Source organism: Pseudorca crassidens, chromosome 9 (genome assembly GCF_039906515.1).
Source record: "Pseudorca crassidens isolate mPseCra1 chromosome 9, mPseCra1.hap1, whole genome shotgun sequence".
Taxonomy (NCBI): domain Eukaryota; kingdom Metazoa; phylum Chordata; class Mammalia; order Artiodactyla; family Delphinidae; genus Pseudorca; species Pseudorca crassidens.
This window is the reverse complement of record NC_090304.1, coordinates 92,020,351-92,308,708: the sequence shown is the minus strand read 5'-3', so window position 1 is coordinate 92,308,708 and position 288,358 is coordinate 92,020,351. Positions and strand designations below refer to the sequence as shown.

The 288,358-nt window shown below is 39.9% G+C and overlaps 2 protein-coding genes, 1 long non-coding RNA gene, 1 other non-coding gene and 3 pseudogenes across 8 annotated transcripts; 4 read left to right on the top strand and 3 right to left on the bottom strand.

The window, feature by feature from the left end:
* Positions 1–131,539: 131,539 nt before the first annotated feature.
* On the bottom strand, positions 131,540–131,669 carry LOC137231349 (small nucleolar RNA SNORA3/SNORA45 family). The gene has a single exon (XR_010946473.1). It is a non-coding gene; the product is annotated as a small nucleolar RNA SNORA3/SNORA45 family (small nucleolar RNA).
* A 3,720-nt stretch (positions 131,670–135,389) lies between these two features.
* LOC137229726 (NXPE family member 2-like) lies at positions 135,390–167,326 on the bottom strand (the record flags this gene model as incomplete). The annotated part of the gene is given in 5 exon segments (XM_067747673.1): positions 135,390–137,764; positions 138,143–138,350; positions 140,023–140,092; positions 145,415–146,148; positions 167,201–167,326. Coding segments are annotated over 5 exon segments (1,674 nt in total), but the record flags the coding sequence as incomplete, so codon positions are not given.
* A 3,498-nt stretch (positions 167,327–170,824) lies between these two features.
* Positions 170,825–245,725, top strand: LOC137230882 (NXPE family member 4-like). Of its 3 annotated transcripts, none has more exons than XM_067751089.1 (6): positions 229,648–231,025; positions 231,859–231,964; positions 238,871–239,601; positions 240,104–240,165; positions 242,456–242,662; positions 245,078–245,725. In XM_067751089.1, exons 2-6 carry the CDS (start codon positions 231,869–231,871, stop codon positions 245,611–245,613), a joined length of 1,632 nt encoding a protein of 543 aa, XP_067607190.1. In that variant the 5' UTR covers positions 229,648–231,025; positions 231,859–231,868; the 3' UTR covers positions 245,614–245,725. The 3 variants fall into 3 exon arrangements, with proteins under 3 accessions (XP_067607192.1, XP_067607190.1, XP_067607189.1); XM_067751088.1 differs by having other exon boundaries at positions 242,453–242,662; XM_067751091.1 differs by lacking the exons at positions 229,648–231,025; positions 231,859–231,964 and adding an exon at positions 170,825–170,981 and having other exon boundaries at positions 242,453–242,662.
* Positions 198,225–245,086, bottom strand: LOC137230884 (uncharacterized). 3 transcript variants are annotated; one of them, XR_010946285.1, is made up of 3 exons: positions 243,643–245,086; positions 239,261–239,343; positions 198,225–202,565 (listed from the first exon to the last, which is right to left on the bottom strand). It is a non-coding gene; the product is annotated as an uncharacterized lncRNA (long non-coding RNA). The 3 variants fall into 3 exon arrangements; XR_010946283.1 differs by lacking the exon at positions 198,225–202,565 and adding an exon at positions 219,988–223,751; XR_010946284.1 differs by lacking the exon at positions 198,225–202,565 and adding an exon at positions 234,836–238,978.
* LOC137230883 (large ribosomal subunit protein P1 pseudogene) lies at positions 241,623–242,051 on the top strand (annotated as a pseudogene).
* A 29,070-nt stretch (positions 245,726–274,795) lies between the features above and the next one.
* LOC137231180 (NXPE family member 1-like) lies at positions 274,796–275,985 on the top strand (annotated as a pseudogene).
* A 6,966-nt stretch (positions 275,986–282,951) lies between these two features.
* LOC137231179 (NXPE family member 1-like) lies at positions 282,952–283,469 on the top strand (annotated as a pseudogene).
* The last annotated feature ends 4,889 nt before the right edge of the window (positions 283,470–288,358 follow it).

Below are 288,358 nucleotides of genomic sequence, written 5' to 3'. Positions count from 1 at the left end.
CACTATTTGAGACAATAAAACAAGTGGAAACCAACCCCTATTCTCTTGTAGCATTCACTGAGTGTAATGTCGTCATTACACAGTCTGCTCTGGTGGGAGAGAAGGGAAGCTCATTACGGTGGAAGGCAGGCCCATGGCATTTTGGGGGGTCCTTAGCAATGGGCGGTTTCTCACACCATCTGTGTTGTCACAAATCCTGTAGGCTGGTGAATGAATTAAGTTCGGTGCCTGGGCCATTAGGTGTTTTCTCAGTGCTCAGCTTGCTGCTACCTTTGGTGGAAGGGAGCCCATCTAGGGCTCAAATGGAAGGGATGGAAGTGAGTCTCAGAGGTCCAGCATCCACTTAGTCTTCTGTGAGTTAACACGAAGAAGGTATCTGATACAGGTGGTCTGAATGGAAAAAACATGATGGTTTGTGATTGCAACAGACTTACAGACAGTCTATTCAAAGATTCAATGAAAAAATAATTATTGAGTGTCTTCAAAGAGTAAATGTTTTCATTTACTCAGCACTTAGTAAGCATCTACTATGTCCACAGCAATATGAGAGGGAGAGGTGATGAGAAATAAATAAGAAGCTTCTGACACTAAAATATTTACAATTCAGTGGACATATATACACACAACATAGAGAAGTAAAAACAGAGAGGGATACTAATTAATATGGAGGTAACCAGTTTCAAGGTTTCAAAAGGAATTATAGTTTTTGTGGTATACAGGGACTGCTTTTATTGTAAAATAGCATTTTCCTTAAAAACAAATACAATACTTGTTTAATAGTGAAAATGTGGGAAAAAAGAAAAATTCCTCCCAATTCCACCACCCAGAAATAATCGTTATTAATGATGATACTTGGATGTCTCATATAAATCTCAAACATTACAAGCTTATAACTGAACTCATAATTACACACACACACACACACACACACACACACACACACACAAACATGACCCCTGGACCAAACTTGCACTGCTCTTCTGTCATAGCACCCACCTCTTCAATTCTCCCACCATCCACATGGTTGTTTAAGGCAGAAACTGGGAGTCATGTTGGATGATTCCTTCTCCTCCTCCCCCAATAACTAATTATCCCCAAGTCCTTTCTGTTCTAACCTACAAAATATACTTCAACCTCTCTATTTCTCTCCCTCTTTACTGCCACAATTTATCCCAAAACACATTCTTGTGTAGATTACTCAATAATCTTTTATCAACTCTTCCTGTCTCTTCTACTCCATATTGTACCGTTATTTTTTTAAGTGTAAATTGGATCAAGTTATTCTTATGCACAATAGCTTCAGTGGTTTCCAAATGCACTTAGAATAGACTTCTGTTTCTGAGAATAAGGAGGCTAGGTTGTTTGGACAACTCTAATATTAAAAACAACTAAAAATGATGAATAATTTTTTTTCAAGATTCTTAAAAGCATCAAAAGACTGACCCTATGGTAAGAAATTACTACATTAAAATCAGCGTGAAATTAGGAACCCAGAGAGTCAAGTAGGACATTTTTGCCCTGATACCATTTTCTGAACTGGATAAACTGATTACAGCCTCGTGGGTCAATGGAGAAAATAGTCAAATTCCCGAGCCCTCGTAAAGTGGGCATGTAATAGGATACCTTCCACCATAAAGCTGGGACACCAAAGATTTTCTTAGCCTTGAGCATACTGGAGAGGAAATAACCTATCCTCTAGAAGTCTCAAGCACAAAATGGTCTTCTAGTAAATGTGTGAACTAAGTTCACATGAACCAAAAGGCACATACACAGCTGTGAATTTCATTTGCTGTGGTCAAGCTCTAGGAATAGGCATAGGCAAAACCAAGATAAAACAGAACAAAAATATGAATTGTCTTTGTAGAAAATTATCCTAGGCTTAAAAAAAGTCCCAGAGGGCTTCCCTGGTGGTGCAGTGGTTGAGAGTCCGCCTGCCAATGCAGGGCACACGGTTTTGTGCCCCAGTCCGGGAAGATCCCACATGCCGTGGAGCGGCTGGGCCCGTGAGCCATGGCCGATGAGCCTGCGTGTCCAGAGCCTGTGCTCCGCAATGGGAGAGGCCACAACAGTGAGAGGCCCGCGTACTACAAAAAAAAAAAAAAAAAAGTCCCAGAAATAATTTTCCAAAGGCAATGAATAACACACAATAGAAAATACCAAGACAGACTGAAAAAAGCATCATGTAGGAGAATCAGCATAAAAAACAGTGAGCAAAAACAGACCCATGAAAAATTTAGACTGAATTAAGAGAAATATCTTATAATTTACTATGTTCATTTATTCAGGAAAAGGGATAAACTTTAAAATATCCTCACTGAACAAAAAACTATAAACAAGTAGAACTTCTAGAAATGAAAAGTACAATAATAGAGACTCAATTGGTTTAACGGCAGATGTGCTAATAAAAAAGAATTTGTGAGCTAGAAGATAACTCAGACAGATATTACCAAGAGAGAAGCACCCAGAGAACAAGAAATGAAAATATAAAAGAGATTAAGAGGTTGAATGAGATCTGAGATTTTTTTAATTCAAGTTCTAGATGGAGAGGAGGGACAAAATTAGGCAAAAATAATGTTTGAAGAGATAATGGCTGAGAACTTTCCAGAACTGTTTAGAGACAGGTTCAAGAGTTCCTATGAATCCAAACAATGTAAACAAAGAGAAATCTACTCTTAGATACATCATACTGAATTTTAGAACACCAAAGGTGGTGAGAAGATCTTAAAAGCAGTCAGAGGAAAATTAACTTCAAAAGGAGGCTATAATGACAACTGAAGTCTCAGAAACATTGCATTTATAATAAAGTTTTAATCCTTTAATATAGCTGGAAGACTCCATGTGATCTGTGGCACCCTCCTTTCCTATCTCCTCTTGTGCTGTTCTCTCCCTCTCTCCCTTGCTCTGATTCACTGGTCTTCTCTCATTTCCACAGACACATCATAGTTTTTCCTCATCTTTGCACATTCTGCACCATCTGCCTGGAATGTTTACCCATCTCTTTCCACCTGATTGGATCCTTATCATCATTCAGATCTCAGACTGTCACTTCCTCAATGAAGCTTTCCCTGAACACCCAATCTAGAGTAATTCTTATTACTAGAATAATTCTTATTACTCTTTCTCATATAAATGTACTTTTTTCTTCACTTTGCATGTCCCCCACTAGACTATGCTCCATGCACGCCAGAAAAACTACAATTTTTGTTCATCCCTCTATACCTAACGTCCTGAAGAATTTCTCATTTTCAGTAAGAATTCAGTAAATAATTGTGAAAAGAATATTATTAATATTATTATTATATTATATATTATATATATATTAATATTATTAATATTAATTCTTCTGATATTTTCCTTCCTAAGTACCTTTGCTTGTAGGTTATATATCATGTTTGCTTTTTAATTTTTACAAATATGGCAAGATTCTATTTTCTAGTCTACTTTAAAAATGTATCAGTGTAACATTACCATTTTCCATGCTGATAAACATTCTTCTATAGCTTGATTTCTGATGGTTGCATAATAATCCATCATAGAGTTATCATCATTTACTTAACTAATAACTATTGTTGGGTGTTTACATTGTTCATCTAAATCATGATGAGAATAAATTATCTTTTAATATTTATGCGGCAATGGCACTTGGGTTAAAATGTAAAGGAGGCAAAAAAAAAGTATGTGCTGAAAAGTATCTCCCATACCTCTGTATCCCAGTCACCCAATTCCCTACCCAGAGATAATCACTGTTACCTATAAAAATGGCAATTTTTTCAAATTTTCCTTTCCCTTCCCCAAAATTGTACCTTAATAAGCCCAATTTACTGCATCTTGGGCTTTTTTACTTAACAGTGTACATAGGGTATTGTTTTATATCAGTACATAAAGATTTATCATATTCTTCTTAACTATTGTATAATATTCTACTGTATGTTATATATATATTATATCATAATGCATTTAATCAGTGTCCTATTATTTGCACTAGAATAAATTCCAAGATGGGGAATTGCATATTTAAGTTAATTTTTATTGATCTTGTTAAATAGCTCTCTTTAGAAATTATTCTAATACGTGTGCCTACTAGAAACATATAAGAGAATATGTTTCCTTATACTCTCAACATCAATGTCTTATCAAACTTTCATATGTTGACATAGGTTACACGAAAAATTGTATCTTATTTATTTTGCATTTCTCTTATTAAGAATGAGGTTGATAACCTTTTCATTCATCTAAGATACATTTGTATTTCCTTTCCTATAAACTTTTTGTTTACTTCTAATGGGTTGTTGTTTTTTCTTTATTGATTTGTAGACACTCTTTATATACTGGCCCTCAATGTCTTATCCACAACACTCTGAAAATAGGAAGAGTTTTTTATAAATTCAATGCAAAAGTTTATTTGGTGGTAAAACTTGACCTGGACTAATGTGAGGTTTTATCTATCTCACTTAGTATGAATAGTCATCTGTTTGCTGCAGAAATAATAATGTATTCGATTCTAGAATGCTGACGCATACTCTACTGGTGGTGTTTAATAGTATTCAATATATTCACAGTATTAGCCTTCCAAAAAAATGTAAAATCCAATGGTTTCAGATAAGAAGCTGTGGAAAATATTGAGAAAACAAAAATTTTAATGCTTCCCTTTCCCCAAAATATTCAGAGCCAGAAAATCTAGGAAAGGGGCAAAGTAAAAGCTTTTTTGCATTTAGTGTCTCATCCAGATTTTGTACCACTAGATCATAATCTGCCCATGTTATGGCCAGGCTTCTATGTAGGCAGCATTTCAAAACACACCATGGATTCCAAGTAGCTCACTGAAACTTCTTTATTTGCAAATCAAAGTTAGCATATGAATCTGCTTACAGAAATATTAGTCACAGTTGTCACAAATGTGGGTTGTATTTCAGAATATTTTTCTTATCTTCTAGGATGTAATAAATCCTATATTTATGGAAACAAATTTTGAGACAACTTAGTAGAAAGGCATTAGTCACTCTGAGGTTATAAATGATTGCTCTCATGTTTTCTCACAGTACTTTTATGGATTCCTTTTTTGTATTTTGTCTTTGATCCACCTGGAATTTATTTTGGCATAAGAGGTGAGGTAGGATTCTACCTTAATATTTTATCAGATGGCTACCCAGTTGTCCCAACCAAACTCATTTATAATCCATCTTTACTCCATTAACTTGAAATGTCATCTTCATAATACACTAAATTCTTATGTGCATTTGAGTCTATTTCTGGGTTTTTCTGTCTGCTCCTTTAATAAGTCTATTCAATACAAAGGGTGGACTATTGCTTTATATTGTTACGTTGCTCTCAGAAAGGTTCTATTGTTTTATTCTCCCATCCACAGCATATGAGTGTCTTGCCCCTCCACATCCTTGAAAACACTCATGTCATCATATTTTAAATCCTTTTCATTTTGGAAGATAAAGAGTATAATTTAATTGTTTTTATTTGTATTTTTATTACTCTCAAGGCTGAAGTGGATTTTCTTTTTTATTTATTGAACACATGTTTTTTCTTTCGTAAATTAGCTGTTTGTGACTTTTGCCCACATTTCTAAGGGGATGTCTAACTTTTTCTTGATGCTAAAGGCATCTTTTAAAAATATTTGTGAGAGGTGCAGCTGATATCAAGAACTGAGGTAAGAAGAGCAGTCTGGATAGAGGAGATCATTCTAAAGTATATTTTCAACAGTATGTCTAAAGGCAGAGGGTTTTCACTGGGGAGGGAGAGGAGATAGATAATAACAGTACCTGCTATAGGCTGAATGTCTGTGTCTCCCTAAAATCCTTATGTTGAAACCTAACCTCAATATGATCCTATTTGGAGTAGGGCCTTTGGGAGTAAATTAAGTCATGAATGTGGGACCCTCATGAATGAAATTAGTGCCCTTAAAAGAAGACACACGAGAGAGCTTGCTTCCTCCCTCTCTGGTCCTTTGCTGTGATGACACAGCAAGAAGACAGCCATCTGCAAACCAGGAAGAGGGTCCTCACCAGAACCTCACCATGCTGGCACCCTGATTTCGAACTTACTGGCCTCCAGAATTGTAAGAATTAAATTATTATTATTTAATTATTGTAAGAAATAAATTATTGTTTTAAGCCACCTAGTCTATGGTATTCCATTATAATAGCCTGAAATGACTAAGAGGGTACCAAACATTTGCTAACCAATGTACCAGTACTTTTCAGGTTTCTCTTCATTGTATCATCAGAATAATCATACCAGGTAGGTATTATCATTACCTCCATTTCTCAGATTAAGTAACTATGGCTTGGTGATTGAATGATAAACTCAAAGTCACTTAAGCTAGAACATTACAGAATCACAACTAAAATCCAGCTCTCTGACACCGAAGTGGATTCTGTTAATGTCTGTCTATACTGAATTCCAACAGCTCCAGGCTAGTAGAAAAGTCAGATCTACTTAAACATAAGTAGACAACATTGACCTTCACCTGACTGCTTTCTGTGTCTCTCACAAGATGGACAGGTGTCTTAGGCACTGGGCCTTCCTGTCCCATCTGTACCCTCTGTCCTGCTGCTCCAGGTAATCAGAGCTCTTGACCACAGCACACATGGGGACTGAGCCCCACATGTCCCTGAACCCATTTTTGTCTTATCAAAATGTCCCTGGCCTCTGAACTAAAAGCCATAGTTTCTGCTAATTTATTCGACTAAATTGGGCAGAGTTTTAATGAATGCTAATGAATTAATATATTATTCACAGAGAAGGTAGGAAGGGGAGAGATAAAGAGAAAAGGAGAAGAAGAAACTGAGCAAAGTGTACCAAATGAGAAATGTGAACTTGGCTTACTACATAGTTTGGGGTCTCTTTCCCTGGGAATTCTTCTGAGGAGAAAGGAAGCACTGACCAAGGAGGAAGACCATGGAAGGACCAGGTGGGCCTCAGCTGCTGGGCACACTGTGTGTCCCTAGCCTGGCTCCCTGGCAGGCCTTGGTCTCCAAGGCTTGTGGCCCATCTCGTCACGGCAGCTCTTACACTGCAACAGTCCAGCTGCTGGTAGAGTGCGGGCTGAAGGCAGTGTGAGGGAGGCTGGCCTGGAGAGCTGGGGACAATGCTCCCATAGGTGTATCAGAGACCATTCAGTTCAGACCTAGGAAAGATTTCTCCAGCCCCTCAAACTTTCCCCTAATTGATCCAGAGGGTAAGAAAAGATATGGATAACCGTGCATTCATATCCAACTCCCCAAATCTTTTAAACTTGAAAGCAAGTCCCATTTGCAAAAGATCTACCTTATTTGCCTCCCTGAGGACTGTCGCTGCAGCTTTGACATGAAAGATGGAGGCAAGGAGGCCAGACACAGGATGTGAAAGCACCTTTGTATTTCCCACCTCGGATGATACAAAGACCTCTGCTTTTGGAGGAGGACAAGGGGTGGGCAAGTTGGAGGCAATCTATATAATCTGCAATTAAAAAGGATCATGAAATATTTTCAGAATTATTTGCTTGAGGCTCCAGGTTTTCTCTCTAGACATTTTTCCTTTGGTGATGAGAGATGCTTGCATGGGATACATGAGCTGGAGACCCGAATCCATCACGGTGTTCCCCAGTCTGGGAGTGAGCAGCTGAATGAGATGAACGCTCAGGTGCTCTCCAGCCAGATGCTGCTGTGATTGTGTCTGGCTTTACCTGAAGTGATGAACTGCTTTCAGAATAGGGAATGAGAAAGTATTAATTATACTTGATTGAATAAAAACATTATTAAGAATAACCCCTCACATTTTTCTTATTACTGTGCTTTTTTACTCTCTTGAGGCACTGTGATATTTCAAGGCTATCATGAGTTTAAAATAACCTCACCGTTAGCCCTCTGAAATCGATAAGATGTGCATTACCCTTCCCTTTTCATGGAAGAGGAAACTGAGGCCTGGGGAGGTCCAGGGTCTACCCAGCATCCCGATGGGACCCCAGGTTCCTCTCTGCCAGCTGGAGCTGTTTCCACTGGATGTGCTGCCTCCCCCTGCAAAATGTGCTCTGCTGATTAGAGTGGTTTCTTTCTCCCAAGCCCCATTGCATTGGACAGAGGCATTAAAAGCCTCCCGGGTAGAGAAATCCTGGGGCCCACAGATAGCTTTCCATTAATAAAGCAAAAATACAAATCAAGCAGTCCTCTTGGTGATGCTAGAACAGGACTGGCCCCCTCCTCCCCCATCCCCCAGGAATTCACAAACACATTTTTGAATAACAAAAGAAAATTGAGTACCTGATGCAGTTAGCAGTGGCCCAGTGGGGGCTGGGGAGACCAGAAAAGAATCTATTATTTTGCACCTGTCCTGCCCAATAGCTCGTTGTGCAGCAATATTTACTTAAAAAGCGGAGGAGGAAATCATTATTTGTTCTTAGTCCTGCGATTCCCATGACTACACTCTTTGGAGGAAGTGCTTTATTTTATTTCTTTTTCTCCCCTTCTCCCATGCCTGAGATGCAAGAGGTAAAAGTGACAGTGCCTGGCGCATACGATATGGAGAATCGACACAGAGGCCAGGACGGGAGCTTAGCGTTTGCCTGCCCTGCTTCCTTTCATGTCTGGACAGCAATGAAGAGGAATGAGCTCAAAGGGAGGTCTCTCTCTTCCTCTCTCTCTCCTATTCTTTCATTCTGTCTCCCCATTTACAAAAGCTTCACATACATTATAAATGCATCCTATACATGTATGCATATATTAAGTACATATATACTTTGTGTAGTACACATATTATATACACGTGTGCCTTATACATATATTATCTAAACATTTTAAATATATTTACCTAAATATTTATAATACATTATATATATGCGTGTATTAAATACACACACACACTCACATATAAACACATTGCACATCCCTCCTCCTCAACAGAAATGCTAGCAGAACTCTGAAAAAATTAAAAAAATATACCACCTGGAGCAGAAAAAAAAGGAAAAGCAAAGCCCCCGTTTTAAATGTTCTAAGTATTTTCTAGTTACTAATGACTCCCCCTCTTAATGGCTGTGTTTCTCCAGCTGGAAATTGGCAGCAATCAACTTTACAAGTGTTGGGGAAAGAAGTACTTGGGCAGGTGAAAGAAAATGGTTTCCTCCTAAATGCCGGCACCCACCACAGACCATGTGGCACTCCCCTGCTTGTCAGAGAGCAGCACATTTTGAAGGAGCTTGTTTTCTTGGAAAATATAGTCATTGGGCCGGGAAGATGAAAATATGACTGGGCTGGTAAAAATGCTATTGTTAGAGTAATAAAGTGTTAAGGGCAGTGCTTTACAAGTGGCAAGCATTTTCCAAAGCTTTGAGAGCAGAGTGGGCAGAGGGATAAATGGCACCAGGGAGAGAGCGAGGCCCAGCAGGACTGGCTGACCTGTCTTGAGCAGTTTCTATGTCCTCTGCATTCCCGGGCAATATTAATGCAGAAAGGGGCTGGGGCCATTACCTTGTCCCACCCCCCGACCTCTTCCGCCCAGAAAGGAGAGAAAGCAGCTTGTCCACGTCACCAAGTAGACTGAGGTGGAGCTGGACCTGGCAATCCCAAGACTTCCAAATGCATATGCAGTTAGTGTTCCAGGAACTGCATGAAGTCCAATGTTTTCACACCACACAAGCAGTTTTCCATCTTTCCGTGTTCTGGGGGCATTCAGATGAGGGGAGGAAAACCAGGAGCCAGCTCTTTGGTTCCAGCCCAAAACAACTTCCATCAGAGCAGCCCTACCTGTATCTGTTTTCACGATTAGTCTTCCATGAGATGAAATTGTAAGAAGGGGTTCCATGACTGAAGAGTATGAACATCAATGTTTCTTATGGCTCCGCCCCTGGGCTGTTCTCTTAGGCCACCGTATCCTTTCTAGGGCTTCACCCTATATGCTGCTCTTGGTCCTAAACTTGAACCCTCTCATTGACTCAGTTTTTGCACCAGATTGCTAACTTATTTGGATTTGGACCTTTCTGCTAGTTTTTTTTTTCCTGACGTAAGCCTCCATCTTTCTTTTTCCCTTTGGGCATCACATTCAACACTGTTCCCCCAAGGTGATGTCAATCCCTCTAAACGATTATTCCAATCTCTTCCCCACTCACCATGTAAGTCATAGGATGCCTTGTGTGACTATCTCCGCACCTGACTCACATAGGCACCTCTATAATCTTTCTGCTACTGAATCCCAAATCTATTTCTGTAGACAAGATTGCCAGTGTTCCAACTATATATGTTCCAACACGTCCTGGATGTCTTCACGTGACTATTCCACGTCATAACCTTTCTGCACAAACCCATTCCAACATCTGTGTTTATAATCTCACTCAGCAGGACCAGTACATAAACCAGCATCTAAACCAGAAGGGAGGGTCAGAGAGGCAAACTTCTCCCAAGCAAGTCAACTGCTGAATCTTGCCAATATTACTTTTATCTCCTCCCCAACTGCACCACACCCACCCTGTTGTGGGCCCTAGTCATCTCACGGCTGACCCACCATAGCAACCTCCTTAACTACTGTTCTTGGCTCTCCTCTGTTTCCCCACATTTGTTCTCTGCACAATCACAAGAATGACCTACTGGGAAAGCAGATTGGGACCAAGCCAAGCCCCTTACCTGGACTGCTGGGCGAAAGCTATCTGTGATCTCTCCCCTGCCTACCTCTCCAGCCTCATCTCTCATCATCCAGCCTCGCACCTTTCACACCAGCAAACCTAACCGCGTGCAGTTTCATGCATCTTGGGTTTTTTTTTCCTAAAAGTCTTTGCATTCACTGCTCACTCTGCTTGTCTTGCCCTCCCTCCCACCTGCTCTTCTCCTAGCCAATCTGAACTATTCTTTTAAGTCTCATTTGGGTGTCTCCTCTGCTCATGAGCCCTTCCCTATGTCCCCTACCCCCACCCAGCATGGTCAGGTCACCGAAGATGGGTGCACATCCCTCCTCCCCAACAGAAATGCTCTCTGTACATGCCCTGCTTAACCAGTGCCTGCTTCACCTACACCTACTCACACGACTGACCTCCCTACATACTTGCCCCGGTCCCAGCTAGTGACTGTTCTAATCTTTAGATCGGGACCTCTCCACCGTCATAGCTCATCAAACGGGCAGTGAGGGGCGTGCCCCTCTGCTAGTTTCCCTGGTAACCAATGATACATCCTGATATCAATTCCCGCTATAACTGACAAACATCCCCCTCCCCCAGGAGCGAATACTGCCTTCACATCCTACCTGCCGCCAGCCACACACGGTGGGTTGTCCATCCAGGACTTTGATTCAGACACATAAGATCTCCCATCCACTAAACCACTGATGTCCCTGTTGCTGACTCCCGGCTCTTTCTTTGTTATCAAGGATAAGCAAGTACAGGGCTTGCGGGCCTGCAGAATGCAGCCCAACACCCTCTCACCACCACCGTGCACAAGTCGGTGCCCTTCCTTGTGGCTCTCTTGGTACCTTGTGCTTGCCTGTCTCCATCTGTTCATTCCACCAATATTTATTGATTGCCTGCTTTGTACCAGACATAGCGCTGGGAACATAGTAGTGATGACAACAAAGAAAAACTATGTCTCTTGGATATTAAATTCTACTAGATGAGAAAGAACGAAACAAGGTGCATTAAGCAACATGTTTAATATGTTAGAGAGTGGTGAGTACAAGTACGAAGAAAAATAAGAGAGAGATGGGGAAAAGAGTGCAGTGAGTGGAGTTGCAATTTAGATAATGTGACCGAGGAAAGCCTTATGAAGGAGGTGACTTTTGAGAAAGATCTGAGGCCTGTGGGGGAGAAGCCATGCAGATATTTGAACTAAGAGCATCTTAGGCAGCGGCAATAGCCAAGTGCTAAGGCCCTGAGGTAGGAGTGTGCCTGGCATATTTAAAAAATGCCAGTCTGATCAGGGAGAATAAACAAGTGGGAGATGACATCAGAGAGGTAATGGGAGAGGGAGGGCAGGTCAAGCCCGGTTCTGTGGGCCATTGTGGGTTATTATGAAAACAATGGCTTTTACTTTCAGGAAGATAGGAGCCATTGAGAATTTAAGCAGAGTAACATCTGCTTTACCTTTTAGCCAGTCCTCTCTGGCTGTTGTGTTGAAAATAGACCACAGGGAAGCAAGCGCAGAGAAGGGAGACAAATCAGGAGGCTATAGCAATAATCTAGGCAAGAGGTAACATTGGCTTGGCTCAGGGATTTGGCAGGGAAAGTGGTGAAAGTGGTCACAAAGGTATATTTTGATCTAGACATGAGAGAATTTATTGAGTTCCTAAAGTAATTGATTACTGAATTAATCATCAATTATCTAAAAGGTAAAGCATTGTGCCTGGGGAGGGGAGAGACAGAAGGCTAAGCCCAACACAGTCCATAGGTCCTTGTCTTCTAAAACGCCACAGTTTAAGTGAGGAGATATGGCAAGTGCACGTAAATGTCAAATAACCATAAACAAATAGTAGGGTAAGATTGGAGCAATAGCCTCCTCTCAATCAGGACTGACTAGCTACTGTAACAACTAACTCCCATCTCTCAAGGTTCACTTACTCAGGTGTATTTCTCCCTCATGTCACTGTCGGTGTGGGTGGGCAGGTGATGGGAAGGTTTGGGTTCTCTTCATCACGGTCCATCAGCATCCTGACATCAAGTGGACCTACCATCTTCAAATGTCCCTGCATCCTTTTCTGCATCCTCATCTTAATTTACCACTGATTTTAAAAGTTTAAAAATCCTTATTTATTTTTCTCCAGTTCCTTAACTACTCATCAATTCCAGTGGAATATGAGTGGATGAGAGTCCATGAGGTCTGGACCAAAGCTGTTAAGAATGCTTATGACTTTCCCTAATTCTCTTTCCTCACCTCCTGACCGGAAGCCTAAAATGCAAAGGAGGCTGAGAAATGTAGCCGATCAGTGCCAGTTCATAGTGTTGGTAAGCACCCACAGTTTCTATCACAGCCTCCCAACGGGCCCCTGGAGTTCTCCTTACATTACACCTAGCCCATTCTTCATCCAGTAGCCAAGGTCATCTTCCTAAATCACAGTGTGGATTCCCTGGATAAACATATCCTCTGCTCCTTTTTTCTTTCGTGTTTCATGGGAGGATACGTGAAGCCTCCTTTCCAAGCTCACTTTTAATATTCCTTATCATGCCCTCTACTCTATACCATCTTATGCTTCTATGGACACACCATACTCTTTCTCCTCTACGCTTTTCTGGAGGTTTTTCCTATTGTCTGAAAGCACTTCTTCCTTCCTCCACCAGATGAGCCCCATTTATTCATCAAGGCCCCGTGAAGATTTCATGACCCCTTAGGCCAACTGGTTTACTTCCTTCCCTGTGGTCTCTTCATAGTTATATATGCTTTGCCTACCTCTGTGCCATCTAATACAGTAGCCACTGGCCACACATGGCTCTTATGTACTAGACATGTATCTAGTGCCACAAGTTGAAATGATATTTTAGATTTATTGAGGTAAATAAAATTTGTTATTAAAATTAATTTTACCAGCTTCTTTTTACCTTTTAAAAATGTGGCTACTAGAAAATTTTAAATTACCTTTGTAGCTCACGGTATATTTCCAGACAGCACTGGCTTTAGCATTTTTCATACTGTAATGTCACTATTTGAATGCATGTCTGTCCCCAGCACTAAAATATGTGCTCCTCCACTGTGGGGAAAATTCTCACTCATCTTTGTGTCCTGAGGCCCTTGAATGAAACCTTGTCCATAATAGAATCTGCCCCTGCCCCACAAATTGTGCTGAATAAATGAGTGAGCTCTATAAGAAATACACAAATAGGGCAGTAGATAGGGAAGATTTTGACTGATGGAAAAGAGGAAGGTAAAAGGAAATAGTTTCCCAGGAAAAGCCAGTGTGAATAATGCAGAGATTTCTGAAGGCATGGGAAGGAGGTAGAGAATGTGAAGGAAATGATTTGTCTAGAATGTAGGGCCGTGGAAAATAAGGATGCAGAGATCTGTGATGGGCACATTGAGAAGGGCCTTCCCATGCCAGAATGAAGGGTCTGGACTTCCTTCTAAAAGCCACGGGAGTCACTGAGGATTTGTGAACAGGGGGTAGCTGCCATCATCATATATGATACAATGGTCACAAGTAGCTATAGCTTGGAGTGTCACACGTTGTCATGCTATTGGTCGGTATGAATTGTTTGCATTTATGCACTTGGTTTATTTTTTTCATCTGACTGCTTAGGGCTTAAAGCCCCAATTTCAGAATCCCCAGGGCAGACCTCTGCTTGAATTTCCATTCTCCATCTCAAATCCTCTAGACCCAAACATTTATCAGGGAAGGGAGAAAACCCAGTTCCCATGAGGATCTTCCCAGAAGTTTACTTTGTGTTCCCTGAGAGGTGACCGGGGGAGCCCTAGGGAATCAGGCTGGAGGATTCCAGAGTGTTTTCAGGCTGTGGACTCAGAGCTTTTGTTGTTTTGAACACAAATGCTTGGGAACAAGTGAGGGGGTGGCCACAGCGCCCAGCTCCAGGCTTTGATCTAGGGTTGCTGGGCCCTTTGATGAGTGTGTACTAGAGTCAGCCTTGGGGATAATTAAGGCTTTTTTTTTCCCATAATGAGGACCAATTGGCTCCTTAATTATGTCTTTCCCCATCTTATATTTAAAAAAATAAAAAGTGAACCACCTAGCTTCGTTGATCAAAACTTGTATAATATGTGGTGAGAATAAGGAAAGGACCAGATATAAATCTGAGGCCTCAATCTTTATTAGCAGATGAAAGCAGAAGCCTGGGTAGGGAGACTGAATCCAGAGATAGGGTCAGAACAGCAGCTTGACAGCAGACTGCGACAGCTAATAAGCAAGTCTCCTTGGGGACACATGAAGCCTTGGATCAGAACATCAAATCCCAAGACGTAAGCATAGGAAGAGATTGGAGATATTTTGGTCCCCAGCTGTCATTCTGGAGATGGGAAGTCTCAGGTCCAGAGAGAAACAGTGACTTGTCTAGGATCACACTTTCCATTGTACCAAGCAATGAGCTTCCTGAATCTAGCCAACATTGTGATGTAATATGATTCTTTTTTGCACATTTATTTATGCTTTATAACAGCTCTTTTCTAGCCATTCTCTCGCTTGATCTCTCATGACAATCTTGTGAGCTAAGTCAAGCAATATTAAGTGTTGCCTTTTTTCAAGAATCTGAATTTCAGGGTGGCTCAGCGTTTGCTTTAAGCCACACAGTAAATGCTGGATCTGAGCAACTAAACAAGTCCATGTTCTTTCCATTTTTCTGTGCAGCCCTTCTGTACTCTCATCACTGATTTATTCATTCATCAAACACTCGTTGAGAGCCCAGAGCCAGGCCCTGTGCTAGGCAAGGGTTTTTATTGGCATCTCCCAGCCTCTTTCTTCCAAGTCCTATCTGCCTTTGTGGAGTAATTTGGTTTTCAGCTATAGGAAGAACTCGATCTGGTTTGAGTTGTAGGAAAATCTGTTCCATAAAGTGTGTAAGATGGCTTTGTGAAGATAGAGTTGGGAGGCAGAGAGACTAGAAACTAGCAGACCAGCAGATGGGTGAGGAAGTCTGGAACACAGCAGGGTGATGAGAATCCACCATGGAAGGGTGGCTCTGAGAGAGATTTCAAAGTAGAATGTAGAAACTGAGGAAAACAGAGCAATGAAAAGTCTGAGATGGTATTGTTTTGTTACTTGGTGGGTCCAAATATCATTCACCAGGTCTGGGCAGTAAAATAAGAACCCTGGTGTCTGAAGGTCATTTGGATAGAAATGTCGTGAAATTAATTACAGTCACCTATGAGTCTGGAATTATGAGAGAAGGGAGGCCTGGAGTCCCAAGTGTTGTTGAAAGTGGCCCACAGCAGTGGGTGTGACCATTGCAGGAAAGTGTGAAAAACAAGAAGAGGGCTTGGGACGGGTTCTGATCTGCGTTCTGCTTCCAATGGATTCATCTGGGCTGAGTCATTAACCTTAGTTCTCATCTGGAAAAGCTGGAGCGGATAACCCACTCGTTGCTTCCAACGTGAACAGCCATTATGGCTGTGATGGGCTTTACACAAGGATGCAACAATATTGCAGGAATGCAGAGTCTGGCCCTGCCTCTTAGCCAGCTGGACCTCCTGGCCCTGCTTGTCCCATAAAGCCACAAGGCCAAGTGCCTCCCCAGCCTCTACTTCTCTGCTTCGTTCTGTCCTACGCCTCGGGTTTTATTACTCAGTAACTGACGTTTGCCTGGAAACACTTTCTTTATGACATTAATAAAAAACGAGAAGGGAGGAGAGGAAGAAACACAGGTTAAGAGTGCAGGATCATATCTAGTAAAACACTTTTCAAAGTGCCAAAAGGTCTTTGGGGAAATAGGAAAAATAAATGAGGCAAAGTGTGAAGTGAGTGAGAGGCAGAAGACTTCGGCTGCAGGAAGTAAGTCCTCAACTGCAGCAATGTGAACGAAAAACAAAAAACAAAATAAAACCCAAAGAAATAGAAGCTAATAATAATCTTTGCCATATTCCTCATCATGGTCGCCCTCACCACAAATGCCCGTGTTGACATATTATTTTGAGACTGGATTGATCTGAAAAAGGACCAAGTCATTAGAGAATAAAATATAAAGTTGAGTGTGGTGGCAGATGGATACAGGAAGATCAGACCGATGGCGCTGATCCTACCCCTCCCTGAGACCCAGCACACGGTGGCCCTGAGTCCCACGGGGTGGGGCAATACCTTGGATCAGGCTTTGTTTCAGAACCCAGGGTCTCCAGGGTTTCCAAACTTCCCTTAGAAGTATCTGCTCATTGAAAAGGAGGAGGTAGCCACCAAGACTGCAAATCTGTGACTTGCAGGTGAAATGGGGGAAGATGGGGTGAAGGAGGCTGCACACTTTGTAAATCTTTGAGAGGTAAGGTACAGCCTGCCAGAGGCCTTCCAAAATTCATCTCATTTCGGTGGTGGCTCCTAGGCTGAACCTTCAGAAAAAGCTTTCATAAGAAGAAAACAAGGCTGCTCACTTATTCTTTACTGCCCCATTTCTGAAAGTTCCCAATTTCAGGAGGTTTTCCAGTGTTTCCAACTGCTCTGCTGCCTTAGTGTCCAGGACACTGGCCAACCTAAAGTGTATTTCTTCCAGTTACTTTGCTTTGCCAACGCCCACTTCCATGGTTTTGTCCGTGTTGATTCTTCTACCTAGTGCCCCTCCCCACTTTCCATCCTAATTCCTCCTCTTGAAATCCTACCCATCTCCACAAACCACAACTTGATGCCTCCAAACGGAAGTGATTTCTCTTCCTTTGCTCTACTTTTTGGGTGCATATCACATTTGTGCCTATTTTATGAAGATCTATACACATCCAGTACTTATCTTTCCGACTAGACTACAAACTCCCTCAGAGATGGGACCTTGTGTTATCTATCTGAATAATGTTTAGGATAGAGAGCCTAGGAAATTTTCCAGCTGCAGGGGCAGAGACTGAAAATGAAGGAAGTTAGATGCTCTCTCAACATGTAGTATCAAAGCCCAGCAAACTGAACCGAGTGGCCTAAACAAAATCATCCTTCAAGGCCCAAGTCAAATGCCACCTTGTCCTTAAACTCTTACTAGATATTTCCATTTGGAAGTGGACTTTCTCTTCTTGGATTTCCTATAAAGGTCATTAAGGCTGTTCACCAAATATTTCTAGTTCCCCTCCTGGAAATATGGTAAGACTGTATTTCCCTGGCCCCTTTGAAGTTCAGTATGGTTGTTGTGACTTGCTTTGGCCACCAAATAAGGGCAGAAATTATTTGTGTCAATTCTTTTCTTTTTTGGTAACCATAAATTTGTTTTCTATGTCTGCAAGTCAATTTCTGTTTTGTAAATAAGTTCATTTGTATCATTATTTTAGATTCCGCATATAAGTGATATCATATGATATGTGTCTTTCTCTGTCTGACTTACTTCACTTAATATGATAATCTCTAGGCCCATCCATGTTGCTGCAATGGCATTCTTTTTTATGGCTGAGTAATATTCCACTGTGTGTATGTATGTGTGTGTGTTTATATATATATATATATATATATATATATATATATATATATATATATATATATATACACACACACACCGAATCTTCTTTATTCACTACTCTGTCGATAGACATTTAGGTTGCTTCCATGTCTTGGCTATTGTAATATTTGTGTCACTTCAGAGTGGAAACTTTCAGAGCCAGTGAAAGGTTTATTATGTCCTCTTTCTCGTGTCAGCTATGGTAGAGGCACAGAGATGGGGCTTCCCTTTGGCTGGAGTTCTTAAGTGAGGACATCACAGAGCAGAATATCTCTGCTGACCCATGATAGAAATATAGTGGGAGCAAAAATAATCCTTTCATTTTTATAAACTACTGAGAGTTGAGGGTGCTTATTATTGCAGCATGACATAACCTATCTTGTCTGATACACACCGTAATCCTCTCCAATAGCACATTATTTGTGGAAATGTCATCTCCTTAGTAAGTTGAGCATTGATTTATCTGTTGATGCATTTACTCATTTTTCGACTCAACCCACACTTACTTATAGAGCGCCCCATGTGTTAGGCACTGGGCTAGTTGCCTGAGATAGTACAATAAGCAAAGCATGGTATCTGCCCTCAACAGGATTTTGGTCTAGGCAGGCGGGTAGAAAAGGAATCAGACAGTGTCAGGGAAGTCTGATGCATATCATGGGGGAAATTCAAAATGCCATGAGAGCACAGAGGTAGAGCACCTAAACTCTTAGAAGTTTGGGAGGTTCAGGAAAGGATTGCTGGAGAAATTACAGTGTAGGCTGGGACCTGAGAAACAAGTAGGAGTTATTCAGGTGAAGGGGTGAAGGGAAGAGGAAAGAAGAGTAATCCAGGCAAAGGGGACGACACGTGTGAGGCAAGATGGAAAGGAAGGAACAGAGGAGGTTCAGAGAACTGGAGTGTGGAGTCTTCAGTGGATGGGATGGAGGCTGAGAGATGAGGCCAGCCAGGTAAGCTGGGGACAGATCTAGAAGAGCCCTGGACACCAAGTTAATGATTTGAATTTGGACTTTACCATAAAGGCAATAGGGAGACTTTGAAGGGGTTAAAAGTAAGTAAATGACACAAATGAACTTATTTACAAAACAGAAGTAGAGTCACAGCCGTAGAAAGCAAACTTATGGTTACCAGGGAATGGAGGGGGCGGATAAATTGGAAGATTGAGACTGACATATACACACTACTGTATACAAAATAGATAACTAATAAGGACCTACTGTATAGCACAGGGAACTCTACTCAATACTCTGTAATAGCCTATATGGGAAAAGAATCTTAAAAAAAAAAGAGTGGATAGATGTATAGGTATAACTGATTCACTTTGCTGAAACACCTGATTCACACCTGAAACTAACACAACAATGTAAATCAACTATACTCCAATGAAAAATTTAAAAATATATTTATTATGAGAAGAGAAAAATAACCACTGAAAAAGAAAAAAGTAGGTGAGTGACATCATCATTCTGTGTTTTAGATTTTAAGGTCATCACGGTTACTGCAAGGAGAAGGGACTGGAGTGGGACAGCACCTTGAGGCCCCTGAGAGCAGAGTCTGCCTGATTCAACTTTGGGGGCCCCTCCTCTCACACCAAGCCCCCAGTACTGCATACACACTCCAGAAATGCTAATTGGAGGAAGAGCTGACCAGAGGACCCATGTCCTCAGCCCTGCTGAGTCTCTGTCACTCCCAGGCTCTGAGAGATCGGTCACTCTCCAATGGCAGCCACTTGGAGTCTGGAGGGTTTTTGATGCCAGGCTTCTCTCCTGTGCAAACCCTAGCAAGTTCCCACCTCTCAGTACCAGCAAGTCTGTGCTGGGCAGTGTGGGCCTGCCTCCCTCCCTGGGAGACAGAAGCATCTGGGCACTTCCAGAGGGAAACCAGCCAAGTCACTGATGATTGCAGAGGGTGGGGCGTTCCAAGTGCCCCACGCGGGACTTGGCCTCATCACACCCCAAACTGGCTGCAGGCTCTGCAGGGTCTGTGCTCCTCTCGGACCTCCCAACCTTGGAGGCAGGAGGGCCACATGAGAAGAAGGTGCTGTAACCCTTTGTAAGCCGGGGGTTGGGCGGGGAGGTGCCACAGCCCCGCTATTTCAGGCAGGAGAGCTGCGCTTTTCCCTGGGAGCCGGGCAGTGGGCCCAGCCAGGTGCTGCCGAGCAGACGGGCTGCTCACCCTCCAAGAGCCAGGCCGGCAATTCCAGAAGGCACAACTTCAGTGTATTCCAATTTTCCAAAATAGAAAGAATAAAACAAATCAGAGCAGATGTTCCAACATGTAATTATCAACTGATCAGTTTGGACTTTTTTTAAAAAAGGGAAATTTCAAAATAGCTCCCAGATTTCATCAACTGCAGCCCTGGTGGAGGGCTGGCTGGGTTGGAAAGGAGTTACTGCGGAAGGGCTGCAGGTGCCCAGGTTGGGGAGGGGAGGGGGAGAGCGACACGGGGGCAGGTGCTGCTGCCGTGTTGCTTCTGACGCTGAGACTGCCACTGCTTCTGGGCGCAGTCAGGGGGGAGCAGCGCCAGGCTGCAGGTGCCAGGTTGCGGCAGCTGGGCCTCAAGACAAGCACTTTCCCTCAAAAGAACATCGCAAGCTGGGATGAGTCAGCTCCTTGCCTCATCTTGCCCTAGATCTCTCTCGTCTCGGGCAGACTCATGAAATGGCTGGCCTGGGAGAACATAAGTTGACCACTTTACCCTCCAGCTTAAGGCCTTGGCCACCCCCTAATACCCAGTCTTCCCTTTTAAGCCAATAAGATGCAGGAAAGAAACAGGACATGTTCTTGAACGATCAGCGATCCTTAAGCTGTGGGAGCCCTGGGCCCCTGTGTTGGAGTTTGGGTCTGAAATCTGCAAAGCTGAAGTTTCCCTTTAAATGCTGTCGGGACCTTTGAGTGATTTCCCCAGCAGCAGAGGAAAGGAAGGAAGGGAGAAAGGGGAAGGAAGAAAAGATTGTAGAGAGGGGAGGGAGGACAGCGGGAGAGAAGGACTGGGACCCCATGGTGGAATCTATAATTTATTAGATATTTACAAGAGAGTCTAAGATGTTGTTAGACATTGTTTAGAAATGGACATAGTCTTTTTGCTGATCAATGCATATATACGTGTAACTAGAGCTCTACAGATTATCTGCACCTTAAGCGTGTTTGGTTTGCTGGATTGAGCACTCTGCCTCTCTAGAAACCTTTAGGAACAAAGTGCTATTAACACACAAACACACTTCACAGCTTCCTGCAGTAGGTGCTGAATCCCAGGTTTCCTAACCCAGTGGGCAGCCCACAGCCCTCCCCCCCTCCATTGCTATAATTTACCTTCAACCTGGTTCCCAGGTGGCAACTGGGCTGAGTCTCCCTCCTGAGTGTCTGCTCTCTGGAAACCAGTTTCCAAAGACCACACAGGTGGCACGATGGCACAGCAGTCTCTAGAGCGGCCCGTCCGGCTGGCTACAGGGGCGAGTTCCAGCCTCACCCCTCCCTCGCTAGCTGTGTCTCGTTGCTAAGCTACTTAACCCTCCTGGCTTCCATCCCCTCACCTATAAAGTGAAGATAATGATAGTACCTATTGCACAGGGTGGCTGTGAAGTTTACAGGAGGGAAGGCATGTGAAGCGTTGGCACACGCTCTGTTAAATGCTGGCCCCTCTGAGCAGGATGCCTCCCGTCTGCCTGTTCGCACAGGGCCTGGACCTGAAAAGGTCATCTGACTGCGAAGAAATGGAAAGTGTTCTGTGGGGCTGGCTACTCCCTTCCAGGGGAAGTTCCCCACCCCTGCAATTTCCTTGAGATTCTACTTCTTTGGATTCTGAACCTTTGCACGAGCATTCCTTCTACTGGGAATGCCATTTGATCTCCTTTCCATCCTCGCATAGTCAAATGGAGTTGACCCCGTGAGGCCCAGCTCAATGCTTACCTCCTCCAGGAAGACTTCCCAGGTGCTGCATCCCGAAGCCATCTCTTGTTCCCCTAAATTTTCTTAGCCCTATGTCAGTGTATCTCGTGGTATTACGTATGGCTCTCTAGCTTGTGGTGCAGTTATTTGCGTACACGTTTTAGCTCTCCTAAGAGACTAGGAGATCCTGGAGGAAAGAGTCTCGGCTGGGTCCATCTTGATGAGGACCCAGTGCCCCGTGAAGACCACAGTGCCTGCCACAGGGTGTGTTGTGCTCAAGCCAAGCTTTTCAGTGTGTTCATAAAGAAAACTCATACTCTTCACACAGGCTGAGTTGTCCACAGTGCCAGTGGAGAAAGCATCCAGGGAGCAGCCTTCTAGCTGAACACCAGTGAGGACCTACCCTCTAGGGAGAGGCAGATGAGCAAGGAGGTGGCGGGGGAGCCATGAGATGTCCCCTCTGCTGTCATACTCCCGGGGCTTTAACGTGCTGGAAAGAGAATGATCTATCCTTGGCCTTTTGTTGAGAAGAATTGCATGGACTTTGTTTACCTCCCTTTTACTTCGAGTGGTGGCTTAGCAGAGTGGTTAAAAATAAGCCCTTGAATCAGATTGCAGGGGTTTGTATTCCAGCTCCACCACTTACCTGCTGTGCAACCTTGTACAATTTACTTGACTCCCTGGGCTTGTCCTCAACTCCACAATGTGGATAATAATGGTACCTGCCTTTTCTGGCTGTTGTCAAGATGAAAAGAGATACCATATGTAAAGTACTTAGGCAGTACTTGGTGCATGGTAAACACCGAGTGATAGTTATTACAGACCCACCAATCAAACCACAGAAACTGTCGGGCTAGGCTCTGAGGACACAGATAAGACAGTCAAGAGATCTAAGTTCAAATCCTAACCAGCCTACGAATAAGTTCTAGAGGTGCTTTCCTTCCTTGAGCATTGGTGACTCAGTTTCATCTGTCAAATGAGAGTCGAATTTGTTCATTTCTAAAAGCTTCTTTGAAACTATTTGAATGTGTGTGTGAACATTTAGGAAGAGACAAGGCACAGGAAACAAAGGTTATATATACTCAAGCGCTAATCTTTTCTCGCGCTCTTTGTCTTATTTGTTATCATCTCCTTTTTCCTTGCTCTTTTCCACCATTCTTTACATAACCTCTAATCTGTAATAGCTCTGCCTCTGTCCCTGTCTGTGTCTCTGTCTCTCTCATGCACCTACACACACTCATGCATGTTGCTACCTTTTCTTATTACCACACTTAATCTTGTTCCGTTTGGAGCAGGGTTAAAGGGCCTGGGCAGGGTAGAGGCAGGTGGGTCTGGGCCCTCTGCTACATGGGTTCCTTTCAAGCTGAGGAGCCTGCAGGGGGATTAGTCTTTATTAGACATCAATGCCCTGGCTTTCCATGGACTGAGCGTTCCATGGTGCGTCAAGAACTGTGGGCTTGACAAGTAGTCAGGGTACTTGAGAAAAATGAAAAAGGATTTTTTTAAACTTTTAAATAAATGTTAAAGAAGGAAGAGAGATGAGTAAACTCCAGGCTCCTCCCCTGGCTCTTGTCTTGTCCTGGTGCGGAGGTGGGGTGGGTGTGCACCCACGCAAAGGGGCTGCCCCATCCTGAGTAGTGGTCTCTGGGCCCCTCACCCAGCCGGCAGCCTGCCCTGGTCACAGATGCTTGGGGGCACTGATTGGGCCTGCCTGTGGGGTTTTCCTTCTGCAGAAGGTTTCTTCCTGTCTCTTTCCCTCCCTCGGCTGTGTCTCTCTCCATCTCTTTCTCAGTTGCTGACTCTTTTCTCTCTCCTCTCCCTCTCTCCACCGCCCCCCTCTCCCGTCCCTCCCAAACCTTCACGGAGAGGCTCCAATTAAAGCAGAAATGGCAGTTTGGCTCCTGAGCTGACATCCTCGTTGCCGCAGAAGCTCTCACAATTGACAGAAATCCTTGGCTTCCTTACCTCCTTATGTGCTACGTGAAAAAGAACAAAAATTATGCAGCCCCACCAAACCCATCCTGTCCTCCTGCCGCCCTCCCTCCCTCTCCTCCCCAGCCTAGGCGCTCCCCCCATCCCTTCCCCTCCAAGCTCTTCCCCAAACCCAAGCAGAATGGTTCGGACAGGAGGGCATTCATCAGCTGTTCTGAACTCTGCGCTCAGCAGTCGCCTCATCCCGGCTCCTCCACGGGGTGGAAGTGCCTTCCATGTTGCATTTCAGCTAGGGTTTGAAGGAAGCGACAGAGGCGCCCAGTCTGATCTTGAGAACCCCCTCGCCTGTCTGCCTGCTGCTCAGAAATGTCAGGTTTTGTAGTTCGGTGTCTCCCAACACTGTTCACTAACGATTCTATTTGGTGAACATCACCCTGAAAGGCTAGGCTGAGAGCCTTCGGTGTGTAGAGCCCTGCATCCCCTTCTAGTCCAGCATCCTCCACTGCATCCCTTGCCAGGGATGCAAGCACCAGGCTCGGGGGGCCATACTTCACTGCTCTCTGCAGCTTCACCAACCCCTTACCTCCCTCCCTCCCGAGCCTGGTTTCCGGCTGCCTGTCGCATGGTATCCCCAAAGCTGCTCATCCTCCTACAATGCGGCCCAGGGTGAGCTCATAACCTGCTCCCCAACAGCACATCAAAACTCCCTCCACCACCTCCTCTTTCTCCTGATAAGTGACAATCTCACCATGCTCTCAATCCCCAAGCCATCTTCACACTTGCCATCCTTACTTGCCTCCCGAGCCTAGCAGTCCTACAGCCCTGAGGCTACAGTCTCTGGAGCACCTTCAAGTTCATTGGTCCCCACCCCTGCTTTCACGTTGTCTGTCTGTTACTGCTGTCACGGCCTCTGCCAGTCCGCCTGCCCCAAATCCTATGCCACTTCAAGCCACTCTTCTCTCTGCTTCTAGGGTTTCTATTCCTAAACCCAGGCTGTTTCTTATCTAGCCCATGCTCAAGAACTTGCAGTGGCTCCCTATTGCTTATGGATTGGAGTCCAAATCCCTTTTCAATCTCCCATTTCATTCCATCCACCCTAACTACCTTCCCACCATCCCCCGAGCTCTTCATGCTCTTGTCTAGCTCCCCATCTGTCTCCAGGCTGTTTTCTCAGCCTGAAATTTCCTTCCCCCTCCCCGGCCTGTCATTGTGTCTTGTCTGGCAATTCATGTTAATAGGATATCTTGCCTGGAAAAGGCACATCATAAATATCTGTAGATTGATAAATTCAAATTTTAAAATCGGAAAGTCATTTATTTATTTAATAAATACTCCTTGAGTGCCTACTGTGGGTCTGGCTGGGCTAGGCGCTGGGGGTACGAAAGTAAGGAAGAAATAGCCCTGGTTCCTACCTTTGATGTGCTCACAGAGGAAGGGCAGAAATGGAAATGAAGGAATTACAGTGCAACATTAATTTGATAAATACATCATCATTTACTAAATGTCTGTTCTGTCAGGAACTGCGATAGGTACTGAAAATAGGCAAATGAACAAGGCACAAACTTTACTGTTGAGGAGTATTAATTCTAGTCGAAGAGATTGACAAGGAAGAGGGGAAATGGGGATAAGTGGCGGTTTATCCGTACCTGCTCCGGAATGTGTAGCGGGAAGCTTGACGCTGCCTTGGGCATTCAGGAGGTGATGTCTCAGCTCAGGTACAGAGATGAGCAGGGATGGCCAGATGCAGGAACAGGGGAGGGATGAGGGAGCGGGGAGGTGGAGCCATACGTGAGGGAAGACCCAAGAGGAAGAAAGCAGTTCTGAGAAGAATGACCGAAGAAAGCAGTTCTGAGAAGAATGACCAGAGGAGGCAAGGCCGGAGGTGGGGAGCTGGGGCGCGAGGACAGAGAGATTAGTGGTGAGAGGAGAAGCTTAAGACCTGAGCAGAGGATCAAGAAGGCCTCCGTTAAGGAGTGTGGGTTTTATCCAAGCATCGAGGGGCTTTAGTAGCACAGATAGCACCGAGTGAGGTCGTCCGATTTGCGCTTTAGAACCATCACTCTACTGCGCTCCTTCATTCATCATTCATTCAGTCACTGCCTCGTTCAACACGTATGGAGCACCTATTGCATGCCCAGAGGGATGATGGGCCTTGCGGGGAGGATAAGATTAGAGCCTGGGATTCAGTTCAGAAGCTGCAGCAGAAGTCAGGAGAGAGGAGACAGTGGCCTGAAATAAAATGATGGGAGCAGGCATGGAGCAGTTTCAGAGGTAGGAACTTTGGAGCTTGATGATAGTTTTTTGGGGTTTTTTTTAACATCTTTATTGAGGTATAATTGCTTTACAATGGTGTGTTAGTTTCTGCTTTATAACAAAGTGAATCAGTTATACATATACATATGTTCCCATATCTCTTCCCTCTTGCATCTCCCTCCCTCCCACCCTCCCTATCCCACCTCTCCAGGCGGTCACAAAGCACAGAGCTGATTTCCCTGTGCTATGCGGCTGCTTCCCACTAGCTATCTACCTTACGTTTGGTAGTGTATATATGTCCATGCCTCTCTCTCGCTTTGTCATAGCTCACCCTTCCCCCTCCCCATATCCTCAAGTCCGTTCTCCAGTAGGTCTGTGTCTTTATTCCTGTCTTACCCCTAGGTTCTTCATAACAGTTTTTTTTTCTTAAATTCCATATATATGTGTTAGCATATGGTATTTGTCTTTCTCTTTCTGACTTACTTCACTCTGTATGACAGACTCTAGGTCTATCCACCTCATTACAAATAGCTCAATTTCGTTTCTTTTTATGGCTGAGTAATATTCCATTGTATATATGTGCCACATCTTCTTTATCCATTCATCCGATGATGGGCACTTAGGTTGTTTCCATCTCCCGGCTATTGTAAATAGAGCTGCAATGAATATTTTGGTACATGACTCTTTTTGAATTATGGTTTTCTCAGGATATATGCTCAGTAGTGGGATTGCTGGGTCGTATGGTAGTTCTATTTGCAGTTTTTTAAGAAACCTCCATACTGCTCTCCATAGTGGCTGTACCAATTCACATTCCCACCAGCAGTGCAGGAGTGTTCCCTTTTCTCCACACCCTCTCCAGTATTTATTGTTTCTAAATTTTTTGATGATGGCCATTCTGACTGGTGTGAGATGATATCTCATTGTAGTTTTGATTTGCATTTCTTTAATGATTAATGATGTTGAGCATTCTTTCATGGGTTTGTTGGCAGTCTGTATATCTTCTTTGGAGAAATGTCTATTTAGGTCTTCTGCGCAGTTTTGGATTGGGTTGTTTGTTTTTTTGTTATTGAGCTGCATGAGCTGCTTGTAAATTTTGGAAATTAATCCTCTGTCAGTTGCTTCATTAGCAAATATTTTCTCCCATTCTGAGGGCTGTCTTTTGGTCTTGTTTATGGTTTCCTTTGCTGTGCAAAAGCTTTGAAGTTTCATTAGGTCCCAGTTGTTTATTTTTGTTTTTATTTCCATTTCTCTAGGAGGTGGGTCAAAAAGGATCTTGCTGTGATTTATGTCATAGAGTGTCCTGCCTATGTTTTCCTCTAAGAGTTTGATAGTTTCTGGCCTTACATTTAGGTCTTTAATCCATTTTGAGCTTATTTTTGTGTATGGTGTTAGGGAGTGATCTAATCTCATACTTTTACATGTACCTGTCCAGTTTTCCCAGCACCACTTATTGAAGAGGCTGGCCTTTCTCCACTCTACATTCCTGCCTCCTTTATCAAAGATAAGGTGACCATATGTGCGTGGGTTTATCTCTGGGCTTTCTATCCCGTTCCATTGATCTATCTTTCTGTTTTTGTGCCAATACCATACTGTCTTGATTACTGTAGCTTTGTAGTAGAGTCTGAAGTCAGGGAGCCTGATTCCTCCAGCTCCATTTATCCTTCTCAAGATTGCTTTGGCTATTTGGGGTCTTTTGTGTTTCCATACAAATTGTGAAATTTTTTGTTCTACGATGATAGTTTAAATGGACTATGTGGGGTGAGAGTTCGTAACAAGAATTACAAACATTTATTGAGTTTTTCCTATGTGATAGGCACGATTCTAAGTACTTTATGTGAATTAATTTCTTTGCTTCTCAAAAACCATATGAGGTAGGTTCTATTATTATCCTCATTTTCTGAATTAGGGAACTGTGGCACAGAGAGGTTGAGTGACCTTCCCAAAGTCAAACAGCTAGTAAACTGCAGCGGTAGGACTTAAATATGGATGGAAGAAAAAAAGAGGCACATTCTTAAGATAGAAACAGCCTGAGTAGCAGGGCAGGTGTAGAGGTGGACATGTCAGGTGGAAGAGAGCAGAAGCATGCATGTATTTCATCAATCTTGACAACTTGAGAGAAATTAAATGCAAAGTGAGGTATTGAAGAACCTTTGAGATTTGTAATGAAGCCATGGAGGCTACTTCCCCAAGGCAAGATTTCCAACAGTTTCGGGAGGGTAAACTTGACCTGTGAAAATAGAGAGGCCCAGCCTGCTCAGAGGGCCCAATATTACCCTTGATCCAGGACCACCTAAAGCAGAAAGGCCCTTTTCTTTGTTAGGTTGGAATAGTCATCAGTCATCAGAAATGTTGTTCTGGATAATCTTTTTTTTTTTTTTTCTGGATTGATTATTTTTGAAATCTTTCATTCCTTACCTCCTGTTCTACTCAACAACTCTGGGAAAACTCTTTAAGCATTGTATTCCATTGCATTTCAGTGTGTCCCTGGGTCATGCTGACAAGGCAACTGCATGTATGTTCTTGAAGTGTGTTTGTTATGTATCTATATATCCAGGACAAGCCACATAAGTTGTGGGTCTCAGTCAAGATTAAAATGAAGGGCCCCTTGCTCAGAAGTTATTAAGAATTTCAAGACAGCAACAGCAGAGCCTTAAACCACACATGGGGCCCTTCTGAACACAAGGCCCTGTGCGACTACCCAAGCTGCTAAACCATGAAGCTGGCCCTGCATGTATCACTCACCAAATTGCATTATAATTTTTTTTCAGGAAAGGACTATGATTTCTCTCCAAGAAACACTTTGGAGTGCAAAAAAGATTCATCCAATGTAGGGAAAACAGAATAGGAGAAGGAATCCTCATGTTACTATGCCCTGTAGTGGGTGTGTTTTATAGGTGAGTAAACAAAGGTTCAGTGATTTGCCTAAGGTTAACTGCTGTTGATGGTGGACAATGTCTAGATGAGTGTGCACATATTTCTGTTCCAAAGCCCATACATTTCACAGTATACCCCCCAGGAGAGGAATGATTCATATGAAGGGGATTGAAGCCAGATCCTTTGAAACTTGTCTCCCTCATCAAACCATTAAGACCATTGAAATGCTCAGTAGGAGAGGAAGCTTGAGACAAGATTCGATTCTTGCTGAAGCCCCACTTGGATCTTACCTGGGTGACTTTCAGTGTTTACCGGAATCAGAAAAACTCAAGTTAGAGATGTGGCCCGGGGACCTGAGAGGGACTGAGTTAGCAAGCATTGACTGGATACCTACTATGTGCCCGGTCCTGAGTTGTGGGGTAGGAACAGAGAACACATACAGGATAGAACAAGATGCAGGAACGAGGTAAGGATCTCTCTGCACATTTTGCTAGTTAATTTTGCAAGCTGCAAGTTTCATTTTTCAATTAAGTTTCTAAAAGGTTCACAGCATAAAAATAGCCCCAATTATAAGGGCTTTGTGTGGACTTCTGTTTAGTAAAGCAGTGGTTCCTAGTGGTTCCTTTGAAATCTCATTGAAGCAGTTTCTCTTTGAGTTATCTGCTCATCAAGAAACTGTGTGATGACAAAAAGCCATTCTTGAAAATGCATTTTATTCGTCAAAACGTTGATAACATTTGACAAATAACTGCACATCTTGTATGTGGGAGCTACATTGTGAGTGGAGCCCAGTAACTGAGCTAGGTGCACGTAAGGATCCACTCACCCAAACATACCCTGACCCACACACGTGCAGGTGCCTACACGCACATGTACAGGAGCGAAACCCATGGTGCCAATGCAAAGAGGTCCAGAGCTTGCAGCCTTGGCTTGAGCTGCAGCTCGCAGATGTCACCAGATGATGAGTCTGTTCCAAGGGGTGTGTGTTTGGCAATTCTTGAGTGTCTGTTTGCAAACCCAGTCTGGCCTGGTCCCTCCTCAGGCCTCCTGGGGGGATGGCAGAGAGGTGAGCTGAGTTGCTGGGAGGAAGCTGGCAACAACTACCTGGAGAGCGACCCAGGCAAACAGCTGGAGCAGGAGGAGATGCCAGAGGGCAGGTGTCCCGGCAGGTCCTGGGCGGAACCTGTGATTACACCTTTTTGATTCTAACCACTGGGTAGATACTGCAGCTTTGTCTAGTGTGGTTTTTCTTCCTGCAGCAGGCTTTCCTGTGATGTGTGCAGCAATTAGAGTTGGGGGAGGATGGGTATAAATAGCTATCCAGATGCTCTGTAGCCCCGAGAGCTGGCATTAATAGGATGAGTAGAGGGAGGGTGGCCCCAGCCTCCAGGCCCCCAGCAGGAGACCTCCCTGCTGGCCCCTCTCCCCAGGGTGCAGCCATAAGGCCAGGAGCTTGGCTATTTATAGTCAGACTCTGGTATCTCAGATGATTACCTTTCAGATCTCAAGTGTGAGTTCTACTTTATGGAAATAGCATGGTACAAACTAATTGCGGGTTTCATGGTGCATCGATTTTTTCCCTTTTTTCCCTTCTCTTGCCACCTCTCCCCTTCCCCCAATTCCCAGCACCACCACTACCCCATTTTTTTGCAAAGGTCAGAAGCAGCTTAGTGTTGTTGGGAAGACAACAGCCCTGCAGAAGTGCCACCGTTTCCATGAACCCCTGGAAAGGGCGATACTCTCAAGTGTGCCAAAACCTACCAGCCTAGATTTAATTCCTGAAACTTTTCTGACAATTTCTTAGCTTCTTGTTCAAAAGCCAGCATAGGGCTTCCCTGGTGGCGCAGTGGTTGAAAGACTGCCTGCCAGTGCAGCGGACGTGGGTTTGGGCCCTGGTCCAGGAGGATCCCACGTGCTGTGGAGTGGCTGGGCCCGTGCACCACAACTACTGAGCCCGCATGCCACAACTACTGAAGCCCATACGCCTAGATCCCGTGCTCAGCAACAGGAGAAGCCACTGCAGTGAGAAGCCTGTGCACCGCGGCAAGGAGTAGCCCCCACTTGCCACGACTAGAGAAAAGCCCATGCGCAGCAACGAAGACCCAAAGCAGCCAAAAAAAAAAAAATTCCAGCATAATTCCAACAGAGCATGGTTCCTTAGCAACTCCACCTTTGACAACACCTTGGAGGTCAGCTAATTCAATCTTCTAACCTGGGTTTCTCCTGTTAGAACATCTCTCTGTCCATCTTTTGTGTGATGAAAAGATGAGCTCATGCCTTTCCAGTGCCACCTCCCCATATTTAAAATAATTCTAATTGCTAGAAAGTTCTTATTTTGAACTATAGTTTGTCTCTTTAGATATGCTCTTGGAGAAAAAGTGAGAATAAATTTTCTCCTTTTTGCACATGATATCCTGTTACCTACTCAAAGACAGCTAAGCTACCATCAGATTTGGCCTGGTTCCCAGCCTCTGCCATCCTCCTTCATCCCCAGCTGGGGCCACTTGATCCTCACCTGTGGATTCAGTTCTACCCTGGGGTGTTAGGACTAATCTTGGCCTTGGACAAGAGGGATTTAAAGGGCTCAAACCAAACAGTGTGGGATTAAAAATCAATTTTCTTTCAATTTTAGTCTGGATAATGTGGTCCTTGTATTGTGTTCTTTCTCCAATTAAACTGGCTTCTACTTATTTTTGTGATAATAATGGCTATCATTTTTTGAGCATTTCCTATGTGCCCAGTACTGTGCTAAGTGCGCTATACTTTATTTAATACTGCCATCAATTCTCTATGGTTGTTACTGTTACCAAACTCAGGTTTGGCTGCTTGCCACTCGAAAGCCAATACATGAGAAGCAAGTGCTTCTTTCCGTAGGAATGGAAAGCTTGCTTTATTCAGAAGGCCAGCAACCTGGGGAGAAGGTGGACTCATGTCCAAAAACCAACTCTGAAGATTCTGCTCAACCATAAAAGTTTTTTGTTTTTTTTAAATATCTTTATTGGAGTATAATTGTTTTACAATAGTGTGTTAGTTTCTGCTTTATAACAAAGTGAATCAGTTATACATATACATTTATCCCCATATCTCCTCCCTCTTGCATCTCCCTCCCACCCTCCCTATCCCACCCCTCTAGGTGGTCACAAAGCACTGAGCTGATCTCCTTGTGCTATGCGGCTGCTTCCCAGTAGCTATTTATTTTACATTTGGTAGTATATATAAGTCCATGCCACTCTTTCACTTCGTCCCAGCTTACCCTTCCCCCTCACCGTGTCCTCAAGTCCATTCTCTACATCTGTGTCTTTATTTCTGTGCTGCCCCTAGGTTCTTCAGAACCGTTATCTTTTTCAGATTCCATATATATATGTTAGCATATGGTATTTATTTTTCTCTTTCTGACTTACTTCACTCTCTATGACAGTCTCTAGGTCTGTCCACCTCACAACAAATAACTCAATTTTGTTTCATTTTATAGCTGAGTAATATTCAATTGTATATATGTGCCACACCTTCTTTATCCATTCATCTGTTGATGGACACTTAGGTTGCTTCCATGTCCTGGTTATTGTAAATAGAACTGCAATGAACATTGTGGTACATGACTCTTTTTGACTTATGGTTTTCTCAGGGTATATGCCCAGTAGTGGGATTGCTAGGTCATATAGGAGCTCTATTTTTAGTCTTTTAAGGAGCCTCCATACTGTTCCCCATAGTGGCTGTATCAATTTACATTCCCACCAACAGTGCAAGATGGTTCTCTTTTCTCCATACCCTCTCCAGCATTTATTGTTTGTAGATATTTTGATGATGGCCATTCTGACTGGTGTGAGGTGATACCTCATTGTAGTTTTGATTTGCATTTCTCTAATAATTAGTGATGTTGAGCATCCTTAACCATGAAAGTTTTTAAAGGGAGAATCATTTGGAGGGGGTCAGAGTCTTCCACTTTGTCCAGACTTTCTTCTGATTGGTTGGTGGTGAGGTAATGGGGCAGTGTTCCAGGATCTTGTGCTCAGTCTGAAGTTACCATCCTCTACCTGGGTGGGGGCCTTAGTTCCTATGGAACAACTCAAAGAAATTGTTATGTATGTTCCTTGAGGAGGAACCAGGACCCTGTCCCGCAGCTGCACTATAGTTTCTTGACTGCTCCTCCTTTGTTTCTGCATCTTCTCCTTTCCCTGAGAAGCACTTGTTTGAAGCTGCCTTGTGGAACTCAGGGAACGTCAAGAAGGCTGAATGAAGCCTATTTCCTACAGACAAGAAATGGGGGACGTGGAAAGAATTTGTACCTAAGAGGCCTCCACAGGGTCTCAATTCCATTTCAATCTTATTACCCTCAGTGTACAGATGAGGAATCTGAAGACTAGGGAAATATAGTGGTATTCCCAAGGTCACAGAGGTGATGAGTGAAAGAGCTAAGGATACAACCCAGGCAGGCTTCACTCTGCAGCCTTGTGGTTAAGCCACTCTAATGAAATGCCTTCTAGCCTGGCCTTTCATGGTGCCTGTTGATGGCCTGTGTCCCTCTTTGCACCTCTAGGCAGAGGGCATATGATTCTGAGTCTCCAATGCCCAGACTGAAGTTCTATCCGAATCCCGGCCGGGGTAGGACCCAACTATTTGCTGGAATCTTCCCTGCCACTGCCTGTTTGCTCCCTTAATCCCATCCACCTTGCATGCATGGAACGTTTCTCACCATTCTCTCTCCCCATCCTTGTTGTGCTATTTGGTGTCTACATATTTTCTCCTCTTCATGACCACGATAGTAAGGCTTTTGGAGAACAGGTCTCTCCTCCTCTTTTTTTAAACTTCTGGTGGTCCCAAAAAGTGACCCAAGGATTCTTATTTGGCCCATGGGAGAGACCCCTGGGGATCACATTGAGAGAGTCTCATCTCATCTCATACCTAAGGAGAGGGCTCTGATTATACCTAATCCCACTACTTCTTCAGTAGCCAGGAGAGACACGTGTTACTTGGCCTCTCATTCCAAAGGGGAAGGAGGTAGAGATTTATTCTAGAGAGAAAACACCCCTTGAGAGTTTCTTAAGAGAAGTCATATTTTCAAATTCCTTTGGCATCCATGGTTCTAATCCATCAGGTCTGGAGACTGTGCTCTAAAGGATGAGGCATTGCCAAGGTCTGTGCTTCTCTCCAGGTGAAGTCTTTGTTCCGGAAGCCACGTCCCAGGGTCCAGAGCATTGTCTTACAAGGACACAACAATAACAAGCTCTTCGTTACGGAAGGAGGAAGAACCACATAGGAACGCACTCAGTAATTGCCTTGCTGACCCCAATCTGAGCTGGTTCCTATTCTTCATCTTGATTTTACAGTGTAGACAAAAATGAAGACTTCTTTCCAAGAGCACATGTTTTAAGAGATAAATTGAAAGTGACAACCTAAATATTCTAACTAAAAACAAAAGAAAAGAAAGAACACCAAAAACCAAAACAAACAATAAAACTAAAAAATGGCCTCCAGGCTCATCCTAAACATGATTATGTTATGATGAACAGCCAGTCACAGGGAATGGCAAGTTAATTGTCCCTATTATTGTTGTTCTTTTCAGCCTCTTATGATGGAAATGCTTTGTCTTGTGTTAAGACAAGGCTCCGAACCCTAGTATCTTGCTGGAGCTGATAACATGGCTGAATGAAGGTTATAAAGGGTCAAAACCACAGACCTTGGCAAAGCCCAGAGCAAATCTCTTAACCTTGAACCCAGACTCTCCAGACCAGATCATGTGGTGATGACATATAGGAAATGAGAGTGGTAAGAAATATTCCCTGAAACTTAATGTTTCCTTTGGTTAGATACAAGAGGTCACTTAGGAGGTCCCTCTTAACAAGTTGACTGAGGACTCTTAGAGGTCGGAGACTGTAATCAGTTGCATTTCATGGATAAACTTTTGGATGTCCCTGAAATTGCCCTCTCTTATAGTTGCTATAAAGAGGGACTGAAATGTGCATCTTAAATAAGCCAATGAAGTGACGGTTAAGGGATGTGCTATTCACATCATCATTATTTGGTTAGCAAATTTGGGTTGTCACTTTTTCTTTGTCCCCTGAAGTGTGTGGGCTTAGAAATAAATTCTTCTGCTTTTTTCATGCACAGTGACTCAAAACAAAATTGGGAACAGGCCCAGACTAGAGTTAGAAAAATAATTACTGAGTATGTTGCAAGGTAGCCAATCCAGAATAACTGGCGTGGGCCAGCTGGCCCTTGCCTCTGGCTACAGCTCAGCCTATTACAGGAGGGAAAACCCTGAATAGGCAGGGTGGTATAGAAGTGGTCATCTGGTCTACCATGTGAGATGCCCCTTCTGGACCAGAAGGCTCAGCTTCACCAGGACCTCTCTGTGAATACACCATACTTTGAATCAGACAGTTCAGTGTCTGGGGAAGTTTCCTGATCCTCTGGTTTTCTTTCCCTTTCTTTTTTTTCCATGACCCACTTTACTTTCCAGTACAGATCTTGAGTACATCAATCTCAACTTTAGATAAGAGCAAATTTATTTATTTAAACTTGATTAGAGATATCAAACAAGAAGAAGAATTAAAACCCAGGCCATCATGTCATACTATATTTGGAGATATAGACAGACGCATCAAGTTTATAATTAGGAAACAGATCCAAATTGAAAAGTCTGCCTAGCTCAGTGATTTCATTAGTAACCACAACTGTGCTACTCTTTTCTAAGAAAAAAGTCATTACTTTTTTTTGAGGACTCCCGGAAGCACAGAACCAGGCTGAACCTGGTTGAGTTGAGTTACCCTGCTCTCCTGGCCTGGGATTGGTGCAACAGGTGGGCTTGTGACCCATGCCAGGCCAATCAGTGACCTTCCTTAGGATATTTTAAATGAGGTTGGGAGGAAGATTTCTCTTTTTCTCTTGCATTGTGAAGATGGAATTCAGATCTGTCTGTGGCTAGGTTTCCTTCATATAGAAAAAGTCTGTAATGAGGATTAGAGATGGAGTTGAAAGATTGAGGGAGGGAGCAAGAGAGGGAGAGAGAACCCAGAGTGGTGAAGACAGACAGAATGGCATTAGGCCAGTCCCATTCTTTGCAAACTGGCTTGATTATCAAGCTAATAAATTCCTGGATCTTCCTCTTCTAATTGACTTGTAAATCTTGGCATCCCCAAGATTCAGACTTAAACCATCTTCTCATCTTCAACTACATTCACTCCCTTGGTGATCTCATCTGGCTCCACCGCTTTGAGTACCATTTTTGCTGACATTGTCATTTGTAACTCTAGCCCTGATCTCTACATTCATAGATAAGCTGCCTATTCAACGATGCCTATCGGATTTCTGGTAGTCCTTTTGATCAGACACATCCAAAACAACACTCACCCCCTCCTCCACCCATCCCATTAACAGCACCACCAATTGCATTTTTCAATCGTTCAAATCAGAAACCTCAGCATCACCCTTGACTCCTCCCTATCTTGCACTTCCAACATCAAACCCATCACCAAATCCTGCTGGGTTTACATCTAAAATAAAATTTCCATCTGTCTACTTCTTTCTATCTCCTTTTACACAGCTTGATCCACCACAAAAACCTCCTAAGTGGTTTCCTTGCTTTTACTCTTGACCACCTATAATATATTATCCATCTCTACACAGCACACTGAGTACTCTTTTTAGAATTTGAATGATAAATCACTCCTGTGCTTAATTTCCTTGAGTTACTTCCACAATAACTAATAAAACCCAAACTTTTTATCATGATCCACAAAACTCTATGATCTGGCCCCTTTCCATCTCTCCAACTCATCTTCTTAATTAAGTCTTCTTTCCTTGAAACTGTCAAATTTGTTCTCTGCCTCAGGGTCCTTGCATTTGCTCCTCTCTACGGAGAATGTCTGCATGACTGGTTTCTTTCCATTATTTGAATCCTCAGAGAAGGCTTCTCTGTCCCCCAGATCTAAGTTATCTCTCCTCAGTAACACTTCATATGCTGTTATTTAAGTATTTTATCACAATCTGGTATTCATTCTTTCTATTTTCTCTCTCTCTACTAGAATGTAAGCATCATAAAACCTGGGACTTTGCCTTTTCACTACTACAACCTGAGTATCTAAAACAATTCCTGGCAAAGAGAAGTGCTCAATAAGTGTCTGTTGAATATATGAATAAAGGCTATTTAGCTGGGTTTCTCTCAATTGCAAGTAAAGGAGATTTCGAAAGATACAAAGGATTTCCCCATAATTCCTTCCAAAATTCAATGATAATAAGTTTGATAGTTATGGAACTTGATATGTTATAAAGCTCTATTGAACATGATAACCACAACTGCAGCAATAATGACACTTACTATTTATTGAGCATTTACTATATCCCAGACATAGAATTTTACATTAGTCTAAATCAATCCTTGCAGAAACCCTGTAAGATAGGTATCTTGATCCTCTTTTCACAGTGTTAGAACTGAGACCCAGAGAGATTATATGACTTGTTCAAGATTACATAGGAAGTAAAATTTGTGGGTCTTGAAACTGAACTTGGAATTTCTGATTCCAAAGTCAGTATTTACCCATGACATCACATTGACTCTCTAAAGCAAATATAATAAAAGAGTACAAAAGACAAATATTTAACAAAGTCAACTCCTCACTTCTTACTAGGTATGAGCTTTTTAGATACCTTGCTAAATTTCACTGCTGAAAATGATAGAATAAAATATGAGACCAAAGCACTTCATGGGGGAACCTAAGAAAATTAGTTTAACAAACATGTTAAACAATCAAAGAATGTCAAAAATCTAAAGTTCATTATCTGTCTCCCATCTTAACATAGTGTAGCTTTAGAATAGATAAAATAATATCTACATAAGCATCTCAGAGTGATGTTGAGATAGTGTGAAAGTTATTGTGAAAGTATTTTGAGTGAGAATTGTGACAAGCACATGTGAAGTTTCACTACTTTTTTTTTTTTAACATCTTTATTGGGGTATAATTACTTTACAATGGTGTGTTAGTTTCTGCTTTATAACAAAGTGAATCAGTTATACATATACATATGTTCCCATATCTCTTCCCTCTTGCGTCTCCCTCCCTCCCACCCTCCCTATCCCACCCCTCCAGGCTGTCACAAAGCACCGAGCCAATATCCCTGTGCCATGCGGCTGCTTCCCACTAGCTATCTACCTTACTACGTTTGTTAGTGTGTATATGTCCATGACTCTCTCTCGCCCCGTCACAGCTCATATACAATGGAATATTACTCAGCCATAAAAAGAAACGAAATTGAGCTATTTGTAATGAGGTGGATAGACCTAGAGTCTGTCATACACAGTGAAGTAAGTCAGAAAGAAAAAGACAAATACAGTATGCTAACACATATATATGGAATTTAAGAAAAAAAAATGTCATGAAGAACCTAGGGGTAAGGCAGGAATAAAGACGCAGACCTCCTAGAGAAGTTTCACTACTTTTAAGCTGACTAACATTTTAATCCCAGGGACAAATGTCTGCCCATCCGAGAAGCTTGTGGTTTAGGGGGTAAAGATGCTATTTACTGAGGGAATCTGTCCTTTTTCTTTAGAAACACTATTGACAGAGATGGAGATACAGAGAGAGAGGGAGACAGATAGGCAGCTAGAAGAAAAGTGAAGGAAATAAAGAAAAAGAAGGAAGGAAGGAACAGGGAGGACAAGAAAGAGAGAAAGAAAAAAGGAAGGATGGAAGAATGGAATGGAGGGAGGGAGAGAGGGAGGAAGAAGGAAAGAAAGGGAGGGAGGGAGGGAGGGAGGAGGGAGAAAGGAGGGAAAAAAAGAGCTATTGACCTTGTCTACTATGAGATAAACTTTCTGGGTTTATCACTGCAGATCCCTCTGTCCTCTCAGTGTTTATAGATGCTCCCTCTGGTTGCTGATGCCTTTGCTCCAGCTCTGGGACTCACAGGCTTGCCTCACATCATCTTGTTGCTGTTCATTTGGGTGCAGCCTCTCTGATCCCTCTTCTGCCTCAGAGGTCTGGGAGAATGATTGTAAACAGTGTACAGAATACGCTGGCTAATTTCCTTCCCACCCAGGGAGAGCCATCATTGGACTGCTGTTCCGTCCTGATTTGGAATCTCACCGTTTTCTCCTTGGCTCTCTCTCCCCTCAAGGTGTCCATTAGTTTATAATGGTCACACTTCATCACCGTCTCATTTATTCATGGCCTGCCTCCTCAGGACCACTCTGTCCTCTGATATATTTGATGCAACTCTTATTTTCCTTAACTCTTCTCCAAACTATTAACTCAGCCAGGATTTTTGCCAACCTTATCTTCTCCCAGCAGTCTTAACTGATGCAGCCAATTTTTTGCCCCTTTCCCTCTCATCTTCTCCATTTCTAGGACAGATGTTTCCTTCTCTTCTTATTAATTATCACAAATTCCCAAATAAAACCTAAATATAAACTAACTTATTTTCTCTTCTCTATCAAGAGGAATTAGTGTACTGCTATCCATTTCTTCCTGTTACTAAGAAAATCCCTGGGTAGAAAAATAAAAATAAAAACACTGAAATTACCCATTTATTTAATTACAAGGCACTTGCTTTCACAAGCCACATTTTCACTGCTGAGAAGATTCTGATTTGGCAACAAAAGGCCAAAGCTATTTCTAGTGAGAGCGGCAAGGAGTCGGCGTTAGCGATGCGACAGTATGAAGCAAGCATGGGGAGCTGCTTTAATGGCTTTCTACCTTTGAGGGAGGGGCAGCCAGGATGTGAGGGACAGGCATGGGAAGGCACAGACATGGAGAGGCGGATAAAGTAATGGCAGAAGATCAAGGGACGGAGCAAAGTGTCAGAAAGGGATAGAGCAACACAAAGAAACTTAGAGGCAAAATGGAGAGGCAAAGAAGAGATGTAGGAAGTAAACAATGCAAAGTAGTAAAGTGCAGAAAAGGTAAGAGACCTAGAAAGAGAAAGAGATGAAGGTTCCAAGGCAAGTTCATTAAAAATTGGTCACATTTAACAAGGACCTACTGTATAGCACAAGGAACTCTGTTCAATATTATGTGACAACCTAAATAGGAAAAGAATTTGAAAAAGAATAGATACACGTATATGTATAACTGAATCACTTTGCTGTACATCTGAAACTAACACATTGTTCATCACCTATACTCCAATATAAAATAAAAAGTTTTTAAAAATTGGTGACATTTTCCTGAGGACAGTGGATGCAATCCAGGTCACTGTTACCTGATGGTAAAGGCAATTTTAGGGTTTATCTGTTGCCATCTATCATTAAGAATCTCAGAGATCAGTACACAAAATTCAAGTACTTGCTTGATATTTTTCTAATGCGATAGCTTTTTGTCAAAATAGGAATGTGTATGAGACCAGTATTCACTTTTAGAGGTAAATGAATAAGAATAATATAAACAGAAGCAAGACTTAAAGAAATTGAATAACCTAGGCACAATTGAGAGGTTATAGCCAATTTAACTTTAGATTTGATTCGTTTTACTATGGTTTCTGAATAGATAGTTAGACTCCAAACTGACTTTTTCAGACAGCAAAGAGCAGATTTAGAACTTAGCCTGGAAGCAGTTACTTACTTACTTAATTAATTTATTTATTTTACCTTGACATATAATCTCTTTTTTAAATTAATTTTTATTGGAGTATAGTTGCTTTACAATGTTGTGTTATTTTCTGCTGTATAACAAAGTGAATAAACCACATGTATACATATATCCCCTTTTTTTTGGATTTCCTTCCCATTTAGGTCACCACAGAGCATTGAGTAGAGTTCCCTGTGCTATACAGTAGGTTCTTATTAGTTATCTATTTTATACATAGTAGTGTATATATGTCAATCCCAATCTTCCAATTCATCCCAACCCCCCCATCCCCCCGGCATCCATATGTCTGTTCTCTATGTCTGTGTCTCTATTTCTGCTTTGCAAATATAAGTTCATCTGCATCATTATTCTAGATTCCACATATAAGCGATATTATAGGATATTTAAACAGTTACTTTAAATGAACTGTCTACTTCTGAGGGCCTAAGAACTTCACATTAAACTTGATTATTTTAGTATTAAAATCTTTCATCACAGTGCTATAATATGAACATTATCTATACCAAAAGTTCATGGATGTTATCTAATAAAGTGGCTGGAATAAATATCTTCTCTGTCTATGGCTCACTTGAAAGGTTCATAGAATTCATTTATCTCTGGAATGGTAAATAGATTTCATCTCAAGAGTAAACTCTGATGAAGGTGCCAAGGAAGCTTTGCTGAGAAGGGATGTGTTGTGAATGCATGTGTGCTCGGATGGAAATGGTGCTGAGTCTGACTAGCTGTGTGTGCCATCCACATGGGAGGGGGTGATGGTGAGATGCTTGCTGTGAACTAACTGAGGGCCTTGTGGCTTGACAGGAGCTTCCTTACTAACCCTTGTTTAAGTATCAACTTGAGAGGTCTGAGGCTGTACTCACCCTCTGTAAGCCTAGGAGGAGAGAAAATAGAAGAATGTGTCGAACTAGCCAGAAGTAACAGTGTAAGCCACCTCCTCGTTTCCACTGCCCTCTTATTTCATCTTTCTAATTTCATACCAGTTTATTTCTAGTAGCAGTTACAGAAGGAAAAGAGGAAGGAACAATAAGTTTCATTAATTTCTATTATCATTAATGTAGTGACTACTGTATGCCAAGCACTTGGGATACAGTGATCAGTATGACATTATCCAATTCCCACAGAGCTCACAGCTTAGCTGCGGGGGGCAGGGAGATCAGTCAAATTAAGAATTATTTTAAGACACTATGAGTCACGCAATAGTGAATGCGAGTCTCCTACAGAAAACCTTTCTGTGACCTCTTTCTTCCTGCCTAAAGGGGAAATTTCTTACTCTGGCACACAGATCCCTGTTCACACGGATTCCATTGACCTCTCCACCTTTCTCTCCCCGAACTCTGTGCTTCATCTGCACTGAACTACTTTCAATTTCTCAAACAAATCATATTTCAATCACCTCCAGACTCTTGCCACACCATCCACTCCATCTTGAAAACTCTTATCTGCTTTCCTAGCCCATGCTCTGCCTGCTCTGTCCACAAACTCTTAGGCAGCCTTCCTCCAGCAAATCTTCTTAGACTTCACTTTTCTGAGTGATGCCCTCTGTTATACGTCCGCATATCACAGTCAGCGCTTAACCACACTGTAACGTAATTGGCTTGTTACCTGTCTGTTTCCGCCTACTGGACTGTTTGCTCTGTGAGGAAAAGGACCAGGAATATTTGTCCATCTTTGCCTTCCCAGCAAGTAGCACAAATCCTGGCATAAATTAGGTTCTTAGGGGATATTTGTTAGATAAATAAATAGACAGGAATTTTATACAAGTCAGTGGATCACTATGTCTTCAGGTTACTAGTGTTGGATATTGGACACAGAAAAGGGACACAGAGATTTATTTGAATCTCAGAGGAAAGGGTCGACCACTTCTTCATTCCACTAGCTTCTAAATTTTTCTAAGAATTTCCCTCTAAGTCATTCCCTGATACTTATTTTCAGTTTCTAAGCTGTAAGGTAATAACTAATATACATAAAATGTTACCCCTCCCTTGGATATTTGAAATTAAAATGTGGTTCTGAAAGGTAAAAAGTCTTCCAAGGCTGAATTAATGAAGAACAATAATAATTAATATGTGCACAGAGCTTTAGGATTTTCAAAAAGAGTCCAACTTATTTTTATTTGCTTCCTACAAGAAAATGAGGCCCAGAAAGCTTAATGAGCTCTCCGAGGTCACAAAGACAGAAAGAACAGAGCCAGGGATCAAAGATGGGTGGATCTTTCCAATCTAAATGCTACACCCTTTCTTCCACAATCACAACTTCCTCTAGACACTGAACAGAAGTGTGAGAGAGCTATTTGGAGATAGGGTAGGTCTGCATGGTACCATCCAAATCACACCATGTAAGTTACTTCCTCCTCTGCCTACTGTGAAACTGTCCCTGGGGAGAAGATACGGCAATGACCCCTCTTTCTTGAAAATTCGCTAGTGAATTCCAACCTAGGGTCAATGCTAAGCTGGTTGAGTGGGTGCAGGACACTACACTGAAGGTTTATGCCCTAAAAATGAGTACAAGACAAGCACAGGTACATGGTTGCCAGAGATAGAACAGTTTACATGCCAGGGCATCAACCTAACTAGAAAAGAGTGGTCTCACTCAAGGGCTGTCTTGGATGCCAATTGATGGCAGATGTGAACTCATGTCCTGGCAGGATGAGGTCCCTTCAGGATATTTATGCTGCCGGGGGAGTGCCAAAGCTAAGTTGGGCATTGGGGCCTGAAGAGATGGGGAGAGATGGATCAAGAGTTAATCCAAAGTTGGAAACCAGGTATTATTTAAATGTAAGAGACATACTATATCTAAGAGACTGGGACCAGTGAATGAAGGGGAATTACGAAGTAGGCAGGCAAGGGCCAAATGAAGGGGTATAGGCAGGATTCTGTTGTGCTGGGATTCTTTGGGAAAGTTTAAACCTTATAAACCTGAAAGGCATCTGTTCTGATCAGAGCCTCAGACAGCTGACTGGGCTGTCTGAGAATGAGAAGGTAGCCTTCTCCATTACTAATGACTCCAAACTCTAAAAAAATTCCTGGAGTCTTTTCCTGGGCCCCCTGCACAGACTAGACCCAGCCTTCCTCCGCTTCCCATTTCATACATTTGCAACCTGGAAGGCTCTCTCCTCCTTCCTTCAGCTCCTGGGATTGGCAACACACGAGAACTTGCTCTTCTGTCTGTCACTTACCCTTCCCCTACCTCGGGGAGAAAACTGCCATTGATTACAACCTTCCAAATTAAAGCTTCAGGAGACTTAAGTGAGCAATTATTATCAGCTACAAAATGCTGGGAATTTGTTATTAGGCAGCATCTCGTTGTTTACTCTGACGGCTTCTCAGCTACTCTGTGAAAGAGGAGGATGATGCCAAACCAGTCTGATGGGTTTCCTGAATTTGCAGAGTTCACAGCTGAGATGGAGTTACCCCTTAGAATTCAGGAGAGTCAATTCTTTCATCCTCCTGTCTCAAAGCAGGCTCTGAATTAAGAAAGTAGGAGTCTGGAAAATAAAAGAATATAGGAATCCCCTAATTTAAAGTTGCCTATGCGGAATAGAAAGGCAGACGTAGAGAATGGACGTGTGGACACAGCGGGGTAAGGGGAGGGTGGGATGAATTGGGAGATTAGGTTTGACATAAGTACACTACCATTTGTAAAACAGATGGCTAGTGGGAACGTGCTGTATAGCATAGGGAGCTATGCTATGTTCTGTGATGACTTAGATGGGTGGGATGGAGGGAGGAGAGAGGGGGTCCAAGAGGGAGGGGATATATGTATACATATAGCTGCTTCACTTCACTGTACAGCAGAAATTAACACAGCATTGTAAAGCAATTTTACTCCAATAAAAAAATAAAATAAAAGAGAAATCATAAGAAAAATAAATAAAGTTGCCCATGAATGGGAATTCCTAAATATCTTTGTGTCATGGTGTGAACACTTGGAGGTCAAGTCCATCCCTGTGGCTGCACACATGACAGATTGTGTCTAGAGCATGACCTTTCCTATGGTCCTGCAGTCAAACTCCTGAGTTTCACTGGATTCCTGCTTATTTTTCCAGCCTTGTTCCCCAGGTTGATGCAATGAGTCTCTGTCAGCTTTTCAATAAAGATGAGACAACCTAACTGGCTTCCGTCGCCTCTTGCCCAGTGTGGTCAGGGCACATTCATGCCCAGTGTCCTGAGTGCTCATGAAATGCCCAAGATGCTCATTCAGCTCGAGTGGGCCAATGAGGTGTCTTCCGAGGTCACACAAAGCTGGATCTTGAAGGATATTATTGCAAGGAGAATAAGGGGGGAAGGGTGTCCTGTGGAGAATGAGCAACGAGTGCAAAGCCAGGAAAATGAGAGAGAATTCGGTATGATGAAGCAATTAAAATGTTTGAGGCACTCCTGAGCATAGGGTTAATAGGTGGAGTAGCTGGAAATGAGACTGGAAAAGTGGTCAGGAGGCGTGAATCCATTGAGAGCCAATAGGAGGGACTAAGCAGGAAGTGCTACGTTAGGTGCTCAGAAGTAGAGGCAGGAGGCGGGCAGGTATCTCAGAGCAGTCATCCTGGCAGGAGGACAGGAGGAGTCTGACTGCAGGCAGACAGCACTTTTCAGGTGAACTGGCAAAGGTAAAGAAAAAGGAACAGGCTCTAACTGAAATCGACAGGGACAGAGAAGCCAGCCGGGGGTAGATTGGAATGGTGATAGAAATTAGAATAGGTGCCCTGCAGAGAAATCCTGAGGCTGCAGAAGTGAGATATATGAAAGACTGGACTGAATGAAATGCCCTTACAATAACCTCCTTCTCTTGCCCTGATTCCACATTCACATACTTATAAATCCTGGAGCTTAATAGTCAAGATTTCTCCATCTTTATCCTCATTTCCATCTAAACTTTCAATCTTCCCTATCCTCATTTCCCAGATTCTCTCTGCAGAGCCATTCTTCCTCTTTCCTCCAACACACAACCTGCAGTTTTTCCATGCCATTTACCACCTGGAATCCCCTCTGTTCTGCTGCTCATTTAGCTCCCACTGACACCCAGGTGAAGCCACAAATATTCCAGAAAGACTCCCCCGATGGCTCCTGCCTTCTCCTGTCCCTCTTACTGGATGTTTCATCTGTCTATAGTCAGATGCACACAATAAACAGTTTACTAAATATACTTCCTTATTATTTCTCATCCAAGAAAACAATAACATTTTAGCTTGAGGGCAAGGACTTTGTCTTCTATATGTTTTGCTGAGCCTGTAAATTTAGCACAGGAGAGAAAAAAATAGTGGTAACCCAGAAAATACAATAGAATCTATCATTAGTATCTACAATACAATTATTAGGGCCCTATCTTGGGTACCACAGCTGAAGGCAAATTGGAGCAAATGGACAGCATCAAAAAGTCATACGAGAAAAAGTTGAAGAGAAACGTGCGGGATGTGGTGTTTGGAGAGCTGTCATATGGTGGAGGCATTTAGACTTGTTCTGTCTTACTAAGGTGTAAAACTAGGGCATGGTTGAAAATGATAGGAAGAAGGTTTTTAGGTCAACATAAGGGGGTACTTTCTCAAGGTCAGAGCTGTCAAAGAGAGAGCTAGATGCCCCAAGAAGTTGTGAGTTCCTCTCTACTGGAGGCATCTAAGCAGAATCTTCAGGACCAATAGGAAGGGGTGTCAATATGGGATACTGGTTCAGAGCATGGGCTTTGTTTCCTGAACTATACAATGAGGATGACAGTGTTTTTCCTCAGAGAATTGATGTCAGGACTAAGTGAGATAATATATATAATGTGTTTAGCAGAGTCCATTAATGGTAGCTCTTATTATTTTGAAACAATTAATATAATAAGGAAATTTGCACAACTAATAGGGAGACATCAGATTAGATACCCTTGGAGTATCTCCCAAACCTAAATGTCTATGACTGTAACATAAGGAGTACTTACTGGTGAATTTGGATTCACAGAGATGATACATCTTCAGTGCGGGCTGGTATCACACAGCTTCCACTTCCCCAGTGACTTACAATGATCATTTTAGGCCCCAAGTACTAGCAAGGCAAGAATTACCAGAAATACACTGGATCTAGAAGAGCTGATCTGTAGCTTGGAGCAGGGTTATTATAATATACATACAGGTAAGAAACCAGAAATCAAAGTTACCAAGTCAAAAGCCTAATGTCAGGAATAGATTTGGGGTCAGAATCCAGACTGGTAAGACACAGATTTAAGAGCATCCAGAAATAAGAGTTTCTAGGAGACCAAATGTAAAAACCAGGCAGATAGGGCTGGTGGAGTCAGTAATGATCATTATGATAAAAATAGAAACTTCATTATGAGCAAGAGTTGCTCTACCCAGGACCCAGTGACATATTTCCGGATAGAACAGGGTTCTGGGTACCCCAGTTTAATTTGCTGATGTGCTTACTCTCCCTAGTCTGACCTTGACTCAGCCCCTGATTTTTGTTTCTCCACTCCAGTAGAAGCACTGACATCTTGAAAGGGCATGACATCTGCCACTCTGCCTGAGTTACACCTACCAATCCGGGGGCACAGAAAGCTCTTCCGACAGTAGTGCTTGGGTGGCCCAGTCACCCAAGGCAGCTCCCCAGAGTGGTCTCATTTCAGCCAGAAGAGTGGCTTGGATACATGTACATCCTGGACCTTTCTATCCCACAGCTGCAAACAGCAGAGGATTTGGAAGAGTTCATGAGAAGACATGGGAACCTGTATCAGCTCAGTGAAATGGGAACCCTGTTAATAGCCCAAGGTTTCTTCCCACCTTCTCTCACTTATTTTTTTTTTTTGAAGTGAAATCACCCTGTTATCAACGTTGGTGAGGGTTAGCCTGTTTGACTGAAGTGGTAACTTGACAAGACATGTCTTCACTGTCATTCAAATTGTGGAATAGAGCTCTTAGCATATGCTGGGTTCATTCTCTCTGCCACCTCCATCTCCTCTTTGTGAAACTTTGCCTACCCCTTGGATATACGCCTCCTTAAAGATTAAGAAGAAGATGGGGCTTCCCTGGTGGCGCAGTGGTTGAGAGTCCGCCTGCTGATGCAGGGGACACGGGTTCGTGCCCCGGTCCGGGAAGATCCCACATGCCACGGAGCAGCTGGGCCTGTGAGCCATGGCCGCTGAGCCTGCGCGTCCGGCGCCTGTGCTCCGCAACTGGAGAGGCCACAACAGTGAGAGGCCCATGTACCGCAAAAAAAAAAAAAAAAAGATTAAGAAGAAGAAGAAAAAAACCATAATCCTGAAAGTCAAGAGGGCACGTACTTAAATCTACAATGAGTTGGTGAGTTCCTAGGAGTCAAGACAATCTTCAGTGTCAGCAGGAGCTCTCTGGGGACAGGAAGGGGCAAGAAATCAAGACAGAGTAGCACACATTCTGCTGGCAGAGGCCCCTGCCTATTTCTATAAATCAATTCCAAAGAGTTAATTCCTCATTGAGAAAGATTACTGAAAGGCTCATAGACCTGGCACGACACTGGCTGGTGAGGGACCAAGTCTGCTAAAATGTTTATATGATTTGTCCCAAAGGTTGAAAGCAGGGGATCAAAAACAGGGAAGACTCCTTTGTGCACTTCTGGCCGTGGGTGCTGCCCTGGCCACCCCAAACCCCAGACAAACATGCTGAACTCCAGACATTCTGGGAAACTGGGGCCAGCCAAAATCTGGATTTTGTACCAATAAAACTTAGTGATAAAGAGTATGAATTTTAAGATGATGTGGTGTGTGTGTTTGTGTGTGTGTATATATATACACACACACACACACACAAACACACACACACACAATAGAATATTACTCAGCCATTAAAAAGAATGAAATAATGCCATTTGCAACAACATGGAAGGACCTGGAATTTATCATACAAAGTAAAGTAAGCCAGACAAAGACAAATATCATATGATATGACTTATATGTGGAACCTAAAAAAATGATACAAATGAACTTATTTGCAAAACAGATATAGACTCACAGACATAAAAAACAAACTAATGGAGCATGAGAGGTGGAGCCCTGGGTGCTCAAGGATCGTGATGAGTTGTGGCAGTGATAGGGGAGGATGGGGGTGTCAGCTGCTTCTTCTAGATGCTAGGGAATGCAGCTGGACCTGGATCCAAAGCTTTCTCTCCATATCAACAAGGCCCAGAGGACAACACCTGGCTGGAGGACCAAACAGAGTGCAGAAGGCCAGCCACCCTGTGCCTTTGGATTGGGGAATTTAACACATTTACATGTAAGCCGTGTGGCTGACGGGGTCTTGGTACTCCTGTCAGGTGTCAGATCTAAGCCTCTGAGGTGGGAGAGCTGAGTTCAGGATATGGGACCACCAGAGAACTCTGGACCCCAAGTAATATCAATCAGTGAGGGCTCTCCCAGAGATCTCTGTCTCAGTGCTAAGACGCAGCTCCACCCAATGGCCAGCAAGCTCCAGTGCTGGACACCCCATGCCAAACAAATAGCAAGACAGGAACACAAACCCACCCATTAGCAGAGAGTCTGCCTAAAATCATAATAAGTTCACAGACACCCCAAAACACACCACCGGACATGGTCCTGCCCACTAGAAAGACAGGATCCAGCCTCATCCACCAGAACTCAGGCACTAGTCCCCTCCACCAGGAAGCCTACACAACCCACTTAATAAACCTTACCCATTGGGGGCAGACACCAAAAACAATGGGAACTACAAACTGCAGCCTGTGAAAAGAGACCCCAAACACAGTAAGTTAAGCAAAATGAGAAGACAGAGATATACATAGCAGATTAAGGAGCAAGGTAAAAATCCACCAGACCAAACAAAGGATGAAGAAATAGGCAGTCTACCTGAAAAAGAATTCAGAGTAATGAGAGCAAAGATGATCTAAAATCTTGGAAAATTTTCTCCAAAATACAAGAAATGTTTAACAAGGACCTAGAAGAACTAAAGATGAAACAAACAATGATGAACAACACAATAAATGAAATTTAAAATTATCTGGAAGGAATCAATAGCAGAATAAATGAGGCAGAAGAATGGATAAGTGACCTGGAAGACAAAATAGTGGAAATAACTACTGCAGAGCAGAATAAAGAAAAAAGAATGAAAAGAATTGAGGACAATCTCAGAGAACTCTGGGACAACATTAAATGCATCAATATTTGAATTATAGGGGTCCCAGAAGAAGAAGAGAAAAAGAAAGGAATGGAGAAAACATTTGAAGAGATTTTAGTTGAAAACTTCCCTAATATGGGAAAGGAAATAGTTAATCAAGTCCAGAAAGCACAGAGATACCCATACAGAGTAAATCCAAGGAGAAACACACCAAGACAAATACTAATCAAACTATAAAAAATTAAATACAAAGAAAAAATATTGAAAGCAGCAAGGGAAAAGCAACAAACAACATACAAGGGAATCCCCATAAAGTTATCAGCTGATCTTTCAGCAGAACCTCCGCAAGCCAGAAGAGAGTGGCAGGACATATTTAAAGTGATGAAAGGGAAAACCTATGACCGAGATTACTCTACCCAGCAAGGACTTCATTCAGATTCAATGGAGAAATTAAAACCTTTATAGACAAGCAAAAGCTAAGAGAATTCAGCACCACCAAACCAGCTTTACAACAAATGTTAAAGGAAATTCTCTAGGAACAGACCTACAATAACAAACCTAAAACAGTTAAGAAAATGGTAATAGGAACATACATATCAATAATTACCTTAAATGCAAATGGATTAAATGCTCCAACCAAAACACATAGACTGGCTGAATGGATACAAAAACAAGACCCGTAAATATGCTGTATACAAGAGACCAACTTCAGACCTAGTGACACACACAGACTGAAAGTGAGGGGATGGAAAAGGATATTCCATGCAAAGGGAAATCAAAAGAAAGCTGGCATAGCAATATTCATATCAGATAAAATAGACTTTAAAATAAAGACTATTACGAGACAAAAAAGGACACTACGTAATGATCAAGGGATCTATCCAATAAGAAGATATAACAATTGTAAATATTTATGCATCCAACATGGAGCACCTCAGTACATAAGGCAAATGCTGACAACCATAAAAGGGGAAATCGACAATAACACAATAATAGTAGGCGACTTAGCACCCCACTTTCACCAATGAGCAGATCATGCAAAGTGAAATAAACAAGGAAACACAAGCTTTACATAACACATTAAACAAGATGGACTTAATTGATATTTATAGGACATTCCATCCAAAAACAACAGAATACACTTTCTTCTCAAGCGCTTATGGAACATTCTCCAGGATAGATCATATCTCAGGTCACAAATCAAGCCTTGGTAAATTTAAGAAAATTGAAATCATTCAAGTATCTTTCCCAACCACAACGCTATGAGACTAGATGTCCATTACAGGAAAAAAACTGTAAAAAATACAAACACATGGAGGCTAAACAATGTACTACTAAATAATCAAGAGATCAGTGTAGAAATCAATGAGGAAATAAAAAAATACATAGAAACAAATGACAATGAAAACACGACAACCCAAAACCTATGGACTGCAGCAAAAGCAGTTCGAAGAAGGAAGTTTATAGCATTACAATCCTACCTCAGAAAACAAGAAAAATCTCAAATAAACAACCTAACCTTACACCTAAAACAATTAGAGAAAGAAGAAGAAAAATACCCCTCAAAGATAGCATAAGGAAAAAAACATAAAAATCAGATCAGAAATAAATGAAAAAGAAATGAAGGAAACAATAACAAAGATCAATAAAACTATAAGCTGGTTCTGTGAGAAAATTAAAAAAATTGATAAACCATTATCCAGACTCATCAAAAAAAAAAAGGGAGAAGACTCAAAGCAACAGAATTAGGAATGAAAAAGGAGAAGTAATAACTGACACTGTAGAAATACAAAGGATCATGAGAGATTACTACAAGCAACTATTTGCCAATAAAATGGACACCCTGGAAGAAATAGACACATTCGTAGAAAAGCACAACCTTCCGAGACTGAAACAGGAAGAAATAGAAAATACAAACAGACCAATCACAAGCACTGAAATTGAGACTGTGATTAAAAATTTTCCAACAAACAAAAGCTCAGGACCAGATGGCTTCACAGGCGAATTCTATCAAACATTTAGAGAAGAGCTAACACCTATCCTTCTCAAACTTTTCCAAAATATAACAGAGGAAGGAACACTCACAATCTCATTCTACGAGGCCACCATCACCCTGATACCAAAACCAGACAAAGATGTCACAGAAAAAGAAAACTACAGGCCAATATGACTGATGAACATAGATGCAAAAATCCTCAACAAAATACTAGCAAACAGAATCCAACAGCACAATAAAAGGATTATAGACGATGATCAAATGGGGTTTATCATAGAAATGAAAGGATTCTTCAATATAAGCAAATCAATCAATGTGATACACCATATTAACAAACTGAAGGATAAAAACCATATGATCATCTCAATAGATGCAGAAAAAGCTTTCGACAATATTCAACACACATTTATGAAAAAACCCCACCAGAATGTCGGCATAGTGGGAACTTACCTCAACATAATAAAGGCTGTATATGACAAACCCACAGCCAGCATCATCCTCAGTGGTGAAAAACTGAAACCATTTCCTCTAAGATCGGGAACAAGACAAGGTTGTCCACTCTCACCACTGTTATTCAACATAGTTTTGGAAGTTTTAGCCATAGCAATGAGAGAAGAAATAAAAGGAATCCAAATCAGAAAAGAAGAAGTAAAACTGTCACTGTTTACATATGACATGATACTATACATAGAGAAACCTAAAGATGCTACAGAAAACTAATAGAGCTAATCAATGAATTTGGTAAAGTAGCAGGATATAAAATTAATGCACAGAAAGCTCTTGTATTCCTGTACACTAATGATGAAAAATCTGAAAGAGAAATTAAGGAAACACTCCCGTTTACCATTGCAACATATAGAATAAAAAAATACCTAGGAATAAACCTACCTAAGGAGGTAAAAGACCTGTACTCAGAAAAACATAAGACACTGATGAAAGAAATTAAAGATGATGCAAACAGATGGAGTGATATACCATGTTCTTGGATTAGAAGAATCAACATTGTGCAAATGACTCTACTACCCAAAGAAATCTACAGATTCAATGCAATCCCTATCAAACTACCAATGGCATTTTTCAAAGAACTAGAACAAAAAAGATTCAGTTTATATGGAAACCCAAAAGACCCCGAATAGCCAAAGAAATCTTGAGAAAGAAAAACGGAGCTGGAGGAATCAGGTGTCCCTGACTTCAGACTATACTACAAAACTGCAGTAATAAAGACAGTATGGTACTGGCACAAAAACAGAAATATAGATCAATGGAAAACAATAGAAAGCTCAGAGGTAAACCCACATACATATGATCACATTATCTTTGATAAAGAAGGACAGAATATACAATGGAGAAAAGACAGCCCCTTCAATAAGTGGTGCTGGGAAAACTGGAATGAAATTAGAACACTCCCTAACAGCATACACAAAAATAAACTCAAAATGGATTAAAGACTGAAATGTAAAGCCAGACACTATAAAACTGTTAGAGAAAAACACAGGCACAACACTCTATGACATAAATCACAGCAAGATCCTTTTTGACCCACCTCCTAGAGGAATGGGAATAAAAACAGAAGTGAACAAATGGGACCTAATGAAACTTAAAAGCTTTTGCACAGGGCTTTCCTGGTGGCTCAGTGGTTGAGAGCCCGCCTGCCGATGCAGGGGACACAGGTTCGTACCCCAGTCCCGGAAGATCCCACATGCCACGGACTGGCTGGGCCCGTGAGCCATGGCCACTGAGCCTGTGCGTCCGGAGCCTGTGTTCCCCAACGGGAGAGGCCACAACAGTGAGAAGCTCGCGTACCGCAAAAAAAAAAAAAAAAAAAAAAAAAAAAAAAGCTTTTGCACAGCAAAGGAAACTATAAACAAGATGAAAAGTCAACCCTCAGAATGGGAGAAAATATTTGCAAATGAAGCAACTGATGAAGGATTAATCTCCAAAATACACAAGCAGCTCATGCAGCTCAATATCAAAGAAACAAACAACCCAATCCAAAAATGGGCAGAAAACCTAAATAGACATTTCTCCAAAGAAGATATGCAGATTGCCAACAAACACATGAAAGGATGCTCAACATCACTAATCATTAGAGAAATGCAAGTCAAAACTACAATGAGGTATCACCTCACACCGGTAAGAATAGCCGTCATCAAAAATTTATGAACAATAATGCTGGAGAGGATGTGGAGAAAAGGGAACCCTCTTGCACTGTTGGTGGGAATGTAAATTGATACAGTCACTATGGAGAACAGTATGGAGGTTCCTTAAAAAACTAAAAATAGAACTACCATACGACTCAGCAATCCCACTACTGAGCATATACCCTGAGAAAACCATAATTCAAAAAGAGTCATGTACCACAATGTTCATTGCAACACTATTTACAATAACCAGGACATGGAAGCAACCTAACTGTCCATCAACAGATGAATGGATAAAGAAGATGTGGCACATATATACAATGGAGTATTACTCAGCCATATAAAGAAATGAAATTGAGTTATTTGTAGTGAGGTAGATGGACCTAGAGTCTGTCATACAGAGTGAAGTAAGTCAGAAAGTGAAAAACAAATACTGTACGCTAACACATATATATGGAATCAAAAGAAAACCCAAAAAGGTTCTGAAGAACGAAGGAGAAGGACAGGAATAAAGATGCAGACGTAGAGAATGGACTTGAGGAATGGGGAGAGGAAAGGGTAAGCTGGGACGAAGTGAGAGAGTGGCATGGACATATATACACTACCATATGTAAAATAGATAGCTATTGGGAAGCAGCTGCATAGCACAGGGAGATCAACTCCGTGTTTTGTGACCACCTAGAGGGGTGGGATAGGGAGGGCATGTGGGAGTCACAAGAGGGAGGAGATATGGGGATATATGTATACGTATAGCTGATTCACTTTGTTATACAGCAGCAACTAACGTAACAATATAAAGCAATTATACTCCAATAAAGATGTTAAAAAAAAACACAACTTATGGTTACTAAAGGGGAATAGGGGAGGGATAAATTAGGAGTTTGGGATTAACATATACACATTAGTATATATAAAATAGATAACCAACAAGGTCCTACTGTATAGCCCTTGGAACTATACTCAATATCTTGTAATAACCTATAAGTGAAAAGAATCTGAAAAAGAATATATATATATATACACACATATATATATAAAACTGAAATACTTTGCTGTACACCTGAAACTAATACAACATTGTAAATCAACTCTACTTCATAAAAAAAAAAAAAAAAGTATGGGTTTTAAAACCAGAACCACCAGGATTTTTAGCTTGTAACCTTGGGCAAGGTATATGTCTTCTCCATCTGTAAAATGGGGATGATAATACCTATCTTGGAGTGCTCAGTGAATGGTAGCTGTTATTAATGAGCATATCAGGCATCTTCCCGGTCCCTATGGGAGACAACTGTATGAACTGGAATTGAGGGTTTATGTAAGAATCGTGTTGACCAGCCAGGGAAACAGGAAACGAAAAAAAGGATTCGACTATTAATGCTTATTTGAAATTGTGATCCTCTCCTGGGACTCGTCCTCCTTAATGCTTGGCTCAGCCCTGTTGGACCCTATTCTCTAGAGCCCTTGTAAGCACACAGGTCCCTTGGTGGGGAGGCTGGAGAGCAGGTGCATATCTGCCTCTGAGAAATCTTTGAATTTGTTGTTGGAATTCACTGCATGGTCTTCTCTGTATACATTCCCAACAAACATTTGAGTAAACAGTGTGTCAGGCATCACTCTGCACAGAAGGATACAAAGATGAAGGTGAGGTGACCCCTGTCCTGAGGACCTGCCCAGGGTGTAGGATGGATACAGACAGGGAAATGAATAGCAGGGAAGCCAGGTGAGGAGTGCTGTGATGGAGGTAAGCAGAGTGTGTACTCCATGGGACAAAGGAGGGTGTACCTCATGTGACGTAGGCTGACTCCAGAAGCCTGCCCTTCAGGGCTGGCTGAAGCTCACCTTCATTATGAAGCCTTTACCAGCCAAATAAGACTTTTTTCCCATCCCACTGTCCCCACAGTACCACCCACCTTAGCATTTAAATATTTTGTTTCTTTTATGTTTATTTTTTTCTTCTGAACCAGAATCAAATGAGGAGTAAACTAAATGAGATGATATTCATAAAGTACATGACACCTAGCTGATGTGCAACAAAAGCTAGTTTCCTTTTATTCCTTCCCTCCTTGAGGGCGGTGTCTATGTCATAGATTTGGTTGAACCATATGAAATTACCATTTTTGTAGGTCTAAGGTAGTTGAATGTTGGTAGTTTCATATGGTTCAAGTTCATATTTTATTCATTGACCCAAAGCTGCTTGATGGATTAATGGATTTAGCTTAGAAGAAAAAGTTTCTTCCTGGTAATGACTGAGGGAAGATGAGCGGCCTTGTTCTATATATCCAGCATGATATGAACATCAAATACATGTGAGGTATACTCCAATAAAGATGTTTAAAATACAAAACAAAACAAAACAAAAAAACCCCCCAACTACTTACATAACTTACATAAAAAAAAAAAAAATACATGTGAGGCACCATACAAGGACCTGGGGGTGTAGAGACAGAAGGTCCCTGCTCTGCAGAAGCTGACCATCCAAAGAAGAGATAGGCAAGGAAGGTTGCAGTTCAACATGGTGACTAATGTAACAAAACTCCAAATAATGTGCTATGGAAATGCAAGAAGGGGAGCTTGACCTTGGGAAAATCTTACAGAAGGGCAGGCAGGGGGGTGTGGGAACTGAGCCTAAGAGCTGCAGAGGCACCCTTCTTAGCAAAGCTGGGCATCCGGGCACAGGGAGTAACAGAGATGGGAGAGCCACAGACAGGAGTGTTAAGGAACAAGTGGACAAATGTCTCCAAAAAAATATGAAATCACAAATCCAAGTATGCTCTTATAGATCTTTAAAAAGAAACCAGGGCTTCTAACTAGAGAAACTCAGGGTCCGGCTTGCTAGGAAGATGAAGATCCCTCTCCCACTTGCAAAGGAGTTGATGTGCCCTCCCCCCAGGCAGAGAGTCTTCGAGGAGCTCCAGGCTGTCAGTGGCTGGAATTTCCACAGGGCCACCCTTTCCCTCCACCCTCCCATTAACTGCAAGCAATGAGCTCTGCTCCTACAGGAAAGAGGTAGTTTCTTTGTTCTCCTTCTCATGGCCACACTGCAAGTCCAGGCTCGGGATAGCAACTCTATGTCTTATTGATGTTTCCCTGGGTGGGCGAGGCAGGGGACTGGTGGCGTTCTGTCGGACACAGACTGGATAAACCATAAATTGCTCTGGGTCATTTGTACTGGCTTCTGCCCTCCCTGCATCTCACCTCCCATCTCCAAGGGCTTCGTTAATGCAGGCAGGCTATCCCTCATCCTGACTGTCCTGGGGCCGGGCTGCATTCCTCCAACCAGGCTGAGGTTGCAGAACCTCCAAGGCGGTGACTGGAAAGGCACAGTTATGGGGAGAAATGTAGAAACTGGGAGAGTCAAGTCCCAGGGAAGAGGGGTCCCAGGCAACCCCTGGAGCATATGCATTTCCTGAGTGTGGGACAGAGTTGGGGAAGAGGCCTGAGAAAGGAGGCAGGTCTCTTTATAAGTTCCTCCTGTGTGGCTGACTCTTGGAATTTTTGTATAGAATAACTACATATATACAAAATAGCATCTGTATTTTCCTAATGAAACATTTTGTCAAAGGACTTTTAGCCCGAGCTGAACAGTCCGTTGCTTCTCAGCCCCTCCTCTTCCCCACCACCCTCATCCCAGATGAATATTTCAGCAGGGTGCCCGTGCTCTCAGTAAATATACCGGGATCAATTGTTTGCTATAGCCCCTGCTCAAATCCACCTTACATGGTAATATTTTAAAGTTGATTGGATCTTAAAATTGTAAGAGGTCCCTGGTGTCATGACTTTGCTGGCATTATCAGCTCAGCCATTGTCTTACCAAGCAATCTCTTACTGAAGCACAGGGCTCCCAGACCCCACCCCAAGCAAAGACTGCCCAGAGGGAGCTGCACCAGGCACCCACTGGGCAAGGCTCACTTAAGAATCAAGAAATGGTAAAGAATGAGGCTGCCTCTCATAGCCCACACGCATGACCTTGGGAGTGCAGAACTCTCCTTGCAACATCAAGGGATGCTCCAGGCATCTTTCCTCCTCTCCCTTCTTTTTCCTTTCTTTTTCTTTTTTTTTTTTTTTTTTGGATATGCCCATTGACAGTGTCATCCCTCAACTTGATAAACTTGTCAGAAGAGGAGCTCTGGGAAAGTGTGACACGGAGGTTGGAGTGATTGCAGAGTATGCAGGGAGAAGGGGCTGGGGAGATGTGGGAGGCGCCGGGACATTAGCCCGGGGACAGGCAGCTGTTCCGGGGTGTTCCTGGGCTGGAGGGCAATGCACTTCACCCCCATGGTGCACTCTTAGCAGGCCAGGACGAGGGAAAGAGAGCTTCAGGGACCAAAATGTGATGGGAATGAAGGGAGGTGTGGGTGGACAGTGCCCGCCAAAAAGCATGTGAGCCTGCATGTGCAGGCTCCGGTGTTGTGACACTGTGTGTTGCGTGTGGGAGGCATGCAGAAGACAGGCCATGTGAGGCTGTGGGGAGGTAGCTGGGCCTAAAGGCAGGATGGAAGGTGAAAGGCAAAGGGCAGTAGAACTCTCTTGATAAAGCAAACTGGAAACTATGACTTGGGTGTCTTTTTGGAACCCTTCTACTAATTTCTCCCTGAAAGATCTTTTCAGATACCCACCTGGAATCCATAATCTTCCATAATCATGGAAGTTTACACTAAAAATTCTCCTTTGAGTATAGAGTGTAAGGAAGCTAGTGATCGCTGGACTTCTGAGCCTTACACGTTGTTTTATGTCATGGCATTTTGTTGATATTAATCGAAGAACAAAGGTTGATTCAATGAATGAAACTAACAACCTCACTTTTGCCTGACCTAATGTGCCAGGACGTGGGAAAAATCCACACTAAATGAGTAATATGGGGGAGGGGGTAGAAAGATCTGAATTTGAATACCAGCTTTGTCCAAATTACCTCTCCTCTTCAGTCCTCAGTTTTCTCATCTGTACAATGGGAGATCTGAAAATTCATCACAGAGGACATTATCCAATATTCTAACTAGTAGATAAAAATCCCAAATGCTGTCCTGGGGATCAGTGCAACAATGGAAATGAAAGACACTTGTAAATTGCAAGCACCGTACAAATTCAGGAAGACGGTCCGATCTCCTCCACTGGGATGGATTCCCCTTATTATGGGCTCTTACAGCACCCTGTACTAACCCCCTCATTGCACTGACAACCCACCCCACCTTCACTTTTTTCTCTCTGGAGGGAAGGACCTGGAGATCTGTCAAAAGAACAGGTGCCCTCTTTTTTCCTGTACACTTCAGTAGTATTAAACTTCTGCCCCAGTGCCTCCAAGTGATTAGAACACATCTCAGAGGCTGCCTTGAAGAGTCGAGGTCAAGTAATTCACCTCACCTGGGAAGTGCAATAATTGCCCTATGGTGCTCTGCCTAGAGTGTGATATTTATATTATAAGATAGGATTTAGGTCTAAAAATAAGGGAAGTTGTCAGAGTTCAGGATTATTGATACAAGTGTGAGTGACAACACTGACAGCTAATGTGAAGAGCTTTAGTTGTGTCCAGGTTTCTAAATTGGGAGGGAGGTAAAATTAATAAATTAGGTCACTGACAAAACCCCGGGATGGAAGGAATCCTCATCCCAGCTCACTGACTCACCTTTTTGGCCTTCACATAAAGAGAACTGCATTTTGGAAGCACCATGGAACTAAGTACATACACCTAACACCCAGGGATAAAGTGGCTACTGTCATTAATATATTAAAAGTCATTGATGAGTTCTACTTAATCTATACGGTTCAATCAATAATATGGTTTAAGAAAAGTGACCCCATTGTTCTCTGGAGATAACCCATGTGCAAATTATTGTAACACCACGGAGTCTGGGTTGTCAGTGTGCTGTAACAGGAAACAGCAGTCAGAAGGTGGAGATTTGGGACCGTGTTCCCACTTTTGATCAACCAGTCTCGTGACCTCTGTGCCTCAGTTTCCTCAACCGCAAAATGAGGAGGTTGGACCAGAGGACCTCTAAGGTCCCATTCAGTTTTGAGATTCTGAGGTTCAATTTTGAGTATGATTTCATTGGCCTTTTTGATGCAGACGGCATTTCAGGATCCTGCGGTGCATGTGGTCGCCATTTTGAACATCAGTGGCCTTTGTCTGGGAGACTGTCAGCTGATGGAGAGGACTGATTAATAGGACGAGAGATCACAGGGCTGACTGTTGTCACTTTCTTCTTTTCTGCAGCACTTCTCTCCTTGGGGAGCTAAATAAGACTGGTCAGTTTGGCTTTCTTTTTCTTTTTTTTTTTTCTTATTTTCTAGTTTTTATCGACACCTCCAGCAGAGATTTTGGTTTTTCATTTCCTTTCACTGCAGGTTTCAATCTTCCCCACTCCCAAAACAGTATTTCCTATCCTATTGCATTTAAAAAAAAGAAAAAGAAAAAGCTTCAAATTGGCTCTGCCTCCTTAAGCTTTTGGAAACTTTTACTGTGCATGTCTACAAAACCTAAATTTGGAGACTGCACTATTTGGTGGTATCTCTTTGCCTCAGAGAAATCTTCTAGCTTTTTTCCATTTCAAAGCCCTTGGGTCCATACAAATTCTCTTGGAGAGAGAGTTTTTTCCCCCCTTAGCAAAAATTCAGGTTTGTCACCAGGAGAGAAGAGGGTTTTCTGTGGAAAATCTTCCTCATGCTGGTTATAAAGTCACTCACATCTCAGTGTGAACTCTGCTAACTTGCCCCCGTTGTCTTTGTGAGTGAGAAGTGAAATCCACACAAAGGTATAAAGAGCTGATCCATATAAAGATTGTTCTCTGGATTTCCATTGGGCAGCAGCTTTCTGATGACTGCATCTTTGCTGCAGACAGCTGTGTAATTTAGACAACAGCAGGGCTCCAGATGTGCTGGGACTTGCTAGGCAACAGACTTAGAAGTTTGGCCAAATCAGCCCCAGATCATCACCAGAGAAGGGGAAAATAATGCGGGGCTGGTTCAGAGTTTTTGTGGCATTCAGGGGCTGGAGGATTAACCCAGTGGACAGAAAGGCAACGAATTGGGATAGAAAGTCTATTTCTCATCCAATGTGTGAAGTATCTTCTTTGCCTGTAAGAAACTCTCATTGGAGGATAGAGCTGAAAGGGCCCACCTAGAGAGGTAGAATAGCACAATGGTTATAAATCTGGGCTCATGAGTCCAGCAGACCTCAGTTTGAATCTTGGCCCTGCCTCTGACTAGTTGTGTGACCTTGGGCTACTTTATAGAGTTGATGCTTACAAGGCAATTAGATCATGCTTAACACATTTAATCATAGTAGCCCCTTCTTTTACAAGGAGGAATTTAACAAGCAGCAAGACATTGTGTCTAGATGAAGATGAGCTAGTAGGAAGTAAAGATTGGTGTAAAATCCAGTTCTCCTAACTCCCCATTCAGTGTTCTTCCACTATACCAGTCTCCAAAATGGTTGAGTAACTCTCCTGAGGCGTCTGGAATTGGTCCCAAGTGAGTCTTAAGATGGAAAAGACAAATTCAAGGAAGACCCTCACTGCACGACAGTACCCAAGATGGAATTTCTCTGAGTAAGGCTCTTGTTCCTTCTGTATCTCTTCTATCCATACAGAGGATGGGAATAAAGGAACCACTAATCTTGAGAGGTAACAAGGATCCCAGAAAGAGTCATCTAAACAGTTCTCGGTGGTGTTTTTGCATAAACAAAGTAACTATTCACAGAAGTTCAGGAGAGAAAATCTGTGTGTCCTTCTTACATGAGATCTCTAACAGGGATGGTTGAGAAGATGTGTAATGGTTCTCTCTTGGGCATATTTTAGTGAGATCAGTCTGCTTCAGGGTGACCTGGCTTTTCCTTGGACTTTGCTAGAAATCAGGGAGCTATTTGGGGCTTGTACAATTCCGGCATTCAAAGGGGAACACAGGAAAAGAGCCCCTCAGGTGGGAACAGTAGAAGAGCAGATGGTAAAAAGTGTTCTTGGTGTCTCTTGAACATTAACGCCCTGGAAACTTTGTTTTAACTTGGGTTTTTATGGTTACTTTGGGCAACCACAAAGGATAACAGAACGGTGGCAGCAGCAATGCTCGGAGAGAAGAAGCACGTGTCCTAAAGTACTTTAGGTACAAAGGCAGGTGGCTTCAGGTCGACTGCAGGTTACGAAATGGAAAAACCCATTGTCGTTTTGGACTTTGCGGGGAGCCAGGAGTAAATAATACTTCTCATATAGCTTTAGCCCCATGCTATCTTAATTGCAATCTCTGGTGAGATTTGGAGTTATGCGTTTTTAACAAGCAAACCATAAAATAAGGTTTAATCTCCCCAGAGCCCTGGAGTTAATTTATCTGCCCAGAGGCCAAGATCTTTTTAAAGGTTAAGAATGCTTGGATTTTCTTTCTAGGTCTCTGGGTTGGCTGGAACGCCTGCAGCTTTCTCCTACGGCTGGCAGCTGGAATCTGGCTTTCATCAGCGCTGAAGACCCAGCCCTTAGGAAGCCCTGCAATAAGAATCAGGTGTTGGATCCTAGTATCCACAAACTGGCCTGCCTCCGGATGCGGAGGAGTTGGTATTCATCAGAAATATGTCTGTAGCAGAAAATACATTTGATTTAGCCTCAGAAGGCCAGGGATTATCTTTGCTCTGCAATTAGGAGCTGTGGGATGTAGGGGAAATTATTTAACCTCTCTGAGCTTTAGTTTCCTCATCTGTAAAATGGGTATAATCACATCTACCCTAAAATCTTCACGGAATTCTGTGAACGTTAAATGGAATGTGAGTGGCTTTTTTCTTTAATAGTAAAGCACAAAATAGTTGTTAAGCTAACTTTCCTATGTAGCAATTCAAGCAAGTGGAATTTGCTGCTTCCATCAAAGGAAGTATTTTCCATGGAGCCATGCTGCAGAAAGAAGTTCCAGAGTATTCAGAGGACGTCTAAAACACAATCCTGGCTCCCAGCTGGCCAGCATAAGTTCACTGTCAAAATATAAAGAGCACAGGTTATCACACAGCTCTAGGGTCTAACTGCAGAATTAGTACACATATATCATCTCCATCACTCAGCTCGACAGGGCCACCTTCCCTGGTCAGAACACCTTTCCTGCCCTTGCCAACCTCAGAGGGATGCAATGACTAGTCCGAGAGACTAGAGGGATGGGGGTGTACTCTCATCCCTCTGCAAGGCTGTGTCTCAAGGGAACAAAATCAAGGGAGGCTGCCTGCACTCTGGGCGGAGGCAGAAGTGGAGGAGCTCTGGAGAATGGGTTGATGTGGCCCATTATTGACAAACCACTCTGGGGTACCCCATCACCCAGAATTCATACCCCGTGGCATATGGCATCTCCACCTTCAAGTCATGTTACAAACTACCCACCTCTCCTTCCTCTCAACACATCCAATTCTCCCCCCCCCCAGAAACACCTGCTGTCCTCAGCTCTGATGAGTCTTCTTTCTGGACTGCCTCTCTCTTTTGTTTCCTGCCAAATCATTCACTTATGATATCTCGATCACAAGGCCACAGTTTCGGGAAGCCTTCCCAATTAACCACATCCCTCTATCGTCCTCATCACCCTTTACGTGCAGGCTCCCCTGGCATCTGTATCTTGAGTTGGGTTGTCATGATACCCATGTACTGAAAGTCAGCATGGCCGGGGATGGGAATGGGATGGTGCTTGATCAAGGGTCCTCAGGAAAAGCCCTTCTGTAGTCCACGCCATGCTCGTTGGAGCTTTGCTGAAATTGTCCACAGGGCCAGGTGCAGGAGGTAAAGAAGTTCACGCCATGGTTCTGGATTTCTCCTAAGTCACACACTGTAGTTTGTTGAAGTGTTCCTAGCTTTTTTGATGGCAAGCCGTGTGGTGAGGATAAAGGATTAGGGAGCATGTGCCAAAAGGGAGCAGAGCTGTTCCTCTAAAATATCTGTCTAATCCCATCACTCCACATCTCGTAAGTCTTCCATGATGCCCTGTGACACAAAAAAGAAAGGCCGGCTCTTCAGCCTGGTAGACCAGGTCTTGCTCTGCTGCGACGGCCTCTCTGCAGGGCCTCTCCGTCCCTCCCCTCAGCTCCTCTTGGAGCTTCAGGGTTAAAGTACCCCAGACTTGCTGCTACACGAGGCATAGCCCCCATCAGCAACTTCCGCCTGTTGCCTCTCTGTCTGGAACATTCCTCTTGCCATCTTTCCAGCCTCCCAAATGTCATGCAGAAATGGCACATCCCCGAGGCTTTTATCAGGCCTCCCCAAGCTGGAATCAGATCTGCCTTCCTGATGCTCCCGGAGCGTGTGGTTTTTTTCTCGTACATTTGGGCACCACCACCAGCGAGGCTGGGAACCTCTGGCATTCAGGGACTCCTTCCCACCTCCCAGCCTGATGCCCGGCACCCAGGAGTCGTCATCACATCCCATGTATGGAGTTGAGTTGCAGTTGCTGATTTAAGCTGCAGGACCTCAGGATAAACCCCGCTACCTGCCCAGCTCTGCTATGCCACCCTGCCCTTCCCATCCCTGTTTCAGCACCTATTTCTTCAGGGATTTGCAGGCCAGGTGGGAAGCTAAGGCCTCCTGTTGGAGATCTGCTCCTGCCTCCTTGGCCTGAGACAGGAGGGGGCAGCTGCTGAAGGAGGGACCAGGAGAAGGGAACCTGCATCCTTCTCTACCTCCTTCTATGCCTCTTCCATTTGCCTTTGTCTGTGGCTTCGGAGCTATTTGAGAGACACCTTGAGACAGTTGGAGAAACAGCAATAATCCAATTAGAGCGTCTGACACTCTGGGCTGGTGGCAGTTTGGTGGGGAGGAGGTGGACATACCAGGGCTGTTTCTGGTTTGGTCTGTGATATGTTTTCCTGGCTGTCGATACCTACAGGGAAAACACCAGCAGTCAGATTCGCAGATAAAAACCAGTGGCCTCTGCTTCCTCCCTGGGGTGTTCTCATGAGAAATTGGTTTCTGGGCAAGGAGGGGACAAGATGCCTTCCTTTTCTTTCCCCACCTCCATGGCATTCAGAGGGGCTTGAAAGAGAAACTCTTGGAGGGAGGGAAAGAGTAAATCAGAGGAACCAGCAGGTTTGAAAGTCAAAACTGTCTCCCCGGCTGAGGGAGTTTTTTCAGGGTGAGGAACTGATTCCTCCCTCCTTTCCTGATCATCTCTCTCCACTGCTGCTACCCGTGCTGCACTTTCCCACTTTCTTCTCTTCCTTTCTCCTTACATCTTTGGTCACTGTTCCCTCTCTGAGAATTTCAGGGGGTCCTCTGGGCCCAAATGAAGCACAGGAACTGTCCCCTGGAAATTAGAACAGAAGAACCCACGATCCAACCGCTACACTTTTCATTAAGGATATCAAAGCTCATGGCGAAAAGTCGTTGATGGATTTGTTATCTCCCGGGAGCAGTGTGCTGCCACTCCCCCAATCATCCCTGGCTCCCAGCACCCCTCCCATTCCAACTTATGTCCCCCTCACCCAGCTGTCAGCCCTGTCACCCCATCAACCCCTTCCCAGATGCACCTGAGCTGTCGCCTCCAGCCCCCCAACCTGCCTGCGGCCACGGCTCCCCCACATCCCACGCCAGGCGGGCTTGACTGTGTGGTAGCTGGGAAAAGGGAAATGCTCTTCCCTTCATTATCAGAAAGAGTTTTATTCTGACTGAAGTGAACAATATGAAGAGACACTACAGAGCCCTGGCGGAGGATGAAAAGTTTCTTATATCCACAGAGCCGCACTTCAAAGTGTCTTGTGAGAAGGTTCCACTTTAATTAGGGGGAGGAAATTGCCATGTAACTTAATTAATATCAAAAACTTTTTTTTACTTAAATACAAGAAAAAGAGATGGCTCCATAGAGAGGGAGAAAGGAGCTGACAACACATCTGGACATGCCTGTGCATGGACAGCATGACAATAAACTTTGTTTTCAATGACTCCACATACATTTTAGGTTGATTAAGAACTTGAAAACCACAGTGGGTTCTTTGTGGAATGGAGGTTTTCATTTTCTATGCCAGGGCTGGCCTTTGTACAAAATAAAGTGAAGACCTGAGATAGTTATCTGGACATCTCAGAAGAGAAACACAGAGATCCTGTTTTATTTCAATGATTTAAGAAGTCCTTGGAGAGAGTGGTTTGGAGAGCTGCATCATCTGGCTCCTTCATGCCCTCCCAGGAGTCTTTTATGGGCACTGCCCCTCCTGCAGGGCTCTGCAGCCCTGTCATCACATCACACCTTCCTTCCTCCCAACCCTTCTGGGAAGACTTCTGGGCATTTGCCTGGTTTTTCCTCTCTTTCCACAATCAACCCATTATATCCATTCAGGCTCCTAATTATCTCTCAAATCTGTCCTCTTTGCTGTTGCCATCATAGGCAGGGCCACCTCCTATCTCTCCCAAAGGATCTCCAAGTAGGCTCCTAGCTGGTCTTTCTGTTTTCCCTCTTGTCCTCTGGAGTCTATTCTCTACCCAGCAGCCAGAGTGATCTTTTATAAGACAAAGTCATGCCATTCCTCTGCTCAAATCATTTCAAAGGCTTCCCATCACTCTTAAGATTCCTTAACAAGGACCACAAGGCATCATATGGTTTGGCTTCTGCCTAAGCCCTTCACCCTTGTTTTCACCGTAGCAGGAGTCTTAGTGTCTTGGTCACAGTGTTCCTTCTGTTTGGAATATTCTCCACACCTCCTCCACCCACTGGACCTTGGCCTAACTTCTTCTATACATCTTTTGAGTCACAACTTAAGTATCATTTACTCTGGGAGGAATTCGAGACACTCACCCCCCCCAACACACACACACACACACACACACACACACACACACACACACACACACACACCAAAGTGAAATCCCCATGTGGCAATGCTCACGTGGGCTACTACATTTCTTCTTAACACACATTGGAACTGTAATCAACTAATTGTTTGCACCAACAGGGTTTGATATTTATCTTTTGCCCTGGACTGTAAGCCAGGGAGAAACAGAGATAAAGTCTATCTTGTCACACGTGTTTGGTGAGCTGCCTGCACATCATCATAGCAGACACTGATCTAATCTCTCTCAGGGCATTTCAATCTCATAACAAAATGATAAAGTATGTAATTCTGCTAAACCCATTTTACAGAAGTAGAATATTAAGCACAGAGGTTAGATGTTAGCCAAAGTCACACATGGTAGCAGATGGTGGGTAGTCTGGCTCCTGCTTTTTTTTTTTTTTTTTTTTTTTTTTGCGGTACATGGGCCTCTCACTGTTGTGGCCTCTCCCGTTGCTGAGCACAGGCTCCAGAAGTGCAGGCTCAGCGGCCATGGCTCACGGGCCCAGCCGCTCCGCAGCATGTGGGATCCTCCCGGACCGGGGCACGAACCCGAGTACCCTGCATCGGCAGGCGGACTCTCAACCACCACATCACCAGAGAAGCCCTGCGTCCTGCTTTTTATCACTGGGGTATGCTCACATGGAGGAGAATATTCATTTGTGGAAAGCAAGGAAGGAGGGAGGGAGGGAGGGTGTTAGAGGGGGAGGGTAGAAGTAAGGAAGGAATAACTGGCCTAGCAATAGTTGCAGAAGTAACCAGTGGTACCAGGCATAATCCTATGGACCCAGTCCTCAACTCATGGAGGTACCCATTCCTACTTAGCACAATATGTCTTTAACATTCCCAGGAAAGATCCCAGCCTCATGAGTTTTCCTAGATACACCTTTTTATAGAATGAGCATAATCTGAGGATATCTTGAGAAAGTTAAGAAGATTTTTCTCAGCAATTTTTCTCTCCCCATTCTTTGCCTTCATCCCAACTTCTAGCCCACAAATTTCCTCCAACATGAGGAGAGGCAATAAATTTATACAGTTGGACCAACAGTTTCCAAACTGTGCACCAAGGTGTCCTGGGTCACACAGTGAACAGTGAACTCACACAGGATGTCTTAATTTTTGGAGGGTAACACAGAGATACTCAGCACCTGCCAGATGCTGAGCAAATTGCTAATGCAAGGAAGTTTATAGTTTTGGCATTAGATCTCACAATTTCTTTTCAATTGGGTCATATCTTTAGGAGGGCAGGTTTTCTGTGGTTGTTGTGATAAAAAGCAAGTATTGCACAAAAATCAATGTAAAACAACAAGTAAAGGCAGCAGTGTCCAAGGTTCAAAAAGTTGTGGAGTTCTCAACAAGTACACACATCCCATTAGTAAATAATTATAATTATTTAAGAACAAAATAACCAACAAACAAAAGTCCAGGACCAGATGGCTTCACAGGTGAATTCTATCAAACATTTAGAGAAGAGCTAATACCCATCCTTCTCAAATTCTTCCAAAAAATTGCAGAGGAAGGAACACTCCCAAACTCATTCTATGGGGCCACCATCACCCTGATACAAAAATCAGACAGGGCTTCCCTGGTGGCACAGTTGTTGAGAGTCCGCCAGCCGATGCAGGGGACACGGGTTCGTGCCCTGGTCTGGGAAGATCCCGCATGCCGCGGAGCGGCTGGGCCCGTGAGCCATGGCCGCTGAGCCTGTGCGTCCGGAGCCTGTGCTCCGCAACAGGAGAGGCCACAGCAGTGAGAGGCCCACGTACTGCAAAAAAAAAAAAAAAAAAAATCAGACAAAGATACTACAAAAAGAAAATTACAGACCAATATCACTGATGAATATAGATGCAAAAATCCTTAACAAAATACTAGCAAACAGAATCCAATAAAACATTAAAAGGATCATACACCATGATCAAGTGGGATTATCCCAGGGATGCAAGCATTCTTCAATAAATGCAAATCAATCAGTGTGATACACCGTATTAATAAATTGAAGGATAAAAACCATATGATCATCTCAATAGATGCAGAAAAAGCTCTTGACAAAATTCAACACCCATTTATGACAAAAACTCTCCAGGAACTAGGTATAGAGGGAAACTACCTCAGCATAATAAAGGCCATATATGACAAAACCACAGCCAACATCATTCTCAATGGTGAAAAACTGAAAGCATTTCCTCTAAGATCAGGAACAAGAAAAGGATGTCCACACTTTCCACTATTATTCAACATAGTTTTGGAAGTCCCGGCCATGGCAATCAGAGAAGAAAAAGAAATAAAAGGAATCCAAATTGGAAAAGAAGAAGTAAAACTGTTACAGTTTGCAGATGACATGATACTAACAAAAGATCAGAAAGAAATATTAAGGAAATAATCTCATTCATCATTGCAACAAAAAGAATAAAACACCTAGGACTAAACCTACCTAAGGAGGTAAAAGACCTGTACTCAGAAAACTATAAGACACTGATGAAAGAAATCAAAGATGACACAAACAGATGGAGAGATATACCATGTTCTTGGATTAGAAGAATCAACATTGTGAAAATGACTATACTACCCAAAGCAATCTACAGGCTCAATGCAATCCCTATGAAATTACCAATGGCATATTTTACAGAACTAGAACAAAAAATCTTAAAATTTGTATGGAGACATGAAAGACCCTGAATAGCCAAAGCAGTCTTGAGGGAATAAAAAATGCAGCTGAAGGAATCAGACTCCCTGACTTCAGACTATGCTACAAAGCTACAGTAATCAAAACAGTATGGTACTGGCACAAAAACAGAAATATAGATCAATGGAACAGGATAGAAAGCCCAGAGATAAACCCATGCACATATGGTCACCTTATTTTTGATAAAGAAGGCAAGAATATACAGTGGAGAAAAGACAGCCTCTTCCATAAATGGTGCTGGGAAAACTGGACAGCTACATGTAAAAGAATGAATTTAGAACACTCCCTAACACCATACACAAAAATAAACTCAAAATGGATTAAAGACTGAAATGTAAGGCCAGACACTATAAAACTCTTAGAGGAAAACATAGGCAGAACACTCTATGACATAAATCACAGCAAGATCCTCTTGATCCACTTCCCAGAGAAATGGAAATAAAAACAAAAATAAACAAATGGGACCTAATGAAACTTAAAATCTTTTGCACAGCAAAGGAAACCATAAACAAGACCAAAAGACAACCCTCAGGGGCTTCCCTGGTGGTGCAGTGGTTGAGTCCACCTGTTGATGCAGGGGACATGGGTTTGTGCCCCGGTCCGGGAAGATCCCACATGCTGTGGAGCCGTTGGGCCTGTGAGCCATGGCCGCTGAGCCTGTGCATCTGGAGCCTGTGCTCCGCAATGGGAGAGGCCACAACAGTGAGAGGCCCACATACAGCAAATAAAAACAAAAAACAACAAAAAAAACAAACTAAAAATTGAATTACCATATGACCCAGTAATCCCACTACTGGGCATATACCCAGAGAAAACCATAATTCAAAAAGACACATGCACCCCAGTATTCATTGCAGCACTATTTACAATAGCCAGATCATGGAAGCAACCTAAATGCCCATCGACAGATAAATGGATAAAGAAGTTGTGGTACATATATACAACTACAATTACTCAACTATAAAAAGGAACGATTGGGGTCTTTTGGAGAGATGTGGATGGACCTAGAGACTGTCATACAGAGTGAAGTAAGTAAGAAAGAGAAAAAAATGTATCGTATATTAAAGCATATATGTAGAATCTAGAAAAATGGTACAGATGAACAGGGTTACAAGGCAGAAATAGAGACACAGAAGTACAGAACAAAGGTATGGACCCCAATGGGGGAAAGTGGGGTAGGGGGGATGAATTGTGAGATTGGGATTAACATATATACACTAATATGCATAAAATAGATAACTAATAAGAACCTGCTGTAGGGGAGACCTTCAATATGGTGGAGGAGTAAGACACGTAGATCACCTTCCTCCCTACAAATACATCAAAACTACATCTACATGTGGAACAACTCCTACAGAACACCTACTGAACACTGTCAGAAGAACTCAGACTTCCCAAAAGGCAAGAAACTCCCCTGTACCTGGGTAGGGCAAAAGAAAAAATAAAAAACGGAGACAAAGGAATAAGGACAGGACTTGCACCAGTGGGAGGGAGCTGTGAAGGAGGAAAGGTTTCCACACACTAGGAAGCCACTTCGCAGGCAGAGACTGCGGGTGGTGGAGGGGGGAAGCTTCAGAGCCACAGAAGAGAGCACAGCAACAGGGGTGTGGAGGGCAAAGCAGAGAGATTCACGCACAGAGGATCAGTGCCAACCAACACTCACCAGCCTGAGAGGCTTGTCTGCTCATCCGCTGGGGCGGGTGGGGGCTTGGAGCGGAGGCTTGGGCTTCGGAGGTCAGAACCCAGGAAGAGGACTGTGGTTGGCTGTGTGAACACAGCATGAAGGGGGCTACTGCGCCACAGCTAGCCGGGAGGGAGTCCAGGAAAGTCTGGACCTGCCTAAGAGGCAAGAGACCATTGTTTCAGGGTGCAGGAGGAGAGGAGATTCAGAGCACTGCCTAAATGAGCTCCAGAGATGGGTGCGAACTGCGGCAATCAGTGCGAACACCAGAAATGGGCATGAGATTCTAAGGCTGCTGCTGCAGCCACCAAAAAGCTGTGTGACTTGTGCAAGCACAGGTCACTATCCACATCTCCCCTCCTGGGAGCCTGTGTAGCCCGCCACTGCCAGGGTCCCACGATCCAGGGAAAACTTCCCCAGGGGAACACATGGTGCGCCTCAGGCTAGTGCAAAGTCACGTCAGCCTCTGCCGCTGCAGGCTCACCCAGCATCCATACTCCTCCCCCACCACCCCCCACCTGAGGGAGCCAGAGCCCCCTAATCAGCTGCTCCTTTAACTCCATCCTGTCCGAGCAAATAACAGATGCCCTCAGGGGACCTACACGCAGAGGCAGGTCCAAATCCAAAGCTGAACCCCAGGAGCTGAGCGAACAAAGAAGAGAAAGGGAAATTTTTCCCAGCAACCTCAGGAGCAGCGGATTAAATCTCCACAATCAACTTGATGTATGCTACATCTGTGGAATACCTGAAAAGACAATGAATCAACCCAAAATTGAGATGGTGGACTTGGGGAGCAACGATATATATATATTTTTTCCTTCTTCTCTTTTTGCAAGTGTGTATGTGTATGCTTCTTTGTGTGATTTTGTCTGTATAGCTTTGCTTTCACCATTTGTCTTAGGGTTCTGTCTGTCTTTTTTTCTTTTTTTTTTTTTAGTATAGCTTTTAGCACTTGTTATCATTGGTGGATTTGTTTTATGCTTTGGTTGCTCTCTTCTTTCTTTTTTTCCTTTTTTTATTGCTTTTTAATTTTTAATAATTATTTTTATTTTAATAACTTTATTTTATTTTTTCTTTCTTTCTTTCTTTTTTTCCCACTTTTCTTCTGAGACGTGTGGCTGACAGGATATTGGTGTTCTGGCTGGGTGTCAGGCCTGTGTCTCTGAGGTGGGAGAGCCAAATTCAGGACATTGGTAGACCAGAGACCTCCTGGTTCCACATGATATCAAATGGCAAAAGCTCTCCCAGAGATCTCCATCTCAACGATAAGACCCAGCTCCACTCAATGACCAGCAAGTTACAGTGCTGGACACCCTATGCCAAACAACTAGCAAGACAGGAACACAACCCCACCCATAAGCAGAGAGACTGCCTAATATCATGATAATTTGTGTTTGGGGTCACAGACACCCCAAAATACATCTTTGGACGTGGTCCTGCCCACTAGAAAGACAAGATCCAGCCTCATCCACCAGAACACAGGCACTAGTCTCCTCCACCAGGAATCCTACAAAACCCACTAAACCAACCTTAGCCACTGGGGGCAGACACCAAAAACAACAGGAACTATGAGCATACAGCCTGTGAGAAAGAGATCCCAAATGCAGTAACTTAAGCAAAATGAGAAGACAGACAAACAAACAGCAGATGAAGGAGCAAGGTAAAAACCCACCACACCAAACAAATGAAGAGGAAATAGCAGTCTACCTGAAAAAGAATTCAGAGTAATGATAGTAAAGATGATCCAAAATCTTGGAACTAGAATGGAGAAAATATAAGAAACGTTTAACAAGAACCTAGAAGAAGAGCAAACAAACAGTGATGAACAACCCAATAAATGAAATTAAAAATTCTCTAGAAGGAATCAATAGCAGAATAACTGAGGCAGAAGAATGGATAAGGGACCTGGAAGATAAAATAGTGGAAATAACTACCACAGAGCAGAATAAAGATAAAAGAATGAAAAGAATTGAGAACAGTCTCAGAGACCTCTGGAACCACATTAAAAGCACCAACATTGGAATTGTAGGGGTCCCAGAAGAGGAAGCAAAAAAGAAAGAGACTGAGAAAATATTTGAAGAGATTATAGTTGGAAACTTCCCTATATAGGAAAGGAAATAGTTAATCAAATCCAGGAAACACAGAGAGTCCCATACAGGATAAATCCAAGGAGAAACACTCCAAGACACATATTAATCAAACTATCAAAAATTAAATACAAAGAAAAATTAAAATCAGCAAGGAAAAAGCAGCAAGTAACATAAAAGGGATTCCCCATAAGGTTATCAGCTGATTGTTCAGCAGAAACTCTGCAAGCCAGAAGAGAGTGGCAGAACATATTTAAAATGATGAAAGGTAAAAACCTACAACTGAGATTACTCTACCTAGCAAGGATCTCATTCAGATTTGAGGGAGAAATTAAAACCTTGCAGACAAGCAAAAGCTAAGAGAATTCAACACCACAAAACCAGCTTTACAACAAACGCTAAAGGAACTTCTCTAGGCAGGAAACACAAGAGAAGGAAAAGACCTACAATAACAAACCCAAAATAATTAAGAAAATGGTAATAGGAACATGCATATCGATAACTACCTTAAATGTAAACGGATTAGGGGCTTCCCTGGTGGGGCAGTGGTTGAGAGTCCGCCTGCTGATGCAGGGGACACGGGTTCGTGCCCCGGTCCAGGAAGATCCCATGTGCGGTGGAGCGGCTGGGCCCATGAGCCATGGCCACTGAGCCTGTGTGTCTGGAGCCTATGTTCTGCAATGGGAGAGACAACAACAGTGAGAGGCCTGCATACCACACACACACACACACACACACACACACCACACACACACACACACACACACACAAAATATATATATATATATATATATATATATATATATATATATATGGATTCAATGTTCCAACCAAAAGAAATAGATTGGCTGAATGGATAACAAAAACAAGACCCATATATATGCTGTCCACAGGAGACCCACTTCAGACCTAGGGACACATACAGACTGAAAGTGAGGGGATCAAAAAAAATATTCCATGCAAATGGAAATCAAAAGAATGCTGGAGTAGCAATTCTCATATCAGAAAAAATAGACTTTAAAATAAAGACTATTACAAGAGACAAAGAAGGGCACTATAATGATCAAGGGATCAATCCAAGAAGATATAACAATTGTAAATATTTATGCACCTGACATAGGAGCACCTTAATACATAAGGCAAATGCTAACAGCCATAAAAGGGGAAGTTGACAGTAACACAACCATAGTAGCGGAGTTTAATATCACACTTTCAACAATGGACAGATCATCCAAAATGAAAATAAATAAGGAACACAAGCTTTAAATGATACATTAAACAAAATGGGCTTAATTGATATTTATGGGACATTCCATCCAAAAACAACAGAATACACTTTATTCTCAAGTGCTTATGGAACATTCTCCAGGATAGATCATATCTTGGGTGACAAATCAAGCCTTGGTGAATTTAAGAAAATTGAAATCGTATCAAGTGTCTTTTCTGACCACAACGTTATGAGACTAGATATCAATTACAGGAAAGAGTCTGTAAAAAATACAAACACATGAAGGCTAAATACACTACTTAATAACCAAGAGATCACTGAAGAAATCAAAGAAGAAATCAAAGAAAAAACCTAGAAAAAAATGACAATGAAAACACGATGACCCAAAACCTATGGGATACAGCAAAAGCAGTTCGAAGAAGGAAGTTTATAGCAGTATAATCCTACCTCAGGAAACAAGAAACATCTCAAATAAACAACCTAACCTCACACATAAAATCAGAGAAAGAAGAACAAAAAAACACAAAGTTAGCAGAAGAAAAGAAATCATAAAGATCAGATCAGAAATAAATGAAAAAGAAATGAGGGGAAACAAGAGCAAAGAAAAATAAAACTAAAAGCTGATTTTTAAGAAGATAAACAAAATTGATAAACCATTAACCAGACTCACCAAGAAAAAAAAGGGAGAAGACTCAAATCAACAGAATTAGAAATGAAGACATAGAAGTAAAAACTGACACTGCAGAAATACAAAGAATCATGAGAGATTACTACAAGCAATTATATGCCAATAAAATGGACACCCTGGAAGAAATGGACAAGTTCTTAGGAAAACAAAACCTTCCAAGACTGAACCAGGAAGATACAGAAAATATAAACAGACCAATCACAAGCACTGAAATTGAGACTGTGATTAAAAATCTTCCAACATGGGCTTCGCTGGTGGCGCAGTGGTTGAGAGTCCACCTGCGGATGTAGGGGACACGGGTTTGTGTCCCGGTCCAGGAGGATCCCGCATGCCGTGGAGTGGCTGGGCCCGTGAGCCCTGGATGCTGGGTCTGTGCGTCTGGAGCCTGTGCTCTGCAACGGGAGAGGCCACAACAGTGAGAGGCAGGTGTACCGCAAAAAAAAAAAAAAAGAAGAAAATCTTCCAATAAAAAAAAGCCCAGGACCAGATGGCTTCACAGACGAATTCCATCAAACATTTAGAGAAGAGCTATCACCTATCCTTCTCAAAGTCCTGCAAAATATAGCAGAGGAAGGAACTCTCCCAAAATCATTCTATGAAGCCACCATCACCCTGATACCAAAAACAGAAAAAGATGTCACAAACAAAGAAAACTACAGGCCAATATCACTGATCAACATAGATGCAAAAATCCTACTAGCGAACAGAATCCAACAGCACAATGAAAGGATCATAGACCATGATCAAGTGGGAATGCAAGGATTCTTGTGCACCTGACATAGGAGCACCTTAATCCATAAGGGAAATGCTAACAACCATAAAAGGGGAAATTGACAGTAACACAACCATAGTAGGGGAGTTTAATACCACACTTTCACCAATGGACAGATCATCCAAAATGAAAATAAATAAGGAACACAAGCTTTAAATGAAGGAATGCAAGGATTCTTCCATATACGCAAATCAATCAATGTGATACACCATATTGAAGGTTAAAACTGAAGGATAAAAACCATATGATCATCTCAATAGATGCAAAAAAGCTTTCAAACAAAACTCAACACTGATATATCATAAAAACCCTCCAGAAAGTAGGCATACAGGGAACTTACATCAACATAACAAAGGCCATATAAGACAAGCCCACAGCCAACATCATTCTCAATGGTGAAAACTGAAACCATTTCCACTAAGATCCAGAACAAGATAAGGTTGCCCACTCTCTACACTATTATTCAAAATAGTTTTGGAATTGTTAACCACAGCAATCAGAGAAGAAAAAGAAAGAAAAAGTCCAAATTGGAAAAGAAGAAGCGAAACTGTCACTGTTTGCAGATGACATGATACTATACATAGAGAATCCTAAAGATGCTACCAGAAAACTACTAGAGCTAATCAGTGAACTTGGTAAAGTAGCAGGATACAAAATTAATGCACAGAAATCCCTTGCATTCCTATACACTAATGATGAAAAAATCTGAAAGAGAAATTAAGGAAACACTCCCATTTACCATTGAAACAAAAAGAATAATATACCTAGGAATAAACCTACCTAAGGAGACAAAAGACCCATATGCAGAAAACTATAAGACACTGATGAAAGAAATTAAAGATGATACAAACAGATAGAGAGTTATACCATGTTCTTGGATTGGAAGAATCAACATTGTGAAAATGACTATACTACCCAAAGCAATCTACAGGTTCAATGCAATCCCTATCAAACTACCAATGGCATTTTTCACAGAACTAGGACAAAAAATTTCACAATTTGTATGGAAACACAAAAGAGCCCGAATAGCCAAAGCAATCTTGAGAAAGAAAAATGGAGCTGGAGGAATCAGGTTCCCTGACTTCAGACTATACTACAAAGCTACAGTAGTAAAGACAGTATGGTACTGGCACAAAAACAGAAATATAGATCAATGGAACAGGATAGAAAGCCCAGAGATAAACCCATGCACATATGGTCACCTTATCTTTGATAAAGAAGGCAAGAATATACAGTGGAGAAAAGAAAGCCTCTTCAATAAATGGTGCTGGGAAAACTGGACAGTTACATGTAAAAGAATGAAATTAGAGCACTTCCTAACACCATACACAAAAATAAACTCAAAATGGATTAAAGACTGAAATGTAAGGCCAGACACTATAAAACTCTTAGAGAAAAACACAGGCAGAACACTCTATGACATAAATCACAGCAAGATCCTTTTTGACCCACTTCCCAGAGAAATGGAAATAAAAACAAAAATAAACAAATGGGACCTAATGAAACTTAAAAGCTTTCACACAGCAAAGGAAACCATAAACAAGATGAAAAGGCGACCCTCAGAATGGGAGAAAATATTTGCAAATGAAGCAACTGAAAAAGGATTAATCTCCAAATTTTCAAGCAGCTCATGCAGCTCAATATCAAAAAAACAAAAAACTCAAACCAAAAATGGACAGAAGACCTAAACAGACTTTCTCCAACGAAGATATACAGATTGCCGACAAACATATGAAAGAATGCTCAACATCACTAATCATTAGAGAAATGCAAATCAAAAGCACAATAAGGTTTTACCTCACACAAGTCAGAATGGCCATCATCAAAAATCTACAAACAATAAAGCTGGAGATGGTGTGGAGTAAAGGGAACCCTCTTGCACTGTTGGTGGGAATGTAAATTGATACAGCCACTATGGAGAACAGTATGAAGGTTTCTTAAAAAGCTAAAAATAGAACTACCATACGACCTAGCAATCCCACTACTGGGCATATACCCTGAGAATACCATAATTCAAAAAGAGTCATGTACCACAATGTTCATTGCAGCTCTATTTACAGTAGCAAGGACATGGAAGCAACCTAAGTGTCCATCGACAGATGAATGGATAAAGAAGATGTGGCATATATATGCAATGGAATATAACTTAGCCATCAAAAGAAAAGAAATTGAGTTATTTGTAGTGAGGTGGATTTACTTAGAGTCTGTCATACAGAGTGAAGTAAGTCAGAAAGAGAAAAACAAATACAATATGCTAACACATATATATGGAATCTAAAAAAAACAAAAAAAAAAACAAAAAAAGGTCATGAAGAACCTAGGGGCAGGATGGGAATAAAGAAGCAGACCTAGTAGAGAATGGACTTGAGGACACAGGGAGGGGGAAGGATAAGCTGGGACAAAGTGAGAGAGTGGTATGTACATATATACACTACCAAATGTAAAACCGATAGCCAATGGGAAGCAGCCGCATAGCACAGGAAGATCAGCTCAGTGCTTTGTGACCACCTAGAGGGGTGAGATGGGAAGGGTGGGAGGGAGGGAGACCCAAGAGGGAAGAGATATGGGGATATATGTATATGTATAGCTGATTCACTTTGTTATAAATCGGAAACTAACACACCATTGTAAAGCAATTGTACTCCAATAAAGATGTTAAAAATCAATCAATCAATCGATCAATCAATCTAAGGACATGAATTTGAAAAGAAAAAACAAAGACCAACAACAAACTTGCTGTATAAAAAATAAAATAAAATTCTCAAAATTTTTTCAAAAAAACAAAAAGAACAAAATAAAAATGTTTTTCCCTTTCTTTTGTATTTTTTCAAATTGTTATTACGTTCTTAGGACATTAATACTTATTACGTTGTTTGACCCTAGCTACTTACAAATGGAACTGTTAGTTCTTTTGGCCTCCAGGTACCATAAAAACTAGTGAGACCAAAGATGCTGTGAACCAAGAAAGGATTGTGATCTATGCGGTAGAGGGTCCAAGGAATTGGTGTTGAGACTGACATACTAATATGGCAGAGGGGGAAAAGACCACTCCCCTTACATAGGACCACCTGGAAGAGGACACAATTGTCCTCGAGGGTGACGTCATCTTGACAGATTACAGTACTTTACAGTGAGTTAAGGGGGAAGGGAAGAAGCAGGCCTACTGGGGGCCTCGCCCACCTGCTCTGTGCATCAAGCTCCTTTCTGGACATGTGCACACCCATCTGCAGGCAGACCCCACAGCCACCCAGCTCGAGGCTTGAAGGACTGTTTTGTAATTGACACTATCTCCAGTGCCCTCGGGGAGCATTGCCTCGAGCCAGAGGTCTCTCCACAACAGCAAAGAAAAGCCTCTTAACCTCCTGCGCTTCACGCAAGGCCGTCTGTTATCGGTTCCGATGTGAGGTCGGCCACCTCCCACTCCAGAGTGCTCATTGGAAACAGGCTTAGCAGGTGGACAAAACCGACAAGATGACAAGCGCTGGTAAACTGCAGCACGCAGGTTGTCGTAACACATGCTTAGGACCTTCCTTCTCCTGGGTTCCCCGAGCCGCTAGCGTGGCCGCCAGAGGAGCAACCTTGCACCTCCCCATTCCAGAAGCTGCTGTGCGGTCCCCGGTGCTCTGAGGCCTCGGCCAGAATGGAGACAAGGACTGGCGAGTACTTCCGGGTCCTCCAAGGCTCTCTCCTAGTGGGGCTTCTCCTTCAAAGCCTGGGTCCTCCCAGATAGGGAGACAAAGACCCACAAGAGGGAAAGCTTTGGGTTGATTTCAGATGCGTATCCACTCAGGCATTCCCACGTGCCAGGCACTATTCACCTTTCTCAGCACCTCTTCCCCAGGAGCTCAGTGACGCCCTACCCCAGATGCTTGGTTTAAAGCAGCTGTAGTCTCTCAGTTGTTTCTCATGGTGCCCTGCACACCTGAAAGGTAATAAATGGAGAGAAGTGAGTGGTCGGATCCCGTGGAGGTGTCCGCTTAGCCTCCTATAACAGCTTTCTCCCTTCTCCAGTCCAGGAGGGCTTAGAATGAGCTGTTCAGATCCTCATTCTCTCTTCCCCCACCTTGAAGGACCTGGGTCAAGCAGAGGGAGGCAAACCCAGGCCAGGCTCTCACCCTGCACTGCCCCAAAGCCGAAAGTCTGGTTCTGTTTCCTGCCTGGGAGGCACAGACCTAGAGGGAAGTGGAGAGGAAGGGCGAGACAGACGGGGCAACAGCTGTCAGTGCCCCAGAGGCCTGCATTCAGGAGACCCATAGTTCGGCATCTCACCAGAGTGGACCTACTACCGGGAGAATCTACCTCATTTCATCAGAGCCAGAGATGTCTGTCTCCAGCTGCCATATCGTCATCCTCCCAGCTGTAGGACTTACTATAATTTCATACAGTTCTGTAGACAGATATTGAAAAGGCATCTGGAAAAATTGATAGCATATCAAGGCAAAGATTTCATAAAAGTCATTTTTTAAATATCCAGCCATAGGTACCAGCATGCAGTCCTCGCAGACACATGTTCAAGGTCCCCAAAGGCCTTTTTCCTGATCTCAGAGCGCCCCCTTTGGAAATGAGGCTCCTACTACAACCGGCCTGGCAACCTTCTCTGCACAAGTTTGAGCTTGGGGAAGGCAAGGAGAAAGGCCAGGGAGCGGGCAGGAAGAAGGGGGGTAGGGGCAGAGGGAAAGGGACCTGACCTCTAGGGGGCCCCGCGGGTACACGTTCTGCTGTGCTGAGAACACTCAACATACGTAGTCTCATTAAAAGCTCACACACAAAATAAGCCCCTAGTCCCAGTTTAGTAATGAAGGCTAAGGGGCACAGGAGAATCCAAAGGACACAGGAAGAGGGGCTGTCAGGGCCAACGGTCCTGGGAAAACCAAATCCATGCTCTTTGGTTCAGGAGAACTGTGACTAGCTCTATTCTCATCTCCACAAATACTTTTCAAATTCTCCGCTAAAATCACCATGAAAAGAAACAACTGCGTTCAAGGGACTAACACAAGAAGTTTCAGAGGGCTTTGGCTGGAGGTGGAGAGTGCACTTGAAGTAAAAATAGTCAAGGCCAGGTTTCACAAGTGTCCCCTCTCCCCTGTAGTTTCATCTTGTTTTGCTTCCTCCTGGTCTCAGTGATCGAGAACAGGTGGCAGCCGCTGGGGCATGAAAAGAGCCCCGGACTTGGTATCAGAAACCTGCACTGGCGCATCGGGCTTGGCCTCAGCAGGGTTTGGTTAGTAAGGAGAGAAACCGCTAGGCTTCAGGTTTGGATGGGCAGCCAGGAGGCAGTTTCAAGGACTGTAGAGCAGTATCTGGTAATCACACAAAGAGCAACAGGGAGCTAGTCAAAAGTGCAGGGAGAAATCCAGGATTCCAGGGTAAGAGGTCAAGTCAGGGGGTGACCAACATTGGAGCTAGAAACAGGAGAAGAGAAAAAAGGGCAGCTCTCCAGAAGGGAGTCCTTTGTTGAGTCAAGGGCAAAGGGGGAACTCTTATCTGGAAACATCTTAAAGATACATTCCTTTGAGTGGGTCTGGGGATGCAGAGAGCCAGAGGAAGATCTGTGAGTGCTCAGGATGCAGTGGGGTACACAGGGTGTGAGCTTGACCTTGAACCCAAAACTCTCTTTTGGAGTCTCTTTTGAAGGAGTCTGGGATGAGAACAGAGGAAGTTGTGCACTAAGGTATCTCTTTGGCAGAAATGTGTTTCCCCGTGGACCTGTGCTTGAGTGGAAGCCCAGCTCCCCTATATTTTCATGGCAGAGAGTGAATCTCAGGGTTAGTGAGCCTGAGATCACTTTATTCATTCCTCTGCCTCCATGCCCCACTGCCTTCCAATCCTTTCAACCACACCAAAGTCAATTCTACTTTGAATACGAGAGAGGGCTCGAAAGAGATGTATGTCCTCCCCAAATAGCACTCTGAAAAGTCAGGAGAAGAAGGAGAGGAGCCCGCTCTGGCTCAGTAATGCCGTGGTGAAGGGAGACAGAAGATTACACTGGTCTACAAGGGGTGAAACCCCTCAACCTCTGCTCTTCAAAGTGCTGAACCCCTGTTTCTGTCTGATGACTATCTTAATGAGCAAACATGTCAGTGGGGTTGGGCAGAGAAGGCAGGTCTGTTTTATAGGGGCAAAGAGTTGGGATACTTTTTCAGAAGGACCTTGTTGGGGAGTCAGACGTGATAGGAATCAGTGGCCTTCCCTCCCACCCCTGCTTAAACCCGTGAGTTGACATGATCTCTTCTGATAGAATACTGTACCAAATAATAAAGCTAAGGTCACCATTGGAGCCCTATGTGTGCAACTTAACCCTTCACAGAAGAAAACACTATTCTGAAGCCCTGGACGTTCAGCACCTTGCTTGTCAAATGTGAGACAATGTTCAATACGCTGTCTATCATGCAACGTCTTCTAAAATAAGCCCCACGTTCTTTCAGAATTTAGAACCAGGACATTTTTTTTTATGCCCTAAGAATAGGGGATAGTGGGGAAGTGCACTTCCCTGTTTTAAATGATGAGAGCTATGGTAATTTGCCATGTTTCCTTTTTTGCCTTAGCTACCAGGAAGTTCCAATTAGATTTTCTGTTAATTGCAATAATATGCAATTAATCCTTTGGATTAATATGTTTGATAATGCCCTTCTTCAATCTTGGTTTCCCTCTTTGATTTCTATTATTGTAGGTGTCCTTTGTGCAAGCTGTTCAAACCATCTTTGGAAAGAGGTAGATATTTCTATAAAGGACAACAGACTCCTTAATGCATGTTCATGGTCACAGCTGGGTAAGCCATGCAAAGAGTACATTTTTTTGGCAGGAACCCACATTATATCAACACCATCTTCAGAGATAAAGGACAGCATTCTGTGTTCCTTCCCTGCCTCTTCCCCTGCCACCACCCTCACAAGGACAAAGTGTCGAGGGAATTCTTTAATCTCTTCTCTTTTAATTGGTGAGAGAAAGTAGTGCCACTCATCAGTGCTCTAAGTTGGAGGGATTTAATTAGATCTAATGACCAGATAAGTGGAGAATTCTCAGTAAGGATCTTTGGGGACTGAATGGTATGAAGAGGATTATGTTGTTATATTTCCCTGTACTTGTTGCCATGGCTGAGGCCACAGTGGAAAGAGAAGCAGGGCACTAACAAGCGTCAGATGTGGAGGCTGTTGGTGGGGAAGAAGGTCATCTTTGCGCCATGGTGGAGAAGGCACTCAGAGCAAAGTGTAAGGTGGGAGTGAGCCCTCAAGAGGATGAAATATTTGATTATACTGCCTGAGTCATTCTCACTTTCAGGTGATCTTGCCTTCTATTTGGTCTGTTTCCCGGACTTTCTATCTCCCTGTGACCCTGGCATCTTTCTCATCCTTGAGAAGAGCCACCACTTGGCCCAAGAATGGGTGGAAGTGTTCCCTTGTCAGACTTGCCATGAGCTGCTGCTAAAGCGACCTGTCCCCTTTTGACAAGTCGTCTTTATCTAGTCTGAACAAGATCATTTTGAATATCCGTGTGCTGTCACTTAGGGCCTGGAGTGTCAGATTTCTCTCCCCTCCAAGACCATCTGTCACAGTGAGTGGGGTATTCTAGTCCCAAGAGCCCCGCGGGAAAGTTCTGGGGGCTGAAGGGAAACGTGGGGGAGAAAGGGATTGAAGTCAGTCTGCAAATACTCCAGGTCTGACTCATTCTCAAATGGGGGGATGGGGATGAATTCTTCCCTAGAGAAAGGTCAGTTGAAGCCATGAGGCTTGAGAGGAGGAGAAAGAACTTTCATTGAGTTTTCACCGTAAGTTTAGCATTTGGTCAGAAACTCACACCTGTAATATCATTTCATTCTTATAATATCAGAGCCTGGTGCCTAATATGTCTTTAATAAGCATAAGTAAAGTGGATGAATAATTGAATTATCCTGAGAGGTATCACTGTCCTTATCAAGTAGAAGAGAAAACCAAGGTTTAGGAAAAAATGAACAATTTGCTGAAGTTTACTCACCAGTGGAGCTAGGATTTGAACCTAGGTCTTTCTTTCTGATGCCAAAGATCACTCTCTTTCCAGTTCAATATGAGTGCAAGACATTGGCCACAGCCCTCTCTGGGCCCTCTCCAGGCCCTCTTCAAACCAGAGCCCATTCAAACGAGGTTTGTGTGTGGTGACCTCAGTTTGCTCACCGATAAAATGGACTGGCTAGGGCAGTGCTTTTTGATGAAGGAAATGGCCACCATTTTTCTTCTTCTCAGAGATACAGTAAAACTGAGATAATTTGTGTGGAGGCCACCTTTCCTCTAAATCCAAACCCCCATGCTTGGTGATAAACAGCATTAATGTGATAACTCTATGTATATGGCTCTCTGTGCCAGGAGATGGATTTGCATATGTGCTAAATATCTTTCACCAGTACCTAAAAGTGATGCTTTATATCAATGTCTCTGGACACCTGGTAGCAGCAGCTCATGTCATTAAGGAAACAAAACAGACACACACACACACACACACACACACACACACACACACACACAAAGCAAGCACTCTGGGAACACAGTAATGATAGGAGATAGATGGGGAGGACTCTGGCAGGAAGGTCCCACTTACAAATATAAATGGCAAATAACCTCTTGTTCCAACTCTCTGTAAGGTTCTTAGAGATGCTGAAAAGGACCTGTCAGGGTTATCTTATCCCTTTACTTCTCAGAATTATTCAAATGGAAGTAGAGTTTAGGGCCAAATTATTTGAATTGGCTACATCCTCTGGTTTCATTTGGCCAAGGAAAGACCTCTGTGGTTTTGAAGCTGAAAAATTCCAGTTGGTGAGCCCTATGTTATAGCCTAGGGGGTTCCTGAAATACACTGATCACTCTTCCCCAGAATAATTGTTAACTTTCATGAAGCAAGTTATTATGTTCCAGGACTTATACCGAGGGCTTCAAATAAATGATCCCACTGACTTCTCACACCAACTCTATGAATTTTATCATGCCCATTTTACAGATGAGGATATTGAAACTTAAGAGATTAACAACTTGTCCACAGATGCTCAACTAGCTAGTAATCAACAGAAGAAAGGTGTGAACCCAAGACTGTCTGAGTCTTAAATACGTAAGACCACAGACTTCAGTGAGTTTTATGTTTTTGAGGATACTGGTCTGCTGGGATAAAGGGGATAGGTAAGGAGATTTAAGAGAAAGAAATTTCACAAATTTTTTTACAGTCATGTACAATGTACCACGGAGAGTACACAGTCATGTGACATCTTGGACTAAGTTCTCTAAAAAGCAGACAGAAACAGAACAAGCCACAATTCTCTTTTGTTCATGCATTCATTCATTTATGCCTTAATTCAGACACTGAAACAACATGTCCTGTGCTATTCACTGGAAATAAGAAATTAAATAACACCTGGTCTCTACAGTCAGGAAGCTCACAGTCTAATCTGGGGAGACCAATTTGTAAATTAATGATGACACTGCCATTACATGCTTTGGTGGATGGAAACTATGCAAGCCCAGAGGAGGGACATCCAGACTAGAAAGAAATTAAAGTGATGGAAGGAGTAAAAGCCTTTGAATTTAAGGGAAAAAAACTGGATTTGAGTTCTGTTAGTGTGATTCTGAGCCAGTTCAAACTCTTTTTTTTTTTTGCTGGATTACAAAAATACCAGTCTAATGATATTACCAATCATAAAAGAGCTAGGTAGAGGATACAATGAGTTAATGTAAATGAAAGCACTATTATTCATCACCATAATCACAAAGATAGAAAATATGGGAAAGGTAAGTATGAAAAGGCATAAAAACAATGTAAATGTTTCTGTAATACAGGATTAAGTAGCAGTATAATAAAACAGGTGTGGATTCTCCAAGGAAATGAGAAATCCCTGGAACTTTGAAATCACCAGCCACCTTTTCAGGGGCCAGAGTTGTCCATTTGGGATTGAGGAGAAAAAGTATTTTCAGAAATTGGCAGGTGTAAGTCTCCCTAGAGTAGGAGGATGAAAAACCATAATTATATCTCAGAGAAATCAATCAATCAAATCCTAAGTATCTACTGACCACAGCCATGTGCCCAACACTGTGGTGATTTCTGTGTAGAATTTCAAAGAGCTAGTGAGTTAGTTGGAAGGAGAAGAATAACAAATATTAAATAATTAACTATTATACCAAATTGCAACTAACTCTGGTCACTGTGGGAGGAGGAAAAATCTAGTGTAAACTCAAGCAGTGAGAGATGCTTTCATGGAAGAGAAGAGAACTAAATTACATATTAAAGAAAAGCTAGGGACTTCCCTAGTGGTGCAGTGGTTAAGAATCTGCCTGCCAATGCAAGGACATGGGTTCTATCGCTGGTCCGGGAAGATCCCACATGCCGTGGAGCAATTAAGCCCATGCGCTACAACTACTGAGCCTGTGCTCTAGAGTCCACGAGCCACAACTACTGAGCCCATATGCCACAAGTACTGAAGCCCGCACGCCTAGAGCCAGTGCTCCGCAACAAAGGAAGCCACTGCAATGAGAAGCCTGTGTACCACAACGAAGAGTAGCCCCTGCTCTCCACAACTAGAGAAAGCCTGCCCACAGCAATGAAGACCCAATGCAGCCAAAAATAAATAAATTTATTTTTAAAAAAGAAAAGCTAAGATTTGGAAAAGCAGACAGGAAAGTAAAAGAGGATGAGGAAAAGAATGAAGGGGAAAGAAGGAAGGGGGAGAGGGTAGAAAAAATGGAGAGAAATCATGAAAAGTAGAAACAAAGGGAAGAGAGGAGTGAAGAGAGGGAAAAACTCAAATAGAAGATTTAGAGCATTTGCAGGAGAGGCTGGAATGGATCTGGAAGGACTTGGCTACAAGATTATTGAAGCAGAGTCAGTGACAGCAGAATAGGTTGGATGAAACCAAATTATATTCTGAGCTGAGGCATCTGGATTTGATGCTTCTTGCCAGTTCGTACCAGGGATTGTCGTGATAGAAGAAGTTTTACTTGGTAACAGAATGAGAGGTAGCTTGAGGGTAAGCAAGAACAAGAAGTAGAAAGCCCGAATCACAGACTCAGTGATCCCTGCTCCATTAATGAGGGTGCATCTGCAAGAACAAAGAGGAAAGGGTGGATCTGAGGGAAAATGATAGGGCTGGGAGTATTAGAAATAAAAATGAGAAATGGAGAAGAAGAAAAAGTCAAAGAATCCTGCCAACAGTCTACGAGGCTGGGAAACCAGAAGAAAAATGGTACTTCTTGGGGGGAAAATTAAGCCTTTGGAAATAAGAAATGTGGTGACTTTAAGTTAGAATGTGTCAGTCTGAGGTGATGGGAAAGTCACTCCAATGGAAAAAATCCTATCATATAAGCAGTTGGGATAATGAGATTGAAATGGTAGTGGTGAGATCAGGGCTGGACATGTACACAAGAGAGATGTACTGAAGGTGATAGTCAACAAGCTCTTGGAGAAAGGGGTTAGAGGGACAAAGGAGAAGGGCTAAAACGGTCCCCAGAGAATCCTCATGTTTAGGAAGACACGATAAAAAGGAAACATTAGAGAAGACAGATAAGGAGCAATTCCAGAGGATGAGAGCAGAACCTCCAAAATCTGATATACAAAGATCAAAGTAGAGGAGAATATTACAAATGAGAGAATTGTCCATAGTGCCACACAGCAGAGATCAAGAATGATGGAGCAGAGCGTTAAAATGCTATTTGTTCTGCACGAAGGCATTTCAGTCTAATTTGAGAGCAAACACCATCTTGTATGAAAACCAAGATTAGGATGTCAGGAAGTGACAACACCTGAAAAGAACAAAAGCTTGAAAAGTTTACCAGGAAAAAGGAAGAGGGGAAATTAGAAGGTATGGTAGGATCAAACACCGGACTTTCTGAGATATGGAGACTATAGCACATGGAGAGAAAGAGACTGAAGCTGTCGGAGATGGAGGAACCAGCGAGATCTCATGGAAGCAAAATTCCACAGGAGACATGGGTCCAGAGTTCACAGGAAGCAGTTATCTTTAAATAAGAGGAAAGAAGCCTTTTCCTTTGAGGATAAAGGGGAAAAGTCCACTTCAGAAACAGAACTTTTATATTGTGAGAATGAGTACATGAGATGTTCCCAAAGATGGCTTTAATCTCCCACTGATCTGAAATGACCATGTAGCACAAGTGAGGAGGAAAGCTTTGATGGGTTAAGTTACCGAGATCTTCAGATTGTTATTGCAGCATAACCCAGCCCATCCTGGCTGAATACAAGGAGAAAGTTGCCTCCTGAGAATAGAACAGCAGGAGTAATTGGGGTTTTAAGGGGGAAAAGGGTATGAAATTACAACAGCAGTAGTATCCAAGTGATTCCAAAAGATTCTTTTTCCCAACATGTGTTTCCAAAATTTCAAACCTATAGAAAGTTAGGAAACTGGTATAATGACCACCCATAGACCCTTCACCCAGATTCACCAACTGCTAACGTTTTGCCACATTTTCTTTCTCTCTCTGTGTACAATGTATGTAGACACACACACACACACACACACACACACACACACACCTTTTTTCCCTTTCTTTCCTTCCTTTTTCTTTTTTTCTTTAAAAAGAACATTTGAAAGTAAGTAGCAGACATCACACCAGTTCACTCTGAGTATTTCAGCACATGTTTTTCAAGAATAAGGATGTTCTTCTATAGAACTACCATACTATTACTATACCAAGAAAATTTAATATTAATACAATAATTTTATCTAGTATACATCCATATTCAAACTTTCCAACTGTTCTTAAATTTACTTTATAGCTGTCCCCCCACTCCCCAAAGAGACCTGGCCACCCCATTCTTTATGCCACCTTGTTCCCAGAGCAGACATTTTTCCACTGCGAAACTTTCATCAACTTCTTTGTTTTACACGTCAGTCTTTACCTACAAGATCTTACGTATAATACCTTGAAGGCAAAGGCCTTGCCTTCTGTGTTACCAGTCCTTATGAGCCCATTAAGGATCACACATTATATTTGGGACATATATATGTATCCAAAAGCAGTAAGGTTGCCTAGGCAGAATTTGGATAGTCTGACCCTTTAATGAGCCAGATTTGCCCTTTGGGGAAATAGGAGCTATAGTGTGTACAGAGATCTGCTTGGTTGGAGAACACAGGCCTTTGCCTGAAGTTATCTGTAAATGTATCGTTGTAGTGGTGGTAGTGATGAGAAGATGATGATAAGGAAGAAAGTGAAGATGAACGGGGCATAGCATCAAAGGAAAATGATAATTTTTAGATATTAAAGGACCAAAAAAGAAAAAAATTAGAAATATGATTTGGCAATATAAAAATTAATATTAATTAGACTCTTCATATGCTACCAAAAATGTTTAATTACCATGCATTAAATAAGAAATCATTAAATGTATGTGAAATTAATTTGTTCTAAGTTCTCTCCACATATATGCTCAATTTGCAAGTAGCAACACCTCCCAACTTTAATTAGAGTTGACATTGGTGATGGAATATTTATTTATGGACCAGATGCCATTAAAGAAGAATGAGCTATGGGCTTCCCTGGTGGCGCAGTGGTTGAGAGTCCTCCTGCTGATTCAGTGGACGCGGGTTCGTGCCCCGGTCCGGGATGATCCCACACGCCGCGGAGCGGCTGGGCCCGTAAGCCATGGCCGCTGAGCCTGCGCGTCCGGAGCCTGTGCTCCGCAAAGAATGGGCTATGTTCACTGTAGGGAATGCTAAGGGGGATTTAAGATATAAGAGATTGAGAAACCTAGAATCTCAGAGCTAGTGTGACCTTTGTGGTTATTTCTTTCAATAGATCCCTTTATATCACAGGGATCTGTAATGGCTATAATACAAGGCTATGTGGTACTCTCAGTATTTCAAGAAGACTAACAGAAATGCTACATATACTCATGATAAGGGTGCACAGTCTAGATAAAATATCAGCGTTTTTTTTATTTTTTTGTTTTATCTTTGCCTGGAATTAGATTAGCTCTTTACAGTAACATCAGTGATCTTCCGCTTACCAAATGTCCAATAGCAGTTAAATATGTCTTTGATGGATAAAAAAGATGGATAACAAATAAACTTTTCTTTAATCAAAGAGTTTATTTTGGTAGAAGAGATTTTTTGAAACAAGGGAAAAGGGCAGAGTGCTGAGGGAACTCATAGTATAAGTCCTCAGAGTGAAAAGATAGAAAACCCCTCTTCTTGTTCCCAAACCCTCATTTTATAAGATGACGAGATTGCCCAAGTGACATACATAAGTTCATGCAGTTATTTACCAGAAGCAATTAATAGCAATCCTTCCAGCATATCAAAGGTTAGTTGAGGAATAAATTTAGTGAGCTAAGATGGGATGTCCCTGGTGACAGAAAGTCTCGAGCAGGGAAGCCAGACAGGAAATCTTTGCTTACAAACCAAGCAGGGTGACCGTGTCCTGATTTCAAGCAGCAGATGGATTGTAGCGTTTATGTAGGTGGTACGATCAGTAGGTCTCAGTGACTGAGCAGCTCTTGGCTTGGGGACTTGAGAATGGTGGGGAAGAAAGGAAGCATCAAAAATGACGTTCAGATTCTAAACGGCAGCTTTTGTGGAAGTAGCACGAGAGGAGAAATAGAATTGAAGACAAATATTAGAAAATTACCTAAGAAGGCCTAGGAAGGCTGAGATTCTAAGATTCACTTCTGGTCCTAAAGGATTCTTGGGTCTTTCTGAAACCAGGGACAGGAAGATTAAGAAGCCTAATATACAGTTCTGGGCAGTTAGAGGCCTCTGCTCAAGGTAGACGCCAGGGGTCAGTGCAACCCCAGATTCTTTATAAGGAGACATTAGTCCCTTTCCTTGAGTGTCTGTTCATTACCAAGAGAATTTAAGAGAACACCAAAACGCAAATTCGTTTATGATAACAGCATTTACAAGCAGTTGTAATTATAGTGTATAGAAAACAATTATTCCCTCCTAAAATTGCTCTTTTAATTTTCTCTTATTTTTCCCATAGCGAATGTTAAATAAGCCTCATTGTCTCACATAATGCCTTGCATAGGCGCACTGAGGCTCCTAAACATTAGATTAGGAAACACACACCATACTCATGCCCACATTACACAGACTGGCTCTGGGACAGCATGATAGGTGCCCCTGATGGAACCCCCAACCCAGCCCCATCCCGGGCACAGCTCCCAGAGATGCATAACTTAAGTGGAACCCCCAACCCAGCCCCATCCTGGGCACAGCTCCCAGAGATGCATAACTTAAGCCCTGCCCAGCCACGTGGAGAACAACACTCCTCTCCCAAAATCTACCTCAAGAGCCACCTCTGCTATGAAACCTTTCCTTCCCGACCCCGCAAAGATACCTGGCCACCCCATTCTTTATGCCGCCTTGTTCCCAGAGCAGACATTTTTCCACGGCAAAACTTTCATCAACTTCTTTGTTTACACGTCAGTCTTTACCTACAAGATCTTACGTATAACACCTTGAAAGCAAAGGCCTTACCTTCTGTGTTACCAGTCCCCAGTGCCTGGCACCCAAAAAAGCTTAATAAATCAGTTTGGGGTTAATAAATGAATGATTAATTCTGAAGAGGCCTGGATAGTGTATATGGAGAGACAAGGAAGAAGGCAAGGATATAGCACCAATGAAGACCTTTGGTGCAAAGGAAAAATCACGAGGTTCCTGGCTTGGTCTGAGGTCCTTCTCGAGACGTAATAGACACGATGCACGAGACTGCATCGTGAGGTGCTCTGGATGTCAGGCAGAGAAATTTAAACTTGATGAGACAAACGATAGAAGATCATGGTGGATTTGGGTTCTGGTAATTGTGAAAAATAGCTGACTTTTGATTTCTCTCTCAGGCCATAGCTGACACAATACTCTCCTAACTCATCCAGTTTTGGCCACAAAACTGGATGCTCTCCCAAAATGTCGGCTTGCAAATAGCTCAGTTTCCATATTTCCAATCTCTGCCGAGGAAAGTGGGAGAAACAACGGAAGTCAGGAGCTGAGTGTACCTGCTTCCTGAGGACTTCAGGGACAATCTGTTGCTTTTGCAGAAATGCATCCCATTTCAAAATGAGAGATCTTGATGGAGATGCAGAGAAACAGTGCACAACAGGACCTCTAATTCTACCTTTCAAGAGAATAGGTGTCCAGAGGAGATGGGCAGGGATGAGAAACAAAACAAGTCTTCACAATCACGAGCAATGACATTTAATAAAGTGATTAGTCAGTGACATTAAGTAAGTTCTCAGGTCATGTTGGAGTGATTAATGTGGGTGGATGGAGGCCAGGATCTGTTAGGGGAGGGATGTGGAGGGCTGTTCTTTTGAATAAAAAGGGTATGTTGGGGGAGGTCTTGAAATTTCAGGGAAGTGTTATTAATTGGTTGTCCTTGGCCTTAAGATGGTCTTGACTATTAAATAGCTCTCTCTTTTCACAGTGAGAGGGAGGAGTTCCAGGTGAGGGACAGAAGGAAAGTGCTGGCACCAAGAGTCCTTTGCTGGAATCAGATACTTTGTGGTTTGCAGACACTTTGGACTCTTCTCTATCCACTGACGTTTCCTTGTCTTGGCTCAAATGCTAAAGGAGCTTCTTCTGTATTGCTTTTCCCTTATTCTCCCTTTTGCTACCAGTGGATGGACAGTCCTGAGAATCACTGTAGCTTCATATTTGAGTGCCTATCTATAACTCCCCTGCTGTTGAGAATGGAGAAAAGAGGTCCAAGTTTTCATTCTCCATCTGGTTTAGGAGCTCCATGAAAAAATCAAGGGAGATAAAGGAAGATGGGTAGAAGTTTTGTTAAGCAAAGCCTCCAGTACCTTGTTGAAAGCAGTGACCCTTAGAAAAGTGCTTATGTCTACAGACTTTCAGTATTAATGGGAAACCAATGATTCCCAGGATTTGGGATTTCATGAACCAGTGAAAGTTTCTGGATTTCATGAGTCAATAAAATTTTTTTAAAAAAGGAATGTCAATTCTTTATATCACCAAATAAAGCAATAACAAATAAATTACCATTCACCACTAACAAAATTACATAAGATATAAAAGGTAGGAAAAACATAAAATGATTAAAGGAAATTAAATATAATACAATTTGCTTTATGAAAAACTTACTCTTTATGTTAATTTTTCTCATTTTATAGCTTACTTTTTAAAATTTATTTTTTATTGAAGTATAGTTGAATTACAACGTTGTGTTAGTTACTGCTGTACAACAAAGTGACTCAGTTATACACATATATACATTCTTTCTCATATTCTTTTCCATTATGGTTTATCACAGGATATTGAATATAGTTCCCTGTGCTATACAGTAGGACCTTGTTGTTTATCCATTCTATATATACCAGTTTTCATTTGCCAATCCCAAATTCCCAATCCAACCTGCTCCTACCCTCTTCCCCCTTGGCAACCACCAGTCTGTTCTCTATGTCCCTGATTCTGTTTCTGGTTCATAGATAGGTTCATTTGTGTCATATTTTAGATTCCACATATAGGTGATATCATATGCTATTTGTATTTCTGACTTACTTCACTTAGTATGATAATTTCTAGTTGCATCCATGTTACTGCAAATTTCATTCTTTTTATGGCTGAGTAGTATTCCATTGTGTATATGTACCACAGCTTCTTTATTCATTCATCTGTCAATGAATATTTGGGTTGTTTCCATGTTTTGGCTATTATAAATAGTGCTGTTATGAACGTAGGGGTGCATGTATCTTTTTGAATTATAGTTTTGTCTGGTTATGCCCAGGAGTGGGATTGATGAATCATATGGTAGTTCTATTTTTAGTTGTAGCTTACTTTTTGACCAACAAAATACTCATCCACATAACTGGGAGAAGGCTTAGCATAAACACAAGGTCTGACACACCAGCAGAAGCTGACTTGTTATGCAGACAGCAATAGCTGACACTCCACGAGCACTCACTAAGTGTTGGTAAAATGGAAGTAGTAAAACTTACAATGATTTACTTTATATGGATTTTTACATGTATTAATTCATTTCATCTTCACAACACCCCTAGAAGTGACTACTATTATTACCCTTAGTTTACAGAGAAGAAACTGACAAATAGATGCATTAAATAACTTGCCCAAGTCTTACAACAGGGCCTGGTAGAGCCAGAATTCAAACACAGGCCATCTGGAGGAGGTATAGAGGAGGCATAGAGCACCGCTGTGGGTTACCTGACTGAAGCGGAAACAACCTGCATGGGAAGAGCCAACTAATCAGTGTGAATTCTAGATTGGAATTAGAAAGAGAAGTGTGTGTGTGTGTGTGTGTGTGTGTGTGTGTACAGGAGATAGGATGTGGACCTGTGTACATGCCCTTCTTCCGGTGATTAAAAGACATCTTCATAGCCATGTAAATGTTATCATCTCATTTGATTCTTCAAAAACCCTTGTGAGTATGAGAGACTATATTTTATGACATCCATTTTAAGATGGGGAAATCTGTAGGAAAATCAGATATTATTATTAATAACTATAATAGCTAATATTTACTATCACTGTCACATGCATCAACATTAGCCCTGACAATAACCTAAGTAGTTTCATAAGATTATTACACAGATTAGTGCTGCTTTATTATTTAACAGATGAGTGCTGTTTTACAGATCGAACTGGGACTCAGACGGGTAAAGTGAGGTGCCCAAGATCACAGAGTTAGTGAATGGTGCTAGGATTCCAATCAGAGATGGATATGAATTCCTTGGGGCCTGGATCTTCTGGGGTTTTCTGGAAGAAAAAGAATACATAATTTAAAAGACAAAATTAGGTGTCAAAGTAAAGACTTATTTGGAACAAGAAAGGAAATCATAACAAATTTGCACATCTTTAAAAGCTGATACATACCAAACATCATAAAATCCAGAAAAACTAACTGATTTTTATTAATTAACTCCCTGACACATCTCTATCTCCTCCCTCATTTTTTTTTTGGTTATCCAGTCTTTGGTTTTGTGGTTTTGCTTTGTGTGTGCGTGTGTGTGTGTGTTTAATTATACCAGAGAGACTTTTTTTCTTAAGCTTTTTTATGATGTGGACAATTTTTAAAGTCTTTATTGAATTTGTTACAATATTGCTTCTGTTTTATGTTTTGGGTTTTTTTGGCCATGAGGCATGTGGGATCTTAGCTCCCCTACCAGGGATCAAACCCACACCCCCTGCGCTGGAAGGCGAAGTCTTAACCACTGGACTGCCAGGGAAGTTCCCAGAGAGACTTTATTCAATGAAGAGCAACATATATATGGATTTGTAACAGGAATTTGATCTTACACATTTGTGGAAGCTGACTAAGCATTTTGTAAGGTTCATTCTTCACATCTCGGGCTGGAGATTATAGGCCACTGGGGAGACACTTGGGAAGGGACAATGGATGTAAAGAGGGAGATCCAGGACGAATTGGGGCCAACATAAGGAGTTGAAAACTCATGAGATGGACAGAAAATCATGTTTGTTCTTGTCGCCTCTGACATAGTGGTATGGATATCTGGCAGACCTGAGGTCTTTCATCTTGGAGTTTATCATGCATACGTGCCCCTGGTTGTTGTAGAAGCTCGCAGCATGTCCAGGGCACGGTGGAGTCATTGCAGTCCACCTGCTGCATTAATGCCAAGTTGACTCAGCAGATCACCAACAGCATGCTGCTGCTTCACTTCCACCTTCTAAATCTTCCACAAGAATCTCCCTGTGGCCCATCACAATCACAAATATGTAAGAGTGAATATTCTGGGGAATGTATTTCAGCCTATTCAAGCTGACACACAACAAAGAAGTGTCATGTTTTCTGCTGATGTTGGTTAGCTGTTTGATAAATGGCAAATGTGTCTAGTTGGTTGATAGTGTTAAGTACTTTATATCAACACTAATTATCTGTCTACATACGATGTCAATTTTTGAGAGAGTGGTGTTGAGTTCTCTAACTATATTTGTATTTTTTTCCTACTTCCCCTTCTCTGTACATTTCAAAATATTTCCAATAAAGATATAAAATAGTGACCTCACTTATATGTGGAGTCTAAACAGCAAAACAAACAAAACAGAACAGAAACAGACTTATAGATGCAGAGAGAAAACTGATGGCTGCCAGAGGGGAGGAGAGCGGGGGATTCAGTGAAATAGACGAAGGGGATCAAGAGATACAAATTTCCAGTTATAAAATAAATAAGTCACAGGGATGTAATACATACTGTAAGGAATAGAGTCAATTATACTGTAATTATACTGTAATAATTTTGTATGGTGATAGACAGTTACTGGACTCGTGGTGATACTTCTGTAATGTATTTGATTGTTGGATCACTATGTTGTACACCTGAAACTAACTTAATATTGTACATTAATTATATTTCAATAAAAAATATATTTGTATATACATATATATATATATATATATATAGCCACTTAATGTCTGTTGTTTTAGTGGTTATTTACTCTTTGATTGCCTCTTCACATAAAATCTGAGTGGAAAGAGCCCTTAGTCTTAACTGATTGCAGTTTTATTTTTATATATATATATATATATATATATATATAAAATAACTAAATATATATTTATAAAATATAAGTTTTTATATTTTATATGTTTTGTATATATTTATCTCTATATAAATACATATATAATATATACAGATTTTTCTTTTACTAAAATATATAGCCATGTGACTGTATTGGTAGGGCTTCTCCCAGGGCCTTGGAAGGAACCCATGCAAATGAAGGATCCTGGCTTACACTTTCTCCTGATTCTAGTCCAGGTTTGTCTCCAAAGCCCAACCTCTTGACCACTCTACTGCCTCTTCAGTGAGAGAGTCAGGACCAGAATTCTGGTATGACACAAATACACCTGCTCTCTGCTCTGTTTAAAGAATAACTGTGTACCCCAGACTTCCCCTGTGACCCAGCTAATGCATCAGCATATCTGAGTAAGTTCACTCATACTTGTCCAAGAACACGCCCTGCTTATTGCTCAAGAAAAATGTGAACCTTCAACCAAACCTCTCAATCTCATGTTAAAGGAGAAGCAGATGAATATTTGAAAGAAAGCTGAGATTGTGATTCCTGCTTTAAGTAGGAAGTTGGACCAGATAATCCCATATTGCCTTCCAACAGAGTAACTCCACTTTCCTCTACCTTCCCCAGCAGCAAGAATTCTGCCTGAGTGGAATTTGTCCATCTAATTTTCATTCACCTGTGAATTCTGCACACATTAGGTTCATTCAACAAGCATCTATTATATACTTGATACAATAGTGAAATAGACAAGTACGGTTGATGGTAAACTCAAGTGTCTTCTTATACTTTACCACTGGGTTAGAATGTAGAGACAGAGCCCCATGGGTATAAGCTGTTGGTTAAAGATTCTACAGGACTGCTTCCATCAGAGCTGGTGTTAAAGACAGAACATAATAACGATAACAGCAATAGTATCTTTCTTGAGCAGTAGCCATATACCTTGTTCTCTGTCAAGCACATTGCACAATGTAACTCATCAAATCTCCTCAGTAACCCTAGATGTAGGTACTTAACCACTATGCAATCATGGAAGCAATGCCCTTCTAAGCAAATGGCAATAATATTCTTGGATCAGTGAAATTCACCTAGGAAATGGGAAAGGTTAATGGATGGAGATGAACCAAAAGTGTCTGCGAACAATTCCAACACCAACCCAGAATCTGCTCACAAATATTTCCATTCCTCCAGAGGCTTTATCCTCTCCACCCTGTAGCAGGGAGGGGGAGAAGCCTTTTTAATAATCAATGTCATTTAATGCCAAGGACAATCAAACAAAACTTCCCATGAAATTTTTACCACGGTTGCTTGCAATTTTTAGTCAAGAAAAACATCCCTCTATTCCTTCCCCAATGAAGCCTGGTCTCCATCCACGCACATTAATCACTTCAAAATGTCCTGAGAACTTATTTAATGTCAATGCTTAATCACTTTATTAAATGCCACTGCTCCTGAGTGTGAATATTTGTTTTTGTGTTATCTCTGACATCTTCCATAGAGCCCTAATCTAAGAACCCCAAGCCTTTTCCAAAATAACATGAGTTTCCCACTGTGCACCCCATTTGTCACTTTTTGCTGTCAAGACCAAATACTGCAATCTGAGGTACATTAGAAAAACAGCTTTTTCTGACATATCTCCCATTTGGTCTTATTGTCTGAAATCTATCATAGAAAATTCTTGCTACAGATTAAGCACAGCCCTTTCCAAATCCCTCCCTTATAGGGGTAACAATATTTTTTTTTCATTTTTAATTAGTATTCTTTGATCTGAGGAGAGAAATTCCCATTTTTAACTAGTGTTCTCTGGTCTGAGAAGAAAAAGGGTCATGAAAGTTCTGGAAACTTCAGGAATGAGTGGTTACAGAGGGAAAAAGAGTGAAAAACAGAGAAAAAACTTCTGTCACCAATAGAAATGTTGCCAAAATAGAGCTTTCGCTCCATTGACTAAAACCAAAATGTTGTCCTATGATTGGCATAAGACACGTCCTGCCCACCCTCAGGAGGAAGGTAGAAATGTGGAAAGACAGCGGGTTACACAGTTGGTACAGGAAGGATCTGCTCTGGAGGGGGAGGATGGTTTCACCATAGTCGATATATATATATATTTTCAGAGTCGATATTATCTTGGAGCGAAAAAGGAAACTACACTCTACTAAGTGTTTCCTATATGTTGTGAAGACAAACTCTCTGGAACAAATATTTTTGTTCCAGGGATGAAACATTGGTTCCCATGTGCAGGCCAATGCCAAGTGATTGGTAATGGCTTGTTGCAGAACTGTGTTGAGAAGGATTCTGAGACCTCATCAAGCAGAGCTGGAAAAAGCTGTGATGCATTAACAAGGTCTATTGTGGAGAGAAAAAAGAATGTCATGACTTCCAAGTACCTGCTAACCCTGTATTGACATACCAGTTAAACCCCATGCTGCTTTGAGGAGAAGAGAAACGCAAGTAGTAGACCATCACCAAGGCCTCACCTTATAGTTCATTCAATGCTTAAATCTCCTTCCTGACGGAAACTGGAAACTGGTATTGTTGGTTGCATATATTTAAAAAGGATCTTAGAAATCCTCTGTATTTCACTCCTCACTTTATGAATAAGGAAACTAAAAGTAGGAGAAGTGGTTTGCTTATTATATCTTTAGGTTCCAGGGTTTTTTTAATGTACCTTTCTGCAAGTAGGGTCATTTCACTGTATAAAATAAAACTGATTTCTGAGAGGGTCACTACAAAATAAAGATTTCAGAATGTTAAGTTTTTCTGTTGACATCCATTATAGCAATACATACGGCTTTCTTGATGGAGAAAAATTATTGGCTGTTGAGAGAATTATACTTATTGTTAAGGATTTAGAAATATGGGAAGAAATCACATTTTAGAAACTCAAAACTAAGTATGAGACTCATAATGAAGCAGAAATCTTTTACTACAGAACGTAAACAAGGACTTGTTTTAATGCTAAGAACTTTACTTTTTTTTCCTCATTCGGTACACAACCCTAATAAAGCATTATGATTTCATCCCCATTTAACAGGGAACATGCTGCACAGAGCTAGTCAGTACAGGGCTGAGACTTATATGCAGGCTTGTCTTATTCAATGGTTTGGGCTCTTAACTCCTCTGTTATTGCCTCCTTCTGTGACCTTTGGAAAAGAAGCAGCATCTCATCCTCTATGGAATAATAAAGAGAATTCACAAGTATTACAGAGTCTGAGAAATCCACTTACTGGGCCCAGGGAAAAAAGGAACCATCGACTGGAGAGCACGGAGGAAACACTAAATGGTGGATGTGAGAAGTCAAGAGGGGGCTGGCTGTCTCTGGTGCAGACGAATCCACGATGTGATGGACAATAAACAGAATTTATCACTCTTTCATCCCCAACCACTTTAACTCATTCCTGGAAGGATGGAGGTGTGGGACATGGGGAAATACTCTAAAGAAAGGATGTCTTATCATAAAACTATAAAACTTGGGGGTTCAGGTAGGTAGTATTTTTCATTTCAACTAAGATTGAGATTTGAGGAAAGAAATTAGTTCAACAAACAGCCAAGTAGTTTAATTTCTTTCTAGAACTAGATGATAGAGGAGAGATAGATAGATACAGACAGACAGACAGACATAATACATAGAGAGAGATGTAAGGAAGGTAGCTGTCTGCAAAACTAGTATTATGGGATGACATTTGGTTTTGGCTTTCTAGGTTGTGGTTTAAGATACTGAAATGTTGGTCTCTTGGCAGAGAAAAGAGCACACATCCAGTATATGCAGGCTACCTAGGTGCTTATTGATTTATCAAGCAGACTTTACACTAAAAATAGAGGCAGAGAAAGAAAAATTCCCAGATATGAATCAGGGCAGCATCTATAACAAGAGAAGAAAAAATAATAGTGAGAGGGATGCCTGGTACTTCATAATGGAAATAATGGGAAGAAAAGCTGAGCATAATACTGAAAAAAAATATGTGTAGCCTTAGTACATCACACACACAGCTCCTGGGTAATAAACAAAGACAGACATCATCTCTCTGCAAAAGCTTTCTCATCAACAGCAAACATATTATTAATTCTCCTACTTTAAGAAAACCTTCCTTTGATCCCCTCATCCCCAACCCCATTTCTCTACTCCTCTTTATAGCAAAATCCCTTGAAAGAGTCACCAATTTTCCTTGCATTTTCCTCTGTACCTACTCAGTCAAACTCATACCCTTATTGGCTCACCAAAACATCAATGACGTCCACGTTATAAAATCTAAGTCAGTTTTCAGCTTACTTGAACTAAGAGCAGAGCAAATATCCAACCATATGCATAGCTATAGCCATTCTAGTTGTTAAAATACTAAACTATTCCCACACCATTGATAAATAGCCACATCTGAGCTCTCTGAGTGCTCCTGCCAACCATTGCTACTCCCTGGAACCCATTCATTACCTTCTCAAAATCCAGAAATTAAAGACTTCATCCTAGGCACTGGAGGTGGCTCTAGGTTCCTGCTCCAGCACTAAGGCCAGATTCTTTTCTCATTGATCGATAGTGTAAGTGCCACTTATATTCCCCAAGGGTCCTGACTCCCTGGCATTGCCATCCTTCCAACCCCAAGCAGAGTAGACCATGCCCTGCTCACACTGTGCACAGGCCTGAGGATCTCTGAGTGATAATGTTTGGGAGGCTCCTGGAATGCCAGCCCACCCACCATGGCTCCTGTGAGCCAACCTTAGATTCCGGCTCTAGTTGGCCCAGAGATTTATAGGAAGTGTTCCTGGTGGCACTGGTATTCACGTAAGAAAATGCCTAAAGCTCCATCTGGCCCCCAAAGCTCTGGCCTAGTGCTGCTGGTTCTTACCCTGTTGTCACTTTCACATGGCTACTAGGACTGTAGCCTCCATGGGACTTTGCCTCAGAAAGGATCTGGAATGCAAACTATTATATACAGGATGGAGAAACAAGGTCCTACAGTATGGCACAGGGAACTATATTCAAAATCCTGTGACAAACCGTAATGGAAAATATGAAAAAGAATATATATATGTATGGGCTTCCCTGGTGGCGCAGTGGTTGAGAGTACGTCTGCCGATGCAGGGGACATGGATTCGTGCCCCGGTCCAGGAAGATCCCACATGCTGTGGAGCAGCTGGGCCCGTGAGCCATGGCCGCTGAGCCTGCACGTCCGGAGCTTGTGCTCCGCAACGGGGGAGGCCACAACAGTGAGAGGTCCGCGTACCGCAAAAAAAAAAAAAAAAAAAAAAGCATATTTTTTCTCTTCTATGAAATCTTTCTTTCATTTAAATTTTTTTCTATTATATAGGTAGAACATGTTTCAGCCTCTGCACTGGCTCCTTCCTCTTCACATAAAACATAGGCTCTCCGGGGCTTCCCTGGTGGTGCAGTGGTTGAGAGTACGTCTGCCGATGCAGGGGACATGGATTCGTGCCCCGGTCCAGGAAGATCCCACATGCTGCGGAGCGGCTGGGCCCGTGAGCCATGGCCGCTGAGCCTGCACGTCCGGAGCCTGTTCTCCGCAATAGGAGAGGCCACAACAGTGAGAGGCCAGCGTACCACAAAAAAAAAAAGAAAAGAAAATATATATGTATAACTGAAAAAAAAATAATAAAACTGAAACTCTTTTAAAAAAAGAAAGAAAGGATCTGGGAGATGCTGGGAGAACAGGTAAGCAGGAAGGAATGGATGGGACACTTGGGGACAGTTTGAGGTCTAGGATATCCAGAGTATAGATCACTGTTGAATTTCACCTCCATCTAATTGGATCAGCTCATTAAAATCCATCAAACACTCACCCATCACAAGAATTAGCAGCAATAATTTTATTAATAAAAATGAAAGCAATCACTTACAATATTTGCTTTGTCTGGTAAATATCAACTCATTTAGGTACTTAATGCTCATTATCATCTCCAGTTTTACAGATAAGATAACTGAGACACAGAGAGGTTATTTAAAACTTAAATGGCAGAACTAAGATTCAAACTTAGTCTGGCACATAGCCAGTGCTCTTAACTGCTGTAGTGCTTTGCCTCTTGTTTGGCCGGAAGGATTGCGTTCCACCCAATTAAATGTGACATTCCAAAATGCTTTTCTTGATTTAGTTGATAATATAGATTTTTAATACACAAAATCTCAGTAATATAAGGACTAAAACATTTAGGAGGGTAGAACATTTTTAATATAATTGCATTTCAATAGAAGCTGAGAGGATTCGGCATCATAATCTATATTATCGGCGTTAATTTGACACTCTAAGTCACCAATGACTATTAATTTAGCAGGGAAGTTTTTGTGTGTTGGATTTAATCTCTTTTATTACAGCATAGCTCACAGACAAGGGCATCATTTAGCTAATGACAACCTCTTCAAATGAAAGATCACAGCAACAATTTCTAAACATTAACAAATGATTTGGAATTTATTGTAATGATTTGATGAACAATTTACACCATGACTATTGAACGTGATGGAATTATAATATATTTAGCTTAGCTTTTTTAAGGATAAAGGGGGTTTTCTTTTTGGTTGTTATATATGCACTTTTACATTAATTTATTTTACCCAGGTGATCACCTCACCTTCCACATCTCCAAACCTTAGACGGCACTTGCATTCCTTGAGTCCTGCCCCCTTCAAAGTCAGCCATGTAGCATCTTCATATCTCCCTTCCTCTGACTTCTGCTTCCACTGTCATTGTCTTTTCTGACTCTGACCCTCCTAGCACCCTCATATAAGGACCCTTGTCACTTGATCCAACCAACTTAATCCAGGATAATCTTTCCTTTTCATGATCCTTAATCACCTCTGCAAAGTCTCTTTTGCTATAAAAGGTAACATGTTCACAGGTTCTGGGAATGAAATCATGGACATCTTTGGGTGCCATTATTCAGCCAACTATAGTGACTTTCTTAGTAGACCTTCTCCAACTGAAATATTCAAGCTTACAGATCTCATTCTCCCACCAGAAAGCCCTAGCCTCCTTTTCTGCTTAATGTTTCTCCACAGCATTTATCACCACCTGACACATTGTATATTTAAAATTTGTCTGTCTAGAATAAGGGTAAGTGGGTTTGTCTCTTCTGTTCACTGCTATATGACCAGTGCCTAGAAGAGTACCTAGAAAATAATAGGAACTCAATAAATATCTGCTGAATGAGTGTGAAGGACACTTCATAAATAATAACCATGTTGGAATGAGACACAACTGAAATCTGCTAGTGAAATGTACATGCAGAAGATACTAGTGTTTGCCAATATCTAGTTCTGCCCCTGTTGGCATATGAAGGGCCACTTTCAGCTTCTTCATGGTTGATTGGGACCCTATGACTAATTCTGGCTATTGAAATGTGGCCATAAGTGATGTATGTCATATCTGGTGTGAGGTGATGGAAAGTCCATGCACTCTTCACCATTCCCTATTACCCTGTTGAGGCAACTAGGGAGCTAGTTGTTTCAGATGGTGTAGATACAGATGGCAGAACATCTGACAAACTGGGTTTCTGAGTGGCTATGCCAAACAGAGCCTTCCCTTTATCCCCACCAACCAGAACAGGACATATGATGTGATCAAGAAATCAACTTTTGTTGTATTAAGACACTGAAACTTTGGATTGTTTGTTATCATAACATAACCTCACCCATTCCTATTAATGCAGAATTTCCTGCCAGAAATTGGGTGCCTTTGTAAAAAAAATAATAATAATAACTCAAAATATTTGGCGGCACACGTTTCACAGTTAGATGGTCATTGGCAAGGACACTGATAACAGAGGCTAGAAAGGCTGTAAACCATGTTTTATAGTGACCAAATATTTCGTAGAACTCTCATTCATGTAACTTGAGAAATAGATCGTGATTTGAGTGAACCTACAGCTCTAGGGGGAAATACGTTAGAATGTTTGTTTAGTGATATTTGTCATGTTTGGCTAGGTATTATAATAAAGACATAAGCCCAGGAGAAAATTGCTTAATTTGAAAGCACAAATGAAAGGAAATTGAGAGATTTAGGAATTGGGGCTTTGCAAGGTCAAAAAAACCCAACTGCTTCTAGGTTCTAAATAGTAAAATATAAGAGTCAGAAAGCAATTTTAAGGAAGATGATAAAATCTGTCAACAGATTATATTACCTAAGGGCAAGGATCAGATTACAGATATATTGCTCAGTAAATCTTTTTCAGCTTTATAAAATTACTCATGTCAAATATTAAGGGTAAAACTTGCCCCCAGAAGTGGAATAGAGAAAGAGCGCTTTGGGAAGGAAAATGCAAAGAAACATACCAGATATGAGAAATTTGTCCCAAAAGGAACAATGGGATCTTTCTCTTCTCTTTCCTTTCCTTCTTGAAGAATTTGGCCCTAAAGCCAAATTGGGCAAAGACAGGTGGACCATCCATAGCTGGTGCGGGGTGGGGGCAGCCACAGTGGCCCAGAGGAGGGTACTGGAGTCTGAGCTGAATAAGGAGGGCATCTGCATAGGACAGCTGCCCAGGTTTGAGCCTGACTGTGGTGAGGAGGTTGTCCACCTGGAGGAGGGAGTGTTGGCGTCAGAGCCTCAGAATGGTGAGGAGGGTGTCCCTGTGGAGGGAAGTGTCCTGGCAAGTGGCGTCAGAGCCTGAGGAGGCTGAAGAGTCTTGCTGGAGGAGTGGGCTGGCGTGGGGTATCAGAGGACATCCCTGTGGGAAGCACACACTAGCAAAGAGAGTCAGAGACCCATGGGAACCGAGGTGACAATTTGTGGTGATGGGGGAGGGGGAGTTGGCACATCAGACACAAGATGGCAAACCCTGAGTTGGGTGCAGAAGACCCCATGTGGAGGATGGCTTGTCATGGGCTTTTGGAGCCCAGAGTGAAAAGGACATTCCAAGTATGGGAGTTAGAGACCGAGCAGGGTTAAGAAGGGGTCTTTGTGGAGTGGCAGCCTAGCATGGGTATCAGCTCTTGAGTTGGCTGAGGGTGGCATCCACACGAGAAGGGCAGATCGAGTCAGGCTGTCAGAGCCTAAGTGCAGTGAGGAGGGCATTTGTGCAGGGAAGGGGCAGTAGAAATGGATGATTACCAAGGGATTGATGAAATAAGGATAATGGGAGATGGGTTTCTCATTGTCAGAGAAGGGCACTTTAAATATGAAAAGGGAGAAAATTAGAATCAGCCCTGTGATACATCATATGAGCTTGTGGAGATTTTATATATATGTTATATGTAATATTAAATAGATGATAGATAGTTGATAGATTGATAGAGAGATAGAAGTAAATGTGTATGTTTATGTGTGTGTGTGTGTGTGTGTGTGTGTGTGTATACATACATACACTGATTCCCTAACTCTATCCTCTGAGAGAGTTTAGGAAGAGTGACACTGCAATGAACATACCAGTGCCTAGATCATGGTTTCTATATACTCATTCTCTACCAAAAGGAACCAGGGCTCCTTGGAGAAACATCTGATTCCAGAGCTGGGGCAAGAAAAGTATAAAATGAGCTTGGGTACCTTCTTGTCCTAGAAAACAAGGAGTAGCTCAAAGAATGATAAAGACATGTCAAAAGAACACAGATGCCTGCTTGAAGGGACACTTGCTGATCAAATCTAGGACAATTTAATTATCAAAATAATAATGATGGTAATGGATTATAATTCATTAAATAAAATGGAAAACATATGTATTCTAAATACAAATTAATAAATGAATCAACTGAAAGTTTGATGACAAATGGGGTATACACATAGTTCCAAAGTACCTTCCCACAATAGTTATTAGTTACAAATGGAAAAAGAATAACTTTACAGTGGAGAAGCATGGTAGACATCAACTCATTCAAGTGATCAAAGTGAAAAAATCAAACTGTCACCCAATGGCACAAACACAGCATCATCTCTGTGATATTCTTGACAAAACGTACAACTTGAATCTGATAATGGGGAAACATGAAACAAATGCAAATCAGGGGACACAGAACAAAGTAATCGGTCTATAATCTTCCAAAGTGTCAATGTAATGAAAATGAAGGGAAGACTGAGGAGCTGGGCCACAGTGAGGGACACTAAGAAGATACAAGAATGAAAAACAACTCATGATTCTGAACTGAATTCTTTTGCTATAAAGGACATTTTTGAAATATCAGACAAAATGTGAATGTGTCTGAGGTTTCTTTTTTTTTTTTTAATTGGAGTATAGTCGCTTTACAATGTGTTCATTTCTGTTGTATAACAAAGTGAATCAGCTATATGTAAACATATATCCCCTCCCTCTTGTAGTAACATATCAATGTTGACTTCCTGATTTTGATGATTATATTTTGGTTACGTAGGAGAACATCCTTGTTAGTAGGAAATGCACACACAAGGGGACGAGGAGGCATCAGATCAGCAACTTGCTGTCAAATGGCTCAGAGAAAAGAAAGTTCTTTGTGCCATATTTGCAGCTTTTCTATGTGCTTGAGATTGTTTTAAAATAAAATAATAATAAGCAAAAAAAGAATTGTGAATATGGGTGTGGTTTCTGGCACATGAAGATGACTGGAATCAAATGGTAAGAAGCTCTATACGTTTTTGAAAGATTGTGAGAAATTGTTTGCTCCTGACCTTTTCTAGCCAGAACATGGGCTGTGAAATCTGCATAGCCCTCATAGAGCACCTATTTCCCAAAGTCATCATCGGCTGTGGCTGAAGAAGAAAACAGTAAAAGGAAAATCTCCCAAAGACTGGGGCCAAAAAAAACAAAGGACTAGGAAGCTTCCAAGGTAGAAGACCCTCACAACGCCTGCCAGTGAGACTGAAGAATTCCCGTAGACCGGGGATTTCTTCCCCTTCCTGGATTTTGGGTCCATGGCAGACAGATAACTTGCCTTTCTCATTCATTATTTCCAGATAAAGAGGAGCCAGGCCTGGATCTGAAGTAGAGGCTATGATCCTTCCTGAAGAGGCCCTGGGCTTTGAGCTCAAAACCATAACTGGCTAACATTTCAGGTTGTCTCCCTTGGGAAGGGTTGTTAGAGAAGAGTGAACTGAATATTTGGTGACTAGAAGAGAGACAGTGGTAGCCATTATTCGTATCCACCAAAATCTGACATTCCTCCCCTTCTGTGTGTACAAAACATTGCAATTATTAGCCCATGTGACTTGTGACTATTTCAGGCCAACGAAAGGTGAGCAGAAATAACACATACCACTTCTATACAGATGCAGTGAAGGGTCCAGATGCTTTGCCCCCATCTCTCTTTCCCTGCTGTGGTGATTGAAGAAGGCATGTGCTCAGATGCTGCAGCTACAAGATGACAGATTCTCTACCAGCCTGAATCTGGGCATCACCGTGGAGTCAGACACCTAATGGAACCTAGAAATAAAGGAGGCAAGTAGGGAAAGTAAAAGACTTTTGTGAGGGATTAAACCACTAAGTTTAGAGGTTGTTCATTACTATAGTGTAATCTAGCCTACATAGATACTTCATTCCTAGAAAGAACCTGTGTAGAGGGAAGGGAAAAGACATGAGCATCACTTTGAAGATAAAAGGGGTCAGAATGATATCTTTGTGGAATACGACTATGAATCAACTAAAGAGATAGGGAATCTGGATTTTCTGATGGACATAACAATGCTAACATAGGAACAAGACATAAGAATTTGCTATCTTTAGACATAGGGTGATAAAAGAGGAAAATGCACTCTTTTGATTCCTGGCCCTTTAAATGCTTGGATTCTTGGCACCTGAAGTGGATCTCCTACTACTTCTTGGTCTTAGGATTTCTGTCCTCTCACCCATCTCCGGTCTTGGTAACAATCCTCAAATGGTTTATATCTCTGGATTTAGCATACTGAATTTCTTACAATACTTAACCCCTACTAGGAGGTTTGCTTTTTGTTTTGTTTTGTTTTGTTTTTAGTTTATTTGATATTCTTGACAAAAAATCCTAGCTCAGTTAACAGAAATAAAGATACTATAATAATATCCATCATCATAACTAATTACCCCACATAGTAGGAATACTCACTTAATGAGGGTCAGCACCCCACTGCTAAGGGTACAACATGGTTGCCAAAATTATACAAGATCGTTTGTAGTAGAAGTTCACCAAATACAGATTTTAGCCAAATGCCCAAAGGTCAAGTGTGAAAACCACTATTCAGCTAAAGCCAAGCCAAATAGACATTATAGAAGGCAGTTGTGGGATGTAAAATATATTACTTTATGTGTACACAAAATTTATATTTATACAAAATCTATTATATTTTTATAATATAGAAAAAATATTATTATTGCAATTTTATCACTAAACTTAGAAGTGAAATTTGACATTTTAAGCTTATCGTGTGACCACAGGAGCAGTATTTGCTTAGCGTGGTCAGCTCCTATATAGCACATTTGTGAGATAAAGTAACTCATTAAAATTGGTAAAATAGGGCTTCCCTGGTAGGGCAGTGGTTGAGAATCTGCCTGCCGATGCAGGGGACACGGGTTCATGCCCCGGTCTGGGAAGGTCCCACATGCCGCGGAGCGGCTGGGCCCGTGAGCCATGGCCACTGAGCCTGCGCATCCGGAGCCTGTGCTCCGCAACGGGAGAGGCCACAACAGTGAGAGGCCTGCGTACCGCAAAAAAAAAAAAAAAAAAAAAAGGTAAAAGAACAAGAAATTGAGAGGCACCTAATTTTTCCCTAGTGTTTCCTTCTTGTATTCTACTCTATTATTCTTTATTATAACTAGTTTTTCTATGTGATTTTGGAGTTTTCTCTTCTCATGAAATTTGAAGGTCACAAAGTTGACATTCGTACTTCATTCTCACAAGACATAAAGAATTCCCAAAAGAAACTTTCCTTGAGAGAATCATGGCCTAAATGGAATTACAAAACTAAGATTTAAATATGGTTCTTAAAGCCTATTTTAATATCTAGTCATGTTATAAATATTAGAACTATGGCATAATCATATTTTTATTATTCTGCTTTGTATAATTTAAATTCTTATAAGTAGTTATTTGCTGACCAATGATAACTTCCTGAAGTTACCCAGCTTCCCTTAATTTTTGTATTAACTACTAACTTATATCCTTATATTTAAATATTCTTAATTATTTTTGTACAAAAAGTGAAGAACCTTCATAATTGTTCCATTTTATAATTGCAATAATAAATATGCCTTCATAACTTTAATAGGCTAAGAATGTTCGTATATAAAATACACAGAGATTTTCATTCTACGTAACATCTAGAATGCTCACTTACATTTAAAGGTATCAGTGAAAAATCTGAATAACATGTCATGTTCGTATTACTCACATTGCTAAACCATTTAGACATAATAGTAAACCACAGGACGAAGCTGTTATTGATCATGGACAAGTTAAAGGTGGCAAAAGTTACGTTTAAACATATATCTAGTCTACTGTAACATACAAAGGCTAAGACTAATGATGAAGCCAAGGCTGAATACCAGTTTTTTTGGCCAGATTCCTAGGGTAAAGTCAAACTTTGGTGTATATCTAGTGTGTACAAATGATACTTTGAAGACAAAGTCTCTATCTAGAATTTACAGGAAAGTGAATGCCAAAGACCACATTCACACCAGGCACAATTTAATAGGGGAAGCACTCCTGCTCTCTCAGCAAATCAGCTCATGTACAAAGGGCTCCAGGAGCAGCTAAGAAAGCAAAATCCACAGAAACAAAGAAAGGATGGAGAAACACACTCTTTCCTAGCTTTGGTAAAGAAAAATATTTACACTAACTAAATAGAAAGCATATCTAAAATGCCCAGCCAAAAAGAAAAATAAAAAGGAATAGGAACATTGTAAAGCAATTATACTCCAATAAAGATGTTTAAAAAAAAAAAAGGAAATAGATGATGAGGCAAAGGTCTGGACTATCTTTCCACCTCTGCTATGTATTGACTGTTCCACTTCAGCCCACCTAATCCACCTGAGCCTGAGTTTCCCATCTAGAAATTGTAGGTAACAGTATCTACATTACCAAATTGGTAAAGGTATTAGAAAGATGAAAGTCTTGTCAATTCTAAATTTCTGCATAAAATAAATGGATTTTAGACATCCAAGTAAGCTCCTCACTAAAAACTCTTATTCTCTTCCGCTTACTCCCTCACCTTTCCAGTTTGATTGATACTATTTCAATCATGCTTATATGTTACACTATAAAAACAATATTAGAAAATATGACCATAATTCCCATTTTACAGATAAGGAAACTGAGGCACAGAGCTAAGATTACATAGCTAGGAAGCATCATAACACATAATTTACTGACAAGATCAAATTTTCTTTAGTAATAAAAATAGTATACAAGAAGTTACTCTCTATTTTTCCCATCTCCAACCTACAGTGATATAAGGCAGCAGCCTGGTCAGTTGTGTCTGCCCTGCAGAATCAAACTTTCCCATGATCTTACTTGAGGGGCACTGAGAAGTGGAAAGCCAATTTTTGCTGCATAAGCCATGCCCTCCAGTCCAACTTATATCAGTAAAAGAGCCAATCTTTGATCTCCATCTTTCTGACTATTTTATTCCTCTCGGTTTAGAATTCAAGAGGGAAGCATAGGGGAGCAAATTATTAGAGGCCCTCAAAACCTAGACTTGTGTCCAGGATTCACTGCTCAACAGATGTGTGTGATCATGAGTTAGTGATTTAATCCATCCACAGCTCTGTTTCTTCATCCATAAAATGGAGAAAATAAGAGAAACTACTTCAAGGATTGTTTGGCAGAATGACAAGGTATAAGCCAAAAAAAGGGTTTAGCTGAGTGCCTGGCACATTTTAAGCACTCAAGAAATGTTACTATTATATTTATAATTTAATATTTTAATTCATTTCATACTTTATTATTATAATTTTTATCTTTGCTGCAGAAACGTGTTGCTCTGTTTCTTTTTTAAAAACATTCTTCCAGCATTGATATCAGCTAACGCCCCAAACCCACCTGCGCGCAATCCATGTGGAAAGGAATTTGAAGCATTAGCTGATATTGGTGAAGATGGGTTTGAGCATTAACTGATGTTGGTGGAGATGGGATTGGGATATTACTGATATCAACAGAGATGAGTTTGGGGCCTTGGCCGATATCAGTGCTGACAGAACTGGTTTAAAAGGAAAACACAGCACTAAAATTCTGGGGCAAAGATCGAAATCAGACTATTGTCAGAACACAGAAAATAAGAGAAATCCAATTGTGTAAAGGAAGAAACAAGTTTTACCATGTGTATGTCTGTTCTAGGAGGGAGTGCAGGAGTCAGGGAAATCAATACCTTGCAAATTGCTAGCACTCAGAGGTTGGCAGTTTATCACTTCCAGAGAGAGAAGGGAAGAAGTAGGTTTTAGAAGCATGCTTTCCAGGAACACCACAAACAGACACAGATGGTGACCACATACGACCACTTAGATAAAGCTCAAATTCAGAGACAGATATATGTAACAAAGGCCTGTAGGACAGTGTGCCATGGTTACTTTCCTGTTGCAGGTGATCACTCCAGATACCTCTTGCAAGTTTAAGCTGGAGTTTCTGCTTGATATCAGAGGAAAGTAACTGAAATATAAATGGCAACAATGATGATGATTATGACTGACAGTACCACCTAATGTTTATTGATTCCTGTGTGCCACGCTAAGCAATGTGCATTCATTATCTCATTTCATCTTCACAACAATCCTACGAGATGGAAATAATTTTAACTCCTCCATTTTTCTAAGGAGGAAACTGTGGTCACAGAAATTAAGTGGGTTTGCCTACATTCACAAAGCTAGAAACTCATAGATTTGGACTACAAACGTGGCTTATCAGTGAGGAAGAAAAATTCTCACATAAGATATAAGAAATCCTTTTGTAAAAATACAGTGATAGAAGGAAACAACTCATAAGAAGTGGATTTGGAAAGATCCCAAACAGCAGAGGTAAAAAAAGAGAAATCTTTATATTCTTATAAATATAGAGTTGAGGCTCTTTTGTAGAAGATTATTCTGAATATGCTAAAAAAAAGAAAAACTATACTATGCTTTTAGAAATGCCAAGAAAAGAAAAAACTTCCCAAACACCACAGGAGGATGAGACATGCAAAACTCCCTGCTACACTTCAGAGAAGCGACCATTGAATCACACAGGGACATGTGCTTATTTTTCCCAGAGCGTGTATCCAAGAGAAGCTGAAGAGTCTTAGCAACCCTATGAGGGTACAAGTAACATATTCGAAAGATGATGTAATTGTGAAATGAAGCAAATGGAAGATCATGCTAACTTTCATTACTTCCTACTGAGAGCCATAACTTTAAAGATGGGCAGTGTATAGGAAAGTGAATTATTAGCCACACACCTGGCATTGGCCAAAGTCTTGGTCTCCTGAACCATGACCAATGCCAGTACAATGAACATTTTGAAAGGGATTAAAAAGAAAACTAAACAAATATATAAAGCCCTGTGCTCGTACACTGTGGAGGAAACAAGATGAATTAGCTTTGCCCTAAAAGTTGCTCATTACACAAGTAAGCAGTATTTGGAAGACATATCTGTAGATACATAGGGGAGTTTTAATGTTATAATAAGAATTTACTATGTCAAATTTGTATCAGATTAAAAGATCTATGGTTTTTTAAAAAAATACAAATGGGTTTTTAAAAAAAATACAAATGATCAAAATTGATCAAGATAAGAATTATTATAGGTAGTCAAAACTCTGCCACTAATTCAGGTTCAGGGGGTTTCTTTAAGATACATTCTATCAAGACTTAAAATAACAAATAATTCTGGTGCTACTTAAACTATTCCAGAGCATAGTAAAAGATAAAAAATTGGAGAATGGATTGACCACAAACTCCCGTCTCCACTTCCTGACCTAAATCCTTAAAAATGGCATAAAAGATATTGTTTAAAGGAATAAGTTCATAAACACACTATAAAACAAAAATGTATACCAGTGATCATGAGGAAGCCATGAAAACTAGAATATACACATGGGGTTGGATCAACAGAAGAAATCATTGTCCAAAACATATAAGAAGACTCTTAGGAAAGGTGGCAATGACTTTGGAAGTATCAATACTTCAAGTTGAAGGTGTAGACACGGGGGTCAGGGAGGATCCCTGGCGAAACACCTAGGTGATTAAAGAAATATATTTTGAATGTCCAGATGAGTTGACACCATAGGACAATGACATCCCATGTCCATTTATACCAAGGAACAGCCAACAAAACATTAGCCTCTGGGTTAAAACTATGAATATGGGTACCTGGGCAAGAGAGGAAGGACAACATATTAGGCTACTTGCAGCACCCAGGAAGAAGCAGGAAACCCATGTTCCCCAAATAAATATTTTTACCTCCTTGAAATATAGCCTACTGTTTCAGTACCACAATCGCTTAAGGCAGCATTGTTCACCCCCAAAATTAGCATCCACTGAAATTAGAATAGGGAAACTCTCATACAAGATGAGTATACAGCAAGAAGCACCTAACATTCTGGAAATTCACTACATAAAACAGCACCAAACTCAACAAACAGGACACTCAATAAGATAATTAAAGGAACCGGACATTTTTTTTAAATCAAGGTAATATTCTCAGAGGAACAGGACAGAATATTATATCAATTAAATAAGAACAGGCTAAAAAATTAGGAATGAAGAAATAATATTACAGAATTGCTGTAAAGACATAATTGATGGGTGGCTTAAACAGTAGAAATTTATTTCTCAAAATTCTGGAGGCTAGATGTCCAAGGTCAAAATGTTGGCAAAGTTGGTTTCCCCTAAGGCCTCTCTGCTTGGCTTGTAGATGGCTGTCTTCTCTATGACTCTTCAAATAGTTTTACCTCTATACCAACCTGTGTCCTAGTCTCCTCTTACAAAAACATCATTCTTTATTACTGGAAATAGAGTCATTAGTGTCTTTAAATCTAATCAGATCAGAGAACCTATTCCAGATACCCCAGAACCAATTCAGAAAACTCATCCTTAAGATTCTGTTCCTCTAGAACCACTGTCAATACAAAAATCTGTATTAGTCAGGATTTTCCAGAGAAACAGAACCAAGAGGTTGTGTATATAGCCAGAGGGAGAGAGAGAGAGAGATTTATTGGCTCACAAGATTGTGCAGGCTTGGAACATCCAAAATCTGCAGGGTAGGCTGTCAGGCTGGAGACCCAGGGAAGAGTTGCAGTTTGAGGACAAAGGTAGTCTGCTGGAAAATTCCCACTTCTTGAGGAAAGGTCAGTCTTTTTCTATTAAGGCCTTCAAATAATTGGATGAGGCCCACCCATATTATGAAGGGTAATCTGCTTTAATCAGAGTCTACTGATTTAATGTTAATTTCATGTTAAAAATATTACAAAAAACATCTAGAATAATGTTTGACCAAATACCTGGGTACTGTGGCCTAGTCAAGCTGACACAAAATTAACCATCACAGGAACTAGTAGTTTACCCAAAGTGTTTGACATATTAAAGAGAGTTTTTTATTCTAACATAGAGTATAGGAAAAAAATGTGTAAGTACATAGAAAATTAAGCAAACAACAAAAGATAATTATCAAAATAAATTATATACGTAATGAAAATTTAATCATAGTATACCACGTGATTCATTTATAGAAAGATTTATATAATCCTAGTATAGTAGGCAAAATTATGCCAAGCCCCTGCCCCAGATGGCCACATCTTAATCCCTGGAACCTGTGAATATATTAACTTACACTGTAAAGGGACTTATAGATGTGGTTAAGTTAAGGATCTTAAAATGGGAGATTTTCCAAGTAAGCCCAAAGTAATCAAAAGGATCCTTATAAGAGGGAGGCAGGAGGTTTGGCATGAGAGAAAATGATGGGCAACTAAAGCAAAGGTCAAAGAGTCAGAGAGATTTAAAGATGTTACACTGCTGGTCTGGAAAATGAAGGAAGGGACCATGAGCTAAGGAATGCAGGTGGTCTCTAGAAGCTGGAAAACACAGGGAGCTTCCAGAAGGAACCAGCCCTGCTAACATCTTCCCTTTACTCCAGTGAGACTGGTATTTTACTTCTGACCTACAGGATGTAAGGTAATAAATTTGTGTTCGTTTACACCACTAGTTTCTGGTAATCTGTTACAGCAGTAATAGGAAACTAATACACCCAGTAATATGAAATCCTGAGTAATTAATCAAAATCATAGTCTTCTGAGAGGAAGAGAAGGGGAAAGGTATGTGTGTGTGTGTGTGTGTGTGTGTGTGTGTGTGTGTGTGTGTGTATGGGAGGGCAGTAGGGTAAGAGAAATGAACACTTATCTCCCTATATAATAAGCTAATGAATATATCAAAAATAGATAATAAGTCTAGAAAGCAGAACTTAAGTAGTAAGGATGTAGGGGATTGCTCTTATGCATTACAAGCTTTGTCAGACACTTGCCATTAATCTATGTACCTACAGAAGTTTAATTAAAAAATTAAACTAAATCAAAAAGGTTACCAACTTCATACTCTGAAAGAATTATTAGAGGATATACTCCAAAAGGAGAAATAAATGAATTCAGAGAAGACACAGGTCATAAGAAGCAAGGGCAAGCAAAGAAACTAAAGAAGCCTAAATGTAAAAGGTTAATAATCTATATTGAGAATCCCAGATGATCTCAATATAGATGATGGTGAAGGAAAGAAGATAGAAACAAGCCCTGCTAAGGTTCTTGGTGTTTGTTCTGGTTTTGGCAAGCCACAGATACTGATTAACTCTAGATATTAATGCCTAAATAAAAATTCAAGGTATATTAACATTTTTAGTGTTAATATTAAAATGAGAAATAGAATGCATACCTTTCAAATCACTAGAGGAGGTTCTAGTTCTAGTATGGCTAAGTAAGCTTATAATGAGCAGATTTTCACACAAATAACTATTATAAAATCTAGCGTGGAAGGAAGAGAAACTAAAAGTAGGCAGATTCTGGAAAGGGGTTGATATTTGAAAAACAAGAACAGTACTGGTGTGTTTCTTGTCTTCACAGCTTTGAGCCTAAGGAAAATTTTAGACTGTACTATACAGGGCATCTAAAACCCCTAAAGCAAATCTTCCACTTTTCTAACTTGAAGAGCCAGAAAAGATAGCCAATAGAAAGAAACTGGAAAGTGAGAGGAGAACCCTAGAAATGAGAGAGATAGAGGGAGATATCCCCAAATGCTGTGTACAGTCTTTAAACAAATCTCTGGCTGTCCCCAGACCATGCATGTGCAAGGCAGATTCCAAGCTGCTCAGCAAAGGATAAAGAACTGAACTGAGATTTGAACTGCTTCCCAAGGAACAGGTTTGCAGTGTGAGTCCAACCAAGTCAAATGAGTGCTAAAACAATAAGAATAAATAAGCAATACTTATCAGAGGAATATAACAGAATCCATAGTCTTTACAACATAATATTTACGATATCTAGAATTCAATCCCGGACATTTCTATTAATGAAAGAACAGGAAAATGTGACTCATTTTCAGGAGGAAAAAAAATTCAGTGGAGACTAACCCTAAGATGACTCAGATGTTGGAATGAGCAGATTTTAAACTATTCTCAATGACATGAAGAAAAAATCCTTGCAATACATAAAAACATAGGAAATACTAGCAGAGAAATAGACACTAATTTTTTAATGTAAATTTTAGAACTAAGATTTGTTTAAAAAGTCACTGATGTACTCAAAAGCAGGATGACGCTTATAGAGGAAAGTCAGTGAACTTAAAGATAAATCAATAGTTATCCAGTACATTAAAAAAAATTTTTAGATGAACCAAGACTCAGGGACAGTATCATAAAGTTTAACATAGATGCAGTTGGAATCTGTCAAAAGTTCAGAAACAGCCAAGGTAAAACCAATGAATCACCAAAGTAGTAATTAGTAAAAGTTTATTATGTACACAGCAAAAAGACAGTTTGTGAACCTGGAGCATTCAAATCAAACATGGAATGAGGCTCCAGGGTAAGGATACAGTGACTGTTTATTCTTCACAGTGATTAATTATAACATTAGAATTTTCTTAAATGATAGGGAATTGGTCAGTGGTTACCTCATATCAACAGTTTAAGTTTTGCTTATGATTTCCAGAGTCATAAACAAGAAATGACCTAGGTCAAGTTATTCTTGTAAAGTAAGCTAAATTAAACTTTGCTTGTATGACTAAAGTAGTTTTGTCTGCTCAGGGAATTTTCAAGGCTGGTCTCCATTTGCTTTTTATTTTAACAAGTCCCATAAGGAAAGGAGAGAGTGAATAAAGAAAATAAGGGGGGGGGGTAAAGAAATCCCGACCCAAAATGTCCAAAGCTTAGAAAAAGAAATAAACTTACAGATTCAAGCACTTCATAGAGCCCCAGGCAGGATAGATTTGAAGAAAACCACTCCTAAGCACATTAGAGATAAACTGCTGAAAACTAAAGACAAAGAGAACATCTTCAAAGTAGACAGAGGAAACTGACACAATACATAAAAAGTGAATAATGACTCAAATGATAGCTGACTTCTTATTGTATATAACAGAGGCCAGTAAACAGAGGAAGGACATCTTTGAAATGCTTATGAATAACAACTGTCAACACAGAATTCTATACCAGGCAAAAGATATCCTTCAGGAATGAAGGTAAAATAAAGCATATTCAGGTAAAATAAGCTAAGAAAATTTGTTGTCGGTACACACTGCAAGAAACACTTGTGACTTAACAAGCTTTCCAGGTGATTCTGATACACATTAAAGTTTGAAAACCACTGATTTAAATGGGAATTTGGCACCACATACGAGGTTAACACAGAAGCTCTTCACCATCCCCTTTAACTCTGAGTCCTATGATTGCATGATTTAATAACATGCAGCAAGGAATTTTGCCTGGCTGAGCTAGACCTCAGATGTTGTCGTGTGGACAAAATACTTTTGTGAGCTATGGCACAAACAATGCTGCTACAGGACCCCAGTGCAAAAGTGTAGCATAGAGTTTTAGGGTATTCTCCTGATCTGTAACCTGAAATCTAGCACAACTGCGGCAAGCCAAGGATCACTAGCTTTATTAGCATTAGGAGGAGACAGTTTCTGAAGGCAACATTACCCAGAGTGTAAAATAAAGCCATGGAAGTCCCAATGATGCTCCTTCAAGTAGCTTTGCAAGCATTGCTTGTCAGCAGGCATGAACCAAAACAGAGAGGGGTGGAAGAGGCAAACACAGAAAAGACCAGCAGATGGTTCATAGGCACACACGAGGCACCCATTTGAGGATGTTCAGAAACAGATGGGAAGACTTTTTGTTCAGAGGTAGTGCAATGGAGGATTATGAAGTTCCTGCTTGGGCTAGTAGAAAGTTCAGAGGTACTTAACTATGGTAACAGGGTATGCAAGTCTCTTCATTTGGTGTAGCCAGGTAACATTTGGACTTCAAAAGCCTGTGTATGGCAAAAGACTGGCCGAGTGGTAGGAAAAAGATGGTGGAAAAAGAATGCAAAGATAGACCCTAACTGTTGGCTATAACATTACAAGCAGAAGTGAATGGAATATTTTCAATGTCAACATGTTGAAGCTTTATGGTGTCACACACTCTGGTGGGATAAGGGGAAAGAGACTTCCACTCTGCAGTTGACTCAAGGTTGAGAGTGTAACTGGGAAGTGGGCTGTCATAATGGCATGAGAAACAGAACAGTGTTGTGGTTAAGATCTGAGTTAGGAGTTGTACAGATCTGGGATTAAATCTCAGGTTACTGATTTACCCTTCATGTGACCTTGACTATTTTATTTATCCTATTTGAATTTTCGGTTCCTCATCTGTCAAATGGAGATAATAATGGTCTCTCATCCTTAGGATTGTGTATGTTGTCTCCAACCAGTTTGACATTTTATTTTTCTAGAGGAAATTTAGGAAGTTTCTTCGTTTCTCATTTTCCCCTTCTATAGAAAGCATTGTTGATAAATTCAGAGCTACAAAGAGATGACAGCTGGGAAGAACTTTGAACCAGTCAGGAGAGGGTTCTGAGCACAAGAGATCTAATGGAAAGGGGCAGTGTCAGCACCAAGGGGTGTCATGTTACTTGTAATTGTTCATGAAATTTCTTTCATATTTACCTATAATAAGATTCATACCATGTATTGTACACTGGAAGGAAACATACATTATTTTCCATACTGATGTTTGTACTAGTTGCCTGGATCACTTTTGTGACCCCTTCCTTGCCCCCCAAAGACTTTTTAAAGCTAGGAAATCTTTGCTTACTCACTATATTAGATGTTTTAATCCAGTTTCATAACAATCTCTCTGGGCAGGCCAAAGTAAATCACCTTATGAAGATAACTCAGATTTGGGGATATAGCTGGTACATGCCCAGGGGAATTAATAACTGCGTACAAAATCCATTGTGAGACTCTTTCCTTCTGAAGCCCTCAGGAAATCTTGCCATATGATGTAACCTTGAATTGTTCTCCCTCTTCCTGACCAAATGGATCATTTATTACTGTGTTTTTGGTAACACTTTTCCAACTCTATGCTTTCCACACTTTGGGATTTCAAAAATTAGTAATCCTTCCCTCCCTCTCCCCTTCCTTCCATGCTTTCCTTCCTTTTTTTCTCTCCCTCCCTTCCTTTATTCTTTTCACTTCCTTCTTTCCTTCCTTTCCTCCTCGCAATTCTTAAATAAATTGCAAATTTTCTGTAAAGATTAGGGAATGATGTGTTGTCTCATAAACAGAACTCCTTAAACTATGTAGGAAAATTAAGCTTAAATAGAAGTTTTGCTGATAAATGCAAGAACAGGGATCTTCCAGGTACAATATATAAACAAGGGTTGAAACTGCAGACTTTCTTTCCACTTCCTTCCTATCTCCTCCTCTTTTTAATACTATCTCCTTCTAGTCAAACTTTTCCTCTATGCTGCTCGCATTTCTGGGATACCATTATTGTGTACCCTCTATTTCCTTTTTCTTTTGGCATGCCTTTCTCTTTTCTACTTAATCCTCTATCCTAATTCTATTCATGGGCAGGAAATACAGTCGTTAAAGGAAAACACTCTAAAGTCAGACCTCTCAAATCTGGTCCAAGCTACTGATCATTGCTGTGATTTGGGGCAGATTATTTAACCTCCTTCTGTGTCAGTTTTCTCATCAGTAAAATGGGATGATCTTACTACCTCCCTCAGGGGTGATTATGGGAAGAGAAATAATATCAATACTAAAAATCTTTCATAAGTGGTAGGTATGCAGTCAACTCCCCAGATCCCCCATGGCCTGAACTCACCCTGGGCATCCTGGGTAGCCACTTGACCTTGCAGGCTTCCTCCTTTGTCAGGAACAGTGCAAAGTCATGGGGGGTCAGACACGGAGCACAGGCTCACTCATAGCTGTCACAGCCAGGCTGTCTCCAGTGTGTCACCTTCATTAGGGGAGAGCCACTCGGGTACCAATGAGAAGTATGGGGCTTCCAGAAGGACCTGGTGTGGGGGGGATGGCATCAGAGAGGGCTGGGACCACAGACTACTTGTCTTGAGAGGTTCTCAGCTGAGGAACAAGGCCAGGAAACTGCTTGAGAGGAGACACGTGACAAGCACGCTGTGGCCCGAGACCCCCAGCAGCCACAGCCACCGGAAGCAGGCTGAGCCCTGGGTCAGGTGGTCACACGAGGCTGGATGCACTCACTCTGCAGGCCCTCCACCAGGTCTGGGGAGGCAGAAACTGTGTGTAACTCTTCTAAACACTTTCCCTGACCAAGTGGATCCAATGGTTCTGACGGGCACTGCCACCCCTGACTCATCCCATGGACCTGTAGTGATGACAGAATGGGCAAGAGTCCACCCAAAGCAATGTGGAGAAGAACAAAGGCACAACCAGACAGCTCCCCCACTCCCCAGGGTCCTTGGCACCCAAGCTTCTCCTGCACTAAGCTGCTGCCTCCCATACCCCTGAGGAGTGACCTTGTTTTCTGACTTTCAGAAAGTGCTCAAAAATTTTCCATCTGCTATTGGTTCTCTTCCTTGTTTCCTAAAATTGTTATTAATTTATTTATTAAAAATATTATTTCTGCCATTTCTTTGGTTGGGTTGGGAGAGAGGTGAAAGGAAGGAAGAAGTAGTGGCGTATTATTATTTATCGTACCTGCTGGCAGTGAAGACATACTGACTACAGGTGATCTAACATGAAATAGAGGTTTGACTGTATTATCTAACGTAATAAAAAAAACAATCCGCAGAAGCACTAAAAGTAGTAATATAAGGAACAAATCTTACAGTGGAAGAAAGAAGCTGGAAGTGATCTAGATTCCTCATCTTTCCCAATAACAACTCAATGAATTCCATCTAATGTCAGTATAATCAATAAGAAGTATGAACTTAAATGTATGGTATACCACCTGCCAACCTAAAACAGAAATAATTAACTCTTTGGAGGAAATGGTATTCCATGTGATACCATTCTATTGTACTTAGCCTTGCTTTTAACGTATATATGTGTTATATATTTATATATATCTTTATTTCAAATTTTTTAAAAATAGGATTTGTGACATGTAATTTTTGTCACAGATAAATGAAGCCTGAACATCTCAGTTACACTAATGACTATACGTACCTATAATCACAACAATTTCATTGGAAATTCTGCCAGATTTACTACCTTTATTGTGGATTTCAACTCACCATGAGAAAAGCAATGATGGATGTGACTTCATCCATTTCCTTGTAACAAAGGGATTATGGACCCTCATATTCTTTTTCACTTTTTATTGAACATTTTCAAACATCTATATAAATAGGTAGAATGGACTAATATAATTAATCCTCAGATACCTAACATCTGGTTTTAACAATGATTAGAATTTTGCTATATTTTTTCCATCTATTTAGTTTTGTCCCATTTGTTTTCCACCTGTTTTGTTTTGGCAAAAGTATTTTAAAGTAAATGTCAGACAAATGAAACTTAATTTCCAAATGTGTGTGTATGCCTCTCCTTTTTAAAACATGGCATTTCTTACTTAAGATCAATGCCATTATCATTCCCAACAAGATTTACAGTATTATCTTAGTTCTATCAAGTATCCTGTTCATATTCAAAATTCCCCAATTGTCCCCAAAACATCTTTTACAAGTTCAAGCCAGGATTCAATAAATAATCATACATTTTAATAATTGGATCTTACAACTCTTAAATTTTTCTTTCTTTAAACAGTTTTATTGATGTATAATTGGTATACAAAAAACTGTAAATATTTAATGTGTACAATTTGAGCTTGGACATATTGTGACCGAATTCTGGTCTCTGTACACCAGCACCAAATTGAATCTCGGAGACAAAGTTTTGGGTGAAGCAGAAAGGAATAGCTTTATTTCTTTGCTAGGCAAAGGGGGGCCACAGCAGGATAATGCACTCAAAACTGTGTGTCCCAGCCCGGGGAAGGGGGCTGTTTTGAGGAGTCTTATAGTAATGGTTCAGGGAACAGGGTTGTTGATTAGGATCAGGGTACGTGCAGGGCCTGCATTCCTTCCATCCAGAGATCATCTGGAGACCATCAGGACTTGGTCTTGTGATGGGCTTCTGTGATTCTCAAGATTATCAAACTGTGACCTTCTCTCTGGAATGAAGAATGCTTACAAAGAACGGAGTGTAAAGGGGAGTGTTCTTAAAAGAGAAAAATACCAGGTGTGGATATGCAACTAAGCAGAAAAACAAGTCGTCTGTAAAAAACAAGTCAGAGTGAATTAGATCAGAGTATAATGGGGGTTGTTTCGACTAGACTTTATAAATTTATCTGGAACAAAATGTGTAACACTCATGAAGCCATCACCACAATCAATGTAATAAACATATCCATTACCTCTAAAAGTTTCCTTGTGCAAATTGGTTATTTTTGTTTAGTTTGTGGTGTGTGTGTGTGTGTGTGTGTGTGTGTGTTAACATGAGATCTACTCTCTTAATTTTTTAACTGCACGTTGTAGGATTAACTATAGGCATGATATTGTACAGAAGTTCTCTGGAATTTATTCATCTGGTGCAACTGAAACTTTATACCCACTGAACAACTTCACGTTGCTCCACCCCCCACCCCTGGCAACCACCATTCTACTTCTTAAATCTCTTTTAGGCTAGAACAGTTATCTCACAACTTCCTTTGCTTTTTTGACATTGACTTGTTGAAAAATGAGGCAGTTGTTCTGCAGAATAACCCATCTTCTGAATTTTCTTATTGCTTCCCCAAGGTGTTAGTTAATTTGTTTCATTACACTTCTAGGTTTCCTATAAACTAGAAATAGATCTGAAGGCTCAATTAGATTCTGGTTCAACATTTTGGACAAAAACGCTTCATGTTGCATGAAGTGTTCAGAAGGCATGTAGTTGCCTACTGTCCTGCTTATAGTGATGCTGAGTGGGTTTGGGTGGTGGCAGGCTGACTTCCCCATTGTGTAGATGCACTTTCCTCTTACAGCCAGTAAGTAATTTGTGGGGCAATGTTTGGGCACTTTGTGAATATCTGTAATTACTTTAGCATCTATTAATAATTATTATCTAAATAGACAAATTCATTAGGAGCTTAAAAGCTGGTGATTTTCTAATTCTTTCCACATTTATTCCCTGGAACAATTCTGTTAAGTAGAACTTTCCTTCATCAGTTCAAGCTCTTTGATTTCCCTGAATATAATTCACACAGGAAAAGCAAGATGAATGCGAATTCTTTAACTTTAATTATCAACATTTAGAGTAAGGTGTTTCTGTGCTTCCTACCTCCAGTGATGATAAATGAGATTTCTTCTCTCTCTCACTCCCTCTCCCTCTCTCCCATAAACTCGGAGACTTTTATATATTCAATGTGCTTCAAACAATTGCAGTCATTCTTTTCGGAGTTCACATTGCCCCATATTTGACCAGTGAGAGCCCCTTGAATTCCTTTTCGGACCCCTAAATGGAAGGGGACCTCAGTTTTTATTGTACAATTTCTGTTTATAAAAAGAGTTAAGTATTACATGTGAAAGTTTATTCATGGCTGCTAGAAGCCTGCAAAAAAAAAACAGGAGAGAGGTGAACTCAGAATTACCTTCCAACGTAAAAAGAATAGTGTGTGATATTGAGTGTAGGGAACTAGGAAAAAAACTGTTAAGAAATGTCAGTTAGACATTGCAGGGATGGAAAAGTATTGGATATAAGTAAATCAAAAAGCAAACACAAATAACCTCAGGACCATTTTTAGAATGTAGATAAAATTTTTAAAAGTTGGTTTTAGGCTACATTTTGACATTTACATATCCCTGTCCACCAAAAGGGAGGAGAGAGAGAGTCAGAGAGACAGAGACGAAAAGAGAGAAACAGAGAAAGAGAGGGGAGAGGGAGGGAAGAAAGGGGTGAGGGATAGGGAGAGAGAAAGAAAGAAACAGAGGCAGACTAGCTTGGTTCTTTCAAAAGCTTTTATGTGTGAGTAAAATTGCTACCAAATTCATCCATCACCTGTAACCTATCTGCAAGTCCCAACTCTGAGAGTTACCTTGCCCTTACTTTATTCCATGTCCGACTCTTGATTCATTTCTTAGTTTTGAAATGGCCTTTGATTTCTGTTATACTTTTTTCCACTAGTGACATCAATAAGGATTATTTCTTCTATTTTTATGGATGAAAATTTGAAGAATTATGCCACATTTCCCAGAATATTGTCTACTGTTTTGCTAATGGAGCAAGGCAATTGTCCTAAGCCAAAGTGGTTCAAGACATTGGGTATTTTATGGTGCCAGTTGTTACACAAGGTACAGCCCAACTCAAAAGCAAGAAAGCCACAAATTTAAGCCAAAGTCTAAATCCAGTTACTTAATTATAAACCAAAGATTAATTGCAGGATTTAACAGCAAGTTGCCCACAACAAATTTGGCATTAGTAAAATATTTGGACTACGGGTCAGGAATGAGACTACGTCCAGGTGTGGGGTGAAGGCTGGCCATCCTGGGAGAAGATTCATTTCTCACATTAGTTACTGGGAGAAATAAAGGCTAAAAGTCGAATGCTACCCCATACTACCACTTCCACAAAGCATCAAAATGACCATATCATAATATTTACAGAAGAACATTCTGTTTCTTAACCATTATCTCTCCTATATCTTACCCAAGGTATAAAGTCTAAGAATTAAGAATAGTGACATAGATGAGATAAGAGCGGACATGTCTGTGAGGCAGAGAACATTTCAGAGGCAATGTATTTAACATCTTTTGCTGCTATAATTCAGACTTGTTTTGATTTCATCACAGCCTTTGCTTCTTAAATCGGATGAGCATGAGAGACCAAAAGAATAGAAATATTTGGCTACGATGAATCTGTTCTATTAAAATTAGGCATCTTGACATATTAGAGTGGTACTATTGTATTGTGGCCTCCTTTCCTTGAAATGATGAACCGACTAATAGATTAAAAGAAGAGCATGAGGCATAGGGGGTATCAATGAGTGTTAGTTGTTGACATTGACTTTGATGAGAAAGATAATAATAGCTTACATTGTTGAGCACTTATATTGTTCCAGACTTATTTTAGTAAATACTTTAAATCAATTCTTGAAAGTAGATACTATTATCTGTTTTGTAGATGATGAAACTGAAGTCCAGAGAGGTTAAGTAAGTTGTCCAAAGATACAGAGCTTGTAAGGGACAAAGCTGTATTCAAATTCAGACTGTTCACAGCCCAGTCTCTTAATCAGTATTTGATCAGGATTGCATTCATGTATTGGCAGATACAATCAGCATTCATTCACTCATCCAGCAATTATATATTGAATGGCTCCTATTTCCATGCAATTGTGCCAGCCATGGTAGATACAGAGCAAAATAAGACTGGAACTCAGCCCTTAAAGTGGAATCCAGTGACTATTTTCTCTTTTGAAGGACATCCTCAGGACAACCCACCCAAAGTTTTGTGCTTATCCGGCTCATAAGGCCCCAGCCAACTCTCTCAGACCTCAAACTTTTCCTGGGGCCCAAACACCTCCACAACAGACCCAGAAGGAGGATCCACTGGACTCCCATCCAGTCCTGGCCTAAGCAGAGTGAGCTGTAGAGAAGATGGAGGAGGGAAGAGGAAACCTCCACCCTACTATGGGGCCAGTGGAGGAAAAGTGGGGAAGGTGTGTCCCAAATGCTGTGTGGTATGTTTGCTTGACCTATTCTCACTCTTCCCAAATCCTTCTCTCTGAGATAATAATGTAGCATTATTTCAAATTTGCACATGAAAAAACAAGCTCGTTGACGTTAAGTGAATTTTTGAAGGTCATCCAACTAGTTAAGTAGTGATGACTTGATTTGAATTTAAGAATATTTAACCAGGGAATGATTCTCTTTCCAGTACTCCAGATGCTTCACACCTCTCAGGACTGGGCAGTGGTTGCTGGAGTCAGCTCCTACCATCTAGTGAGATCTGATGTGTGCCTTTCTTCCCAATTCTGTGCTCAGTAACATCATGCTGGTAGCTTGAAACCAGCCGTGGAGGGGAGTATTTACACCACAGAAACCGGCAGATGCTACAAATCAGGGCTTTTTTGTTCTGATTGCTGGTTGTTGAACATTTACTTGCACACCAGAGGGATTTGGTAAATGGAGGACAGGTATGTGAACTAGGTCAGAAATGACTCTCCGTTGGTTTCATGGTAGATCCAGGGAGAGTCCAATTAAGAGGAGGGCCAGCCAGGAAGTTACCAGGTACACCAGTCTAAAAGGACTCTAAGCCAAAGGTCAGCAAATTTTTCGGTAAAGGGCCAGATGGTAACTATCTTAGGTTTTGTGGGTCATATATTCTTCTTTGTTTTATTTTTACAAACCTAAAAAGGCAACCACCATACTTAGCCCCTGTCCCCCAGGCTGTATAAATACAGGCTGCAGGCTAGGTTTGGCTGGCAGCCATCAATTTGCTGATTCCTAAACTAGCAGCAGATATGCAAAAAGGCAGAACCTATTTATTTATTTCCATTCTCCTTATTGAAAGTGCTCTTTGCAGGTGGAAGGAATACTTTCACCAACTGCTTAAAGTATGGAACACCACCTACCTCCTCCCTAAGTGTATAACCTAGTGACAATGACCTGATACCAAACAGCCTTCTGAGTAGGGCAGATCTTTTCAATCACAGAGCTCTCATTTGGCTTAGTGAGATTTGCAGCTTGGGGGTCAGAGCTGAATTGCTTAAGACTATAGAAGCAGCACTGACCATTCCCTGCTTGGCCACCAGGAAGCCCTCAGCTTGCATCTCAATATATGCTGACCAAATCCTTGAAAAGTGCCACTTACTTATTTCCCTGCCCAGGTTGTACTTTGCAGGAAGGACATATTGTGTAATATATCCGAGACCCAGATAATGAAGACAGAGATGAATAGAAGAGACAAGAAACATATACCCACCTATATTTCAGAGCATTTTTATTTCATCCCTCATCACCTCTCCCCTATTCCTAGGGTAACTTTTATGTAGGAAATGGAGTGACCTTCCTTGAGCACCAGAATTCCTTTTTTCATGAAGTGCAGTAGAAGAGGAGGCATAGACAACTAGTTTTATTGGATCCAGAGCAGGTGAGGGTGGAGACAAACTGCCTGGTGATCAGGCCCCACTAAAGCTGCTTTTCCTTGTCCTACCTGCTGATAAAACTTCCACAAGGATTATGAATTACCTCTTTGGGGGGCTGCTTCCCACAGTATCCTGTGGTGAGGACTCAGCCATGTGATAGGTTTAGATGAGAACCGAGGAGGGATACAGACAGGGCAAATGGATAAGTTAAGTTGCTTGACCTCAGGGAATAGAGTGGAGAGAGAATACTTTAGGGTGTGATTCCTAAATTAATCCCATTGCCAGATGCCAAGATGGGTATGTTACAGTGACTATTTAAAAATAGAGACTTCTGAGCATCACCCAGGAAAAGCCTTATTTGGTTAGTCAGAATTAAGTCTGTCAATCAATGTCTTTTATAAGCTTCCCAGATAGTTGTGGTACCCAAGCTCTTGGAGGAGTGACTTTGAAAATACCCTTGTAGGATAAAGCACTAATTCTCAGAGTGTGGCTTGTGTAGTTTAGCAAGAGGTCAGGAGGTGTTTGAGTAGTTCTCAAAGAAAAACACTTAGATATTTTCTTTACTTATATTTCATAGATTTGAAATGAAATGCATTTTATCCTACCCCTCTTTAGGCTAGTTTGAGGTTGATTTCTATCACCCGTTTAAAAAAAAAGTCTTGTCTAATAGAGAGGACTAAAGCCATGAAAGACTTGATATAATTATCAGGCAAAATTATGATTTTCCCCAAATTTCTCCATATTCTAAATAAAAATCTCTTACTCAAAGTTGGTGCATGAGTCATAAGGTCTGTTTGGTCACTTAATTTTGACTAATATTCAGTTAGCATGGCACAGTTTGGGATTCGTAAACATATTTTTATATCATTTCAGAGTATTTTTGTTTATGTTAAATTTATATTTTATTGGTTTCTATTATATAACTTTAGATTCTCACTACACAAATAAATAACTCAAAGGTTTAAGAGTGGATTATTGAAATTAAATGTAGTGGAAAAATTAGTGACAAATACTTTAACTCAAAATAATTTTAGACATAAAGTGAAGAGCTTCTTTCCAAATATCTGTGAATGTGGTGATTTTATGCAATTAAGTAAAAAAGAAAGTACAAAAAAATACAACCACAAATCTCTGATAATTAAATTTTACAGAATCAGTAATCTATTTGCCCCTTGGGTATTATTTTTTATTTGTATTATTTTTTATGAGACTTCTTCAAATACATCTGCAGTGGACAGGAATAAAGACGCAGATGTAGAGACTGGACTTGAGGACTCGGGGAAGGGGAAAGGGGAAGCTGGGAGGAAGTGAGAGAGTGGCATGGACATATATACACTACCAAACGTAAAATAGATAGCTAGTGGGAAGCAGCCGCATAGCACAGGGAGATCAGCTTGGTGCTTTGTGACCACCTAGAGGGGTGGGATAGGGAGGGTGGGAGGGAGATGCAAGAGGGAGGAGATATGGGGATATATGTTTATGTATAGCTGGTTCACTTTATTATACAACAGAAACTAATACACCATTGTAAAGCAATTATACTCCAATAAAGATGTTAAAAAAATACATCTGCAGTAAAAGAAAAATATGTTGTGTTTATATTCTTTCCTTCACCTCTAGCAATAGAATCTGACCATAAGTGTGGGCATATGGTCTAGGCTTGATAATCAAAATCATTTATACCCTGGGCCACTGTCATTGGGTCCAACATGGACATGTGACCTAAACAGGACAACCAGAGTCTTCTCTATGTTTTTTATCTATATATAGACACTAGAAGAGGGTTCTATTCCTCTGGGATCCCAAGTCACAAGGATCATGCAACTTTTCAACTATCACATGTAAACATCCTGCCTGAAAATGAAACCGCCAGCGAAACACAGAGCCAAGAGGTGGTAAGGGAGAGACAGAGTCCTAACAATGCTCTTTAAGCATCTGGAGGCAACATTCCTCAATTTTTCTGCCTTTTCTGTACTTTTTAGTTATGAGTCAATACGTTCGTTCCCACCCTCCTTAGGCTACTTTGAGGTGGATTTCTATCACCTATAAAAAAAAAAAAAAGCTCCTGTCTAACACAGAGGACTAAAGCCATTAAAGATTTTATATGATCGCCAGAGAAAGCAGAGTCACCTCTCTGCTAAAGCAATCAGCTTTTTTCCAGAGTAGGAACAAAATATTGCCTTCCAGTACAAACTTGATGAATTTTATCAATGAAGTCAAAGGAAAGATTAGAATTACTAAGGTATCATTCAGCACTGAACTCCTGATAATGAAAAAAGGTACATGTCAAACCACTGATGAGAAGTTTATAAAGCCAACCACAAGTTAACGACAAATATGGTTAGTGCTAAATCAGATGGAACTGTTGGCAAAATTCCTTTGTCAAATGATACTGTTGTGCAAACACAATGTCAATAGCATATAATGCGAATTGAAAGGTGTATACTGGAACACATTTTGCTTTACTGTAAGTTGAAGTGATTGATATGTAGGGTATGATAAGCTCTTGGCATCTGTACAGCATTTCTAAGAGGCTGAAGCACTTGATGATTTTTTGCTTCTTGTTGTCATTGAAAACGTGCTGTAGAGGAAGAATTTTCATATAAGTTATTTTGTGAGCTGTGGTGTAGAATGGAAAAGGGCATTGGGATTACTCCTACTAAGACAGCAGCTATGTGTGTAGCAAGACTTTACCTGAAGCCAATTCACATGCTGCTTTACTAACAGAACAGTTTTCTTTTCTTTTTTTTTTTTTTTTGCTGTACGCGGGCCTCTTACTGTTGTGGCCTCCCCCGTTGTGGAGCACAGGCTCCGGACGCACAGGCTCAGCAGCCATGGCTCACGGGCCCAGCCGCTCCGCGGCATGTGGGATCTTCCCGGACCGGGGCACGAACCCGTGTCCCCTGCATCGGCAGGCGGACTCTCAACCACTGCGCCACCAGGGAAGCCCCAACAGTTTTCTTTTTTAACAATATGCCTCCTAATGTTGACTTATTATGAAAGAAAATTAAGAATTCAAGTCACCAACAGCTACTGAGCAACTGAGACTATTTCATTTTAACATGTTAAGCAAAGAAATGAACTGCTCTGGATCTCAACATTGATGTTTATTTGCTATGAAAGGAAAAGAACATACGTCACATAAAAAACACATAACATTAAATTTACCAGCTTAACCATTTTTAAATGTTCAGTTCAGTAGCATTAAGTATATTCACATTGTTGTATAACAGGTCTCTAGAACTTCTGTCTTGCAACACCAGAACTCTACACCCACTAAATACTGGTTCCGTCTCCTCCCACCTTGGTAACCACATTTGTACTTTCTGTTTCTATGATTTTGATTACTTTAGATACTTCATATGCGTGGAATCATACACTATGTGTCCTTTTGTGACTGGCTTATTTTACTTAGCATAATTTCCTTGAGGTTCATCCATGTTGTAGCATGTGACAGGATTTCCTTTTTTTCTTAAGACTTCCATTATGTTCCATTGCATGTATATATCTCATTATTCATTTATTTGTTGGTGCGCATTTGGATTGTTTCCACATCTTGGCTATTGTGAATAATGCTGCAATGAACATGAGAGTGCACATATCTCTTTCAGATTCTGATTTCAGTCCTTCTGGTTATACCCAGAAACAGGATCAGTGGGTCATGTGGTAAATCTATTTTTAATTTTTTGAGTAACCTCCATACTGTTTTCCACAATAACTGCACCATTTTACATTCCCACTAACAGTGCACAAGAGTTCCAACTTCTCTCTGCATCCTCACCAACACTTGTTTTGATAGTGGCCATTCTGATAGGTGTGAAGTGATGTCTCATTTTGGTTTTGATTTGCATTTCCCTAATGATCACTGATGTTGAGCATCTTTTCATATGCTTATTGGACATTTGTATATCTTCTTTGGAGAAATATCTATTCGATTCCTTTGCCCATTTTTTTTCTCTGATGCATGTCACTAACCTGGTGACTGACTATGCCATGAGGGCCACAGTCAGTGAATAAGGTCAGCAGCTACTCTTTGAGGACTCTAGCACAGTAAGACAATGGCTGATACCCAAGCATGACTCTAGCCTCGATCCTTTGCCCGCTTTATAATCAGGGTTTTTTTTTTTTTTGAGTTATAGCTATTCCTTATATATTGTGGATATTAACCTTTGTCAGATGTGTGATTTACAATTATTTTCTCCCATTCTTTAGACTATCTTTTCATGCATTGTTTCCTTTGGCATGCATAAGTTTTTAAGTTCGTGGTATAGTCCCATTTGTCTGTTTATTTTGTTATTTGTGCTTTTGGTGTCATATCAAAGAAATCATTGCCAAATTTAAAGTCCTAAAGATTTCCCCTATGTTTTCTTCTAGAAGTTTAATAGTTTAGGTCTTTAATCAATTTTGAGTTTATTTTTGTATGCAGTATAAGGCAAGGGTCCAACTTCATTGTGTTGTATGTGGACATCCAGTTTCCACAACACCCTTGGTGTTCTTTCCCTACTGTTTAGGCTTGGCACCCTTGGTAAAAATCATTTGGCCATATATGCAAGGGATTATTTCTATACTCTCTATCCTGTTCCATTGGCTTATATATCTATCTTTATGCCAGTACCACACCACCTTAATTATTACTGCTTTGTAGTATCATTTTGAAATCAGGAAGTCTGAGTCTTCCAACTTTTTTTTTGCAAGATTGTTTTGGCTATTCAGGGTCCCTTGAGATACCATATGAATTTTAGAAATTTTTTTCTATCTCCACAAAAAAATACCATTGGAATTTTGATAAGTATTGCATTGAGTCTGTAGATTGCATTGGGAAGTATGAACATTTTGATATTAAGTCTTCCAGTCCACAAGTATGCGATGCCTTTCCATTTATCTGTAACCTCTTTGAATGTTTTTTGACAATGTTTTGTATTTTTTAGTGTACAAGTCTTTCACCTCCTTGATTAAGTTTGTTCCAAAATATTTAATTCCTTTTTGAGTCTATACTAAATAGGACTGTTTTCTTTTTTGGAGGGGTTCGTGGGCCTCTCACTGTTGTGGCCTCTCCCGTTGTGGAACACAAGCTCCAGACGTGCAGGCTCTGCGGCCGTGGCTCATGAGCCTAGCTGCTCCGCAGCATGCAGGACCTTCCCAGACCGGGGCATGAACCTGCATCTCCAGCATCAGCAGGCGGACCCTCAATCACTGCGCACCAGGGAAGCCTGCAACTGGTTTTTGAGTGTTGATTTTTGTATAGTACAACTTTGCTGAATTTGTTTATTAGTTCTAACAGGTATTTTTGTAGAATCTTTAGGATTTTCTATATATAAGATCATGTCATCTGGAAATGGAGATAATTTTGTTTCTTCTTTCCCAATTTTTATGCCTTTTATTTCTTTTTCTTATCTAATTGCTCTGGCTAGAATGTCCTGTACTATGTTGAATCTTTTCCTTTTTCCTGATTCTAGAGGAAAAGCTTTCAGTCTTTCCATGTTGAATATGATGTTAGCTGTGGGCTTTTCAAATATGGCTTTTATTATGTTGAAGTAGTTTCCTTCTATTCCTAGTTTGTTTAATGTTTTTATCATGAAATGGTGTTGAATTATGTCAAATATTTTTTCTGCACTGATTGAGACAATCAAGTTTTTATCAATGTGGTACATTACACTGATTGATTTTTGTATGTTGAACTATCCTTTTTTCCAGATATAAATGATGTATGATCATAATGTATGATTCTTTTAATATGCTGTTGAATTCGGTTTGCTACTATTGTGTTTAGGATTTTTGTATTACTGTTCATCAGGGATATTGATCTGTAGTGGTTTCTGTTGTTGTTGTTGTTGTTGTGTCTTTGTCTGGTTTTGGTATCTGGTAATGTTGGCTTCGTTGAACACTCAAAGGGAATGTTCCCTCCTCTTTTATTCTTTGCAACAATTTGAGAAGGATTCGTATTATTTCTTCTTTAAATCTTTGGTAGAATCCTCCAGTTAAGCCATCTTGTCCTGGGCTTCTCTTTGTTGAGAAGTTTTTGATTACTGCTTTAAAGAACTGTTTGTATTCAGCATAGTTACAGGTCTGTTCAGATTTATTATTTCTTCATGCTTCAGTCTTGGTAGGTTGTATGTTTCTAGGGATTTATTTATTTCTTCTAGGTTGTCCAACTTGTTGGTTGATGATTGTTCATAGCAGTCTCATAATCTTTTTTATTTCTGTAACATCAGTTGTAGTGTCCTCTCTTTCCTTTCTAACTTCATTTGATTTTTCATTTTTTCTTAGTTAGTCTAGCTAAGCACTTGTCAAATTTTTGATATTTTCAAAAAAAAATCAACTCTTGCTTTTGTTGATTTTTTCTCTATTGTTTTCTTCTTTCATTTATCTCTGCTCTAGCCTTCATGATTTTCTTTCTTCTACTCATTTTGGGTTTAGTTTGTTGATTTGAGAACTTTCTTCTTTTTTTAGTGTAAGTATTTACCACAATAAACTTCTCTCATAGCACTGCTTTCACTGTATCACATAAGTTTTGACATATAGTGGTTTTTATTTCACTTGCCTCCAAATATTTTCTAAATCCCCTTGTGATTTCTTCTTTGATCCAGTAATTGTTTAAGAGTCCATTGTTTAAACTACAATGACATACCATCTCACACTGGTCAGAATGGCCATCTTCAAAAAATCTACAAACAATAAATGCTTGAGAGGGTGTGGAGAAAAGGAAACACTCTTGCACTCTTGGTAGGAATGTAAATTGATATACCCACTATGGAGAACGGTACGGAGGTTCCTTAAAAACCTAAAAATAGAACTACCATATGACCCAGCCATCCCACTACTGGGCATATACCCTGAGAAAACCATAATTCAAAAAGAGTCATATACCACAATGTTCACTGCAGCTCTATTTACAATAGCCAGGACATGGAAGCAACCTAAGTGTCCATCAACAGATGAATGGATAAAGAAGATGTGGCACATATATACAATGGAATATTACTCAGCCTTAAAAAGGAATGAAACTGAGTTATTTGTAGTGAGGTGGATGGACCTAGAGACTGTCATACAGAGTGAAGTAAGTCAGAAAGAGAAAAACAAATACCATATGCTAACATATATATATATATATATATATATATATATATATATATATATATATATATATATATATATATATATGGAATCTAAAAAGTGAAAGAAAGAAAGAAAGAAAGAAAATGGTCAGAAGAACCTAAGGGCAAGACAGGAATAAAGATGCAGACCTACAAGAGAATGGACTTGAGGATACGGGGAAGGGAAAGGGTAAGCTGGGACAAAGTGAGAGAGTGGCATGGACATATATACACTATCAAACGTAAAATAGATAGCTAGTGGGAAGCAGCTGCATAGCACAGGGAGATCAGTTCAGTGCTTTGTGACCACCTAGAGTGGTGGGATAGGGAGAGTGGGAGGGAGGGAGATGCAAGAGGGAAGAGATATGGGGACATATGTATATGTATAACTGATTCACTTTGCTATAAAGCAGAAACTGACACACCATTGTAAAGCAATTATACTCTAATAAAGATGTTAAAAAAAAAAGAGTCCACTGTTTAATTTCTATGTATTTGTGAATTTTCCTGTTTTCCTTTTGTTATTGATTTCTAGTTTCATTCCTTATACATACATGGGCTTTTGAAAGAGACTTGATAATACCAGTAAAGAATATCTTTACATTTCAAATGGCTTGCTCAAGTCTTGTAAATACACAAGCAACATAGTCAATATCTGTAATAATCTGAAGCTATCACTTCAAGGCCAAAGAATTATGAACTATATAGGTACCAGGATTTCTTTAAAAGACTGAACCAGAAGAAAATGGCTTAAAAGTCAAGAGTTTGACACTTAGCAACATTTAATAATTTTTTTACTCACTGTAAAAAACTACAATATATCATTGGCCTTATTATTAAAAACACATTCAAATACTACAACAAAACGTTAAAAAATAATCTCCAGCAACAAATGTAAGTAAATATTGTGCTGTCAGTACAGTGCCACTAGCCACATGTGGCTACTGAACATGAAATGTGATCAGTGCAACCAAGGAAATGATTTTTAATTTAATTTAATTTTAATTTAAACAGCCACATGTGACTAATGGCTATAATATTGTACAGTTCAGCTTTAGAACAAGTGAAGTAATAGACCCTCATTTTTCGATGCTGATTTATCACATTTAAATTAGAGCATTCAATTTTTTGAGGAGAGAGATGGGGTAGAAACATGCTGTGGAATGACACAGACACACTTCATTGCAATCAGAGAAGAGTAATGGTAACAAAACTGGAAACTCTATCAACTCAGAATTAGGTTAAACGAACTTAAGGTAACTTTGGTGGGACAATGATAAGTCATATAAGCATTTAAGAATGCAATGATTGGAAGAACGATTAGGTTTATTTTGAAAGTTTCCTATGCGAAGAATTAGAACCAAAAGAAAAGATTTCTAATGTGTGTTTCCTTATTTAGAGGAGCCTCGTCCTAAGCTGTATGGATTGACCTTTATACTGATGTTACAGTACTATAATTTCACTTCCTCTCCCTAAGAAACACAGTCCAAACAAAGAAATCACCCTGGAGTAACAATATTTCCACTCATGTGACCTCAAGTATATTAATAGAAATGGAGGATACTTTTATTCTGAGAGGACAGTTTAGAGACAAAGCTTATAAAGTCATTTGAGGTCCTCTGGAGAGGATCTCATCTCATACTTTTAAGATCAGCAAGAACCAGGGTTGTAGGGTCTGTACATTGACATAATACTAGTTGGTTTTTCTCAATGAGTTTGTGGGTTTGGACTGTGATCTCTGATTCTTACTGAAATCTAGAGAAAAACTGTTTACCAAATTTCAAATAATTATCTTAAGCACAAAGACTGTTATTATGATTTCACTAAGTTTCCTCCTACATTTCACATTTTCTGTAAACTTGAATCATTTAGACTGCTCCTTTCCAGGCCTTACATTTCTTAAAATCAAACTATGAATGATGATGTTTTGCTGTTCTGTCATCATACTCAGTACTGGAAACAATCTTTCAAATTTGGTTTCCTCTTCATAGTAGCATTATTCACAATATCCAAAAGATGGAAACAACCCAAGTGTCCATCAACAGATGAATGGATAAACAAAATGTGATATACACATAATGCAATGGAATATTATTCAGCTTTAAAAAAGGAAGGGAATTCTGACATATGCTACAACATGGATGAACCTTAAAGACATTATACTAAGTGGAATAAGCCAGCACAAAGGACAAATACTATACAATTCCGCTTATATGAGCTACCTAGAATGGTTTAATTCATAAAGACAGAAAGTAGAATGGTGGTTGCCTGGGGGGAGGGGAATTATTGTTCAATGGATACGAAGTTTCTGTTTGGGATGATGAAAAATTCTGGGGATAGATCAAGATGGTGGTTGCACAATATTGTGAATGTCATTAATGCCACTGAATTGTACACTTAAAATGGTTTAAATGGTAATTTTTATGTTACGTATATTTTAACAATAATTATTTTTATTTTGTTTCCTCCTACCTTGGATTTCATTAAACCATCCTTGCAGTATAAGTGAGGTCATCTGTAGAGAATGGCTGGTACTGGCTTTTTTTGTATTTTTCCTCTAGCAAATGTAGTTTAAGAACATGTTAATCTGATTTCCAATCACATAATCAGGTGGATGAACATTATCAGTGTTATATGCAGTAGTCATGTCCCAGGCATCAATAATACCCACATTGAGATCCACAAAAACATCCCTCATGATAAGATTCTGAATAGAACCATGAAAGTCACTAAACATCTCTGCATTTTGAGACATCCCCCTGGTGTTTTCAGTTTTCAGGATCATCTTGGTCTCTGGGCTTCACAAGAATAGATGTTCAATGGCCTTTTGAACATTGATGGCCCTATGGATAAAGATTTTGATGGGGAGGGGTCTGAAGTGCTGACCGAGAGTGATGACAATGGCTGTGTCATTGTCTCCTGCTACCCGGTCAATTTCCCATGGGATATAATTTTCATCCTTCACTGAGAACAGATTTTTGGTAATAAATGGATGACCATGCTTTTTCCACTGAATCAAAATATGTCTTTCAGCATCCAGAAGCACATGTGTTTTAAAGATCCCAGCTCCATGACGATCAAAACATTTTAAGGCTGATGGGAAAAAAAATCAATAAATCTTTTAGCAAAAGGAAAATAATGATATAATTTTTAAATGCACGTATTTGTAAAATTCTAGCCAAGATCACTTCTAACTCTAAGAGCACTGCTGCCTGTGGGAGGAAGGGAACTTTAACAGATGCATTCAAATCTTAACAAAATTTTGAACTTATTATCAGCATAGAGAAAGGGGAAGAAAATGTTAATATTTGTGAATGAAGAAAATAAAATTTAACTTTTCATTAAAAGCCCAAATCCAAATATTTGGCAAATTTTGAAAAATAATAAACGTCAGGAAAGGGAAGCAAAGAATTCTATAAAAATAACCTCTGAAGGCAACTGTAGTTTCAAAGTAAAAATAAAATACATACTTTTTAACCACTTTTGGTAAGTAGTGAATCCACTGACGCAGTGTTGAATCTCCCATGAGGTAAATAAGTTTTCTCTTCAAGCAGTCATTTATATTTTTTGTTTCATTTAACTCGATCTGTTTGCAAAATGCTGCAATCCACCTTCTTTTCACAGTATAACCGCTGGGAAAAGGAGTCTTCCTGCCAAACTGACAGTTTGTTTCTATGTTCTCACTCTCTGGCAATAAAAACTCCCACAGTCAGCAACTTTTATTATCACAAATTATTTCAGAAACACTTTCCTCATTTTATTCCTCTTTTTCCCCTTTTCCCTCCACCCTTCTCTGTCTCTGCCATCCTCTCTTCCCAAATATTTATTTAATAAGTTCATGTTAAGGGATGAGTTAAAATTTCTCACTTTTGAATAATCCCAATAATGAATGGTATTTCCTAGACTGGGGTTAAATTTTTTTCTTTGTGCATTTGTAATGTTTCCCAGGGCTTCATCTTGTCCCTAATGTCACTCAGTTGTGAGACAGCTAGCCAAAATCAGGGGGAAATATGTGGTGGCAAAAGAGCAGGACTCGGTAGCCCAGCTGAATATCATACCCATGACACTGGCCAGGGGGGACTGGACATCTTCTCCTCCTCAAACTCCTTATCCATGGAGAAAGCTTGAACACCTTTACAAAATGACTATTACACGTTGTTTATTTTGTATGTATTAGAACCATGTTTTCTAGTTAATAGGAAAACTCCTTCAATGTTTCTTTCTTGTGCCCAGAACTGAACTTAATATTCTGTGTGGTCTGATTAGTGCAGAAAAAGAGAGAAACATTATCTGCTTATTCTGAATATTCCACTTTGAAGTGGCCTAAGCTGAATTCACTGACTCATATCAAGCTTTCCATCCATGTGTGGCTCAGGCCATTTTTTATTTTGCCACTTAAAAAACACATCTTTTTTTCATCTACCTACATTGTTCAGATTTGGGGTATATGTTTAGGGACTTAAGTTTATCCATATTGAATTATATCAGGTTTATAAATGGCTCCTAAAATAAGTCTGGCACTGTCTTATAAGAAACTGCCTGACTTTACTAGAAATTACTGTCCAGGCAAGAGAGAAACCACAGGGGTGTTAAGAGGACTCAAGTGGCTTCAAGGGTCAAAGAACTTTCTTTGGTGTAAATGTTGGGTATGGACAATGGTTGCCATGGCAGAGAAGGGATCTGTCTTTCCCATAGACTGTGAGCTTTAGGTCTGGGTTCCTGATCCATTTATATCTCCACAGGATTTAGCAAAGTTCTTTGCCTATAGTAGGTCCTCAATAAACATGTGCTAAATATATGAGAAAAGGGCAATGGATAAATGCATACCCCATTGACTGTTAAAACAGAAGTAATTTGCTTTTCTAAAGTTGACTTTACTTTCAGGATAGCAGAAACATCACTTTGATAAGTGAGATGGCTTTGTATTGACCACTGAAGTTTATGTGATAAAATTTAAAATATTCACAGGAATTGCTAGTTCATAGAACTTTAACTGAGATGGTTTGGCTGAAAGAGAGATTTTCTAGCTCTGTAGTTCATTTGAGACATTTTCACCAGTATCCAATTATTGGCTTTTCAGGAACAAATCCCAAATTGAAATACAAGTACAAATAACCTGTACATTTTGAGAGAAGGCAGCTAAAATGAAGGGTTACCTAGCCTTTTATATCTGACTCAAGATGAAAATTGGTTTAAATTGATATGAAAATATTTCCAAGAATAAAACCCCTTCTGCAAAACCCAAGATGATTAATATTATTTATTCCAGGAAATGAAAGATTGAAATGGTTAATGTTCAAGAAATATCTCTTAAAGTAAGAATGTCCTTTAAATGGATAAATTATGAACACAGTAGACTTGTTACATGGCAAGACCTTGATGGAGGTAAAGTCCTTCATTATTTCAAGCCCCATGTTGGAACTTCAAGAAATGGGAAAGTAAAATAGCCTGATAGCTGTCCAGACATTAAAGTAAGAATGAATCATGGGGGACTTAGAGGGATCAAACCACTCTCAACTCTCTACAAATACTTTTTTCTTTATTTTGATATATTTTAGATATTTTGCAGGAAATAGACGGGCCAAGATTCTATAAAACTGTTCTCCTACTGATGACAAGAATGCAGAGATCCAGAGAGTCACTCACCTTCTTTGTGCAATTAATCAAATATATAGCTCTTTGATTTTACCTTCCAAATGATTTTCTACCACAAGCCACCCTTTCCACATTTACCACTCGTAGTAATTCAGTCCTTCATGGACATTTTCCTAGGCAGGTACTTCTCTAACTCAACCATGCATCAAAATCATCTAGAGTGCTTGTTACGACTCAGATTGCTGGGTTTCATCTTCAGAGCTTCTGATTCAATAGTTCTGGGCACTTGAAGAGATCTCTGTACTTCCACGGTCATAGCAGCATCATTCGCAATAGCCATGATATGGGAACAATCTAAGTGTCTATCAATGGATAAATGGGTAGAGAAAAATATGGTTTATATGTACAATAGCCTTAAGAAAGAAAGTCCTGCCATTTGCAAAAATATGGATGACCTTGGAGGACATTTTGCTAAATGAAATAAGCCAGATATAGAAAAACAAATACTGCGTGATCTCACTTTTATGTGGAATCTACAAAATCTGAACTCAGAGAGTAGAAACGGAGAGTAGAATGGTGGTTGCCAAGAGTTGAGGGTTGGGGAAGTGGGGAGATGTTGGTTAAAGGGTACAAACTTTCAGTTAGAAGATGACCAAGTTCTGGGGATCTAACATACAGCATGGTGGGTATAGTTAATAATAATGTATTGTATACTTGAAATCTGCTAAGAAAGTAGATATTAAGAGTTCTCACCACACACACAAAAACGCAAATTATGTGAGGTGATGGATATGTTAATCAGCTTGATTTTAGTGATTGTTCTACAACGTATATGTGTATCAAAACAGCATGCTGTACACCCTCAATATATACAATTTTTATTTATCAATCATACCTCAATAAGCTAGAAAAAAATTAGTTCTGGGGCAGGGTCCACAAATTTGGGTTTCCAACAAACTCTCAAGTGATGCTGAGGCTGCTGATACAAGGACATTACTTTGAGAACTATGTCCTAGATTGTTATAATATTGTCTTTCTGCCCCTTTGGGTTATCCCACCTAAATACATCCTCTGTGCTGCCTGTTTTATTCCCCTACACCAAATCTTTCCATGACTTTCCATCATCAACCTGCAGGATAAGGACCAAGGTCCTCAACTAGCATAACACTTCCTATGAGTATCTACTTCTCCAGCCTCTCCTCCCTGCACTCTCCTTCACAAATCCCCCCAGGAGTCTATTTTCTGTTCTCTGTTATCTCCTTGAGACCTCACTGTGCCAGGGCCTTGAAATATTATAGTGAATAAGTAGGTCAAATTTTATTCACTATAATATTTCAAGGCCCTGGCACAGTGAGTTTCACCTCAAGGTATAGGTCTTACCAATTAAGATGGTCACTTTACTGATCAATCAAATTCATTTCATCAGAATGAAATCCATCTGGGGGAAAGAAGGACTTCCAGGCCCAGAGCCACAGAGATCTCCAGGAGGGACAAAGGACACATTTTCAAAAATTGAGAGGGATTGCTGGAATCACAGGAAAGGATTTTTTTAGGTCAAGTGAAAAATATTTTCTTTATCAAGGGCATCTGAGGGCTGGAGAGCAGAGAGGCTGGGGTATCTGGACAGTGATGGCTGCATAGAGCGATGGAGTCATGAGAGACTGTGCTATAGCCTACCGACTTTGGAATAGGGGATAGAGGTATTCCAGTTCTGACTCTGCCACTTACTAGATGCTACCTACTCTGGCCAACCATAGTCGCTCCAGAGTATCTTACTGAGGCGCTTATCAGACCTCTATTTGGCACAAATTAAAATTTGTCTCAGTGGAAAACTTGAACTTTAAAACTTGAAACACTGATTCTTCTACATCCGTTCCAGGTAAGGTTGAAGTTGACAAAAGAGACCAATAGCCAGCTACCTCGTAAATTTTGTTACCAAAGCCAAACTTTGATGGGACCTTAAAATTAGGATTAAAAATATGTACTCATGGGGCTTCCCTGGTGGCACAGTGGTTGAGAGTCCGCCCGCCGTTGCAGGGGACACAGGTTCGTGCCCCGGTCCGGGAAGATCACACATGCTGCGGAGGGGCTGGGCCCGTGAGCCATGGCTGCTGAGCCTGCGCATCTGGAGCCTGTGCTCTGCAACAGGAGAGGCCACAACAGTGAGAGGCTCGCGTACCGCAAAAACACAAAAAAAAAACCCTAAAAAAACAAAAAAAAATATGTACTCATGGTATAAAGGCATTCATTTCAATGTGTCTTGTCTTAGTATTGAGTGTGCTTGTGTATCACATTTCAGAAGGGGTCCATAGTATTAGAAACATAACAGAAATGGAAAGAATTGTCAACAACTTGTTGCCTGTGTGATGTGTTCTCATGTGATGCCCCTTGTTTATTTTCCCATCATGATTTTCAATAAAACTCTTAAATTAAGAAGAAAAAAGACTTTTTTAACTTTGAAGAAGTGAGTGTCTGAGGAGGTAGCATCTGATTCTGCAGCTAGGGTTGGGAGAGAGAACCCTGGTAGGAAAATGTATTTACTTTGTGACAAATGAGAGAGAAACAGGCTAAGTCCCTGGACTTGTGGGAAAGAAAGATGCCACAGAACCTGGCGTGGGCCTAAGAAGGGGCACGAGAGCTTAGTGATAGTGAGAGTTCTTGGATCCAGAATCACCAGAAGCCAACTGTTCCTTGTGTGGGCACTAAATCACCTTTGAGAAGACTGAGATATCTACTTCCATGCATTGGGGGTGGGGGGCGGGCAGGGGGGATGGAGGCGGGGGAGAATAGATGGTTTGAATAGAGCAGGGGATCCAGGAAGTAAATGTGTCTTTTGGGAAGTAAAATGGGGTCAGGCAGATTATTGTCATGAACATAGCTCACTTGAGAAGCATGATTAGACCCAAAATACAGATCTGCAGATCTGCCAGACCAGGGACTTGGCATTTCCTGAGAGCAGCCAGGAGAGTGTGCAAGGAGAGCTCCTCCAACCCAAGCTGCAAGGAGGACCATCTCAAGAGGGAGCAGATGTGGCCAACAAGGAATGTGGAATCAGCACAGGTAGTCTCTGCCCATAGAGTTAAGACATGGCTCTCAGACCTTCAAGACAGGAAGGTCTCTGTCTTTGCAATTATTTAGGCCTTTATGTCTCCATGATTATGTCTCCTTTAGTTTTCAGTAAAATATTTATTTGAAAAAGTCCAGCCTCTTTTGGCTGAGCCATAGGATAAATGGATTTTTTCACACCTTGACCAAGAAAACAAAAAGAAGTAAAGGTGACCTAGGAGTGGAAAGGAAATCCTGTAGCCAGGTAAGGTCTCTTGTATCCTACCCCCTCCCCTTGTGTCATCATAATGTTTGAATTGGACTTGAACTTGAATTTCCAGGATATTGTGATATCCAACTTGCTCTTCTCGAAAACCAAGACTTTTCTACAGCAGCATTTACCAAACTATGGAACCACAATCCCTGAAAATGATCCATTAAACAGGTGGTCCAGGACTTCCATGAGAGTCCAGTGGTTAGGACTCTGTGCTCCCAATGCAGGGAGCACAGGTTTGATCCCTGGTTGGGGAACTAAGATCCTGCATGCCGCGCGGTGCAGCCAATAAATACATAAATAAATAAGTGGTCCACAGTCAAGTAATTCTGGGAAATGTTTTGTGTTCCATCTCACTTGAAGGAATAGAGACTAAAGTTAAGGGATACTCCAAGGCTCTGCCTACTCGCCTGACCTCCTTTCTCCCTCTCTTATTGCATTCCAGCCTCCCTGGTCCTCCTCATGGTTCCTGGAACATTCTAGCATGCCATTGCTTCAGGTTCTATTCCTCTTCCTGAAATAGTGTTCCCCCCATAATTCACAAGGCTCTCTTCTTCACTTCATTCAGGTTACTGTTCAAGTGACCCATCCTCAGATTGGTGCTCAAGACAGGTCTTACCTGACCACGTTTTTAAAATAGCATTCACCATCACATTCAGATCTCTTATTCTGATGACTTTATATTACAAATCTATTTGTTTATTGGTTTGTTGTCTTTCTACCCAACTACAATGTTAAATTCTCAACACCTAGAGCTGTGTCTGGAATATAGAATGTGCTATTTATAAATTGAATGAATGGTGAAAAAATAGTTACAGTTATTGCCTCACAGAGCTTACAATTTAACAGAGGGTATAAAATATATATCTGAAATTTAATAGTGTAATGAGTATTATGATTGGGGAAGAATAGAATGCAGTGGAAGAGTATGAGACTAGCATTTTACCCAAACATAGAGGAAATGATGTTTAGATGAAGGCTTGTGAAATGCCAGAGCTGAGAGACACCACAGTCCGTTTGTGAAATTAAAGGAGTTCAATTTGACTGACAGAGAGCAAGGCAGCAGAAAGGTGAGATAAGGGGCTTCAGAGCTAGGTAAGTCCTTGTAAACATATTAAAGGGTTTGGATTTCATCCTTAGAGCAATGGGATCATATTAAGTGTTTTGAGCAAGTAAAAGTAAACATTAGTCTGGGTGTGGAGTGGGTAGGAAGGAAACAAGGCTGTGAGAAAGTAAACATCTCTGGAGATTGTTATAATAACCTAATTGAGGTAGAATGATAGTTTATACAAAGATAGAGGCAACAGCAATAGAATGAAATGGCTTGGTTCAGGAGATACTTGGGAGGTACAATTCACAGGATTTGGTGATTCATTTGATGTAAAGGGTGAGGTAGACTAAATAATGATAGCATTCCTTCCCCTTGGGTTTGTTGTTTGTTTTATTTTTTTGTTGTTGTTCTTTTTTTTTGTTTTTGCATAGCATCCATTAACACTCTATAGGATTGGTATTCCATGGAACACATTATAGAAAATACTGGTCTCCAGAAAATTCCTATCTGGAAGTATTACAAACTCTGGAGAACTATAGACCTACATGAATTGCTTCATTGGTTGTACTCCTTTTAGCAAATAGCTCAGGATGAATAAAACCACAGTTGTAGAGGTGACCTGTATGGGACCCTGTGAATATATTACCATCTGCACTGAATCTCTGATTATAAACTAGTCAACATAAGGGAGCTTGATTAAGAAAAGTTATTAGGCAGTGTTGCTCTGAAACTAAGTCTCCCTCTTTGTATTGATGATTGTGTTTGAAGGCCCGTTTACCTGCGGAAAATGATCCATTCTTTCTCTCTAAGATAGGAAATATTTGCATTCCTGGTGGTCACGTGGGTCAGTGCCTCACAGGGAACACATGGAGGCTTCACGCAGTAGAAGGCTTCCTGGTCGCGATAGTGCAGGTTCTCACACAGTTCAGCATTTGAATTTAAAACCAGGGCGCAATCAGTATTGACATGGGAGGTGCCATTGGCAAACTGGCCTGTGAACATCACCCTGTCATAGCCTCAGTTCCTTGCCCTCCAGAGAGCCGACACCCCTTCACTGGGGAGGATGAGCAGGACAGACAGAGACACCCGGACCTCCCAGAACAGGGTGAAGCTGACAAGGTAGGTGCCATTGTTGAAGTCTGTCACCTTTCCCGAAGCGCCTGCCTTCAGGGCTGGGGAGGACATCCTGGCCCTCAGGAAATCCCCGTCATATTCCTTCCTGCGTCCCAAGTGGTCCCTCACCTCCAGCAGGACGTCTAGCTGATCCCCCCTGCAGTATGTGTCTTGAGGGCTGAGGAGGGTGGCTTTACTGTGTGTGGCGCTGGTGGTGGAGCTCACGTGGGAGAAGGGTCTGGGTGGGATCAGCTGGTCTAGCTTCTCCATGATCCCCTTTATTCTCAGCTCAGTCTCTGTTGGTGAAAATTCTGGATCCAGTGGTGCTTCTGGGTAGAAGAACTTTCTGAAGGTGTTCCAATGATTCAGAGAGATAGGGTTTCTCAAGCTGAACAAGAACTGAAGTACTAAGAGAAAAGGGTTATATTATCAGCAAATAATATGGCTTGTTTTTCAACATAAATCATTATGGTTTAGTTTACATACATTTCAGTAGATGCAATCACATATCAAAAATGGATTCTAACCAGTTTTCAGTTTTGGAATCACAGGATTAATTTCCATGAAATGTGACTTCCTGTACTGCCAGCTGATGATTTCTTCTAGAAGTCATTGGCTTAAAAATTAAATATATAGAATAATTATATACTATTTAATGATTGGATTTTTGTGTTTCCCTTCACCATCTCCTTATCTGGCCTATTTTTCTTTATGCAAATCATATAGCCATATTATAGACAATATGGAAAACAACATATTTTAAAAAATATGATCCTACATAAGCTTTGCTATCTTTATAGTATTTTTTAATTATTATGTCCTTTCTTTTTCCTTCTATACATATATTTTATCTAGTTGTAATCATACTAAAAATATAGTTCTAATACTTTTTTGCAGATAATACCATGGTTTATAAACGTTTTAATATTGTTACATACGTTTCATGATCATTTTTAATGATTACATGATACTCCATCAAGAGGATGTAAAATGGGTTGTGTGGCCAATGATATTGGACAATTGGATTATAGCTATTCATCTCCATTTTACATCACATTTGGATATTTTCCAACTTTTCACGTACAGGATTACTTCCTTATGATGAATTACTTCCTTAGGATGGATTCCTAGGGATGGAAGTACCAGATCATATATTATTGAATTAAGTTATCAATCAACCAAAGTAAAAATATAAACATTTTTATTCTTCTTGACTGTCAATTGTATTCTCAAGGGTATATATTGCCACCAGCAATAAGTAAGACTAGCTGTCATGCCACACCAGTGTCTCTTTTATCATTGCAGCAAAGTGTAAGAGTTATGTATAATGCTCCTTAACAAGAGTACTGAGAGACATATTTAGTCATATCCAAAGTTTGTTTAGCTGACAATGAATGCCATGAATTCACCTGGACAATGAGGTAATTGGAGGAAATATTACTACCAATTTAAGTCTGTTCAGGTCCCAGGAATCTCTCAAGCTCCATGGAAGTACATTTAGCCATGGCCTAAAATGACATAGGTGAAGCTGGGTCTGGAAACCACCCCTGTTTGTTTCTTAATTGGCTTGTTTGTGTTTGGCTTTGTTTTGCTTTTTAAGTCGACTGCTGTTTAATATTTATACAGAAAGGCTTGAAGCCCAGGTGTCTTATTTCCCCTGTCATAACTATAGTCAAAGGTTTTTCTGGAACAAGATATTTAGTTATGCCAAAACAATTATATAACATCACATATATCATATTCTAATAATTGGATTGTTGCCTGAATAAAAGAGTCATACAAAATCCATTTTCTGACTGAGGAGTTTGGATAGCTGTCTGCTCACCAAGAGAAAGGAGTTGGATATCTCAATTAAGTCTCCCTTACAAAATTCATCACTTTAAATACTGGTGGTTAAATTATAAAACATTGTCATTAAAACCATTTGCAAGGGCAGGACAGGAATAAAGAAGCAGTCGTAGAGAATGGACTTGAGGACACGGGGACAGGGAAGGGTAAGCTGGGACAAAGTGAGTATCATTGACATATATACATTACCAAATGTAAATTAGATAGCTAGTGGGAAGCAGCCACATAGCTGAGGGAGATCAGCTTGGTGCTTTGTGACCACCTAGAGGGGTGGGATAGGGAGGGTGGGAGGGAGATGCAAGAGGGAGGAGATATGGGGATATATATATATATGTATAGCTGATTCACTTTGTTATAAAGCAGAAACTAACAAACCATTGTAAAGCAATTATACTCCAATAAAGATGTTAAAAAATAAAATAAATTATTTGCAAATGTGACAGGTGAAAATGGAGACATACTATTGTTTTAAATTACATTTATTTTAATACTAGTGTGTTTCAACTTTATTTTCCCTCAAACACTGGTTTTACTAATATATCTCTTCTCTTCAATATGGTGTATTTCCTTTGTTGATTTTTTAATTTTGATTTCAATGTTTTTTAAATTTCTCGGTTGACATCAATTCTTTATATAACAAACATCTTAACATTTAGTCTCTCAATTTTGCAGAAAATATTTTATCAGTTCATATCTTGACATTTTTAAAAGTATTTAAATTTATAGTTAAACCACTGAAAAATTCCTTTGTGACATAATTCTATTGCTTCTAATCTTAGACGGTTCTCCAAAATTTCATTATCTAAGTATTCAATTCTATTTTTTTAAACAAGAAAATGTTTATTTAGTGGATAAAAATACACCATCAATTTTGAGAAAATATTGGAGAAATATTTTGAGAAAATATTTGTTCTATAGGAATTAGCACTACTGGAAAATCATGAAAATACATCACTTCAAATTATAAACAAGTACATTTGTACTAAGTTTATCAGGTACAAAGTGAAGAGAGAAATCGACTATTTTATTAAGGAAAAATCTGGTCAGCCAAACTAGATCACTTAGACTACCCAAATTCATTCTAATTAGATTTAGTTAAATTAGTAGGATAATTACATGTTTTGAATTTATTTTTACATTTTATTACATTATTGTCATCCTTTTTTATTATCATGTATGATCATAATTTCACTACCTGGTAAATAATTGCTTCCAAAAAATTTTTTTCTCTTAAATAGAATAACAATTTTGTTACTTCTTATTAAGATCATAGCATATTTAAATTAACAAATTAAACACCTAATGGTTTAGTTAATATCTACCTATGAAATTTTTTTTTAAATAACTGGGTTGCCTGTGCACTTAATGAACTGGTTGACTTCAGGACTGATAAAGCAGACCTTGTCAGAGGAGTCATGAAACTGACTGTTGGCAAAGTACTCAAAGGCAAACCCAATAATATGGTCACTGAGCCAGGTTGGAGGATCCAATAGTGAGACATCTGTTTGCCACAGCAGACTGTCCATGTAACTGAAGACTACTGGAGCAATCTTGTACTGACTAGAGCTGCTCAGAAATGCCAGAAGCTGCCTCAGTCCTCACCAATCCAGCCAGCCTTCAGGCACCTCTGTATTGGTCGGAAAGCCGGAAGTGGGTTTTAGGGTAAACAAGTCTAAAAGCTTAACTTGAATTAGCCTGTGTACATGAATTCATGCTTCATTCTGTGTTTTTCCTCATACCTTTCAATGTGTGTGTATAAACTAAATGAACTAAATGCTTTAAAATATTTGGAAAGTTAACCAGAAAGCACACTTGTAATGTATTCAAACAGTTGTGATCGTACATATATATCAAAAGTATTAAGTAAGTAGATTTAGATAAAGAACAATCAAGTTACCTGTGAAATTATTAAGAGGGTTCTACTACCAAACATGAACTCATGCCATATTACTATTGGTTTTCTACTCCTGACTATACATTTTCAGTTTTACTCCTTTATTTTCTCTCCTCTCCTTTCTTCTCCTTTCCCCTCCCTTCCCCTCCTCTTTTTTCCCTCCTTTGCTCCCTCCCTCCTTCATTTCTCTTTTTTTCCTTCCCTCCCTTTCTTCTTCCATAAAATATGTAGTGAATCCATGCTATGCACCCTGTATTGTGTTAGCTGTGGAGACATGTGGAGACAAAAGCAAGACACACCCAATCTCCCCTTAACAACAATTTTATATTTTAAGTTGGAAGACTTAGATGGAAATTGGGAATAAAATGAAAAATTACAGTATTATTAACAATAATGATTAGCAAATGTTTTCTATGCGTTGATGCTGTTCTAAACTTTTTAATTGTATTTTCTAATTTATCCTCACAACAACCCTCTGAAACTAGTAGAACTGCTTCCCCTCTTCTACAGAAAGTGAAACTGAGGCCCTGAGAAAGTTAAATAACTTGGCCAGGGATGCAGAGCTAGTAAGTGGTGGGAAGTGTAATTCAAAAGCAGGGAGGTGGGCTCCAGAACCTGTAGTCTTAACCACTAAATTGTACTACACACTAGAGAAGTTCTTTGGTTGACAAGAAGGGAATAAATTAAACAGCTTAGCTGGTTTATTTTGACCATAAATTTTTAATATATATGTATTTTGTGCCTTTTACATAAGTATAATTTTGACATAGCTTAGCAGTGAAACTTTCATCTTGATGTGGTTACTATGGGTTGTTTTACTAAGTTTTAGTTCATTTTTATCTTTTAACGTATGGAATCCAGTTCTGCTTGAAAATATGCTCCAAAATTTGACTGCAGGACTAGAATGTGTTTTGGCTACAAAGTAGATTGATCAAATAAACCTTCCAAATAAATAGCTTTTCAGATGGGTTTGGCAAAGGATACGTGTGTAGTAAAGATAAATTTCATGTTTAAGCAATGGTAGACTCTTCCCTCGGGAGAAGATGGTTAGTATTGCACAGCTAGCATTTCCCACGGCAATTTTGAGATAAATAAGGAAATCTTTCAGTGTGGGAACTGATGTGCTATCTACAGCTACAGCCCTATCTAAAAGCTCATATTTCAGATTCTACAGATAGATGCTTCAGTTTCCATGTGTGTGTGTGTATTATATATGTATCAAGTGGTTTCTAATTTTTTTTCACATGAAAATGTGCCAAATTATCCTAGAGGGGAAAAAAAGGGTTCTTTGTATATTTTGGATAACAGTTCTTTGTCAGATATATCTTTTGCAAATACTTTCTCTGTCTGCAGCTTTTCTTCTCATTCCCTTGCCTTTCATAGAGCACAAGTTTTTAATTTTAAAGATGTCCAGATTATGAATTATTTCCTTCATGGATTGTGCCTTTGGTATGATATCTAAAAAGTCATCTCCATACCCAAGGTCAGTTAGGTTTTCTCCTTTGTTATCTCCTAGAAGTTTTATAGTTTTGCATTTTACATTTAGGTCTATGATTCACTTTTAGTTAATTTTTGGAAAGGGTGTAAGCTCTGTGTCTAGATTTATTTATTGTTTTTGTATGGATGGGTGACTAGTTGTTCCAGTAACAGTTATTGAAAAGGCTGTCTTTGCTCCATTGTCAAGCATCAGCTGACTTTATTTATGTGGGTCTGTTTCTGGAGTCTCTTTTCTGTTCCCTTGACTTGTTCATCATTCTTTCACCAATAATATCATACTGCCTTGATTACTGTAGCTTTATAGTAATTCTTGAAGTCAGGTAGTGTCAGTCCTCTGACTCTGTTCTTTAATATTGATTTGCCTACCCTGGGGGTTTTGCCTCTCCATATAAACTTTAGAATCAGTTTTTCATATTTTATATGACTGGATTTTGTCATTCTTTTGTCTATCTAGATTCAATCAAGTGGATAGAAAGATCTACTCTACTGGTTCTTATGGTAAAGATACTCTTTGCCCTCTTTACTGACCTTAATAATAATTTTAATTTAACTAATTATTTCTGATTAATTATGAAAGGAAGTACACAATTATTATTTGCAGCTGATATGATTATATACCCATAAAAACCAATCTAGTGAAAGGAACAAATGTGTAAACTTATTATTACAAAAAGTGAATAATTTGAAAGATATATAAGTAGAACTCCATGGGCATCTAAAAGAGATTGCTGCAAACTTGGCCTCAGACTGTTAAAAATGGCTTCGTGAGGGGAAAATGAGAATTATTGTTTAATGGTCACAGAGTTTCTATTTGGAGCAATGAAAATGTTTTGGAAATAGATAGTGGTGATTATAAATGTTATTAATGCCATTGTACTATACACTTTAAAATGGTGAAAATGTTGAAGTTTTATGTCATATTTAACCACAATTTTTACAATTAATAATGTAATGTACCCAACATCATTGAATTATATACTTTAAATAGATGAATAGTATGTTATGTAAGTTATATCTCAATAAAGCTTTTTTTTTCCTTAAAGAATTGCTTCACGGGGACTTCCCTGGTGGTACAGTGGTTAAGAATCCGCCTGCCAGTGCAGGAGACACGGGTTTGAGCCCTGGTGTAGAAAGATCCCACATGCCGCGGAGCAACTAAGCCCATGCGCCACAACTACTGAGCCTGCACTCTAGAGCCCGTGAGCCTCAACTACGGAGACCACGTGCCACAACAACTGAAACCCGCATGCTTAGAGCCGGTGCTCTGCAACAAGAGAAGCCACCACAGTGAGAAGCCCATGCACTGCAATGAAGAGTAGCCCCCGCTCGCCACAACTAGAGAAAGCCCATGCACAGCAATGAAGACCCAACACAGCCATAAATAAATAAACAAATAAATAAATAATTTTTTTAAAAGAATTGCTTCACACAGCTGACGACATTTGATTCTCAAAAGATGAGAGGAAGATTACTAGATAGAGAAGAGGAGGATTTTTAGGCAGAGCTATTCTTGGCACTGAGATTTTTTTCCTTTCAGAAAAAAAACTTTATCTTTACTACATATCTGTAAACTGTGGCCATACGTCCAGAACCATTAACCTTCCATCAAAAACAATTCTTTGAGTCAAGAAGGAAATTAATGTCAAAAAGAAAAGAAAAAAGAGCAAAAAGTCTAACCTAAATATTTAAAGGGCTTGGAGCAGCTCTGAGGAACAAACTAATAAGCAGAATCAGTCATCCTGGTTTCCTTCTTTCTGACAATGGTTTTCATTAATTATAGCTATGCAATTCTGCTTCCTGATTTCTTTATAAAAACAAGTATCCTAAAGTTCTTATGTTAAAAAGATCCCAATAACAACCAAATTAAAGGAGAGTCTAGGCTAACAGATGATAAAGACATTGTGGAAGATTTTGAAGAACTGTAACTTATTCTTCTTGACATGGGACTTCCAGAGCGGAGTTTTCATCTGATTACTCAGGGCTAAGGTGTGTTTATTCTTGATTTTATTAGGATTCTTGTTTTCAGGATTCACTTCCAAACACTGGGTGCTTAATGATTGAGGAGACAAACTCTGAAGTTAAAGAGGTGGGGATCTTCTCCACTAGCCAGAGGTCATGCCTGAGACGCTGGAACCCAGGCTTAGTATTATTCTGAGAGTGAGGTTGCTGAGGACTCAGGATAGATAGCTTAATAAGACATGAGATATTCCTAGAAAATAAAAACGTCTCCTTCAACCCTGATACAGTGATTACATACTACCGTAAAAAGAGCAGTAAGTTTTGATTCCTGGTATCACCATTTACTATTTTTGTGATTATGCATTCGATGAAGCCTCATTTCCTCACTCTTAAAGTAGGGTTCATTACACATGGGACATTTGTGTTGAGAGATAGTAATAGAATAAACTTATTTAGTTTCAGGTGTGCCTTTTAAAAATAGCAAATCACTGGCTCTTTAAAAATTTTTTACTCCAGAATGAGAACCTTACCTACCCCTAACTATCATCTCTTTGGAAATTGGGATACAATTTCTCTTTTTAGTTCAAGCATACCTTGATATTTTGCATAAGGCATTGGGGTAACAAAGGAAGTGTTAGAGGCAAGAGTCATGGAAAGGCATGATGTTGAGGGACAAGGGCAGATTCTACACCTTTGTCTTGTTTCCAATCACCTCATTTTCAAGTACATCCTGATTCTAACTAGATTCACCAAATTTAGGTAAGACAGGAACTGGTGTGAGCAGACCTCAGGTATATATGCTGTTTTTGTTTTGTTTCATTTAACTAAAATACAGTAAAATTGACTTTGTTTAATGTACAATTCTATGAGTTTCGACACAGTCTAGATTTGTGTAAGCACCATCACAATCAGAAAAGAGACCAGTTTCATCATCCCCAAACACTGGCCCTTTGTAATAACATGCTCCCTCCTCCCCTAACCTTTGGCAACCACTGATCTATTCTCCATAGCTATAGTTTCACCTTTTTTCCATAAATGTCACATAAATGGAATCATGTATGTGATCTATTTTTTTTTTCGGCTGCAGGTGGGTCTTCGTTGCTGTGCGCGGGTTTTCTCTAGTTGCGGTGAGCGGGGGCTATTCTTCGTTGTGGTGCATGGGCTTCTCATTGCAGTGGCTTCTCTTGTTGTGGAGCATGGGCTGTAGTCACAAGGGCTTCAGTAGTTGTGGCACACAGGCTCAGTAGTTGCGGCATGTGGGCTTTAGGGAGTGCAGGCTTCAGTAGTTGTGGTGCATGGCCTCAGTAGCTGTGGCTCGCAGGTTCTAGAGCACAGGCTTAGTAGTTGTTGCTCACAGGCTTAGTTGCTCCACAGCATGTGGGATTTTCCCAGACCAGGGATCGAACCTGAGTCCCCTGCATTCCCAGGTGGATTCTTAACCACTGCGCCACCAGGGAAGTCCCTATGTGACCTTTTGAGACCAGCTTCTTTCCATCAGCATATTGCCCTTGAGATTTGTCCATATTGCTGTGTGTCAGTAGTTTGTTCATTTGCATTGCTGAGCAACATTCCATTGTATGGATGTATGAGTTTGTTTATCAATTGACTTACTAAAGAACATTTGGGCTGTATCCAGTTTGGGGCAATTATGAATAGAGCTGCTATGAACATTCATGCACAGGTTTTGTGTGAATATGAGTTCTCATTGCTCTATGATTTTGCCCTGAAGGGAAGCTTTGGCAATGCCTGAGGGACATTTTTGGGTTTGGGGAATTTTGCTGGGGGAGTTTTTTTTTTTCTTCATTTTATTTTTTTAAAATTTTATTAGAGTACAGTTGATTTACAATGTTGTGTTAGTTTCAGGCATACAGCATAGTGATTCAGTCATACATATACATATATTCATTCTTTTACAGATTCTTTTCCCATATAGGTTATTACAGAATATCCCTGTGCTATACAGTAGGTCCTTGTTGGTTATCTATTTTATACATGGTAGTGTGTGTATGTTAATCCCTAGCTCCTAATTTATCCCTCCCCTCCACATTTCCCCTTTGGTCACCGTAAGTTTGTTTTTGAAATCTGTGAGTCTATTTCTGTCTTGTAAACAAGTTCATTTATATCATTTTTTTAAAAAATTAGATTCCACATATGAGTGATATCATATAATATTTGTCTTTTTCCATCTGACTTACTTCACTTAGTATGATAATTTCTAGGTCCATCCTTGCTGCTGCAAGTGGAATTTTTTGGTTCTTTTTATGGCTGAGTAATATTCCAATGTATATATGTACCACATCTTCTATATCCATTCATCCATTGATGGACTTTTAGGTTGGTTACCTGTCCTGGCTATTGTAGATACTTCTGCAATGAACATTGGGGTGCATTTATCTTTTTGAATTATGATTTTCTCTGGATATATACCTAGGAGTGGGATTGCTGGACCATATGGTAGCTCTATGTTTAGTTTTTTAATGAACCTCCATACTGTTCTCCATAGTGGCTGTTACCAATTTACATTCTGACCAACAGTGTAAGAGGATTCCCTTTTCTCTACAGCCTCTCCAGCATTTATTGTTTGTAGACGTTTTGATGATGGCCATTCTGACCAATGTGAGGTAATACCTCATTGTAGTTTTGATTTGCATTTCTCTGATAATTAATGATGTTGAGCATCTTTTCATATGATTTTTGGCTAGCTCTGAGGGACATTTTTGATTGTCACAACTAAAGCAGAGTGGGAGTTTGTTGGGGGGTGGGGAGGCTGAAGAGTTGCTACTATCATCTAGTGGGTAGAAGTCAAGGTGCATTATCTGACAATGCACAGGACAGCCCCCAACAACAAAAACTGATTGGACCAAAATATCAATAGTTCTACAGTTGAGAGACCTGCTCTACAGGAAATACCTGAGTGGGAATTACAAGGGTGTATGGTAAGTAGGTGTATCTTTAACTTTACAAGAAACAGCCAGACTGTTTTCCAGAGTGGGTATATTTTTTGGCATTCTCACCAGCAATGAGAGTTCCAGGAGTTCCACATTTTACCAGCAGTTGATATTGCAGGGTTTTCTTTAGTTGCATTTTTTGCCATTCTACTAGGTACATAGGGACAGCTCGTCAGTTTTTATTTGGATTTCCTTAATGGCAAAGCATATTGATTATATATATTTTAATTTGCTTATTTGCTAGCCATATATCCTCTTTGGTAAAGGATTTATTCAAGTTTTTGGGCCCAATTGTTAATTGAATTGTTTGCTTTCTTACTGTTGAATTTTGAGAGTTTCTTATACGGTTGACCCTTGAACAATGTGGGGGCTGGGGTACCAACCTTCCACACAATCCAAAATCCGAGTATAACTTATAGTCAGCCCTTGGTATATGCAATTCCTCCATATCCTTGGTTCCACATCCATGGATTCAACCAACAGCAGATCGTGTAGTACTGTTATGTTTACTATTGAAAATATCCTCATGTAAGTGGCCCTGTGCTGTTCAAACCCATGTTATTCAAGGGTTCGCTGTATATTATGAATACAAGTGCTTTGTTGATTGTGTGATTTGCAAATATTTTCTCCCAGTCTGTAGCTTGTCTTTTCATTCTCTCAACAGTGTCTTTCACAAAGGAAAATGTTTTAATTTTGATGAAGTCCCATTTATCACTTTTTAATTTTATGGGTTGCATTTTTAGTTTTATACTTAAGAAATCTAACCACAGGTTGTTAAGATTTTCTGTTTTCCTTAAAACTTTTGTGGGTTTAGACTTTATATTTAGATCTCTCATCCACTTGAGTTAATTTTTGTATAAGCTGTGAGGTTTAGGTTGATATTCATTTATTACCATACAGATGGCTGATTGTTCTAACCATATGGTAAAATTTTCATTTTTCCATTGAATTGCCTTTCTACATTCATCAAAAATCAAGTAGCCATATTTGTATGGCTACATTCCTGGAATTTCTATTCTGTTTTACTCGTCTTTGTATCCAACCCTTCATTAATTCTGTACTGTGTCAACTATTGTAGCTTTATAGTAAGTCTTGAAATTTTTTAGTGTGGCCTCCAACTTTATTCTTCTTTTTAAAATTTGTTTTGTCTATGCTAGTTCCCTTGCTTTTCCATATAAATTTTAGAATCATCTTGTCTAGATCAACAAGAATTCCTGTGAAGATTTTGTTTCAAATTGTGTAAAATCTGTAGTTTAGAGACAGTTAACATTAAATATTGAGTCTTCCAATCTGTGAACACAATATGTCTCTCCATTTATATGTCTATAATTTTTTTTCATCAGCATTTTATAGTTTTCAGACTACAGATTCTGCCCCATTTTGTTAGAATTTTATCTCAGGATTTCACTTTTTAATTTCTTGTAAATGGTTTATTTCTAATTTTTCATTGCTGAAAATACAATATATAGATATACAATTGAATTTTATGTTGACTTTATATCCTATGACCTTGATAAACTTGCATAGTACTTGTAGAAATGTTTTTGTAGGTTCTTTGAGATTTTCTATGTAGACAATCATGTCATCTACAAATAGGGACAATTTTAGCTCTTCATTTCCAACTACATGTGCTTTACTTCATTTTCCTTCTCTTACTTCAATGGCTAGCTCTTCCAGTACGACGTTAAACAGAAGTGGTGAAAAGGGACATCCTTGCCTTCTTTACGATCTCAAGAATAAAGTATTCAATCTTTCACCATTAAGAATGATGTTAGCTATATATTTGCTATGGATGTCCTTTAATGAATTAAGGAAGCTCTTTTTCATTCCAAACTTCCTAAAGGTTTTGTCACAAATGACTGTGAATTTTGTCAAATATTTTTTTCTGTGTAAATTGATATGATCAGGTATTTCTTTTTCTGTAGCCTGTTGACATGGTTGATTATACTGATTGACTTTTTAAAAAATTGAACCAGCAATTGTATTCCTGGAATAAAACCAAGTTGGTCATGGTATATTATTCTTCTTATATATTGCTATATTTGATTTGCTAGTATTTTGTTAAGAATTTTTGCACCTATGTTCATAAGGAATATTGGTCTGTTATTTTATTTCCTTGTACTGTCTTTGGTTTTGGCATCAGGATAATGCTGGCCTAATAAAATAATTTGAGAGCTTTCCTTTCTCTTCTATCCTTTGGAAAAAGAGATTGTGTAAAATTGGTGTTATTTATTTTTTTAAGTATTTGATAGAATTTTCCCATGTAACTATCTGAGCCTAGATACTTCTTTTTCAGAAGAGTTTTAACTATGAATTCTATTTATTTAATTGATTTAGGACTATTCAAAACATCTAGTTATTCTTGGGTGACTTTTGGTAGTTTGTGGTCTTTAAGGTATTCATCCATTTCATCTAAGTTTTCAAATTTATATTCATAAAGTTTTTTGTGGTTTTCCTGTATCATCATTTAATGTCTGTGACTTCCATTTGTCAATTCTGATATTGGTTATTTATGCCATCTCTTTTTTTTTTTCTTTATAGGTTTGGCTAAAGTTTTATCAATTCTAATAATCATTTTAAAGAACCAACTTTTGTTCTATTGATTTTCTCTATTGTATTCTCTATTGTATTCTGTTTTCAATTTTAATGATTTCTACTGTAATATCAATATTTATTATTTCCTTCTTTCTGCTTGCTTTTTATAGTTCTTTAAGGTAGAAAATTCGATTATTGATTTGGTACCTTTCTTCTTTTTTAGAACAACTACTTAATGCTATAAATTTCACTCTAAGTACTGCTTTAGCTGTGTACAACAAATATTAATGTTATATTGCCATTTTTGTTTAGTTCAAACTGTTCTCTAGTGTCCCTTGAAACTTATTATTTGATTCGTTGATTATATAGAAGTGTGTCATTTAATTTCCAAATGTTGAGAGATTTACCAATTATTGTTCTGTTCCTGATTTCCAGTGTAATTTCATTATGTCAAAAAACACACTTTGGGACTTCCCTGGTGGTGCAGTGGTTGAGAGTCCACCTGCTGATGCAGGGGGTCTGGGAAGATCCCACATGCCGCAGAGCAGCTGGGCCCATGAGCCATGGCCACTGAGCCTGCACGTCCGGAGCCTGTGCTCCGCAACAGGAGAGGCCACAACAGTGAGAGGCCCGCGTACCACAAAAAAAAAAAAAAAAAAACCACTCTGTGTAATTTCAATTATTTTAAATTCTGTTAAGGTTTGTTGTATGCCTCTAGATGTGTTCTGTTTTGATGAATGTTTCATGTGCACTGAAAAAATCATGTGTTCTGCTACTGTGGGGTGAAATGTTATATAAACGTCAAGCAGATCCAGTTATTGTATTCCTTAGTTCTTCTATATTTTTGCTGACTGTATTAGATTCCTAGGGAAGCCAAAACAAATTGTCACAAACTTGGTGACTTAAAACAACATAAATTTATTATCTCACAGTTATGGAGGCCAGAATTCTAAAATCAAGATGTCAACAGAGATGATTCCTTCTGGAGGCTCTGAGGGAGAGTATATTCCATGCCTCTCTCCTGGCTTCTGGTGGATGCTAGCAATCCTTGCTATTCTTGACCTATAGATGCATCACTGCAATCTCTGCCATCATCTTCATATCACCTTCCCCTTGTGTGCCTTCTCCCTTCTCCTCTTTTAAAAAGATACTTGTCATTAGCTTTAGGGTCCACCCTAATCCAGGATGATCTCATCCCAGGATCTTTAACTTAATTACATCTGCAAAGAGTATTTTTCTAAATAGGTTAGATTCAGAGGTTTCAGGCAGACATATCTTTTGGAAGGGAGTGCCACCTTTCGACCCACTACACTGACTTTCTGTCTACTTGTTCTATCAATTACTGAGAGCAATGTAGGAGTCAACAACTTAACTTTGGATTTGTCCTTTTTTTCTTTCATTTTTATGTGCTTTTCTTGAAATATTTTGAAGCTGTCAGATGTATACAAATGTATGGTGTTTATAAATTTAGGATGAATTTATTCTTTTATCATTATGTAATGATGCTATTTACTTCTGGTAGTTTTTCTTTTTCTGAAATCTACTTTGTTATTAGTAAATCCATACAAGCATTATTTTGGTTGATATTTTCATGGCATATCTATTTCCATCATTTTACTTTTAGCCTACTTGTATTTAAAATGGGTGTATTATAAATAATTTATGGTTGGGTCACTGTTTTTTTAATCCATTCTGAGTCATTGTCTTTAAATTGGTATGTTTGGACTACTTATATTTAATGTATTTATTGATATGTTTTGACTTAGGGCTGCCATTTTATTTGTTTTCTCTCTTTTTAATTCTTCTATAATGATCTTGAAATACACCCGGAATGCTCTCTTTTCCTTAACAAGTTTGCCCTCAAGGGAAACTATTTCACCAGAACTTAAATTACTTGGGTTTACCAAAGCCTAACCAACCGGAAGGAAGGAAAATACCCAAATCCAGCTACCCAATAGATCATGTCCAACTTTCAATAAAATATTACAAGGCATGCAAAAAACAAAAAAAAGCACACAGTCTGAAGCAATAATATGGACATCAGAGCCAGACTCAGCTATAGTAGAGACTTTGGAATTATCAGACCAGGAATTAAAAATAACAGGGCTTCCCTGGTGGCACAATGGTTGAGAATCTGCCTGCCAATGCAGGGGACACGGGTTCAAGCCCTGGTCTGGGAAGATCCCACATGCCACGGGGCAACTGGGCCCATGAGCCACAACTACTGAGCCTGCACGTCTGGAGCCTGTGCTCCGCAACAAGAGAGGCCACGATACTGAGAGGCCCGTGCACTGCGATGAAGAGTGGCCCCCGCTCGCCGCAACTAGAGAAAGCCCTCACACAGAAGCGAAGACCCAACACAGCCAAAAATAAATAAATAAATAAATTTATTTTTTAAAAATCTATAATTAATGTGCTAAGGGTTCTAATGGGAAAAGTGGGCACCATACAGGAACAAATAGGTAATGTAAGCAGAGATATGGAAACTCTAAGAAAGAATCAAAAAGAAATGCTAGAAATAAAAAACACTGTAAGAGAAACAAAGAATGACTTTGATGAACTTGTTAGCAGACTAAACACAGCCAAGAAAAGAACCAGTGAGCTTGAAGGTATGTCAGTAGAAACTTCCTAAACTGAAAAGCAAAGGCAAAAAGGAATAGAACACCTAAGAACTATGGGACAAATACAAAAAGTATAACATACACATACTGGAAACATCAGAAGCAAAAAAAAGAGAAAAGAACAGAAGAAATATTTGAAATAATAATGGCTGAGAATTATCCAAAATTAATAACAAACACCAAACCATAGACCCAGGAAACTCAGAAAACACCACAGATGATAAATAATTTAAAAAATCTATACCTAAGCATATCATCTCAAACTACAGAAAATCAAAGACAAACAGAAAAATCATGATAGAAGCCAGAGGGAGAAAAAAATCCTACCTATTGAGGAAAAAGAATAAGGTATCTGTGTTTCTATTGCACAAAACTTATGCATCTGTTAGGTTACATGGCAAAAGGAAATTAAAATCAAAGGTGCAGTTAAGGTTGTTAATCAGCTGACCTTAAAATAGGGAATACTGAATTATCCTGAGTTATCCAAGTGGGTCAAAAGTAACCACAAGAGTCCTCAAAAGTAAAAAAGGGAGGCAGAAGAGGGAGAACCAAAGAGATGGTGGTGTGAGAAGAACTTGGCCCAAAGTTGCTGGCTTTGAAGATGGAGGAGTCAGAGAAAACAGACGAGCTCTAGAAGCTAGAAAAGGCAAGGAGATGAACTCTCCCATAGAGTGTCCAGAAGGGTGTGCACACGGCCAGCACCTTGATTTTAACCCAGTGAGGTTCATTCTGGAATTTTGACCTCAAGAAACATAAGATAATACATTTGTATCATGTAAGCCACCAAGTTTGTGATAATTTGTCACAGCAACAGTAGAAAACTAATACAATTATAACTACTGTTTTAAAGTTTTTGATAATTTCAACATCTACATTATCTCAGGGTTGGTGACTTTGCTTATTCTCCTGCAAGTTGTAATTTTCCTCATATGCTGAATAGTTTTGGCTTATATTTGGATATTTTAACTACTGTGCTATGAGATCCTGGATCTTGTTTAAACCCTAAAGATAATGTTGATTTTTTTTAAATCAGGCAATCGATCTAGTTAGGTTAAGCCATAAATTCCAACCCACCTTTTGTGGGCTCTAGTTTCAAGGTCTGTTCAGTTCTCAAAACCTTTGGCTGTACTGTTTGAATCTGTCCCATGCATGTAACATCCAGTGGTCAGTCTGGGACCTGGGCAATGGTCCAGTCTGTAACTGAATTCCCTAAGTCTTCAGTGTGCTATTTAGGGTAAGAGTGACACTTGCTAAACTCAGAGTTGAGCCCAGATGTTCATCCACCACTTTATGGGATAACTCTTTTGAGCTTTGTCTTTGCAATCTCCCCAAACCTTTCCCATTCTATGGGATCCCTACTTTTGGTCTTTCAGCCAGACAAACGGGGCAAGAAGAAGGTTTCTCAGCCTGAGTGGGAAACCTAATGTGTTTCCCTAGAATTCTTGTGGCACCTGAGATCAGGCAGGAACATTTGGACAAGGTCTGATAAAGGCAAGCTGACCACCACCTGAGGTTCTAAACTCTTAAGGGAAATATGGTTTGTGTAAGATTCAGTGTGTAATGAGATTTTTAACTTGAGCAGTAGTATAGCAATGAGGGACAACCTAAACTTTTTATTTTTAGACAATTGTAAATTCACATGCAGTTGTCAGAAATAATAGAGAGACTCCATATACCCTTTATCCAGTTTCCACAGTGATAACGTCTTGTAAAACTGTAGTAAAATATCACAGCCCGCATACTGACACTGAATATAGTCAAGATACTGAACATTTCCATCACCACCAGCCTCCTTCATGTATCACTTTTTAGTCACACTTACTTCCTTTCCAGGCCCATCCCTCCTTAATCCCTTAACCCCTGAAAACCATTTATCTGTTTGCCATTCCTCCATTATTTCAAGTATATTATGCAATGGAACCACACAGTAAATGAACCATAAATATGAGTGAAGAAAAACAAATAATTTTGTGCCTGACCCTTAAAATGAGTCATATAAAGGGGAAAGTCTCTTTAAAATAGTAGTAGCAGGATTCAATAATAATTCAATAATAGTAGATCAGGATTCAATGCTCAATTCCTCTTAGCCCATTGCCTCATTCTTTTAACAACCTGTTTCAAATATATTTTTTTCAAATATAAATATTAGGGGTATATATATTTCAAATATATATTAGAGATAAATATATAGTAAATATATATAAATATATAATTCAAATATGTATATATTTCATATATATAGACACTGATACATACAGTATTTTTCAGAAAACTCTAAGATCTTTTGTTTTCCATGATACATCTGACCAAATATCACTAATTACTACATAATCTTATCCATCATTTTCTAGTCATTGGTACCTTCTACTCATTGCCTGAAAATTTTGAAGAAACTGACTTATAGTCTTCATCATTAAAAATCCTGATATCCTCCAAGTAGTCCTCAATGTCCAGGAGGCAACTCCTCTAATACCTAATTGTTTTTGATCCTTAACCTCAGCTTTAGAATTCTAAAAGAGTAGTCATATGGCAATTCAACTTTCTGTCACCCTGCCCTACTTAATTGTACCATAGCATTTTTTTCTGCTTCCAATTTTTTTCTGTTAACTTCTTTCCATAAGAATTTAAATGCATTCACGTATCTCTCATATTAAAAAAAGAACTGCTCTACTAACTTTTGCTTATTCCCTATCCCTACCCAGTTAAACTTCTCAGGAGTTCTCGTCAATCACTTTCTTTCCTACCACTCACTTCTCAGACCAGTGCTTTTTTTGTTCCTCGGGGCAATAGCACTAACAACTTTTTTTTCTTTTTTAAATTTTTATTGTTGATTTACAATGTTGTGTTAGTTTCAGGTGTACAGCAAAGTGAATCTGTTATACATATATCCACTCTTTCTTATATGCTTTTCCCATATAGGCCATTACAGAGTATTGAGTAGAGTTCCCTGTGCTATACAGTAGGTCCTTTTCTTTTCATTCTGTAGCTCACTCAAGGAGTTGTCACAGACACCAATGAGTTAAGCTGCCATTTATATTCTGATGATTCCTAAATCCATTTTCCTAAACCACGTCTTTCTTAGCTTCAAATTTCTATATTCAAGTCTACTGAAGAAACATTTCCATTTAGATGACATAAAAGTACCTCAAACATAAACTGTTCATATCTAAACTTACTTTTTTTCCCCAAAACTACTTCCCCTACTCTGTTCTATACTTCAGTGAATGGCATCACCAGCCATGTACTTGTACATATCTAGAATAATTTCTGCTTAATTCCACCTCCTCACCCCCTCACCACAGTCAATCTATTTCTGTCAATTCTATCTCAAATTCATTGACTTTTCTCCAACCTCATTGTTAGTACCTTATTTCAGGTCACCATTACCTCTCACCTGGATCACTAAACAGTCCTTATTTTGTAATTTAACAGTTATTTATTAGGCACCTACTATGTGCCAGCCATTGTTCTAGGCACTTGGGATATACCAACAAATAAATATAGATAAAAATCCTTCCCTTATGGAGATCACCTTATAGCAGGTCAAGATAGACAATAATCAATGAACATAAATAAGTAAATTATATAGTATTTTAGAAAGTTAAAAGTCAAGCAGAATGAGGGAAACACTAAGAGGTAGGGTGGGGGCTGTTTCTAGTGCTAAATAAAGAGGATGACATTTGAGCAAAAACCTGAAGGAAGAGTGTTAGCCATGTGAAAACCTGGAGGAAGAACGGGCAGAGGAAACAGCCAGTGCAATGCCGTGGGCCAGGCTTTCTGTACCCTTTAATAAAAATGCCTGACCGAGACACTGTGCCAGGAAGTCTGGGCCCTGCCATGTTCCCACTGAAGTGGGGAGCATGGCATTTTTATTTTAGAAATATAATCTTAGACTCCTGAACATAAAGATGATGTCCTATATCTCTGTATCCCTAATACCTAGTTCAGCCCTGACACACAATCTATACTCAACAAACGTTTGCTGAATGAATGATTAGAGCAGGCCTAGACTGGGAGCCAGGGAAATTAATTAGAGGACTATTTCCACACCATAGATGAGAAATGACAAAGGACTGGACTAAAGCAAGACTCTGGGGATGGAGATAAATGGATAGATTTGAGAAAGATTTAGGAGGTAGAATTTGTGAGATTAGTGGCTGATTGCTTGTGGAGAGAGTTTTGGCTTGGTTGACTAATGGGCTGTGGCAACAGAGGAGAGAGAGAGAAAGAGCAGAGAATTTGTTTCTGTGTGATCCTGTTTTGCCAAGGAGGGTGTTGAAGAGGAGCATTAACTCAGTGTGCTTTTCTTTGTGTTGGTAACACTAGTGGAACTGAGGTGGAGATAACCGATGAACGTATTGAATAGTGGGGCACAGAAGAGATCTCAGCTCTGGAAGTACATAGGCAGTGATTCTCAAACTTCAGTGGACGTGTGAATCAGCTGGGGGACTTGTTAAAACTTGATCATTTTATTTTTTTATTGAAGTATAGTTGATTTACAATGTTGTGTTTCTGGTGTACAGCAAAGTGATTCAGTTATATATATATATTCTTTTTCAGATTCTCTTCCATTATAGATTATTACAAGATATTGATATAGTTCCCTGTGCTGTACAGTAGGTCCTGCTGTTTATCTATATTTTTTTTGGCTGCGCCACACGGCATGCTAGATCTTTAGTCCCCCAACTAGGGATCAAACCTGTGCCCCCTGCAGTGGAAGCACAGAGTCTTAACCACTGGACACTCTATTGTATATATAGTAGTGTGTATCTGTTGATCCCAAACTCCTAATTTACCCCACCCCCGACCTCACTTTCCTCTTTGGTAACCATAAGATTGTTTTCTATGCCTGTGAGCCTATTTCTGTTTTGTAAATAACTTCATTTGTATCATTTTTTTAGATTCCACAAATAAATGATATCATATAATATTTGTCTTTCTCTGTCTGACTTGCTAAAGTGAACTTAGTATGATAAACACTAGGTCTGTCCAGGTTTCTGCAAATGGTATTATTTCATTCTTTTTTATGGCTGAGTAATATTCCATTATATAAATGTACCACATCTTCTTTATCCATTCATCTGTGGATGGACACTTAGGTTGCTTCCATGTCTTGGCTATTGTAAACAGTGTTGCTATGAACATCGGGGTGCATGTATCTTTTCTGATTAGAGTTTTCAAAACTTCATTATTTTAGTCTCAAGTCCAAAGATTTCTTTTTAGTAGCTCTGGAGTAGGGCACAGGAATCTGCATTTTACACACACATGCACAAACACAGGTGTTCCAGTGCAGAGAGTGTCCAGACCTCACTTTAAGAAACACTAATATTGTTGGTGGGTGAGACCTGAGCCTATGAATTAAAGGGTACAAGCATGAACGAGAAGAGGATTGATGGAAGAAATCTAGAAAACACATATTTACAGAGAGGGCTCACAGAGAGAAAGCTTCTGAGCTGTGGTTTGAGAGCTCTACTATTTATCAGTTCACATCATTGTCTGAACATCCTAGATTTGTGGTCCTTCTTGTTTGGAGCTGAGGGTTTGTATTAGACAAAGGTGAAATAGATACTTTGAAAAGAAGTTGGGTTCAAATTTAGAGGAAGGTTGAATGGCTAACTAAGGAGTTGATCTCCTCAGCGCTACCATCTGTGAAAGCCATTGGTGAAAGTTTTTGATCAGGTGAAGAAGATGATGAAAGCAGAATTTTCGAAAGATTGGATTTGTACTAAATGGTTGAGAAGAGGAGAAAATAAAGCAAAATCAGTTTTTTAAAAAGACTGCAGAAAGGGAAAATCAAAAAATGTGAACTGAACTATGTAAAGGATTTTTCAAAACCCTGTGAAAAAAGCAGGGGCTGACACAGAGATTTAATTGGATTGGAGGCTCAGAGGCCAAGGTCGGAGAGAATGTTTAGAAGGGATGGTTAGCAGGGCCAGACACTACAGAGACAGCAGTAAATCCACCTGCCACTAAAAAAAAAAAATAATAATAGAATACATGGTGTCAAAGGAATAACTGCTGAACAGAGGGCCCTCTCATCCACATCTGTTGCTAAGATAACATGCTTTTAACTTTTAATTCTTGCATTGATCACACTGAGCATTCAAAGTCACCCTTTCTGAAATTCTGAAAAAGGAAACAATTCCTACCTTTTCAAAGTCTTTGGAAGAGAAGTAAATGACCCAGAAAACCAAGATAAACATCAACATCAGCAGTAATTTACAAGCTACAGCATTTGGAAACAAAGCAAGAATCTTGTAAGAGAGGACAGGAGAAATAATCACACGTTAAAAAATCAAATAAATATAACATTGCTGTGTATACCTAGGTTCCTCCTCAGTACTTTTCCAGAATAGGGTTATGTTCTGTACAACTGCTCTCTTCTGGGTTTCCAGGAAATTCCATCATATGTTCTATTAGAAATCAGAAACAACTGTCCTCCCCAAAGCAGAGAGCTGAACTGGGTGAGGCAGGAAAGAACTCCTGGTTCCTGACTCTCAGATGAACTCTTTCGTTTGGAGTCACATCAGGGCTCTGAGCCTTTTCTCTCATGGAGGGCTCAGCAGGTGTACTAAGGTTTTAGTGACTGTTTACCCTAAGAAACACTTTTTTTCTGTTGCCTTCTGATGAATTCTGGTCTCTAAATCTCTCTCAGATACACACACACACACACATACACACACACGCACGCACGCATGCACATACATATGCATTATCTGGTATCCACTCTCCCTGGTCTTACATGCTTCTGGGGGCTTCCTTCTAAATCTCCCCTTTGTTTTCTTAGGCAGCTTGTTTCCACCTCAGGTTTTTAATCACCTCATGCTAAAGTAGTTGAGAAACATTGCCATAAAGGGCAAGAGTGTATTCTTTAGAGAAGGTCATTGTTGAGTGGCCAGAATTTTAGTTTTTGTTTTGCAAACCCAGAATACCAAAAGTATGTGCCAAAGAGTTAAATTACAGCAGTGTTTCCCAAACTTCTTTTTCCTGGGACCCACAGTAAGAACATCATATCAAATCTCGTTTCAGGGCACACACACACACACACACACACACACACACACACACCAAAGTTTCATAAAACAATCCTTATCCTTACTGCATGCAATGTACTGTGATATTTTCTAGTTATTCTATTTTACTCTATACTACTCTATTCCATTTTTAAAGTATTTTTCATGCCCAAATAAGATAATTTTACTATCCCCTAAAGGGTTGCAATGCACCATTTGAAAAGCACTGACTGGTCTATCGTTCTCCCTCCTGTCTGTCAGTATGGTACCTATGGATGAATATCTCCTCCATCATATTCTCATATTTTCTCACAGGAATTACAGCCGGCCAGAGTTTCTTTGGATAAAGCAGTCTTTGCGTTTACTTCGGGACTGGAGTCTCCCTATAAGCTTCACTGATGAAAAGCTGAAATGCCATTTGTGGCCAGAGTGTGCCAGGTAGAATCACAGCCCTCCCCAGCGATGAACTGCCCCTGCTCACTCCACAGAGCCAGGGAAAGAAGCCAGGAGGGAGTTCGTTTTAGAGAACGGACATATCTAATCCCAGCGCACGGTCACCTTTGGTTGAGGTCTTACGTAGTTGTTTATTTACTTATTTACGTAGTGAATTTCCTTTGCTTATGCCCTCGTTTCGCTGTCATGTGGAATTAGTCACTTCCACAGTAGCAGAAGTATCAGAAAAACTGGAAAAAAGGAAAACAGAAGTCCTCGTCCACGGTTCTTGAATGACTGAGATTTGATTTGGCTGGTTCTTCTCAACATTTGGAGTGTGGTCTTTTTTTTTTTTTTTTTTTTTTTTTTTTTTTTTTTTGCAGTACACGGGCCTCTCACTGTTGTGGCCTCTCCCGTTGCGGAGCACAGGCTCCGGACACGCAGGCTCAGCGGCCATGGCTCACGGGCCCAGCCGCTCCGCGGCATGTGGGATCTTCCCGGATCGGGGCACGAATCCGTGTCCCCTGCATCGGCAGGCGGACTCTCAACCACTGCGCCACCAGGGAAGCCCTGTAGTGTGTTCTTTGTAAACACTTTCCCTTGGTCTAAACAACTGCATCCATTAAGCACTCCAACAATGATGATTTAAATTAAATCTCAGGGGACTTCCCTGATGGTCCAGTGGTTACGACTACTCCGCGCTTCCACTGCAGGAGGCGCATGTTGGATCTCTGGTCAGGATACTAAGATCCCTCATACGACGGGGCGGGGCGCAGCCGTGGCATGAATGAATCAATGAATGAATAAAATCAATCTCAGGCCATAAGAGGAGGAGCCATAAGTCTAAATCTCACTGCACCCTGCATCTGTAACAGGATAGGAGAGAATCCAAAAGAGCAAATTCTATGGACGTGGGGAATCATTGTCACTAACAGTGGTAAAGTAGTCACAATGCAGCCATCTACCAGGTGGCCTGTTACCACCATATTATATCAGCCATGCTCAATTTGCATTGCTCTGCATGGAGATAGCTATAGAGATAGAGATACCTAGGTAGAGATATGTATATAGATATACATATGTATATTTCACATATATGATATATGTATGTACATATAACATTTGTTTGTTTGCATCTGTACCAATCTGTCCAGGCATGTATCCATATAACTGTATGGATATCAGGGCTGTGATCACAGCATGCTTAAGATTGGCACAGAGATACAGTAGATAATTTCTAAAGGAATGTATTGAAAGAAAAGAGATATAGATCCCGGCAGTCCTTCCCCACACCTTATAAGGCATGTTTCTCTCTACTGCCTTGTACTACTGTATTGTGACAATGATAACAGTGGGTCCAGTATCCTTAAAGTAAACCCTAAAAGCCTTCTCTCTTGTGTAGAACTAAGTGAAAATACTTGGCTCCCTAAATCTTTGATGATAAATGTGTGCTCTGAGCCACAGCATAATTACCACAGCCCCATAGATAATAGCATAGTAAACAGACACATGCTTTGCACCCCTAAAATACATAATTAACTCATTTTGTTTTCATAAGACTTGCTGAGCTAGTTAGGACAAATACTACCACGCCAGTGTAACAAAGAGCCTGGGATATGGAGAAGGGCTACAAAAGTGGCCTGAGGTCACCGTGTCAGCAATTGAGCTGAGGCTAGAGCTTCCTTGACTTGTGAGGGCATGCAGCCCACAGGAATGGGCATGGTGGTTTCAGGGTATGGCTCCGCATCCTGGAGACTCATTTGAGAAGAAATAAATGTAGTGAAGGAAAGCTGATTTTTGGTTGACATAACAATCTTGGCTTTTACTTCTCAAATTAAAAATTATTGCCCAAAGGCGTGGGTAGTATGAGGCCACATTTGCGGGAAAGAGGGTACTTAGGTACTCCAAGCGTACATTTTCCAATAGTGTTAATTTTACTCAATGATTTGGTGTGTGGGGGGGGTTGATTAAAGCCATTTAATTGGTAAATAACTTAGACAACTTTGTCAATTTAAACTGCAGCATACCCCTTGGGAAATGCAACATTGGCATAAAGATTTTTTAAGATAAAAGAAAAGATGGCCAAGGAATCTTAATCCCTTAGCAGGGTCTTTTTTTAGCCACATGCATAGGCCCTGGGAGGTTGAAATCTATTCTAGTCTGCTTTTGGAATACATTCACAGAGAAGTTTGAGCTAAACTCAGAGAACTTCCCCTGGCACACACTCAGGAAACTATGAGGAAGTGTGAGTGTGCTGCCAACACCCTTGTGGGAGAGGTTGCCTTGACCTCATGAACATAAACCTCCAGTCTGGGAACAGTGGGGGAAGGCAACGAACATTTGCTCTAGGCAGAACATTAAGAACCCACTCCTGATATTTCCATCCATTTGGACGGACCTTAATGATTTTTTATAAGAAGGTAGCCAGTCTCCTCTTCCTGTTTGAGAAAGCCTGACTTGGTCTAGTGCCGCCTGGACAGTGTAGGTAAGCTTCTCTGATTCTGGGGTTCAGTATTAGAAAGGCCGCTTGCCTACAGATATAAGACACCATCTCCAATTACAGCATTCTTATAAGTAACAGTGAATTTTGGGGTGAGGCACTGTTCTCCATTTGCTTTTTTCTAATTCCTCAATTCATTCAGAACTCAGCCTACAAAAAAGACTTTATTAGTACCCCTTTTAAAAAGCATGGATTTCCTGAGTACTGTGTGCTATCGATTACACGATGCTGGTGGTACATCGTCTCATTTAATTTTCATAAATTGGAGAGTTAGAAAGCATCATCCCCAATACACAGATGGAGAAAGGGAGACTCAGAAAAGTAAAATAATTTGCTTATTCTTTCTTTTTTTTTTTTTTGCTTATTCTTGTATAAGTCCATGTCTAGGCCTGAGTCTAAGCTCAGAGGAGAGGAATATAAACCATGGCCATGGACCAAATCTGATCTGTGACCTATTTTTGTAAATAAAGTGTTTCTTGGAAGACAGCCATTCCCATTTGCTTACATATTGTCTAGGGCTGCTTTTTCCCTGAAACAACACATTTGAGTAATTGTGACAGAGATCATATGACCCAAAAGACTGAAATTTTTACTATCTGACCCTTGACAGAAAAATTTGCCTATGACCCCCAGTCTAGGCAATCGAATAACTTATTAGATTAGTAAAAGTGAAAAAGTGCGGAGGCTACAGGAAGAAAAGGAGGATGTCCTCACTAACGGGAGTAGTGAAGTGGCAGAGAAATTATGGCTAATGACGAGCTGTTATTACGGTGGTGTAAAGAGGAAGATCACTGGATTGAAAAGACAAGAAACTATGAGGATTTAGATGTCAGAGGTGTCACCCATGTGACTATTAAAAACACACAGAATGAGAGCAGGATTTGGGGTGGGAAAGAGGGTCGTGAACTCAATACTAAAATCTTTTACAATGTAAGGGAAAGATTGATAGATGGCAAATCAAAAAGAGTGGTGATGGGTATTAGCAGAAGAGAATGATCCTCAAAAAGAGGAGGAACTCCACAGAAGAAGGTGGAGATTGAATTACTTGAAAGCAGCTCTGTTGATGGCAACCCTCATTGTCCACTGGATCCTTGCCACTTATATGGAAATACCTGATACTCAGTACCCACGTTAGGCCATCAGAGGTCATAGTGACCTACCAGCTGACATGTCCTTTGGTATCACTAACAAATTTCTAGGCATTTTTATTTAAACTGTTGTTAAAAGTTGCTTGCATGTCTTGACTATTCTAAACAGTGCTGCAATGAACAATGAACATTGAAGCATTCTTTACAATAGTCAAGACATGGAAACAACCTAAATGTCCATTGACAGAGGAATGGATTAAAGAAGATATGGTACAATACAATGTAATATCACTCAGCCATAAAAATGAATGAAATAGGGCTTCCCTGGTGGCGCAGTGTTTGAGAATCCGCCTGCCGATGCAGGGGACACGGGTTCGTGCCCCGGTCCGGGAAGATCCCACATACCCCGGAGCGGCTGCGCGTGAGCCATGGCCGCTGAGCCTGCGCATCCGGAGCCTGTGCTCCGCAACGGGAGAGGCCACAGCAGTGAGAGGCCGTGTACCACAAAAAAAAAAAAAAAAAAAAAAAAAAAGAATGAAATAATGCCATTTGCAGCAATATGGATGGACTTAGAGATTATCATACTAAGTGAAGTAAGTCAGACAGAGAAAGACAAATATCATATGACATTACTCATATGTGGAATATAATTTTTAAAATGATACAAATGAACTTATTTACAAAACAGAAACAGACTTACAGATATCAAAAACAAACTTCTGGTTACCAAAGAGGAAACGTGGTGGGGAGGGATAAATCAGGAGCAAGGGATGAACATGCACACACTGCTGTGTACAAGATAGATAACTAACAAGGACATACTGTATAGCGCAGGGAACTCTACTCAATATTCTGTGATAACCTATAAGAGAAAAGAATCTTAAAAAATGAATAAATGTATATTTATAACTGAATCACTTTATTGTGCACTTGAAACTAACACATTGTAAATCAATTATACTCTCATAAAATTAAAATTTTAACAATAACAACAAAAAGGCATTTACCAAGCATCACAGCATCTGCTGCTCCACCTGCACAAACTTCAATGAGAATCTGCAAGCAAATAAAAAAGCATGTGTTTAACCAAAAAAAAAAAATTGTTGTTAAAGGGAATGTATAGGAAGGAGACCTTTGAGATGACATTTGAGAATCTCCCCATTTCCAAATGCTACTGTCACATACAGCTTTCCACATAAAATATTCACATAACACTATGAGAAAATAACAAAGCAGTGCCAAAATGTGGATTCTGTGCCCTTGGCTCCTACCATCAGCATTTATGTGAACCCCTTCTCTGCACCAACCTCATGGTGGACTGGCTTAAACTCTAACTTTAGAAAGACTACAAGTAATTGTATTTAATGGATTTTGGGGGTGTTCAGGTATAAACAAAACCAAGAATGGTTTTCATTCTATGTTTCATGTTTAGTACCATTCAACCCCAAACAGAGTGCACTGATTTTCCCTCAATATGTTTCTAGTATGTGATGCATTCCAGTGTTTGAACATATATCCCACATAACAGTATTTAGTTTTGTTTTAACAGCTTTATTAAGCTATAATATCCATACCATAAAACCCATTCACTGACTTTTAATAAATTTACCTAATTATGAAACCATTACCTAAAATCAATTTTAGAACATTTTTATCATCCCCAAAAGATCCCTTGTCTCCATATTCAGTCCCTTCTTATTCCCACCTCCAGCTTCAGGCGACCATTAATCTGCTTTCAGTCACTTGGTCTTTTCTGGACAATTCATATAAATGTAATCATTCAATATATGGTCTTTTATGTCTGGCTTTTTTTTTTTTTGCTTAGCATAGGTTTTGGAGGTTTTTTCTATGTGGTAGCATGAATCAGTACTTCATTCATTTTTATTTCTGGACAATATACCACTGTCTGGATAGACCACATTTTATTTATCCATTCATTAGTTTATGGACATTCAAGTTGTTTCCCCTTTGGGGCTCTTATGAAATAATGCTGCTGTAAACATTTATGTAAAAGTTTTTGTGTGGACATATGTTTTCATTTTTCTTTCATTTTCATACCAGGAGTGGAATTTCTGGGTATATGGTAACTCTGTGTTTAACATTTGGAGGAACTGTCAGGAAATGCACCACTTTATAGTTTCACTAGCAAAGGATGAGGATCCCAATTTCTCCACATCTTCACGAACACTTGGTATTATCTATCTTTTTCATTATAGCCATTCTAGTTTATCTGAAGTGGTCATTTTGATTTGCATTTCCCTCATGACTAATGCTGTTGAACATCTTTTCATGAGCTGATTGGATTTTATGCATCTTCTTGGGAGAAATGTTTATTCGTATCTATTGTCTATTTTTTAATTAGGTCACTTGTCTTTTTATTATTGAATTGTAAACGTTCTTTATCTATTCTATGTACAAGCCCTTGATTGTCTATATTATTTGCAAATGTTTTCTCCCATTCTGTAGATTGTCTTTTCATTTTTAAATGGTGTCATTTGAAACACAAAACATTTTAATTTCAATGAATTTGAAATCTTTTTTTTTCTTTTGTTACTTGTACTTTTGGTCAAATCTAAGAAGGCTTTGTCTAACCTAAGGTCACAAAAATTTAATCATATATTTTCTTTTTTTATTATTGAACTATAGTTGATGTACAATGTAGTGTTTATTTCAGATGTACAGAAAAATGATTCATACATATGCATTTCTTTTCAGATTCTTTTCAATTATATATTTTCTTTTTAAGAGTTTTGTAGATTTGTTGTAACATGTAAGTCTATAATCCATTTTGAGTTAATCTTTGTATATGGTGTGAGGAAGTGTTCCAACTTCATTGTTTTGCAAGTGGATATCCAGTTGTCCCAGCATCATTTGTCAAATAAACTATTCAAACTATTCTTTCCCCACTGAATTGTCTCAGCACTCTTGCCAAAAAGCAATTGATTATATTTGTAAGGGTTTAATTTCTGAACTTTGAATTCATTCCATTGATCTATGAGTTTACTCTTATACCAGTACAACACAGGCTTGATTACTGTTACTTTTCAGAACGATTCAAACTGGGAAGTATGGATTATCTGAAGTTATTCTTATTCAAAATTGTTTTGGCTATTCTGGGTCCCTTGCATTTTCATACGAATTGTAGGATCAGCTTATTAATTTCTGCAAAAAAGCTATTTGATAGCAATTGTGTTGAATCTGCAGATCAGTTTGGAAAGAACTTCATTCTAACAATATTATGTCCTCGGATCCATGAACATAGGATGTCTTTCCATTTTTTTTTTTTTAGGAGTTATATAATTACTTGCAACAATGTTTTGTAGTTTTCAGAATATAAGAATTTCATTTATTTTATTAAATTGATTCCTAAGTATTCTTTTTGATGCTACAGTAAATAGAATTGTTTTGTTAATTTCATTTTCAAATTTTTCATTGATAATTTATAGAAATACTGTTGGTTTGGGCATATTGATCTTATACTCTGTAACTTTGCTGAACTCATTTATTTTTTCTAATAGTTTTTAGTGAATTGCTTAGGATTTTCTATATGGAGTGTCATATCACCTGCAAATAGAGATCGTTTTACTTCTTCCTTTCCAATCTGAATGTCTCTTATTTTTCCCTGCCTAATTGCCCTGCCTAGAACCTCTAGTATGATGCTGAATGACAGTGTTGAAAGCATGCATCTTTTCCTTTTTCTTTATCTTAGGGGAAGCTTTCAATCTTAAACCACTAAGTACAGTCATCCCTCAGTATCAGTATTGGTTTCAACACCCCCTCATCCCCCACTTCCCACGAACACCAAAATCCACAGATGCTCAAGTCTTGTACACTCAGCCCTCCATATCTGCAAATGTAAACCCATGGCCACCTGTATGACGTTAGATAGATGATAGATAGATAAATAGATAGATAGATAGATATGCTTGTTTTATGGCATAGTACATGTTCTTTCCTGGAAAATATTACCCATGCACTTGATAAGTATGTGTAATTTCCTTTGTTGGATGAAACATTCTATAGATATCTGTGAGGTCTAGTTGGTTTATAACATTGAAGTCTTATATTTCCTTGTCAGTCTTCTGCCTAGTTGTTCTAACCATTGTTAAAGTGGGATATTGAAGTCTCCATTATTGTTGAATTGTCTATTTCTCCCTTTAATTCTGTCAGTTATTGTTCCATGTATTTTGGAGCTCTATTATTAGATGCATATATTTTCCTAATTGCTATATATGCATGATGGATTGACCCTTTTATCATTAGAAAATGTTCATATTTATCTCCATTAACATTATTTGTTTTAAAGTCTATTTTGTCTGGTATTGGTATAGCAACTCTAGCTTTCTTATCACCGCTATATGAATGATATGTCTTTTGCCATCATTTTACTTTCATTCTGTTTGAATCATTAAGTGTAGTGTAGCTACTTTGTCAGCACATATTTGGATGTTGTCTTATTAACCAATCTGGCAGTCTCTGTCTTTTTTTTTTTTTTTTTTAACATCTTTATTGGGGTATAATTGCTTTACAATGGTGTGTTAGTTTCTGCTTTATAACAAAGTGAATCAGTTATACATACACATATGTTCCCATATCTCTTCCCTCTTGCGTCTCCCTCCCTCCCGCCCTCCCTATCCCACCCCTCCAGGCTGTCACAAAGCACCGAGCCAATATCCCTGTGCCATGCGGCTGCTTCCCACTAGCTATCTACCTTACTACGTTTGTTAGTGTGTATATGTCCATGATTCTCTCGCGCCCCGTCACAGCTCACCCTTCCCCCTCCCCATAACCTCAAGTCCGTTCTCTAGGAGGTCTGCGTCTTTATTCCTGCCTTACCCCTAGGTTCTTCATGACATTTCTTTTTTTCTTAAATTCCATATATATGTGTTAGCATACGGTATTTGTCTTTTTCTTTCTGACTTACTTCACTGTGTATGACAGACTCTAGGTCTATCCACCTCATTACAAATAGCTCAATTTCGTTTCTTTTTATGGCTGAGTAATATTCCATTGTATATATGTGCCACATCTTCTTTATCCATTCATCCGATGATGGGCACTTAGGTTGTTTCCATCTCCGGGCTATTGTAAATAGAGCTGCAATGAACATTTTGGTACATGACTCTTTTTGAATTTCGGTTTTCTCAGGGTATATGCCCAGTAGTGGGATTGCTGGGTCATATGGCAGTTCTATTTGTAGTTTTTTAGTCTCTGTCTTTTGATTGGACTGATTAATCCACTCACATTTAATGTTATCATTGAGATAGTTGCTTTTTTGCTTTGTTTTGTTTTCAGTGTGTCCCATGTCTTTTTGTTCCTCTGTTCCTTCTTTACTGCTTTGTTTGTATTAAATGAATATTTTCTAGTGTAACTCTTAATTCTCTTAATGGTATCTTGACTATATAAAAAAATTTTAATTGTTGTTCTAACAATTACCATATACAGTAGATTCTCAATATTCATGGTAGTTAAGTTCTATAGTCACCTTTTACGTGTGTGTATCAATTCAAATTATTCTCTGGGTCACCTACTTTTAGCCTGAAGAATTCCCCTTACTATTTCTTGTAATGCAGGTCTATTAGCAATGAATTCTCTCCATTTTTGTTCATCTGGGAATGTCTTTTGTTTCTCAACCTTGATTTGTGAAAAATAGTTTTGCTGGATAAAAGTCTTGGTTGATAAGTTTTGGGTTTTTTTTTTCTCTTCCTCTTAGCACTTTAAATATTTATCCTACTGTCTTCTGGATCCATTGTTTCTAGTGAGAAGTTGACTGTTAATGTTACTGTGGCTTCCTTGCACATGACTAGTCAGTTTTCTTTTTCTTTTTTTCCTTCCAGTTTTATTGATATAATTGATGTACAGCATTGTTTAAGTATAAGGTGAACAGCATAATGATTTGACTTACATACATCATGAAATGATTACCACAAAAAGTTTAGTGAACATCCATCATCTCATATAGATACAAAATTAAATAAATGTAAAAAAAATATTTTTCTTGTAATGAGAACTCTTAGGATTTACTCTCTTAACAACTTTCATATATAATGAACAGCAGTATTAATTATATTTATCATGTTGTACATTACATCCCTAGCACTAATTTATTTTTTGACTGGGAGTTTGTACGTTTTGACTGCCTTCATCCAGTTCACTCTCCACCTCCCACCACCACCGCCGATTCTGGTAAGCACAAATCTGATCTCTTCTGCTATGACTTTGTTTTTGAAGTATAATTGACCTAAAACACTATGTTAGTTACTGTTGCACAACACAATGATTCGATATTTCTATACATATCAAAATGATCACCATGACAGGTCTAGTTACAAATTGTCACCATAAAAATATATTACATAGCTATTGACTATATTCCCCACACTGTACATTTCATACCCATGACTCATCTATTTTGCAACTGGAAGTTTGTATCTCTTAATCTCCTTCACTTATTTCTCTTTTTTTTAACATCTTTATTGGAGTATAATTGCTTTACAATGGGTGTCAGCCTCTGCTTTATAACAAAGTGAATCAGTTATACATATACATATGTTCCCATATCTCTTCCCTCTTGCATCTCCCTCCCTCCCACCCTCCCTATCCCACCCCTCTAGGTGGTCACAAAGAACCAAGTTGATCTCCCTGTGCTATGTGGCTGCCTCCAACTAGCTATCTATTTTAAGTTTGGTAGTGTATATATGTCCAAGCCACTCTCTCACTTTGTCCCAGCTTACCCTTCCCCCTCCCCATATCCTCAAGTCCATTCTCTCATAGGTCTGCATCTTTATTCCCGTCTTACCCCTAGGTTCTTCTGACCATTATTTTTTCTTTTAATTTTTTGTTTTTGTTTTTGTTTTTTGCGGTACATGGGCCTCTCACTGTTGTGGCCTCTCCAATTGTGGAGCACAGGCTCCGGACGTGCAGGCTCAGCGGCCATCGCTCACGGGCCCAGCTTCTCCGTGGCATGTGGGATCTTCCCAGACTGGGGCACGAACCCATGTCCCCTGCATCGGCAGGTGGACTCCCAACCACTGTGCCACCAGGGAAGCCCTCTTTATTTTTAGATTCCATATATATGTGATAGCATACAGTATTTGTTCTTTTCTTTCTGACTTACTTCATTCTGTATGAAAGTCTCTAGGTCCATCCACCTCACTACAAATAACTCAGTTTCATTCCTTTTTATGGCTGAGTAATATTCCATTATATACATGTGCCACATCTTCTTTATCCATTCATTTGTTGATGGACACTTAGGTTGCTTCCATGTCCTGGCTATTGTAAATAGAGCTGCAGTGAACATTGTGGTATATGACTCTTTTTGAATTATGGTTTTCTCAGGGTATATGCCCAGTAGTGGGATTGCTGGGTCGTATGGTAGTTCTATTTGTAGTTTTTTAAGGAACCTCCATACTATTCTCCATAGTGGCTGAACCAATTCACATTCCCACCAGCAGTGCAAGAGGGTTCCCTTTTCTCCACACCCTACCCAGGATTTATTGTTTGTAGATTTTTTTATTATGGCCATTCTGACCGGTGTAAGATGATATCTCATTGTAATTTTGATCTGCATTTCTCTAATGATTAATGATGTTGAGCATTCTTTCATGTGTTTGTTGGCAATCTGTATATCTTCTTTGGAGAAATGTCTACTTAGATCTTCTACCCATTTTTGGATTGGGTTGTTTGTTCTTTTGATATTGAGCTGCATGAGTTGCTTGTATATTTTGGAGATTAATCCTTTGTCAGTTGCTTCATTTGCAAATATTTCATCCCATTCTGAGGGTTGTCTTTTGGTCTTGTTCATGGTTTCCTTTGCTGTGGAAAAGCATTTAAGTTTCATTAGGTCCCATTTGTTTATTTTTGTTTTTATTTCCATTTCTCTAGGAAGTGGGTCAAAAAGGATCTTGCTGTGATTTATGTCATAGAGTGTTCTGCCTATGTTTTCCTCTAAGAGTTTGATGGTGTCTGGCCTTACATTTAGGTCTTTAATCCATTTTGAGTTTATTTTTGTGTATGGTGTTAGGGAGTGTTCTAATTTCATTCTTTAAATGATACATTAAACAAGATGGGCTTAATTGGTATTTATAGGACATTCCATCCAAAAACAACAGGATACACATTCTTCTCAAGCGCTCATGGAACATTCTCCAGGATAGATCATATCTTGGGTCACAAATCAAGCCTTGGCAAATTTAAGAAAATTGAAATCATATCAAGTATCTTTTCCAACCACAACACTATGAGACTAGATATCAATTACAGGAAAAAAATCTGTAAAAAATACAAACACATGGAGGCTAAACAGCACACTACTTAATAACTAAGAGGTCACTGAAGAAATCAAAGAGGAAATAAAAAAATACCTAGAAACAAATGACAATGAAAATACAATGGCCCAAAACCTATGAGATGCAGCAAAAGCAGTTCTAAAAGGGAAGTTTATAGCAATACAATCCTACCTTAAGAAACGGGCTTCCCTGGTGGCGCAGTGGTTGAGAGTCCGCCTGCCGATGCAGGGGACACGGGTTCGTGTCCTGGTCCGGGAAGATCCCACATGCTGCAGAGCGGCTGGGCCTGTGAGCCATGGCTGCTGAGCCTGCGCGTCCAGAGCCTGTGCTCCGCAACGGGAGAGGCCACAACAGTGAGAGACCCGCATACCGCAAAAAAAAAAAAAAAAGAAACAAGAAACACCTCAAATAAACAACCTAACCTTACTCCTAAAGCAATTAGAGAAAGAGGAACAAGAAAACCCCAAAGTTAGCAGAAGGAAAGAAATCATAAAGATCAGATCAGAAATAAATGAAAAAGAAATGAAGGGAATGATAGCAAAGATCAATAAAACTAAAAGCTGGTTCTTTGAGAAGATAAACAAACTTGATTAACCATTAGCCAGACTTATCAAGAAGAAAAGGGAGAGGACTCAAATCAATAGAATTAGAAATGAAAAAGTCGAAGTAGCAACTGACACTGCAGAAATACAAAGGATCATGAGAGATCAGTACAAGCAACTATATGCTAATAAAATGGACAACCTGGAAGAAATGGGAAAATTCTTAGAAATGCACAACCTTCTGAGACTGAACCAGGAAGAAATAGAAAATATGAACAGACCAATCACAAGCACTGAAATTGAAACTGTGATTAAAAGTCTTCACCTTTTTCTTTTCATTTTTATCTTTCTGATGTACAGATTTTCACTTTGTTTTTCAGCACTTTCACTGATATGTCTGGATGTGGATCTCTATACTATCCTAGTTGGAGTTGGTTGAGCTTCTTGCATGTGTAGATTAGTGTTTTTCATTAAATTTGAGAAATTTTCAATGATTATTTCTTCAAATACTTTTTCTACTCTTTTTCTCTCTCTCCCCTCTCCTGTTGCTCTCCCAGGATGTGTATGTCAGTGTGCTTAAACTGTGCCACATGTCTATGAGGATCTATCTATTTTTCTCATGATATTTCTCCCTATTCCTCTATTATCTCTATCAATTTATCTTCAAATATAGTAATTTGCCAATTCAAATATACGATTGAGCTTTTCTTTTCAAGTCTACTATTGTATTTTTCAACTCTAAAATTTCTATTTTGCTATTTGTTTCTTTATTTTTTAATAATTTCTCTTTATTGATGATCTCTTTGATGAGATATTGTCATAATACCTTTCTTTAACATCTTTAAGCAGAATTTCCTTCAGTTCTTTGAATATACTGACATACCCCATTTATTGCCCTTCACTTTTTGCATTTTGTAGATATTGTGCTTTTTACAAATTGAAGGTCTGTGGCAACTCTGCATCAAGCAAGTTTATCAGCACAATTTTTCCAATAACATTTGCTCACTTCGTGTCTCTGTGTCACATTTTGGTAATTCCTGCAATATTTCAAACTTTTTCAATATTGTTATATTTGTTATGGTGATTTGTGATCAGTGATCTTTGATGTTACTATTTTAATTATTTTGGGTCACCAAGAACCATACTCATTTAACACAGTGAACTCCATTGATAAATGTGTGTGTTTTGACTGCTCCACCATACTGCTCTCTCTCTTTTTCTCCTCAAGCCTCCCTATTCCCTGAGACACAGCTATATTGAAATTAGCCTAGTCAATAACCTACAATGGCTTCTAAGTGAAAGGAAAATTTGCATGTCTCTCACTTTAAATCAAAAGCTGGACATGATTAAACTTAGTGAGGAAGGCATGCCAAAAGCTGAGACAGGCCAAAAGCTAGGCCTCTTGCACCAAACAGTTATCCAAGCTGTGAATACAAAGGAAAACTTCTTGAAGGAGATCAAAAGTGCTCCTCCAGTGAACACACAGATGATAAGAAAATGAAACAGCCTTATTGATGATATGGAGAAAGTTTTAGTGATCTGGATAGAAGATCAAACCAGCCACAACATTCCCTTAAGCCAAAGCCTAATCCAGAGAAAGGCCTTAACTCTCTTCAATTCTATGAAGGCTAAAAGAGGTGAGACAGCTACAGAAAAAAAAGTTTGAAGCTAGCAGAGTTTGGTTCATGAGGTTTAAATAAAGAAACCATCTCCGTAACATAAAAGTGCAACATGAAGCAGTAAGTGCTGATGTAGAAGCTGCAGCAAGCTATCCAGAAGATCTAGCTTAGTTAATCAATGAAGGTTGCTATACTAAACAAAAGATTTTCAGCGTAGACCTAACAGCCTTATAGTGGAAGAAAACACCATCTAGGATTTCTGTAGCTGGAGAGGAGAAGCCAATGTCTAGCTTCAAAGAACAGGCTGACTCTCTTGTTAGGGGCTAATGCAGCTGGTGGCATTAAGTTGAAGCCAATGCTCATTTACCATTCCCAAAATCCTAAGGCCCTTACGAATTATGTTAAGTCTACTCTGCCTGTGCTTTATAAATGGAACAACAAAGCCTGGATGATAGCTCATCTGTTTACAACATGGTTTACTAAATATTTTAAGCACACTGTTGAGAACTACTGTCCAGGAAAAAAAAAGGTTCCTTTCAAAACATCACTGCTCACTGACAATGCACCTGGTCACCCAAGGGCTCTGATGCAGCTGAACAAAATTATTAATGTTTTCATGCCTGCTAACACAGCATCAATTCTGCAGCCCATGGATCAAGGAGTAATTTTGACTTTCAGGTCTCATTATTTAAGAAATACATTATGTAGGGCAATAGCTGCCGTAGATAATGATTCCTCTGACAGATCTGGGCAAAGTAAATTAAAAATCCCTGGAAAAGGTTCACCATTCTAGATGCCATTGAGAACATTGGTGATTCATGGGAAAAGGTCAAAATATCAACATTAACAGGAGTTTGGAAGAAGTTGATTCCAACCCAAATGAATGACTTTGAGGGGTTCAAGACTTCAGTGGAGGAAGCAACTGCAGATGTGGTGGAAATAGCAAGAAAACTAGATTTAGAAGTGGAGCCTGAAGATGTGACTGAATTGCTATAATCTCATGATAATACTTCTACAGATGAAGAGTTGCTTCCTATGGGCCAGCAAAGAAAGTGGTTACTTGAGATGGAATCCACTTCTGGTGAAGATGCTTGAAGATTGTTGAGATAACAGCAAAAGGTTTAGAATATTACATAAACTTAGTTGATAAAGCAGCAGTAAAGTTTGAGAGGATTGACTCCAATTTTGAAAGAAGTTCCACTGTTGGTAAAATTCTACCAAACAGCATTGCATGGTACAGAGAAATCGTACATGAAAGGAAGAGTCAATTAATGTGACAAACTTTACTGTTGTCTTATTTTAAGTTGCAACAGCCATTTCAAGCTCCAGCAACCCTGCTTGGTCAATATCTATCAAGGCAAGTCCCCTCACCAGCAGAAAGATTATGACTCGCTGAAGACTTAGTTGATGGTTAGCATTTTTTAACAATAAAGTATTTTTAAACTAAAGTATGTACATATTTTAGACATAATGCTATTGCACCCCTAATAGATTTTGGTATAGTGTAAACATAATCTTTATGTGCCCTGGGAAACCAAAAAAAATCATTTGACTCACTTTATTGTGATACGCACTTTATTGCAGTGGTCTGGAGCTAAACCCACAATATCTCCAAGGTATGCCTGTATTTATAATTGTTGTTTTGAAGTTTTTGCCTACTAGATCTGACACCTTGGTCCTCTCTAGGGCAATTTCTGTTGTTTGCTTTTATTTTTTTTTTCCTGTTTTGGGGTCATAATTTCCTGTTTCCTTGCGTGTCTCTTTTTTGTTGGTGTTGTTGAAAACTGAAAAATTCAGATAATATGTTGTAGTAACTGTATACACTGATCTCCCCATCTGGAGCTGGATGTTGTTGTTGTTTGCTTGTTTATTTGTTTAGTTTGTTGCTTGACTATTTTAGTAAAGTCTATTTCTCCTGGAGTATGCAGACTTTAGTGTTACTCCTCAGAAGGTGTAACCCTGGGCATGCACACAATCACCCTGAGTTGACCGTGGTTTTATCAAGGCTCTCTTTGACCATCTTTTATCCTGATCTCTCTGTTAAGCTGTCTGCATCTATTGGTATAACATCCAGCTGTTAGGTTCCAGTAATTGCTGACTGATTGCTCCATTATTTTTGACCAATCCAATTAAATGTGGGTCACTTTGCCTGGGCAATCTTTGAGATGAGTCGTTGAGGTTTGTTCCAACTCCAGAGGGCTCTTAGCTTCCTCTTTCTGTGGGTTCTCTCTGGCAAACTAGCCAGTCTGTGGTTTAGCTTGCTGCTCTCAAGTAACTACCAGCCTCCTCTTAATTGCCTACCTCCAATATCTCCACTGGTTTTTGAGAGTGGCCTTAGGCTTGAACTTCCCAAATAAAGTCAGTTCTCTCAGGGAGACCTTTGAAGCATTCTGTTCTATGTCCTGCCTTTCCAAAACCTCTGCAATTGCTCCAGAACTGAGGCAGGGACAGTGGCCCACTTTTCTCAGAGCGACATGCTAGCTCTGCACACAGATCCTCTCAGCTTGTCTCTCCCAGCACGTAAGCTGGATGGGGGTGATTTGGGCCCAGGATTATTACTCTACCACACCTGGAATAGAATTTGTGCCCTACAAGTAGAGGCTAGGAGGAGGAAGAGAGTCCTCAATTTCTCAGTCATTCTTGCCTGGAATAGAACTTCTACAACATGGAGCTGGAGGGGGTGAAACATGCTGGTGGCTTGACCTTTCTGGGGAATATACCCTCTACTGGAAACTGGGGAAAGGGGAAGCCCTGTGTTCTTGGTTGCGCCCACCAGAATGGAATTTCTGTCATCCTGAACTGGGGGGGGGGGAATGGGTGGAGGAAGGGAGCGTTTCATGTCTCAAATGCCATAAACTGTTGCTGTTCTAACCAAGATTTAGTAGATTTTCTTTTTTTTATTTTATTTTATTTATTTATTTATTTTTTAAACATCTTTATTGGAGCATAATTGCTTTACAATGGTATGTTAGTTTCAGCTTCACAACAAAATGAGTCAGTTATATATATACATATGTTCCCATATCTCTTCCCGCTTGCGTCACCCTCCCTCCCACCCTCCCTATCCCACCCCTCCAGGTGGTCACACAGCACCGAGCTGATCTCCCTGTGCTATGCGGCTGCTTCCCACTAGCTATCTACCTTACTATTGGTAGTGTATACATGTCCATGCCTCTTTATTGCTTTGTCACAGTTTACCCTTCCCCCTCCCCATAGCCTCAAGTCCATTCTCTAGTAAGTCTGTGTCTTTATTCCTGTTTCACCCCTAGGTTTTTCATGACATTATTTTTTCCTTAAATTCCATATATATGTGTTAGCATACGGTATTTGTCTCTCTCTTTCTGACTTACTTCACTCTGTATGACAGACTCTAGGTCTATCCACCTCATTACAAATAGCTCAATTTCGTCTCTTTTTATGTCTGAGTAATACTCCATTGTATATATGTGCCACATCTTCTTTATCCATTCATCCGATGATGGACACTTAGGTTGTTTCCATCTCTGGGCTATTGTAAATAGAGCTGCAATGAACATTTTGGTACATGACTCTTTTTGAATTTTGGTTTTCTCAGGGTATATGCCCAGTAGTGGGATTGCTGGGTCATATGGTAGTTCTATTTGTAGCTTTTTAAGGAACCTCCATACTGTTCTCCACAGTGGCTGTATCAATTTACATTCCCACCAACAGTGTAAGAGGGTTCCCTTTTCTCCACACCCTCTCCAGCATTTATTGTTTCTAGATTTTTTGATGATGGCCATTCTGACTGGTGTGAGATGATATCTCATTGTAGTTTTGATTTGCATTTCTCTAATGATTAGTGATGTTGAGCATTCTTTCATGTGTTTGTTGGCACTCTGTATATCTTCTTTGGAGAAATGTCTATTTAGGTCTTCTGCCCATTTTTGGATTGGGTTGTTTGTTCTTTTGTTATTAAGCTGCATGAGCTGCTTATAAATTTTGGAGATTAATCCTTTATCAGTTGCTTCATTTGCAAATATTTTCTCCCATTCTGAGGGTTGTCTTTTGGTCTTCTTTATGGTTTCCTTTGCTGCGCAAAAGCTTTTAAGTTTCATTAGGTCCCATTTGTTTACTTTTGTTTTTATTTCCATTTCTCTAGGAGGTGGGTCAAAAAGGATCTTGCTGTGATTTATGTCATAGAGTGTTCTGCCTATGTTTTCCTCTAAGAGTTTGATAGTTTCTGGCCTTACATTTAGGTCTTTAATCCATTTTGAGCTTATTTTTGTGTATGGTGTTAGGGAGTGCTCTAATCTCATACTTTTACATGTAGCTGTCCAGTTTTCCCAGCACCACTTATTGAAGAGGCTGTCCTTTCTCCACTGTACATTTCTGCCTCCTTTGTCAAAGATAAGGTGACCATATGTGCGTGGGTTTATCTCTGGGCTTTCTATCCTGTTCCATTGATCTATATTTCTGTTTTTGTGCCAGTACCATACTGTCTTGATTACTGTAGCTTTGTAGTATAGTCTGAAGTCAGGAAGCCTGATTCCTCCAGCTCCATTTTTCGTTCTCAAAACTGCTTTGGCTATTCGGGGTCTTTTGTGTTTCCATACAAATTGTGAGATTTTTTGTTCTAGTTCTGTGAAAAATGCCAGTGGTAGTTTCATAGGGATTGCATTGAATCTGTAGATTGCTTTGGGTAGTAGAGTCATTTTCACAATGTTGATTCTTCCAATCCAAGAACATGGTATATCTCTCCATCTATTTGTATCATTTTTAATTTCTTTCATCAGTGTCTTATAATTTTCTGCATACAGGTCTTTTGTCTCCTTAGGTAGGTTTATTCCTAGGTATTTTATTCTTTTTGTTGCAATGGTAAATGGGAGTGTTTTCTTGATTTCACTTTCAGATTTTTCATCCTTAGTGTATAGGAATGCCAGAGATTTCTGTGCATTAATTTTGTATCCTGCTCCTTTACCAAATTCATTGATTAGCTCTAGTAGTTTTCTGGTAGCATCTTTAGGGTTCTGTATGTATATTATCATGTCACCTGCAAACAGTGACAGCTTTACTTCTTCTTTTCCGATTTGGATTCCTTTTATTTCCTTTTCTTCTCTGATTGCTGTGGCTAAAACTTCCAAAACTATGTTGAATAAGAGTGGTGAGAGTGGGCAACCTTGTCTTGTTCCTGATCTTAGTGGAAATGCTTTCAGTTTTTCACCATTGAGGACGATGTTGGCTGTGGGTTTGTCATATATGGCCTTTATTATGTTGAGGAAAGTTCCCTCTATGCCTACTTTCTGCAGGGTTTTTATCATAAATGGGTGTTGAATTTTGTCAAAAGCTTTCTCTGCATCTATTGAGATGATCATATGGTTTTTCTCCTTCAATTTGTTAATATGGTGTATCACGTTGATTGATTTGCGTATATTGAAGAATCCTTGCATTCCTGGAATAAACCCCACTTGATCATGGTGTATGATCCGTTTAATGTGCTGTTGGATTCTGTTTGCTAGTATTTTGTTGAGGATCTTTGCATCTATGTTCATCAGTGATATTGGCCTGTAGTTTTCTTTCTTTGTGACATCCTTGTCTGGTTTTGGTATCAGGGTGATGGTGGCCTCGTAGAATGAGTTGGGGAGTGTTCCTCCCTCTGCTATATTTTGGAAGAGTCTGAGAAGGATAGGTGATAGCTCTTCTCTAAATGTTTGATAGAATTCGCCTGTGAAGCCATCTGGTCCTGGGCTTTTGCTTGTTGGAAGATTTTTAATCACAGTTTCAATTTCAGTGCTTGTGATTGGTCTGTTCATATTTTCTATTTCTTCCTGATTCAGTCTTGGCAGGTTGTGCATTTCTAAGAATTTGTCCATTTCTTCCAGGTTGTCCATTTTATTGGCATAGAGTTGCTTGTAGTAATCTCTCATGATCTTTTGTATTTCTGCAGTGTCAGTCGTTACTTCTCCTTTTTCATTTCTAATTCTATTGATTTGAGTCTTCTCCCTTTTTTTCTTGATGAGTCTGGCTAATGGTTTATCAATTTTGTTTATCCTTTCAAAGAACCAGCTTTTAGTTTTATTGATCTTTGCTATCGTTTCCTTCATTTCTTTTTCATTTATTTCTGATCTGATTTTTATGATTTCTTTCCTCCTGCTAACTTTGGGGTTTTTTTGTTCTTCTTTCTCTAACTGCTTTAGGTGCAAGGTTAGGTTGTTTATTCGAGATGTTTCCTGTTTCTTAAGGTAAGATTGTATTGCTATAAACTTCCCTCTTAGAACTGCTTTTGCTGCATCCCATAGATTTTGAGTCGTCGTGTCTCCATTGTCATTTGTTTCTAGGTATTTTTTGATTTCCCCTTTGATTTCTTCAGTGATCACTTCGTTATTAAGTAGTGTATTGTTTAGCCTCCATGTGTTTGTATTTTTTACAGATCTTCTCCTGTGATTGATATCAAGTCTCATAGCGTTGTGGTCAGAAAAGATACTTGATACAATTTCAATTTTCTTAAATTTACCAAGGCTTGATTTGTGACCCAAGATATGATCTATCCTGGAGAATGTTCCATGAGCACTTGAGAAAAATGTGTATTCTGTTGTTTTTGGATGGAATGTCCTATAAATATCAATTAACTCCATCTCATTTAATGTATCATTTAAAGCTTGTGTTTCCTTATTTATTTTCATTTTGGATGATCTGTCCATTGGTGAAAGTGGGGTGTTAAAGTCCCCTACTATGAATGTGTTACTGTCGATTTCCCCTTTTATGGTTGTCAGTATTTGCCTTATGTATTGAGGTGCACCTATGTTGGGTGCATAAATATTTACAATTGTTATATCTTCCTCTTGGATCGATCCCTTGATCATTATGTAGTGTCCTTCTTTGTCTCTTCTAATAGTCTTTGTTTTAAAGTCTATTTTGTCTGATATGAGAATTGCTACTCCAGCTTTCTTTTGGTTTCCATTTGCATGAAATACCTTTTTCCATCCCCTTACTTTCAGTCTGTATGTGTCTCTAGGTCTGAAGTGGGTCTCTTGTAGACAGCAAATATATGGGTCTTGTTTTTGTATCCATTCAGCCAATCTGTGTCTTTTGGTGGGAGCATTTAGTCCATTTACATTTAAGGTAATTATCGATATGTATGTTCCTATTCCCATTTTCTTAATTGTTTTGGGTTTGTTATTGTAGGTCTTTTCCTTCTTTTGTGTTTCTTGCCTAGAGAAGTTCCTTTAGCAGTTGTTGTAGAGCTGGTTTGGTGGTGCTGAACTCTCTCAGCTTTTGCTTGTCTCTAAAGGTTTTAATTTCTCCATCAAATCTGAATGAGATCCTTGCTGGGTAGAGTAATCTTGGTTGCAGGTTTTTCTCCTTCAACACTTTCAATATGTCCTGCCACTCCCTTCTGGCTTGCAGAGTTTCTGCTGAAAGATCAGCTGTTAACCTTATGGGGATTCCCTTGTGTGTTATTTGTTGTTTTTCCCTTGCTGCTTTTAATATGTTTTCTTTGTATTTAATTTTTGACAGTTTGATTAATATGTGTCTTGGCGTATTTCTCCTTGGATTTATCCTGTATGGGACTCTCTGTGCTTACTGGACTTGATTAACTATTTCCTTTCCCATATTAGGGAAGTTTTCAACTATAATCTCTTCAAATATTTTCTCAGTCCCTTTCTTTTTCTCTTCTTCTTCTGGAACCCCTATAATTCGAATGTTGGTACGTTTAATGTTGTCCCAGAGGTCTCTGAGACTGTCCTCAGTTCTTTTCATTCTTTTTTCTTTATTCTGCTCTGCAGTAGTTATTTCCACTATTTTATCTTCCAGGTCACTTATCCGTTCTTCTGCCTCAGTTATTCTGCTATTGATCCCATCTAGAGTACTTTTAATTTCATTTATTGTGTTGTTCATCGTTGCTTGTTTCATCTTTAGTTCTTCTAGGTCCTTGTTAACTGGTTCTTGCATTTTGTCCATTCTATTGTCCATTCTATCTCCAAGATTTCGGATCAACCTTACTATCATTATTCTGAATTCTTTTTCATGTAGACTGCCTATTTCCTCTTCATTTGTTAGGTCTGATGGGTTTTTATCTTGCTCCTTCATCTGCGGTGTGTTTTTCTGTCTTTTCATTTTGCTTATCTTACTGTGTTTGGGGTCTCCTTTTTTGCAGGCTGAAGGTTCGTAGTTCCTGTTGTTTTTTGTGTCTGTCCCCAGTGGCTAAGGTTGGTTCAGTGGGTTGTGTAGGCTTCCTGGTGGAGGGTACTAGTGCCTGTGTTCTGGTGGATGAGGCTAGATCTTGTCTTTCTGGTGGGCAGGTCCACGTCTGGTGGTGTGTTTTGGGGTGTCTGTAGACTTATTATGATTTTGGGCCGCCTCTCTGCTAATGGGTGGGGTTGTGTTCCTGTCTTGCTAGTTGTTTGGCATAGGATGTCCAGCACTGTAGCTTGCTGGTCGTTGAGTGAAGCTGGGTGCTGGCGTTGAGATGGAGATCTCTCGGAAATTTTTGCTGTTTGATATTATGTGCAGCTGGGAGGTCTCTTGTGGATCAGTGTCCTGAAGTTGGCTCTCCCACCTCAGAGGCACAGCACTGACTCCTGGCTGCAGCACCAAGAGCCTTTCATCCACAGGGCTCCTTAATTTGGGACGATTGGTTGTCTATTCAGGTATTCCACAGATGCAGGGTATATCAAGTTGATTGTGGAGCTTTAATCCGCTGCTTCTGAGGCTGCTGGGAGAGATTTCCCTTTCTCTTCTTTGTTCTCACAGCTCCCAGGGGCTCAGCTTTGGATTTAGCCCCGCCTGTGCGTGTAGGTCGCCGGAGGGCGTCTGTTCTTTGCTCAGACAGGACGGGGTTAAAGGAGCCGCTGATTCGGAGGCTCTGGCTCACTCAGGCCCGGGGGTAGGGAGGGGCACGGAGTGTGGGGCGGGCCTGCGGCGGCAGAGGCAGGCGAGACGTTGCAGCCTGAGGCGCGCCTGTGCGTTCTCCCGGGGGAGTTGTCCCTGGATCCCGGGACCCTGGCAGTGGCGGGCTGCACAGGCTCCCCGGAAGGGCGTGTGGCTAGTGACCTGTGTTCGCACACAGGCCTCCCGGTGGCGGCAGCAGCGGCCCTAGCGTCTCATGTCTGTCTCTGGGCTCCGCACTTTTAGCCGCGGCTCGCGCCCGTCCCTGGAGCTCTCTCAAGCAGCGTTCTTAGTCCCCTCTCCTCGTGCACCAGGAAACAAAGAGGGACGTAAAAGTCTCTTGCCTCTTCGGCAGTTCCAGACTTCTCCCCGGACTCTCTCCCGGCCAGCCGCGGTGCACTAACGCCCTGCAGGCTGTGTTCACGCCGCCAACCTCAGTCCTCTCCCGGCGCTCCGACAAAAGCCGGAGCCTCAGCTCCCAGTCCCGCCCGCCCCGGCGGGCGAGCAGACAAGCCTCTCGGCTGGCGAGTTCCGGTCGGCCCGATCCTCTGCGCTGGAATCTGTTCGCTTTGCCCTCCGCACCCCTGTTGCTGTGCTCTCCTCCGCGGCTCCCAAGCTCCCCCACTCCGCCTCCCGAAGCCTCCACCCGCGAAGGGGCTTCCTAGTGTGTGGACACTTTTCCTCCTTCACAGCTCTCTCCCGCTGGTGCAGGACCCGTCCCTATCCTTTTGTCTCTGTTTAGTTTTTTCTTTTGCCCTACCCAGGTACGTGGGGGGTTTCTTGCGTTTTGGGAGGTCTGAGGTCTTCTGCCAGCGTTCAGTAGATGCTCTGTAGGAGTTGTTCCACGCGTAGATGTATTTCTGGTGTGTCTGTGGGGAGGAACGTGATCTCCGCGTCTTACTCTTCCGCCATCTTCCCAGAAGTCGATTTTCTTTTTAAATTGTTTATTCATTTGCTGTTTTCCCTTAGGATAACTTTCAGAGACTTTAAATCTTTGTTTTATAATTTTCACCAGTTATGGTTGTTTCACTGGGAGGAGGGTCCATGTTGCTCTCACATGACTGTTTCAGCAGTTGTCTCTGGATTGTTACTGTTTCCAAAATCATCCCTGAGGGTAGGGTTTTTCTGTGGATCTCTAAATCAGCTCAGCCCCCTCCAGCTGCCATTCCTCATGGCTAGTGCTCCGTGGAGCTGGGAGTAAAACGAGAGCATCCCTAAGTTAAAATGTCAGAGATTCCACTCTTATTATCAAGATTCAGTAGTTTTTTTCTTAAATAAATGCTTCTTTATTTGTTGTATGCATTTGGTTAACTTCTGAGTTCTGAAGTAGTTGTTTTTGATAATTTTGGCCAGTAGGTTTTGGGGGGAAGGATTTTCCAAGGTTCTAATTCTACTAATCCAAAAGTCATGTCCTACTAGTCTGATTTTATATTTATAGTGTCCATTAAAATATTAACAAACATTGATGTTTTGTAAAGAAAAATATAAGGACAAGTCACAGTCCCTATCCACTCCCATTATCTTCCTATCCTGTTCCTTTCCTCACTTGCCCTACGTGTCTGACCAGGTTCTAAATTACCTTGTGCTCATTCTTGCCTTCATGGCTTTGTTCTTTCTTTTCCTTCTGCCTGGGGTACGCTTCACTCTCTTTCACCTGGTTAATCCCTACCTGTATCAGTCAGGGCCCATTCAAGAAAACAGAAACCATACACTAGATATTTCAACAGAGAGAAGTTATTAGAGAATGAGTTAAACAGATATTGATGGATTCAAACAGCCAGAGGGGAAGAACAGTGAGATACATGAGACAGTAACTGCAGGAAACAGCCACCACTCCAGGGCTGGGGCAACATAGGAAAGAGTTGGGGTTATCAAAACCCATAAGCTACAAAGAAGGTCCCAGTCAAGTAGGGCTCAAGAAACTAAGAAGGGGACATTCCCTTATAGATGTTGAAAGTCAGAGGAGAGAGCAATAAGGGTAGTTCCTGAAGAGCCCAAAGAAACTAGATGCCATTGCCGGGATGAAAGGCTATTTATTGGTCTTCACTGGCAGGAACAGAGAGCAGACAGGAAGGAACAGTCCCTTGTCTTTTTTCAGTCTTCAAGCCTTTCTCTAGTGCCCCTTAATGGCAAACCCTAGTAGGAACCCAGCTGAGGTTTGCAAAATCCCAGCCCCAGCATCACAAGGCAGAATATAGAAAGGTGGTTTTAAGCTGAGGAGCTATATTTTAATAATAGGCACACTATCCATCTGCCTAAATTTAGCTCAAAGGTCATTTCTAAGAACACTTCCTCGACCTCCTTCTCCCTAGTCAAGGCTGGTGCCTGTTCTTTGTGTACCCATAGAACACCAACCTCACTTTTATCATAGTGCTTATCACAATGTGTGTGTTTGCCTCTTTCTGTGTATGACTTAAAGTCAAGAACTGTGTCTTTCATTCCCATGTCCTCTGTATATTAGTTATCCACTGCTGTGTGACTTAGTGGCTTCAAAGGATAAGCATGTATTACCTCGGTTTGTGTGGTCAAGATCTCAGGAGTGACTTAGTGGAGGGGTTCTAGCTTGGGGTCTCTCATGAGGTTGTTGTCAAGATGGCAGCTGGAGATGCAATCATCATCTGAAGGCTTTAAGGGGCAGAAGATCTACTTCTGAGATGACTTACTCACATGGCTGCTGTCAGGAGGTCTCGGTTCCTCACTGTCTGTTAGCAAGAGGGCTCGGTTCCTCACCATGTGAATGTCTCCAGAGACTGGGTGAGTGTCCTCATGACATGGCAGCTGGCTCCCCACAAAGTAAGAAAGCAAGGCAGAAATCACAATGCCTTTTAGGATCTAATCACACTATCACTTCCATCAAATTATATTTGTTACAAAGCAAGTCAAGTCCATCCCCATTCAAGAGGTGCAGAATAAGGAAGGCTCCCCTTTTTTAAAAATTTTTTTTTATTGGAGTATAGTTGCGTTACACTGCTGTGTCAGTTTCTGCTGTGGCATGGCCAAAAAAATAAAAAAGAGAGAGAGATAGAAATTTGTCTAGTTGTTAATTATAATTAGGTTAATAAAGAAACACTTTCTCTTTTTACCTTCACTCTGCAACTCTGTTTCTCAGTCTCCTGACTTATAAAGTGAAAAGAATGAATTAGAAAAATCCAGAAAGATTCCTTCTAATTCTAGAAGAGCAAAACCAACTGCATTACTCTCTGTCAATCAGAATCTGGATCTTCATGAAAATACCTGTGGATACTTAGATAACTCACTGGCCCATATGGCTCTCATTACACAAGTAGAACAGCAGCCAGCATATAGTAGATGCTCAATAAAATCTTGTTGAATGAATGAAAGAATGAATAGTGTTTTGGGCTGAATGTGTGTGTCCCCTTCCCCCAAATTCACACGTTGAAATTCTAACCCCCAATGTGAAAGTATTAGGAGATGGGGCCTTTGAGAGGTGATTAGGTCATGAAAGTAGAATCCTCATGATGGGATGAGTGCCCTCATGAAAGGGACCCCAGAGAACTGCCTTGCCTTCTTTCTGCCACATGAGGACTCAGCAAGAAGCCAGCAGTCTGCAGCCCAGCAGAGGGCTCTCATCAGAACCCAGCCATGATGGCACTCAGATAGCGGACTTCCAGCCTCCAGAACTGCAAAAATAAATTTATGTTGTTTAAAAGCTGCCCAATCTATGGTAATTTGTTATAGCAGCTCAAAAGAACTAAGGAAATAGGTACATAATTTACAGGTGGGGAGCTTAGGTGCTCTTTAATGTTTGTCAATTGAAAAAAAATGCACAACATGAGAGCTGTGAGTTAAATTTTATTTGGGGCAAAATGAGGACTGTAACCTGAGAGACAGACTCTCGGATAGCTCTGAGGAACTGCTCCGAAGACGTACTGGAGGGAGTGTCAGTATATATATGATCTTGGTGAAGGGGTACGTGCGGTCAAAAACACACCTCGGTAGAATGTTGCTTCTAGTCACGAGAAGCAGATGTCTCCATTAATGACTCTAGTGCTCTTCTAGTTATGAGAAGATGCAAAAACTTGGGCTCATAAATTCTTCTCCTGAAAAATATCTATCTGAAAGCCTGTTCTGCCAGCTTTTCCCAGAGCACAGAGTGCCTCATTCTTGATCTCTTCCCTGAACTCCTTTTAGGGTGTGTTAAAGGTCAGCAACTGCAGTGGCTAATGAGTTCATCCTTGTAGACGCAGATGGTGAGTGACAATTTTTAGTTGCCATGCTCAATGCTGTGTTTGTGTGTCTGAGGCATGTACGTATGGGTGTGTTCTGTGCCCGCCTCAGCCCATCAATTACCAGTGTTGTAGACCAGCCCTGTGGCTCTTATTGTGAATGCAAGACACCCTTCAGCAATAACCATCAGGAAACTTTGAAAAAATTAAGGTTTATTACTTACAGGACCTGGAAATTACATAGCACACCTGGGCCACGAGGTCATAAACAGAGAGAGTGGTGCTGGGGTTCTGTTTTTACTGAGGTCAAGGGTGGGGGCCTAGTGTTTTGCAGACTCACCCTCTGTTGGTAAATTTCAGTCTTAAAAGCAGGAACTTAAAGCATGGGAAGACAAAAAAGCACAAATGGCCCAAACAGTCAGTTATCAGACTCAACCAAAGATCTTTAAAACAAAGGTGCCTCAGTTGGGGGAAATGGCCTGGTTCTTTATCTAGCCTTGTGCTGGCAATGTGTTTATCCAACATGCCATTTTGGAAGACGATACCTCGGCAATCAAAACTAAGGTCAGACACTTACATTACCAGAAAAAAAAAAAACTGTCAGGGTGTGTGTGATATGTGTGTGGATGTGTGTAGTCACGGGTTTTATGTGTGTTTTATATAGAGGTGTGTATATTATAAAAGAGGGCTGGGGTTTGATTATCCTTTGGTCATTTTGTCCATCATGACTGAACAAGAAACAAGTTCAAACAAAGGCTGTAAATACAAAGAAAACACCAATACATTAAGAGAGCATTCCAAGATGAGCTGGCATTCTAGCTAGTAAAACTTTATCACATGCATATTTGCACAATTTAGAGTGAGACTTCGGTCTTTAAGACCTATTTAGAAACTATTTGTCAAAACTGTGCCTGATTTTTCAGATGAAGAAGCCAAAGTTCAAAGCAATTATCTGATTTACTGAAGGCCATATAGCTGTTACAACAATGGACTTCCTAGAGAACCGATCTCTTAATTACCAGTCCATTGGATTTCAGTTATACTGTTCCCATTTCTGAAAAAAAAGAACAAACACCTATCTTCTGTTTGAGAGTCCATAGAAAACATTTTAAAACAAATCAGAACTGATCTGGGCATACACCTTTTAAACCTTGATAATAATAATCTAATTGAGTTATTTTTAGGGGAAAATTTTCCCCATCCCCTGATTAAGGATAATTATGGTGCTATGGGGCTTTCACTGTAAAGAAGACCCTGACGTTGGCTCCAGGCCAGCAAGAAATGTTATAAAACTGAAAATGGTGATGCGTATCAGAGAGATGATCTTGTAAAAAGGAATGAACCTGCTACAGGAGAGAAAACGTGTGGACCTTAGTAAAAAGCAAAGAGTAGGAAACTGTCAGGCAGGGCCTTGGTGCGGGGGGCGGGGGGGTGCTGGTCCTCTCTGATGTCTAGAACATGCCACAAATCATAAAGAAAGGAGATAGGGTCAGTGGAAAGAGTGGTATAATTGTTCAAAGATGTGGAAAGAGTCTTCAGAAATCTGGAAAATGTGCAGTAGGGCCAAAAAGACTGAATGCTGGGCAGTTCCTCCTAAGATGCAGGATAGTGTGGAACAGAGTAGGGACACTGGAATCAGAAAGGTGTAAGTTCAGTTCCTGACTTTGCCACTAGCTCAGTCTCTTTTTCTATAAAATGAGAAGAAGAAGAACTGCACACAGGTTTGTCATGAAGATTAATGTTTCAGTGCAAGTAAAGGTCCTAGTGCATTGTCCACGTGCAAACATGGTAGCTTTAGTTAGAGTGAGGCGGTGTAGGAGGGGATAGTTCCACGGAGGAGCTTCTGACTTTGATGGTCAGCCCTCCTCTGAATCCCTAGATCCTGACCTTGACTTTGCCACCTACACACTCAGCCTTTCTGACTCCAAATTATAAATTCTTTCTAACACGCCAAACAATTTCCCACCTACACTGACTCATAGCAATGCGTTCTGGCTGTCCGTGTCCTGTCTTACTAATTCTCAATGTTAACTATGTGGGCTTCAGAGAAGTTGTTGAAATATTTTAAAAGGTACATGCCTCTTTGCATACTTCAAGATCTTCAGACTTTACAACCCTTTTATTTTTAGAATTGATATATTAAGTACTAATATAACTCCCCATAAAGTACGACTACCAAAGGGACCAAAATCATGTACTATGCTCATAAAATTTTTAAACTTTGAACAAGTTCAGGTCATACATTTTTTGTTAACAGATCATCAAGATGTGATGAGCTTACAACATTCTAATTGGAGAGATTGTTGGAGGAAAAAAATCAGCATTTCAAATTAGTTATCATATAATGGATGAGAAAACATTTTTGAACTAATCTTAAACAGATATTCTATGTTTTACCAAGATAATAGCATTATCATAAAGAAAGTGGGAATGGTATGGCTAAGCTATGTTATATATCTATAATGAAACTATGTTTTCATTGGAAAATTAAATATAATAAATAAGATAAAATAAGATAATATATGATGTCATGTATTTAACTGTATACAAAATTATATGCATGTCCCTTTAAGGACTCTGTACCTTCAAGGAGCCCCTTTCTTCATGGTGTGCAGAAGAGTCTGACAGGAGCAAATGTGGAAAATGACACTCTGTCCAGATTTTTAAAATTCAATTTATTGAGTACAATTCATATACAATAAAATTCACCGTATTTAATATGCAGTTTGGTGAGTTTTGACAGTAATAAGACCATTACCACAATCAAGATACAGAACAATTCCATCACCCAGAACACCATCTCATATCCCTTTGTGGTCAATCCTTGTCCCAACCCCCAACTCCAGCAACTCTTAATCTGTTTTCTGTTCCTAAGGTTTTGTCTTTTCCAGAATGTCCTATAAGCCTTTTTAGTCTAGGTTCTTTTTCTTAGCATAATATTGGGTGGGACCAAAAGTCCCTTCGGTTTCTTAAGTAGAAATAAAAGACACGTTTTTCATTTTCACCAAGAACTTTATTGAACAACGTATTCACCCTTTTGTTCCACTACCTTCTGCCATTTTTAGGCAACTTCATAATTCCATCTTCCCAAAACTTTTTATCTTTTTGAGCAAAGAACTGTTCCAGGTGGTGCCTTTTACAGTCTTCTGGGGAACTGAAATTTTTTCCATTAAGAGAATTTTGTAAAGATTGAAATAAATGGAAATCTGAAGGTGCTGCAATGTCTGGTGAATACGGCAGATGGATCAAATCTTCCCAGCCAAGCTGTAATAGTTTTTGCCTGGTCATCAAGGCAACATGCAGTCTTGCGTTATCCTGATGGAAGATTATGCATTTTCTGTTGACTAATTCCTGATGCTTTTCGGCGAGTGCTGCTTTCAGTTGGTCTAATTGGGAGCAGTACTTGTTGGAATTAATCATTTGGTTTTCTGGAAGGAGCTCATAATAGAGGACTCCCTTCCAATCCCACCATGTATACAACATCACCTTTGGATGAAGACCAGCCTTTGGTGTGGTTGGTGGTGGTTCATTTCGCTTGCCCCATGATCTCTTCCGTTCCACACTGTTGTACAGTATCCACTTTTCATCACCCATCACAATTTGTTTTAAAAATGGAACCCTGGGGCTTCCCTGGTGGCGCAGTGGTTGAGAGTTCGCCTGCCGATGCAGGGGACGCGGATTTCTGCCCTGGTCCAGGAGGATCCCACATGCCGCGGAGCGGCGGGGCCCGTGAGCCACGGCCATGGCTGGGCCTGCGCGTCCGGAGCCTGTGCTCCGCAACGGGAGGGGTCGCAGCAAGAAAATGGAGCCCTTTCATTACGTTTCAGTAGAGAATCGCATGCGGAAGTATGGTCAGGAAGGTTTTTTTCGCTTAACTTACATGGAATCCAAACATCAAAGTGATGAATACAACCAAGATGGTGCAAATGATTTTCAACACTTGATCTGGATATTTTGAGTATGTCAGCTCTCTCCCGCGTGGTATAACGTTGATTGTTCTCAATTATTGTTTCAATTTGATCACTATCAACTTCACTGGTCTACCCAACCATGGAGCATCGTCCAGCAAGAAATCTCCAGGAGGAAACTTCGCAAACCACTTTTGACACGTTCGATCAGTCACAGCACCTTCTCCACACACTGCACAAATCTTTTTTTGCATTTTGGTTGCATTTTTACCTTTCTTGAAATAATAAAACATAATACACCGAAAATGTTGCTTTTTTTTTCTTCCATCTTCAATATTAAAATGGCTACCCCAAAATTCACCAATTTTGATAAGTCTTTTTTTTAATAGATGCTGATATAACGGTTGTCATATACAATCTAACAAAATTGTTTCAAATGAAGTTAAAGACAACTAAGTGCTACTAGAGCCATCTTACAGAAAAAACAGAATGAACAATTTAGCCCACCCAATACATTTTAGATTCATACACTGTGTATCACTCAGAAGTTTTTTCCTTTCTACTGCTGAGTAGTATTCCATTAGATGGATGTATCCCAGCATGTTTACACAATTGAAGGACATTTGAGTTATTTCCAGTTTTTTGGCAGTTGTGAATAAACCTTCTATATACATTCACATACAGGTTTTTGTGTGAACATCAGTTTTCATTTCTCTTGGGTGGTGATCATGCTGGGTAATATGATAAGTCTATTTTAACATTATAAAAAATTTCCAAACTTTTTCACAGTGTCTTCGCCATTTTTGCATACTCCATCAGCAATGTATGAAAGTTTCAGTTGCTCCACATTCTTCTTAGTACTTGGTACTGTCAGGGGTTTTTTTGTTTTGTTTTGTTTTGTTTTAGGCATTATAATAGATGTATAGTATTATCTCATTATAATTTTAACTTTCATTTCCTAATGTCTGAAGATGTTGAGCATCTTTTTATATGTTCATTTGTCATCTGTATATCTTCTTTGGTGAAATGTTTAACATTTGCCCATTTTTAATTGGGTTGTTTATTATCTTATTATTGTGTTTTGGGAGACATATATATGTAAGTCCTGGTCCAAGTCCAAAGGCCAGGGAACCAGAAGCACTGATATCTAGGGGTAGGAAAATATAGGTGTCCTGGCTTAAGCAGAGATCAAATTCACTCTCCCTCCATTTTCTTGTTCTCTTCCAATTGTCATTGGATTAGATGATGCCCACTCACATTGGTTAGGGATGGGGGCAATCTTCTTCACTCCATCTACCTTGAGTCAGTATTCTCTTCTGGAAAGACCCTCACTGATACACCCAGAAATAATGTTCTACCAGCTATCTGGGCATCCTTTAGCCCAGTTAAATTAACACATAAAATTAACCATTATAGCCATCAAAGACATACTTCATCTCTGTAACTTCCCCTGTCTGAATTCCAGTATCTGGGTTATATTATTGTATATTAGTCTGATACTATTGATTGCTTTCCTCTTTACCATGGATTATTTTTCCTCGCTCTTCCTGTGTTCATCTCATATTTTATTCATTGTCATAAACAAAGTTTAGAAGAGTATAGACTGAAACAAACAGTATTTGTGCATAGAAATGATACACCTCTTCTTCTAGGCCATCAGAATGTGTTGGAGGCCAGGGTTGGGGATGGGGGTGGTTCACTCAATCTAGTCAGTAGCTGAGCTGGGTTTGGGCCTTTTGTCACTATGTTGACCTTGGTTCAACACGAGCTTCAAATTTCTCTGGAGTTACTTTGTGCTTAGGGTGGGTATTGTTTCTATCGTGTTCCTGTTTCACCCTTAGCTTCACCCTTCCCTGTCTATGTCTCCGAGTCTCTCTCCACGCCTTGCCCCTTCTCCTGTGGTAGACTGCAGTTGTCTCTCACTTGGCACTGCCCAGCCTGGTGGGGAGAAGAAATGGCACTCTCTGCTGCTCTGGCTCAGCCTCCATCTTAGGCAAGCCCTATGCCCCTGGATTGGGCAGGAGTTGGGGGGTGGCCTTCTCAGTGGTCCTGTCCCCCTCCCCACAGCATTAGGAAATCTCTAATGGCCTGAGTCCAGGAGTTTCCCCCGCTCCCACAGGAGTCTACAGTTTTCTTCCTTCTCCACTTCCCCAGGCAGAGTCAGTCTTCACGTGTGCTCTGGGAAGTGTTCACTGTTCCTCCCGCAGTGGCACAAGCTTTTGCTCTTAGGGAAGAAGGATGCAGGGGAGACTTGGTGCCTTTCCCATCAAGCAGTTGCCTTCTCTTCCAGGCCTGTGCCACTGAGGGAGACTTCATCCAGCCTCCTGCCCTGTTCCAAGTCTTCCTCGTGAGTGCTTGGTGGAGGCCCAAGGAGACGAGGTGGCAGGTAGGTGCAAAGTCTCTTCATGTCTTCACTCCTAGAAGCTCTCTATCCTTACACTAGCCCATACTCAGCTTTTAGCAAATTATTTTTTTTTAAATAAACTAAATTCTTCTTACCCATCTCCCCCCGCAAAAGTGAGTCAGTGTTTGTGTCCCTTCTCTTCTTGGAAGTACTTTGCTTTTGTCAGATTTTTAAGTTAGATGGTTGGCCTGTGACCCCAGTTTCTGGTAGTTAAACAAAAGTTATCTTTTTGTAGATTATCTGGATTTTTCCTGTGACTGTGGGAGTGATGATATTCCTGACGGCCAACTCCATCCTAGGCTGAAGTTGGAAGTCCTCCAGCATTTATTTCAAAGGGATAAAAAAAAAAACAGTTTAGGGAGACAAAGATCCTCGGACCAAAGAAGAAAACTTTTTTTTTTTAAATTTTTATTTATTTCTGGCTGTGTTGGGTCTTCGTTGCTGCACTCGGGCTTTCTCTAGTTGCACCGAGTGGGGGCTACTCTTCGTTGCGGTGTGCGGGCTTCTCATTGTGGTGGCTTCTCTTGTTGTGGAGCACGGGCTCTAGGGCACACGGGCTTCAGTAGTTGTGGCGCACAAGCTTAGTTGCTCCGCAGCATGTGGTATCTTGCCGGACAAGGGCTCGAGCCCATGTCCCCTGCATTGGCAGGCGGATTCTTAACCACTGCACCACCAGGGAAGTCCTGAAGAGAAAAACCTTAATTTAAAGAAAGCACATGTTCAATGAGCTGATTGGACATTGTCTACAACTAAAAGTAAGTAATTGTCTGTTATATTCCCTTTTGATTGAGGAAGATTATGGCATTAAATGAGACGAAGAAGTTTTGCTCAGAATGCAAATTTGCAACTGTAGGCTAATTTTTAACTGAAAATATCATATTTATCTAAATTAGTGGAAAATACACTAGAGTAAGTATAAGAACAGGGGTTCTTAATTTTTTTGGGGGGAGGCATAGAACCCTTTCACAATCTATGAAACTTTTCTCAAAACAATATTAAGTGCATGAATTAAAATATGTAGGATTTGAAAGGAAATTAATTATACTGAATTATAGTTTTCAAAGTATTTTAAAATATGATATAGAAATATATGCCCTTCCAATTTACCACATTAAATAACAACGGTTTACAACAATTTCAAAGTAGTGGTGAGAGTAAATGCTATTTTGCGAAATCTGCAACAACTGTGACATGATATGAAATATTTGTGATTTTTAATGGCTTAAATATTAGATATTACTAATACTATTGAACTTTATTATCTACATACAAAAATTTTAAAATGCTGACTCTCAGTGAGATGTTAGTGAAAATAAAGATGCAACCTTTTTCCCATCTAAATTCACAGACTCCTCTGATTTCCATCTACGGATCTCCCAAGGGGACCATTGGATTAAGAAACCTCTGTGCTAGAAAGAGAGCTCTCAAAAGCAATCAGAGGTGGAGAGAGGAAAGTCAGAGAAGGCTTTAGGAAAACTCCAGGTGGAGATCACAACATCTGCAAAAATATGCAGATGAGGATGAATGTAGTACATTCAGAGAACTGAAAGTAATTCAGCATTTTAGGACACAACCCTATCACTACTACTAGTTACCATTTACTGAGGACTTTTTAGACGCCAAGTGCTGTATTAAGTATGTTATAAATTCTTTTCATGTAATTAAGTCCTCACAATATCTCTTTGAGGTAAACATATTGAGGAAATTGGGAGATTTTAAACAACTTTCCTAAGATCAAGCAGCTTGTATGTTGCAAAGCATGTATACAAACCTAGATCTATTTCATTCAAAGCTCATGAGGGGCTTTGGGTGTGTCTTCATCTGTGTAGGAGGGAAGCATTTCAGTCTGGAAATTCTCAGAGATGAACACTCTTGAATGCCATACTAAGGAGAGTGATTGTACCCTGAAAGCCAGTGCGGGGGGTGGTCCCTTCTTTCCAGCTTCATCTGCCTCTTCACATACACCTCAGCCACCTTGTACCACCACCATTCCCAAACATAACTTGATTTTCCCATTTTATGCTTTGCCCATGATTTCCCCTCTGCCTGGAATGCCCTCCTTCCAGGTATGCCTTTGTCTCCTAGCTAACTAGGACTCACCTTTCAAGACTTCATGGGGAGTCCCACTCTAGTTCACAAATGTAGATACCATCCTTGTTTAGAAAAGCAGAATCCTAAGCTTTCTAGAGGCAGGTGGAAAGGAAACCAGGATAGGGGCCATTCTAGCAGGAAAAGAGAATGCAATATGGAATAAGAGCAGCAAAGGGTAAAATATGTTTAAAGCTACTTTCTTGGTGAGGAAAAAAATGTGACAGCAAAAGAGGAATCAAGAGGAAAATTAGATGGTTTATTGTCTGCATAATAAGATTGCTGAGCTTACAGAGAAAATAAAAGTAACATATGCTGACCGAAAAGGCTACCCTTTCCTTGAACAACCCTGGAGTCAGCCCTACAGAGTAAGTTTATATTGTTTGCTTAAGATTACCTTTGCATCTCCAATCTCCAACTGCTAAATCTTGTTTTTTTAACATCTTTATTGGAGTATAATTGCTTTACAATGGTGCGTTAGTTTCTACTTTATAAAAAAGTGAATCAGTTATACATATACATATGTTCCCATACCTCTTCCCTCTTGTGTCTCCTTCCCTCCCACCCTCCCTATCCCACCCCTCCAGGCGGTCACAAAGCACCGAACTGATCTCCCTGTGTTATGCAGCTGCTTCCCACTAGCTATCTACCTTACATTTGGTAGTGTATATACGTCCATGCCTCTCTCTCGCTTTGTCACAGCTTACCCTTCCCCCTCCCCATATCCTCAAGTCCATTCTCTAGTAGGTCTGTGTCTTTTTTTCTGTCTTACCCCTAGGTTCTCCATGACAGTTTTTTATTTCTTAAATTCAATATATATGTGTTAGCATACAGTATTTGTCTCTCTCTTTCTGACTTACTTCACTCTGTATGACAGACTCTAGGTCTATCCACCTCATTACAAATAGCTCAATTTCATTTCTTTTTATGGCTGAGTAATATTCCATTGTACATATGTGCCACATCTTCTTTATCCATTCATCCGATGACGGACACTTAGGTTGTTACCATCTCCGGGCTATTGTTAAGTAGAGCTGCAATGAATATTTTGGTACATGACACTTTTTGAATTATAGTTTTCTCAGGGTATATGCCCAGTAGTGGGATTGCTGGGTCATATGGTAGTTCTATTTGTAGTTTTTCAAGGAACCTCCATACTGTTCTCAACAGTGGCTGTATCAATTTACATTCCCACCAACAGTGTAAGAGGGTTCCCTTTTCTCCACACCCTCTCCAGCATTTATTGTTTCTAGATTTTTTGATGATGGCCATTCTGACTGGTGTGAGATGATATCTCATTGTAGTTTTGATTTGCATTTCTCTAATGATTAGTGATGTTGAGCATTCTTTCATGTGTTTGTTGGCAGTCTGTATATCTTCTTTGGAGAAATGTCTATTTAGGTCTTCTGCCCATTTTTGGATTGGGTTGTTTGTTTTTTTGTTATTGAGCTGCATGAGCTGCTTGTAAATTTTGGAGATTAATCCTTTATCAGTTGCTTCATTTGCAAATATTTTCTCCCATTCTGAGGGTTGTCTTTTGGCCTTGTTCATGGTTTCCTTTGCTGTGCAAAAGCTTTGAAGTTTCATTAGGTCCCATTTGTTTATTTTTGTTTTTATTTCCATTTCTCTAGGAGGTGGGTCAAAAAGGATCTTGCTGTGATTTATGTTATAGAGTGTTCTGCCTATGTTTTCCTCTAAGAGTTTGATAGTTTCTGGCCTTATATTTAGGTCTTTAATCCATTTTGAGCTTATTTTTGTGCATGGTGTTAGGGAGTTATCTAGTCTCATACTTTTACATGTACTTGTCCAGTTTTCCCAGCACCACTTATTGAATAGGCTGTCCTTTCTCCACTGTACATTCCTGCCTCCTTTATCAAAGATAAGGTGACCATATGTGCGTGGGTTTATCTCTGGGCTTTCTATCCTGTTCCATTGATCTATATTTCTGTTTTTGTGCCAGTACCATACTGTCTTGATTACTGTAGCTTTGTAGTATAGTCTGAAGTCAGGGAGCCTGATTCCTACAGCTCCGTTTTTTGTTCTCAAGATTGCTTTGGCTATTCAGGGTCTTTTGTGTTTCCATACAAATTGTGAAATTTTTTGTTCTACTTCTGTGAAAAATGCCAGTGGTAGTTTGATAGGGATTGCATTGAATCTGTAGATTGCTTTGGGTAGTAGAGTCATTTTCACAATGTTGATTCTTCCAATCCAAGAACATGGTATATCTCTCCATCTATTTGTATCATCTTTAATTTCTTTCATCAGTGTCTTAGAATTTTCTGCATACAGGTCTTTTGTCTCCTTAGGTAGGTTTATTCCTAGATATTTTATTCTTTTTGTTGCAATGGTAAATGGGAGTGTTTTCTTGATTTCACTTTCAGATTTTTCATCATTAGTGTATAGGAATGCCAGAGATTTCTGTGCATTAATTTTGTATCCTGCTCCTTTACCAAATTCATTGATTAGCTCTAGTAGTTTTCTGGTAGTATCTTTAGGATTCTCTATGTATAGTATCATGTCATCTGCAAACAGTGACAGCTTTACTTCTTCTTTTCTGATTTGGATTCCTTTTATTTCCTTTTCTTCTCTGATTTCTGTGGCTAAAACTTCCAAAACTATGTTGAATAAGAGTGGTGAGAGTGGGCAGCTTCGTCATGTTCCTGACCTTAGTGGAAATGCTTTCAGTTTTTCACCATTGAGGACAATGTTGGCTGTGGGTTTGTCATATATGGCCTTTATTATGTTGAGGAAAGTTCCCTCTATGCCTACTTTCTGCAAGGATTTTATCATAAATGGGTGTTGAATTTTGTCGAAAGCTTTCTCTGCAACTATTTAGATGATCATATGGTTTTTCTCCTTCAATTTGTTAATATGGTTTATCACATTGATTGTTTTGCGTATATTGAAGAATCCTTGCATTCCTGGAATAAACCCCACTTGATCATGGTGTATGATCCATTGAATGTGCTGTTGGATTCTATTTGCTAGTATTTTGTTGAGGATTTTTTTGCATCTATGTTCATCAGTGATATTGGCCTGTAGTTTTCTTTCTTTGTGACATCCTTGTCTAGTTTTGGTATCAAGGTGATGGTGGCCTCGTAGAATGAGTGTGGGAGTGTTCCTCCCTCTGCTATATTTTGGAAGAGTTTGAGAAGGATAAGTGTTAGCTCTTCTCTAAATATTTGATAGAATTCACCTGTAAAGCCATCTGGTCCTGGGCTTTTGTTTGTTGGAAGATTTTTAATCACCATTTCAATTTCAGTGCTTGTGATTGGTCTGTTCATATTTTCTATTTCTTCCTGATTCAGTCTTGGCAGGTTGTGCATTTCTAAGAATTTGTCCATTTCTGCCAGGTTGTCCATTTTATTGGCATAGAGTTGATTGTAGTAATCTCTCATGATATTTTGTATTTCTGCAGTGTCAGTTGTTACTTCTCCTTTTTCATTTCTAATTCTATTGATTTGAGTCTTCTCCTTTTTTTTCTTGATGAGTCTGGCTAATGGTTTCTCAATTTTATTTATCTTCTCAAAGAACCAGCTTTTAGTTTTATTGATCTTTACTATCGTTTCCTTCATTTCTTTTTCATTTATTTCTGATCTGATTTTTATGATTTCTTTCCTTCTGCTAACTTTGGGGTTTTTTTGTTCTTCTTTCTCTAATTGCTTTAGGTGAAAGTTAGGTTGTTTATTCAAGATATTTCCTGTTTCTTAAGGTAGGATTGTATTGCTATAATCTTCCCTCTTAGAACTACTTTTGCTACATCCCATAGATATTGGGTCGTCGTGTCTCCATTGTCATTTGTTTCTAGGTATTTTTTGATTTCCTCTTTGATTTCTTCAGTGATCACTTCGTTATTAAGTAGTGTATTGTTTAGCCTCCATGTGTGTGTATTTCTTACAGATCTTTTCCTGTAATTGATATCTAGTCTCATAGCGTTGTGGTCGGAAAAGATACTTGAAACAGTTTCAATTTTCTTAAATTTACCAAGGCTTGACTTGTGACCCAAGATATGATCTATCCTGGAGAATGTTCCATGAGCACTTGAGAAAAATGTGTATTCTGTTGTTTTTAGATGGAATGTCCTATAAATATCAATTAACTCCATCTTGTTTAATGTATTATTTAAAGCTTGTGTTTCCTTATTTATTTTCATTTTGGATAATCTGTCCATTGGTGAAAGTGGGGTGTTAAAGTCCCCTACTATGAATGTGTTACTGTCAATTTCCCCTTTTATGGCTGTTAGTATTTGCCTTATGTATTGAGGTGCTCCTATGTTGGGTGCATAAATATTTACAATTGTTATATCTTCTTCTTGGATCAATCCCTTGATCATTATGTAGTGTCATTCTTTGTCTCTTCTAATAGTCTTTATTTTAAAGTCTATGTTGTCTGATATGAGAATTGCTACTCCAGCTTTCTTTTGGTTTCCATTTGCATGAAATATCTTTTTCTATCCCCTTACTTTCAGTCTGTATGTGTCTCTAGGTCTGAAGTGGGTCTCTTGTAGACAGCAAATATATGCGTCTTGTTTTTGTATCCATTCAGCCAATCTGTGTCTTTTGGTGAGAGCATTTAGATTTACAGCATTTACAGAATTTACAGCATTTACATTTAAGGTAATTATCGATATGTATGTTCCTATTCCCATTTTCTTAATTGTTTTGGGTTCATTCTTGGAGGTCTTTTCCTTCTCTTGTGTTTCTTGCCTAGAGAAGTTCCTTTAGCAGTTGTTGTAGAGCTGGTTTGGTGGTGCTGAACTCTCTCAGCTTTTGCTTGTCTGTAAAGGTTTTAATTTCTCCATCAAATCTGAATGAGATCCTGCTGGGTAGAGTAATCTTGGTTGCAGGTTTTTCTCCTTCATCACTTTAAATATGTCCTGCCAGTCCCTTCTGGCTTGCAGAGTTTCTGCTGAAAAATCAGCTGTTAACCTTATGGGGATTCCCTTTTGTGTTATTTGTTGTTTTTCCCTGGCTGCTTTTAATATGTTTTCTTTGTATTTAATTTTTGACAGTTTGATTAATATGTGTCTTGGCGTGTTTCTCCTTGGATTTATCCTGTATGGGACTCTCTGTGCTTACTGGACTTGATTAACTATTTCCTTTCCCATATTAGGGAAGTTTTCAACTATAATCTCTTCAAATATTTTCTCAGTCCCTTTCTTTTTCTCTTCTTCTTCTGGAACCCCTATAATTCGAATGTTGGTGCATTTAATGTTGTCCCAGAGGTTTCTGAGACTGTCCTCAGTTCTTTTCATTCTTTTTTCTTTATTCTGCTCTGCAGTAGTTATTTCCACTATTTTATCTTCCAGGTCACTTATCCGTTCTTCTGCCTCAGTTATTCTGCTATTGATCCCATAGAGAGTATTTTTTATTTCATTTATTGTGTTGTTCATCATTGTTTGTTTCATCTTTAGTTCTTCTAGGTCCTTGTTAAATGTTTCTTGCATTTTGTCCATTCTATTTCCAAGATTTTGGATCATCTTTACTATCATTATTCTGAATTCTTTTTCAGGTAGACTGCCTATTTCCTCTTCATTTGTTAGGTCTGTTGGGTTTTTATCTTGCTCCTTCATCTGCTGTGTGTTTCTCTGTCTTCTCATTTTGCTTATCTTACTGTGTTTGGGGTCTCCTTTTTGCAGGCTCCAGGTTCATAGTTCCCATTGTTTTTGGTGTCTGTTCCCAGTGGCTAAGGTTGGTTCAGTGGATTGTGTAGGCTTCCTGGTGGAGGGGACTAGTGCCTGAGTTCTGGTGGATGAGGCTGGATCTTGTCTTTCTGGTGGGCAGGTCCACGTCTGGTGGTGTGTTTGGGGGTGTCTGTGGACTTATTATGATTTTAGGCAGCCTCTCTGATAATGGGTGCATTTGTGTTCCTGTCTTGCTAGTTGTTTGGCATAGGATGTCCAGCACTGTAGCTTGCTGGTCATTGCGTGAAGGTGGGTGCTGGTGTTTAGCTGGAGATCTCTGGGAGATTTTCGCCATTTGATATTATGTGGAGCTGGGAGGTCTCTTGTGGACCAGTGTCCTGAAGTTGGCTCTCCTACCTCAGAGGCACAGCACTGACTTCTGGCTGCAGCACCAAGAGCCTTTCATCCACACAGCTCAGAATAAAAGGGAGAAAAGTAGAAAGAAAGAATTAGTAGAAGTAGAAAGAAAGAAAGAAGGAAAGAAAGAAGTGAGGGAGGGAGGGCCTAAGGAAGGAAGGAAGGAAGGAAAGAAGGAAAAAAAGAAAGAAGGAAAGAAAGAAGATAAAGTAAAATAAAATGAAGTAAGAAAATATAGTAAAGTTATTAAAATAAAAAATTATTATTAAGAAAAATATTAAAAAAAAAAAACAACGGACGGATAGAACCCTAGGACAAATGGTGGAAGCAAAGCTATACAGACAACATCTCACACAGAAGCATACACTCACAAAAAGAGGAAATGGGGAAAAAATCATAAATCTTGCTCTCAACGTCCACCTCCTCAATTTGGGATGATTCGTAGTCTAAAGGAGGGAAGGAAGGAAAGAAAGAAAGAAGATAAAGTAAAATAAAATAAAGTTAATAAAATAAAAAATAATTATTGAGAAAAAAAATTAAAACAACAACAAAAAAAAGGAAGGATAGAACCCTAGGACAAATGGTGGAAGCAAAGCTATACAGACAACATCTCACACAGAAGCATACACATACACACTCACAAAAAGAGGAAAAGTGGAAAAAATCATAAATCTTGCTCTCAAAGTCCACCTCCTCAATTTGGGATGATTCGTTGTCTATTCATGTATTCCACAGATGCAGGGTACATCAAGTTGATTGTGGAGCTTTAATTTGCTGCTTCTGAGGCTGCTGGGAGAGATTTCCTTTTCTCTTCTTTGTTCTCACAGCTCCCAGGGGCTCAGCTTTGGATTTGGCCCCACCTCTGCATGTAGGTCGCCGGAGGGCGTCTGTTCTTGGCTCAGACAGGATGGGGTTAAAGGAGCCTCTGATTTGGGGGCTCCGGCTCACTCAGGCCGGCGGGAGGAAGGGGCACGGAGTGTGGGGAGAGCCTGCGGCAGCAGAGGCTGGCATTACATTGCACCAGCCTGAGGCACGCCGTGCATTCTCCCGGGGAAGTTGTCCCTGGATCCTGGGACCCTGGCAGTGGCGGGCTGGACAGGCTCCCCGGAAGTGGGGTGTGGATAGTAACCTGTGGTCGCACACAGGCTTCTTGGTGGCGGCAGCAACAGCCTTAGCGTCTCATGCCTGTCTCTGGGGTCCGCACTTTTGGCCACGGCTCACGCCGGTCTCTGGAGCTTCTTTAAGCAGCACTCTTAATCCCCTCTCCTCGAGCACCAGGAAACAAAGAGGGAAGAAAAAGTCTCTTGCCTCTTCAGCAGGTGCAGACTTTTCCCCGGACTCCCTCCCGGTCAGCAGTGGTGCATTAACCCCGCAGGCTGTGTTCACGCCCCCATCCCCAGTCCTCTCCCTGCGCTCCGACGAAGCCCAAGCCTCAGCTCCCAGTCCTGCCGGCCCCGGCGGGTGAGCAGACAAGCCTATCGGTCTGGTGAGTGCCCGTCGGCCCTGATCCTCTGTGCGGGAATCTCTCCGCTTTGCCCTCCGCACCCCTGTTGCTGTGCTCTCCTCCGCGGCTCCAAAGCTTTCCCCCTCCGCCACCCCCGAAGCTTTCCCCCTCCGCCACCCACAGTCTCTGCCCGCGAAGGGGCTTCCTAGTGTGTGGAAACTTTTCCTCCTTCACAGCTCCCTCCCACTGGTGCAGGTCCTGTCCCTATTCTTTTGTCTCCGTTTTTTTCTTTTTTCTTTTGCCCTACCCAGCTACGTGGTGGGTTTCTTGCCTTTGGGAGGTCTGAGGTCTTCTGCCAGCATTCAGTAGGTCTTGTGTAGGAGTTGTTCCACATGTAGATGTATTTCTGGTGTATCAAATTGCCATGGGAAGGAGTGTAAGGTCCTGGCTCCAGAGTCCGTCAGTATTGGCAGTGGTCAGAATACAAGTGGATAACAAACCTTTTGAGGTCCAGCCCAGTTCCAGTTCCATTCCAACCTACAGAAAGACGGAGGTTGTTGCTATCCTAACAACACCCTAATAACTCTTCCTTATTGGTGTTGTAATTAACCTTCAGTGCACCGCAGGCTTCAAATTCTTGGTTGCCCTGTGCTTACGCTGGGGGTTGAGATGCAGGAGGGTCTTTCCTCAGTGTTCCTGCTTCCCCCTCCACTCTCAGCCAGCTCTGAGGCCAATGTCATGGTGCTTTCCCTCCACAGATTGCAGACTGCTGCTGTGCCATTGTTCCTGGGTACTAGGCCTGGGGTGGGGGCAGGAGAGAGTGTTTTCCTGGTCCAGCCTGCCTTAGGCAGGTCCTCTGTGCCTGGATCTTTGAGAAATCTTTTTTCAGAGTTCCCGCTCCTCCTTCCCATAGCAACCACAGTCTGCCTTGTATCCAAAGTTGGTCTCGGTGGGAGTTTCCTGCCCTATTCATGGTGGTAGCAGACCTCTACCTACTGTCAGTATAAATCCTGGGTCCATGATGGCTTCCTGTCCCTTCCCTAGAAGTAGGGGTCTTATTCTCCTACCTCCTGTCTTTGCAGGATTGGATCTTTGCTTGTGTCCTGGGAATGAGAAAGTTACATGTCCTACTCTCAAGGCAGGACATGTTGAATTTCTAATCTTCCTTCCTTAGCAACGGAGTTTTGCCTGGGCCCTGAGACGGGTTTGCAGCTTCTCCTCAAGTGATGGAAGGTTTTTGCTGAAGAGCCTTGGAAAGTCTGCAGGGCTTTATGCTTATCCCTTAGCAGCTGCCAATCCCTTCCTTCATGCCTGCACCGAGTAGGGGTACTCTCTCAAACTCCTGCCCTGCCCCCAGTCTTCCTCCTGAGCACCAGTGAAGAGCCATGCAGAAGAGCTTACGGGTGACTCTTCCTACTCTTTTCTGGAATGCCCCACCAGCACATAAACTCACACTTGGCCTTTAACAATTCATTTACATTTTTGCTGGTTTCTTCTTTTCTTTTTCTGTTGCTCTCTTTTTCCCCTGCTCTGCCAAAGATGAAAGGGATTGTGTATCTCACCTCTTCTTGAAGGAGATTGTCCCTCCTTGGAATTTGGGTCATGTGGTTTCTTGCTACTTGAGTTCTCTGAGGTACTCAAGAAAGTTACACTTTTGTAGAGTATCTGGCTTTTTCCCATTGTGAGGGTAAGAGTGCATTTTTTGCAGCTTATTACATTTTCTGTAGTCACAGAAGTCTTAGTTGACTTTTATAAATATTACTTTATTGAGGCGTAAAAATATTACATATCATATAATTCACTCATTTCAAGTGTACAGTTGAACCTTCTTTCCAAATGCACACACCCACCCACCACCCCGCCTCAACTGCTGTAACTGAGAGGAGTGTCGCAACCCTCAGGAGTGTGTTAGAACAGGGACAGTGGTTGGTAAACATTAGCCCAGAGGCAAAAGAACATTCCAGGTGTTTTGTGCACCTGGATTTGTCCCTCCCTTGCGATCTTATAATTGTTTCCTCCTAGCTGCTTCCCTGCCTCCAGACCTCCTCCATTTCATCCTATTTTGTGTTTCATGACTGTGTGCAACCATCACCATAAATCAGTTTTGGAACATGTTCATCACCCCAAGATGATACTTCATGCCGATTTACTCTTAATCCCAATTCTTGTCTCATCTTCATCACAACCCCAAGCAACCACGGATCTAGTTTCTGTCTCTACAACCTTGTCTTTTCTGGACATTTCAAATTTCATATTGCAAATGGAATCATGAAATATGTGGTCTCTTGTATCCGAGTCTTTCATTGAGCATAATAGTTTTGAGGTTCATCCAAATCCTGGCATGTATTAGCAGTTCATTCCTTTTTATTGCTGAATTCTATTTCAGTGTATACCTATACCTAATTTTGTCTGTACCATATTCACCAGTTAAAAGACATGTAGGCTGTCTCCAATTTAGAAGCCATTATGAATAATGCTGCTATGAATATTTATGTGCAAATCTCTGTGTAGTTCATTGAATTTTTAGCTATACCTCTGTTTTATCATTAGTGGTTCTCAACTCTAGCAAGCTATGGTCTACAGTCCCCAAATGGTCCACAGCTTGTTTTCCTAAATACAATTTTATTGGAGCACAGCCCTTCATAGGCTTACATGTGGTCTGTGGTCATTTTCACATTGCACTACAACAGCAGAGTTGAGTACTTGTGACAGAGACACTCTGGGCTACGAAGCCTTAAATATTTACCACCTGGTCCTCTGTAGAAAAAAATCACTCCCCCTGCTCTAGAGTTTATAATGTGCATCTTTAACTTATGATAGTCTATTTTAAAATAATATACTATTCTGCAATTAATGTAGCAACCATACAACAGTATAATTCTACTTACTTCCTGCTACCCTTTGTACTCTTGTTATCATACAGTTTTATTTCTATTTCTGCTACAAACTCAGCAGTGTATAATAGATATACATCCTATAGGTTATGTTTCTCTGGAGAATCCTGACTAATACATCTTGTATGTCATGTGTCTTTTTTCTTGGGCTCCTTATAAGATTTCTCATCTTTGATTCTCAACAGTTTGACTAAGATATGCGTAGTTGAGGAAGTCTGTTGCTCTAGGGGTCCATTGAGCTTTGTATATCTGATATCTTTCCTCAGTTTGGGAAAATGCTAAGCCATTATCTCTTCAGATATATCTACTGCTCCATTATCTCTCCCTTCTCCTTTTAGGTCTCTAATTACTTATATATTGGGCCAGATGATATTGCCCCACATATCGTAGATATTCTGTTACTGGGTTTTTGCCTTTTTTCTTTTGGTTCTTCATTTTGTATAACTGCTATTGGCCTGTCTCCAAGTTTATTATTGCTTTCTTCTTCTGAGTCCAGCATGTCATAATTCGAATGAATTTTTCACTTCTGCATTATTTTTTTTTCATTTTTAACATTTTCATCTATAAGTTCCATCGAAATAACTGTTTGGGTCTTTTTTATAATTTTGACCTCTCTGCTGGAATTCCCCCATCTATTTACATTGTCCAATGTTTCTACTAGAGCCTTTAATATGTTTGCCACAGTTATATTAAAGTCTCTGTCTAATAATTCCAACAACAGGACTATCTTTGAGTCTTCCTTATGTGACTTGTAATTTTTTGACTCTGTGTCAAGACATTCTGTATAAACAAATAGTAGATATTGAAGGAAATAATACCCCCCCCCCCCACCAAAGGGTGTGCTCCTTCTTTCAAGGTACTTGAATGCAGGATTGAGTCAATTTAATCTCTCACTGAGCTGTGTCTGGGCTTTGTTACAGTTTTAGCTTGATTCAGTTCATCACTGGCTTTAAAAGTTTTGAAGGCAGATTTGCAGCAACATGGATGGACCTGGAGATTATCATACTAAGTGAAGTAAGTCAGACAGAGAAAGACAAATATCATATGATATCGCTTATATGTAGACTCTAAAAAAAATAATACAAATGAACTTATTTACAAAACAGAAACAGACTCACAGATTTAGAGAACGAACTTATGGTTACCGGGAGGAAGGATAGGGGGAAGGGATAGATTGGGAGTTTGGGATTGACATGTACACACAGCTATATTTAAAATAGATAACAAACAAGGACCTACTGTATAGCACAGGGAACGCTACTGATATTCTGTAATAACCTAAATGGGAAAAGAATTTGAAAAAGAATAGATACATGTATCAATATATGTATAACTGAATCACTTTGCTTACACCTGAAACAACACAACATTGTTAATCAACTATGCTCCAATATAAAATAAAAACTTAAAAAATATTTTGAAGGCAGAATCAGAGTACAGCTTGAGTCTGATCATACACAAGACTCCACAGATCCTTTTAGGCTTAAGAGGCTAACCATCAGCTTTCCAATTCATAATGGTAGCTTCTTTGGGTCTCTGGGGATTCTTATTTGTTCTCCAGTCTCACTTCTAAATTATTGCACCTCAGTAGATTCCTTTACGTCCAGCTTCCTTGTCTCTAACCTTTGGAGAATGCTGCAGTACATTAGCTGAATGCAGCCCAAAGTGCTTTGGAGAGATTTCTCTTAGTTCTCTCCTGTTTTCTTGCCTTTAGCAGGCCACAGCAATAAGCTTGGTGAAAGCTTGGATTGCTTCAGAGTCATGGGACAGCTCTCCTACCCTGTCCCCAGCATCAGTAGGCCACTGCCTTTCACTTGTGAAGGAACTGCTTGTTTCAAGAGGATTCTCTTAGCCTTGCTCTCAAACCTCAGTGTAATGTAAGTAAGTGTGGTAAGAGCAGATATCCTTGCCTTGCTTCTGACCTTAGAGAGAATGCATTCTGTCTTGTTCCATTAAGTATGATGTTAATATTGCTTAGTATAGATGACAACAAACTTACTACATGTCCAAATTTGTAACATACATCTAAACAGAACTGAGGAGGAAATTTACTTAGGATACATTTAATAAAACAAGAAAGTTTTTTTTTAACATCTTTATTGGAATATAATTTCTTTACAATGGTGTGCTAGTTTCTGCTTTATAACAAAGTGAATCAGTTATACGTATACATATGTTCCCATATCTCTTCCCTCTTGCGCCTCCCTCCCACCCTCCCTAACCCACCCCTCTAGGTGGTCACAAACCACCTAGCTGATCTCCCTGTGCTATGCGGCTACTTCCCACTAGCTATCTACTTTATGTTTGGTAGTGTATATATGTCCATGCCACTCTCTCACTTTGTCACAGCTTACCCTTCCCCCTCCCCATATCCTCAAGTCCATGCTCTAGTAGGTCTGTGTCTTTATTCCTGTCTTACCCTTAGGTTCTTCATGATCTTTTTTTTTTTTTCTTAGATTCCATATATATGTGTTAGCATACGGAATTTTTTTTCTCTTTCTGACTTACTTCACTCTGTATGACAGACTCTAGGTCCATCCACCTCACTACAAATAACTTAATTTCGTTTCTTTTTATGGCTGAGTAATATTCCATTGTACATATGTGCCACATCTTCTTTATCCATTCATCTGTTGATGGACACTTAGATTGCTTCCATGTCCTAGCTATTGTAAATAGAGCTGAAATGAACATTTTGGTACATGACTCTTTTTGAATTATGGTTTTCTCAGGGTATATGCCCAGTAGTGGGATTGCTGGGTCATATGGTAGTTCTATTTGTAGTTTTTCAAGGAACCTCCATACTATTCTCCATAGTGGCTGTATCAATTTACATTCCCACCAACAGTGCAAGAGGGTTCCCTTTTCTCCATACCCTCTCCAGCATTTATTGTTTCTAGATTTTTTGATGATGGCCATTCTGACTGGTGTGAGATGATATCTCATTGTAGTTTTGATTTGCATTTCTCTAATGATTAATGATTTTGAGCATTCTTTCATGTGTTTGTTGGCAGTCTGTATATCTTCTTTGGAGAAATGTCTATTTAGGTCTTCTGCCCATTTTTGGATTGGGTTGTTTATTTTTTTTTGATATTGAGCTGCATGAGCGGCTTGTAAATTTTGGAGATTAATCCTTTGTCAGTTGTTTCATTTGCAAATATTTTCTCCCATTCTGAGGGTTGTCTTATGGTCTTGTTTATGGTTTCCTTCGCTGTGCAAAAGCTTTGACATTTCATTAGGTCTCATTTGTTTATTTTTGTTTTTATTTCCATTTCTCTAGGAGGTGGGTCAAAAAGGATCTTGCTGTGATTTATGTCATAGAGTGTTCTGCCTATGTTTTGCTCTAAGAGTTTTATAGTTTCTGACCTTACAGTTAGGTATTTAATCCACTTTGAGTCTTCCAATCCAAGAACATGGTATATCTCTCCATCTGTTTGTGTCATTTTTTATTTCTTTCATCAGTGTTTTATAGTTTTCTGAGTACAAGTCTTTTGCCTCCTTAGGTAGGTTTATTCTTAGGTATTTTACCCCTTTTGTTGTGATGCTAAATGAGATTATTTCCTTAATTTCTCTTTCTGATTTTTCATTGTTAGTGTATAGGAATGCCAGAGATTTCTGTGCATTACTTTTGTATTCTGCAACTTTACCAAATTCACTGCTTAGTTCTAGTAGTTGTTTATTGGCACCTTTAGGATTTTCTATGTATAGTATTATGTCATCTGCAAACAGTGACAGTTTTACTTCTTCTTTTCCAATTTGTATTTGTTTTATTTCTTTTTCTTCTCTGATTACAGTGGCTAGGACTTCCAAAACTATGTTGAATAATAGTGGTGAGCATGCACATCCTTGTCTTGTTCCTGATCTTAGAGGAAATGCTTTCAGTTTTTCCCCATTGAGTATGATGCTTGCTGTGGGTTTGTCATATATGGCCTTTATTATGTTGAGGTAGGTTCCCTCTATGCCCATATTCTGGAAAGTTTTCATCATAAATGGGTGTTGAATTTTGTCAGAATCTTTTTCTGCATCTATTAAATGATCATATGGTTTTTACTCCTTAATTTGTTAACATGGTGTATTACATTGATTGAACTGCGCACATTGAAGAATCCTTGCATTCCTGGGTTAAATCCCACTTGATCATGGTGTATGATCCTTTTAATGTGTTGTTGGATTCTGTTTGCTAGTATTGTATTCAGGATTTTTTCAGCTATGTTCATCAGTGATATTGGTCTGTAATTTTCTTTTTTGTGGGATATCTTTGTCTGGTTTTGGTGTCAGGGTGATGGTGGCTTCATAGAACAAATTTGGGAGTGTTCCTCCCTCTGCAGTTTTTTGGAAGAGTTTGAGAAGGATGGGTGTTAGCTCTTCTCTAAATGTTTGATAGAATTCACCTGTGAAGCTATCTGGTCCTGGACTTTTGTTTGTTGGAAGATTTTTAATTACTGTTTCAAATTCATTACTTGTGATAGGTCTGTTTATATTTTCTAATTCTTCCTGGTTCAGTCTTGGAAAATTGTACCTTTCCAAGAATTTGTCCATTTCTTCATGGTTGTCCATTTTATTGGCATATAGTTGTTTGTAGTAGTCTCATAATCCTTTGTATTTCTGCAGTGTGAGCTGTGATTTCTCCTTTTTCATTTCTAATTTTATTGATTTGCATCCTCTCCCTTTTTTTCTTGATTAGTCTGGCTAAAGGTTTATCAATTTTGTTTATCTTCTCAAAGAACCAACTTTTTGTTTTATTGATCTTTGCTATTGTTTTCTTTTTTCTATTTCATTTATTTCTACTCTGATCTTTATGATTTCTTTCCTTCTACTGACTTTGGCTTTTCTTTGTTCTTCTTTCTCTAGTTGTTTTAGGTGTACGGTTAGATTGTTTATTTGAGATTTTTCTTGTGTCTTGAGGTGAGATTGAATTGCTGTAAAATTCCCTCTTAGCGCTGCTTTTGTTGAATCGCATAGGTTTGGGGTCATTGTGTTTTCATTTTCATTTGTTTCTGTTTTTTCATTTGTTTCATTTTCATTTGTTTCTATGTATTTTTTTATTTCTTCTTTGATTTCTTCAGTGATCTCTTGGTTATTTAGTAGCACACTGTTTAGTCTCCTTGTATTTGTGTTTTATACAGTTTTTTTCCTGTAATTGACTTCCAGTCTCATAGTGTTGTGGTCAGAAAAGATGCTTGATACGATTTCAATTTTCTTACATTTTCTGAGGCTTGATTTTTGACCCAAGATGTGATCTATCCTGGAGAATGTTCCATGTGCACTTGAGAAGAAAGTGTAATCTGCTGGTTTTGGATAGAATGTCCTATAAATATCAATTAAACCTATCTGGTCTATTGTGTCATCTAAAGATTGTGTTTCCTCATTAATTTTCTGTCTGAATGATCTGTCCATTGGTGTAAGTGAGGTGTTAAAGTCCCCCACTAATATTGTGTTACACTCAATTTCCTCTTTTATGGCTGTTAGCATTCGCTTTATGTATTAAGGTACTACTATGTTGAGTGGATATATATTTATAATTGTTATATCTTCTTCTTGGATTGATCCCTTGATCATTATGTAGTGTCCTTCCTTGTCTTTTGTACATTCTTTATTTTAAAGTCTATTTTATCTGATATGAGTATTGCTACTCCAGCTTTCTTTCTTTTTTTTTTTTTTTTTGTGGTACACGGGCCTCTCACTGTTGTGGCCCCTCCTGCTGTGGAGCACAGGCTCCGCACGCGCAGGCTCAGCGGCCATGGCTCACGGGCCTAGCCGCTCTGCGGCATGAGGGATCCTCCTGGACTGGGGCACGAACCCGTGTCCCCTGCATCGGCAGGCGGACTCTCAACCACTGCGCCACCAGGGAGGCCCTCCAGCTTTTTTTGATTTCCATTTGCATGGAATATCTTTTTCCACCCCCTCACTTTCAGTCTGTATGTGTCCCTAGGTCTGAAGTGGGTCTCTTGTAGACTTCATATATATGGGTCTTGTTTTTGTATCCATTCAGCTAGCCTGTGTCTTTTGTTTGGAGCATTTAATCCATTTACATTTAAGGTAATTATCGATATGTATGTTCCTATTAACATTTTCTTGATTGTTTTGGGTTTGTTATTATAGGTCTTTTCCTTCTCTTGTGTTTCCTGCCTAGAGAAGTTCCTTTAGCATTTGTTGTAAAGCTGGTTTGGTGGTGCTGAATTCTCTTAGCTTTTGCTCTCTGTAAAGGTTTAAATTTCTCTCCATCAAATCTGAATGAGATCCTTGCTGGGTAGAGTAATTTTGGTTGTAGGTTTTTCTCTTTCATCACTTTAAGTATATCCTGCCACTCCTTTCTGGCTTGCAGAGTTTCTGCTGAAAAATCAGCTGATAACCTTATGGAGATTCCTTTGTATGTTATTTTTTGCTTTTCCCTTGCTGCTTTTTATATTTTTTCTTTGAATTTAATTTTTGTTAGTTTGATTAATATGTGTCTTGGTGTGTTTCTCCTAAGGTTTATCCTGTATGGGACTCTGTGAGCTTCCTGGACTTGGTTGACTATTTCCTTTCCCATGTTAAGGAAGTTTTCCACCATAATCTCTTCAAATATTTTCTCAGACCCTTTCTTTTTCTCTTCTTCTTCTGGGACCCCTATAATTCAAATGTTGGCACATTTAATATTGTCCCAGAAGTCTCTGAGATTGTCTTCAATTCTTTTCGTTCTTTTTTCTTTATTCTGCTCCTCAGCAGTTATTTCCACCATGCTGTCTTCCAGCTCACTTATTCATTCTTCTGCCTCAGTTATTCTGTTATTGATTCCTTCTAGTGTATTTTTCATTTCAGTTATTGTGTTGTTCATCTGTTTGTTTGTTCTTAAATTCTTCTAGATCTTTGTTAAATATTTCTTGTATTTTCTCAATCCATACCTCCATTCTATTTCCGATATTCTCAATCATCTTTACTATCATTACTCTGAATTCTTTTTCAGATTGGTTGCCTACTTCCTCTTCATTTATTTGGTCTTGTAGGTTTTTACCTTGCTCTTTCATCTGTGACATATTTTTTGTCATCTCATTTTTTTGATGAGTGGGATTGTGTTCTTGTCTTACTGGTTGTTTGGCCTGAGGCTTCCAGAACTGGAGTTTGTAGGTTATTGGGTAGAGCTCGGTTTTGGTGCCAAGATGTGGACCTCTGGGAAACCTCACTCCATGGAATATTCCCTGGGGTCAGGTTCTCTGTTAGTCCAGTGGTTCAGACTCTGAGCTCCCACCGCAGGAGCTCTGGCCTGACCCCCAGTCCGTGAACCAAGATCCCACAAGCCTCACAGTGCAGGAAAAAAAAAGAAAAGAAAGAAAGGAGCAGAACAATAACAAAGAGTAAAAAATAAAATAAGGTTAGAAAACTAACAGATATGTTAGAAAGCATTAAAAAATTAAAATATAGATGAAACAACAACCAGAAGGTAAAACAGAACCACAATAGTAAGAAAGAGGAGAAAAAAAAAAAAGCTGGAAAAGGCCTTGGCTCTGGGGGGTGTGGCTTAGGCAGGGGTGGGCTTTAGGGGGTTGGTGGGGCCTATGCTTAGGACCCACTGGGCAGAAGAGGCCCTGGGGGAGGGCGGATGCTTTGGCTTAATGCAGCAGGAGGGGCCCAGGAGTGTCTCTGGACTTAGAGGTCAGAGGACCAGGTCCAGGACCCCATCAGGCTCACTGGGCCTGAGTGGGTGGGGGAAATGCTAAGTGCATTCCGCCCTGTTGCTCCAATCCTGGAGGGCCTCTCCCCATTGGCCTCTCTTCTACTTCCCCCCTCCCTCCCTCCTATGCCTCTAGGAGCCATGTGGCCAGAGGTGGCCCCAGAAGGCAGGGGACCAGACCCAGAAGCCCAACAGGCTTCCATAGGAGGAGTGAGTGGAGGAAACACCCTCTGCATCTCCCCTGATCTTCCAATCCCGGAGGGCCCCTCCCTGTCTGCCTCTACTCCTCTTCCCCCCTCCCCCCTTCCCTCCCTCCCTCCTATGCCCCTAGGACCCCCAGAGCTGGAGGGGGCCTCAGAGAACACAGAACCAGGCTCAGGACCCCAGCAGGCTTCCCAGGGCCCGAGTGGGTGGGGGAAATGCCCACTGCACCTTCCCTGATCTTCTGGCCCTGGAGGGTCACCCCCCACCATCTGCCTCTCTTCCTCTTCCCCCCTCCTCCCTCCCTCCCATGTCCCTATGACCCACAAGGCCAGAGGGGGCCCCGGAGAATGAAGTACGAGGCCAGGTCCCAGCAGGTCCCCAGGCCGAGTGGGCAGGGGAAACACCTGCCACACCTCCCCTGATCCTCTGATCCTGGAGGGACCCTCCTGGTCCACCTCTCCTCTTCTCCCCCCACCTTCCTCCTACACCCCTAGGACCAACATGGCCCAGAGGGGGCCATGGAGGACAGGGCATCTGGCCCGGGAGCCCAACACGTTTCCTGGGGCTGAGTGAGTGGGAGAAACACCTGCCTTGCCTCCCCTGATCCTCTGAGCCCCTAAGGGTCCCTCCAGGCATGGGAACAACTCCCCCCTCCCAGCCACCCCTCAGGGGCACCAGTCCTGTCCGGCTTCCACTTCTCCTCCGCACTCACCCACCCCCCGCATCCTACCCAGTTGCTCACGGGTTCCTCCCATCTCCTTGGGCATCAAGGTCCCCTACCAGTGTCCAGCAGGCACCCTAGTTGTAGGGAGACTCAAACTCCGTGTCTTCCCACACTGCCATCTTGACTCCAACCCCCAATACCAGACTATCTTAATTGCAATTGCTTTTTAATAAAATGTTATCTGGTAGGATAGGCCCTTCATTTTAAGCTTCTTCTACAGGTTTGGTTTCCTACTTTTGGCTTGTTGCTCTTCCATATAATAATTAGTCATCATATAGAGGTCTGATAGAATTTGGGGGAGAATTGCAATCCACATGATATTAAACTTTCTTATTCATAAACATGACATACCATTTCATTTATTCAGGTCTTCTTTTATGTCCTTCAGTGTTTCACAATGTTGCCCATAAAAATGTTTTATATCCTGTTTTAATTTTAGATGTTACTGCAAATAGAAGTTTTTACTATTATATTTTTAATTGGTCATTATTACTGCTTAGAATACAATTGATTTTATATGTTGATTAGTTTCCTAGGGCTACCATAACAAAGTTCGATAAACTGTGTGGCTGAAACCACATAAATTTATTCTCTCACAGTTTGGGAGGCTAGAATCTGAACTCAAGGTGTCAGTAAGATGACACTCCCTCTGAAGGCTCTAGGGAAGAATCCTTGCTCACCTGCCTCAGCTTCTAGTGGCCCCAGGCATTTCTTGGCTTCCGGCAACAGACTCCAATCTCTGCCTCCATCTCCATATGGCCTCTTTCGCTCTGTGTCCTCTTTTCTTTTTACAAGGACACCAGTCATTGAACTTCAGGCCTAACCTAAATTGAGAATGATTCCATCTTGAGATCCTTAACTAATTACATCTGCAAAGACCCTATTTCTAAATAAGGTCACAATCTGAGATTCCAGGTGGACATGAATTTGGGGTGGACACTATTCAACTCACTTACAATCTTATATCAAACAACTTGACCAAATTTTCTTATTATTTCTAATAGTTTGTGGATTATCATATCTTTTATGTCATCTTCAAACAGACAATTTTCTCATTTTCTGTCTCTTCTGTCATTCCTTTTTTGTTCCCCCTTAGGTCTTCCTACTTTTGCTACAACTCCATGAAAATATTGAACAAAAGTTGTAATGACAAGCAACTTTAATTTGTTACTAACTTGAGTATGAATTCTTCTAAAATTTCACAGGTAAGTGTAATGTAATATTTGATGTAGGGCTTTAATAAACATCCTGTATTATACTAATCCAGTTTCCTTCAATTCCTAGTTTGCTAAGAGGTTGTTTTTACATTGTTGTGTTTTCAAATTATGAATGAGTGTTGCATTTTATTGTCTTATTTTTCAGCGTCAATTGAAATGATCACATTTCTTTTATCTAACTGTTAATGTAGTTGTCAGGGAGGAAAAATTGTTCCTCTATCCTCCTACGTTCAGCAGCTGGAGTCCTATATATATTGTCTTTTTCTCTTGATCAGATTTACTAGAAAGTTGCTCATTTTTAGTTTTGTTCTAAGAATTGGCTTTTTATTCTGTTAATCATTTCTATTGTTCCTCTGTTTTATCTCTTATTAGTATCTGCTCCTACATTTGTGAATTCCTTACTTCTACTTTCTTTGGGTTTACTATGCTGTTCTTTTTCTATTCTTGACTTGGACATCTGGCTCATTTAGTGTTAATTCTTATTGCTATTTAATAGCTGCATTTACAGTTATATATTTCCCCCTCAGTACGACTTGGTGGATTTCCACAACATTTGACATAAAGTACTTTCATTGTTATTCACTGTCAAATATTTTATGATTTCATTGTGCTTTACATATAAATGATGAATTTAAAAGTTGTTGAGCGTTCCCTTGTGACTCAGTATTTTTGATTTTCACACGTACTTGAAAATAATGTAGTGTCTCTGTTTGTTTCCTTGGTTTTTACCCTACCTTTCTGGGATTCTTATTAAATATGGATATTGACATTTTTATTTCTTTGCTCCATATCTTTTAACTTGTCTTTCACATTCTTTCAACTTCTTCTTGATGATTTCTGGAGAGTTCTTCAACCTGATCTTCCAGGTTACTAATTTTATTTTTGTATACATTTTACTCTTGCACTCTATTATTTATTTTGGTTATTACATATTGTAGACCGAGACTCTTCCACTAGTTCTTCTTTATGACTGCTCATTTGTGCTTTACAGTCAAGCAATTGGTATCTCTTCTCTCTCTCAAATGATATTTATTATGCTTAATTCTAATTCTCGGTCTATGTGGCCCATTACTTTTCTCCTTTTTTATATAGTGATTGTGCTCTTCAGATGTCTCATTACTTTTTCCTGTGAGGTCACATTTCCCTGAAATTATTGGCTATCAATGGTAATGTCTTCCTAGGAGAACAGGCCAAATTCCAAGCCTTAGCTTGTGCCATTGGTAGTGAATTTGCAGGGGTTCTTAAAAGGATTCTTTAGTACTAAGAGCCTGTTTTGATCTGTCCTCAACAATTTTCCATTCTGTTACTCACACACCCAACCCTAAGTGACTTTTCTGTACCTCGACCCAAGTACAGTTTTCCCAAGAGTTGTCATCCTCTTATGATCTAGTCATCTAAACCAGAGGTTCTCAACCAAAGGAGGTATTTGGAAATGTGTGAGGGAAATTTGGAGGTTGCTCTATTGACATTGGGTTACTACAGGCATTTAGGGCAAGGGGCTGGGGTACTAAGCATGCCTTTTTATAACGCATAGAAAAATCCCACACAATGAAGTACTGTCCCAAACAGAATGACAGTAGTGCCCCCAGTAGTGATGGGGCAGAAGTTAAAGTTTAGGACTAGCTCATTCATTTGCACAAGTAGGTTTCTCCTCTGTACTCTCAGGGTCCCCTAGTGGTGCCTGATGCTGCTACACTGCCCCCAATCAGGTGCTCAGAGAGATGCTATTTCTCTGCCCTACGGTAGCAAGGTGGCAATCATTGTTCTAACCAGGGTATTATAAGGAGATTAAAAGGACTCAGAATGCTCGCCTCAATCTTTATCCTGCCCATGGCTTCCAGCTGTTTCCTTCCCTGGGTTCGCTTCCTCTCCCCAAACCCTCACCTCCATCAGGCACAACAGAACCCAGTTATCTTGGACTTCCTAGGGATATCTCACAGTTTTTATTAATGTCTCAAATACATCACCTCCTCTCACTTCTGTGGCATCTCCAGGGCTGGATCATGTGAGGGAATCACACCCTCTATTAGTATCCCATCCTGCTACCTCACAGGAACACTGATTATTAACAATATATGGGAAAAAAAGTACATGGAAAACTAATTTTGAAAAACGAGAGCAACAAAAGGAGATTCACCCCAGAAGATAATAAGATATTGTATCTTTATATTTGTATAAAGCCATGTTTTTAAAAAAAGCAAAATGAAACCCAAAAGAATAACATTTACAGAAAAATAGACCAAACAGGATTATAAAGCCCAGAAATACAGCAGGTATAGATGGCAACATGAAATGATAGAAGTGGCAGCACCAATCTGTGTGAACATGATAGTCTATTTGGTAAGTTATTTAGTAGATGATTTGGGGGGAAATGAACCATTTCATGGAGAAATATTTTCTCCACTTGAGAAAGCTTTTAAACTCTTTCTCTTGAAATAATTTTATAATTACAGAAAAGTTTCAAAAATAGTACAGAGAGCTCTCATATACCCTTCAGCCAGCTTCTCTTAATGATAACATCTTGTGTAACCATTGTGCAACGTTCAAAATCAAGAAATTAACATTGGTAGATTAGTAGCTAAACTACAGACTTTGTATGAATTTCACCAGTGTTTCCACGAATGCTCTTTCTCTGTTCCAGAACCCAATCTAAGGAAGCCACATTGCATTCAGTCATCGTGTCTCCTTAGTGTCTTCCTATCTCTGAAAGCTGCTTAATTTGGCATTATTTTTCATGATCACTACACTTTTGAATAGTATTGTCAGTTTGTCAAATGTCCCTCAATTTTGTCCTATCTAATATTTTCTCATAATTAGATTGGGGTCATGCATTTTTCTCAAGAATACCACAGAAGTGGTGTGCCCTTCTCGGTACAACATCATGAAAGGAGATACATCTTATTACTGCTGATATTAACCTTGACCACTTGTGTAAGCCGGTGTCCGCTGATTTTCTCCCTAAAGTTACTATTTTTCACTTTGAAATTAATAAATGTATTGGTGGAAAGATATTCTTGTTTCTCCTCAAACTTTCACCCAGTGGTTTTAGGATTCATCAGCAGATCTTGACTATTCCAACTATTCCTGCAGTGTTCTAATGCAGAGAAATGATGTACCTTGACAATGGATCTGTTTATATTAGGAAATGGAATACTTTTCATTCTGAAATGTCTGTATTTAACTTGCTCCACTTCATTCATGTTTTTCATAATAAAAAATGGGCATACATTTGCTTTACAATCATATAACTAAAAGCGTCTTGAGTAGTATAAGCGTTCCAGTCAAACCTGAAGGCCAAGACTTCTTGCAGAATTTTAAAATAAGTTCCTCTTCATTCTACCTTGGAGGTAAAGTCCCAGCCGGGCAAACCTGTTACTCAATGTTTGGTCAAAAACTGACTAGGTGGTCAGATGTCCGTATTCTCTTGTTCAAGCTGTGCAAATCCATCCAAGTTGTTCAGGAAACCAGACACATCACTGTCTGAACAAGCACATTCATTTACTTATCCACAAAAATTCCTGGACACGTGCTGCTACGATAACTAAAATATCAAAGTCAAGGGCATTTGAAAAAGATGCTCACAGTTTTCTTGTGTCTCATTTTTTCAACTTCCTGGAAAATATATTGCTTCCTGCTGCCAGTGAATAAAAATCTAATAACTTGTTTTTGCAATATGTGTACTAGCTGGTTTCATGTAATTTGGCCAGTGTCTCACATTTTAGAATTGAATCCTGTCTGAGAATTTGGAGGGTGAGATAAAAGTCTTCCTCCCAGCCCCCCAACATGCTCCAGTGCCTCACAGAGATGGAAAGCACTGCTGAGGACCTAACTGAAAGAGACTTTAGGGCATGATGCAGCCCTGGTAGTGAGCTGGAAACAACCCCAGCAGCTGGCACAGGTTTTCGTTGTGCTCCACCAGGTAGTGCCTTTCTGCCTCTGCTTCTCCTACTTCTGCTGTGAACATCTAACTAATTTCTACTCTCTGTGTTCTCTGCTTTGTGGATCCTGCTGCCTTGTGTCTTCTGCTATCTCATGCCTGCTGGCAGTACCTTGGAGTGGATAAAAATGCAGCTCTGGAGATCTGGCTTCATAGCCTGCCTCTTCCAGGTGCTGATTCTGTGAACTTAGTTAATGTTTAAACATCCTGTGCCTCACTGTCCTCATCTGAAAATGGTGATGACCTCACAGTGTAGTTCTGAGGGTTAAGTGGGTTAGTGCATGAAAAGCACTAGAACAGTGCCTGGTAAGTCCTCGAATAAATGTTAGCTGTTGTTATTTGATCCATGAGTCTCTTCCATCTACACCCACCAAGCTCTTCCGTCTCCACATGTATGTGTCTCTTTCACATTCCAGCAAATAGGAGATCTGAATGCAGGCAGTCACCATTGAAAGGGAGCATCCATATTTGGCAGGCATCTCATGCCAAGTTTGAAACAGGTGCTCATCTCTGTTATAGGTGGCCAGGTAACAATGACTTAGGCATAATGAAGCAGACTTAAAACTCTGTTTCACCACCTTTTTCAAAGAGAGCTCTGGGCATGGCAGTCCCTCTGAACTTCGTACACTTTCGCACAATACCTGAAAATGGCACAGAGGCCATGGTGATCTGTTACTAGTAAATCTGGGGCCATGGTGAGTTATCTACTCACGTGTCTGCCTCAGCATTGACCTTTCCCCTCACCACCAACATGGCTGAGCTGCACAGCCTGTGCCCTTCTTCATTACATTAGTGACATAGAGACCTATGCCAAGTTCTCACTGCTGGAACCTTGAGACTTCTTGCTATTGCATCTTCTTTCATCCTTCCTCCCCTTGTACTCAGATCCCATGGACACAAGACTTCCCACCATTCAGTGCAGCCTCCTTGGCAATGGGGTGCATCTTCTTTGATTCCTGAGGCCACGGCAGCCACTTCCCTAACTTGTGGCTGAGTCCCCACTGCGTGTTTCCTGGACATCTACTCTTTGCTTTGCCCGTTTTGCTTGGGCTCCTTTAGACCCCTGCCAAGGTAAGACTACTCTTACCCTATTCACACCCCCAAAGAATTGATGCTCTCCTGGGTTATATTTTATTGTGTGAACTCATGGCTCTATGTTCCTACTTCTGACTGAGCTCTCATGTTCAGACTACTCATTTAGACCCATAAATGTAAGGGAAAGGAAACTGCTCAAAGATGATGAGGAAAACATACTAACTGCAAAGAGCACATATATCGTGCTCACACCAGGCTTTTGAGCAAACTGAAAGAAAACATGGTTTAAAAAAAAGAGCCTTTTCTTTTAAATATATTGAACAATAAATATATGAACCACAGGATCTACCTGAACTTGCTTCTACCATACGTATTGGAGTCACGCTGAGTAGTGAAAAGGGCTCTGAATCAGAGGTCAAAGTGGCAGGAATCCTGGTCTCAGCTCTGTTTCAAAGCTCACTGGATGCTCTGTGCTTTGTGACCACCTGGAGGCGTGGGGTAGGGAGGGTGGGAGGGAAGGAGACGCAAGAGGGAAGAGATATGGGAACATATGTATATGTATAGCTGATTCACTTTGTTATAAAGCAGAAACTAACACCCCACTGTGAAGCAGTTATACTCCAATAAAGATGTAAAAAAAAAGCTCACTGGATGACCTGGACAAATCATTTAAACTCTCCTCTGTGCTCTCAGTTCCTCAAGTCAAGCATTTCTATTAAACTAACCCCAGGTTAACATTAAATATCAAGATTGATATGACTAAAGCAAAATTAAAATCCACATGGATTTTAATGTGTCTCAGAGTAGGCTGTGAACTTGTGTCTCAGAGTAGGCTGTGAACTTGGGTGGTTGCTGGCACCGGTCTCCTACGGAGCCGCCAAACCAGACCTACTGCAAACATTTATCTATTATTAGAGACTCCCTAGGGAAGAAGTGAGCAACTTCGACCAGTTGTATAAGGTTAAACAGCTTTTCCAACAGTCATTATGTAAAGACATAAGAAAGTATTGTTAAGGCCAGTTCCATAGAGCATGATGAAGGATGTTGGGAGCATTATCAAAATCCTAAAGATCCTTGTGAAATAGGTCTTGATTTCTTGCTTATACATATGACTGAAAGGATTGGTGTAGATGTTTAAAGATGTTTAACTTCCTGTGTGGGGCAGCACTAATGAAACTGTGGAAGGATCCACAGTGTAATCAGCTACTGCGTCCTATGAGCGCTGGTGCATTTGTCCTGGGCACATGCTTTTTCTGGCATCATTTCTATCGGTTCAAGAATACAAATCCCAGATGGATTCAAACCCATGACTGTAAGCGGTCACTCTCTTGGACTCAGAGTGAATCAATATCATTGTCTTGCCTACATTGTATTTGAGGTTCTTTCTTAATTCAGCAAATTTTACCGGGTACCTACTCTGTACTAGATAATATGCACCAGAATCTGGCAACTGGGTCTTGATGACAAGGCTCAGGTGGAGATTAAGTGGTTCAGCTTTTCACAGATGACAATTCATTCAAACTTCCAGATTCATTCACACATTTTCTTGTCAGGTATTTATTGTACACTTACTAAAATTAATAAAGTCTAAGAACATTAAAATTATCTAATTTAACCATACTGAGAATTTCATTTCTCCTCCCCACCTCTGCATGAACTGAGAACTGCAGCTGTGATCCAGGAACCTCCTTAAGGTGGGGCTGGCAAGCCTGATACTCACCTTACCTGAAACAAGCAGAGTATTCTGGATCTAAGCTCAAAGTATGCAGACTGCAATTTACACCTGTGATATGTCTTGGCACAGAGGAGAGGTACACCCGTAATACACCGGTGGCTTCAGAACAAAGCCTTATCACCCAGCTCACCATAGTTCCTGTGTATGGAATTAAGCAAAGTCTTTAAACTAAAGGTATGAAAATATTTGCAAAGTTGGGGAGGTCAGGGAAAGGAGTAATGTTTATTCTTGGGTGCAGAAACTTCTAATGTCTATGTATAAACTGGGGATCTAGGGTAGGAGGTGCTTCTAGGGGAGAGAAAATTTTGAGAGATGAGAAAATTTTAGAAGGGCAGTGTTTAAGCCATCTGATTTTAAAAGACAACTTGAAATTCCAGGGCAAAGACAGAAATGAAGATGTAACCATAGAAAACGTTGATAAAGCCTAAAACATTTTTTAAAGAAAGAGAGAAATCTGAATTTTAAAACAAATCTTTTCAAGCTTGAGGGGTGCTAGAAAGGCTGGTAAGACAAGAAAGGGGAACCTATTAACAGATTAGTAAAAAGGAAGCTGGAAAAATCAAGTTGCATTAAAAGGGCCCGAGAAGAATGTGATTATCAGAGTCAGTATTTATTGGGATGTTTTGTGTCTGCTCTTCCTGTTTAAGGGAAGAGAATAGGAAACCTGTTAGATGACACATAGCCTGGAAACTTCCTCTAAGCATGAGCAACCCTGCATCCATCAGGCCCTTAGTTGCTCAACTTCTTACAGTCCATGGTGGGCTCCATTCTCAGAAGATGACGAGGAAAACATACTAACTGCAAAGAGCACATATATCGTTTTGTGTACTCTCTTGAGGTACAAGCTAATAAAGGCAGCTGGGAGACAGCAAGAGCAGCAGGAGGACCAAGTTTCAATTCTGGGAGTAACTCATACGAGGACAAAAAGAATCAGGAGGCATAAACTTTTCAAGTATTTCTGCATTTCTTTCCTGGTTTTGTGCCCGTTTTTGTATTGTCTCTTTTAGGATCCCAATCATGACAATGAGAATAACAAATCATAAGTCACTGTTGGTGTTGTTGTTTATATTAGCCTCCTGGATCACTTTTACAGTTTTCCAAAACTCCACAAAGGTAGGAACTGCTTTCTTTATGTGTTTTACAAAAGTACATTTTTACTCGACACTTCATCTGTTCTAGAAAAGTCCAAACAAACACACCTATAGATTGTAGTAGGGGAGTTTCAACAGCTTACACACCTTTAAGAGCCAAGGTACTTGAAAATAATCATGCAATATGAGAGAGGATAATATTGCGTGTGTGTGTGTGTGTGTGTGTGTGTGTGTATACACACATTCTTCTTTTGTCACTTATATTTGCATTGCAACAGTCTTCTCCCAATGCTTAGCTTGTCTTTACACCTTCTCCAAGGAACCTCTGAACAACAGAATATTTTCATGTTTATGTAGTAAAATTTATGTTAATACTGTTACTGTTAATACTGTTAATACTTTTTACTGTTAATACTTTTTACTGTTAATACTTCTTGAGTACTAATAAACCCTTCCCTATGCCGACATCAAATTATTTATCTAAATATTCTACTTAAAGTTTTAAAGGTTGCTTTAGACATTTAGCCCTGTAATGTACTTGGATTTTTTTTTTTTTTTTTTTTTTTTTGCTGATTTTTCTTTTATTTCCATATGGATAACCACTTTTTCAGCTCTTTTTATTTTGTAATCCTTCCTTTCCAAGCTGATTTATCATGTCATTTTTGTTGTATATCAAAATCTCTAATAAATACAGGTCCCTCTGTGGGCTCTTCATTCTATTCCATTGAACAATTTGTCTTCCCTGTATCAATACCACATGGCTATAGTTAACAGAGCTTCATAATTAGTTTTGAAAACTTCTTTAGTTTTCGGCCAGTCTTGGCTCTTCACTCTCTCTTATATATTTTAGAATCAGACTGTCAAATTTAGTGAAAAATTCTACTTAAATTATAAGTCCATGACATTAGCCATATAGATCAAATTGAGAAAACTGATATGTTTATAATATTATTTTGCTGTTTATCAACATGTAATCTCTCTCCATCTATACAGGTCTTCTTCAAGATCTTTCACTAAATTTTATAACTTTTGCATTCAGGTCTTATACATCTTTTGTTAGAGTGATACCACGGTACTTCATAATTTTTCTGTTGCTGTTGTCAATAGTGTCCTTTTAAATACATTCTCTAATTGCTTACTGCTGGTGTAAAGGAATCCAACTGACTTTTGCATAAGGAACAGTAGGATTTTACTTTCCAAGATCTTGAAAGACTCACTAGTTCACAGATCCAATATTGTCTAGATCTCTCTGAGTACAGAATGTATACTTGTTCTAAAATTTTGATTTTTCTATTAATTCTGTTCCCTTGGATGTCTCCTCTTTGTTGAACCTGATACCTCTCTCTCATGAGTTAATTTTTTTTTTTTTTGGCCACGCCACGTGGCTTGCAGGATCTTAGTTCCCCAACCAGGGATCCAACCCGTGCCCCCTGCAATGGAAGCATGGAGTATTAACCACTGGACCACCAGGGAAGTCCCTCGCATGAGTTACCTTTCATGAAAACTTTTTGCTAATTCTTGGTTGTGTACTTTCTTACACCTGAGATTCTGTGGTGGCCAGTGTGCAGTGCTGTTACCTGTTTGCTCCAGCATGTTTGTGGCAGAGATGCAAAAAGTGCTGCAGGGCAACAAACGCTCCCCACTTTTCTAAAGGGTTGCCAGGCACACTGGGTCCTACCCAGCTCTCCAGCTTAAATATCTGTAGTTTTTACTCTCACCAGAGTACAGAAGTCCCTGTTTCTAGCTGTCTGGCCCAGGCACGGGCAGGGAAATAAGGAGGTGTCAACCTGCCTGGTTTGTCCTCCTGTGAGCCTCCCCTTCACCCCTTTTTATTCCAGTTATCACCCTCCTCCATGTTGGTAATGTCCCTGCAGTGACTTCCTTCTTTTGCCAAAGCCTCATCTACATGCGTTGGAGCCATGGTTTCCTTCTTTGATCTAATCTCATCTGCATTTCGTTCTTCAGGAGACTGCTTATAAGTTCTGGTCCATATAAGGTATCTCTTCCTATTTCCCAGAACAATTAGAAAATTTTAAGTTCTTTTCTGCCGTTTATACAATTTTATGGTGGGAAATCGAGGCTATAATATGTGCTTACTCCTCCACCTTGAATCAGAATTTTCCTGTTACTTTTCTACTAAAAAAAAATTGTGCAGAGAATATTATTCTACCATACTGAAAATCACTTGTAATTTTCATGTGAAGTTGTAGCAGTTTAAAAACATCTGATAATGTACTGTATGGTTAAAAGATGTTACTAAGATAATGTTCAGATCCTCTAGGTACTTACTCTTTTATTTAAAACATCTTTATTGGAGTATAATTGCTTTACGATGTTGTGTTAGTTTCTGCTGTATAACAAAGTGAATCAGCTATATGTATACATATATCCCCATATCCCCTCCTTCTTTCGCCTCCCTCCCACCCTCCCTATCTCACCCCGCTGATCTCCCTGTGCTATGCAGGTGCTTCCCACTAGCTATTTTACATTTGGTACTTACTCATTTTTTAATTTAGTTCCTGCAGCAAATACTGAGAAATTTTTTCATTTCTGATCCTGATTGTGGATTTTTCTACTTCTCCCTTTAGTTCTGTCCATTTTTGTTTCACATATAAATACATGTATACGTAGGCACATACACATTTAAGGTTGCTATGTTTTCAGACCAATTGATGCTGTTATCACTAAGAAATGTCCATCTTTATGTCTGGTGATACTCTTTGTCTTGAAATCTACTTTTTTTTTTTTTAACATCTTTATTGGGGTATAATTGCTTTACAATGGTGTGTTAGTTTCTGCTTTACAACAAAGTGAATCAGTTATACATATACATATGTTCCCATATGTCTTCCCTCTTGCGTCTCCCTCCCTCCCACCCTCCCTATCCCACCCCTCCAGGCTGTCACAAAGCACCGAGCCAATATCCCTGTGCCGTGCGGCTGCTTCCCACTAGCTATCTACCTTACTACGTTTGTTAGTGTGTATATGTCCATGACTCTCTCTCGCCCTGTCACAGCTCATCCTTCCCCCTACCCATAACCTCAAGTCCGTTCTCCAGTAGGTCTGTGTCTTTATTCCTGTCTTACCCCTAGGTTCTTCATGACATTTTTTTTTTCTTAAATTCCATATATATGTGTTAGCGTACGGTATTTGTCTTTTTCTTTCTGACTTACTTCACTCTGTATGACAGACTCTAGGTCTATCCACCTCATTACAAATAGCTCAATTTCGTTTCCTTTTATGGCTGAGTAATATTCCATTGTATATATGTGCCACATCTTCTTTATCCATTCATCCAATGATGGGCACTTAGGTTCTTTCCATCTCCAGGCTATTGTAAATAGAGCTGCAATGAACATTTTGGTACATGACTCTTTTTGAATTTTGGATTTTTCAGGGTATATGCCCAGTAGTGGGATTGCTGGGTCATATGGTAGTTCTATTTGTAGTTTTTTAAGGAACCTCCATACTGTTCTCAACAGTGGCTGAACCAATTCACATTCCCACCAGCAGTGCAAGAGTGTTCCCTTTTCTCCACACCCTCTCCATCATTTATTGTTTCTAGATTTTTTGATGATGGCCATTCTGACTGGTGTGAGATGATATCTCATTGTAGTTTTGATTTGCATTTCTCTAATGATTAATGATGTTGAGCATTCTTTCATGTGTTTGTTGGCAGTCTGTATATCTTCTTTGGAGAAATGTCTATTTAGGTCTTCTGCCCATTTTGGGGTTGGGTTGTTTGTTTTTTTGTTATTGAGCTGCATGAGCGGCTTGTAAATTTTGGAGATTAATCCTTTGTCAGTTGCTTCATTAGCAAATACTTTCTCCCATTCTGAGGGTTGTCTTTTGGTCTTGTTTATGGTTTCCTTTGCTGTGCAAAAGCTTTGAAGTTTCATTAGGTCCCATTTGTTTATTTTTGTTTTTATTTCCATTACTCTAGGAGGTGGGTCAGAAAGGATCTTGCTGTGATTAATGTCAGAGTGTTCTGTCTATATTTTCCTCTAAGAGTTTGATAGTTTCTGGCCTTACATTTAGGTCTTTAATCCATTTGAAATCTACTTTAACATTAATGTTAGCTTTTTTATGCTTACATGGTATATTGTTTTCCATCCATTCACTTTCAACCTATAGGTATCTTTATACTTAAACTACATTCCTTGTAGATAGCAAATAGTTGGGTCTTGCTGTTTTATCTCTGCCTTTAAAAAAATTTAACACTTCATTTATTAATATCATTCTAGTAAAACTTTCTTTCTAGAATGTATTACTAATCACATAGGTGAAAATATAACAGCTTCACCTTTTTATAAATGAATTATCTCAAATATTGAAACATTGATCACAAATTCATTTAATAAAAATTCTTGCAAAATTTGATAAAACCATAAATTTTAATGCCAAACTATAACTTTTAATATCAAAATATTTTAAATATTTCAAAATATTAAAATATACATAAATGAATGCATTGACTACAGAACATTATTTTATTTATACATACTGTCTTTTAAAAATCTTCACACTCTAGCTATTCCAAAACAGTATTTTTTTTCTTTTGAGTTTGATTACACTACTTTAATCCCAGGAAGAGTATTATCTCTGACTTTTAATGAAGTGTTTAGTCTACTTACTTTTAATGGAATTATTAATATGGGTGGATTTAGGTCCATCATTTTGCTATTTGTTTTCTGCCCAGCCATTCTGGTTTTTATTCCTCTGTTCCCCATTTCCTGCCTTATTTTGGGTTGTTATTTTTGTTGGATTTTTTTAGTATTTCCTTTCAGTTTCTCTATTATTTTACAGCTCTAAGTTGTCTTTCTAAAGTGGTTTCTCTAGAGATTACAATACACTTTCTTAACTTTTAGAGTTAATATTGTGCTACTTCATGTAATCTGTAATAACCTTTCAACCATTTATTTCCATTTATTCCCCCCCATTCTTTATGCTATAGTTGTCATATTATTACAAAATTGTAGTTCTTAAATAATTGTACGCACTTTAAAGAAACTAGGAGATAAACACACAGTATTTTATATTAATACATATATTTATCATTTCTGGTGCTTTTCATTCCTTCCTGAAGATCTATGTGTCTTTTTGGTGTAATTTCACTTCAGCTTGAAGAACTTTAGTTAGCAGTTGTCTCTTTTTTTCTTTTTGATCCCATCGCTGGCATGTGGGATCTTAGTTCTCCTACCAGAGATCGAACCTGTGCCCCCTGCAGTGGAAGTGTGGAGTCTTAACCACTAGACCGCTGGGGAAGCCCCAGCACTTTTTAAAATGCAAGTCCAGTGTTGTCCCTTCTGTAGAGCTAATCACTGTTCTCTACAGGAGAATTAGTCCAATACAAGCTACTCTGCCTTTATTGGAAATTTGGAGATATTACTATGACTCACTGAGTTCTCAGAAATAGAGTTATTGATAAATGCAGTGAACATTGTTAAAGGTCTTGTACATATGCTATAGAACTGTTTTCCAGAAATGTGGTGCCATTCACACCTAAACCAACAGTGAAAGAGAATTTTAGTCTTACTGCATGTTTGCCACACTGGGTAGCTCATTTTTAGAGATACTTGCCTGGGATTAAAACCTGACTCTGTTGCTGACTAGCTATACAAGCTTGGCTAAGTCCCTTAACTTCGCTGTGAACCAGTTTCATCATCTGAAAATTGGGTCATAAAAATAAATACCCCATATATTATTGTGAGGATTAATTGGCTAACATATGAAAAACATTTGGCATTGTACCTGGCACATAATAAATGTTTGCTATTACTGTCTCTTATTTGATAAATTAAAATGTTTTTATTTTTTAAAATCTTCACGTGTCAAATAATAAAACAGTAACAATGTTAATCATAGTTAGTCCAGTACAAGCTATTCTGCCTTTATTGGAAATTTGGAGATATTACTATGAAAGATTTATACCAAAAAGTGTTCTTTACAGAATCGTAAGTAATAGAGAAAAGCTGAATGCAATAAATATCTAAAAAGACAGGAATAAGTAAAATATTCCATAGGCTGGAATATTATGTGGTCCTTTGACATAAGGTGGAAAGTTTTTAATTACACTTTTTTTTAAATCAAAATTCATTGGTAAATATTCAGTTTATTCACAATCATGTGAAATTGTTATATAGAGGATGAGATAAAATCACCCAAACGGCAAGAGTAGTTATCAATGGTTGGTGTGACTGACTTTTATTTCCTATAGAATTGTGGCATTCTCTCATTTTTAATAATAAATCAGTGTTATTTTATGATTAGAAAATAAATATTTTATAAGCCTATGCTTCTTATGTGCTGTTAGCTAAAGCAATCTGAAAATTACTAATAAATATCACAATTTAATCAAAGTGTAAAAAGTGAAATAGAAAAAAATAGATAATTGTATATTACATAAAATTTCCATGCTTCTTAAACATTTTCTTAAGGATTTATTTAAATGACTGAATTCTAGTTTTAAGATAAAAAATAATTGAACAATAAACATTTGTTCTCTGCTATGCAGTTAAAAAGCATTTTCTCGTTTGGTCTCCATGACTGCCCAGTGAAAGTATATTTTATGATCACCACTTTAAGGAAAAAGATCCCAGGGCTCTTTAGGGTGGAGTGGCTCATTCAAAATAGATTAGCCACTGATGGGAGTTCCCTGGCAATCCAATGCTTAGGACTCTGCACTTTCACTCCCAAGGAACTTGGAGTTCAATCCCTGGTCAGGGAACTAAAATCCTGCAAGTCATGCAGTGCAGCCAAAAAAAAAAAAAAAAAAAAAAAAAAAAAACAGAAATAGTGAAATCTCAATATATTTTTAATTTTTGTACCTCCCATCATTTTATAAAAGAGAAGCTGGCTAACCTACCAAAATTATTACATTAAATAAGCACATTTTCTTTGTTCTTTATTGTATTCCTTGTCATTTCAGTTATGGACTGTACTCAAGTTGCCCATCTCCCTCCATCACAAGAATTTCATCATGAAATCGTGTCCTGCAGCACCACTGGATCCAGCAGTTTCACCAACAGAGACTGAGCTGAGAATAAAGGGGATCAAGGAGAAACTAGACCAGCTGATCCCACCCAGACCCTTCACCAACGTGAGCTCCACCACCAGCGCCACACACAGCAAAGCCACCCTCCTCAGCCCTCGAGACACATACTGCAGGGGGGATCAGCTAGACGTCCTGCTGGAGGTGAGGGACCACTTGGGACGCAGGAAGGAATATGGCGGGGATTTCCTGAGGGCCAGGATGTCCTCCCCAGCCCTGAAGGCAGGCGCTTCGGCAAAGGTGACAGACTTCAACAATGGCACCTACCTTGTCAGCTTCACCCTGTTCTGGGAGGGCCGGGTGTCTCTGTCTGTCCTGCTCATCCTCCCCAGTGAAGGGGTGTCGGCTCTCTGGAGGGCAAGGAACCAAGGCTATGACAGAGTGATCTTCACAGGCCAGTTTGCCAATGGCACCTCCCATGTCAATACTGATTGCGCCCTGGTTTTAAATTCAAGTGCTGAACTGTGTGAGTACCTGGATAGTCGAGACCAAGAAGCCTTCTACTGCGTGAAGCCTCCACATATACCCTGTGCTGCACTCACCCACATGCATTCCAAAAACAAGGCCGTGTCTTATCTTAGCAAACAAGAAAGAAGCCTCTTTGAAAGGTAAATAATTATTTCTGGAGACTACCCGGGCAAATATAGTAATGATTTGGCCTATCTGTTGATCTAAAGGAAACTACTATGAGTATATCAACTTAGGGACTCTGTGAAGAGCCATTTTAGAAAAGGTCTATGAATTCATTTGGGGACAGTGCCCACTCTCCAGTAGTCCCTAAAGGTTTGGGATATTTAACACTTATCATTGAAACAAAAAATATAAATAAAATAAAAATTAAAAGAGGAGGAGAAATAGACATGTGTGAATATGCATGGGATCTAATATATTTTTTCTGCTTCTCAAAAACTTACCTTGTACACTTTCTGGGGATCTGTACTCCCTGGACTAATAGGCCAAGAAATGTAAATTTAATAAATGTTTTGGAACCGTGGGCAAAGTAGTCAGTTATTATCACAAGAAATAACTGAAGCAATGGGTAATGTGGCTTCTTGTGTTTCCTGATCTTGGGGCCACCTGCAGATTAATTTCTATATTTGTCTCGTTAAGGTCAAATGTGGGTATAGAGATGATGGAAAAGTTTGGCGCCATTACTGTCTCCAAATGCAACAGTAAGTTCTCCCTGTGTTTGACGGGTGGTACTTAGTACTAGTCCCATTTAAAGCATTTCTTCTTTTTGCGGACTTATTCACTATTACCTGTCCTATTGTTACTCTGCTTATCAGGCTGGTCTATGGTAGGTCAAGATGCCAGTTACCTAAGTGAATAAATGAATAGAATCATAAACCTGTTTTATAACTCTCATCATGAGGGCTTCCCTGGTGGTGCAGTGGTTAAGAATCCGCCTGCCAATGCAGGGGACATGGGTTTGAGCCCTGGTCCAGGAAGATCCCACATGTCACGGAGCCCTGGTCCAGGAAGATCCCACATATCACGGAGCAACTAAGATCCCACATGTCACGTGAGCCACAACTACTGAGCCTGTGCTCTAGAGCCCACGAGACACAACTACTGAGCCCACGTGCCACAACTACTGAAGCCCGTGTGCCTAGAGCCCATGCTCCACAGCAAGAGAAGCCACCGCAATGAGAAGCCTGTGCACCACAAGGAAGAGTAGCCCCCGCTCGCCACAACTAGAGAAAGCCCACGTGCAGTAACGAAGACCTAACACAGCCAAAAATAATAAAAATAAATAAATAAATATAACTCTCATCATCAATCTTATCATTATCTATCAGGCAACAGATAACCTGCCCATCAGACACATCAACCTTCAAATGTCAAAACTCTCTCCTAATTTGCACCTAGGTCTTATTCCCAAACCACCACCATCAGCACTTCCCACATTGCTACAAGCACAAGAATCACCATCTAGAGGTTTCTAACCTGCCCTCTATAAGTCAATTCATTACAATTTCCCCCTCTTTGTCTTTGCCGCCTTTCAAACATTTTAACATATAAAATAGCAATTCCACACTTATATTTATTAATTGCTCTTCAATTTCTTTGGCTCAAAACATCCTAGGAAATCATTATCTAAAATGATTTAAGGCAAGAACTTTTGTGTCCCTTTAAATTCGACATTAACAACTTGCTAATTGCTACTGAACTCATTTACACTGAAGTGTATATACGACCTACAGGTAGAAATGGCATTTTTCACCCAGGATACACAAGGATACTCATACCGGTTATTAAAATATTAAACCACTTCCTTTGGTTGGTGGATAATCACTGCCCCAAGACCACCAAGGCTAGATACGTCAGTCCATCAGATTCCCAGACTCTTCACAAACCAGTGACTAACGGGTTAATACCTGGCCTGTTCTGGACCTCCAGGACTCTGCTCCAGCCTACAGCCATATCCATGTGGACTGTCCAGGTCCCAAACCAAATTAGTTTTTAATTTTTTTTATATTTCCATGCACTTAACTCAAAGGATTTACAGTTTGATTGTGGCATTTAAGACACTATGACAGTCCTCAGCTGCCGCTAAGGTGCTCCATCCTTCCGAGGAAGCTAAAGCCGCGTTGGGGAGAGGCCCTCACTTCATCTGGCGACAAGCACCACACCCGGCAGCCCCCATTTAGCACTCGCCCCCACCATGGCCTCTGTCTCGGAGTTCACCTGCATCTACTTGGCCCTCATCCTGCACGACGCTGAGGTGACGGTCATGGAGGATAAGATCAATGCCCTCATTAAAGCAGCTGGTGTAAATGTTGAACCTTTCTGGCCAGGCTTGTTTGCAAAGGCTTTGGCGAATGTCAACATCGGGAGCCTCATCTGCAACGTGGGGACTGGTGGACCTACCCCAGCAGCTGGTGCTGCCCCAGCAGCAGGTCCCGCCCGCCCCACCACTGCTGCCCCAGCTGAAAAGAAGAAAGTGGAAGCAAAGAAAGAAGAATCTGAAGAGTCTGATGATGACATGGGCTTTGGTCTTTTTGACTAAACCTCTTTAGTAACACGTTCAATAAAAATCTGAGCTCTTTGAAAGAAAGAAAAACAGAAACAAAAAACACACTAGGACAGTGTGTGATAAACTTGGGGGTAAAGTGGGATAAAATGACAAGATAATTGAGTTTTCATTACTAAGCAAGAATTGATGTCTTTCCTTTCATAAGAAGGCAAACAAATACTTAAATTTTACCTAGAAGGTCTTTTTCCTGGGAGAAATCTTGTTCTCTGTAATGAACATTAATGGGTATCATTTAGAAAATTCTTATCAGAGAAAATTTTTTCTGAAAAATAAGTATTCCATTAAGATAATGATGCTTCAATAAGGCTTTTCCTCCATCCTCACACCCTATTAAAAGGATACTTAGAAAAGACAGTTGGTTCTTAATAAATACTGATGGGTAAAGTGATATTTTAGAAGATCCTATCTTGTTGATTCTTTAGCAGAAAAGACAGCTCCAATGAAAAAGAAATGCAAGTTTGGAATGGCATCCACAATCCCCAGTGGATATGTCTGGAAAGACACATGGAATCCTGTCTCCTGTAGTTTGGCTCCAATCGAAATGAAAGAATGCCTGAGAGGAAAATTCATACATCTAATGGGAGATTCCACGATCCGCCAGTGGATTGAATACTTCAAAAGCAGTATCAAGAGTATGCCTGTCTAAGTTATTACTCATATCCTTTTCAGAAACATCTTTTTCATTTCAAGGGGAGAAATGAATATGGGAAATGCCTCTTCTTTTTCATATTTGTTAATCACAGCACACCAACACTTTTCACAAAACATCATTGTCTTTTCTTTAAAAGAATACATTTATTGACTAGAAGGGAGCCAGTTTAGAAAAAGGTTTACTCCATGCCTATCCCTGCAAAATTCACACTTCAGTATTTATCCAGCATGCTCAGAAAATCATGGACAGAGCAGACAATGATAAGATATTATACTGTCCACCTTCTACAGATGGCATGATGATTAAGGGTGTGGATTCTAAATCCAGATGTCTTGGGATCAAAATATGGCCTCTACATGTCCTAGCTGGATGGGCTTGGGCAAGTTACATAACTACATAGTGATTTTGTCCTTAGTTCCCTCATCTGTAAAATGGAGATGAAAATAGTACCCACCTGGTAAAATGAGGTAATATACACAATGCATTTAGAATACCGTTTGCTACATACTAAGTTCCCTTTGGTGTAAGCTGTCATCACTATTATTATATCATGGAAGCACAGATGCTAGGAGTAAGATAATGGCTTCACATCAGGTAGGCACAGTGGTTAAAAGTAGGGGCTTTGGAGCCTAACAGACCTAGATTGTGCCACTTAGAAGCCATGACCTTGGGCATAGTACTTATTTTCCTCATCAATGAACTAAAAATAACAACAGCATCTGGCGGCGGTTATAAAGAGTAAATGAGGTAATGGTTATAAAATATTTAACACATTGCAAGACACATGAGCACTCAGAAAGTGCCCAGTAAACAACAGCTATTGCAATGATTATCATTAGTTCACATCAGAGTTGGGGCTAGAATTCATTTGCTAGAATCCTAGTCCAGTTGCTCCTTTTACTAAACCAAGAATGCATCAATACTAATTCAGAATCCACTAGTAGATCTTAGCACTCTTACCTAGAAAACTGTCACTGCCTGTCCTGGACCCTGGCTTTTACCACTGGGGACAGTGCAGCTGGTGTGGCTCCCTGTTGGCCTTCCTGACAGGATGCCACTCTTGTGATCTCCAACTTAGGGTGTAAGCTGATCCTCCCAGTAAAAAGTGAAAATCAGTAGGGCCTTGGATCCCCTCCAACAGAAGGGGAGAGTTTTAAATTGTGACCTCTGGTAAATGACTAAACTCCACCAGACCTCAGTTTCCTCATCTATAAAATTAAGGGTCTGGGGATAACCTCTAGCATCACATCCTATAACTGTGGGTCTCTTAGTTTATAGAAAGTACTAAATTATTGAGCTACCTACCCTCTTGGCTGACCTTTCAAGTTGTGGTAGCAAAACATCTGTTGCACATATTGTTAAAAGTTAAATTGTATGGCTACAGTGTGCTTTGGAAAAGGAAACTGAAATATGTTAGAAGCGGAATGAAGAAAAAATTCTGCCCTTTTCCTCCACCCAACCCTCCAGCATCACTATTTTCAAACCACACTGGTTAAGATTTTAAGTGCAGCCCTTTACTTCTAAGATGATACATGTTACAAAGCATTAATAATCCTTTACTACACATTTTCCTCAGAAGTTCTAGCTACAAAGCAGCTGGCCTTGATAGTTTGACAAGGGTCTAATTAATACGATGAAAAATGAAGGGACTTCATTTTCTTCTATCCATATTATACTTTTCAAAAGTTTTAAGATTGGGTAGACTACTTTCACAAGAATTGTGAGAAACTTCAAGTTTAGGTACAGATTCTGTCACTTACTAGTTGTGTAATCTTGAACAGGTCATTTCATCTCTTGGTTTTCTTTTCTACAATATGGCAATTAAATACATATATGCATATATATTGAGCTTTGAAGTAAATGAATATATCAGTCCTAATAAATGCTTTGTAAACTGTAAAGTCCTTCACAAATGAGTAGTAATATTATTATTATAGATGATGTATTCAGTGCCATTTCATGCATATGTAAAAGAAACACAGAAGTATAAAATATAATTCCAGTCTTAAGGGAACTTACAGAGGACTTGGGGAAATAGGGCTACTTGTTTTTTGAAATATAAAGACATCAATTGGTATCTTTCTCTATCTTCAAATGAACTTAGTCTATAGTTAGCAAAACGTACAAAACTAATACCCACAAAAGTGACTCCATTATCCTCCAGTGAAGTGATCTCAGTGCTCACCATCGCCAGTCAATTTGGTTCTACATGGTTCTACAGAGGGGCAGATATAATTTCTTATTTGTATAACACTTTTGGTTGCTCAATAATTTTCAAACTATTCTCTCATTTAAACCTATAATAAATTAGTCAGGATTAACTTATTTAATCATAAACACCAAATCTTTTCTTCTATTTTTATGACCTTTGTAACTTTTTTTCCTTTGTCATCAGCCCTGAAGTCAGTGGATCTGCATGAATCTGGAAAATTTCAAAAACAATTTGCTGTGGACTTGGACAAGAATATCAAAATCCAGTGGCAAAAGCATAGTTACCCCTTGGTTGTATCACTGGCCTATTCAGTCAAAGAGATTGAGTACATCGCTCGGGTTATTGACAGAACTGGAGGAGGAAAAAGTACTATCATTGTTATCTCTCTGGGCCAGCACTTCAGACCCTTTCCCATTAATGTTTTTCTCCGAAGGGCCCTCAGTATCCATGATGCAGTTCAGCGCCTTCTTCTGAGAAGCCCAGACACTATGGTTATCATCAAGGCAGAAAACATCAGGGAGATGCACACTGATGTGGAGAGATTTAGTGACTTTCATGGTTACATCCAATATCTTGCCATAAAGGACATTTTTCAGGATCTCAATGTGAGCATTATTGATGCCTGGGATATAACAATTGCATATGGCACAAATAATGTCCACCCATCCCAATCTGTAGTCAGAAATCAGATTAATATATTGTTAAACTTTATTTGCTAGATAAAACATATCGCTTTAATTTAGTCACTTAATTAAAGACATCTATTAAGTGTTTGCTATCATGCCAGATGCTGTTGGCTCTGAACTCTCAATTAAAAAGAGAAAATCTGCACTATGGCTGATTTATTAACCAGCAACTCAACCAAATCAGTTATTTCTAATTTGGGCTTCCACTTACAAATAAACACAAAAATACTTATGAAAAGGAGCTACACTTCTTGATCAGAGTCATGCCACTTTTCACAAGCAGGAAGTCAAGACACCTAATGGTTAAAAGTTCTCTGTGATGCATGGAAATTCAGAGCAATAAAGTCATTATAAAATAAATATTTGGAGAAAGTAGTCCCATTTCCTTATTTACGAGACAAGTTCAAGATGATTTCCAAGTGGGAAGAGAAGCCTTTTGAGGCAATGCTCCCTGTACATGGTCCTGAAGGAGCAACAGAATTTGAAGCAAGACCCTCTGGATACTGAAAGCCTCTGACATTTCTCTCCCTAGAGGGACTCCCACTGCTAGGAGCTGATCTATTCTATAGAATTTATCCTTTAGGAATACCAGATAAAAGAGTTGAAAGCACAGTGCTCTAGGATTCAGAGAGCCGGGCTTCAGTCCTTCTGTTGACAGTACTTACATAACTTTGGATAAGTCACTTCAGCTCTCTGGGCCTCAGTTTCTGAAACGAAGGAGTTAGTCGGAGATTTGTGATTTTCAAACCTTGCTCTGTACAGCTCTGGGTGGTGCTGCAGGTACTGCCTGGAGGGACAGGAGTTAGGAGAAGTGCTCAGTGCACAGGGTACCAGTTCTTCCACACCACTTCAGCCAGAATATCAGCCATTTTTACCCATGTTTATTGGGCTTCTGGGTAGGCTTTTGATTTGAAAAAAAGGTTCTACCGCTTAAAATGTTTGAAAACCATAATGTAGATAATCAACATTGGTTTCTATAATCTACACATATGGGTTACTATTTTCATCACCCTCACTTGCATTGTAATAGGCCTTCCCAAAATTTGACCGAAAAAGAATATGAGAATTTCAGTTGAATAGGGTGATATAATTATTATAAAGTATTTTGGTATAATATCCTTCTTTAATTTTTCCCTCTAAACCATGCCCCAGATATCACTGGGCCCCTGACATACTCTTGTTCCATCTAGGAAAAGACAATTATAATAGGAATATCTTAAATCCATTTATCCAGTTTCCTTCAGGAAAGGGATAATAATTTTTCTACTTATTTGCCCATGAACCACAATTCACAGTTCAGTGCCCAGTAAACAGATGGTTAAAAATAGTAAGTCCCTTATCATGTGTCAGGAACTATTCAAGACTTTAGGGATACAGTGGTCCAAAAGGCACATGAATTTTTTGCCATCAAAGAACTTATATTGTAATAAAGGAAAAAGATAAACAAAAAAGATATAAAATAATCCCACACTACTAAAGTAGTATGAACAAAGTATATAATAGGGTAATGTGATGCAGAGTGACAGCATGGTGGTGATGGAGGTGACTAGTTAGAGCATTTCAAAAAGGCACCTCAGAGGAGAAGCCATTACAAGCGAGATCAAAATAATGGAAAGGAGGCATCCATGAGACAAACTGAAGACAGCAATCCTTAAGAAAGAATGGCAAGTACCAAACCCCTGAGACATGATGGAGCTTAGTTTATTTAAAGAACAGGAGACCATTATGCCTGGAGTATTGTCAGTGCGAGAAGTATGGAGGGAGAAGAAGTTAGAGAGGAAGGTAGGGACCAGATCACATGTGGCCTTTGTAGTCTATGGCAAGGAGTTTGAATTCTATCCTAATTATAATGGGAAGGCAACTGAGGGAGGGAGAAAAGGAAGGAAAATAAGAGAGAGGGTAGGAAAGAGAGAAGGAAGAAAAGAAGGAGAAAGAGAAGGAAGAAAATAAAGGGAGGGAGGGAGGGAAAGAATAGGGAGGGAGGAAGGGGAGAGGAAGGGAGAGAGAGAAAGAGAAAGGGAGAGCGAGAGAGAAAAGAAGGAAAGAAAGAAGGGAGGGAGGGAGAGAGGGACTGGTAACATAACTCAGGCATCATCACAGACTGCTATAGTTGCTAACGTCAGAATGAACAACAGTTGTGAAACCATGGAACTTTGGAACAGCATCTGTTTTCTTTTATTAATAAAGTGACTTTCCATTACCACTCTCCAATTGGGTAAGGTTGGCAAGGTCACTGAAGGTCTTGCTAAAGGGTCAGATTTTTTTTTAAAGAACACAGAGGACTATAATTTTAGAAGAGCAACTAAAATTAGAATGTGACCCAGAGATTTTTTTTTGAAAGAAAAGAAAAGAGAAGAAGTATTTGTTTGTAATGTGTGAACCCTAAGAGGAAGTGCAAGCTCAGGGTAATGCATTCAGAATGATAGACCTCAGAAGTGAGCACTTTCTAGCGGAAATCCAAAATGATTTCAGTTCTTCCCAAAAATGAATCAGTTTTTCTCAAAATGAATCATTATAAACACAGAGTAACTGTTGCCACGTCTGCTTGATGTTTGGTGGGTCACTTCCTGTCTGAGATGCTTGCGCAGTATGTCTGTAGCAACTGCAAACTGGTCTTCCAATGAGAGAAACAAGTAAAAATTACTGGCACACAGCCTTTTGGATAGAATGGATTCTTAGACAAGATGGATAAATATTTCTAAAGGAAACAAAAAGGTAAATATTTCCAAGGGAAATGATTATTATCAAGAGGTAAGGATGTTAAAGAGTATACTGAGAAGAAACTGACAATATTAAAAATTACAGGACGTCTGATATAAAAAATTATTACACTCTGATAAACGAGTGACTGTAAGATAGAAGGAAACTCTATATTGTACCCTTAGGGAAGACAGAGGGTATCCAAGGAAGGAGCAACTTGGAAGGAGCCCTCCCCAAGGCTAGAATTCAGACCCTGCTGAGGAAGATGTAGTTCAGCCCACTGGGCAGCGGAAAAGATCACTGGTTTGTCCAGGTCACAGATGGTCTGCAATTGCTGGGCAAGCAGAAAGTGACCCTCTGTAGTGCAGATGGAATACAGGTGATCGGCAAGCAGGGATGGGGGCATGTAAAGTGGGCGGGGGTCAGGACAGCTGACCTGCCCAGGGACCTAGAGAGGGAATCGGGGCCTGAGCAAGCAGGAGGCCTTCACTGGCAGGAAGCCACAGATTGTCGTTTTCTGTGTACGAAAGCCAGGGAAAGTTATTGTTGGGAAAGGACAAGCCTACAAGGTCACTGAGAAATTGCCTGGTTCTAGGAACAAGACAGGAAGAGCTCCACTGGAACTCTCCATACTCACAATGCCCACCCACTGTTGTAGGCAGTGACAGGGGATAGTGCCTTCCTCCTGTACTGTCCCTCCAATGCCCTCTAATGACAAAGCTCGACAACACGCTCACCTTAAGGAGAGGTACTTAAAATAATTCTGTCTGTCACTGCAGAGAATATACTGATGGGTGAATTTGGAGCTGAGAGGCAATGCATTGATAACTGTGACAGTCATCAACCCACTCCTTTTTACTGGGCCATTTCCTTAGGAAACAACAAGACCATGCTCTAATAATAGTTATGATATTTTGCATCTTTAAAAAAAAAGTAAACAGAGGCTAAACAATATGTTACTAAATAACCAATGGAACACTGAAAAAATCACAGAGGAAATCAAAAATACCTAGAGACAAAGACAACAAAAACATGATGATCCAAAACCTATGGGATGCAGCAAAAGCAGTTCTAAGAGGGAAGTTTATAGCAATACAATCTTACCTCAAGAAACAAAAAAATCTCAAATAAACAACCAAACCTTACAACTAAAGCAACTAGAGAAAGGAGAACAAACAAAACCCAAAGTTGGTAGAAGGAGAGAAATCATAAAGATCAAAGCAGTTATAAATGAAATAGATATGAAGAAAAGAATAGCAAAGATCAATGAAACTGAAAGCTGGATCTTTGAGAACATAAACAAAATTGATAAACATTGAGCCAGATTAATCAAGAAAAATAGGGAGAGGACTCAACTCAATAAAATCAGAAGTGAAAAAGGAGAAGTTACAACAGACACCACAGAAATACAGAGGATCATAAGATACTACTAGAAGCAAATATATGCCAATAAAATGGACAACATGGACGAAATGGACAAATTCTTAGAAAGGTACAACCTTCCAAGACTGAACCAGGGAGAAATAGACAATATGAACAGAACAATCATAAGTACTGAAATTGAAACAGTGATTAAAAATCTTCCAACAAACGAAAGTCCAGGACCAGATGGTTTCACAGGCAAATTCTATCAAATATTTAGAGAAGAGTTAACACCTACCCTTCTCAAACTATTCCAAAAAATTACCGAGGAAGAAATACTCCCAAGTTCATTCTATAAGGCTACAATCATCCTGATGCCAAAACCAGACAAAGATATCACACAAAAAAAGAAAATTACAGGCCAATATCACTGATGAACATAGACACAAAAATCTTCAACAAAATACTGGCAAACTGAATCCAACAACACATTAAAAGGATCATCCACCATGATCAAGTGGGATTTCTCCCAGGAATGCAAGGATTCTTCAATATACGCAAATCAATCAATGTGATACACCACATTAACCAATTGAGGAATAAAAACCATGTTATCATCTCAATAGCTGCAAAAACAGCTTTTGACAATATTCAACACCCATTTATGATAAAAACTCTCCAGAAACTGACCACAGAGGGAAACTACCTCAGCATATAAAGACCATATATGACAAACCCACAGCAAACATCATTCTCAATGGTGAAAAATTGAAAGCATTTTCTCTAATATCAAGAACAAGACAAAAATATTCACTGTCACAACTATTATTCAACATAGTTTTAGAAGTCCTAGCCACAGCAATCAGAGAAGAAAAAGAATTAGAAGGAATCCAAATTGGCAAAGAAGAAGTAAAACTGTCATCGTTTGCAGATGACATGATACTATACACAGAAAATCCTAAAGATACTAACAGAAAACTACTAGCACACATCAATGAATTTGGTAAAGTTGCAGGATACAAAATTAATGCACAGAAATCTCTTGCATTCCTGTACACTAACAATGAAAGATCAGAAAGAAAAATTAAGGAAACAATCCCAATTACCACTGCATCAAAAACAAAACAAAACAAAAAAAAACCTAGGAATAAACCTACCTAAGGAGGCAAAAGACCTGTACTCAGAAAACTGTAAGACACTGATGAAAGAAATAAAAGATGACAAAAATGGATGAAGAGATATACCATGTTCTTGGATTGGAAGAATCAATATTGTGAAAACAACTATGCTACACAAAGCAATCTACAGGTTCAATGCAATCCCTATCAAATTACTAATGGCATTTTTCACAGAATTAGAACAAAAAATTTCACAATTTGTATGGAAACACAAAAGACCCCGAATAGCTAAAGCAATCTGGAGAAAGAAAAACGGAGCTGGAGGAATCAGGCTCCCAGACTTCAGACTATACTACAAAGCTACAGTAATCAAGACAGTATGGTACTGGCACAAAAATAGAAATATAGATCAATGGAACAGGATAGAAAGCCCAGAGATAAACCCACACACCTATGGTCACTTAACCTATGACAAAGAAGAAGAATATACAATGGAGAAAAGCCAGCCTCTTCAATAAATGGTGTGGGAAAACTGGACAGCTGCATGTAAAAGAATGAAATTAGAACACTCCCAAACACCATACACAAAAATAAACTTAAAATGGATTAAAACTTAAATATAAGGCCAGACACTATAAAACTCTTAGAGGAAAACATAGGCAAAACACGCTTTGACATAAACTGCAGCAAGATCCTTTCTGAACCTCCTACTAGAGTAATGAAAATAAAAACAAAAATAAATAAATGGGATCTAATTAAACTTAAAAGCTTTTGCACAGGGACTTCTCTGGTTGCACAGTGGTTAAGAATCCACCTGTCAATGCAGGGGACACTGGTTGGAGCCCTGGTCCGGGAAGATCCCACATATCGTGGAGTAACAAAGCCTGTGCGCCACAACTACTGAGCCTGCTTTCTAGAGCCCATGAGCCACAACTATTGAGCCTGTGTGCCACAACTACTGAAGTCTGTGCACCTGGAGTCCATGCTCCACAACAAAAAGAAGCCACTGCAATGAGAAGCCTGCACACCACAATGAAGAGTAGCCCCCGCTCGCCACAACTAGAGAAACTCGTGTGCAGCAACAAAGACCCAATGCAGCCAAAAATAAATAAATAAATAAATTACTTTTTTTAATTAAAAAAAGTTTTTGCACAGCAGAGGAAACCATAAACAAAACAAAAAGATGACCCTCAGAATGGGAGATAATATTTGCAAATGAAGCAACCGACAAGGGATTAATCTCCAAAATATACAAACAGCTCATGCAGCTCAATATCAAAAAAATGAACAACCCAATTAAAAAATGGGTGAAAGACTGAAACAGACATTGCTCCAAAGAAAACATTCAGATGGCCAAAAAACACCTGAAAAGATGCTCAACATCACTAATTATTAGAGAAATGCAAATCAAAACCACAATGAGGTACCAACTCACACTGGTCAGAATGGCCATCATCAAAAAATCAACAAACAATAAATGCTGGAGAGGGTGTGGAGAAAAGGGAACCCTCTTGCACTGTTGGTGGGAATGTAAATTGGTAACAGCCACTATGGAGAACAGTATGGAGGTTCCCTGAAAAACTAAAAATGGAACTACCATACGACCCAGCAATCCCACTCCTGGGCACATACTTAGAGAAAACCATAATTCGAAAACATACACGCACCCCAATGTTCATTGCAGCACTATTTACCATAGCCAGACAAGGAAGCAACCTAAGTGTACATCAACAGAGGAATGGATAAAGAAGATGTGATACATATATACAATGGAATATTACTCAGTCATTAAATAAAGAACAAAATAATGCCATTTCCAGCAACATGGATAGACCTAGAGATTGTCATACTGAGTGAAGTACAGACAGAGAAAGACAAATATCATATGATATCTCTTACAGGTGGAATCTTAAACAAAAGGGTACAAATGTTATTTACAAAACAGAAGTAGAGTCACAGATGTAGAAAACAAACCAGGGGATAAGAGGGGGAGGGATAAATTGGGAGACTGGGATTGACATATACACACTGCTATATATAAAACAGATAACTAATAAGGGCCTATGGTATAGGACAGGGAACTCTATTCAATACTCTGTAATGACCTATATGGGAAAAGAATCTAAAACTGAGTGGATATATGTGCATGTATAATGGATTCACTTTGCTTTACAGCAGAAACTAACACAACATTGTAAAGCAACTATATTGCAATAAAATTTTTTAATAAAAATAAAATTTCTAAAGATATGGTAAAGAGCTAATATTTTAAGAAATAAATAGGAGACTACAAAGCAAAAAAAAAGTAGAAATTATAAGTAGAAATTATATATATCCCCTGATATTACTTTTCTCTTCAGATATTGACACATATCTTCTCCTCTTTGTACAATACCTTCTTGAAAATGTCCTCACTACCTCCTCTTCTCTGTTACAACATATCACAGTTGGGCTTATGTTCTACATTGCTCTTGTTGAAGTCATCTTCATATTGTTCATCCCAATGGCCGCTTCTCTATCTTCATCCAGTTCAGCCTCTCAGTAGAATTTAACCAAGTTGAATAAACCTTCTTTATTTAAACCCTCACTTTCCTTTTTTGTGAGACATGACTCTTTCTGTGTTTTCCTCCGGCCTCCCTGGAGGCTCCCTCCCACTCTCCTTTGCTAATTCCACCTCTTGGCCTCTAAATTTGGAATACCCTGGGGTTCAGTCCTACCACCTGCTTTGTTCTATCTATGCTGTCATTCTGGGTGATATCCACTCTTGGGTTTACATACTACCTGTATTCAATGACTTCTAAATATGTGTCTCCAGGTCTGATCTCTCCACTGAGTTTAGGACTGGCATATCCCACTGCTTAGGACTTGCATATCCCATTGCTTACTTAACTCTCCATTTGCCTGTCTAGGAAGCATCTCAAACCCAACATGATCAGGATGGAATTCTTGATTTATATTCCAGAACACATTTGTCCCCAGTCTTCTCCAATTCAAAAAATGTTAGTAAGATCCATACAGTAATTAGAAGCTATCCTTGATTCATCCATTTCTTTCACTCATTCCAAAGTCCTGCCATATTTTCTTAAAATACATGTAGAAAATCTGTCTCTTCTTTTCTACTTCCATTGCCACCATCCTAGCCCAAGCTATACCACTTCTTTCCTGGATTTAGGAAATGACTGGTCTTTCTGCTTATAATCTTGGCACTTCACAAGTCAATCTCAACAAAGCAGCCAGATTGATCTTTTAAAATGGAAATCAGATTATTTCATATCCTTAGGTGAAATCTTTCAATGGCTTCTAAATTTCCTTCCAATGATCCACAACGCTGTCTTCTTGTCAGTCCAGTTTCCAGTCAACTATCTCCTGAGAGATCATTCTTCCTGACCACACAATACAGAAGTAGCTCTCTCCATCTCTCCATTAGTTAATTACTTGGCCATGTTCTCTTTTCATATGACTATGTATCACTATCCAAAATGCTCTCATTAAGTTAGGTCATATATGTGATTTTTACCTGTTCTACTCAATGCTAGATTCTAAGCTCCCTAACTGTAAGGGCCTTGTGTTGTTCACTAGATGCTTTGCCCACAGCATCCAGAACAATGCCCAGAATATATCAACAGCTCAGTTTATATGAGCTGAATAAAATAAAGATTCCTTTCACATTTGCCAGGGAGGAAGCGAGATGCAATAGCTGCTAGTATCCACCTATTTAGAATTAGGAAGAGGTTTATGTATAAAATGACATGGCATGTAATAGAGACATATTCTCTTTTAGGACAATAAATCCATGATATGACACAGAGCCTCCAAGATTCATCCGATCTGCCAAAGGCCATGAGATGTGTATCCCAAAATATTTTGATGCTCTGACTTAGAAATGAAGAATTTAGGGACATAGATTGTATTTTTCACCTTTATCTATTGATGACTGCAGCCTTAAAAAGGAAAAGAGAATATGGACATATGAGTTGTACCCTTTGTGTTGCCAGAAAAGATTTGCTCCTTTGGAATATAAACAATGATATTGATAAAAGTGGTTACCGTAAAAGGCTTGACAAACTTAGAAAAACAAGAAAGAATAAGATTTGATCCCTGCCCAGAAAGTACTCACAATCCAACCGAAGAGCAGAACATGTATAGAAATACCTTACAGGGGGGACCTTCATGATGGCAGAGGAGTGAGACGCGGAGATCACCTTCCTCCCCACAAATACATCAAAAATACAACTACATGTGGAACAACTCCTACAGAACACTTACTGAACGCTGGCAGAAGACTTCCCAAAAAGCAAGAAAATACCCACATACCTGGGTAGGGCAAAAGAAAAAAGAAAAAACAGAGACAAAAGAAGAGTGACAGGACCTGCATCTCTGGGAAGGAGCTGTGAAGGAGAAGTTTCCACACACTAGGAAGCCCCTTCACTGGCAGAGACCAAGAGTGGGCAGGTGGGAAGCTTCAGAGCCATGGAGGAGAGCACAGCAACAGGGGTGCAGAGGACAAAGCAGAGACATTCCCACACAGAGGATCAGTGCTGACCAGCACTCACCAGCCTGAGAGGTTTGTCTGCTCAACCACCAGGACAGGTGGGGGCTGGGAGCTGAGGCTAGGGCTTCGGAGGTCGGATCCCAGGGAAAGGACTGGGGTTGGCTGTGTGAACACAGCCTGAAGGGGCTAGTGAGCCACAGCTAGCTGGGAAGGAGTCCGGGAAAAAGTTTGGAGCTGCCGAAGAGGCAAGAGACTTTTTATTATCTTTTACCACAGCTGACCACTTCCTTTACTGGAACCTCTCACGTCTCTTAGTCTGTATTTTTATTTTAACATCTTTATTGAAGTATAATTGCTTTACAATGGTGTGTTAGTTTCTGATTTATAATAAAGTGAATCTGCTATACATATACATATATCCCCATATCTCCTCCCTCTTGTGTCTCCCTCCCACCGTCCCTCTCCCACCCCTCTAGGTGATCACAAAACACCGAGCTGATCTCCCTGTGCTATACGGCTGCTTCCCACTAGCTATATCATAAATATCATTTTATCTAGGCCACACAACTTTTAGAATAAAGACAGAACAGTTTTTTGTTTTTGTTTTTTCTGCTTTTAAGGCTCTATCAGTACTGTTACTCAGAACTCAGTCAAAACTGAGTCCAGCATTTAAAAACTAACCGAATGCTGGGGGAGACCTTCAAGATGGCACAGAAGTAAGATGTGGAGATCACCTTCCTCCCCACAAATACATTAGAAATACATCTACATGTGGAACAACTCCTACAGAACACCTACTGAACGCTGTTAGGAAACTTCAGACCTCCCAGAAGGCAAGAAACTTCCCACTACCTGGGTAGGGCAAAAGAAAAAAGAAAAAACAGAGACAAAAGAATAGGGACAGGACATGCACTTCTGGGAGGGAGCTGCGAAGGGGGAAATGTTTCCACACACTAGGAAGTCCCTTCATGGCGGAGATGGGGGTAGTGGGGAGGCAGCTTCAGAGCCATGGAAGAGAGCGCAGCAACAGGGGTGCAGAGGGCAAAGTGGAGAGATTCCTGTATAGAGAATCGGTGCTGACTAGCACTCACCAGCTTGAGAGGCTTGTCTGCTTGTCACTTGCCGGGACAGGTGGGGGCTGGGAGCTAAGGCTTGGGCTTCAGAGGTCAGATCCCAGGGAGAAGATGGGTTGGCTGCATTAACACAGCCTGAAGGGGGTTAGTACACCACAGCTAGCCGGGAGGGAGTCCGAGAAAAAGTCTGGACCTGCCTAAGAGGCAAGAGACCATTGTTTCAGGGTGCACGAGGAGAGGGGATTCAAAGCACCGCCTAAATGAGCTTCAAAGATGGGCATGAGCCACGTCTATCAGCTTGGACCCCAGAGACAAGCATGAAATGCTAACACTGCTGCTGCAGCCACCAAGAATCCTGTGTGCAAGCACAGGTCATTATCTACACCCCGCCCCCCAGGAGCCTGTGCAGCCCACCACTGCCAAGGTCCCGTGATCCAGGGACAACTTCCCCAGGAGAACACACGGCATGCCCAAGGCTGTTGCAACATCATGCCGGCCTCTGCCACCACAGGTTCACCCCGTATTCCAATTATAACTACCGTACCCCTACCTACCCCCCTGCCTGAATGAGCAAGAGCCCCCTAATCAGTCACTACTTTAACCCCCTCCTGTCTGGGTGGGGAATGGATACTTGAGGGCAACATACACGCAGAGGTGGGGCCCAAACCAAAGCTGAACCCCAGGAGCTGTGTGAACAAAGAAAAGAAAGGGAAATTTCTCTGTGCAGCCTCAGGAGCAGTGGATTAAATCCCCCCAATCAACTTGATGTACCCTGAATCTGCAGAATACCTGAATACACAATGAATCATCCCAAAACTGTAGCGGTGGATTTGGAAGCAACTGGAGACTTGGGGCTTGCTGTTGGCAACTGATTTGTTTCTGATTTTTATGTTTATCTTAGTTTAGTGTTTAGCACTTGTTATCATTGGTGGATTTGTTTATTGGTTTGGTTGCTCTCTTCTTTTGTTTTTTTATTATTTTTTCATTTTAATAATTTTTTTCAATTTATTATTATTTATTATTATTCTTTCTTTCTTTTTTTTCTCCCTTATCTTCTGACCCATGTGGCTGACAGGGACTTGGTGCTCTGGCCTGGCGTCAGGCCTGAGCCTCCAAGGTGGGAGAGCCAAGATCAGGACATTGGACCACCAGAGACTTCCTGAGCCCATGTAATATCAATCAGTGAGAGCTCTCCCAGAGATCTCCATCTCAACACTAAGACCCAGCTCCACCCAACAGCCAGCAAATTCTACTGCTAGATGCCCCATGCCAAACAACTAGGAAGACAGAAACACAAACCCACCATTAGAAGAGAGGCTGCCTAAAATCATACTAACTTCACGGAAACCCCAAAACACACCACCGGACATAGCACTGCCCACCAGAAAGACAAGGTCCAGCCCCACCCACCAGAACACAGGCACCAGACCCCTCCATAAGGAAGTCTACACAACCCACTGAGTCAACCTCACCCACTGGGGGCAGACAACAAAAAGAAAGGGAACTATGAACCTGCATCCTGCAAAAAGGAGACCACAAACACAGTAAGTTAAACAAAATGAGAAGACAGAGAAATATGCAGAAGATGAAGGAGCAAGGTAAAAACCCACCAGACCAAACAAAAGAAGAGGAAATAGGCAGTCTACCTGAAAAACAATTCAGAGTAATGATATAAAGATCATCCAAAAACTTTGAAATAGAAGGGAGAAAATACAAGAAACATTTAACAAGGACCTAAAAGAACTAAAGAGCAAACAAACAATGATAAACAACACTATAAATGAAATTAAAAATTCTCTGGAGGGAATCAATAGCAGAATTACTGAGGCAGAAGAACAGATAAGTGACCTGGAAGACAAAATAGTGGAAATGAGTACTGCAGAGCAGAATAAAGAAAAAAGAATGAAAAGAATTGAGGACAGACTTAGAGACTTCTGGGACAACATTAAACACACCAACATCCAAATTATAGGGATCACAGAAGAAGAAGAGAAAAGAAAGGGTCTGAGAAAATATTGGAAGAGAGTACAGTTGAAAACTTCCCTAACATGAGAAAGGAAATAGTCAATCAAACCCAGGAAGCGCATGGAGTCCCATACAGGATAAATCCAAGGAGAAACACACCAAGACACATATTAATCAAACTATCAAAAATTAAATACAAAGAAAAAATATTAAAAGCAGCAAGGGAAAAGCAACAAATAACATACAAGGGAATCCCCATAAGGTTAACAGCTGATTTTGCAGCAAAAGCTCTGCAAACCAGAAGAGAGTGGCAGGACATATTTAAAGGGATGAAAGTGAAAAACCTACAACCAAGACTACTCTACCTAGCAAGGATCACATTCAGATTCGACAGAGAAATTTAAAAAACCTTTACAGACAGCAAAAGATAAGAGAATTCAGCACCACAAAACCAACTTTACAACAAATGCTAAAGGAACTTCTCTAGTCAGGAAACACAAGAGAAGGAAAAGACCTACAAAAACAAACCCAAAACAATTAAGAAAATGGTAACAGGAACATACATATCAATAATTACCTTAAATGTAAATCAATTAAATGCTCTAACCAAAAGACACAGACTGGCTGAATGGATACAAAAACAAGACCAATATATATATGCTGTCTACAAGAGACCCACTTCAGACCTAGGGACACATACAGACTGAAAGTAAGGGGATAGAAACAGATATTCCATGCAAATGGAGATCAAAAGAAACCTGGAGTAGCAATTCTCATATCAGACAAATGGACTTTAAAATAAAGACTATTACAAGAGACAAAGAAGGACACTACATAATGATCAAGGGGTCAATCCAAGAAGTAGACATAACAAATGTAAATATTTATGCACCCAACATAGGAACACCTCAATACAGAAGGCAAATGCTAACAGCCATAAAACAGGAAATGGACAGTAACACAATCATAGTAGGGGACTTTAACACCCCACTTTCACCAATCAACGGATCATCCAAAATGAAAATATATAAGGAAACACATGCTTTAAATGACACATTAAACAAGATGGATTTAATTGATATTTACAGGACATTCCATCCAAAAACAACAGAATACATTTTATTCTCAAGTGTTCATGGAACACTGTCCAGGAGGGACCATATCTTTGGTCACAAATCAAGCATTGGTAAATTTAAGAAAATGGATATCGTATCAAGTATCTTTTCTGACAACAACGCTATGAGACTAGATATCAATTACAGGAAAAATACTGTAAAAAATACAAACATATGGAGGCTAAACAATACACTGCTAAATTACCAAGAGATCACTGAAGAAATCAACAGGAAATAAAAAAATACCTAGAGAAAAAATGACAATGAAAACATAATGACCCAGAACCCATGGGATGCAGAAAAAGCACTTCTAAGAGGAAAGTTTATAGCAATACAATCCTACCTCAAAAAACAAGAAAAATCTCAAATAAACAACCTAACCTTACACTTAAAGCAATTAGAGAAATAAAGAACAAAAAAAACCCCCAAAGTTAGCAGAAGGAAAGAAATCATAAAAATCAGATCAGAAATAAATGGAAAAAAAATGAAGGAAACAATAGCAAAGATCAATAAAACTAAAAGCTGGTTCTTTGAGAAGGGAAACAAAATTGATAAACCATTAGCCAGATTCATCAAGAAAAAAAGGAAGAAGACTCAATCAACTGAATTAGAAATAAAAAGGAGAAGCAACAACTGACACTGCAGAAATACAAAGGATCATGAGAGATTACTACAAGCAACTATATGCCAATAAAATGGACAACCTGGAAGAAATGGACAAATTCTTAGAAAAGCACAACCTTCCGAGGTTGAACCAGGAAGAAACAGAAAATATAAACAGGCCAATCACAAGCACTGAAATTGAGACTGTGATTAAAAATCTTCCAACAAACAAAAGCCCAGGACCAGATGGCTCCACAGGCAAATTCTATGAAACATTTAGAGAAGAGCTAACACCTATTCTTCTCAAATGCTTCCAAAACATAGCAGAGGGAGGAACACTCCCAAATTCATTCTATGAAGCCACCATCACCCTGATACCAAAACCAGACAAAGATGTCACAAAAAAAGAAAACTACAGGCCAATATCACTGATGAACACAGATGCAAAATTCTTCAACAAAATATTAGCAAACAGAATCCAACAGCACATTAAAAGGATCATACACCATGATCAAGTGGGGTTTATTCCAGGAATGCAAGGATTATTCAATATACACAAATCAATCAATGTGATATGCCACATTAACAAATTGAAGGATAAAAACCATATGATAATCTCAATAGATGCAGAAAAAGCTTTCAACAAAATTCAACACCGATTTATGATAAAAACTCTCCAGAAAGTAGGCATAGCAGGAACCTACCTCAACATAATAAAGGGCATATATGACAAACCCACCACAAACATCGTTCTCAATGGTGAAAACTGAAACCATTTCCTCTAAGATCAGGAACAAGACAAAGCTGCCCACTCTCACCACTATTATTTAACATAGTTTTGGAAGACTTAGCCACAGCAATCAGAGAAGAAAAAGAAATAAAAGGAACCCAGATCAGAAAAGAAGAAGTAAAACTGTCACTGTTTGCACATGACATGATACTATACATAGAGAATCCTAAAGATACTACCAGAAAACTACTAGAGCTAATCAATGAATTTGGTAAAGTAGCAGGATACAAAATTAATGCACAGAAATCACTTGCATTCCTACACATTAATGATGAAAAATATGAAGGTGAAATTAAGAAAACACTCTCATTTACCATTGCAACAAAAAGAATAAAATACCTGGCAATAAACCTAACTAAGGAGACAAAAGACCTGTATGCAGAAAATTATAAGACACTGATGAAAGAAATTAAAGATGATACAGATGGCGAGATATACCATGTTCTTGAATTGGAAGAATAAACATTGTGAAAATGACTATAGTACCCAAAGCAATCTACAGATTCAGTGTAATCCCTATCAAACTACCACTGATATTTTTCACAGAACAAAAAATTTCACAATTTGTATGGAAACACAAAAGACCCCAAATAGCCAAAGCAATCTTGAGAAAGAAAAACGGAGCTGGAGGAATCAGGCTTCCTGACTTAGACTATACTACAAAGCTACAGTAATCAGGACAGTATGGTACCAGCACAAAAACAGAAATATAGATCAATGGAACACGATAGAAAACCCAGAGATAAACCTATGCACTTATGGTCACCTTATCTTTGATAAAGGAGCAAGAGTATACAATGGAGAAAAGACAGCCTCTTTGGTAAATGGTGCTGGGAGAACTGGACAGCTACATGTAAAAGAATGAAATTAGAACACTTCCTAACACCATACACAAAAATAAACTCAAAATGGATTAAACACCTAAATGTAAGGCCAGACACTATAAAACTGTTAGTGGAAATCACAGGCAGAACACTCTATGACATTAGTCACAGCAAGATCCTTTTTGGCCCACCTCCTAGAGAAATGGAAATAAAAACAAAAATAAACAAATGGGACCTAATGAAACTTAAAAACTTTTGTACAGCAAAGGAAACCATAAACAAGATGAAAAGACAACCCGAGAATGGGAGAAAATATTTGCAAATGAAACAACTGACAAAGGATTAATCTCCAAACTATACAAGCAGCTCATGCAGCTCAATATCAAAAAAACAAACAACCCAATCCAAAAATGGGGAGAAGACCTAAACAGACAGTTCTCCTAAGAAGATATACAGATTGTCAACAAACACATGAAAAGATGCTCAACATCACTAATCATTAGAGAAATGCAAATCAAAACTACAATGAGGTATCACTTCACACCATTCAGAATAGCCATCATCAAAAAACCTACAAACAATTAATGCTGGAGAGGATGTGGACAAAAGGGAACCCTCTTGCACTGTTGGTGGGAATGTATATTGATACAGCCAGTATGGAGAACAGTATGGAGGTTCCTTAAAAAACTAAAATTAGGACTACCATATGACCCAGGAATCTCACTACTGGGCATATACCCTGGAAAACCATAATTCAAAAAGCGTCATGTTCCACAATGGTCATTGCAGCTGTATTTACAATAGCCAGGACAAGGAAGCAACTTAAGTGTCCAGCAACAGATGAATGCATAATGATGTGGCACATATACGCAATGGAATATTACTCAGCCATAAAAAGAAACGAAATTGAGTTATTAGTAGTGAGGTTGATGGACCTAGAATCTGTCATACAGAGTGAAGTAAGTCAGAAAGAGAAAAACAAATACTGTATGCTAACGCATATATATGGAATCTAAAAAAAAAATGGTTCTGTAGAACCTAGGGGCAGGACCAGAATAAAGATGCAGACATAGAGAATGGACTTGAGGACACGGGGTGGGGGAAGGGTAAGCTGCGATGAAGTGAGAGAGTGGCATGGACTTACATATACTAACAAATGTAAAGTAGATAGCTAGTGGGAAGCAGTCACATAGCACAGGGAGATCAGCTTAGTCCTTTGTGACCACCTAGAGGAATAGGATAGGGTGGGTGGGAGGGAGACGCAAGAGGGACGAGATATAGAGATATATGTATATGTATAGATGATTCACTTTGTTATAAAGCAGAAACTAACAAACAATTGTAAAGCAATTATACTCCAATAAAGATGTTAAGAAAGAAAAAAAAAACAGAACAAAAAAGGTACATGCACCCCTACGTTTATAGCAGCACTATTCATAATAGCCAAGACATGGAAAGAACCTAATCTTCCATCAATAGATGAATGGATAAAGAAGCGGTACATATATATCAATACAATGGAATACTAGTCAGCCATAAAAAAAAGAATGAAATAATGCCATTTGCAGCAACATGGATACAACTAGAGATTATTACACTAAGTGAAGTAAGTCAGAAAGAGAAAGACATATAACATATGGTATCACTTATATGTGGAATCTAAAATATGATACAAATGAACCTATCTATGAAACAGAAACAGAATCACAGACATAGAGAATAGACTGGTGGTTACCAAGGGAGAGGGATGGAATGGGAGGTGGGGTTAGCAGATGTAAGCTGTTTTATATAGAATGGATAAACAACAAGGTCCTACTCTATAGCACAGAGAACTATATTCAATAATCTATAATAAACCATAATGGAAAAGAATATTTTAAAAAGAATATATATAATATACATATATAATGGAAAAGAATATTTTTAAAAGAATATATATAATATACATATATAATGTACAGTGAATCACTTTATTGTACAGCAGTAATTAACACACACTGTAAATCAACTATACTTCAATAAAATTTTTTTTAAAAAATGCCCAGATAGAATTGTGGCTCACACCCCACTGACTACACATGGCTGGACAGAAATGTGGGTTTGCACTCCATTTACAGCTAGGGTACAACCAACTGCTGCCAGCTCTCAGGGCAATTGTCTTTCTTTCTCTTGGTTATCTTTGAATTTGGGGAAAGTAGTATGTTTTGCACCCTCTTTGGGAACACTTCTTATGTCCATGGAGTTGTTCAGTACGGTCAGGAGTAAATACTATTTGTCCTGGCTAAAACCTAACAAGATATTTGAAAGGATTTTTTAAAGTAGCTTTATGGTGAGAAGTTGGCCAATTTTTATTTTATTTTATCTTAAAATAAAGCCACCACGTGGCCTTGCAGGATCTTAGTTCCCTGACCAGGGACTGAATCCAGGCCCAGGGCAGTGAAAGCATGGAGTCCTAACCACTGGGAAATTCCCAGAATTTGACCAAATTAAAAGCTGATATTCAGAGCCTAATAGGAACTTTCCTTTTTGGCCATGCCCCTAATCTAAAATGAAACTACATGCCCAGAGGGAAAGAAAAACATTCTGAACCCTTTGTGGGAGGATTTACTGAAACATTACAAAGAGAACCTAGGAACCTTTTCACTTCTATCTTAGCTGAAGATCTTCGGCTAAATATAAAGAAGCAAATTGAAGATAATGTACTCTTTTTTTTTTTTTAAGATTTTTTGATGTGGACCATTTTTAAAGTCTTTATTGAAGCAATTACAATATTGCTTCTGTTTTATGTTTTGGCTTTTTGGCCTCGAGGCATGTGGGATCTTATCTCCCCAACCAGGGATTGAACCCACACCCCCTGCATTGGAAGGCAAAGTCTTAACCACTGGACCGCCAGGGAAGTCCCTCAACCCAATCTTTGAGGAATTAAAAACTGTCTGACAAACTGAAGACAACTTGTACAACTTGTCTTACAAATTGAGTCTTTAGAAGAATGAAAAATCTCCGCTATCCTTTTTTACCAATCCCCAAACATCCCGTCTTCATCTCAAAAGGCTTGTAGGTATTGAAAAAACTCAGGCTTTAGGAAACAAAAGCCCTTCTTGGAGAAACTTATATTCTTTCTCTGTGCCTTTGAGATATATTTAAATGTTCTACCCTGTCTTCTCTAGGAAATGAGGGCCATCTCTTTAAAATGCAAACTTCAGGGAGGTCATTCTTATCAGAAGGGGAAAAAAAAGAGAGAGAAAAAAAAGGCTATTTGGAAACTAGGTGAATAAAAAAAATCTTAAAAACCTTCATTACCAATATTAGTGAAAAGTTTAAGCCACCTGAGCAAGTAACCTGAACTTATTCTACCTGCCAGATACACAATTTGGATCCAGCTGTTCTTTTATAAACTAGTGAGTTTTGCATTATCATATATGTGTCATGGCTAAAATTTTTAAATGAAAGCTGTAAGATCTCTGCTTGCATCTGTCTGTATGTTTATGTATGTCTATGTATGCATGTTATAGATATGTGATATTTTTCTACCTCTGGGTGGTATTGCCAAAATGAATTTGTAAAGAGCTCTGTTTGATTGACTTAAATTAAATATACTCTCAGGAATATAGAAATTACTGAAATGTTTTTCAGGTTCATGTGATCTAGGATAATCTTTAGTAAATAAAAGCTAGTTTAAGTTTGTTGGTTTAATGAAAACAGGAAGTTTTCGTATTCAAATATAATATAGATATACAACTTCTATTCTACCTCGGTTTACTAAAAGTTAAATAAGCTCACATGATCTCTGTTACATAATTTGTCAGCAAGAAAGATAAGATGATGATTAGCATTTAATGTCACGTGAAGCTTTCATAAGTAATCTAAACATGATTGCCAAGAATAAGTAAATTAAATACATATAAAAGTTTATTAATGAAATTTTCAACAGTAATTATGCTTTATGATAAGTCTACATAAAAATTGTTTCTAAATCTTTTTAAAAACTTGAAATGTTAAAGTTATATTGAGATAAGTTAAATGATGACTATTCATCGAATAGCTAGATCATTTTCAACTAAGATAAAATACTGAAACATTAATTACTGAACATAGGTTTAACCACTTTTGGCTTCCTTTTACAGAGGAACTAAAGATATTTGGGTTTATTAGTAAACATGTTTTTTGAGGCATTGAAAAATTTACTATAAGGAAGAATATACATCCAGAAATTATTAAATGTATTTATAAATTTGGCAATTATCAGAATGCTAGCGTGACCAACAGTCCACAATTGCTAACCTCTTAGTTTCCACTTGGACTTAAGGACTCTAAGTGTTAAGAATTCCAATCAGGGGGAGATCAAGATGGCAGAGTAGGAGGATGTGGAGCTCACCTCCCCCCACCAACACATCAAAAATACATCTACATGTGGAAAAATTCTCACTGAAAACAAACTGGAGACTGGCAGAAAGACTCTTGTACAACCAAGGCTATAAGAAAGATCCACACAGAGTTGGGTAGGAAGGGAAGAGAAGCAATCAAGTCAGGACCGGCACCCCTGGTAGGGGACAAAGATGAGGAGGGGAATTACACAAGCTCAGAGATCCTCCCTGAGGATCGAAGGATCTAAGGTAGAGACACATATTGGGCAACCCAAACCTGGGGATTGACATCAGGAAGATGAGTCCCCTTAGCTGGTTTGAAAATCAGTGGGACAAACAAGAGGGCTGTAAGAAACCTAGATTCTGCTCATGAAGAGCACACACACACTTGCTTACTCCCAAAACAAAGCGGAGGAAGCTGACTGAAATTGCACAGGACTCTGGCCAGTTTCCCACAACCACCCCAGCACAAGCCCCAGCCTGAGTCATGCGCCCACTCTAGCCCCATGGCAAAGCTCCACACTAGAGCAGCAGCTGTAGTGGCTGAGGGGAGTGTGCAGTTGTGAGGGACAGAGCTGGCTCAGACCCAGAATAGCATCTAAATGGGGCAAGAGTGGCCATTGCTGACACTTGTGGAGGCAGCACATAGGAAGTGGTCTGGAACTCTGACTGAGGCCAGGACTACCACAGCTCATGCCTCTACCCACACCAAGTGCCCACAGTAGCCCCTCTTGCTCCAGCATAGTTCACCTCTAGAGCAAGAATGCTGCTGCTGAGAATGGGGAGAGCACACACTTAGAGGGAATGGAACCACCTCAGACCCAAACCTCAAGGCATCTGCTCTAGTAACTAGGGAACAGACCCCACCCCCAATAGGGAGGTGGTGGCGACTGAGAAGAGGAGAAACCCAGGCTCACACCTAGCTCCAGTTCTAGTCCTTCAGTCTCCAGCCCCACCTCCTACCAAGGCGATAGCCGCCAGCATGCCCTGGGGGAAGACATGATTCATGCTTATGCCAGATCCAGCTCTCCAAACAAACTCACTGGGAACACACAGACTGTGTAAGGATGCTTCCACATAAGGATACTGGTTCAAGATCAAAATAGGTAATATTTGACCTAATGTCATAGAGAAGTTAAGCAAAATAAGAAGACAGAGGAATTTGTTTCAAATGAAAGAACAAGAGAAAACCCCTTTAAAAAAAAACCCACTAATGAAACAGAAATAATGTACAAGATAAGGAGTTCAAAGAATTAGTAATAAGAACACTAACAGAATTAGGGAAAAGTATAGATGAACACAGTGAGAATTTTAACAAGGAATTGGAAAATATAAAAAAAGAACCAGTCAGACCTGAAGAGTACAATAACTGAAATGAAAAACACACTGGTAAGAATTAACAGCCGACTAGCTCATACAGAAGATGCATAAGTGGTCTGGAAGATAGAATTATGGAAATCACCTAATCAGAACAACAAAGAGAAGAAAAAATTAAGAAAATGAGAACAGTTTAAGGGACCTGTGCCACATCAAGAATACTAACACTGGTACTGTAAGGGGCCCAGAAGGAGAAGAGAGAGAGAAAAGGATCAAAATGCATTTGATGAAATTATGGCTGAAAAGTTCCCAAACATGAAGAAGGAAACATATCCAGGTACAGGAAGCACAGAGGGTCTCAAACAAGATGAACCCAAACAAACCCAGAACACAACATATAATTAAAATGGCAAAAGTAAGAAATAGAAGAATTCTAAAAGTAACAAGAGAAAAACAAACAGTCACATACAAAATCAGCTGATTTTTCTGCAGAAACATGGCACGCCAAAAGAGAGCACCATGATATATTCAAAGTACTGAAATGGAAAAATCTGCAATCTAGGATACTTTACCAGGAATATTATTATTTAGAATTGAAGGAGAGATAAAGAACTTCTCAGACAAGCAAAAACTAAAGGAGTTCATCGATACTAAATCTACTTTAAGAGAAATGTTCAAGGGTTGTCTCTAAGTGGAAAAGAAAAGGCTACAACTAGAAGTAAGAATCTATAACACCGAGGACATTTAAGTCAAGGGTAGAAGAGGAAGAGCCCATCTGAAAAGATGCTATTTTCTCCCCAGGAGAAAAATAATGGGGGAAAAAATTCTTTTGTAAAACATTATCTCTGCCACCTTCAAGCCCCCTCACAAAAAATTTCAAAATGCTTTAAGTAAAATCTCACTAATACAGTCAAAAAAAAGAATCTATAGGAAAAGAAAAATCCCACTAGGAAAGGCAGATATATAGTAAAGCCTGTGGATCAACTACTTAAGTTAGTACAAAGATTAAAAGACAAAAATTTGTAAAATCAACTATAATTAAAGTAAAGAGTTAAGGGATAAACATGAAGATATAAAATATGGCATCAAAAACACAAAACATGGGTGAGGGGAGTAAAAATTATAGATCTTTTAGAATATGTTTGAACTTAAATGACTACCAGTTTAAAAGATATAGTTATAGGTTAACATATATTAAACCCCATGGTAACCACAAACCAAAAACCTATAATAGATACGTAAAAACTAGACAGAAAGGAACACAAGGATACCACTAAAGAAAATCATCAAACCACAGGGGAAGAAACTAAAACATGAAGAAAAGAACAGAAAAGAACTACAAGAACAACCAGAAAACAAGTAACAATATAGCACTAAGTACATACCTTACAATAATCACTTTAAATGTCAATGGAGGGACTTCCCTGATGGTGCAGTGGTTAAGAATCTGCCTGCCAATGCAGGGGACATGGGTTCAAGCCCTGGTCCGGGAAGATCCCACATGCCATGGAGCAACTAAGCCTGTGCACCCCAACTACTGAGCCTGTGCTCTAGAGCCCATGAGCCACAACTACTGAGCCTGCACGCCACAACTACTGAAGCCCACACGCCTAGAGCCCATGCTCTGCAACAAGAGAAGCCACTGCAATGAGAACTCCGCACACCACAACAAAGAGTAGCCCCTGCTTGCTACAACTAGAGAAAGCCCACATGCAGCAATGAAGACCTAATGCAGCCAAAAATAAATAAAATTAAATCTTAAAAAAATAAAACTCAATGGACTAAATGTTCCAAACAACAGACATAGTGTGGCCGATTAAAAAAAAAACAAAAAACAAAAACCCAAGACCCACGCATATGCTGCTTGCAAGAGACTCACTTCAGAGCTAAAGACACACACAGCATAAAAGCAAGAGGGTGGGGAAAGATATTTCATGCAAATGGAAACAAAAAGAAAGCAGGTATAGCAATACTCATATCACAAAAAATACTTTAAAAACAAAGACTATAAAAAAAGACAAAGAAGGGAATTATATAATGATAAAGGAATGAATACAAGAAGAAGATGTAACACTTATTAACATACATGCACCTAACATGGACCACCTAAATATATAAAGCAAATATTTACAGACATAATGGAGAAATTGACAATAATAGCATAATAGCAGGGGACTTTAACACCCCTAATTACATCAATGGATAGACCATCCAAACAGAAAATCAGTAACGTAACAGCAGTCTTAAATGACACGTTAGACCACTGGAGTCAACACACATCTACAAGGTTTTCCATTAAAAAATAGCAGAATACACATTCTTTTCAAGACCACATGGAACATTCTCCATGACAGATCGCATGGTAGGTCACAAAACAAGTCTCAACAAACTCTGGAGGACAGAAGTTATATCAAGCATTTTTTGCAATCACAGTAGCATGAAACTAGAAATTAACTACAGGAAGAAAAACGGAGAAAACACAGCATGGGGTGACTGAACAAAATGCTACTAAAAAACCCATGGGTCAGTGAAGGAATCAAAATGGGAATCAGAAAATACCTCGAGACAAATGAAAATAAAAACACAACTTTCCAAAATTTAGGGATGCAGCAAAAGTACTTCTAAGAGGGAAGTTTACAGCAATACAGGTCTAAGGTCTACATAGAGAATCCTAAAGATGCCACCAGAAAACTACCAGAGCTAATCAATGAATTTGGTAAAGGTGCAGGATACAAAATTAATGCACAGAAATCTCTTGCATTCCTATACACTAATGATCAAAAATCTGAAAGAGAAATTAAGGAAACAATCCCATTCACCATTGCAACAAAAAGAATAAAATACCTAGGAATAAACCCTACCTAGGGAGACAAAAGACCTTTATGCAGAAAACTATAAGACACTGTTGAAAGAAATTAAAGATGATACCAACAGATGGAGAGATATACCATGTTCTTGGATTGGAAGAATCAATATTGTGAAAATGACTATACTACCCTAAGCAATCTACAGATTCAATGCAATCCCTATCAAATTACCAATGGCATTTTTTACAGAACTAGAACAAAAAATTTTTTAATTTGTATGCAGACACAAAAGACCCTGGATAGCCAAATCAGTCTTGAGGGAGAAAAACGGAGCTGGAGGAATCAGGCTCCCTAACTTCAGACTATACTACAAAGCTACAGTGATCAAGACAATATGGTACTGGCACAAAAACAGGATAGAAAGCCCAGACATAAACCCACACACATATGGTCAGCTAATCTATGACAAAGCAGGCAAGGATATACAATGGAGAAAAGACAGTCTCTTCAATAAGTGGTGCAGGGAAAACTGAACAGCCAACGTAAAAGAATGAAATTAGAACACTCCCTAACACTATACACAAAAATAAACTCAAAATTGATTAGAGACCTAAATGTAACACTGGACACTGTAAAACTCTTAGAGGAAAACATAGGAAGAACACTCTTTGACATAAATCACAGCAAGATCTTTTTTGATCCACCTCCTAGGGTAATGGAAATAAAAACAAAAATAAACAAATGGGACCTAAGGAAACTTAAAAGCTTTTGCAAAGCAAAGTAAACTACAAACAAGATGAAAAGACAACCGTCAGAATGGGAAAAAATATTTGCAAATGAATCAACAGACAAAGGATTAATCTCCAAAATATATAAACCACTCATGCACCTCAATATTAAAAAAACAAACAACCCAATCAAAAAATGGACAGAAGACCTAAACAGACATTTCTCCAAAAAGGACATACAGATGCCAAGAAGCACATGAAAAGCTGCTCAACATCACTAATTATTAGAGAAATGCAAATCAAAACTACAATGAGGTATCACCTCACACCACTTAGAATGGGCATCATCAGAAAATCTACAAACAACAAATGCTGGAGAGGGTGTGGAGAAAAGGGAACCCTCTTGCACTGTTGGTGGGAATGTAAATTGATACAGCCACTATGGAGAACAGTATGGAGGTTCCTCAAAGAACTAAAAATAGAATTACCATATGACCCAGCAATCCCACTACTGGGCATAAATCCAGAGAAAACCATAATTCAAAACGACACATGCAGGGCTTCCCTGGTGGCGCAGTGGTTGAGAGTCCGCCTGCCGATGCAGGGGACACGGATTCGTGCCCCGGTCTGGGAAGATTCCACATGCTGCGGAGCGGCTGGGCCTGTGAGTCATGGCCGCTGAGCCTGCACGTCCGGAGCCTGTGCTCCGCAACGGGAGAGGCCACAACAGTGAGAGGCCCGTGTACCACACACACACAAAAAAGACACATGCACCCCAATGTTCATTGCAGCACTATTTTACAATAGTCAGGTCATGGAAGCAACCTAAATGCCCATCGACAGACGAATGGATAAAGAAGATGTGGTACATATATACAATGGAATATTACTCAGCCATAAAAAGGAACAAAATAGGGTCATTTGTAGAGACATGGATGTATCTAGAGACTGTCATACAGAGTGAAGTAAGTCAGAAAGAGAAAAATAAATATCGTATATTAATGCATATATGTGGAACCTAGAAAATGGTACAGATGAACTGGTTTGCAGAGCAGAAATTGAGACACAGAAGTAGAGAACAAACGTATGGACATCAAGGGGGGAAAGCGGCGGGGGGTGGGGGTGTGATGAATTGGGCAATTGGGATTGACATGTATACACTGATGTGTATAAGATGGATGACTAATAAGAAAATAAATAAATAAATACATTTTGTGAGGATGGCCAAAAAAAAGAAACAATGTGGTATTAGTACAAAAACGTCATATAGATCAATGGAACAGAATAGAGAGCCCAGAAATAAATCCACACACCTGTGGTCAATTAATCTTCGACAAAGAGGCTAGAATATACAATGGAGAAGAGATAGTCTCTTCAACAACTAGTGTTGGGAAAGCTGTACAGCCACATGTAAATCAATGAAGTGAGAACACTTCCTCACACCATAAACAAAAATAAACTCAAAATGGCTTAAAGACTTAAATACAAGACATGATGCCGTAAAACTCCTAGATGAGAACATAGGCAAAACATTCTTTGACATAAACCATAGCAATGTTTTCTTAGGTTAGTCTCCCAAGGCAATATAAATAAAAGCAAAAATAAACAAATGGGACCTAATCAGACATATAAGGTTTTGCGCAGCAAAGAAAACCATCAGCAAAATGAAAAGACAACCTACAGAATGGGAGAAAATATTTGCAAACGATGCAAGTGACCAGGGCTTAATTTCTAAAATACACAAATGCTCATACAACTCAGTAACAAAATACAAACGACATAATCAAAAAATGGGTAGAACACCTAAATAGACGTTTCTCCAAAGAAGACATACAGATGGCCAACAGGCACATGAAAAGATGCTCAACGTCACTAATTATTAGAGAAATGCAAATCAAAACCACAATTAGAAATCACCTCACACTTATCAGAATGGCTATCATCAAAAAAATCTACAAATAACAAATGCTGGAGAGGGTGTAGAGAAAAGGGGACCCTCCTACACTGTTGGTGGGAATGTAAATTGGTATAGCCACTATGGAAAACAGTATGGAGGTTCCTTAAAAAACTCAAAATAGAGCTACCATATGATCCAGCAACTCCCGTCCTGAGAATATATCTGGAGAAAACTATAATTAGAAAAGACACATGTGCTTCAATGTTCACAGCAGCACTATTTACAATAGCCAAGACATGGAAACAACCCAAGTACCCATCAACAGATGACTGGATTAAGAAGAGGTGGTATATGTATATAAAATGGAATATTACTCAGCCATTAAAAAAGAATGAAATATGGCCATTTGCAGCAACATGGATGAACCTAGAGAATATTATACTTAGTGAAGTCAGAAAAAGACAAATTTATATGATCTCACTTGTATGTGGTATCTAAAAAATAATACAAATGAATCTATACACAGAACAGAAACAGACTCACAGACATAGAAAACAAATTTATGGTTACCAAAAGGGAAAAAGAGGCAGGGGGAGGTATAAATTAGGAGTATGGGATTAACAGATACAGACTACTGTACATCAAACAGATAAGCAACAAAGACTTACTGTATACCACAGGAAACAATATTTGATACATTGTGATAACCTATAATGGAAAATAATCAGAAATATGTAGGTAGATAGATAGATATAACCTAATCACTTTGCTGTATACCTGAAACTAACACAATATTGTAAATCAACTATACTTCAATTAAAAAAATAAATACATAGAATTTTTAAATTATTTGAGGGAAAATTAACAAATTTATAATATTAGGCTCTACTACTTTTAAAAATGTTAAAGCTTTTCGTTCAAGGTCTTTTAAAAATGTTCTTTAAAAGAGTTTTCAAAATGCCTCCAACAAGGTCAGAGATTATCTCCTATTGTATTTTCCAGTGATTATTACTGGTATAGATAAATGCTATCTTTACAAGTTTATTTTGTATCCAGCTCCTTTGTGACTCTGTAAATGCTAACAATTTGCTAACTCTGGTGGGGGTTTTTTGGTGGACAATAACAACATCTGCAAAAAATAAAATTAAAAAAGAAAAGAAAAATGAAAAATAAGACAGTTTGCTTCTTCCCTTACAATTCTCATACACTTGTTTGTTTGTTTGTTTTGTTTTATTGTTCAGGACTTCTAAAGTGGATAACATTTTTGTCTTATTCCTGACCTTGAAAGGAACTTGGGTTCTGTTCATTTTTATTTTTAATTATATCTCATTTTCTTGTTTCTTGTCCCTTTTGATTTACTCTATTGCTTTGTACCAACCACGTGGGTCTTATTGATTTTATTGCTGGGGTGCAGTGGACCTATTTTTTTTGTCTAAGCTTTATGTGTGTTCTAAAGTACAAAAGGGTTGACAACCACCAGTCTATAACCATTGTTCTCACAATTACCTGACTTGATTTCATGTGAGGCTTTTGAAAAACATAAACTCTCGGGCAAGGCATTTAGTGATTATGATTCAGCTGATCTGGGCTGCAGCTTGAGAATCCATATTTTTAGAAAAGTTTGCAGGCACTTCTGACTATCGATAAGATTTGGAAATTACTGAATTTGAGAACCTATAAAAACATGATCTAGTGCTAAAAGGATAAAAAGGAACCTCTAAGGTTCTAAAGATTTTTCAGTAAGAAGTTAACAGATGTTTAGGTGGTTTGGGGGAAAATGTGGAGGTGGCCAGCCATCCTGGAAGAGGTGTATTAATAAAGAGTGAGAACTGAAGGAAAGGAAGGTCAGCTCCAGAAAATAAAAACAGTTACTCATTAAAATGTATCAATAGAATGCAAAAAAGGAGTGGCAGGAACTAGAGAGAGTTAAAAAAGAGGTCATAGCATAAAGCCATATCAAAATTAGACTTTACCCTCAGGGTAATGAGAAGCCATTGAAGGGATTTAAGCAGGGAGGGATGTGAAGAGAGTTTTGCTTGAGAAGGACTGATTTAGCAACAATGGAGAAAATTAATTGGGGAGAAAGCGGAACTGAAGCTTTGACCCTTGGAATGACTTCTACAATTCAGGAAATAAACAATGGTGACTTGAACTATAATACAGCTGGGGAAGAAAAGACTATTAGACAAGGGTAAAAGATATACATAAGTAGAACTAACAGAAGGTAATGATGACTGGTGATAAGATGTATAAGAAAAGGAAGAGTAAATGCACTGGAATCAATTTATTACTCATAAGTATTCTCTGAGCTCTCTATTTTGGATTTAATATATTTATCTACAACTGTTCAGGCATTCTCAAAAACACTGAGGTTAAAGATAAACGTGTAGTATACATTTTATTCAAAATTGTCAGAGTTTAAATAAAATTGATGATAATATGTAAATAAATATTCAAACACAGAAGAAGTAAAAATTATTTGGACAGGTTCATTTCATAGTATGTCTCATTCCTTGCCCCTTCAGTTTGGTTCACTCTAACTTACCCATTTCCCTCTGCCACTGGAACAGCTCCACAAAGTCCCCATACCCTAAAACATCACCGAGCCTGTCAAAGTCACCAACAGAGACTGAGCTGAGAATAAAGGGGATCATGGATCCCAGCTGACCCCACCCAGACCCTTCACCCACGTGAGCTCCACCACCAAGCGCCACACACAGCAAAGCCACCCTCCTCAGCCCTCGAGACACATACTGCAGGGAGGATCAGCTAGACGTCCTGCTGGAGGTGAGGGACCACTTGGGACGCAGGAAGGAATATGGCGGGGGTTTCCTGAGGGCCAGGATGTCCTCCCCAGCCCTGAAGGCAGGCGCTTCGGGAAAGGTGACAGACTTCAACAATGGCACCTACCTTGTCAGCTTCACCCTGTTCTGGGAGGGCCGGGTGTCTCTGTCTCTCCTGCTCATCCTCCCCAGTGAAGGGGTGTAGGCTCTCGGGAGGGCAAGGAACCAAGGCTATGACAGGGTGATCTTCACGGGCCAGTCTGCCAGTGGTACCTCCCATGTCAATACTGTTTGTGCCCTGGTTTTAAATTCAAGTGCTGAACTGTGTGAGAACCTGGATACTCGTGTCCAAGAATTCTACTTTCTGACCTCAACACACACTCTGTGAGGCCCTGACTGACATGACCACCAGGAATGGAGAAATTTCTTATCTTACTGTCAAGGAAGAAGCTTTTTTTCACAGCTAAGTATAATTTTAGATACCCTGAGAGGTGCCCACAGGCAGAGATACATTGCCTACCTCAATTAATATTGAGCATGGGGCTTCCCTGGTGGCGCAGCGGTTGAGAGTCCGCCTACCGATGCAGAGGACATGAGTTCGTTCCCCGATCTGGGAAGATCCCATGTGCCGCGGAGCGGCTGGGCCCGTGAGCCATGGCCGCTGAGCCTGCGCGTCCGGAGCCTGTGCTCCGCAACGGGAGAGGCCACAATGGTGAGAGGCCCGCGTACCGCAAAAAAATATATATATATATTGAGCATGACCCTCTCAGATGCCTCTTTAAGGTCTGATCAGGTATGCGGCATCTTCCTGAGCCCCCTGTTCATGACTCCTACCACCAGGGTTGGCATTCTCACTCAGATGTTCAATAAAAGAGGGCTGCCCAAGGTGAACTATATTATATATGCCTGTCCTTCTCCATGATGACCGGTATTCTCAGATTCAGTCATATCTTTTACTGTAGACCTAGGTTTTACAAAATATTTTCAATGGAAAAGAATTCTGCTGTGTTAGTTAATAGATGTTACACCAGAAAAGGATTCCTTGATAAGTGTATGGTAACATCCATGCTTCTTCATCCCCCATATCATATTCTGTAGATTCTACCTCTTAAGTATCTTTCACATTTATCCATTTCTCTCCATGATTACTGCTCTTACCTGAGTTCAGATCATCATCATCTCGTCTAGATTACTTGTCACAGGTTCCTTTCTGCCTAGCCTACCCTCTCTAATCCATTGTCCACACTGCAGCCTGAGTCATCTTTCCAACGATCCAACTCCTTCCTACTGGTCATCCCCAATTGATCTCAAGATCAGGTATTCTCAGATATTCTCAGATATCAGGTTGGAGGAGTCCTCCATACTCCCTGAGTTGTGATCTAGTGATTTTCGGAAGCCTCCAGTTGAACAGACCTCCATAAACTGGGGTGTAAGCATGTTTCTCATATCAATCATGGCAGTGTCAATGCCAAGATTTTCTCCCATTCCTCACAAACATACTTACTTCCTGGTCTGCCAGCTCTACCATAAGCTGCAAAACACTTCATGAGTCACTTTGGGAATTTACAAAGGATAACTTATATGCCACCACAAATCCCAGAACCTGTGGGCCAATCCCTGAGACAACCTATCAGTTCCAGACTCTTTGGCTACTTTGCTAACTTTCTGTAAGTCTCAATCCATTTCCTTTTCCCTTTCCATTCTTTTTTTTCCCCCTAGGGATCCATTTTTTTTCCTGGGAATTCACTTTCCTTAAGCTTGGTCATAGAGTGGAATGCTAGGTTCTCAGCAACCCCTTTCTCAGCAGCTTTCTAAGTCAAGCTTACAGTCTCTTCCCCTTAAGCTCCCAAAAAATACGCTAAGAGGAAGTAACGTATGGATAGCAAACATGGAAAAATAACATGCATTTCAGATCTTACAGAGTTATCCAAGTGTTGGCTTCTGATCAATAGTCTTTGATTCCCTTCTGAAACAAGTAAAAGCACAGTTGGGTTTCTGTTCTTTCCCTTTGATCTCTGATGGTACCCCTCACCAAATCTCTTCCTACCCAGTAAGTGTCCTTATGCCTAAGTCCCAGTAAGGATGAAAATGTGTTGATCCCTTCCTTTCTCTGGATTGAACCTGAAGAGACATCCATAGTAGCGAATGAGGTACCACTTATATCCGTTGTACTACCTGGCACCTGGGTCCCCATTCCCCCGTGTCCCCTTTCTGCCTGCTACCGCTTACCTACACATGTACACAGGACTGGAACAAAGAGTGAATCAAAGGGAGCGTAAGAGCTTTGAAGTAGGAGAGTCAGAGAGTCTTTCATCAACTGGAGGAAAGAAATGCAGTGTATATTTATTCATGCATCAGACTGAACATGACTTTCTGCCAGCCACTTTGTGAGGTATCAGGGACACAGCAGTGGACCAGGCAAATATATTACCTTCCTTCATAAAGCTTACAACCCTCGGAAAGCAAGTTTCTAGGAAAAATGGAAGGTAAACATAGCAGAAAACATATATAAAGAGGGAAGCAGGAACCCTATGAGAAGAGGTCTTCATGCCAGGCTAAGAAGCCTGAACTCCTTAGGTAAGTGATGGGGATTTTAAATAAACAACTTTAAAATAAAGGATTTTAAGCAGTAATGCAGTTGCATTTGCAATAAGAAAGGATGCTCTGGCAGTTGTGTTGAAGAATTTAGATGGGATAAAATTGAGACGGCCTGGCTAGAGGCTGACAGTAATCTGAGAAAAATACTGTATGAACTTGAATAAGTGATGTTTAAGTAGAGAGAGAGGAGGACTTTCAGATTAGATAAATACTTTGAAACTAAAATTCCAGGACACACTGATTGCATGTGACAGAAGAGCAGAGCTGCCCTGGACTTCAAGGTGCTCCCAGAAAGGTAAATAGTTTTCCTAATGCATATACAATGGATATACAATAAAAAATCCTAATTCATATACAATGCCCAATAGATACAATATTTACAACAACCATAATAGCTTGCAGTTGTAGAAAATTTTAAATTATCCTTCACTCACAAGCTTCTATTACTTGTATTGTGTCAACAGACAGCAGGGTAGTTTGTTGTCTTATATTTTTGAAGGTCCAGTATAGGAGTTGAAACGATGAAACATCTTAACCACATTGATGTCTCCTGATATAACAGTAAGTTTGCTTTGTCCTGTGGTAGGTGGTGCTTAGCATGGATCTTCTAAGAGACATTCTGACACAGAGGAGACTTTATCAGAATCAACCCTAGCAATCACGATTTTCCAGGAAAACCATTCCTAGCAGGGGTCTGTGGTGTCAATCACCGTGGATTTTAAAGAGAGAAATCAATTCAAGGAAATTATTTCAAACTCTTTTTATAACAGATTTCATCTCAATTTATCCCAAAGGGGAAAGTATTCATATCCTACATCCATATTTAAACCCAGGAATGCATCTCCTAGAGTCAGTGATTCTGTCTGGGGGACATTCTGTACAAATCTCTGATGGATACCCACAGCTTCAGAGTAGAAACGTTTTGGTTTAGTTAGCCGAATTCTCTGTGGGCATACCTTCCTAACCTTTAGTGGATGCACTTAGCAGTTTTATATGGAGTTTTCCGTTTCATTAAATGTGTTTTAGTGTTAAACACAAAGCCATGTTACTTATGAAAGAACAATGTTTATACTTAGCTTTAAAATAACTTTCTTTAAAGCCTAAGAGTTTACCAATAACAATCATTTTGAGATGTACCTCAACTGATTTATTGCCTAATATTTATTCATTTATTCAGCAAATGTTTATTGAGATTCTAACAGATATGAGGCGTTATGGGCAAATGGAGAAAAATAAATGTTCAGCAAGGCTGCAATCTGAAAGACATTTAACCTACCAATTCTATGAAGGAAGTAAAAAGGCAGAAGGGCTTATGATAAGGTGGTATTTGACTTAGCCCCAAAGGATATCTGTAGACAGGGAATGAGGTGAAAGAGAAAACTCATAAAGATCATGAGTAAGGTTGCCAGGTTTAGCAAATAATAATACAAAGTGTCAGTTCAATTTCAGTAATTCCTAATTTCTTATGCATATGACATAAGATAAAGGGAAAATATTGCACGAGGAATACTGACACTAAAAAATTATTGCTCCTTAAAAATAATTCAAATTCAATTTAGTGTTCTGTATTTTTTTAATCTGATAACTCTACTCAGGAGTAAAATCGTCATGAACTTTGTTCAACAGCCCAAAGGAGTGAGAGCATTTGGTGGAATGTAGTGAAGCATGAGGCTAAAAAAAGGAAGAAGCTAAATCATGGAGGCTCTCAAGTACAAAGCTGAGGATTTTAGTGTTTATTCAGTAAGTTTTCGAAAGCTACAAAAAAACAATGAAGGAAGAGAGTGATGCAATCTGCTTTGTACTTTAAAGAGCTAATTCACAATTTAACAAAATGTGCATGACCTACAGAAAGACAATTTAAATTGCTACTAAGTGATATAAAATAAAATTTATACAAATAGATGAAAAAATACTGTTTGTTTCTGGGTGGGATGACTTGATACTGAAAAAAAAGTCAATCATCTCTGCGTTATTTTCTTATTGTTGCTGTAACAAAGTATCTTGAACAACAAAAATGTATCATCTTGAAACAACAAAAATGTATCACCTTGCAGTTCTGTAGTTCAAGAGTTCAACATCAGTCTCACTGGGCTAAAATTAAGGTGTAGCAGGACGGCATTCCCTTCTGGAGGCTCTAGGGCAGAATCAGTTTCCTTGTCATTTCAGGCTTCTGGAGGCTGCCCACATTCCTCGCAGCCCCCTTCCTCCTTTTTTACAAAGCTACAATGGTGGGTCAAGTCCTCACACCACATCTTTCTGACCCATTTTTCTGCTTCCCTCTTCCACTTTTGATGACTAAAGCGATTCAGATTGGTCCCACCCAGATAATCCAGGATAATCTCCCAGCTCAAAACCCATACCCGTAATCATATCTGGAAGTCCCACTTGCCATGGAAGGTAACATATTCACAGGTCTCAGGGATTATAAAGTAGATATTTTTGGAGGGCCATTAGTCTGCCTGCCACAATCCCTAAACTAATCAATAAATACAATGGAATCTTAAAACTATTACTAACATACTCTTAAAAATATTCAAGCCTATTCTAAAATTATCAAGTAAAATAAACATGTAAGACTGATCATAAGAGAATTTGCTATATATTTGAAATAGTCCTGCAGAGCGCTTAGTTTGACACTTGGCAAAAATGAATACCCTGACACATTAATATTATACAAGATATGGTTTATGATAATAAACTCAAAGGCTATCTTTCTCACCAAAGTATGCCAGTGCATTATTAGGATGGGTAGAGCAATGTTAAGTTTCCACGGTTATGATATTCAGCCATCCAGGATGTGATGATGTCAAACATCATAGAAGGTCAAACATGTCACATGGAAATTCCAACACAGGAATTTCATAGGATTATGAAAACTCTCTTTAGCAGGCCAAAATCTCCAGGACTTAACAACTCCTCCAGGTCATCAAGGAATAGCTAATCCAGAATTTTTCCAGTTCTGCAATCAGCACCATTTTGCCATTTGTCCAAAGGTTACATGCACAGAACAACCATGTTGATGACTATTATGTGGACATTGGCAACCAGAGACCACAAGGCCTACATGGGGCTAAGCACGGAAAGTGAAGCAGGTGGTCTCCCAATATCCGTTCCCCTCTCCCTCTTTAGTAATTGAACACCATAATTTTAGCTGGGTCCATTGTCACAAACTAAAGGCCACAGCCTTCTTTCAGCTAGTTAAGGCCATAACTAGATTTTTGCCAGGATTGTGAGTGGAAGTGATAAGGGAAACTTCTAGGTCATGCGTTTAAAAGTAAAACAACTAGCCCTCCCCTTCCTACTGGCTGAACTGTAGATATAATGGTAAGAGATGAAAGAGCCATGTTAGACCGTGGGATTGAAGTCATAGGTTAAGAACAGCACCTTAATTGTGGTGATGGCATCATGGGTTTATGCACATGTTCAAACTCATCAAACTGTACACGTTAAGTATATGCGTTTTTTTGTACACCAATTAAATCTCAGTAAATTTGTAAAAGGAATAATAAAATTAAGAGTATCACACCAGCCCCCCTGAAAAAAGAAAAGCAGAACAAGCAGACAGAAGGAACTGGAATCCCTGACACCATGCAACATCATATTAGTCCTGGCTTGCTCACTATATGACTGTTATATGAGGGATAAATAGGTTTGTATTTTTAAGTCATTATTATTTTCTTCCTATCTAATACAGAATATGATATTAGTACAGAAGTGCTGATGTAAACAAAACAAAATACGATGCACTGGTCTAGTGGTAGGAGAGTGACACAGCAAGTGACGAGGAAGCATGACAGGTAAGGAATCTGATGATCTCTGTTACCCCATAGCAAAACTCTTGGTGCACTGCTACCTGAGATACATTGGAAGACAGACCATGTGCCAAGAGAGCTTGTAATTCTAATGGAACTCACTGGAAAAATCTAAGAATATTGGTTTGTGTTGCCTGCTGCATGTCACTTTTAGCAAAATCCTATTTAAAAATATGAATTCAAGTTAGATATTTTAAGCTTTTTTGAAGTTTTTAAAATGTGGATATGTTATTTTTAAGCTATTTTTAAAATGTTTAAAAATATTCCTATGAAAAAAACGTTCACAGAAAAAATAAATTATTGCTTCGTTAATTGAACAAGGGTAAGTGATTTTATACAAAGACACCAACTGTCAGACCAGTGATATTCAGGTTAGAGACCAAGGCCTAAGTCAGCACAGCATCAGCAAAGATGGCAAAGAAATGATAGAACTTCAAGATTCAGTTAATACAATTAAGATAAATGGATGTTTAAAAGGAAAACTCATTTACCTCCTGGGAGACTCTACCCTGTGGTAGTGGACGCACTACCTACTCAAAGTTGTAAAAAGTATGTAACTATTTTATATTCTTTTAGAAATTCAGGCTGGTATAAAAATACTTTTAATAAGTATTTAATAAGTATTAAGTATTTAATAAGTATTAAATTCAGGCTGGTATAAAAATACTTTTAATAAGTATTTAATAATACTTTTAATAAGTATTCTCTCATTTTGGCTGTTTTATTTTCAACTTCACTTATCTTTCTAGATTTGAGCCTTTTAATTTAGAATATATTGTATTCCCTCTCTCAGAAGAAATGTTGTTCCTGTTTATAAATTCCAATGAAAACTTTACATTTTGATTGACACTTCACACATATGAACAGGTACTCTACCCTAGAGAGTAGGGAAGATCCAGTCAGAAATAATCTTGATGGGTGAGCATTTGAAATGGTAGGATATTCTTTTTAAAAATATTAATCATGTCCTTCTAGTTAGAAGGTTTATTTATTTTTTTATCAGCACTAAAATTTTTTATCTTCATGGAACTAGAATTTTTAAGAAACAATTCCCTCTGGATACAGAAAGACAGACACATTCCGAGTCAGTGGGGAAAATATAGCTACCCTTTTATCACTTTCCTATTCTGTGAAAGATGAGGATTATATCCCAGGAAACTGACCAGATATCAGCCATCATCATCAAAGAAACACAGCCATCACCACATTTGGCTAGCACTTCAGACCCTTCCGCGTTGACATTTTCATTCGCAGGGCCATCAGTGTCGGAAAGGCTATTGAATGACTATTCCTAAGAAGCCCGGACACTAAAATGATCCTTAAAACAGAAAACATCAGGGAGATACACATAGACACAAAGAGGTTTGGAGACATCCACGGTTAACATTCAATATCTTACCAGGAAGGACATTTTCAAAAATTTCAATGTAGGTGTCATTGATACCTAGGATAGCACCATTGCATATGGCACCAATAGTATCCACACACCTGATCATATGATTGGAAATCAGACTAATATGTACTTAAACTACATTTGTTAAAACAATATACAAAATCCCTAGGGACCAATCGGCAAATAATCCTATTTGTATTGTCAGAGAAGTTTTACTTATTTTAGGGACAAAGAAAATCAAATTTAAAAGATTCCATCTGGGCAGGGAGGACACTTAAGAACAAAGACAACCAATATAGGCTGCAAAGCCAGAAAAACAGACATGAAGAATGATTATGCCATGCCCAGAGCTTGTCTACATGTGAATGTTTTTATTCTGTAAGTAAAATTTGGGTCATGATTTCTATTACTTGTGGAGGAAAGCATCCTATCTGATACTTTAGTAGGGTAAAAGAGAATAAAAGTGATCATCATGATGGTCTAAAACAGGGGTTATCTAACTTTTTCTGTAAAGGGCTAGATAGTAAATGTTTTAGGCTTTGCAGGCCATTACCTCTGTCACAATTGCTCAACTCTGCCATTGTAGCATGAAAGCATAAATGTAGCCAAGACAACATGTAAACGAATGAGTATGGCTGTGTTCCAATAAAACGTCATTTATGGATATTGAATTTTGAATTTCATATAGTTTTATTCTTCTTTTGATTTTTGCCCAACTTTTTAAAAATGCAAAAACCATTTTTAGATGACGGGTCCCCCCGCAAAAAGTGGTAAAACGTATTTGACCTCTAGGCCATAGTTTGCCAGCACCTAGTTTAAAACAAAAATCTTGATAGACTTGAACACAAATTCTTTGGAGGTTGAGGGGAAAACTAGTAACAAACTAGGAAGAGAAGAAAGCTCCCATAACTTAAAATTTATCTACCAGAAAACTACAATAAACATCACTTAGTGAATGAAACATAACAAACATTTCTTACTAAGGTCAGGAAGAAAACATGAATGCCTGTCACTATTTCTATTCAACAGTGTCCTGGCTGTATGTGTCAGAAAGAACAGAAGTAACTGTTCTGGTTATCTGATCACTCACTTTAAGAAACATTCTCTTTAAAAAAAATTCTCTTTAAAAAAAGAGCTAAATATAAAAATTTAGGGGCTTCCCTGGTGGCGCAGTGGTTGAGAGTCCGCCTGCCGATGCAGGGGACACGGGTTCATGCCCCGGTCCGGGAGGATCCCACATGCCGCGGAGCGGCTGGGCCCGTGAGCCATGGCCGCTGAGCCTGCGCGTCCGGAGCCTGTGCTCCACAACGGGAGAGGCCACAGCAGTGAGAGGCCCGCGTACCGCAAAAAAAAAAAAAAAAAAAAAAAAAATTTAGAAGGTGACCTAATACAAGCTCAACATACAAAAATTAATAATTTCCCTCATAGTAGCAATAGATGATTAGAAAATATAATTAAAATCCCATGGTATCTTATGTTGTATTATATTTAATTTTAGAAATTTGGGACTTTTGACCTATTGTAAATGCATGTTTTAAAACCATCACTATTGTAAAACATAACAATATATTTAGGAGTGTACACAATACTTAAAAGTACAACTCAGTGAACTATCAAAAACACTGAGTAACCCAAAAGATAGGAATAAATACAACAATGTGTAAGATACACACACACACACACATACCACTCTCCAGCCACAAATTGAAAGACTAAACAGACCTATAAATGCAACACAATTCCAAACAAAATCTGAACAGGTTGTGTGTGTGTGTCTATCTGTGTGCACATGCATAATTTGACAATATGATTCTAAAATTTCTAAGAAAGTTCAAAGGGCCAAAAATATCAAGATACTTCTAAAAAAAGAAGGTTACAGAACTTACTTTTCCAGATATCAATACTTATTTTAAAGCTATTTATAGAATTATGACAGTGTGGTACTGGTGCAAAGAGAAACATGACAAATGAAACAGAATACAGAGAACAGAACTCTTGGCTCCTGACAAATAGACCATTGCAGAGCAGTGAGGGAAGCAGTGAGTGACCCTTTTCAATAAATAGTTCTGGGAAAACAGGGTACCCATATGGGAAAAATAAAATTGGACCCCTACAGTCCTTGGGAGATCATAGACATAAATGCGAAAAGCAAAGCAATAAAGCTTCTCGAAGAATACATCTCACACTCTCTGTAGTAAAGAGCCACGTTTTTGGACTTCCCTGGTGGTGCAGTGGTTAAGAATCCGCCTGCCAATGCAGGGGACACAGGTTCAATCCCTGGTCCAGGAATATTCTACATGCCGCGGAGCAACTAAGACCGTGCACCACAACTACTGAGCCTGTGCTCTAGAGCCCACATGTCACAACTACTGGAGCCCGCGTGCCTAGAGCCGGTGCTCTGCACAAAAAGTCACCGGGATGAGAAGCCTGTGCACCGCAACGAAGATTAGCCCCAGCTCGCCGCAACTAGAGAAAGCCCATGCGCACAGCAACTAAGACCCAATGCAGCCATAAATTAATTAATTAATTTTTTAAAAGAGCCATGTTTTTAAAAATATCCAAAATCTCAGATGCCTGACTCACCACATGAGTTCAATCACACCAGAACTATCAGCAAGATGAGTCCTCTTGCACGTTATGTAATGTCACATCACCATAAAAGTTTCTGAATGCATACTCTCAATCTCTGTACTTATCTCATCATGGACCAGTAAAAAAACAGTTCAGAATTAGCACAGGTCCTCAGAGCATAGTTTGATCAGCACAGTAATAAATAGTTCCTGGACTGCTGAAAATAATATAAGAAAATAACTTTATGACTTCCAGGTAGAATGTTTTCTTAGACTGAATTCCAAAGACACTAATCAGAAGGGGAAATACTGGTAAGTTTTAGTACATTAAAATCAGGAACAGCTATCAAAAGACACCATTAAGAGAGCAAAACAGTAAACCAAAAACTGTGAAAAGACATTTGTAATACATAGAATAAAGTACTTTCTCTTTTCTCTGTGTCCAGATAACTTAAAACCCCAGATTGATAAGTCAGACTATGTAAAAATAAAAACATTTTACATTTCCCCCAAAAAACCATAAGCAGAGTCAAAAGATAAGTTACAGGGCTTCCCTGGTAGCACAGTGGTTGACAGTCCGCCTGCTGATGCAGGGGACATGGGTTCGTGCCCCGGTCCGGGAGGATCCCACATGCCGCAGAGTGGCTGGGCCCGTGAGCCATGGCTGCTGAGCCTGCGCGTCCGGAGCCTGTGCTCCGCAACAGGAGAGGCCACAGCACTGAGAGGCCCGCATACCGCAAAAATAAAAAAAAGATAAATTGCAAATAGAGAAAAAACACTTGCAACTTACATCCTTGACAAAAAACTATTATGCCTATTATATAAAAAGTTCTTAAAATTGAAAAGAAAAAGGCCCAGATAGAAAAATTAGAAAAAGATAAGAGTAGGCAATTTAGTTGAAGAAATGAAAATGGCCCTTAAACACAGAACAAGAAATATATATCTAAACTACACTGAGATACCATTTCTCCTCTATCAAGATGACAAAAATTCCAAAGTTTGAAAACATATGGTATTGATGAGACTGTGGAGAAACAGTCATTCTCAGACATCACTGATGGGAATTCAAAATGGTACAGCCCCGGTGGAGAGAAATTGGCAATATTTGGAAAAAGTACATATGTATTTACCTTTTGACCCAGCATTCTCAAAGACACTAACAAAACTATGAAACAACTCTACACAGATTATTCATTGGAGCACTGTTTGTGATATCAAAAAGTTGGAAAACAAACAAAATGTGCATCTATAGGGGACCAAACAGATTATGATACATCTTCTCAAGATAACACAATGCCACCATAAAAAGGAATAGGGAGAGCTCTACAAACTAATGTTGTTAGTCTCAGGATATACTGTAAATGAGAAAAGTTGCAGTACATAGTGTGCAACCTCTTAGGTAATTAAAAGGGAAGGATAGACACAGCTGTATTTGCTTATAACTGCAATAACAACAACAGAACCACTGGATGAAAAATAAAAAGTTAATCCATAAAGGCATGCAGAATTCAGAGTAGAAGGGACATGTATAGAAGCAAGACTCTCTTATACTTTGTTACATAGTTTTGGTTTTGGAACCATATATATGATTTATGTATTAAAAACATTAAACCAAAAAGAAAAAAATTCCTAAAAATGAAAAAATAAGTAAATAAATAAACCTAGCTGTAAGTCAAGTGGGTGACACAAAACTATGTTTTTCTGTGTTTCAGAGACTTAAGAACACAGCATTTTGACTGTATTTCCATGGTTGAATATATTCTAAGAATACATAGAGCTAGAAAAAAATCCCAAGTTTCACACAACAGTCTTTTTATTAGAACTAATACTGATATTATTATTTTGTAACTGTTTTTTACATTTTATTGGATAAGGCAAATTTTTATGTTAGTGATATCAGGAAATGGAGTTTTTAGTGAAAAAGAAAAATGCAAGTAAAAAAAATTAAAGACGTTAAAACAAACTTTTCAAAAATTGAATTGGAAACATCTGTATAAGTTCATGATTCTTTTTATTTTCAAATATACATATTTCCTAGGTCTATCCAGTGAAAAGGCCCAGAAGCAAAAATAACCCATTAGCAATAATCACCCCTAGCACCTAGACTGTGGTCTCTAAGAAGCCTTCCTCACTAAAAGGAACCAGGGATCCTTGGAGAAAAGAGTTGAGTTTTCTCCAAAAATTTACATGCAGCCACTTGCAATGCAATCACCTTGTCTTTGATTTCCCTCCTTTTGATTATGCTAATGACACATACTGAGAACCTAAAAGATCCCCATCAAGAAGATATTGAGGGACTTCCCTGGTGGCACAGTGGTTAAGAATCCGCCTGCCAACGCAGGGGACACGGGTTTGAGCCCTGGTCCGGGAAGATCCCACATGCTGTGGAGCAACTAAGCCCGTGTGCCACAACAGCCTGCATGCTAAAGCCCGTGAGCCACAACTACTGAGCCCGTGCACCACAACT

What these genes read in the sequence shown, in the direction of transcription:
- LOC137230882 (XM_067751088.1), top strand. Translation starts at nt 231,869, where the DNA reads ATGACAATGAGAATAACAAATCATAAGTCACTGTTGGTGTTGTTGTTT. An exon ending in TACTGTCTCCAAATGCAACA is followed by an intron (nt 240,166 to 242,452) that starts GTAAGTTCTCCC and finishes TTGATTCTTTAG; the next exon opens with CAGAAAAGACAGCTCCAATG. An exon ending in CTTCAAAAGCAGTATCAAGA is followed by an intron (nt 242,663 to 245,077) that starts GTATGCCTGTCT and finishes CTTTGTCATCAG; the next exon opens with CCCTGAAGTCAGTGGATCTG.